We start from the raw sequence: 288358 nt of genomic DNA, 5'->3' as shown, positions 1-288358 counted from the left end.
TGTATCACATAAAATGGAACTAATATTCCTGTACATGCTCTTCTGTGGCAAGGCAGGTGGATAATAAATACACTAATAAAGACATACATAATTACATATGCAAATGAATTTCAAATTCCTTTGAAGGAAATTACACATTTGAATGAGGCAAACACTGAAGGAGACTGTCAGTTTGCTAGTGAGGTTGCATAAGCCTGAACCACGCTTCCTGTTTTTAAGAAAGCTGGTGGAATAAAAAAGGCTGGAGACCTTAAAGACTGGTGGCAGCTGTAGAGATAGATTCATGCTGCCAGGTCCAACACAGAAGAGCATCCAAGGTTTGCCAACATAACTTGATTGTCTGTTGGATAAAGGGTGGGGAGTATTCCTAGAAACAACAAAAACAGGTAAGTGTTATCTTTTCAGTATTATAAACTTGTAAACAAATCAGAAGTAAAAACACACTGGTAGAGCACTAGTATTCCAAGCAAGTTGGTCAGGGTTCTGAATTCAAGTTATTAATAATAATCATTATGATGATGAGTCATCATCGACAGCTTAAACCTTCCTTAATTAAGGTTTATTAATGAAGACTAAGGATTGGTGTTAGTTTTGTGCTTAATATATTTACTGTGCTGAAGGCTTATTTTACAATGCGCTGCTTCCCTTCTGAAGTATGAAGCTGATAACTTACAAAGCAATTAGTTGTGCACTAATTAATTGCAGTTTAAGGAATCCTTTCCGGAGAATTAATCTTGCCTTAAAAACTCACACAGGTGGAAGCATGTTTAATGCTAATTTAACATTCATCAGTCTTTTAATGGGTTTCTTTATCTAAGGGTCATTAGTATGTAATATTATTTATCTCACCATTCAGTTGGAGAGGGGGGAAAACACTAATTTTATCTCATCTTGACAAATTTGCAGAAAGAACAGGAAGCAAATAATTTTGTGCTCCAGATGATCATTTTAAATCCGGTAGCGACCAAAGTAATTAATCTGCTTGTATGAATGATGAGTCGATACCATAGATGGCATGTCCAGCTAGACATGTATCTATATTGCGCACCTCACGTTCCTTTTCAGTAGGAGAAACTGGTCGAAGTATGGTATATTCCTGTTAGCCTTTGTGAGAGATTCTCTAAACAAAATACATTAGAACAAGAAGGAACCAAACATAGTACTTCTGCTACCTATTCTTATGCTGTTAGGAGGACAAACACCTATTTCTAGCCCCAAATTGTTAAATCCGTCCCCTGCCCCCAAAGGTAAGTACAAGATTATATCTTCTCCTTTGAGTTGCAGTAGTATTGAATTGCAGAAATTAATCCAGGAAAGTTTAGAATGTCTGGGGGGCTTCTGTTTGTTTGGTTATTCTTTTTGGTTTGCTTCCTCCTCTCCATCCCCCTCCAATTACAGTATAACGAGCCCTGCAAAGAGAAAACCTGACAAGTGACCAAAAGTTTATTTGTTCCCGTGTTTTTTCTCTGTTGGTAGAGAAAGTCGTCAATAATAGATTTAAAAAGGAGAAAAGGCACAAGTAACTATGTCTTTAGAAAGTCTTTTACTTGCCTGTATTTTGTTGTTGAATATAGTTTACAGCACTGTAAAATATACTAAGAGGAGACGAGTAACTCCATCCCTAAGCTCAGAAAAGTAAAAACATCATCCAGATGGAGCAAATTACTGATGGTAGGTGTTTACTTGGGTGCAACTCCAAGTTTGACCCTGTTTCCAAATAGAAGTGAAAGAACAGGAGAACGGGAATATATAATTAATGCTAGAGAGATTCAGGTATTAGATAGTCAAAACACTCTCACCTTTATAATGATTAAATATAGTATTTCTGTCACTTACACTTCCCAGCTTGGAACAATAAAACGAGAATCGTCCTTCTCATGAAACCTTTGGCTATATGATGAACTCTTTCACAGAGGAGCGCATTAGTCTAAGAATAGCTTCAATATAGTTTCTTATGAACAAACTACCATGGCTCTTACTTTTCCCCATCGGAGATAGACTATGACAGAAAACCCTGATGAAATTTGAGCTTATCCCATTAGAATCATAATGTACTATTTCCAGCGGCCTAATTTTTGCTTAGGACTCTTTTTTTTTTCAAAGATATAACAAATTTTTTTAAAAATATGCAATTTGATTGCAATAGAGTGAGAATGCCCCTGAACACAGTGCTACAGGTTCTTTGGAAGAAGTATGTAATTCGTAAAAAATAATAATCTGCTTTTGCTACATTTGACAGTAAATTACTTGAATGATAATTAAAATTAGAGTATAGAATACAAGAGACTATTTCAGAACAGACTATAATTAGTCTAATAGACTTCTCTTTCTGTTTCTTTCTCACTCTCCATCAACAACCAGCACAACCAGTTAACCGTCATGGGTTGCATCTGCTATTATACATAAAGGGACAGCAGTGTAGTTATCTGAGGAGGCGAATTTTTTTCTTCGCACAGGTATTCAGCTTTTCTTCTATTGCTGCTGTTGCCAAAGTAGTAAATATTTAATGTATTCAGTTATAAATGTAAACAGCAAACTGGCAACAGCTGTAAGGGTAGTACAAGAACACGTGGGAAAGAGCTGCGAGTTGTATATCTGTAAAGCTAAGATATATAATCAAAATCTTGCGTATTTTGTACTTGGAACGCAAGATTAACTTGAAACGGACATTGGGAAAACATAGAGAACTCAGAGTGGCACCTGTATGTCTCTGATCATGCCTTTACTATGGTTTTATAGGGTAAATGAAAACTGCTGTTGTTTCTCAGATACAACTAGTGTTGTCTGACAAACAAATAGCTCCTATGGCAAAGACAAAAACCAAAACAACCTGAAGCCACACGTATGTTTGTATACATTCCCCTGAAATACAACCAGGTGTTTAAGTCAGAGTTGTAGAAAATAAATTTAAAAATAAACTCAGTTGTGTTCAGCTAGGAATACATATAAATATTGTTTTCTTAATCTCCCCACACCTATGCAATTTCCTAAATCATGTTTAAGAAAGAACTATAGATAGTGAGGTTTAACACATTGGTACGTTGTATTAGAAATCCAAGTTTCATGCCTTTTGTTTTGCTAGAATATTTTTAAAGTCCTAGAGAAGTGGGACTGCTCAAATACTGTAGATGTTAAACCTGAGACTGAAAAGGAAAACAACTTTTTTTTCAAACCTTTACTTTTTTCCAGATAATAATTCCAATTTAAATCAGAATCGGAAACACAAAAATAATACTTGTCATCAAAAATTTGTTTTCCTCCTGCACTTCAATTAAGGGCTGAAAATATTAAAATAAAAAATTAAAACTAAGAGTTCTCCTTCTGCCTGGAAACACCAGGGAAAAAAAAGGATTCCTGAATCAGAAAAATAAATGACAGCATTCAGGATCAAGTAAAAGGTACATACTTAGATCAGAACTTTATTTTAGGTATTGACTCTCTTTCAAACGAATCACAGGGTTGTAGTTTCTATCTCAGTTACACGTGCTTCACTTCTCTTATGCAACAATACTGGTTTTGTTCCCTGAAAAAAAAAAAAAAAAATAAATAAATAAAGAGAAGAAGGAAGGAGGACAAGGATGACCCTTATTATTTAGGCACTACCTTGAGACTTAAAAGCTCTTGCCTTTGACACAGACTTCTCGTAGTTTTGGACAGGTTGCATAGGATGCAAATGCCGAGTGACTAATTGTAGACTAACCACGTTCCAAGCACTGATGGTTCTTGACGTGGCCTGACAACATCTTCTCATGGTATGATGTCCCTTTCTTTTAACTCCTTCTCTGAAAAATCAGAATGATATGTAGCTGCTTCATGGAGGTGTCATCCCTCCTCAAGAATGTCTGTACCTTGTAAAAAAGTGCCTCTCAACATGAAAAGTAGTATTGCTGTGATGGAGAACCCTCAAACACCTTTGGGAGAACTCTAGGAGAAAAGAAAGGACTGGAAATTGGTTGTTTAGTATAAAAGGAAGGAAGGATAAATGGCCACTGGAAGTAGAATGTGATAAAAACAACTACAAGCCTGTCAGAAAGTTACATGTCTGTTTTGTCCCTTTAAAAGAGAGTTCTGACATGAAGGAAATCTGCATCATAGAATTCCATGTGATTTGTGATTTTTTACTACCAAGGGTTATCTTCTCTTGTTTCAACATCATAAACACATCTCTGGCTTGAAATAAAACAAAACTAAGAGAGCTTTTGCAACCTCAGCATAATTAGGGAACAAAGCCCGTAAAGGAGCTGTCCCCAAGATGAGCTGGAGCCAGTCAACCAGGGAAAAAAATCTCTGTCTTCTCAGCAGGAGCACATCCATTGCCTCCACCACCTGTGGCTGGCTGCTCTCCCCTTGACTGCTCTGTTCCAGCTAGACCTTTTAATGCATAAGTTATATTAAGTGATATTAATTATTTAGCTTGTATAGCAATGGCTGTCACAGAGTAAACAACAAAATAGTAGCTTCAATTACAGAAAGCAAAAACCAGCCCACCACAAAGAATACAGTAAAATTGTTGACAACACAAACTATGGAATTCTTTTCTCTCAGTTGCAGAAATGGACTGCCATTTTTCTGTCTGGGGAGTTTTGGCCTTTCTGAGTTTGGCTCTTGTTGTTTCCTTGATACTGAACATTTCATACTATATGAAAAAGAAGCAAGGTAAGTAATGTCTCTGTAAGGAATGGAGTTTGAGGGGTAAAAGTGTTTGCAGAGAAAGCCATCCCTGCTTGGAGATTTCAAGCCAACAAATGGATTCATTATCTTTTGGCAAGAATGATTCTAGTAGAGAGCATGCAACTTTTAAACATGTTTAGGGGAGCCAGGTATGATTATACAATGGTTGCTAGCTGCCCAGTCCACTGCCAAACACAGCTACCGGAGTCCATTCTCTGAAGAAAAACCAACAGAACACGTACAAGTTGAGGAATTAAGTTTTGGCTAAATTTGTATTTTTAATGTACATTTTTAACATCTGCAACTTCTTTATTGAGGTGTACTTTTCATGTAACTGGTTGTTATTCGTACTTTAGTTTAAAAAGAATTTTAAGTAGCTGCACTGATACAAAATACATTTGAGAAAATTTTATCTTCCCAAAATTCCTGAAGGCTTGTTTGAATTTCAGATTTCATACACATTTTATGCTTAATTAGTTTGTTTCGAGAAAGTCCAAATTGCTTTTCATTGTGGGATGCTAATGTAGCTCTTAAATCAATGTGTCACTCACAATAAGGAACTGGCTTGTTTATTTCACGTTAGAGGGTGACTACAGTCATACTCTTGTTTCAGTTAAAATTAACTATGACTTTCAACAGATTTGATGATGCCATTGCAACCTCTCTTATGCATGCAATTCTGTAGATTTCAGTTGCACATCCTCACCACGCCCATTCGGAGAAAAAGTGCGTTTCCACAGGGAAAACTGCACCTGTGCTATATGCACATGGGTGCTCAGGCAAACACTAGCGGGTTCATTCATGTTAAACACACATAGGTACATAACCTACATAAACAGGCCTATGCTTATAAACTAAACTCACCAAGTACAAGAGAATTAGAATATGACAGGATATTAAAAGAGCTTCTGGAGAGCTGTGGGATGAGGGAGTGCCTTTTTGGTTTGTCTTTTAGTGCTGCTAGGCAGAGATTTCTACGATGAAAAATCACAGTCATTTACAAAACTAATGCTGAGCAAGGTTTTGGTAAGGTTGGCTGATGTTGCATTGCTCATGTAATCGGAGCTTACTGTGCTAAATTCAGGAGTTCTGGAGCAGAAGATAGAAAGTCAAGCGTTCCTGAGTTATTAATCAAGCTCTAGCAACAAATCTCTTTGGAGCCAATGCCTCTCTGCCTCAGTTTCTTTTTCTGCGTGGTCACAGGATATATATCCCTCTTTCAGAGATATAAGCAGCAGAACTAGCAACGTAAACATTTTAGTTGAATCAAGACTGGAGTTTTTAAGAACACTGCCCCAAGAGACCCATTTAGTGCTTTAGTTTGTATTGCAAAGCGGGCTCAGAGGACATGAAGTGGGTTCGTTTCAGTGATCAGTAATACGTCTAGAACTACATCAAACGGTAGCTTAGTGGTCTTGAGATTAGCTTTATACTTAAGTAAGTTCCAGGAAAGAAGAGTTCTATTCTTGGCTAGATAACAAATCTCTCTTCAGAACATGCACATAGCCATTTCTGTGCTGTGTCCCCACACTTGTTTCCCCCCCCACCCCGATATTTTTGGTCTTGTTTTTCAGATCACATACAATCTGCTTGCTACTGCCACATGCGTGTAAAATGTTTGAAGTCTAATAGTGAAGTCCTAAATCAAGCATATTCTGTGAATTAAAAGTATTTTTCCGTTGCCCTTCTAGCTATGATGGCTACTACACAGAAGATGACCCATTTTATGGCAATCTCAATCAAGATATTTTAGGTAAGCTTCACTTTGAGAACACGTGTCTGTTCAGAGGCTGTGATAAATGTGTAGTTAAAAACTGACTGACCAACGCTTTCTGTGTTTCTCAACACAGAATTAATACCAGCTTGGGATAGAACTGCAAACCATCATACTGCACTACTCTTTTCAAGACCAGGTCTCATACTGAATTGGATTTTTTGCAGTCCAAATGATCCTGTTCAGCCAGATATCTCAAAACCAAGAGCTGTTCTTCATGTAAAGCTGCACCAGTTGAAATAACAGCTTCATCCATGCAGTTACAGCAATCTAAGACACATATTACTCCCTGCCCAAAGTCAATGCTCCCACACAAGCTGGTAGAAACAGACACAGACCAGTTCTCTGTTGTGGCTGTCCACAGATCATCAGCAATGTTGACAAATATGCTGGAACAAGTCTGAAAACTGTGAGGAAATAATCTGTTTTACTGATGGCTAAAATGAGATACGTGATGAAAAAATGACTTACACCAGATTTTTCAGAAAACTGGAAGTAGAGTCAGGAATACAATTTAATCACCAGCTGCTGCAACTCACAGCCTCTTTCGTGGCCCAGTATAAGTTTGCCCGTGCTGAAAAATACATTAATATGTGGTTACGCTCTAATTGCAAGATGTACCCCTAGCAGTCTAAAATGACGCCCACTTAGTGAATAATGAGAAACTTTCCATCCATATGAACAGAAAATGCTTTTCATTTTCACAGTATAGTATGCATGTCTGAATTTCTTAGCTATTCGCCCTTCTGTTAATAGAGAAAGAGATCTGTGTGTGAATTCAAACCAAAACAAACTTCTACCAAAGTAAACTGGGCAAAGTTGGTTCTGTAACAGGGAGGAGCTGCTAATTTGATCTTTTAAGACTCAGTAGTGTGCCTTAATAACTAAAACATTTTTCTACTTTGATAAACTGTAGAGGAATGTTGTTACGAGCAGATGAAGTCCCAGCCTCAAAGGCCAGTTAACCAGCTACAGGTATCTCTAAGTTTAATTCTGGATTTCTGAATTAGGGTAATGTGGTCTGTCTCAGAATTTTTGTGTGCATCCCATGACAATATATAACAAAAATTTTCACGCTGCTCATCACGAAAATTACCATGCATTAGTGTCGTAGTTCATCAAGAAATTTAAGCACGGACTCGACCCTTTGTTCCATCTGGGACATTAATGAGGGAGCAGGAGAATTATAGACAGCTCATTTCCATCCATATGGCATAATAAAGCTCGGTCACAGGCATGCAGATCAGGCTGAATTGAGCCTACATCTAATGCCATGGCTTATGTAAAGAATTACTTGTATTTATTTTGGACATCATTCAAGTGAAAACACAAGCGGCATCACGTGATAATCATGAGTTTGACTGGCTCTCTCTTGCCCAACACAAAATCTATATGCCTTAAATAAATGCCTGGTTTTGTATTGATTTATATTTTGTTGAGATACCTGGATGCCTAAAAGCATGCAACCTTCAGCTGAAATTTGTCTGTAATCGAAGCATTCCTAGCATCGATTTCCTGAGTCGATTTCCAGCTTCTCTCTCAGGATACTTCCAGGTGGTGGAAAATTTTTTTTTTTTTTCTCTTTTAAATCTAGACATTTGCTTTATTATACTTCACAGAAACAGACTAACCTATGACAATTCCAATATGAAAAATGTTTGATAATTTGGCTTGAAAAACACAGAGAAAAACACAGGAAAGACACACGAGGCATACATTTTGCACTGCAAATGAGATCATATTTACAGACAAGAATCACCCATCTTTAGTTTTCTGCACAGACCAAGCCTATGAAAAATGTTGCTAGTAACTGGATTATAATTTAAAAAACAAACAAAAACAGTAAGAAGAAAAAGAGATCAAATAATGTCTTACATCCCAAAGAACTTGGACCAATTATATAAATTACCCTCAGTCCCACAGTGAGTCTTTCCAATAATAGCTGCCACTACCCTGTGGAGGGGTTTTGATAGATAAAGATTTGTTGCTGAATTAGTCTGGCTCAAAGGAATCTCAAGGCCGCTTCGAGAAGCTGAGAACAGAATCTGCTGTGAGAAAGAGGTGTGTTCCTCAATCAGCGGGGTCCCATCATCGGACGTACCATCACTGAGACTCCAGCGCATGGACAGCCCATGATACTCATTTAGCGAATCCTTGCTTGGAGCCTGGGCACGTGATTAGAACATAGATGCATATATAAGGAGGCTTGTTTTTGTAATAAATGTCTCTGCGTGATTCACATTGAATCGGAATGCTGAGTCCTTTTTCGTTCCAACACTACCCCAATAACACGAGCCATTTACTGTTAGGTTACGTTGGTCTGTTTTCTGTGCTGCCACAGCTGAATCATTTGTGCTTTTAATGAGCTAATTTGGGTAAACTTCAGCCACTATTATGATTACGGTGTAGACATACTCAAAGTCTTAGACATAACTTTAAAGCAAGCATAACTACTGAATGTTAAAGTGCATGTTCATCTAGGTGGAGTCTGCCCATCAGATGTGTTATGCCTCACTTGATCACAGTGTCAAGGGAAAACGCAGAAAGCCGAGGAGAAAGAAAGGCCCTTCATTAGAGGAGGATAAAGAAAATAGATCATCTAACCCCACCATGATGGCTTCCAAAGTTAGCATTTATCTCAACAGTGAGCAGCTGGCTGCTGAAAACACGACAAACGTAGAAGCCATTCATGATGATCCCATGAGATTAATGGGCTTGATTCATACTACAAAGGAGAGAACATTTGAAGTGGCTTCATAAACCAAATATGTAATCATAAAGTGATATCTGCTTCTTCGTTCTGGAAAAACAGTGAATGATTAGAGGCAATAACCTGACAAACTGACATACCAAACCATGTTAGAAAATGGGTAAGTTAAGTGTTCTAAAGTGTCTTCCAAGCACATTTAGAGACTGAGCAAGAAATAAGATCCAGACTGCCACTTTGAAGGACCTGCCCTTCTGAAGACATTTTGGAAAGGAGTTGTAGAAGCTGGTATCTCAGCATTCACATGGTATTGATTCCAGTAAAAATTAATCCTTAGTTTAAAACAACCATCAACTTTCAAACAGTCCCAAAAGACCCACCCTGTTGTCTGTAGAGCTCTAGCAGAGTATAACTACTCTTCTATATAGGTTTTAACACCACCTTTGGAAGGAAATTGTGTTTCATGCTTGCACACTTAACGATTTAGTTAAACTAAAAACCGATCATCTGTTCGACATTTTATACTTCCTTACGGTGACTGGTCTATGGTAATAACACAACATATCTAAAGCTAATTGGAGAATAAGTTAATAGCTTGCTTTAGTAGCTTGTTTAAAGTAGTAATTGCACATCTTGCAAGATTTAACAATATCCTTATATATCTTTAGTTTCCTTCTCTGAGCAATACCAGGATACATCTCAAATCTCAACTCCTCTACTAATGTTATGTTGTATCCAGCCCACATTAAAGATATTAGCCAAATATCTGTAACATTAAATCTCCTAGGGAGGATTTTTCCCTTCTAATATTCTATGTGATGTTTAATATTCTGTGTGGGTTTTTCACTGCCATTGTTTCATCTATTTTACAAAAGTAGAAAGAGCCTTTTTATTTCCCCAAATAATTCACATATTGCGTGCACATTCATCTTAAGACTTTAAACTCATCAGATGGTAACCTTTTATAGAGTGGGGTTTTATTTTTATGTTCCAGGAGTCATTAAGTAGTAGAAGCAGGAAACAGTAAGGCATCGTGATGTATTAGGCTAGTGCAAAAGGAATTGTGGCTTTCACACTGTTGAAATTTTCCGTTTGATATTGGGATACATTCTTAAATAAATGTGGTTATTTTATGCATCATTTTAATGTTATTTTCTTGCTTTATGTTTTTTCTTCTTTTTTCTTCTCTTTTTTTCTTTTTTTTTTTTTTTTTTGCTAATGACTTATTACTTGCTGTATATTTTATGTTTATTTTAGACTATGGAAATGTTAGACAAAAATCAAATTTGAGTGGTTTTCTTATTCAAGTTCAAAATGAGTCATAAAGCAGTGAAGACAGCTCACAACATCAACCAGGCATTTGGCCCAGGAACTGCTAAGGAACGTACAGTGCAATGGTGGTTTAAGAAGTTTCACAAAGGAGATGAGAGCCTTGAAGATGAGGAGGGTAGCGGCCAGCCATTGCAAGTTGACAATAACCAGTTCAAAGCAATCATCAAAGCTGATCATCTTACAACTACAGGAGAAGTTGCTGAAGAACTTAGCGTCAACCATCCTACAGTTGTTTGGCATTTGAAGCAAATTGGAAAGGTGAAAAAGGTGATGGATTGATGAAAAGTGAAATTTGTACAAAAACTGACGATGACCAGCTCTGTGGTTGGACAGAGAAGAACCTCCAAAAGACTTCCCAAAGCCAAACTTGCACCAAAAAAAGGTCATGGTCACTGTTTGGTGGTCTGCTGCCGGTCTGATCCACTACAGCTTTCTGAATCCTGGCGAAATCCAAAAAGTATGCTCAGCAAATCAATGAGATGCACTGAAAACTGCAAAGCCCGCAGCCAGCCCTTGGTCAATGGAAAGCGCCCAATTCCTCTCCACGACAATGCCCAACCGCACGTTGCCCAACGCTTCAGAAGTTGAATAAATTGGGCTACGAAGTTTTGCCTCATCTGCCATATTCGCCTGACTGTCACTTCTTCAAGCATCTTGACAACTTTTTGCAGGGAAAAAGCTTCCAATACCAGCAGGATGCAGAACATGCTTTCCAAGAGTTTCTCAAATCCCGAAGCATGGATTTTTATGCCGCAGGAATAAACAAACTTATTTATTATTGGCAAAAATGTGTTGACTGTAATGGTTCCTATTTTGATTTTTAAAGATGTGTTTGAGTCTAGTTATAATGATTTAAAATTCACAGTCCAAACCGACCATTACTTTTGCACCAACTAATAATGTGCCTACCTCTAAGTGTCAGAGCTCTGCCTTCTCAAAATAAGGATGTTAGAGCCTTTAAAATCCATGCAGAGCACAGTGTCAAGGAGTCTGAAAGTCTCAAGCACATAGAGCCCTGCAAGTGTTTCAGGTCCTGAAAAATAAAACCCTAAAAGCAGTTACAAGAAACAAACAAAAAAACCCACAGTACAAAGAACCAACACCTCTTGTAAAGGCAGAAGTGGGTGGACATATCCAGAGATGTGACAAATTTAACAAGGAAAAAAAAAAAAAGAAATAGTTCTTTGACAGCCTGGTTCATGTTTTGTTTAGCTCATAGTTAACGAGCCTCTTTAACTTGCCTTAACTTCTATGCAAGACCAAAAGGCCAGCCCTTGCATCCAAAGCTGCCCAGTCTCACTGCCTGTCTTGGCTAGCACTTGCTTTTGTGCGCAGAAATCAAGTCAGTTTATGATTGGTTCTTAGGCTGCAGAAACCAGGCAGACTTGGAATTAAAGCAACCATATTATCATGGTCTTAGACTGACTACCATTGGATAAGCAAAAGTAAATACTGTCAAAGCATTGATAAAACCCATTTTAATGAAGAAACGTTAAATGACGACCCTTACTAAGAGCCTAAGCGGGGGGAAGGAGGATGGCAAATCCAATGACAAAGATCCAAAGCTAAACACAGAGATATCAGTGCATAAGATACTAACTTAATTTAATTAGATTGGAAAGACTTCTACTTTGTTCCTTAGTAGCAGCAAAATAAGTAGTAAAATATTTATCATACAGTCTTGCTTAAACTTGCATATCAAAATTGTTTGAATACCATTAATATGCAAAACATTTATAGAAAATTTCAATTTAGCTGGCACCAATCAGATCCAATACTCAGCCCTCTGAGATGATTAAAAGAGAAAGCCGTCTTAATCTCTCAAGCAAATAAACACATGCCCAAGAGTCCATTTTCTACTATTTTCCAACATACAGCATCCCTCGTTTCATGTGTATTTTAATGCAACTTGTGTACATTTTGTTTAAAAGTTGCTATTTCCCAATTTTCTCACAGCATTTGCACTCTTGATTATGCCTTTCCTCTAAAAATCTCAAAGCCAAAGAACTTCTACGGGTTACCCAGCTTCCATCCGTCATTTCAGCCTGATCATTAATTTAATGGAAATGAAGTACACACTCCTCTCATCCAAGTATACATAATACAGTAAGTCCACTTCACAGCCTTTAGGTGCATCTACTTTCCTCTGTATTCATAGTCTCTACTGTTTAGTCTAGCTATTTATTTATGCCAATTTTCAGCAGCTGCTTTCCCTTGCAACATAGCTTGCTAAAAGCAGGGCACTTCTGTAAATATTCTCCTTCAATGCATGCTTCCCTTCCACATTCAGTGACTGCTTCCATTAAATTATTCACTGCTGCTCTCACAGACTCTCCCCACTTCAGGATCATCTTTAATGGCCTATCAACTGTTTCCAATGAAATAGCGCTACCACATTCCAGAATTAGTTTTATTCCTCGAGCTCGTTACCCTCTGTCTGCTTAAATAAGCAACTTAACGACCTATTTTTCTTTTTCTTCTTTTTTTTTTTTTTTTTTTTTTTTTTAAATGACTTTTGGGGATAGTTTTCAAATGACTACTGAATTCTTACATGAAATAGCACATTCAACATTGCTTCATCTTCATGTCATTGGAGAAAGACCTATATAAACTATCACAGATTAAATTCTAGCTTCAACTAATTACAACAAAATAAGGAGATAATAGGTTCTAGGTTTATACTGTCTCAGTAACCTAACCTGTTTTTCCAGTGCTCTTCATAAAAATTTTGAAGCAGAGGGAAGCAGTATGAAGCTGTTTTTATTAACAGTAAGCTTCGCATTCAAGTATCGTGCGGAAAGAGTAAACAAGACGAAACATGGTGGAAGAAGCAAAATTCGTTGGAAGGGAAGAAGAATGGAGCTCAAAACAGAAGAGAGATCAAGTATCACCACGAAATTTTGGTGAGTCTCACACAGGTATACTCCAGTAGTCATGATAGCATCTGACAATCACTGCAGATGCATCTGTTTAAACAGTATTGTTAGGAAAAAAACACCACAGACTTTTGGTTATATCATACTTTTAAGAGTCTTAAGACTCAAGTGGATGTCGGAGGATCAAACTGTAAAAATAATTGTGTAAGCTTCTCCCATTTTTCTTTGCTATTGCTAGCAATAAAAAGGGATGTGCTTACCTTCCAACGCCTCAAGGTTTTTCAAGAACCACCTCTTAAAATTATTTCAAAGTAATTTTCATGGAGACAATGAACTATTGCTGTGTAGCTTAAACAAACTTACCTTCCTACTTTGGTAAGCCTATATTCAGGTTGCAGTGTAGACATCATATCTAGAGTCAGAACGTGTCCAAAACCCAATTCCAGTTTACATTTAATTTACTTTAGAACAGAAAACATTGAGTTATGTAATCTCTCAGTATTGGTGTATCAAGCAATACTGGGAAATAACTACCTCAACAAATTCAAGGAGAAGGTAGTTCATAAAGCATATTTCCTACAGTTCATTCATGTCTGGAACTGGAAGAAAAATGAACCACAAAAGCATTTCTAAAAGACAATCTTTTTTGCTGTTGTTGAAGGAAACATAATACACAAATTATGAGGGACAGAATGTGTGTGCATATTGCAGAAGTTCTTGTCTTACTGTAAACCTCACTGAAACTGGCTTCTTGTTCCTTTCAAGAAAAACACTTCAGATAACAAGATTTTGGTTTTAAGAGCTAAAATATCATAAAAACTCCTGTGTGCCCAGAAATGAAGTAAAGCCAAAGGAATGTGATTTTTTTCCTTTTCTGGAGCTCAGAAAGCTGACAAGGGGCAGGGTTGATAAAACAGAGTGTACTTGACCTGACACCACTAAAATAACCTCCTTGCCAAGAAAGAATGCAGCAATGAAAACCTGTGGGACCCAGCCACATCACTCTGATGTATTTGCTGTAGGGATACAAACTCCTCATGAGCATTCACATACCTGAAATAAAATGTTGAAAGCAGATAGTTGTTGAGAACGGGTTTTTATTTAGAACATATATTTTGTCAGAACACAGAATATAACTGTCAAATTCACTGAAACATATAAAGTTTTACTGAACAATCCACTCTGTGAGCTATGTAGAAAATTTAACATAGCAGGCATATAACAAGTCATAGCGGCTAATACTGCATTTCAATCATCCACCCCAGTTTAGAATTTTTCATGTAGTGTCAATACCCTTATAAAGCACAAACAGGCAGGAATCCAGCAAAAAGAGCTTGATTCTCATCTTACGACTAATATGTTAAGAATCAAAGCGTATTAGCAGATAACAAGAAAATACTGATCACACTGTTAGAACAAACACTACTAACTGTGGAGGGGTTTTGATAGATAAAGATTTGTTGCTGAATTAGTCAGGCTCAAAGGAATCTCAAGGCCGCTTCGAGAAGCTGAGAACAGAATCTGCTGTGAGAGAGAGGGGCGTTCCTCAATCACTGGGGTCCTGGCGCGGCGTGAATCATCGGACGTATCATCAGTGAGACTCCAGCGCATGGACAGCCTACGATACTCATTTAGCGAATCCATGCCACGTGGACGCGTGATTAGAATATAGTTACGTATATAAGGAGACTTGTTTCTGTAATAAATGGCTTTAGCGTGATTCACATTGAATCGACTTGTTTTGCTGAGCCCTTATTTCGCTCTAACAACTAACTACAAAATTTAAACTTTGCCATAGAACGGAACCCTGATTCCCTGCAATACCTGATGAAGCCAAAGGACTAAGCGCCCTGTTAGAAGGGATGAACCAGTCCTGAAGATTTACATTACAGGTAAGCATAAAACAGGACTAACTGCATGACACGTACATAAAATACATGCCTGATTCTTGGAAGAAGAAAGAAAAACAAAACAAACCCAAACTTTATAAAACAAAGTTTTTTCTGTAGCAGTCCATGAATGATCCTTGGTGGGTTTCAACCAGGAAGTCACCCAAGCGATTGCCGGGATTTTTCATCTTTACCCACAGTGTAGCTTAGTTTTCTGGATACCCTATAGAAAAGAATTGTTAAGATTACAAAGTAAATTACACAAAAAAAATACTATGCCTGCCAAAACTCTGATGAACAGAATGAAATTGAAACAAATCATCAAAGCAAGATATCTGAACATCTTGACTGTAAACAGCAGCAGGACTCCTTGTCCACATTCCTATGTGCTCTCAGCTAGAGAGAAAACTTTTCATCCTATGTCATTTTAATGTCTCTGTAATGCTACTCTCTTAACCTAAATTATATAAGTATCTCTTAAACTTCCCGATGTAAGCTCGGAATGTATTCACCAATAGCTAAAAAGGAAAGATACAAGTGAGAATGTAATTATTTCCTTGCATATTACTTAAGAAATGGCATATTTTGAACCATTTTGGTTTACATCTGACAATTCAGTATAGCACTATAGCTGTACAACAGCAGTCACACAGAGCTCAAGAAAAGTTTTAGTTATGACCATTGCTTTTTCTGAAATACGTCTTTCATAATCACCTTCTCCAGAAAGGCTATCAAGTTTGAGACAGGAAGACAATACTGGTTTCGTTCCACCACCATTCATTACAAATGCAGCATTTTGCCACGTGGCTTAAGCATAAAACTTCTGAGGGCTCTGTAGCCATTAAACAAGAGCTTCACTCCTTGGAACCATATACAAGAACGACACACTACAGGCCCAAGGAAGCTTGTCAGCTGGCAGTCCATCTGAGTTATATCTAAAATAATAAATGCGTCTACAAGGAACAGAATGAAGGACTAGAGTAGCTATTCAGTCAAGCCATCTTACTACCTTACGTTCACTGGCCAGCCATGCTGAAGTCTGGCTAGTTTTGTCCAGACACTTACCTCCCAGTGTTTGAGTCTGCAGGTCTGATTAGCTTGGGCTTTCCCAAGCATCCGATCTGATTTTCATTCTAGAAGGACACATGTAAGCAACAGCCTCCACACCTTTAATATAGATGTAATGCACCAAGAATTTCTTTTGGATTTTCTTTTTGAGGAAGAACTTACCTTTTGCGACAGTACTGTGCATTTCTGGGACTGCTGTAATTCTTCACTGCACTAGGCCAACCAGAGTTGGTACCTGCAATCCCAGATTCTGGTGGTAGAAAACAGTAGTATGAAAAGGATAAGAACAATGCTGAGTAGCATGGACACTACTGTATGTTGTTAAAATGTTAGCCTGTTAAGACATGGGTAATACTTCACTGGCATACTTCAATGAGCAAGTTTCCTTACAAAAATATTCTAATTCAAAAGGTGCTGGCAAAACTTAATTTCAAATACATTTTGCACACTGTACTTAAGTATAAGCTATATTTCTGCAAAAATGCTTATGCCATTAGAAAAACGTAGAAGGAACTGCTGATACCAGAAAAAAAAAAACATAATACATAAAGTATTATTTAAAATTTGAGGAAGGCAAAATAAACAGATGTCCACCTCAAATAAACAAATTATTTACAATTAACCAGCAATGAAAATGCAACAAGGCAAGAAACATGCAAAGAAGTACATTTCTTCTGCTATTTTCTTCTTGTATACCAGTTGACAATATTTCAGGGAAGCTTCTTCAGTATTTTCCTTTACATGTTAGTTGCTATCTTGATGACAAGGTTCATAAAAATAAAACAAACATTTTACTTAGTAGGAAAAAACGTTCATGTCATGTTACAGACATGCTTTAAACCAAAATTAGATTTTAAAAAGAAAATCAGAAGATTAGCATTTTTGAATCTTAAACTAAGCTAGTTTTGGGGGTGTATTTTTAAAATTGTAAAATTCTACTGTCCTGAATTAGCAAAAGCCTTTTTATCCAGGCTAACAATCTAATTCACCTAAGCAAGTGACAGTAGCATGCAACAACTCAATTGCAAGTTTTTGTAAAGATGAAGAATACAAACAAAAGCATGTGGTTACTCAAGTGTAGGATTAATAAAGTATGCATTTCCTGCTGAACAGGTAGATATGTAAAGTAAAAGCAACAGCAAATTTTAAATAAAATAGAAAAAAGGAAGGGAGAAAACCAATGGGTATAAGCAACACTTTAGTAGGAAAAGTCCCAGTTAACCTAAAGAAAAGCTTCTTAAATTGCTGTTTACATGTGATTCAGAAAACCCTTTTCTGTATAGATTCCTTAAAGGAACACTTGAACATACCCAACTGTTACTGAGGAAGAAGAGCTGTCACCTAGACAGCGGTCTATTGAGATTTGTAGATCTACCCTTGAAGAAGTGCTTGTGATTGCTAAAGCAGTAATTCATAAAGTCTCTGAAACTAACCTTGCAAGGAAGTACCAGGAACACCAAGAAAAGTTTTATCTGACGCAGCATGAAATCCAGAGCCCTGAGAATAAAGCGTTAACAGATTACATCGATGGAAAAACTCATGTATTATGTCACAGCTTGCCTCAGAAGAAATGACTGGGAACCTGGAAATAAGGGCTGGATTTAATATTTAAATCAATAAGTCTAATGATTTCAGTGGAACCAGGTAAAGTTTAATTTGTTCGCCTGAATTCGTTCACCTACAAAGTGTTATCATTTCAGAAGGACACCACCTTAATTAACAGGCTCACTGTCTGAGATGATTTTAACCAGTGACACAGTCCATTAAAACATAATCTATTATTGAGCATTGTATAACCACTTTCAAGGTTATTAAATATAGTGAACTTCCTCACATGATCCAGGAGACCTGATACGACTTATATTTTAGCAAATTAAAATCCCCCAAACCCCAAAGTTGTAAAACAACTCTACTGACCAAATAGCACAAGAAGTAAGCTGCCACTTGCTTAAAAAGCTTCCAGCTCTAATCTATTTTTAAGCCCTTTTCCAAATATCAAAGACTGCACAATATTATAGTTTTACAAGGTCCTTTAACTACCTCACTCTGGCAGTTGTGACTGTCAAAAATGCTGGGGTTACTGACAATGTATGGGTTCAAAAACCTCATGCCGTTGGTCTGAAGTTCAGCGTTTCTTCTGTGAGCAATCTGTTCACATTTTGTTGAAGATAGATAACGTTCCGGTATACCTCTCAGTCGCTTTACTGGTGAACAAAGAGGATCGTTTTGGAAATTCCCCAGTCTTTTAACTCTGGGAGATGCAGATAAAGTTTGAACAGGCGAGTTAACCAGAGCATTTACAGTTTCTGACATCTGTATTCCTTCATACTTCTTTAAATTTGAAGCTCTCTGAAACCCAGGAAGTTTTGGAACACCCCCACTACACAATTGCTCACAGATCCTGTCAAATCCTCTATCACACGGTGTATGGGACCTCACAGAATGACTTAAATTACTCTTCACTAATCTTCCTTTATCTTCAAGGTTCTGTGAATTTGCAAGAGATCGTGTCAATGTCAAAGGCTTTTGGATTTCTTGGGGACACAGCTTGTAGTAGAGCTTTTCAAATGCATCTTTGTATTTCTGGGGCATCTTTGAAGGACTCTGCTTTGTAGACAACAAGGAAAATAAGTGCTTGTGCTCGAAAGGAATTTGTCTTTCAGAGGTTATTTTTTCGGGATTTATGAGCAAAGTATTTGATGCTCTTGCAAGAGAACAGTTTGCGACAGGTGTAAAAGCATGACTATTGCCATAGGAACTGCAAGTAGATGAACACAACTCTGAGGTATCACCACAAGAAAAGTAATTTTTTTGAGTTTTACTCTCTTTTACCGGATGAAGTCCTGTTGACCCTGAACTGGCAGCAGACGTTATAAAACAGTATTCTGAAGGACACTGGTAAGCAAATTTTTCACTTTCTTTGCATTTTGGATTAAGTGAGACAGTAGTCTGTAACTCATCTTCAACTAGAAACGTCTCTCCCATTGTAGTTATAACATCAGGAAAAACAGTCCGTTTGGAGAATTTTGGGCCTTTTCTAGGTACTAAACTTGAGTCAGAGCAGTCCATTTTGATTTCATTTGTATCAATGTAAGAATAAGGTACCACAACAGACAAATTATTAATGGACCTCTTGTCATCACGAAGTTCTCTATTCTCATTTCCGAAAGTTTGATTCTGTATGTCTTCATGTCTACTGCTGCATATGCTAGGCTGTGCTCGCTTCAGTTTAGGAGGTCTGAACCCTCTTATTTTGACTAAGGTGACATTGAGCTTTGGTCTTCCAGAAGGGTGTCTTCTGTGCCTTAATTGTCCAAACATGTATTTTGACTCTTTTCTCCGAGTCTGCTTTGTCATGAGCCTTGTAAGTAACTCTAACATCCCTGGATACAAGTCTGCAAGAGTTACATTGCTCCAGGAGCATTCCTCATCTGCAGACTGGTATTCTTCCAAGATACTATCACACCAAGTTTTATTCAGTTCTGGGGAAGTCTGATGCCTGGGTATGGTGATTGTCTTTGTTGATATGGGAACATCAGAAAATCCTAACTGTGGAGGTCTGGATGAAGAACATTCATTTGACAATTCTACTTTCCTTCTGCAAACAGCAGCTTGGTTGCCTATTAAAAAAACCCAACCAAATTAATGACAAAACAAAACAAGAAGAAGAAAAAAAGCCCCAAATCTATTAGGGCACTTCCACTAATGTATATGACTTAGAAACAAGCCTTACTGTAATAGCATATTTCATTAAGCTTTTTTGCCAGGCTAAATGGATTATTAACATAGAATCTACTAGGAAAAAAAAAAAAAGGTTTTTCCTAACCATATTGATTTCACAGACTATAGAAGACAGAAAAGAGATGTGTTGGAGCCCCTCCCCCCATCAAAAATAGCTTGATAGATAGATAGATAGACAGAGATCTAAAATGTTTTCATTGTAGAGGAAGACTGCTTTGCTCTTCGTGATTTCTGATCAGAAGGAACAGCCTTATCCAACAGGTTTTGTTACTCTATTTTTATATTACTTTAAAGCATTGTAGTTGGCTAGTACCAGCGCAGCTTTGCTTGCCATAAAGCATGATTAACATAATGCTTTTTGTAGTTGTTAGGCTTGAAGTATTTACACCAAAATTCTATTTTAGGTTTGCATCAAGTCTGGAGAACTTCTGAAAAAAGGAAGTTTACTAGTAAAGTACCACTTGGAGTACCAGTTACCAGCCAACCCAAAGCCATTCATGACATTCCAGAAACAAAAAACTACGCTTTCATTTAATGGAGCATAATGCTTCTGAATTTTGTAACTATGCATTTTCTTTTTTCCTGGGGCTATTTAAGAAAAGCTGCTTTTATGTATACAAGTTATTTATTTTCTATTTTTTCAAACACATTTTGCCATAAGCAAAATCATGTCTGTCTTCTCTTCAAGAATCCAGTCCGTTGAACTTTTCTGTTGGATAAACAGTGCCTCTGTGTTTTCAATACATTAAATATTTCTAATAAATTTTAATAGAAACATGTTTTGTAACTAAAATATTTGACCAACCTCCAAAAGATTTAGCTGTACCAATCAGTTCTTGCACTGGTGAAGCTAAATGCAGACCTTTTGACAAACCTTGACATTCTCACTGAAAAACAAACAGAAGACACAATCTAATATCCTCAATTTTTTGCACATTAGAAGTAACAACCAAACCTTATTTGTGACTTCTCCTACTCTCTCCTTGCTATAATAGGTCCTGTATAGTTATGGTCCTAAGGGCCTTCATAAGTTTCAGACAAGGAAGAAAATGTCTAGTCAGACTTCAGTAACAATTTTTAAGAGTTAGCAGTTTAATCTTGGAAAGGCTATTTATTTTTGCAAATTCTACATTATGTGTCATATTTTAAACCCTTTCCCAAATATGAGAATCTATATATCTCCATGTATATCTACCTGGATAATCTATTCATCCCTGGCAACTTGAGTAGGAAACAGAAGCCATACCATGTAACAGAATCCTTCGTGCCCCTAATCTCCCTTATCCCCAAACCCAAAATAAAGCTAAAACTCCCTTTTTCTCTACAACATTCAAATTTAGGCTTTTCAGGAAACTTACTGAAGTGAGGATCAACTCACACCTCATGGTTCAAAGGACAAAGTAGAAAAAAAAAAAAAAAACAGAAAAAAAATTTGGATATAGTCTGCACAGTTTCTTACAAATCATGTCTATTGAACATAAAATTATTCCATTGCGTTAGACATCACAAATTTTTACCTGTAAGTGAATGTCTTGAAATTTTCTTCTTACTGAAACTGTATCAGTATCACTTTCTTCACCTACAATTTGAAAATAAATACTAAATAAAACCTAGTTGAACTCAAAACCAAACCAGAAATGTTTTTAAACACACCCTGTATGACTCATTTGCTAACAGGTTTCATTTTAGAAAACTCTTTTCTACACTAAAACTGTTTATCTGTATTACCTTTCCATTTCAAGTCAAATATAAAAGCATGGCTTACAGAGTCCTAAGTGGCATGAGTGGAACAAAGAGTGGAGATAACTTGTTTGCAACCAGTTCTTCAAGATTTACGCTAACAATTTCAGATGGGAAATGTTTTCTAAGTACTGAACGGCAAGATTCACTATTAATTAAGGTATCGTTCCCACTTATTTCCTACTACATTCCTAAATTTCCCAACAAAGACAGTGAGGACCTTCTACTATGCTTCCTTTTCCTAGTTGCTTCTCATCAAGACTGCCTTAGAACTGCCAAGGCAAGAAATAAGACAGACTTAATAATATTAAAAAGCAAGTCCAAATCTTCCAACTTAATTTTTAGGTATTCTATGTGGTATGTTTGTGAATGAAACACAATAAAGCATTTCTTTGCTAGGTGTATCAGACCTTCCAATTCATCACTAGCTAAAGCCTTAGTCTTTCATGATCAGAAAACATGTAGCTGCATTCTAAGTTCTCATTTCTGAAATTCCCTGGCTGTTATATCGTTGTCCCATGATCGTGTTCATCACAGGGAGGGAAAGAGGAAAGGAGAATACCCCTGAAAATGGAAAAAAAGAGTGAAAGATCTGGTTACGATACCTACGACATTGCTGCCTCTTGACACTATCCTTAAATTATTAAAAAGCGAATGAAAACACATTCCAACTTATCCCATCTTCCGTTTTTGTCCGCTGTCACTGCAGTCATCACCTAAAGCTTTGTGGACACCTTTTGCCATAGAGCTAAAATAAAGACACATATGAAAGAAACTGTATCTTTGTGGGAAACAACACAATTTCACATCATCTGGTGAAAATGTTGAGCAAACGGAGGGTCGTCTTTGACAGTTTACCTGACCCCAGCAGAATTGTTTTATTAGAACTGAAACCCATACTTGTCAGATTATCAAAGTTTCTTCCCACATGACTAAAAGAAAAAAAAGTTATCACTTTATCCACAGGAAACCAGTTACCAAGCATCAATAGTGGAGGAAGCAGTGAAAATGTTAATGTTATCATCTGGAAAAGTTTCAGCCTCCAATTGCTGCTCTAACAGCTGATACTCGCTTTCTGCCATTCAGTATTCTTTATCCAGTAGAACTGGGCACAAATCTGGCACACTGCTCCCTAAACAGTCAGAAATTACTAGACTGCTATAGAAATGAGAGGTTCTTGTATAAAGGTAACTCCAGTGTCCAAGAATGGTTGACTCCATCATGTCAATTACAAGTTATTAGAAGGAGGTTGTATCGTACAAGTTGATCTGCATATAAATTGAATATCCTTCTAGGTGTGAAACATCACAAAAGTGTAATTTTAAATATGTTTTCAATGTATTGTCAATCATACTTCAAATCACTAGAACGTTATTAGCAGAGGATCACGGCATGGCACAAAACAGAAAAAAAAAATCAAGTATCTTCTCCAGGGATCCCTGAAGTGTTTTTAAGGGCCAAAAGCGAAATTCGGGAACACCTTTGTTGCTCAAGTGCAGGAGAGAGAGAAAAAATGAAAACTTCCACCATTCTCTCTGAAAAATTTGACCAATAATACAGGAAGTTATTTCACTGGAAATGCACTCAATACAATGTCATCTAAAAGAGATATCATTACCTAAAAGAGATATCTTACAGAAGAGTTGAACATATTAGTAGGGAGGTAACTGTAAACATTATGTTTTGACTTTGATACAATCTTCTAAACTTAAATACACTTAGATAAATATACAACGCAGATTGAACTTTCCCCTTTCTCTCCAAATTAATTATTCTGTGATACTACCCTAACAGATACAGGGAATTGTTCAGATATCACTATAATTTGCCGTGCTACTTCCTGTGAAACCAAAGGAGGTAGACCAAATAATTTTCCCAATTAAGGGAAGACCAATACTTTCATGTACAGGTGAGAGCTGTTTGGTTTATATGTACCTGCTGTTGATAGGCTTCGCATACTTTCAGAACAAAAGTACTGTATAAAACCTGGAAGAAACACTGCCTTCGCTAAGAAGTGTCTCTGAATGAATACTAAAGATGGAAAAAACCTGCTAAAACTAAAATTTTAGCTAAAGCAGCTAGAAATACTCTTTTTTTCTTAAGAGTTGGCATGTCCTGTTGCTAACCTTTTGTATATTAAAAAAACCCAAACACACACACACAAAAAAACAAACCAAACCAAACTCCACAAACCCCAAAACCAGAACACCTAGGTGAATTTACAAGGGGAGGAGGAGGAGGAGGAGTGGATAATCATATTATCGCACACTGCTATGAAGCTACCAGAGTCTGAACTGCATCACTCATTTATCCCATGAGTGCAAAAGACACAAAGGACACTTAAAGAAGCTAAGCTACAGACGCCTCTGAAATTCGTTTCCTGTATTTCACTACACGGGTTGAGAAAACACAAGGTTACATTTTCTAACTTTGCAGAAATTATTTTGTCATTCAAATACATATTTGAAATTACACTCTCAAATGACAGGAGGACAAATTTCAGATGATTGCTATTTTCTGTTTTCCCTCAAGAAGGAAGCAATCATCTGTCTTGGTGACAGCTATGCGTGTGAAGCACCTAATATATACCAGAGTATTTAAACACCAGCTAACCATATTTTGCTGCAGCTGCTTTGTTCATCATTACATGCTGGTAACCGCCAAGCCATAGTTTAATTTATGCAAAATAGCAAGTTTTCATATGCACAAGAATAAAAAGATCATGAGTAATACAAGTTTCATAAAGCAAAAAAATAATATCTAAAAAGTAAATGAAAACACCCACCTGTATCAGATGTATTCACACAAGAGGTCTCAGGAGATTCCTTAAAAGAACATTAAAGGAATTTTAAGACCTGGTAGCATAAGCTATATTAACCAGTCTGTTGTATTCAGCGCTGGTGAGGCCCCACCTTGAATACTGTGCTCAGTTTTGGGCCCCTCACTACAAGAAAAACATTGAGGTGCTGGAGAGAGTGCAGAGGAGGGTGATGAAGCAATGATCTCGAGGATCTTTTCCAACCAAAATGATTCTATGATTCTGTGCACCTAGCAAGTAAAGACACATTTTTCCTAAAATAATGCAGAAGTTCTTACTTAAGGAGAACAAAGTGATTCAATTTAGCAATGAGTAGGCCTTTAAAAATCTGTAGGTATGGTACAGGATCACCTGTTCATGATTATTTTCTCAACATTTGAGTACATAAATACTTTTTCCTAAAGAGGCTTTGTAACAGTAGATGCAATGTGGTGCCCATACCTGATGTCCCGTTGAATGTCCATCCTCAAAATCACTGTTATGTTGCTTTGACATTTCTTAGCATGCACAGGAGGAAAAAAATAATTCTATTTCAATTTGATAAGTCACAGACCAATATTATACCCAAACTCGTTAATTCATCATTTGTATATACTCTTACTTGGAAAAATATTTAACATTGACATTTTGCAAATGGAGAACTTACATAGGACTGATACAAAGAGCAGATAAGTGACAGAACAACGTTCTAGTCAAATACAGCAGACTAATTCTGATCAGAGATGCACATCTACCATATTGTTTTCTTCTTAACCCATGAAGCACTACAGAAAATAAAATTTACCCTTTTATCGGTTGGTATCACTTGTAGAAAAGGAAGACAACTGCAGACTTTTTCTGCATTTTTCTTGACGTGTGTTGAAAAGGATAAGAAAAAGATGAACTACTCCTGAAGCCTGAGGATGGAGCCCCAAACCTCTATTGCATCTTTTTAATGATTTTTGGCAAGGGGACATTCCAAAAGTGCTGTGCCTGTCTTCCTGCACAGATAGACCCACTCACAATCTTTTTGGGTTGTTCCCCCTCCATTTATCTCAGAAGCAGCAGAAGAAATATGAAGACTATAAGAGCTGCCTATTTCAGCAGAGATCTCTATTTTTTACATTTGCTACCGCAACTCAAATGGATTTAAATAAAACTGACAAGACATCCACAGAGAAGCAGCCATCTTCAAAGAAATGTGACTTCCACACAAGTTTATTTCACAATGATCCTCTAAGACAAATACTGTTGCTATTAAAATTAATCCGACTGAAAACTGTTTTGATATTGCAGAAAAATGTTACATTTCTAACCACTGCCTTGTTAGATGTAAAAACTTACCTATAGCAAGCCACAACCTCTCAGGTCTGTATAGAGTGAATATGATAAGGTGTGTATAAAAAAAAATATTGCTTAAATCTATTGCTAATGCTGCATAAATTACAGAAACTTAATCTTTCCCAAAAGAGAAGATCTGTATCCCCAAACATATGACTCTGCTGGTACTAAAGCTGTAGCAGGACTTCTCATGATTAAATGCATGTGACTTAAATAATAAAAATAGTACATGTGCTTAAGCAGCTATGTTTACCCGACTCAAGACTGCCACTAAACAAAGGGTTAACTAATAAGTATTTGGATATCATAAAGATATTTTAAAAGTTCACACTTAATAGCATAGAACTTTATGTATCCTAACTGAAAAGACATATCAGGCCCACTTAAGAATATAGAAGAACAGGTAAAATGTGCACAGTAGCTTTAATAATCCATAGCCAGAGGCTTTTTTTTTTAAAGGGTTACACCAACCATAATCAGCCATTTCAAATGCTCACTCCATTTACTTTTGCATTTCAAATAAAAAAAAGTCAATACAATATATGATTTCCTTAAATTGAAAAAAATCTGAGATTCCATCTTTTATAGCATACATAAATATACAGGTATAAATACTAATCTGTAAAAGTAGGTTTTTCCTCATAACAAAAGCTGTTAACGCCTTCAATATTCAGTTAAACATATCTTCCCTAGCATAATATAAAACATAACTAAATAATAAAGACTTTGCTCAAGTTATATTCAAAGTTGGAAAAAATAAGACAGACATGGGGTTTTTTTGCTTTTCTACCTTATCTGTGATGCAGTACATTTAAAATTAATTAGATCAAGTCTTGATAGAGAGACAGAGACACTAGATTGTGTTTTGTCCTCAGATGTTCAGCTAAGGGTTTCTTAGATGAATGTCATGAAATAAGCAACACCAAAAAAAAAAGAAATATAGACTGCAAAGCCTTAAGAAAATCACGCCCAACATATCTGTGCTGTACTACACATCAGCTTTTCCCCCCACTCGTTTATTCCAGTAAAAACTTGTATTTTTTTGGAACATACAGGACCTTTTCAGAACAATGAGAAAATCTTCATATGGCATACATCTCCCTAAGTAGTATCAGAATTACACTGTGCAGTCTTGATTTGACTTTCATCGTGATACTTGGTCTCTAATGAACCTTTTCCTGCAGGCAGCCTGATACATTCAGTATACAGAATAATCTGCTAAATTTTTGATAGTTCATCATGCAACTTAATGAGATATTTTTAACACTCATTTTTTAATATGCCTGCTTATCTAATTATTTCAAAAAGTTAGCAACTTCCAAATCTCTCCACTTGAACATCCATGTAACTTAGGGCTGAAACTTTCAGATTCAATGAACATCTGCCGAAACTGCCATATACAACAAAAAGCTATCTGTTTAATTGATCAGGTGAGATTATTTTAAACAACTTGTGGTGACAGCAATATCAATTATAATGTATTTACTGAAGCTTTTAATTATGAACATTATTGGTTTTGTGTGGTTCCCCCCACTAAAAACAGTGAGTGTCCTAGAGAGTTTGGCATAAAACCAGGATGTCTTCTATTAAGTCAAGACTCTTTGGATAAGATAATCTATGGCACTTATTTTCTTAAACACTTTACCTGCATTCCTTTCACTTCCTCTGTTACACTGCAATTAGAAACAGGAAAAGAAGAAACATCAGAAGAATATTAGAATAGTAATTAATGGATGCCTTTGTTTACTTTGGTACATCTCACAACTAGGCACTTCCTAAATAATAATTCCGTTTCCATCAGGTTTCCCACGGCCTGATCAGAAAAGCCACAAATACTATACATGTTAAAAGTTACCTGATCACTTACTTCTTGTCATACTATTGCTGTTAAAATCGCTACAACGATGTAAGCTTTAGCTACCTTGGCCCAGGCTAAGACAGATAATTCCTCTTAAAGTCCTTAATGTATTTAGTCTGTAAAGTTGTGCAGCAAGGATTAGTAGATGATGCACAAGGTATTACCCAGGAGTGGAAAAGGAAAGGGAAATACAGCCCCTTTGCTCTCTCCATTAGATAATCTCTTGTTTCCCAAGACTGAATTTTACCCCTTGTCCCCTCACTCTGTGGGGTTCCAAACAGCTTCTGTGTTAACTACCAAGGCACACCACCTAACTTAGCTTTTTAGGCAGATATTAGGAATGTAGCAACAAGGTGACTTTTGGCAGTTATGGCAGAAACACTGAGATTTAGAATAAATTCACTGTTGAGTTCTTACGAGGGAGTTCAGGAAATAGTAAAAGAAGTAACTGCTTGTTCAATGTAAGTACTCAGAATAAAAAAATACAGATCACACAACAGTAATGGCTTTAGTCTGGCAAAGACAGCAAGTGCTGAGACTGCAAAGATACTTTAATTACAGTACCATTATTTTGCAGGAAAAAAGAAAAAAAATCTAATGATGAAACCAGTAAGCCCTCTGGAATTGAAGAGCTGATTACCCCTGGACCAAGATAAATTGATTCAGTGCTTGTTAACTTCAATGACAATATTCTGATGAGATCCAAAAGTACACATCCCCATCAGCCAGGAAGTAAAAAAAAAAATATTTATTTTTTCCCAGGTTTACTAGTGGTGCTTACCACTGGTAAATGGTCATCTATTTTAGTCTGTCTCATCTGACAGTCTTAACCAATTTATCCTAAACCCCTATTTTAAGGCAGATGTTGAATTAATTGATTAATACCTCTTGCAAATATGATATGGCACAGCGAGATTTGAATTTATTCCTATAGATATTATATATGAAGGAAAAAGAAACATTACTACAAACTGCATAATAGGACTACATTAATAGCTACCTCAAGTACTTCCTCCTGCCATTTTCTAAGGTCCTCAGTTGACACATCCTCCCATGATTTAGGTCCTAGAAATAACAAGAGACATCAGTGTAAACACAGCTTTTCTTATAGCACTATATATACCCAGTATCATTCTAACAAACATAAACATTTAGGAAGAACATATTACATAGTAACAACACATTATCAAATCTGAACAGCCTCCAATACAATTGTAGAAGCAAAAACTCTCAGGTAAACAAGCCAAGAGAACATTGTAATTCTAAGTTAATTGAGAAGTCAGCCAAAACAAAACAATAACAACAACAAAATCACATGCTAAGTCTAACAACACTAAGCTAAAATCCAAGGAGCATTACAGCCGCACATGCCATGCAGAGGGAAAAAAAAGCAAATTATTTTACGCTTAAAATTTTATTAAATGCATGCTGACTACATGGTATCTGACGTTATTTAAAGCCATAGTTAAGGCTTGACAGGACTGAGATCCATATTAATTCCATACTTAATAGAGGTTAGTAAACCAAAAGTATAACCAACCTTTTCAAATCAACAGTTGTGAATTACAGTGCTGTATGCCACCCTCTCCTTCTCTTGATGGACAACGTATACAAAATGCTATGAAATGCAATTTTCCCAGTCTGTAAAAGCCTTTAAAAGGTAAATCATATTTGGTGCAATGATTAGATAAGGCATGGTACTGTGGTAGCACATCACGTGTATGTGTGGTAAGTTCTACTTTACAAGAATTGATAAAGTAACTTACGAAACATAATCATCACTTCAGTGATAATAAAAACTGGTAGAACATTTCATTTCCCTGTAAAGTCACCAATACAGTGCACACACAGGATGAGATTAATTACTTTCTTTTGACATTCCCTAGCTTAGGAGTCACTCAGTTTACAACCATCTTCTAATTTCTTAATATGTAATTTTATACAAGAAATAGAAGTAGCCTCAGGCATTTTGTATTTGAGGTAATCACTAACCTGGGAAAATAAGGGTGTGTTCCTGTTATTTCAGTTTCATTGGGAGAAGATCAGTCTTTCAGCCAGTCTACCCAGTAGCTCCTTTTGGCTGTTTGGAATTCCTGCAACACTTCACTAGACTGACAGGAGCCCTCAATTGCAAATAATTTCTTACACCACCCCTGCGAGAAAATGAGAGGGGCATTCAGCAGTTGCACATGAATACTATCCTATAGCAGTAGTAAGTGGTATATTTGATAGGGTATAACCAAAAATTTTAAACTCCATGACCTTACAAATCACAAAGTCAATGAACGTTATCTAATGCTTTTGCCCAGAGTATGCATTTATGCAGACTGCAAAGCAAGATTGTGCATCAAACTGTAAACAAGCAAAAGAAATGAAACAAGAAAAAACTATAATGTTAAAATGTTGATGTTAAGGAAACAGCAGCTGTCATTTGTCTTGTGTGACCTGAGAATGGCCTGTCTTTTCTGAGTGCTCCTCTATATTTCTTTTTGGAAACTACCAATCACCCCATTGATTGGCAAAGCTCACCCAGCTGCACAGAGTGAGTTTGAAACCTGTGATTCTTCTCAAGGTGAATATGGTGACAAAATCATTAGCCATTCTCAGTACACATCTATCTTAATTAAAACCTACCCCCCCTGTGATGATGATATAGGCAGCCCAGCTTCTCCAGACACTCACAGCTGGCATCTGCATCAATCTTGTTGACAAAGACACTTCTTGAGAGCAAGTGCTAGACTGTTTTTTTCTCTCCCAGGCGGGGCTTTGAAGCAAAAGCATTCCTGTGGGCTCTGGCAGCCCTCAGGATCAGCGGCTCAGCTCTGCCCCTTCACCGCTTGTATTTGCTAAGGGTTATAATGTAACATGAGCTAACATTAGGCTTTCTTTTTCCTTTTCTGCTGCCTATTAAACTAGCAATAAGCATTCTGATAATCAGGTCAACTTACAATATACCTTCATGACTTCAAAGCACCTCCCCAACAACAAGTTGCAGCTTCACGTTGGTTCAGAACAAGACTTTGGGGAGTCACACTTGAGAGGTTTTTTTTCATGTGCCACTTGTTTTCGCTGACACACTTGATGAACAGCTGATGAATTCAGAAGAATGACACCAATAGAAAATGGTGACCATAATGCATTTATCTCAAACAGCTGTGTATCAAATGATGCTTAAGTAGTTAAAGGAACTTTATGTCAATCAGCTTATAAAAAACTCGATAGAATCTTATCTTATGACTAGTCCCAAACCCATGTGGAGTCACTGTAGGTAAATATTTTTTGATATGATGTGCCAGAGTGTTTACATTAAGCAGTAAAGATATTTGCTTCTTAATTACACAGGTTTCTCCTAAATGATTTTAGATCAAAGTGTGGAAAATTACCATGTCAGCTACTTTAAAATTTAGCTTAACAAAAAATGACTAAGAAATTCCTTACATACATATTTTTTTTTAATACAACACAACACTCCTCCTGAATAGGTAATTCACTTCATATAATTACACAGACAAATTAGACAAGTTTAAATTGAAATATTCTCTTTAAAATGCCTTTATAAAAAAGAGTCTGTGTAGATAGATAGTTTTCATTTTTTCAATGCCCATGACTTCGTTAGTTTAAAAACCCAGTTTAAACTAGCAATATGCGTTGGATCTTGACTACGTACTCAGAATCACAAATCAAATTTAGAGGTTCCTCCTTAAAAAGCTCTAAGTAATTTAAAGCTGTGCCAAGTTCTGCTAATTGGGTTGAACCTTCAATAATTTTTACAGAATGATGCCAATCGTTATCTTCACACCAAACCACTACAGCTTTATGAGACTTCCCAGAACCACCAACAAAAACTTTGCAAGTATGTAGGATCAGACCAAATACAAGTATGGCCTATGACCTGATGTTAAAGACTTGCAGGTTCTGCAGCAATTTACATTTATGCATGCCAAAAGCTGTGCTGTTAAAAAAAAAACAACAGGTAGTGCAATTTACAAAGACATAGATTACAAATTAAAAAAAAAATAAATCAGAATTAAATTTCACAAATGGTACATATATGACAAAAGGATCATGGCCTATTAAGACTTAAATTCATTCCCTGCATTTTCTTGATCAGAGTGACAGGTGATATATAACAGTCGGTATATCAGTCTGCTAGCAATGTAAGCACACTATCCCACAACAGCCACAGGCTGTTTCATAGACAAATCTGCAAGTCCAATCGAATGCAGTCAGCCTGTAAGGTTGTCATAAATTTATTCCTCAACATTTCTAACTCCATTTTGGCTGTCATATTTATTGGGTATTGTTTTCCCTTACCGGATCGAAGTCCTGTTTCAGATCTATCAGTGCAGTATTGGTTTTATCGAAACATTGGCTGTTAATACTAGTGGAAATACAGCATTCGAAATTTCCTTGGAGATTTCTCACTTGCAGCAAGCAGATCTGCGCCATCCAAGCAGCTTCTTGTAGGCCATGCAACTAAACAGTATTCTCAGAAAACGTTATTTGAGCTTACAATTTACTTAACAAATCTTAACGTAAAAGAGGTATAGGACTTTCTGGCAACTATAAGAATTCATGTATTAAAACTTTGTTCCAAATTTGGCATTGTATTGGTCTCAAAAAAAAGCCTTTCTTTCATTCTCTCCCATGACCTCAAAAACTAGCATGGTGAATTTACTGAGAAGTCTCTTACAACTAATTACCACAGAATAAGTCTATTAACAAATTTTTGGTTTTATTTTTCAGTTTCATTAGAACTAGGGGTCTGCTAGGGATGCCTTTAAACTTCACCCTCAGACTGCTCCATTCAGTATTACATCGCTGCAGTGGGGGGGAAAGAAAACCCCCCTTTCACCGCTTTAAAAGCGGGCAGCCATGTTTTTCCTTTTTTTTTTTTTTTCTTTCTCTTCTTGCTGCAGTTTAGATATACCCAAGGTCATGCAGCTGGCATAATGGCTGGTACGAAGTGGGAGGCTCTTCTGGGAAATTTCTCAGTTAAAATGAGCTGCACACAGGCCTGGGATATTTAGCTCTTTTGTTTTCCCTTTTCATTCCAACCATAATACACTTTATATGCAATTCCAAGTAGCTCAGCAATAGTTAGATTCCTTAGCTCCATTTACCTTTTACAATTTACAGCAGATGTCAAAAAACATTATAATAAACATCAATCCATTATTCTATTCTCCTAGATCCAAATCAGTTAATATTCTAGCAACTTTTAAATACAAACTCTTCGAAATTAACATCTGTCATAGCATTTAGGTGTTTTGGGTTTTTTCTGTTTGTTTTGTTTTTGTTTTCAAAGCAGAGTTTAACAATTTAAATGCTTTTCTGGTCTCAAAATTACTAGATAACAATATAAGCAATTACTCTAATGTGTAAGGATGCATCGTAAGGGGGAGCAAGGTGGAATTTTAGCAGTGGAACCGGTTCCCATTTTGTAATTATCTCCCCAAACAAGATTCTTTTGGTACCAAATATAAATATGCAAACTAAAATACTGAGCTCAGATATGAAAACCAAACACCAAGTTCAAACATGCAGATGGATCAAAGTTGCACTAATTTAAGACAATATCTCCATTTTTGCATTGCACCTTTGGGCCGCTTACTGCCCAGCCAGGTGGAGGCACTTCTGGGTCTCCCTCACAAAACAGGTCAGTGAGCGCTGGAGACCCATTGGCACCCGCGCCCCCGCCACCACAGCAAGCTGGACTGGGCAAGGCTTTTTTTTCTTTATGAAGTGTCTCATCTGGTGCAGTACAGATGTTATTCCAAAACCAGGATTCTTTACATGGTGTGCATACGGAAAAGCCAAATCCAGCACACCGAGATGAGACACAGCCTGTCACAGAGTTGAATGCTGGAATAAATACTAATAAATACTAATGCTTCCTTAGCGTCTAAGTTTTCAACCTGCTTGTTGATGGCCTCTTGAAAGTGGTCAATAAATTGTATGTAATTCTCATTGGGACTCTGATTAATAGTTGCAAATGATTTGGCTGTTTTGTTGGTTTCAGACACCTCTACTATAGCTTGATATGCGAGGTCTGTTGACTGCCTCATGATTTCAGAAACTTATCATGCCTGTAGTTGTGGTGTGTCAATTAGTGTCTCTTCCAGGAGTTGTGGGATACCTGCCCCTTTCAACGAATCCCCATCGTTCTGTCCTAAATGATCTATAGCTGTTACATTGCATAGGTCTAATTTTGCTTTGAGTCTTTCATGGTTTTTATCTGATCTCGGGGCAACTCGTACACATACTTAACTTTTCAAGAAAAATGCTTCAAACCCTCATTCTCTTCCGAGTCATCAGATAACACGGACTTGAACAGTGCTGGAGAATCATTATTAACAGGGGGGTTCGGAACATTGCACATTCTCGGCAATACTTTGTAGCATCATAATTATTCGTATAAGCTGAGTCCCCAAGCGCATCCCCTTTCCCGTCACGATCAGCATGACCGCATTGCTGACTGTTGGATTCACTCGCTAATAGCTGATCTGATCTTTCACACAGTTCTTTTGCCCAGTTCTTATCCGGCGACTCCTTCTGCTCTCTCGTAGGAGTTAGAGGGGTAGAAGGTGGTAAAGGCGGACACGAAACAGTAAAAGGACTGATATTACACTTATTTACGACTTTAGCATTCTCGGCTTTCACCAGTTCTTTTGACAAATTGTCTGATTCCAGTCCTTTAGACTTCTTGATCTCTCTAGAGTCGGGTAATGGTATAGGAGTCCATCCACTCGGTAATTTTCCTCCGTCCGCCCCAGACTGCTGTATCATCGGGGGTGCCAACGGCACAACAGGGGATGGAGTGGGGAGGGGGTCAAAAGACACGATCCGGGTAAACTTTATGGTTATTTTTAGGTTTGCTATCAGGCTGCAAGGCTGAAAAAATTTCGGCAACTGCAGCCCGCTCAGCCTTAAAGTCTTTTAAGGTGGAAATTATAAGCTTCCATGTAGTCGCTAATGATTTAGTTTCTTTATCATCTTCATTGATGACCTTATTCCATAATTTCTGCCCGTTATTGTCCCAAAGTTAAAGTTTAAAAGCCTTCCCATTTTCTCCCGGGTAGCCGTTAATTCTACACCAAATTAATAGTCTACATATGTTACTTTTTTCCTATGTAAGTCCTCTCATAGAGAGAATATGCAGGAGGAACTTAACTGCAGCTTGTGCTTCAGAGAACACGTTCTGCCCCATAACTTTACTCTTCCCTCCTCCTGCTCCCAGCCACTCACCTCTTCCCTTTGCTGCATCGACGACTTTATTCCCGGGGCGTTCTTACGCCTCCGTCCGGTCTTCAGTCCAGCTGAAGCCGCTCCCGGCTGGGCCGCTCCAGGCTTTTCCCCGATCGTAGTGGTACGCCAGAGTATCACGTCGGGGTCACCATTTGTTGGAACGATAAAGGACTCAGCATTCCGATTCAATGTGAATCACGCAGAGACATTTATTACAGAAACAAGCCTCCTTATATATGCAACTATGTTCTAATCACGTGCCCAGGCTCCAAGCATGGATTCGCTAAATGAGTATCATGGGCTGTCCATGCGCTGGAGTCTCACTGATGATACGTCCGATGATGGGACCCCGCTGATTGAGTAACACACCTCTTTCTCACAGCAGATTCTGTTCTCAGCTTCTCGAAGCGGCCTTGAGATTCCTTTGAGCCAGACTAATTCAGCAACAAATCTTTATCTATCAAAACCCCTCCACAGGGTAGTGGCAGCTATTATTGTGAAGACTCACTGTGGGACTGAGGGTAATTTATATAATTGGTCCAAGTTCTTTGGGATGTAAGACATTATTTGATCTCTTTTTCTTCTTACTGTTTTTGTTTGTTTTTTAAATTATAATCCAGTTACTAGCAACATTTTTCATAGGCTTGGTCTGTGCAGAAAACTAAAGATGGGTGATTCTTGTCTGTAAATATGATCTCATTTGCAGTGCAAAATGTATGCCTCGTGTGTCTTTCCCGTGTTTTTCTCTGTGTTTTTCAAGCCAAATTATCAAACATTTTTCATATTGGAATTGTCATAGGTTAGTCTGTTTCTGTGAAGTATAATAAAGCAAATGTCTAGATTTAAAAGAGAAAAAAAAAATAAATTTTCCACCACCTGGAAGTATCCTGAGAGAGAAGCTGGAAATCGACTCAGGAAATCGATGCTAGGAATGCTTCGATTACAGACAAATTTCAGCTGAAGGTTGCATGCTTTTAGGCATCCAGGTATCTCAACAAAATATAAATCAATACAAAACCAGGCATTTATTTAAGGCATATAGATTTTGTGTTGGGCAAGAGAGAGCCAGTCAAACTCATGATTATCACGTGATGCCGCTTGTGTTTTCACTTGAATGATGTCCAAAATAAATACAAGTAATTCTTTCCATAAGCCATGGCATTAGATGTAGGCTCAATTCAGCCTGATCTGCATGCCTGTGACCGAGCTTTATTATGCCATATGGATGGAAATGAGCTGTCTATAATTCTCCTGCTCCCTCATTAATGTCCCAGATGGAACAAAGGGTCAAGTCCGTGCTTAAATTTCTTGATGAACTACGACACTAATGCATGGTAATTTTCGTGATGAGCAGCGTGAAAATTTTTGTTATATATTGTCATGGGATGCACACAAAAATTCTGAGACAGACCACATTACCCTAATTCAGAAATCCAGAATTAAACTTAGAGATACCTGTAGCTGGTTAACTGGCCTTTGAGGCTGGGACTTCATCTGCTCGTAACAACATTCCTCTACAGTTTATCAAAGTAGAAAAATGTTTTAGTTATTAAGGCACACTACTGAGTCTTAAAAGATCAAATTAGCAGCTCCTCCCTGTTACAGAACCAACTTTGCCCAGTTTACTTTGGTAGAAGTTTGTTTTGGTTTGAATTCACACACAGATCTCTTTCTCTATTAACAGAAGGGCGAATAGCTAAGAAATTCAGACATGCATACTATACTGTGAAAATGAAAAGCATTTTCTGTTCATATGGATGGAAAGTTTCTCATTATTCACTAAGTGGGCGTCATTTTAGACTGCTAGGGGTACATCTTGCAATTAGAGCGTAACCACATATTAATGTATTTTTCAGCACGGGCAAACTTACACTGGGCCACGAAAGAGGCTGTGAGTTGCAGCAGCTGGTGATTAAATTGTATTCCTGACTCTACTTCCAGTTTTCTGAAAAATCTGGTGTAAGTCATTTTTTCATCACGTATCTCATTTTAGCCATCAGTAAAACAGATTATTTCCTCACAGTTTTCAGACTTGTTCCAGCATATTTGTCAACATTGCTGATGATCTGTGGACAGCCACAACAGAGAACTGGTCTGTGTCTGTTTCTACCAGCTTGTGTGGGAGCATTGACTTTGGGCAGGGAGTAATATGTGTCTTAGATTGCTGTAACTGCATGGATAAAGCTGTTATTTCAACTGGTGCAGCTTTACATGAAGAACAGCTCTTGGTTTTGAGATATTTGGCTGAACAGGATCATTTGGACTGCAAAAAATCCAATTCAGTATGAGACCTGGTCTTGAAAAGAGTAGTGCAGTATGATGGTTTGCAGTTCTATCCCAAGCTGGTATTAATTCTGTGTTGAGAAACACAGAAAGCGTTGGTCAGTCAGTTTTTAACTACACATTTATCACAGCCTCTGAACAGACACGTGTTCTCAAAGTGAAGCTTACCTAAAATATCTTGATTGAGATTGCCATAAACTGGGTCATCTTCTGTGTAGTAGCCATCATAGCTAGAAGGGCAACGGAAAAATACTTTTAATTCACAGAATATGCTTGATTTAGGACTTCACTATTAGACTTCAAACATTTTACACGCATGTGGCAGTAGCAAGCAGATTGTATGTGATCTGAAAAACAAGACCAAAAATATCGGGGTGGGGGGGAAACAAGTGTGGGGACACAGCACAGAAATGGCTATGTGCATGTTCTGAAGAGAGATTTGTTATCTAGCCAAGAATAGAACTCTTCTTTCCTGGAACTTACTTAAGTATAAAGCTAATCTCAAGACCACTAAGCTACCGTTTGATGTAGTTCTAGAGGTATTATTGATCACTGAAACGAACCCACTTCATGTCCTCTGAGCCCGCTTTGCAATACAAACTAAAGCACTAAATGGGTCTCTTGGGGCAGTGTTCTTAAAAACTCCAGTCTTGATTCAACTAAAATGTTTACGTTGCTAGTTCTGCTGCTTATATCTCTGAAAGAGGGATATATATCCTGTGACCACGCAGAAAAAGAAACTGAGGCAGAGAGGCATTGGCTCCAAAGAGATTTGTTGCTAGAGCTTGATTAATAACTCAGGAACGCTTGACTTTCTATCTTCTGCTCCAGAACTCCTGAATTTAGCACAGTAAGCTCCGATTACATGAGCAATGCAACATCAGCCAACCTTACCAAAACCTTGCTCAGCATTAGTTTTGTAAATGACTGTGATTTTTCATCGTAGAAATCTCTGCCTAGCAGCACTAAAAGACAAACCAAAAAGGCACTCCCTCATCCCACAGCTCTCCAGAAGCTCTTTTAATATCCTGTCATATTCTAATTCTCTTGTACTTGGTGAGTTTAGTTTATAAGCATAGGCCTGTTTATGTAGGTTATGTACCTATGTGTGTTTAACATGATTGAACCCGCTAGTGTTTGCCTGAGCACCCATGTGCATATAGCACAGGTGCAGTTTTCCCTGTGGAAACGCACTTTTTCTCCGAATGGGCGTGGTGAGGATGTGCAACTGAAATCTACAGAATTGCATGCATAAGAGAGGTTGCAATGGCATCATCAAATCTGTTGAAAGTCATAGTTAATTTTAACTGAAACAAGAGTATGACTGTAGTCACCCTCTAACGTGAAATAAACAAGCCAGTTCCTTATTGTGAGTGACACATTGATTTAAGAGCTACATTAGCATCCCACAATGAAAAGCAATTTGGACTTTCTCGAAACAAACTAATTAAGCATAAAATGTGTATGAAATCTGAAATTCAAACAAGCCTTCAGGAATTTTGGGAAGATAAAATTTTCTCAAATGTATTTTGTATCAGTGCAGCTACTTAAAATTCTTTTTAAACTAAAGTACGAATAACAACCAGTTACATGAAAAGTACACCTCAATAAAGAAGTTGCAGATGTTAAAAATGTACATTAAAAATACAAATTTAGCCAGAACTTAATTCCTCAACTTGTACGTGTTCTGTTGGTTTTTCTTCAGAGAATGGACTCAGGTATCTGTGTTTGGCAGTGGACTGGGCAGCTAGCAACCATTGTATAATCATACCTGGCTCCCCTAAACATGTTTAAATGTTGCATGCTCTCTACTAGAATCATTCTTGCCAAAAGATAATGAATCCATTTGTTGGCTTGAAATCTCCAAGCAGTGATGGCTTTCTCTGCAAACACTTTAACCCCTCAAACTCCATTCCTTACAGAGACATTACTTACCTTGCTTCTTTTTCATATAGTATGAAATGTTCAGTATCAAGGAAACAACAAGAGCCAAACTCAGAAAGGCCAAAACTCCCCAGACAGAAAAATGGCAGTCCATTTCTGCAACTGAGAGAAAATAATTCCATAGTTTGTGTTGTCAACAATTTTACTCTATTCTTTGTGGTGGGCTGATTTTTGCTTTCTGTAATTGAAGCTACTATTTTGTTGTTTACTCTGTGACAGCCATTGCTATACAAGCTAAATAATTAATATCAAACCCAGATGCTAAATAATAAGAGAGCAATGTCAATAAGCTGTTAACAGAAATACTATTTCATAGGAATTCGGCCAAAGGTTGGACTATTGGTTTACCTGTAAGATGCAGTAAAAGTCAGAAATCGATAAAGAAAAACGTCAATAGCTTTGAAATTATTTTTGTAATTGTCTTTAACTTATGCATTAAACTTATGCATTTAACTTATGCATTAAAAGGTCTAGCTGGAACAGAGCAGTCAAGGGGAGAGACTAGATGGTACTCTCAGAATGAGATTAGAGCAGGTTCTTAACACACTTCTTTGGTTTTGCTGTAGCTGGATTCCTTCAGGGGGCTGATGTTTTGTTTGGTCCGTAAAGGAAAGCTGAGGTAAAAGAATACAGGAATACACGTTTCCCGTGTTGCCAGCCACAGGTGGCGGAGGCAATGGATGTGCTCCTGCTGAGAAGACAGAGATTTTTTTCCCTGGTTGACTGGCTCCAGCTCATCTTGGGGACAGCTCCTTTACGGGCTTTGTTCCCTAATTATGCTGAGGTTGCAAAAGCTCTCTTAGTTTTGTTTTATTTCAAGCCAGAGATGTGTTTATGATGTTGAAACAAGAGAAGATAACCCTTGGTAGTAAAAAATCACAAATCACATGGAATTCTATGATGCGCGTTTCCTTCATGTCAGAACTCTCTTTTAAAAGGGATAAAACAGAGATGTAACTTTCTGACAGGCTTGTAGCTGTTTTTATCACATTCTACTTCCAGTGGCCATTTATCCTTCCTTCCTTTTATACTAAACAACCAATTTCCAGTCCTTTCTTTTCTCCTAGAGTTCTCCCAAAGGTGTTTGAGGGTTCTCCATCACAGCAATACTACTTTTCATGTTGAGAGGCACTTTTTTACAAGGTACAGACATTCTTGAGGAGGGATGACACTTCCATGAAGCAGCTACATATCATTCTGATTTTTCAGAGAAGGAGTTAAAAGAAAGGGACATCATACCTTGAGAAGATGTTGTCAGGCCACGTCAAGAACCATCAGTGCTTGGAACGTGGTTAGTCTACAATTAGTCACTCGGCATTTGCATCCTATGCAACCTGTCCAAAACTACGAGAAGTCTGTGTCAAAGGCAAGAGCTTTTAAGTCTCAAGGTAGTGCCTAAAGAATAAGGGTCATCCTTGTCCTCCTTCCTACTTCTCTTTATTTATTTATTTATTTTTTTTTTTTCAGGGAACAAAACCAGTATTGTTGCATAAGAGAAGTGAAGCACGTGTAACTGAGATAGAAACTACAACCCTGTGATTCGTTTGAAAGAGAGTCAATACCTAAAATAAAGTTCTGATCTAAGTATGTACCTTTTTCTTGATCCTGAATGCTGTCATTTATTTTTCTGATTCAGGAATCCTTTTTTTTCCCTGGTGTTTCCAGGCAGAAGGAGAACTCTTAGTTTTAATTTTTTATTTTAATATTTTCAGCCCTTAATTGAAGTGCAGGAGGAAAACAAATTTTTGGTGACAAGTATTATTTTTGTGTTTCCGATTCTGATTTAAATTGGAATTATTATCTGGAAAAAAGTAAAGGTTTGAAAAAAAAGTTGTTTCCCTTTTCAGTCTCAGGTTTAACATCTACAGTATTTGAGCAGTTCCGCTTCTCTAGGACTTTAAAAATATTCTAGCAAAACAAAAGGCATGAAACTTGGATTTCTAATACAACGTACCAATGTGTTAAACCTCACTATCTATAGTTCTTTCTTAAACATGATTTAGGAAATTGCATAGGTGTGGGGAGATTAAGAAAACAATATTTATATGTATTCCTAGCTGAACACAACTGAGTTTATTTTTAAATTTATTTTCCACAACTCTGACTTAAGCACCTGGTTGTATTTCAGGGGAATGTATACAAACATACGTGTGGCTTCAGGTTGTTTTGGTTTTTGTCTTTGCCATAGGAGCTATTTGTTTGTCAGACAACACTAGTTGTATCTGAGAAACAACAGCAGTTTTCATTTACCCTATAAAACCATAGTAAAGGCATGATCAGAGACATACCGGTGCCACTCTGAGTTCTCTATGTTTTCCCAATGTCCGTTTCAAGTTAATCTTACTTTCCAAGTACAAAATACGCGAGATTTTGATTATATATCTTAGCTTTACAGATATACAACTCGCAGCTCTTTCCCACGTGTTCTTGTACTACCCTTACAGCTGTTGCCAGTTTGCTGTTTACATTTATAACTGAATACATTAAATATTTACTACTTTGGCAACAGCAGCAATAGAAGAAAAGCTGAATACCTGTGCGAAGAAAAAAATTTGCCTCCTCAGATAACTACACTGCTGTCCCTTTATGTATAATAGCAGATGCAACCCATGACGGTTAACTGGTTGTGCTGGTTGTTGATGGAGAGTGAGAAATAAACAGAAAGAGAAGTCTATTAGACTAATTATAGTCTGTTCTGAAATAGTCTCTTGTATTCTATACTCTAATTTTAATTATCATTCAAGTAATTTACTGTCAAATGTAGCAAAAGCAGATTATTATTTTTTACGAATTACATACTTCTTCCAAAGAACCTGTAGCACTGTGTTCAGGGGCATTCTCACTCTATTGCAATCAAATTGCATATTTTTAAAATAATTTGTTATATCTTTGAAAAAAAAAAAGTCCTAAGCAAAAATTAGGCCCCTGGAAATAGTACATTATGATTCTAATGGGATAAGCTCAAATTTCATCAGGGTTTTCTGTCATAGTCTATCTCCGATGGGGAAAAGTAAGAGCCATGGTAGTTTGTTCATAAGAAACTATATTGAAGCTATTCTTAGACTAGTGCGCTCCTCTGTGAAAGAGTTCATCATATAGCCAAAGGTTTCATGAGAAGGACGATTCTCGTTTTATTGTTCCAAGCTGGGAAGTGTAAGTGGCAGAAGTACTATATTTAATCATTATAAAGGTGAGAGTGTTTTGACTATCTAATACCTGAATCTCTCTAGTATTAATTATATATTCCTGTTCTGCTGTTCTTTCACTTCTATTTGGAAACAGAGTCAAACTTGGAGTTGCACCCAAGTAAACACCTACCTTTGGTAATTTGCTCCATCTGGATGATGTTTTTACTTTTCTGAGCTTAGGGATGGAGTTACGCGTCTCCTCTTAGTATATTTTACAGTGCTGTAAACTATATTCAACAACAAAATACAGGCAAGTAAAAGACTTTCTAAAGACATAGTTACTTGTGCCTTTTCTCCTTTTTAAATCTATTATTGACGACTTTCTCTACCAACAGAGAAAAAACACGGGAACAAATAAACTTTTGGTCACTTGTCAGGTTTGCTCTTTGCAGGGCTCGTTATACTGTAATTGGAGGGGGGTGGAGAGGAGGAAGCAAACCAAAAAGAATAACCAAACAAACGGAAGCCCCCCAGACATTCTAAACTTTCCTGGATTAATTTCTGCAATTCAATACTACTGCAACTCAAAGGAGAAGATATAATCTTGTACTTACCTTTGGGGGCAGGGGACGGATTTAACAATTTGGGGCTAGAAATAGGTGTTTGTCCTCCTAACAGCATAAGAATAGGTAGCAGAAGTACTATGTTTGGTTCCTTCTTGTTCTAATGTATTTTGTTTAGAGAATCTCTCACAAAGGCTAACAGGAAGATACTATACTTCAACCACTTTCTCCTACTGAAAAGGAACGTGAGGTGCGCAATATAGATACATGTCTAGCTGGACAAGATGAGATAAAATTAGTGTTTCCCCCCTCTCCAACTGAATGGTGAGATAAATAATATTACATACTAATGACCCTTAGATAAAGAAACCCATTAAAAGACTGATGAATGTTAAATTAGCATTAAACATGCTTCCACCTGTGTGAGTTTTTAAGGCAAGATTAATTCTCCGGAAAGGATTCCTTAAACTGCAATTAATTAGCGCACAACTAATTGCTTTGTAAGTTATCAGCTTCATACTTCAGAAGGGAAGCGGCGCATTGTAAAATAAGCCTTCAGCACAGTAAATATATTAAGCACAAAACTAACACCAATCCTTAGTCTTCATTAATAAACCTTAATTAAGGAAGGTTTAAGCTGTCGATGATGACTCATCATCATCATGATTATTATTAATAATTTGAATTCAGAACCCTGACCAACTTGCTTGGAATGCTAGTGCTCTACCAGTGTGTTTTTACTGCTGATTTGTTTACAAGTTTATAATACTGAAAAGTTAACACTTACCTGATTTTGTTGTTTCTAGGAATACTCCCCACCCTTTATCCAACAGACAATCAAGTTATGTTGGCTAACCTTGGATGCTCTTTTGTGTTGGACCTGGCAGCATGAATCTATCTCTACAGCTGCCACCAGTCTTTAAGGTCTCCAGCCTTTTTTATTCCACCAGCTTTCTTAAAAACAGGAAGCGTGGTTCAGGCTTATGCAACCTCACTAGCAAACTGACAGTCTCCTTCAGTGTTTGCCTCATTCAAATGTGTAATTTCCTTCAAAGGAATTTGAAATTAATTTGCAAATGTAATTATGTATGTCTTTATTAGTGTATTTATTATCCACCTGCCTTGCCACAGAAGAGCATGTACAGGAATATTAGTTCCATTTTATGTGATACAAACCTGCTTTTGTGATATTCACATGAGACCCACGCTCTAAGTCTTCCTGTTTGTGATGTTGTGTTGAATTCAACAAAAGTATTTAGATACCTCTTAAACTAAATTACAGATCTATATTACCTAGGTGTGCTATTTGACTCTTTATCTCTTGAGATTTCTAAACCAAGTCTGAAAGTTCATCTCCGAGAGAGACTATGGTTTAGCTGAAATAGGATTCAGAGGCACGATGCAAAAATGATACCATTGCCAGCTCTGGAAGGTCAGGTTAGGATATCATGATATGTTTCCTCTATTCTTTAAAGTCTATAAATCTGGACCCACAATCCAGAACATTTGTGGAAAGACAGGGTACATCAGCATGTGGCTTACGATGTGTATTTATCTTTAAAATTTAATGAAACATGCCCGTGTTTGGGTAGAGAAGCCATTGGAGTAGCTTCTTCCAGAGGAAGATTGCACTCTGAGCACCGTCAAAGAAGTTTTCTGTTAACTTCTGAGGGCTTGGTTTTTTTGTGGTTTTTCTTTATTTGTTTGTTTTTGCAGAGCAGACGATTTTATTTCCAATCGTGCATAATGTAGAAGGTGGAATGGTTTCTTAACAGAAAAAGTGAATCACATGACTGCATTTACCTTTTTTGAATACGTACATTGAAATAGCCCTCAGCGTAGTCTAAGGAGCAATGTAAAACATTGTTTTTCAAGAAAAGGTCTTATGTGAGAAAATATCCTTTGCAGTATATGCTTATTTGAGATGTTATTACTTTGGAAAATTATTTTTACATTAACTGCCTTAGATCAATGCTTAAGAAAAAATTTACTGGATTAGCATCTTATTTGAACATGAAGGAGCAGGTTAGTCTTGATTAATATAATATAACCTTCCATCTGAGTCCAAAGGTGATATAGACTCTTAACTATTTAGAGCTTTATCATAATGAAGAGAGTTGATGAGGAGAAATTAATAGAAAAACGCTGAAAATTGTGGGAATTCTTCCGCTTTATACCGTTCTTGAGGTTGTAATTAACATGATGAAAAATCGCATGAAAATGACACTATTTTAAAGTGGACATAGCTTTGGCATCTGCCAGCAACTGAATTTAGAGACCACACTCATCAATACGAGTAGAATCAAAATTTCTCATCGATAAACCAAAAGGCATGGGTCCATCACATTTCACTGAAAACCAGGATATATAATAGAACTAGAACTCCTTTTGGTAAGTGATGCATTCTATCATCTGTAGTCTGAACTGTGGCTTAAAGCAGGGAAGACATAGAGTTTTATGAAGTGGAGACTGCAATTCATGTGTTTGAAAGTAAAGGTTTTGTCACAAGCCCAGGGAAGGAGAAGGACTCAAGCAGTTATAAGGACTGGATTGAGTCATTCCATTTGTACGATCAAGTGAACAGAAGAGTCCCAGGGCCATCTGATAGGAGTCTGCACCTCAAGAGGAGGCCTCTTGTTAAGCAAAGAAGGATCTTGTACTGAAAGAGAAGCTGGGGAGAGTGGGAGATACGCATTGTAATACTGGAGACAGTTGCTTAGTTTCTCAGCTAAGAGCATGAGGAGTAAATCCGAGATCTGCAGAGGATTCAGAATGAAATGCTTATCAGCCTGAACAAGAAGCTTACAAGGAATAAGCTCCTTTGGAGATAATTAGGGGCATAATGGAAAGGTGAACACTGAGAATGCAGCAAAGGATTTCTGGGTTTGTGGTCCTGGTGGTGTGTTAATAAATCTGCTCTCCAAGAGCAAATCACTGTTGTACAGTGTCAGCTTTGACTGGCTACAGAAGCAAAGTCTATTCGATTGGACACGAGCTTGGTATGCTATTTTGAGCAGCCTGCAACAGAATGGAAGCTCTCTTCAATAGCAAGAAATTATTTGCTGCAGGCTGTAAAATCCATTGTGAATATAAAGGACTTCTTACTTCTCTTTCTTGTCCTTTATATCAGTGTTACATTAAAAAACTTAGTGAGCCAGTAGCGTGCTTAAAGTGCTGTTATTAGGGATGATAGAGACAAGGACAAATCAAGTCCAATTTTAGAAAGATGGGACATAAGGTAATATTATTCCATCCACATCTATTGTGCACAAAGACATTTCCTCTTCTTTTCAAAGTCCCCAAGCTATAAACTGCTGGGTGCATATTCTGGGAAAGTATCTCTGACTGCTTGGCTACTTATGTGATCTTTGGTAAACATATGCTGCTGATGTCTCCAAGGTAAGAACCTATGTCAAGTGGACATGTGACTTGGCTGGGAATAGCTGTTGGTATTTAAGTGCTTGGAGAAGGTAAATGGAGTATTATTAAATATTGACGTGCACAGCTGTATATGAAGGAGTAAGTCTGCTCAAATGGAGTCAAGCAAACAGTAATGTTTGGCTAAAGGCTAACATGATTGAGTGAAGCTGACTGAGACAACACGTGACAAAGTAAAAAAAAAAAAAAAAAAAGAGCTTATGAGGTAGTATTTTGTTTGTTGTTTTAGAGAACAACAAAGAGAAGCATCCTAAAGTAGGCATGAAAGACAACTCTACCTTAGGGAGGAAAAGCATGCTTAGAAAGAAGAGGGTAGGTCTCTAATTCCTTTCTTTGAGCTTAGCTGAGTCTTCCTAAGCTTGATATTAGTGTACAGAAAGGGGGGGCAGGGGAGAAGTATGTTATGGATGTAGGGGGGGCTTGTTGCTTTTTTGTTTGTATGTTTTTGTCTTGAATATACATTGTGCCATCTACAGAGTGGAATAGTTAGAAAACCTGGAAGTGCCTGTGTTCAGTACTCATGTTCTAGTAGATGGTAATTCACACTTACTATGAAGTTCCTTCTACATGTGTGTTTATCCATCAGTGGTATATATGAAATTGGAAGGTTTACACTAAATTTTTGAGGAAGGAGATATGTGGCAGCAGCCAAACAGGTTAGATATCTGTATCTAACTTTTGTGATGAGATAGCAGTGCTGCCATGGAGCATGGAACTAAGGCAGTGGCTGACCAAGGAAAGATTATAATAGTGCTGAGATCCCAAGAGAGGAAGTGAGCCAGTTTCCAGAAGCAATACAGTTATCAGAATTTTTATATTTAAAGGGCTTTTCTGGTTGTGGATGAAGCATGGAAGGATGGACTGTTTTACTGTTGGTGTCTTAAAAAGGTAACAACACCCTTAGCAGTTGCCAGCAGGCTCTTCCAAGCCTGGAATTTGGTCTACATTACCAGAAACCTCAAGGGAAAAGAATTTTCAGCCTTATTGACCTGAAAGCAGTTTCAGAGTTTTTTCCTTTCCTTTCCTCTACCCTAAGAAATCAAAAAGCTGTCTTGAATCCTTCCTCTCTGTTTTCAAAGAATAAAGTGTTTTCTATGCCACTGAAAGAAGACTTCTGGGGACTAGCTTAACTCTTTCTCAGAAAATGAGCGTTAAAACTAAATACTACATTTTTCAAGCGTAATTAAAGAAAATGCAAATTTAACAGGCAGCTGGCACAAGGCTTCAATGCATTGGACTTGATAAATCTGCATCTCTTATTTACTTCACAAGTAAATCTTGGGAGGTTTGCGCAGGTCCATGTGGTAGGCTTGGTAATTAACGTCTAGGATACCTGCAGACCGATCCCTGTTTGCGTGCAGACAGTGTGCCTGAAAGTCTGGGTTCGTTAGTGCCTGCTGTATCTATGCGTTGCTCCACACGCATGTGAGTCCATGTCTTTCTCTCCACGAGCATGTGGGTTGATTTCGTCGCACAAGTGCGTCTGCGTTAGTATTGAGCTCAGCTGAGTGTGTCTGTTGACACTTGGTGTGCGTTGGCTGTGCCTGTGTGTAACACAGCACAGTCATGACTGCTCAAGTGAACAGAGAAAAGGGAAACCATCTAGGCAGAGGCAACAAAGGAAAGCCGAGGCAGAATTGACACTTGCTAGACAGAGACGGATTCCCTGCGCTGACATTTCTCAGTTACACGAGAAGAAAGCTGAGCGGTAGATTGACCGGAGAAATGTTTCCAAAGAGGGCATTTAGCGAATGAACAGCAGCGTGCGCGGCTTTCAGGAGTGTACCTGAAATGTGCCCAAACCAGCACAGCCTGTCTTCAAAAGCTAGTGCCTATGTGACTGCACTGATGCACGTTCCCGTGTCTGTGAGTGTATAGATGGCTATTTCAGGTTCATACAAAGGTAAATGGTCCGGTTTTTCTTCTGTGCGTGCACACGCGACTACGTTCTCGCTTGCCGACAGAGGTAGGTCTATGCATGCAAAGCTAAGTGGTACAACACGTTTGCATATGTTTTGGTAAACAATCGAGTGTGCGTGTTCAGGCAGCGGCATCTACGCAGACGTCTCCACAGATCCAGCTCTGAAAGCCCCGCACCCCAGGACTTGAATGTATAAACAACCAGTTGCACCCGTGTGCACAATCACATATTCAGAGGGGCGTCTTTAATCTCACAGAAGCACGAACGTATTTGCGTTCAAGCATATATCAGAAACAATGTGTGAACAGAGGAGCTGCTGGTATTTTCTCTGTTTGGTGTGTTGTAGTGCATTCTCTGTACAAGGCAATAGATGGCAGCAAACACCGTGAAATAATTAACCTCAGTCTAACCCTAGGTATATGCAGTTGTTTCTTACTATAGATGCATTGGATGCTAAAAATTCCCCCAAATTGTAATGAATATACAATAATTGTGTGAATACAAGCATCGCAAGAGCATCCAGTTTTTGGAGCACTTATGGAGCATGACAAAGCCAGACAGAGACTGACAAAGCCCCACAGAGCCCAACAGGGCTTGGCAGAGCCTAATAGAACTCCACAGGGCCCGACAAATCCTGACAGCACTTGACAGCGAACAGTGGAGTCTGGCAGGGCCTGACAGAGGCTATCAAAGCACGACAGAGCCTGAAAGAGCTCACCAAAGCATTACAGAGCCTAACAAGTCCCAGGAAAGCTTGAAAGACCCCAACAGGGCCAAACGGAGCCTGATGGAGCCCGACCATACCCAACAGGGCTCCACAAAATCCAACAGAGCCCTACAAATCCTGACATAGCCTGGCAAAGCCTGATAGACCCTGCCTAAGTCTGACACAGCCTGATAAATCCTGCATAAGGGAAGAAAGCCTGACAAAGCCCGGCAAAGCTTGACAGAGCCTGACAGGTGTTGACAGAGACTGACTAAGCCTGACACAGTGCCTGACAACGCTCAACAGGGCCCACAGAGCCATGCAAATCCTGACAGAGCACAACAGAGAACAATAGATTTCCACAAAGCTATCCTGAGCAAGCCAAATCCTGACAGAGCGTGACAGGGCCCAACTGAGTAGGACAGAGCCCAGTAAAGCTGGACAGAGTTTCACATTGCCAAACAAAGCCTGACAGAGCCAGAGAAGCTTGACAGAGCCCAGCAAACCCGACAGGGATAGACAAGGCCTGACAGAGCCTGGGTGATTGTGGAAAGGTTTCTGCCTGTTTTTCAGTGAGGAATGGTGTGTGTGCACGTGGACAAACAGAAGGCGTGGCAACTAGGTTCCTACACTGAAGAAGGCAGAAGGCAAGATTTCCCACGCTCTCTTTCTCTCCCTATAACTATTAAACGTTGTAAGGAACCAATCTTTTACTTATGTGACTGTGTACTAGTTGCGGTTCCAGTAACATGGAGAGCTCGATCACCTGAGATATGAAGCTCTTCAGAAGCTCCACCAAAACAGACTGCATTCTCTGTAAATAAGCTAGATGGCAGCAAATACAGTGAAATAACGATCGTCTGTCTAACCCTAGGTATATGCAATTATTTCTTTATTCAGATGCGTTGTATGTTCAAAGTTACCTCCCGCTCTCTCTCAAAACAAAGCAGGAATCTCAGACATAGTGATAAGGTGCCTAGAGTTTCTCACAGGCCTATGTTATCTAACACAGAGGTTCTACTCATCATGCACACAAGGTCAGTAAAACAATTAGTGTGACCTATGTGCTTTTTCTACACACAGGTGCAAGTCACTTGAGCGTATTTACATTTAACTAACCTCCTCGCCAAATCTTCCACTATATCCCCATTCACCACATTTTTAGCAGTGTGCATATTCCGGTAAAATAAGACAGCTGCACCAATAAATAACTAGCAAATTGTCACGGAGGCACCCCGTAGGTTAATTTAAGGGACAACAAGGTCCAAGAACAACTTTTATTAAACCGGTGAGAAACAGAGTTTCAGCACTCCAAAACTTCTCGCAGGATTGCGAGTATATTTATACTTTTTGTGCACATATGCACATATAACTTTTCGCGCTCCGTATGTGTGCGTGTAAAATTAATCCTCGCAGAATCGCAGGTGTATTTTCCTTCCGTGCACATATGCACGTGTAACTTTCTGTGCACATTTGCATGCGTACTTTAAATTATTTCCTCGCACAATCGCGAGTGTATTTTCCTTCTGTGCACACTTGCACGCGTAACTTTCCGTGCCCAATACGAGCACGTGTATAAGTTATTTCTTCTCACAATCGTGGATGGCCGCCGAGAGCCCCTCACACAATCGCGAGTGTATTTTCCTCCCGTGCTTCCACATAAGCACGTGTAGGATTCCGTGCACACTTGCACGTGTAAGTAAATTAACTCTTGCAGGATTGCGGGTGTATTATAAATTTACCCTCGCGGAATCCCGAGTGTACGCTTCCTGTACTCACTACGAGTGCGTGTATCTCTTTAAAAATAATCCTGCACCACGTTTAGGCAAGTGTGTATTTCTCCGGGACTCAGGGACAGCTCCGGCATTGTTTTGGGTGAAGCCACGTGCATGCACACTGTGGACCGCCTGTTGTATTAGTTGCTGCCTTAAATAATTTTCCTCAACTGATATCCGAATCTGTATTTAAGTCACTTTTGGAGTGCTAAAACCCTGTTTCTCACCGGTTTAATAAAAGTCGTTCTTGGACCTTGTTGTCCCTTAAATTAACCTACGGGGTGCCTCCGTGACAATTTTGGCGTCTTGCTCGTGCTCCGAGAGACCCACGACAATGGGCGGAGTCTCGACAAGAATCCCATTTTTCTCTGATCAGATCTGACTGTAGGCACTCTAGAAGCTTCTCTGCACCCCCTACACTGGCTGTGGGTGCCCCTGAAGCCTCCAAACATCCCCCACGCTGGGCGCGGCTCAGTGTGCCTTGGCACTCCCTTCTCCTAATGGCCCTGGCCAGGGTGCTCTGGGGCCAAACAAAAGAAGCTGTTAGCCTCAATTAGCAGAGAAAGAGGGAGATGTGCCCACTCCTTCCATACTGAAGGAGGGAGGGGGAGAGAGGGGGGGGGTTGCATTCTGCCACAGGAATATACAGGTTTAACGCAGTAGCTGCACCGTTGAAAATGTAGCGAATATACAGGTAAAATACGGTAGCTGTAGCGCTATGTGGCAAACATCCAGGTAAAGTTACACCGCTAGAAACGTGGTGAATATGCGGGTAAAACACAGGACACGCACTGCTAAAAGAGGGGCAAATATACAGGTAAAATACGGCAGCTGCATCAATAAAGATGTGGCGAATATACAGGTGAAAAAAGGCACATGCACTGCTAAAAATGTGGCGAAAATACAGGTAAAACACTGTAATTGCACCGCTTATAATATGGCAAAATGGGACTGTACCTGGACCGTCCCATTCTTTACACCAACTTTAAAACCTCTCCCTGCAATTCCCAGCACCTTCCCTGCCCTGGTCCCTTCACTTAGCTTTCAGAGAGGCATGGGTCTGAATCCATCCGCAACAAAAAGAAACACCGCATCGTCTAGTGGGCATCTTCCTGCAGTCACCAGACTCCTTTAAAACATCTGCAACATCAACAAACAAAAACAAGAAGAAGAGCCAGTCAGTGCCGGTAATAAGTATCTCATCCGTCAGTGATAACTATTTCCACAACAGCCACTTGCGCAAAACTCCCATGGCATTCCATTCACCTGATCATTCCGGAGGGGGACGCTGAAGCCCTTGTCGCTCATAGCACCTAAGACAGCAAAAAACAAAATGACTGTAGTGCTTGGGACAAGTCCCCAACCCCACGCTCTTTCTGGCCTCTAGCCCAGCTCAATGCAAGTGCTCATCTGATTCCAAAGGCGGCCTGCAAAGCAAGAAGGAAACGCTTCACTAATTCACCAGAAAAGGCCGTGCTCCTTAACACCGAGCAGCACCCCACCTTCTCAGCTGCTGGTTGGTGTGTGCCTTCACCCCTCTGGGCTTGTGTCCAGCACCTGCAAAAACAAAACAAAGGCACATCCTCAAACACTGCCCAAAAGTGCAGCTTGCCCGCAGCCAGTCCTACCTCCCACTCCTTTACCTTGGCTGCTGCCCCATTTGGCCCCGGCCCTTTGGGCTGCCACCTCAACCACGTGGAGGCTCAGGCACCATCTGTGAAACACAACCAAAGGATGCTCACACCTGCACCAGCAGCACAGCCCCTGAAAACGAGCTGCTGCTTCAGCCCTGCACTCAATGCTCACCTCCTCCGAATAGCTGCAGTGCTGATACCCACATTTCCTCATTGTTTTGTTTTATAGGTGTGAAGCAATCAAGCAAATTTATACAGAGGCACCTGGCACACCTTCCCTCTGACACTGCTCACCAACCCACCTTCTTACAGCGCTCCACCTGCCTCCTCCTTCCCTCTTTAGTGCACGTGTTGTCCCCTGGCCTCTGAAAAATTGTGCAAACAAGTCACCCAGATGCTGACGATCAAGAGATTAACCATTCCAGAGGTCTGCTTTCCAGTTAGAAACACCACCTGGAGTCCAGCTACAGCCTGCCATTCAAAAAACAGTCTAAACATTAAGACCCACCCATACAAGCCTTAACACCTTACAGATTAAACCGCCTTCCATCCCACCCAACAGCCCCTCCCAGAGACTCTGATCCTTCTCATAAAATGCTGCGCAAGTGACTGCCCACGGCTGCTCTATCCCAGATAACTGCACAACCTTTGCCTACACAATCTATGCGTATCAACCTATTAACAACCACGGATGCTTAGTGCTATTCCACCAGCCACGACTCAACGCCTCCAGGCAGAGCACTTCCAAGCCAAACGCGCACATGCGCGCAGTCCCTTAAATTGGATGGCTAGAGAGCAGAGCTGCCAACGCAGCCCAGAACGACACCATAAAACACAGTCGACTGGAAAAGTCCAAGGCGCAAGACCCACCCACGCTTTCGGCTCATTACGCAAGAACACCAGCTCCCAGTTGGCACTAGGCCAATTGGCACTGGCATTCCAGAGCCCAGAAACGCACCTGAGAAGACTGCCCTGCGCCTTGAGCACAACGAGGCGCCAGCATCGTCTAACAGGCGCAAAGCAGGCTTTGCAAACTACTCAACAATGCAGACACACAGGCCGGAGCTGCCCTGCCCAGCACAACCTGGCATCATGCTGAAATCACAGAATCACAGAATCGACTGGGTTGGAAAAGACCTCAGAGATCATCGAGTCCCTGCCTCATTTTCCTGCCTAAAGGGGACTGTGTCATGGTTGAGACAGACAAACGACATGGACCAAATTCTTTCAACATGAAAGTAATAGGTGACATTTATTGCTACAAATGCATTTTTATACAATTCTACCAGTTCATGTGTCTTTTCACTATTGGTTACAAGTTACAGCACTAACATCTCATTGGTTAATTTTGCTATCATCCATGCTATTCTTCTATCCCCTTCTCTCTCACGGGTACATCTCTCCTCTCTCACGGGTACAACTCCATATCTCCGGATACTCCTTTACCCCCATCGTTCTCATGGGTAAATCTTAATATCTTCAAGGCTGATCTCTACTCCCATATTTTCTGTCAAGGATTCCACAGACCCGCTGCAGTTTCCCATAGGACTGTTCCAGGATGGCCCTCTCCCCTATGTCAACTTTCAATATATTCATCAGTGACTTGGATGAGGGAAGAGAGTGTACTATCAGCAAGTTTGCTGATGACACAAAGCTGGGAGGAGTGGCTGATATGCCAGAAGGCTGTGCTGCCATTCAGCGAGACCTCGACAGGCCGGAGAGTTGGGCAGGGAAAAATTTAATGAAATATAACAAGGCAAAGTGTAGAGTCTTTCATCTGGGTAGGAACAACCCCAGGTTCCAGTATAAGTTTGGGAATGACCTATTAGAGAGCAGTGTAGGGGAAAGGGACCTGAGGGTCCTGGTGGACAGCAGGATGGCCATGAGCCAGCACTGTGCCCTTGTGGCCAGGAAGGCCAAGAGCATCCTGGGATATATTAGAAGAGGAGTGGTTAGTAGGTCCAGAGAGGTTCTCCTTCCCCTCTACTCTCCCCTGGGGAGACCACATCTGGAATACTGTGTCCAGTTCTAGGCCCGTCAGTTCAAGAAGGACAGGAAACTGCTGGAGAGAGTCCAGCGTAGGGCAACAAAGATGATTAAGGGAGTGGAGCAACGCCCTTATGAGGAAAGGCTGAGGGAGCTGGGTCTCTTTAGTTTGGAGAAGAGGAGACTGAGGGGTGACCTCATTCATGTTTACAGATAGATAAAGGGTGAGTGTCATGAGGATGGAGCCAGGCTCTTCTCGGTGACAACCAATGATAGGACAAGGGGTAATGGGTACAAACTGGAACACAAAAGGTTCCACTTAAATTTGAGAAGAAACTTCTTCTCAGCAAGGGTGACAGAACACTGGAACAGGCTGCCCAGGGAGCTTGTGGAGTCTCCTACTCTGGAGGCATTCAAGACCTGCCTGGACACCTTCCTGTGTAACCTCATCTAGGTGTTCCTGCTCCGGTGGGGGGCTTGGACTAGATGATCTTTCACGGTCCCTTCCAATCCCTAACATCCTGTGATTCTGTGAACTTTAAACCCCTTCCTGCAATTCCCAGTCCCCCCAGCCCCTGTCCCTCCACTTAGCTTTCAGAGGGCTAAGGGACTATACCCATCCTCAACAAAGGAAAACACCACATGGGCTAAGGGGGACCTTCCTGTAATTGCCAGGTGCGTCTTCAATATCTGCAATAAAGGGATATAAAACAAATAAATAAAAAATAAAACCAACAACAAAACATATCACACATACTAAGCAAAGCAAAAGCCAAACCAAGCCCACTGACAAGCATACTTTCTGTCATATATGCTACTGAACCCGGCTTGGTTCTGAAGCTCTTACCTCAAATAGACACCTCTGCTTCTCCAGCTCAGAACCTGCAAACTACTGCAGGAACAAAGGAACAGCAGAACACCAACAGCAAAGCAGCCCAGGAGCAAAATGAGTTCCCTGATGAGAGGCTGTGGCTCATATCGCCAGGGCCGCCGCTGCCGCCGCCGCCGCCGCCGCCGCTGCCGCCGCCTCCTCCTCCTCCTCCTCCTCCCCCCCACCCCCTTACCCCAATCACCTGGACCTTTACTGGAAATGACAACACCTGCCCTTTTCCTACAACTACATCTATCACAGCTGCAATGTGACTGAGTAAGGATTTAAATTTCAGTTTTCTAGGGCATAGAGAGAAAAAGATTTCATACTAAGCTGTATAAAAAGCTAGCTCATTAAATGCAGTAACTATATTATTATTGAAATTATGTACTTACATTTCCTTAAAAAAAATAATCAAAATGCTATTGCATTACACTGAATTTTTAGCAAGACCACGCATCCTACCTAACTTCTACCAGAACTATGTTCTGGGAAGGACTGAAGGACAGAGCAGACTTAGATTCCATAAGAATCTCTTCTAAAAAATAAACTAGGGCTTGCCTTGCCTCTCCAGGACTCCCAAGGCCTCCCCTCATCTTCCAGGACTCCCCAGACCCTCCCTCTCCAGGTAGGGCCTCATCTTCCTACGGCTCCCTTGAGATCCACAGTCCTCCCCAGGGCTCGCCTTGATTCCTCAAGGCACCCAAGTTCTCCCCAGGGCTTGTCTCATTTCCCCAGGGCTCCCAAGGCCTCACTTGATCTGCCTTGGTCTCCCCAGGACTCTGCAATGCTCTCCATGGGTCCCCAAGCTCACCTCATCTACCCAGGGCTTGTCTGTATTCCCCAGGAATCCCCCCTTCTCCCCAGGACTCACTTCCGTTCCCCAAGACTCTCCAGTCCTCCCCAGGTCTCCTCCATTCTCCCAAGGGCCATGGTCGCCCAAAACTCATCTCAGCTCTCCAGGTCATGCCGAGGTTCCCCAAGGCTCCCCAGTCATCCTCAGGGATCCTCGTCAGCTCCTTTCAGCTCCTTATTCCTCCCCAGGGATTGCGCTGGCTCCCAAGGATTCCCCATCTTCCTCTCTGACACCACAGGCTAACTCACCTTCTTACTGCATTCAGTTCACCTCCTCTGTCACTTTTTGGTGTGCATCATCATCTTCTTCTTCTGAAAAAGATCATTCAACAAGTACGGTACATGAATGTGGAAAATATAGAGGTAAAAATACGGTAGCTGTACCAATAAAAAACTGGCGAATATACAGGTAAAAAATGGCAGCTGCACAGCTTAAAATGTGAAGAACACACAGGTAAAACACGGTAGCTGCATGGCTAAAATTTTGGCAAATATACAGGAAATATATGGTAAACGCACTGCTAAAAATGTGAAAACATACAGGTAAAATACGTTACCTGCACTGCAAAATATGTGGCAGGTATACAGGCAATATACGGTACCTACACTGCTAAAAATTTCACGAAGATAGAGGTAAAATACAGTACATGAACCACTGAAATTGTGGCGAATACACAGGTAAAATACGGTAGTTGCACCGCTAAAAGTGTGATGAACATACAGGAAAAATATGGTAGCTTCAGCACTAAAAATGTGAATATGTACAGGTAATATACAGTAGATGCACCGCTAAAAATTTGGTGAATATATGGGAAAAATACGGTAGTTACACATCTGAAAATATGGTGAATATACAAGCAAAATATGGTAGCTGCACCGCTAAAGCTGTGACGAATATACAGTTAATATACGATAGCTGCACCGCTAAAAACGTGGTGACTGTACAGGTAATATACTGTACACGCACTACTAATAATGCGGTGAACGTACGGGCAAAATACTGTAGCTGCACGAATACAAACAGTGGCGAATATACAGGTAAGATATGGTAGCTGCACCACTAAAACTGTGATGAATATACAGCTAAAATACACTACTTCCACCGATAAAAACGTGGAGAATATACTAGTAAAATATAGGACACGCACTACAAAAAAAGTGGCAAACATACAGGTAAAATACAGTAGCTGTACCAATAAAAAACTGGCAAATATAGTGGTAAAATACGGTAGGTGCACCGCTGGAAATGTGGCGAATACACAGGTAAAATAGGGTACGTAAACCACTAAAATTGTGGCGAATATACAGTTAAAATACGGTAGTTACACTGCAAAAGATGTGGTGAATTTACAGGTAAAATACGGTACACGCACTGCTAAAAATGTGGCGAATATTCGAGGCTTGCGAGGGCAAAAACTCATGGACTCCACACAAGTTAGATTAGCCTGTTTAAAAGACCAATAGCTTAACTTTGATATGTCTCCTAAAGCTTTACCAGCTGCTAGACTAGGGAGGAGGAGTGCAGTAGATACTATGGTAGGAATGTCTCATAATTTTACCTCATTTTTGCATTGACTATCTAAGTGTAATATCACCCTTTTGGCTCTCCTGCTGTTTGTTCAAATTGCCATTCTCCACAGAAGGTACACCACCTGCTTCCTAATAGGCTTCTGGACCACCAGGTCTGTGAGCATCTATAACACTGAATTAGGATCCATGGTTTACATCTGAAACAGTCCTCACAACTTATCTCCCTCCTGTCTGTCTGCATCCGTTAAGTCTTTGTTGTCTTTATTCAGCCATGGCTTAACACATTTCGCAGGAATCCACTTCGATCCCTGGCCTGTAATGACACAAACATAACCTTTTCCCCAGGTTATCAATTGATGTGGCCTTTTCCATTTACCATTAACTAGTGATTTGACCATAACTAATGTAGGTTCTTTCTGATTTAGCATGGTTTTGGGTCATACTTGCAAAGTGTTTCATCACAGGGCAAATTTAGGCTGCACCACTTAGATATAAGTGATTCATCACATACAATGCTTTTGACAATTGGGTTTGTGGTGTTTTCCCTACTTCTCCCCACTTTTTGTTTAAAAAAAAAAAAAAAAAAGTTCAGAATCAGATGTGTGTGTTGGACCTTGACTACGTACTCAGAATCACAAATCAAATTTAGAGGTTCCTCCTTAAAAAGCTCTAAGTAATGTAAAGCTGCGCCAAGTTCTGCTGATTGGGTTGAAACTTCAATAATTTTTACAGAATGATGCCAATCGTTATCTTCATGCCAGACCACTACAGCTTTATGAGACTTCCCAGAACCATCAACAAAAACTGTGCAAGTATGTAGGATCAGACCCACTACAAGTATGGTCTGTGACCTGATGTTGAAGACTTGCAGGTTCTGCATATATTTACATTTATGCATGCCAAAAGCTGTACTGGTAAAAAAAATCAGCTAGTGTAATTGACAAGGACGTAGATTGCAAATAAAAAATCAAAATTAAATTTCACAAACGGAACATGTATGACAAAAGGATCATAGCCTATTAAGACTTAAATTAATTCCCTGCATTTCTTGATCAGAGTAACAATCGTTATAGCAGTCTGTTAGCAATCTCATCATACTGTCCCACAATAGCCACAGCTTGTTTCTATGTTGTAGCTATAAACAGACAATTCTGCAAGTCCAATCGAATACAGTTAACTTTGAAGGTGGTCATAAATTTCTTCCTCAAAGTTTCTAACACCATTTTGGCTGTCATATTTATTGGATATTGTTTTCCCTTACCAGATCGAAGTTCCGTTTCACTTCTGTCAGTGTAGTATTTGCTTTATGGAAACATTGGCTGTTAATACTAGTGGAAATACAGCATTCGAAATTTCCTTGGGGATTTCTCACTTGCAGCAAGCAGATCTGCACCATCCAAGCAGCTTCTTGTAGGCCATGCAACTAAACACAATTCTCAGAAAACATTCTTTGAGCTTACAATTTACTTAACAAATCTTGACCCAAGAGAGGTATAGGACTTTCTGGCAACTACAAGAATTCATGTATCAAAACTTTGTTCCAAATTTGGCGTTCTATTGGTCTCAAAAAAAAGCCTTTCTTTCATTCTCTCCCATGGCCTCAAAACCTAGTACAGTGAATTTACTGAGAAGTCTCTTACAACTAGTTACCACAGAATAAGTCTATTAAAAAAAAAAATTTGGTTTAATTTCCCAGCTTCATTAGAACTATGGATCCACTGGCAATGCCTTTAAAATTCAACCCTCATTCTCCTTCATGCAGTATGACAGTTCCCTAGCAGTAACATCACTGGGGAGGGGGGAATAAAACCTCCCTCTTGCCCCCATCTGAGATGGCAGGATCTCCAGCCCAGCATGAAAACAGATCAATTCGAACTCCACATCAAACCAACCTGGCTCCACTCCACACCCAAATCAGTACCAGTATGACCCAGAGAAGCACTGAGCACTCTGACCCCCAAAAGCTGACCAGTGTGAAAAGACCGACCTCAGCAAGGAGGTAAAATGATGAGCTCTCTCCCCAGATGTGTCAAAACCTAGGAAAAAAAGACAGAAGCAAAAAGAAACAACATCAACAACCCCTGATTCAAAGCTGAGAAGCAACACGGTGCCACAACAAGGATGGATGACAATACTCCAGGAAAAAAAAAAAGAGACAGAGCAGGGGGTTTAAAGCCCCATTTTCCATTTTTTTTTTTTTCTTCTTTGTTTTCTTGCTGCAGTTCGGATGTAGCCAAGGCCACACAGCTGGCGTAATCGCTGGTACGAAGTGGGAGGCTCTGGCAAACTCCTCAATTGCAATGAGCTGAGTTTATCTTGCAGCTTCACACAGGCCCGAAATCCATGTTCAGGCACAGGCCTGGGATATGTTGCTTTTTTGTTCTCCCATTTCACTCCAACCATAGCACACTTCATACATAATTCCAACCAGCTCAAGAGTTTCCACATTCCTCAGCTCCATTTACCTTTTACAATTCACAGATGTCAAAAAACAGTATATTAAGCATCAATCCATTATTCCATTTTCCTAAATCAAAGTTCATATTCTAGCAGATTTAAAATACAACCTCATACAATACCAAGTTCACATTCATCATAGCATTTAGGTGTTTGGTTGGTTGGTGGTTGTTTTTTCGTTTGTTTGGTTGGTTTTGTTTTTTGTTTTTGTTTTTTTTTTTTTTTCAAAGCTGAGTTTAACAATTTAAGTTCTTTTCTGGTCTCAAAATTACTAGATAACACTATAAGCAATTACTCTAATGTGTAAGGATGCATCCTAAGGGGGAGCAAGGTGGAATTTTAGCAGTGGAACCGGTTCCCATTTTGTAATTATCTCCCCAAACAAAATTCTTTTGGTACCAAATAGAAATATGTGGGGATTTTTTACACTGGCAGCATACCTCTGGCACATAACTTTAATGGTTCTGGACAATATGGGAAGAGTTTGCATGTTTCCTCATCTTTTTATTTAAATTACAAACTCCTTCTATCCTGGAGGATTTCAAAACACTTCAGATTTAAAACACAGCTCACTCTTTAAGAGAGCTGCTAACACTTAGAGGAAAAAGTTGAACATTGGCAGTTAAATAGTATACAGTATATAGTATACACACCCCCGTGGGACAGGGGACAGAACAGGAAGAACAAATGCAAGAAAACTTGTGAGTCAGGATAAAGACAGCTGAGAAGGTGAAGGAAAGAGGGGAACAACAACAACAAACTCTACAAGAACACTGCAAAGGCAATGACTCCCTACCTCCTACAAGCAGAGCTTGCTGAGCAATGGTCAACATGGAAGGAAAAAAAAAACTTCTTCTTCTGCCTAAGTTTTTACTGCTGAGCATGACATTATATGGCATGGAATATCCTTTTGGTCAATTTGGATCAGCTGTCCTGCTGTGTCCCCTCCCAACTTCTTGAACAGCCCCAGCCTACTCATTCTCACTGTGGTGGGGCGGGGGGGGTGGAGGGGGGTAGAGGGGTAGAGAGCAGAGTGGGGTAAAAGAGAAAGCCTCATGTTTGCAAGCACTGTTCAGCAATAGTCACATAATTAATATCTTGCCAACACTGTTTTAACCTCAAACCCAAAACACAGCACCACACGGCTGCTATGAAGAAAGTTAGCTCCATCCCAGCCACACCCAGTACACCAGGAAACTAAACAGCAAAGTCCCATTCGGGCAGAGGACTGATTAGACTGGAACTGATTAAATTCCTTCTTCACAAAATTAAACATGCTCTTGAACAACTGAGTTCAGTAAACAAACTTCAGAGAATGAGCAGCCCAGGAAGGGCAGCCTTAGAGCCTGCTCCGATTCCCTTCCAGCAGGCCTGCACCCCATGTTTGGAAATATAGAGCCAAATAGTGTTACTCTGCCCAGTACCACGTTTAGGAGCTTAGCAAAGTATTTGACTTGACGGGGAAGATTTGTGATGGCTTCCTGATGGCCAGCCATGGTTGGTTTGGTTTCTTTTATGTTTTGTATAAACAGAGTTATGAGTGGTTGGGTGTGTTTAATTATTATAAGGTTTGGAAACAGTTGTCCGTTTAACAGACACTCATGCAGGGACTGCCTTCCGTGAAAGAAGAAATTTGTGGCTTTGGTTAGAGTAAAATACCATTTTCTGTCCTACCTCTAGAAGAGCAGGGAAGGCAGGACTCCTCGCAGAGGCGATGGTACATGGCACCTGCTGCAGCACCTGGCCTGTGCTGACTAATTTACCACGATGTTTTCCAGTGATGCTCATGCTCCCTTTACCACAGGCTACGAGCTCTTCCACAGCTACTCCCCTCTCCACACTTCTCAGTCGTTTTTCACAGCCTCTGAATCTCTAATTATATTCACTGAGTTGACACAATCTGAGCTGTGCAAGGGTTTCTGGAAAAGAGCAGTTATTTTATGCTTTCATACTCCCTTGTACAAAGGGAGCAGCGTGCAATCCCAAAGAAATGTACTGAAGAGACATGAGTTTGTCATTTCAAGAGTCAATGTGATGTTTTGGCTGTATCTGAAGATCAACATTTACAGAGAATGGATGTGTAAATCACTTTTTTATATGGTTCTTCAGACATTATTTACTATTCCAGATGCCTACATACTCAAAGATATTGACTGTAAGAGTTCAGAGTAGAATAGTAAAAATGATCACTTAGTGCAGATGTTTTGATTTATAAAAATGTGATTAAATGATTAAAGGGATAAAATGCAGCTTGGGGCTGGACCAACTGATGAGCTAGAGTGGGCACAGCCCTCTGCAGATATGAATAAAGACCATAAATAAAACAAGTACATATGGCAGCATACCATGGGGTAAGCAATGGCACACAGAACTCAGTCACACAAATTATTCTTCTGTAAGCCAAATTAATCCAAGAGAAGTTGAGGTTAGATCTTCTGTCAATCACTTCTGTGCAGACCTACTCAACAGAATTGCAGAAAATGTGGAGCTTGGACAGAACAGAGGGCAAGCTTCTAGCATTACACAGGCACCAAAGGAGTTTTCTTCTTGAAATGCCTGCGTTTCTGCATCATATTAATTAACAATATCATCTTTTATAGCCAAAAAGTGGCACAATGTTCATCGTTTACTTAATCATAAGATTAAAAAGATGCTGGCTGTCTTCACACCCTAAGAAATTTCCTGCTGATGTCAGTATGGCCTTTCCCAGTGGCAGAGCAAGAGTGAGAACCGATTTAAAAGCAAAGCCTCAGAAGTCTGCCTGTGCACTGATGGTGGGACCAGGACATCTTCATCTCTCTGCTGGTACCGTCCAAAACCCACATTTCCTCATGCCGCAGATTGCACAGTTACAGCTTTACAACCTAGCCATCCCCACTCACATGAGGACTGCAAACCACTCCTCCCAGTACTCAGTTTACTCGTGACTCCAGAAATAGTTTTAATGATTTATTGAGTATCTTTATGGGAGTAGAACATAAGACAAGGTCCCTTCCAATCCCTACAACAGAGACTTTATCATGCTTTTTTTTTTTTTTTCACAAGTGACTTTATGATACATTTTTTCCCATGGGAATAGCACTTTGTTGAAAGAACTGAATTGTTCATTATCCAATACTTCTTTTTATACTTCTTTAAGTGTGGCACCTCAAGTTTTGTTTATTACAGATCCTGTAAACTTTGCCCTGAACAGGTACAGAATTACTTGTTTACTAATAAACTCCCTACTGCTATTCTGACCTATCCCAATATTTGACCATGTTGAAAGTACCACAGAATTTATTTTTCCGGTATTCAGGGGAGTAAAAGTAGTAGTAGTAGTATTCCTCTTTTGCCCATGGGAAAGATTGCAGGGACTTGATTCAAACTACTACATGCGCACCAATTTTGTCAAGTCAATCTGAGCTACACAAAATCTGATATATTCAGGGTATTTAGAATTTTTTTTTTTTTTTTTTTTTTTGTCATAGAAAGTTTATATATGCTTTTATATATGCAAAGTCTATCTTCCATTAAAGTGAACAGCAAGAGAAAGTCCTGAGAGCTTCTGCAAATTTCCTCCCAGGTGGATATCAAGAAAATAAAGAACATGCAGTTAGGCGATCCTCAGTGATGTTCTGGTTTTTAGATTATTTGTCTTGCATTCATCCCAGTGGGAGAAGAGTGACAAATGCAGGAGTGTGATCTAGTTCATCAAGATTTGTATTACCACACTCATCTTTTCTCATCCTGCTAGCTGAAATCAACACTTTGCTACTCTTGTAAATGTGATTTAACCACTGGCCACAGGGGCCCATGCAGTGGTGGCAGAAAAATCGTACCTTGAAAAACAGTAAGTCCTTAATGCAGAACCAGAAAAAGGGTAAGACCTGCTAAAAACAGGGTGAGGCCTTAATGCAAAACTTGTCAACTGTGTCTCTTGATTTTGTTAAAAAACAAGTTTCTCTTTTAGTGAATTTGCCTGTCAGCTAAAGCTTTCATATTAGCTGCTTTCCCAAAAAGCCAGATATATGTTTTGGTAGACACAGCAATGGAATGTGAGGTCATGGATGAGGATGGATGGATGTACATCTCACAAGAGGGGCAACGAGAAACAGGTGACCAGAAACTGACCAACAGAGTATAACATCCCATTCACGTGAATACTTCATATAAAAGTGGGAGATCACAAGGATCTCGTCCCTTTTTCCTTATGGCTGACATTAGGAGAGGACCTTGCTAGTCGTCCCTGGGAACTGAGGCCTAGTGACAGACTGAACCCAGTTCTGGTTGGCCGCAGAGTCCAGTCCAGGACTTCGGGTGCCAGCCCAACATCTGCCAGAGCAGTTGCCGGGACTTTCAAGATTAGTTTTGTATATTTGGTATTCTTTTCCTCTATTTTATCAGTAGCATTAGTAAAACATTTTTAATTTTTTCAACTCTCTTCGCTCTGTCCTTCTTTCCCTCCCGATCACCTGTCCTCAGTGGGAAGGGGGAGAGGGAGGGGCTGAAGGGGGAAGTGGGGGGAGAGGGGGTAAACAATACATCTGCCAGTTTTATTGTCATCCCGCAATCAAAACCTCGACACTGTGGAAATTTCACAGCCACATAATAGTAAGAATGCTTAAAAATGGATGAAAAAAAGTATTTTTCTTTAGTTTTGTAATTTTAAAAAAACACAGTATCACAGTATCACAGTATGTTTGGGATTGGAAGGGACCTCAAAAGATCATCTAGTCCAATCCCCCTGCTGGAGCAGGAACACCTAGGTGAGGTCGCACAGGAACATGTCCAGGCGCATTTTGAATGTCTCCAGAGAAGGAGACTCCACAACCTCCCTGGGCAGCCTGTTCCACTGCTCTGTCACCCTCACTGAGAAGAAGTTTTTTCTCAAATTTAAGCGGAACCTCTTGTGTTCCAGCTTGATCCCATTACCCCTTGTCCTATCATTGTTGGCCACCGAGAAGAGCCTGGCTCCATCCTCATGGCACTCACCCTTTATATATTTATAAACATTAATAAGGTCCCCCCTTAGTCTCCTCTTCTCCAAGCTAAAGAGACCCAGCTCCCTCAGCCTTTCTTCATAAGGGAGGTGCTCCACTCCCTTAATCATCTTTGTTGCCGTACGCTGGACCCTCTCCAGCAGTTCCCTGTCCTTCTGGAACTGAGGGGCCCAGAACTGGACACAATATTCCAGATGTGGTCTCACCAGAGCGGAGTAGAGGGGAAGGAGGACCTCTCTCGATCTACTAACCACCCCCCTTCTAATACACCCCAGGATGCCATTGGCCTTCCTGGCCACAAGGGCACAGTGCTGGCTCATGGTCATCCTGTTGTCCACCAGGACCCCCAGGTCCCTTTCCCCTACACTGCTCTCTAATATGTAATTTCCCAACCTATACTGGAACCTGGGGTTGTTCCTGCCCAGATGCAGGACTCTACACTTTCCCTTGTTAAATTTCATTAGGTTATTCCCCACCCAACTCTCCAGCCTGTCCAGGTCCCGCTGGATGGCAGCACATCCTGCTGGCGTGTCAGCCACCCCTCCCAGCTTAGTGTCATCAGCAAACTTGCTGATAGTACACTCTATTCCCTCGTCTAAATCGTTAATGAATATATTGAATAATATTGGCCCCAGTACTGACCCCTGAGGCACTCCACTAGATACTGGCCTCCAACTAGACATAAAATAACATTTACTACAACTGAACACATAAAAAGTTAGTAGATAAGTAAAAGTCAGCTTTAGACAAGATGCCATTATGAAGATGCCATTCTGAAAAGATGCATCTAAGCCTTTATATCGGTGAAATAGCAAAGGTTTTTGGAATGGGCAACTCGATGTACTGATAGCAATTTTTAAAAATTAAATCTTTATTTATAGAAAACGGTTGGTTTAGGAATATTGGGAGAGGAATGGGATGATATCAGAAATACCAGTGCCAGCAGACTGGTAATGCTTTCGGTGGTGCCAGTTCCAGCCCTTCTCCTCAGTGGCCTCAGGCCTGCAACCCTCCAGGACCCAATGGAGAACAACCAGAAAGGGCATGAGTCGTGGTGGCCACTTAGAGTCCAGTTTTCCAGCCATTGTTCCTCTGGCCATTTCTGCAGAACACAACAGGAAGGTTACATTCTGTATTGCTTTGCCCAGAGCTCCCCACTGGGAGCCACAGTTTGATATTAAGCCACTAGAGACTGTCCAGAAGAGGGCTGCAAAGTTGTGAAGGGTTTGGAGGGGAAGCTGTATGAGGAGTGGCTAAAGTCACTTGGTTTGTTCAGCCTGGAGGAGACTGAGAGGAGACCTCATGGGGCTACAGCTTCCTCACAAGGGGAGGAGGAGGGGCAGGCGCTGATCTCTTCTCTCTGGTGACCAGTGACAGAACCTGAGGGAATGGCAGGAAGATGTGCCAGGGGAGGTTTAAGTTGGACATTAGGAAAATGTTCTTCCCCCAGAGGGTGGTGGAGCACTGGAACAGGCTCCCCAGGGAGATGTCATGGCCCCAAGCCTGACAGTGTTCAAGAAGAGACTGGGCAAGGCCCTCAGACACATGGTGTGAACTGTGGGGTTGTCATATGCAGGGACAGGAATTGCACTCTATGATCCTTGTGGATCACAGGACATTCTGTGATTCTGTGATTGCCCGGTCCATACCGCTCCCCAGCTGGGGGGCAGCACAGCCTGCAGACCCAGGGAGCCCTGGCTAAGCCTTGCTTAGAACAAACAAACAAAAAACAAAACAAAGTCAAAACAAACAAACAAACAGTTTTACATGAAGTGGCTCATGGTCTTTTTTTAAAATATTGGCCTTTTGCTGACGGCAGGGCACCACCTTGCAGGGAAAGCAGAATTTTCTGGTTTCGGCACCTGCTTTCACAGCGGCCACCCACGGGGCCCCTGGGCCGCCACGTTCACCCCAGCAGCGTTCCCGCTGGCAGAGCTCTCCTCAGAGCACCCAACCCCACACGGCCCACGACCACTAAGCAGCGGCTACAGCCCGCAGGCGGGCCAGGGCTCCAGGACCCACCCGACAGGAGGAGCCCGCGGTCGGGAAACAGCCACAAGGACGGGGCCGCCACCGCCCCCCAACCCAAGCACAGAGTTCGGCGGGCTGCGCCTGCGCCTGACCCCGCGGCCAATGGGAGCTCATGGTGGGACACTGTTGCTAAGTAGAACAGAGACTTCGCGCCGTGTCCAACCCCCGATTCGCTGCGAGCCCCGTAGCTAATGGGAGGACCTTGAGGCGAACTGGCGGTGAGGAGGGGGTGGGTGCTCGGCAGCTCTAGCAGCCAATCAGAATAAGAAGCGCTCCTGGCCGCGTACTCGGATGGGCTGCGGCGCCTGTGCGAGACCCAGTCAGAGGTGGGGTAGGGGCGGAGGGGGCGAGTCAGTGCACAATTTGAATTGGCGTGGGGCGGGGTGGGAGCGTCTGACGGCGGTGGAAGTCGGGTTGGGGTCGGGGTGAGCAAACGCGCACGGCTGGGTGCGTGTGTGGAGCGGCCGCGCCATTCCCGCAGTGCCGCGGAGGAGCCCAGCCCGTGCGCCATGGCCCTGGAAGAAGCACCATTTGGGATGGGCCAGGGAAAAAGTAAGTCCCTAGGTTCTCGGGATCCCAGGGGAGGGAGGCCCAAGAGGTCGAAGGGGAGCGACCTACCAGAAATACCCCCAGACAGTCCCTTGGGGGTTATGCTGGAATTTTTGGATGAGGAGAAGTTTACTCAATGTAAGAGTAAAGAGAAAATGATTCAGTATTGTATGGTAGAATGGACTAAGGAGGAAATTAGACCTGATCACATATACTGGCCTATTTTTGGAACTTTTGATGATTGTATGTGTCAGGTTCTAAATTTATATGTAAATGGCAAAGAACCTTTTTGTCAGGAGGAAATGGATTATGCTGCCTGCTGGAGAGGTAGTTCAAAAATGATAGGATTGTATGCTCTCAAGAAAGAAGAGGATGAGAAAAGTCCCTGGGACCCGTTAGAGGCTTTACCTCCGCCGTATCACGGGCAACCCCCATCTCCTGCTGAAAATATCTCTACCGCTACTACAGCTCCAGCCCCTCCTACCTCCCCCCCTTCAAGCAGGACAAGGAGTAAAACTATGAGTCAGGAGGAGCTAGAGGGTGAGAGTGAAGGGAAATTATACCCTCTTAGAGAAGTGCCTATGGGGGGTAATGTAGGGGGCATAGGGTTTGTAACGGCGCCCTTAAACACTGGAGATGTCAGGAATTTCAAAAAGGATATGGGGAAATTATTAGATGATCCAATAGGTGTGTCAGAAGGGCTGGACCAATTTTTAGGCCCCAATATATATACCTGGGAGGAACCTCAGTCTGAGTATTTTATTTACTACAGAAGAAAGGGAAATGATTCGAGTGGCAGGTATGCGAGATTGGGAAAGGAGACACCAACAAGGACCCCAGGGGGACCTAAAATGGCCAACCCAGAGACCTAATTGGAATTCCCAGGACCCACAGGGGAGACAAAATATGATAGATTTAAGGGAAACGGTTATACAAGGTATCCGAGAGGCAGTCCCTCGAGGACAAAATATTAATAAAGCCTTTAATGAGTACCAAAGGCAGGATGAATCCCCCACAGATTGGCTGGAATGACTTAGAAAGAGTATACAGATGTACTCGGGATTAGATCCCGAATCCCCTGTGGGTGCCACATTATTGAAAACTCAGTTTGTAGCTGAATCTTGGGGGGACATAAGAAAGAAATTAGAAAAGATAGATGATTGGCAAGACAGGGGATTACAGGAGCTTCTGAGGGAAGCACAGAAGGTGTATGTGAGAAGGGATGAGGAAAAGCAGAGGGCAAAATCAAAAGTCTTAGTAGCTGCAGTGAGGGAGTGCCAGAAAAAGGAAGATAACATGCCACTTAGGGAAGAACAGAATTCACAGAGAGGGAGAGCAGCCCCAATAAACTGGATGCCTAGGAACAGACCACAGGGAAGGTCAGCCCCAGTAAACAGCGTATCAGTTAACACAGGTCAACGGGAAAGCATTCCTACTTGTTATTATTGTGGGAAAAAGGGGCATATACAGCGGGTGTGTCTAAAAAGGGAGAAAGATGAGAAAATGTTTATTATGTTAGGGGCCAAAGCGACTAACGAGCCCTTGATAAAACTTAAAATAGGCCCCTATCATGAAGAAATAACATTTTTAGTAGATACGGGAGCAGAAAGATCCACAGTACAGCAACTTCCTAAAGGATGCTCATTAAGTAGAAAAACTGCTTTTGTAGTTGGGGCAAAGGGAGAACCCTTCAAGGTCCCTGTTTTATGTGATGTAGAAATAGAATCAGAAAATCGAATTTGCCTTAATGATTCGTTGTTAGTTTCTGAAGCTGAGAATAATTTGCTGGGGAGGGACTTGATTGTAGCTTTAGGGCTGACCATAGGGGTTGAGCAGGGGGAGTTGAAAGTAAAGATTTATACCTTAACCTCGAATGATGAAACAGAGATCAATCCTGCTGTGTGGTCAGCCCCTGAAACCGTGGGAAAATTAGAAATAGAACCTATAAGGATAGAAGTAATAGACCCGGACACTCCAATTCGAGTGTGCCAATATCCTATTCCCCTGGAAGGAAGTAAGGGATTAAAACCTGTAATAGAAAGGTTGCTAAAACATGGCATCTTAGAGCCGTGTATGTCTCCCCATAATACCCCAGTCCTGCCAATCCAAAAGGCAGACGGGACATACAGACTCGTTCAAGATTTAAGAGCAGTAAACCAGCGAACTAAAACCCAATTTCCTGTAGTGGCAAACCCGTATACGTTGTTAAATCAGATATCTCCCGAAAATATTTGGTATAGTGTAGTGGGCCTAAAGGATGCGTTCTGGGCTCGTCCTCTAGATGAAAATAGTAGAAATTATTTTGCATTTGAGTGGGAGGACCCTGACACGGGGAGACAGCAACAGTTAAGGTGGACTGTGCTGCCCCAGGGATTCACTGAATCTCCCAACCTGTTCGGACAAGCACTGGAAAAATTATTGTTAGAATTTGAATCACCTTTGGGGGTAAAACTCATACAATATGTAGACGATTTATTAGTTGCTGGAAAGGAAGAAGAAGCAGTGCGAACAGGGACTATTAGATTACTCAATTTTTTGGGGGAAAAAGGACTGAGGGTTTCAAAAAGCAAGTTGCAGTTCGTGGAGCCAGAAGTAAAGTATTTAGGACACTGGCTAGTGAAAGGGCAGAAGAAGTTAGACCCAGACCGAGTGTCAGGGATTATAGCCTTGCCTGCACCAAAAAGTAAGCGAGAAGTCAGGCAATTGCTGGGATTATTAGGATATTGTAGACAGTGGATAGAAGGCTATAGCGAGAAAGTAAAATTTTTATATGAGAAACTAGCAATGAACTCACTCAAATGGAGTGACAAAGATGAAGAACGTTTGAGAATATTAAAAAACTCTCTGATGACAGCCCCTGTTTTAAGTTTACCTGATGTAGGGAGACCATTTCAGCTTTTTGTAGAAACAACTAACCAAACTGCATATGGAGTACTGACCCAAGATTGGGCAGGGAGCAAGAAACCTATAGGGTATTACTCGAAATTATTAGATCCTGTAAGCCGAGGATGGCCTACATGCTTACAAGCTTTAGTGGCAGTAGCTTTGTTGGTGGAGGAAGCTAAGAAAGTAACATTTGGGGGGGAATTAACTGTTTATACCCCGCATGATGTAAGAGGGATCTTACAACAGAAAGCAGAGAAATGGTTAACAGATAGCAGGATGCTGAAATATGAAACCATTCTCCTGAGCTCCCCTCGCTTAGAGCTGAAAACAACGGGAGCTAGGAATCCAGCACAATTCCTATTTGGAAATGTAGCTGAATCTTCTAAACATGATTGTGTGCAAGTGATAGAATTACAAACTAAAATCAGACCCGATTTAGAAGAAGAGGAATTAACAAAAGTAGAAAAGTATTTTATTGATGGGTCTTCGAGAGTGGTAGACGGGAAACGAAAATCAGGATATGCGATAGTAAATGGAAAAACTATGAGCGTTCTCGAGTCAGGATCTTTAAGCCCTGCGTGGTCGGCGCAGGCTTGTGAACTTTTTGCTCTATATCGAGCATGAAAACTTTTAAGAGGGAAAGAAGGTACCATATATACAGATTCCAAATATGCTTATGGAGTGGTGCACACATTTGGAAAGCTTTGAGAAGAGAGAGGGCTCGTTAACACTCAAGGAAAGGGGCTAGTACACCAAGAGTTAATAATCAGAGTGTTGCAAGCCCTGAGGGAGCCTTCAGTGATAGCAGTGGTTCATGTAAGGGGGCATCAGAGAGGAACAGGGTTAAGAATTAGAGGGAATAATTTTGCTGACCAAGAAGCCAGGAAAGCAGCAGTGCTACCTTTAAAACCAGTTGTTTTACAGCCTCTGAAAGAAGGATCAGAAAGTACGGGAGAGGAGTCGTTCACTCCAAAAGAAATGCAAGAATTAGAAAAGATAGGAGCACAATTTAAAAATAATAAGTGGATATTACCAGATAATAGAGAAATGGTTCCAAAAAGTTATGCTAGGGTAATTTTACACCAGTTGCATCAGAGAACTCATTGGGGAACCCGAGCATTGGGTGATCAATTTCTTAAGTATTTTGGGTGTTTTGGGATATATGAACTAGCAAAACAAATCACCCACGGGTGCATGACTTGTCAAAAGATAAATAAAGGAAACATGAGGCGGGCCCAAGCAGGGGGAAGAAAAACTGCCTATAGACCTTTTGAAAGGATCCAAGTAGATTATACAGAACTTCCAAAAGTGGGACGGCACAAATATCTGCTAGTTATAGTGGATCAATTAACACACTGGATTGAAGCCTTCCCAGCAGCGAGAGCTAATGCTCTGTTTGTGGCCAAGATATTGTTAGAACAAATCATCCCCAGGTTTGGGATGATTTTGGCCATTGATTCAGATCAGGGAACGCATTTTGCATCTAAAATACTAAAGGCTGTAGTATCTGCTTTAGGCATAGCCTGGGAATATCATACTCCATGGCATCCCCAGAGTTCCGGAAGGGTAGAAAGAATGAATCAGACTCTGAAACAACAACTATCTAAACTGATGATTGAAACTCAATTATCTTGGATAAAGTGCTTGCCTTTAGCTTTACTGAACATAAGGACAATGCCTAATTCAGACACTGGCCTTTCCCCTTATGAAATGTTGTATGGCATGCCGTTTACTCAGTGGATGCCAACATCCCCTCCTGAAATTGAAGCTTTATCTTTCCAACACTATGTGATCATGGTAAACAAAAATCAAAATGAACTAAGAGAGAAAGGGATTTTAAATCAGACTCCGCCTTTAGGGTTTCCAATTCATAAACTACAACCTGGGGATAAAGTACTAATTAAAACCTGGAAAGAAGATACTCTAACTCCACGATGGGAGGGGCCTTTTCTTGTTTTGTTAATTACAGAAACAGTGGTTCGGACTGCAGAGAAAGGATGGACACACGCCTCTCGAGTTAAAGGACCCCTGACAGAAGAAAGAACCTGGAAAGTAACTCAAGGACCAGGGGAATTGAAATTGAAATTAACACGGGATCGGTGATGTAACTACTATCAGTATTGTTCATGTGAATGTCCAGTATAAATGAAAATCAGAATGTCTTAATAGTTAAGCATGTTGAACTAAGTTGTATATGTAATTCTCTTATCTGTATTTGATGTTTAGGTTGTAATGAACTGTGGTATAAGCATATCCACAAAGGGAAATTACCAACAGGATTGTGTAATAAGCATTTAAGAATAGAAGATAAGGAAACCAAAGCTAGGTTGAGAATTCTAACAGTCACTGGAAGAATACAAAAAGAATAGTGAAGAATGATGGGAGGTCTTTACTAAAGGGGTGTATGGGAATTTAGAGAGTCCACCAGTGATAGGAAGAATAGAGTGTAAAAAGAGAAATCAAATTTCGTGTTGTCCTGTTGCTCCTGGGAACTGAAGGCCAAGAGTTTGGAATACGATAAAAAGTCATCACCTTACGGCAAAAATAGGAAAGGCGGGGACACTACCCTTGCTGCTGAGAAGATGATGAACTCGGCTGCCAGCTGCAACCTGGTAGGCCAGAGAGGCAGAGGGTGTAGAAACCTGGACCTGATCCTCTTGCTAGGAGTGGTGACTTATTGTTCCCAACTTAGCCTGGCCAATCCCTGTACCAAGTGCTATGAGCGCGTGAGAATAGGACGACTGACACAATATGTTCTCAATTATCATACTCATGTTAATTCTGGATGTTATGATAGAACAAAATTGAAAAAATGTGAAATCCAAGGGCAGAAGTTATGGGTAGCAACTAATCTAGGGAAAGGTGGACTCGGTGTAGGCTCTGTCTCCTGCCCTAGGGGAGAACAGAGTATCTGTTTTTCACAAACTGGTATGTGGGGCTATTCAGATGGAGGGGGAGTGCAAGATCAGTATAAGGAGGAGTTACTTAAGAGTGCTACTCAGGAATTGAAAAGAAGGCGAGAGAAACAGAAAGTGGTACAGAAAAGCAGTGATTGGTATGAAGAAATCAGGCAAAAAGACAAGGGATTACAATTACCAACAGTAGGGAAAAACCTGTTTATAGACCTTATGGAAAAGATAGCCTGGGAATTAAATGTCACATCATGCTGGATATGTGGGAGGTCTCAAATGGCAGAACAGTGGCCTTGGAGAGGAGAGAGTGTAAGCCCAGAAGGATTACTGGTATGGAACAGAATGCATGTAACTCGAGAAAAAAGACCAGAAGGATGGGTATTAAGTCACTTAATAATAGGGCAGATGTGCATATCAAGGGATGATGGTAAACGAGATTTTACTGAATACGTTGGACAAACCCCTTGTAAGTTAGTGTTGCGGGCAAATTCATAAAATACTTCTATTCCTCCCACTTGGTGGCCAGGTCCACCTAATGGATATTGGTCTCAAAATTGTAGCCTGGGAAATGAAACGATATGCTGGAAGAATCAAAGCAAAGCAAACCCCTTTGAGGAAATTGGGGATTTAAGGAGATATTGGCAGAATCCTGGCTCTACCGATATAAACGAACCATGGAAAGCCCCTGATGGATTATTTTGGATATGTGGGAATAGAGCTTATAATGAGTTAATGCCTAGGTGGAGAGGGTCCTGTACAATAGGGATAATTCAACCAGCATTTTTCCTTTTACCAAAGGAAAAAGGGAGTCATCTGGGGAAACCTCTGTACGAAACTTTAAACAGAGAGAAGAGGGGTTTAATAAATGTCCCCATAGGAGGAACGCAAACTTGGAAAGCTGATGAATGGCCTGCGAAAAGGATAATTGAATACTATGATCCAGCCACCTGGGCCCAAGATGGAAGCTGGGGATACCGTACCCCAATATATATGCTAAACCGAATTATCCGGTTGCAAGCAGTGGTTGAAATAACAAGCAACCGGACAGCTGAGGCACTGAATCTTATAGCAAGACAATTGTCTCAGACCAGGGCTGCAGTGTACCAAAATCGGGTAGCCTTAGATTATCTTTTAGCTGAAGAGGGGGGCGTCTGTGGGAAATGGAATACTTCTGAGTGTTGTTTGGAAATAGTTGATAATGGGGAAGCTATAATGAAAATAGCAGAGGAGATAAAACGATTGCACATGTACCAGTACAGAAATGGAATTCTATACTTACTAGCCATTGGTGGGATAACTTATTTGGGGGAGCCTGCGCATTTCTGGGTTTACTGTTTGTACCATGTATGATCCCGTGCTTTATTCGGTTAATACATTCAGTAGTCCAAGGCATGCAAATCTCAGCTATGCCTATAGATCCTGAAATGGCAACAAAAGGAATGGGGCATAAATTGATGATTTTAAAAGATAACACCAAACTGGACCTAGCTGCCGCTAGGCAGGTGCTGGCTAACTTTGAGGCCAAAGCACGAATCAATAGGATAAAAAGAAAAAGGGGGAATTGTGAAAAATGCGGTTGTGATTCGTGCTAAGATGTTTCATGTTTACAGGTATAACCAAATGAGGCACGGACTCTGAACTTGGAAAAGGGAAAGGTGGTTAAGTTCTATGTAAAAAGTTATGAAACTTGTTTAGGAAGTTATATTGATAGAGCGAACTAACATTTTAAGGGTTAAGCAACTATATAATAAGGGCCTACTAACAAGCTAACATTTTAAACCACATAATCAATATCTAGTTTAGAGCTGTATGTAACTAATTGTGCTAAAAAAAAAAAAAAAAGCAGGACTTCATTAAATGCCGAGATAAGAAGTTTTACAGCACCAGCTGCAACCTTGAGGAGACAAGATAGCCAAGATTTACAGCAAAAAGGAGGCACCAGTCTGGTTCCAGTCGGTTTGGTAGCTTGGATTCCAGCCAGTTCCTCCTAATGAGCCAAAGGTAAAAAGTCCACTGTGACAAAGCTGAAGGAGCCTTCATCCAAAGACCCCTAAAGACCCTTCCTCAAATTCACCAAGTGACATTGCGCAGGTGCAACAGGGGAGGATCAAGGAGGGGAATATGTAAATGGTTATCTGAGACTCATTTTAATAAAAGGCGGGAAAGGTCACGAATATGTATAGGCGTTTCTGGGGTCATTATGAATATGTAATACCATACGGTATTTAAGCACATTTCTTATTCTTAAAAGCGTGCGTGTTGGGTGGAGTGAATCCCCCGCGCACCCAGCGCTGTTTTGCTTATGCTCTAATGAACACGTGTGTAAGGAATACAAGGAATTGGATTAAACGTTGTTTATCCATAGAAAAAGCGTAATTATTTCAAGGCTATATTTATATATATATATATTTATATATAAGGCCATATTTACATACAAAGCACCTATTACCATATCAATAAACATTCTTTGGAAGAACTCTGACAGCAGAGGTAAGAACAGGATTTAGCCTGTTAGTACCTCAGCAATGGTTTCCAACAACTTAAAAAAAAGCCACAAGACTCTGTTTCTAGAATGTTTTCCTCATCTCGCATTAGACTGGATGACATTTTCATATGTCATCACCTGTAGGTCTCTGGTAAGTGGCTGCTTCCAGTTACGACAGAGGGAGTTTAGAAGCTCTGTAATTAAGTAACTTAACCGTTTTTGAAAACTCGCTGAAGCCTCATTTTGTCAGCAACTGGCTTATGCCTTGAGATTGAACAACTCATATATATGCTTAAAATATGTGTGTTTTTTGTAGGAATTAAAGTTTTGAGATTGCTGACTTCAGCCAATAAAGCAGCATGTGGATAATTTCATGTTTTGGTCAAAACAAAATTGTGTAAAAACAGTACTTAAAATGCATGTTAAAAACATCACTGTAAGCATTTATTCTAATCTTTAATGGTCCTTCTTATTTAGTATAATCATCCTCTTGAAGATGATTTACTTATCTCCATGGAAACTCTCACTTACAGTACGCCTGACGGTAAGAACTTCGTAAAGCTTCAATATTTACGTGCTGTGTATTTATACTTAGTCAAACATGCAACTGGTGGAAGTTATATAACATTTGATGGCAGGAGATGCTGAATTTTGTACACTTTGGTGTGGCCTTTCATATGTAAACTTTGAGGCATGCATGTAATACCTGGAGATTTTCTTTATATGCACCATTTTGGTCTATTGCGTGCTCTGTTTTAGACAACAGAAAAGAGTTATTAGTGAAGTTCAGGATAACAGTAGTTAATATTTAGATGACTTGTAAGAAGAAGGATCAAAGTGAAGAAGACTGAGAGGAAACAAAGGAATGACACCTTCCTGTGTAACCTCATCTAGGTGTTCCTGCTCCGGCACGGGGATTGGACTAGATGATCTTTTGAGGTTCTTTCCAATCCCTAACATTCTGTGATTCTGTGAATGGAGGTATTAGCAGGAAGTTGATACACATGAATGGACTGTGTAATTTCCTTTCTGCTTAGTATTCTGAAAGCTGCTCTGATAAGTTTCTCTTATATCAAATGCCAGGGGGAACTGGGTGGATAGTCTCTTTGACTTTTCATTGAATGTTTCAGTGGTTAGCATAAATCTGTACCACATTGTGCTATGTCATATTTTTCCAGTGTTTCATTATAAATGTTGATCCATTATAGAGTTGACAATGCTTATGCAGAGTTTATTGGGGAAAAAAAAAAACACCCTGTTGTTCTAAAATACTTTCCTCGGGGTTTTAGTAGGACTAATGACTTAGCGTCCTGGTGGCTTTACAGGGAAATGAAATGTTCTTCCAGTTGTTATTATCACTGAAGTGATGATTATGTTTTGTAAGTCACTTTATCAATTCTTGTAAAGTAGAACTTACCACACATACACGTGATGTGCTACCACAGTACCAAGCCTTATCTAATCATTGCACCAAATATGATTTACCTTTTAAAGGATTTTATAGACTGGGAAACTTGCATTTCATAGCATTTTGTATACGTTGTCCATCAAGAGAAGGAGAGGGTGGCATACAGCACTGTAATTCACAACCATTGATTTGTAAAGGCTGGCTTATACTTTTGGTTTACTAACCTCTATTCAGTATGGAATTAATATGGATCTCAGTCCTGTCAAGCCTTAACTGTGGCGTTAACTAATGTCAGATACCATGTAGTCAGCATGCATTCAATAACATTTTAAGAGTAAAATAATTTGCTTTTTTTCCCCTCTTCGTGGCATGTGCGGCTGTAATGCTCCTTGGATTTTAGCTTAGTGTTGCTAGACTTAGCATGTGATTTTTGTTGTTGTTGTTGTTTTGTTATTGTTTTGTTTTGGCTGACTTCTCAATTAACTTAGAATTACAATTTTCTCTTGGCTTGTTTACCTATGAGTTTTTGCTTCTACAATTGTATTGGAGGCTGTTCAGATTTGATAATGTGTTGTTACTATGTAATACGTTCTTCCTAAATGTTTATGTTTGTTAGAGTGATACTGGGTATATATAGTGCTATAAGAAAAGCTGTGTTTTTACTAATGTCTCTTGTTATTTCTAGGACCAAAATCATGGGAGGATGTGTCAACCGAGGACCTTAGAAAATGGCAGGAGGAAGTACTTGAGGTAGCTCTTAATGTAGTCCTACTATGCAGTTTGTAGTAATGTTTCTTTTTCCTTAATATATAATATCTATAGGAATAAATTCAAATCTCGCTGTGCGGATCTCATCAGAATATTGTCATTGAAGTTAACAAGCACTGAATCAATTGATCTTGGTTCAGGGGTAATCAGCTCTTCAATTCCAGAGGGCTTACTGGTTTCATTATTAGATTTTTTCTTTTTTTTTTTTCCCTTCAAAATAATGCTAAAGTAATTAAAGTATCTTTGCAGTCTCAGCACTTGCTGTCTTTGTCAGGCTAAAGCCATTACTGTTGTGTGATCTGTATTTTTTTATTCTGAGTACTTACATTAAGCAAGCAGTTACTTCTTTTTCCTGAACTCCCTCGTAAAAACTCAACAGTGAATTTATTCTAAATCTCAGTGTTTCTGCCGTAACTGCAAAAAGTCACCATGTTGCTACATTCCCAATATCTGCCTAAAAAGCTAAGTTATGTGGTGTGCCTTGGGAGTTAACACAGAAGCTGTTTGGAACCCCACAGAGTGAGGGGACAAGGGGTAAAATTCAGTCTTGGGAAACAAGAGAGTATCTAATGGAGAGAGCAAAAGGGCTGTATTTCCCTTTCCTTTTCCACTCCTGGGTAATACCTTGTGCATCATCTACTAATCCTTGCTGCACAACTTTACAGACTAAATACATTAAGGACCGTAAGAGGAATTATCTGTCTTATCCTGGGCCAAGGTAGCTAAAGCTTACATTCTTGTAGCGATTTTAACAGCAATAGTATGACAAGAAGTAAGCGATCAGGTAACTTTTAACATGTATTGTATTTGTGGCTTTTCTGATCAGGCCATGGGAAACCTGAAGGAAACGGAATTATTATTTAGGAAGTGCCTAGTTGTGAGATGTACCAAAGTAAACAAAGGCATCCATTAATTACTATTCTAATATTCTTCTGATGTTTCTTCTTTTCCTGTTTCTAATTGCAGTGTAACAGAGGAAGTGAAAGGAATGCAGGTAAAGTGTTTAAGAAAATAAGTGCCATAGATTATCTTATCCAAAGAGTCTTGACTTAATAGAAGACATCCTGGTTTTATGCCAAACTCTCTAGGATACTCACTGTTTTTAGGAGGGAACCACACAAAACCAATAATGTTCATAATTAAAAGCTTGAGTAAATACATTATAATTGATATTGCTGTCATCACAAGTTGTTTAAAATAATCTCACCTGATCAATTAAACAGCTTTTTGTTGTATATGTCAGTTTCGGCAGATGTTAATTGAATTTGAAAATTCCAGCCCTAAGTTACATGGATGTTCAAGTGGAGAGATTTGGAAGTTGCTAACTTTTTGAAGTAATTAGATAAGCAGGCATATTAAAAAATGAGTGTTCAAAGAATCTCATTAAGTTGCATGATGAACTATCAAAAATTTAGCAGATTATGCTGTATACTGAATGAATCAGGCTGCCTGCAGGAAAAGGTTCATTAGAGACCAAGTATTCCGATGAAAGTCAAATCAAGACTGCACACCTAAGTGTAATTCTGATACTACTTAGGGAGATGTATGCCATATGAAGATTTTCTCATTGTTCTGAAAAGGTCCTGTATGTTCCAATAAAATACAAGTTTTTACTGGAATAAATGATTGGGGGAAAAAGCTGATGTGTTGTACAGCACAGTTATGCTGGGCTTTATTTTCTTAAGGCTTTGCAGTCTTTATTTCTTTTTTTTTTGGTGTTGCTTATTTAATGACATTCATCTAAGAAACCCTTAGCTGAACATCTGAGGACAAAACACAATCTCTGTCTCTCTATAATCCTACCAAAAAGGTTTTCCATACAGGCTTCAGGTATACTTTGAATCAGCGTATAATTAAAACATTGAGCTGGGAAGGGTCTCATATAAAAAGATTCAGATGGTCCAGGCCTTTGCCTCCAGCTTTTAGAAAACATATGCCGAAGGGTCTGAAAACTACAAAAAATGACTGGTTACAATCTGTGGTAAAACTTGGAAAGTAAGCATCCAGCAGTTAGTTTTTTTAAAAGGTACAGTGTTGGAAGTCTTTCAGAAATAAGTTTTTGTTAATCCTTGTGTGTTGACCTAAGGTCTGAATACCTTTGAAGTTCTTATTGAAGGAACTGACTTAGAGTTTATTTAATGCTATGAAGACTTGATCTAATTAATTTTAAATGTACTGCATCACAGATAAGGTAGAAAAGCAAAAAAACCCGATGTCTGTCTTATTTTTTCCAACTTTGAATATAACTTGAGCAAAGTCTTTATTATTTAGTTATGTTTTAAGTTATGCTAGGGAAGATATATTTAACTGAATACTGAAGGCGTTAACAGTTTTTGTTATGAGGAAAAACCTACTTTTACAGATTAGTATTTATATCTGTATATTTATATATGCTATAGAAGATGGAATCTCATAGATTTTGTTCAATTTAAGAAAATCATATATCGTATTGACTTTTTTTATTTGAAATGGAGAAGTAAATGGAGTGAGCACTTGAATGGGCTGATTATGGTTGGTGTAACCCTTTAAAAAAAAAAGGCTCTGGCTATGGATTATTAAAGCTACTGTGCACATTTTACCTGTTCTTCTATATTCTGATATGTCTTTTCAGTTAGGATACATAAAGTTCTATGCTATTAAGTGTGAACATTTAAAATATCTTTATGAGATCCAAATACTTACTAGTGAACCCTTTGTTTAGTGACAGTCTTGAGTCGGGTAAACATAGCTGCTTAAGCACATGTACTATTTTTATTATTTAAGTCACATGCATTCAATCATGAGAAGTCCTGCTACAGCTTTAGTACCAGCAGAGTCATATGTTTGGGGTACAGATCTTCTCTTTTGGGAAAGATTAAGTTTCTGTAATTTATGCAGCATTAGCAATAGATTTAAGCAATATTTTTTTTTTTATACACACCTTATCATATGCACTCTATACAGACTTGAGAGGTTGTGGCTTGCTATAGATACGTTCTTATATCTAACAAGGCAGTGGTTGGAAATGTAACTTTTTTTCTGCAATATCAAAAAAGTTTGCAGTCGGATTAATTTTAATAGCAAGAGTATTTGTCTTAGAGGTTCATTATGAAATAAACTTGTGTGGAAGTCACATTTATTTGAAGATGGCTGCTTCTCTGTGGATGTCTTGTCGGTTTTATTTAAATCCATTTGAGTTGAGGTAGCAAATGTAAAAAATAGAGATCTCTGCTGAAATAGGCAGCTCTTATAGTCTTCATATTTCTTCTGCTGCTTCTGAGATAAATGGAGGGGGAACAACCCAAAAAGATTGTGAGTGGGTCTATCTGTGCAGGAAGACAGGCACAGCACTTTTGGAATGTCCCCTTGCCAAAAATCATTAAAAAGATGCAATAGAGGTTTGGGGCTCCATCCTCAGGCTTCAGGAGTAGTTCATCTTTTTCTTATCCTTTTCAACACACGTCAAGAAAAATGCAGAAAAAGTCTGCAGTTGTCTTCCTTTTCTACAAGTGATACCAACTGATAAAAGGGTAAATTTTATTTTCTGTAGTGCTTCATGGGTTAAGAAGAAAACAATATGGTAGATGCGCATCTGTGATCAGAATTAGTCTGCTGTATTTGACTAGAACGTTGTTCTGTCACTTATCTGCTCTTTGTATCAGTCCTATGTAAGTTCTCCATTTGCAAAATGTCAATGTTAAATATTTTTCCAAGTAAGAGTATATACAAATGATGAATTAACGAGTTTGGGTATAATATTGGTCTGTGACTTATCAAATTGAAATAGAATTATTTTTTTCCTCATGTGCATGCTAGGAAATGTCAAAGCAACATAACAGTGATTTTGAGGATAGACGTTCAACGGGACATCAGGTATGGGCACCACATTGCGTCTACTGTTACAAAGCCTCTTTAGGAAAAAGTATTTATGTACTCAAATGTTGAGAAAATAATCATGAACAGGTGATCCTGTACCATACCTATAAAGTAGATTTTTAAAGGCCTACTCATTGCTAAATTGAATCACTTTGTTCTCCTTAAGTAAGAACTTCTGAAAAAAAAAAAAAATAAAATAAAAAATGAGGTCTTAAAGTATTTTGCTGCAGTTCCACTGCAGCTCTTCAAATTTTTAGATACCTTATTAAACAATTGTTTTGTAGTTCCCCGCATGAAAAATGTGTCCTTACTTGCTAGGTGCACAGAATCATAGAATCATTTTGGTTGGAAAAGACCCTCAAGATCATTGTGTCCAACCATTAACCTAACTCTGTCACTAAACCATGTCCTTAAGAAGTTCATCTACACATCTTTTGAATGCTTCCAGGAATGGTGACTCCACCACTTCCCTGGGCAGCCTGACAACCCTTTCTGTGAAGAATTTTTTCCTAATATCCAACCTAAACCTCCCCTGGGACAACTTGAGGCCATTTCCTCTTGTCCTATCACTTGTTACCTGGGAGAAGAGACCAACACATTCCATGCAACAGCCTCCTTTCAGGGTTGTAGAGAGCGATAAGGTCTCCCCTCAGCCTCCTTTTCTCCAGGCTAAACAGCCCCAGTTCCCTCAGCCGCTCCTCACCAGACCCCTCGCCAGCTTCGTCACCCTCCTCTGCACTCTCTCCAGCACCTCAATGTTTTTCTTGTAGTGAGGGGCCCAAAACTGAGCACAGTATTCAAGGTGGGGCCTCACCAGCGCTGAATACAACAGACTGGTTAATATAGCTTATGCTACCAGGTCTTAAAATTCCTTTAATGTTCTTTTAAGGAATCTCCTGAGACCTCTGTTGTGAATACATCTGATACAGGTGGGTGTTTTCATTTACTTTTTAGATATTTTTTTTTTTTGCTTTTTGAAACTTGTATTACTCATGATCTTTTTATTCTTGTGCATGTGAAAACTTGCTATTTTGCATAAATTAAACTATGGCTAGGCAGTTACCAGCATGTAATGATGAACAAAGCAGCTGCAGCAAAATACGGTTAGCTGGTGTTTAAATACTCTGGTATATATTAGGTGCTTCACATGCATAGCTGTCACCAAGGCAGATGATTGCTTCCTTCTTGAGGGAAAACACAAAATAGCAATCATCTGAAATTTGTCCTCCTGACATTTGAGAGTGTAATTTCAAATATGTATTTGAATGATAAAATAATTTCTGCAAAGTTAGAAAATGTAACCTTGTGTTTTCTCAACCCGTGTAGTGAAATACAGGAAACGAATTTCAGAGGCGTCTGTAGCTTAGCTTCTTTAAGTGTCCTTTGTGTCTTTTGCACTCATGGGATAAATGAGTGATGCAGTTCAGACACTGGAAGCTTCATAGCAGTGTGCGATAATATGATTATCCACTCCTCCTCCTCCTCCTCCTCTTGTAAATGTTCTACAAAGAGACTGGAGAGGATTTATAGCAGCCTTGGTGAGTCCCAGCTATCTCCAAATGTAGTAGCTTCTTAGAGATGCTGGATTGGATTCCTCACTTAAAAATGGAATTCACCTAGGTGTTCTGGTTTTGGGGTTTGTGGAGTTTGGTTTGGTTTGTTTTTTTGTGTGTGTGTGTTTGGGTTTTTTTAATATACAAAAGGTTAGCAACAGGACATGCCAACTCTTAAGAAAAAAGAGTATTTCTAGCTGCTTTAGCTAAAATTTTAGTTTTAGCAGGTTTTTTCCATCTTTAGTATTCATTCAGAGACACTTCTTAGCGAAGGCAGTGTTTCTTCCAGGTTTTATACAGTACTTTTGTTCTGAAAGTATGCGAGGCCTATCAACAGCAGGTACAAATAAACCAAACAGCTCTCACCTGTACATGAACGTATTGGTCTTCCCTTAAATGGGAAAATTATTAGGTCTACCTCCTTTGGTTTCGCAGGAAGTAGCATGGCAAAGTATAGTGATATGTGAACAATTCCCTGTATCTATTAGGGTAGTATCACAGAATAATTAATTTGGAGAGAAAGGGGAAAGTTCAATCTGCATTGTATATTTATCTAAGTGTATTTAAGTTTAGAAGATTGTATCAAAGTCAAAACATAATGTTTACAGTTACCTCCCTGTTGGGACATGGCTAATAGAGAAGGGGCATGGCTCTATTGATCCATTGTATCAGGAGAATTCTGTTCTAAGTTAGCATGAGTAGGCCTCAGTTAGCATGAGTTTGGTGTAGCATAGTGGAAAAGTACTGAGCGGTTGCTCTCTGGTTCAGCTGAGCGTTTAGATAAACAAGCTGGGGAATTATCTCTAGCAGGGTGAGAAGGTTGCATTCCAGAGAAACCACAAGAAGGTTGAGCTCATTATGTATACTATCCAATCAATAGAAGACGAGTAGGCATAATTATTGTATACTATCCAATTAATAGAAGACGAGTAGGCATAATTACTGTATACTATCCAATTAATAGGTGACGAGTATGCATAATTATTGTAAGTCTTATATAAATCAGCTTAGTGCATCAATAAAGTGGAGGTATGCTTATCACTCATATTGGGTCGACCGCATTCCTTCCTCCGTCCGCTCGGGTCTGGAACTCTGATGGAATTTTTCTCTCGGCAATTGGCGCCCGAACCGGCGATCCGAAGCGGCGGATAGAAGCAAAAGGCACCGGGAGAGCAGCGACCGGCGGGCAAGATCGACCGAACACTTTGCTGCGGTGTGTCGTCTCCGAAGCCTGAACCGACTGAAGTTCGCCAGTGCTGGGCTACAGGAAACAAGGGCTGCAAGAGGTCTCTTAATTTAGCAAGAGGTACCATACTATAATGATGAATAACGGGGAAATAGATTAAAAATAATGAATAACGGAGAGATAGATAACAGAGAAACGGATTAAAAGAGATAGATAACAGAGAAACGGGTTAAAAGTGATAAATAACAGAGAAACGGGTTAAAAGTGATAAATAACAGAGAAACGGATTAAAAGTGATGAATAACGGAGAAACGGGTTAAAATGATGAATAACAGAGAAATGGATTTAGAAGTAGCCCTAGATTTATTACAAAGCTTTTTAGAAAAGCGAGGTGTTGATCATAGTTACGTTAAACAGCTAGCTGGTCTAGTAACATTGGGAAAAACTAAGGGGTGTTTTCAGGATCCTGATTTATTATTTGATGAAGGAGAATGGAGGAAATTGGGGGATGTGTTGTGGGATATGATCATAGACGAGGATAAAACAGCTAAGAAACTGATGAAACCGTGGAGGGAAGTAATTAATAATATTAAGCGTCATAAACTGGAGAAGAATTTAGCCGCGGTAGCTTCACAAAAACTCGGCAAAATGGAGCCTTCCGCTCCGCCGATGGAAACAGACATATCTGCGTTTTCAGGGGGGCCAACGCTGCCACCCTCAGGACAAGACGATTTGTTATTTAGTACATGTAAGGCTCCTGTTTCTCCGTGCTGGCAATCGGTGTGTGTAAAAAAGAAAGCAGAGTTGAGTTCTAGTTGGAATGTAGATCAAGTACAGCAGTCGCAGCAGCAGAAACAAAGTTGTGAGGAGTATAACGATCGGAAAGCTATAAGTGAGTCAGAGATGGAGAAAGTTGTAAAGGATACATCTAAGAGACCAGTCAGGTGTCCAGCACTAGTTAATTGGAAAAAGGTAATGGAGGATGCTGCAGACAATGGAGATTTTGGGCCAGATTCACCTTTTGCGTTCCCCGCACTATTTGAGCGAGATAGATATGGAGATATGCACGGGCACTATAATCCGATTAGTTGGAAATTATTGTCGCAGTTGAGAGCTACAGTTTCGGAATCAGGGTTGCATGGAGAGCCGACTAAACAGCTTTTAAATTATTTGTTTGGAAGTACGTTATTGTGTCCAGAAGATATTAAGGTAATAATGAGAATGATAATGACACAGTCACAGTTGTTATTGTGGCAAGCACATTGGCAGAGATTTTGTGAGGCTTCTGTACAGCAAGCGAGAAATCCTAATGATCCTTTAAGTGATGTAACGGTAGAACAGTTAATGGGGTTAGGACCATTCCTTCAAGTTCGAGCTCAATTAGAAATGGGCCCCGAAAAATGTGCTGAGGCTATGAGAACAGCTCGAGAAGCCATTGAGCATGTTAAAACATCACAGCCATCTCCGTCGTACATGAGTATTAAGCAAGAAAGGGATGAATCATTTGCACAATTTATAGACAGGATTACTTCAGCAATAGAACAATCAGATGTACCAGGCTGGATGAGGGCAGCTTTGTTAAGACAGTGTGCATTGCAGAATGCAAATTCAGTAACTAGAGGTATCTTAGTGACGTTACCTGCAGACGCTACCATAGAAGCTATGTTAGACAGAATGAGCAGAGTTCCGGTAGGGCCACAAGCCATGATGGTAGAGGCTATGGAGAAGCTAGGGAGAGACCTCCTGCAAGCCCAGCAACAGGCATTTGCTGCATTAGCCCCGCTACGTGCTACTCCTGTGGAAGTAGAAAGACGACCACGCCCGAATGAGGGAAGACAGAGTAATAAATGCTTCAGATGTGGAAAAGAAGGTCACTTTCGCCGTGACTGCCGGGTGCCTCGAGTTTGGTGTGAGAACTGTAAATCTAGCGGTCATAATACTGAAGCATGTTTCTCGGGAAACGGGAGAATGAGCGCGCCGAGCCGCCGCGCTCCGACAAAAGTGGCAGCTCCAGCAATCGAAACGTCAGAGGATCTACAGAGAGAGCACCACATGACAGTGACAGCTGCTCCACTGGTACGCTCCAACCTGCAACAGCCGGGAGCCTCGGATTGGACTTGGCAACCTCAGTAGATATCAGTTTGATCGATCAGCGGCCACAAAAGATACCATCCACCTTTAAAGGACCTTTAATAATTAATGGACAATCACAAGGGGCATTGTTAATTGGTCGTTCGTCGAGTGGTATGAAAGGCCTTACGATTATCCCGGGACTTATTGATGCCGATTACAAAGGGATTGTACAAATTATGGTTCAGACACTGTTTCCTCCGATTTTCATTCCGAAGGGTAGTCAAATAGCACAATTGATACCACTTCCGCAATTAACAAAGGACATGACGCCAGCATTATCTTCAGAAAGAGGAGGTGGTGGATTTGGATCGACAGGACCTGCTGTGATGCTAACTATGTCAATGAGCCGGCGACCAACTGCGTCAGTTCGAATGGAATCTAGAGGACAATCTATTTTACTTACAATGTTACTGGACACTGGGGCTGATTTGACCATCGTAGATGAGGGCGCCTGGCCTCAGGATTGGCCAACAAAACCTATGGACGGGGGCGTTGAAGGAGTAGGAGGTCATTCATCAGTACGTCAAAGTATTGAACGTATTCTGTTCATCATAGACGGGAGAAAAGCCAATACATTTGTTACAGTAATGACTCTTCCTGCAGGTGTAAATGGACTAATAGGTCGAGATATACTGGATCAGCTAGGAGTCATTTTGACAACTGAAAGGGCTTTTCGCTAACGGTCACTGCAAAATGGGCTTTCCCGATCCCTCTTAAATGGACTTCAGATGACCCTGTATGGATCGAGCAGTGGCCGTTAAAGATGGAAAGTCTTGCAGCAGCACATCAGTTGGTACAAGAACAGTTTGATCAAGGACATTTGCAACTGTCAACAAGCCCATGGAATACGCCTATATTTGTGATTAAGAAAAAATCAGGAAAGTTCCGACTGCTTCATGATTTGAGAGCTGTAAATGCACAAATGCAACCGATGGGAGCATTACAACCTGGTCTTCCGAATCCGGCAATGCTTCCTGAACACTGGAAGTTGTTAATTGTGGATTTGAAGGATTGCTTTTTTACTATTTCTTTGCACCACCTTGACACACAGCGATTTGCCTTCACTTTGCCAGCGATTAATAGGGAAGCTCCTGCTCAGCGGTTTGAATGGACTGTGTTACCGCAAGGAATGAAAAATAGTCCGACATTGTGTCAATTGTTTGTGGACAATGCGTTGCGTCCTATTCGTGATGCCTGGCCTACAGCGATGGTGTATCACTACATGGATGATATTCTTATTGCACAAGAACAAGACTTTACTGAGCAACAATTGCAATTTTTACATTGTCAGTTGTATAAGGAGGGTTTAGTAATTGCTAAGGAAAAAATTCAGCGACAAGAACCGTGGTTGTACTTAGGGTGGAAAATTACTGACTCCCAAATTCGACCGCAAAAACCGCATATTACCACAGATATTAGGACACTTCATGATGTTCAGAAACTCATGGGGGATTTACAATGGTTAAGGCCTGTCGTGGGTATTACCAATACGCAGTTAGAGGTGTTACGACCATTGCTGCGTGGAACCGATCCCTCCACTCCGGTGGATCTCTCTATGGAGCAAAAACAAATGATCCAGAATTTAGCTCACTTAATCACATTGGGTTTTACAAGGAGACGTGACCCTGCAATACCTGTACATTTTTCTGTTTTTCAAACAGATGGTCATTTAATTGGGGCTCTTACACAACATAAAGAGAAAAAGGGGGAGCGGGAGGAATTTGGGATACTTGAATGGGTATTTCCAAAGCTACAGCCAAGAAAGTCAATACAGCAAAAGGTCGAAACTTTAGCAGATTTAATAAGGAAGGGTAGGAAGCGTGTAATTCAGATCACAGGGCAAGAGTTGCAGACAATATATGTTCCGATGAAAAAAGAAGCAATAGAGTGGTACCTTCAGAATAGCGAGGAGTTGTGTGAGTGTTTATTCTCATCAGCTACAACTATATCCTTGTCTCCTGTAAAGGCGGCAATAGTGCAGTTTATTGGTCACAATGAATGGATGCAGAAACCTCTCCGCAGTAAATCACCCCTAGAAGATGCCCAGACAGTGTTTACGGATGCAGGAAAAAGGTCCAGAAGAGCTGCAGTTACCTGGATCGCTTGTGGTGAGTGGCACCACCACTTGCTGGAAGCTGTTCCGGGAGATTCCTTGCAGACATTGGAGCTTGCTGCTGTTGTATGGGCCATGGGGAAGTGGAGAGAGGAAACAATTAATATTGTGACCGATTCGCTGTATGTCGCGGGTGTGTTACACAGGATAGAAGATTCTCAGATTAAGGATGTTAAGCAACTGCGTTTGGGAGAACTGTTTAGACAGTTGCGTACATTAATTCAAGGAAGAACAAAACCATATGCAGTGATTCACATCCGTAGTCATATGTGGGATTGTGGCCTTGGGGAAGGGAATGCTAGAGCAGATAGGTTGGTAGCATGTTCTGCCCCTGTTAGTGATTTTGCCAAGGCTAGAGAATCACATAGTGTGTTCCATCAGAACGCGAAAGGATTACATTCACAGTTTAAGATCACTGTAGAGGAAGCTAAGGGAATTGTACGGACTTGCCCTCAGTGTAGTCATCATGGTTCTGGTCTAGGCGTAGGGGTTAATCCTAGGGGGTTGGGTCCTAATGAGATCTGGCAAATGGACGTGACGCATGTGCCCTCAATGGGTAGGCTCAAATATGTACATATTACAGTTGATACATATAGTCATTTTGTATGGGCAACGCCACAGGCAGGGGAAAAAGCTAGTCATGTAATTCGTCACTTGACGGCGTGTTTTGCTGTAATGGGGGTACCAGCACAGATTAAAACGGATAATGGGCCAGCTTATTGTAGTGAGAAGATGCGTAAATTCTGTCAGTTATGGGGAGTACAACATGTTACAGGGATTCCACATTCCCCAACGGGACAAGCAATTGTAGAGAGAATGAATCAAACGCTGAAGCAATATTTGCAGAAATTTCAAAGTATCACGGACAGTCAAGAAAGGGTTATGAAAACATTGTTTGTTTTAAATTACCTCTGTATATTTGGATCAGATGAGGAGCCACCAGTAAAAGTGCATTCAGGTCTCTCAAAGAAAGTAACTGTTCAAATGAAGGTGTTTTATCGAGACCCAGAAACTGGACAGTGGAAAGGGCCTGCAGAAGTTCAATACATTGGCAGAGGATACATGTGTGTACTTACTCCTACAGGGCCAAGATGGGTACCTGCAAAATGGACTCGGCCAGCATTAAAGGACTGATGGTGTTTATTTTGACTGCCATTGGTGCAACCGCTGTCCCGCATTTGTTGATGAAGCAACAGAACATTTGGTTAACTTGGGCCAATAAGACGCACAATCCTAATTTCTGTCTGAGTCTCGCTTCAGCTCAAGAGCCATTCAAGACGTGTCTAATTGGAATACCTTTATCAGTCAATGAATCTATTGAGATGCTTACAGGACTGTATAATGTGTCTGTTTGGAACAACTGTAATTGTACGGGGAAACCTGATGCTTGTTTAGCTCATTTACCCTTTAATAATGCATCTTGTCGATTAGCTTTCCAATCGCTAGGTGGTGGGCCTCGCTAGGTTTTCCTTCATGGCTGTTGTCATTCTTTAAACCAGTATTGGTAGGAATTGCTTTTATTTTGCTTATATTGCTTATTGGTATGTGTTGTCTTTCATGTATTAGGCAATTATGTTTAAAGATAATTGATGCTACTTTTCGCAAGGAAGTGTTATTAGCCCAAAGAGAAAAAGGGGGAATTGTTGGGACATGGCTAATAGAGAAGGGGCATGGCTCTATTGATCCGTTGTATCAGGAGAATTCTGTTCTAAGTTAGCATGAGTAGGCCTCAGTTAGCATGAGTTTGGTGTAGCATAGTGGAAAAGTACTGAGCGGTTGCTCTCTGGTTCAGCTGAGCGTTTAGATAAACAAGCTGGGGAATTATCTCTAGCAGGGTGAGAAGGTTGCATTCCAGAGAAACCACAAGAAGGTTGAGCTCATTATGTATACTATCCAATCAATAGAAGACGAGTAGGCATAATTATTGTATACTATCCAATTAATAGAAGACGAGTAGGCATAATTACTGTATACTATCCAATTAATAGGTGACGAGTATGCATAATTATTGTAAGTCTTATATAAATCAGCTTAGTGCATCAATAAAGTGGAGGTATGCTTATCACTCATATTGGGTCGACCGCATTCCTTCCTCCGTCCGCTCGGGTCTGGAACTCTGATGGAATTTTTCTCTCGGCACCTCCCTACCAATATGTGAAATTGTGTTATTTCCCATGTAACTTTATTTTATCTCTATGGCAGCAGGTGTCCACGAAGATTTAGGTGATGACTGCAGTGACAGGGGACAAAAACGGAAGATGGGATAAGTTGGAATATATTTTCATTCGCTTTTTAATAATTTAGGGATAGTGTCAAGAGGCAGCAATGTCGTAGGTATCATAACCAGATCTTTCACTCTTTTTTTCCATTTTCAGGGGTATTCTCCTTTCCTCTTTCCCTCCCTGTGATGAACACGATCATGGGACAACGATATAACAGCCAGGGAATTTCAGAAATGAGAACTTAGAATGCAGCTACATTATTTTCTGATCATGAAAGACTAAGGCTTTAGCTAGTGATGAATTGGAAGGTCTGATACACTTAGCAAAGAAATGCTTTATTGTGTTTCATTCACAAACATACCACATAGAATACCTTAAAAATAAGTTGGAAGATTTGGACTTGCTTTTTAATATTATTAAGTCTGTCTTATTTCTTGCCTTGGCAGTTCTAAGGCAGTCTTGACGAGAAGCAACTAGGAAAAGGAAGCATAGTAGAAGGTCCTCACTGTCTTTGTTGGGAAATTTAGGAATGTAGTAGGAAATAAGTGGGAATGATAACTTAATTAATAGTGAATCTTGCCGTTCAGTACTTAGAAAACATTTCCCATCTGAAATTGTTAGCGTAAATCTTGAAGAACTGGTTGCAAACAAGTTATCTCCACTCTTTGTTCCACTCATGCCACTTAGGACTCTATAAGCCATGCTTTTAAATTTGACTTGAAATCGAAAGGTAGTACAGATAAACAGTTTTAGTGCAGAAAAGAGTTTTCTAAAATGAAACCTGTTAGCAAATGAGTCATACAGGGTGTGTTTAAAAACATTTCTGGTTTGATTTTGAGTTCAACTAGGTTTTATTTAGTATTTATTTTCAAATTGTAGGTGAAGAAAGTGATACCGATACAGTTTCAGTAAGAAGAAAATTTCAAGACATTCACTTACAGGTAAAAATTTCTGATGTCTAATGCAACGGAATAATTTTATGTTCAATAGACGTGATTGAATTATTTGAATAGCTTAAATATGCCTGTGGTGTTGATGCAGTCAGCAGAAGACTCCATGTAGCCTGCATTTTAATGCGTATTTTCAGCACGTATAACAAGAGAGAGGTTCAATAAATAATGTCATGAAGGCCAATATGAAGTAATATTTTGTCTTGGTATTATTAGTATACCAGAGAAAGCCATACAAGCCATTCCAAGCATGAAACAGGCAACTCTGAGAAAGGCTACGATAGGTATGGAAAAAGAATAACCAGATGAATCACAAAATGAAAAAAACTTATAAAAATATGATCATTCACCTGAGAGCCTAACATAAACAGGTACCATGGTGTTTTGTTTCAAAAAAAATAAATAAATCTGAGATAATGGCTACCATAACAAAAGCAGACTGGAATATCCTGCTGTTGTTTCTCAGACCAGACTATGGGCTACCCAGAGTAGTTACACTGAATGCAGAAAAGTACAACACACATTGTGTGTGTGCAGCCATACTAATCCTGTGTTCTGCTTGCTCAAATACCAATTACGAAAACTGAATTTACTGTCCTTGCTTGTTCAGCATAGTGCTAGGCATTGTCATGTCTCTGACAACAACTAATACAAACCACTTCAGAAAGCAAGAGTTTCACTAATGGTCAGCAGGACAAGGGAAGTGATCCTTCCCCTGTACTCTGCATTGGTGAGGCCACACCTGGAGTATTGTGTTCAGTTCTGGGCCCCTCAGTTCAGGAAAGACATTGAAGTGCTGGAGCGGGTCCAGAGAAGAGCAACACGACTGGTGAAGGGACTTGAACATAAGACCTATGAGGAGAGGCTGAGGGACCTGGGGTTGTTTAGTCTAGAGAAGAGGAGGCTTAGAGGTGACCTCATCACTCTCTATAACTACCTGAAGGGAAGTTATAGCCAGGTGGGGATTGGTCTCTTCTCCCAGGCAGTTAGCAATAGGACAAGGGGGCATGGGCTTAAACTCTACCAGGGGAAATTTAGGCTGGATATTAGAAAGAAATTCTTTACAGAGAGAGTGATCAGGCATTGGAATGGCCTGCCCGGGGAGGTAGTGGACTCGCCGTCCCTAGAGGTTTTTAAACTGAGATTGGACATGGCACTTAGTGCCATGATCTAGTAAACGGACTAGAGTTGGACCAAGGGTTGGACTCGATGATCTCTGAGGTCTTTTCCAACCCAGTCGATTCTGTGATTCTGTGAAAACATTTGCCATTTATCACCAAATGCTTTTACATTTTACATAGAGGTGAATTACAGAGTAGGCCTTAATTTGTATATGAACTCAGGGAATATTAATAATATATATATAAAGATTTGCAGCTGTAATTACCAGTGATTTGTAACCTAACACTAGGACTCTTTTCTTTTTTTTTTTCTTTGTTGTTTGGGGTTTTTGGGGTTTGTATTTATCAGTAGGTCTTCTGAGGCAGTGTGTGCTTTTTGCTGCATCAAGAAACTAGCTATTTATCTCTTTTTTTTCATATGTCTTCACATACGGTTCCCTCTTGGGATATTTTTAGCATAAAATGTCTTCATTAAAAATAAGTTTATGCAGGTTGGGTATCCTCATCTGAATAATAGTAGTTTGAAACAAATCTAAGTAATGTTGTTTGGGTTTGTCAGTGTCAGTAACTTCTGTGTTTTGAATTTAACTTTTTTTTTTTTTTTATCCTCCCCCACTAAGAATCTGTATGTACGCGATGGGAAAATACAAGAGAAAGTAAAAGTGGATGTGATAGTTCAAGACAATGTTAGAAAAATTCCCGGATGGATTATGGTAACATATTTCACCTGTTCTAAGTTATTAGCTAAGTAGAATAAAGTAAGAGCTCTCTAACTGTGCAGCACCATGAATTCTAATACAACTTCTCTGCTGTTCTATCATTGTTCCTCTCTTGCTTGCTACTTACATAAATATCACAGCATCTCAGGTCTCTGACAGCAATGATTTGTAAGAAACAGTGCAGACTATATCCAAATTTTTTTTCTTTTTTTTCTACTTTGTTCTTTGAACCCTGAGGTGTGAGTTGATCCTCACTTCAGTAAGTTTTCTGAAAAGCCTAAATTTGAAGGTTGTAGAGAAAAAGGGAGGTTTAGCTTTATTTTGGGTTTGGGGATAAGGGAGATTAGGGGCATGAAGGATTCTGTTACATGGTATGGCTTCTGTTTCCTACTCAAGTTGCCAGGGATGTATAGGTTATCCAGGTGTATATATATGTACATATCTCCATGTATAGATTCTCATATTTGGGAAAGGGATTAAACTATGACACATAATGTAGAATTTGCAAAAATTCTGAAACTTACTGAAACTGTATCGGTATCACTTTCTTCACCTACAATTTGAAAATAAATACTAAATAAAACCTAGTTGAACTCAAAACCAAACCAGAAATGTTTTTAAACACACCCTGTATGACTCATTTGCTAACAGGTTTCATTTTAGAAAAACAGTTTTATTGTAGAAAAGTGTTATCTGTACTACCTTTCGATTTCAAGTCAAATTTAAAAGCATGGCTTATAGAGTCCTAAGTGGCATGAGTGGAACAAAGAGTGGAGATAACTTGTTTGCAACCAGTTCTTCAAGATTTACACTAACAATTTCAGATGGGAAATATTTTCTAAGTACTGAACTGCAAGATTCACTATTAATTAAGGTATCATTCCCACTTATTTCCAATCAGTTCTTGCACTGGTGAAGCTAAATGCAGACCTTTTGACGAACCTTGACATTCTCTCTGAAAAACAAACAGAAGACCGCAACTCAAATGGATTTAAATAAAACTGACAAGACATCCACAGAGAAGCAGCCATCTTCAAAGAAATGTGACTTCCACACAAGTTTATTTCATAATGAACCTCTAAGACAAATACTCTTGCTGTTAAAATTTATCCGACTGCAAACTTTTTTGATATTGCAGAAAAATGTTACATTTCTAACCAATGCCTTGTTAGATATAAGAACGTATCTATAGCAAGCCACAACCTCTCAAGTCTGTATGGAGTGAATATGATAAGGTGTGTATAAAAAAAAAAATATTGCTTAAATCTATTGCTAATGCTGCATAAATTACAGAAACTTAATCTTTCCCAAAAGAGAAGATCTGTATCCCCAAACATATGACTCTGCTGGTACTAAAGCTGTAGCAGGACTTCTCATGATTAAATGCATGTGACTTAAATAATAAAAATAGTACATATGCTTAAGCAGCTATGTTTACCCGACTCAAGACTGTCACTAAACAAAGGGTTCACTAATAAGTATTTGGATCTCATAAAGATATTTTAAATGTTCACACTTAATAGCATAGAACTTTATGTATCCTAACTGAAAAGACATATCAGAATATAGAACAGGTAAAATGTGCACAGTAGCTTTAATAATCCATAGCCAAAGCCCTTTTTTTTAAAGGGTTACACTAACCATAATCTCAGCCAGTTCAAATGCTCACTCCATTTACTTTTGTATTTCAAATTTAAAAAGTCAATATAATATATGATTTTCTTAAATTGAACAAAATCTATGAGATTCCATCTTTTATAGCATATATAAATATACAGATATAAATACTAATCTGTAAAAGTGGGTTTTTCCTCATAACAAAAGCTGTTAACGCCTTCAATATTCAGTTAAATATATCTTCCCTAGCATAACTTAAAACATAACTAAATAATAAAGACTTTCCTCAAGTTATATTCAAAGTTGGAAAAAATAAGACAGACATCAGGGTTTTTTGCTTTTCTACCTTAACTGTGATGCAGTACATTTAAAATTAATCAGATCAAGTCTTCATAGCATTAAATAGACTTCAAGTCAATTCCTGAAATAAGAACTGCTAAGGTTTTCAGACCTTAGGTCAACACACAAAGATTAACATAAACTTACTTCTGAAAGACTTCCAACACTGTACCTTTTAAAAAAACTAACTGCTGGATGCTTACTTTCCGAGTTTTACCACAGATTGTAACCAGTCATTTTTTGTAGTTTTCAGACCCTTCGGCATATGTTTTCTAAAAGCTGGAGGCAAAGGCCTGGACCATCTGAATCTTTTTATATCAGACCCTTCCCAGCTCAACGTTTTAATTATACGCTGATTCAAAGTATACCTGAAGCCTGTGTGGAAAACCTTTTTGGTAGGATTATAGAGAGACAGAGACACTAGATTGTGTTTTGTCCTCAGATGTTCAGCTAAGGATTTCTTAGATGAATGTCATGAAATAAGCAATGCTACTAATAAGAATAGAGAAAATAATACCAAATATACAAAACCAATCGTGAAAGTCTCAGCAACTGCAGAGCCGGCACCCAAAGTCCTGGATTAGACTATGCAGCCAATCGGAGCTGGATTCAGTCTTTCACTAGGCCTCAGTTTGCAGGGACGACTAGCAAGGTCCTCTCCTAATGTCGGCCATAAGCAGAAGGGAAAAAGGGCAAAGGGACGAGATCCTCGTGATCTCCCACTTTTATATGAAGTATTCACGTGAATGGAATGTTATACACAGTTGGTCAGTTTCTTGCTCACTTGCTTCTCGTCGCCCCTCTCGCGAGATGTCCATCCGTGCTTCTCAATAAGTTTGCATTCCATTGCTAGGTTTACCAAAACATGTGTCTGATTCTCCAGGAAAATGCAGCTAATATGAAGGCTTTACCTGACAGGCAAATTCACTAAAAGAGAAACTTGTTTTTAATAAAACCAGGACATTCCACCCCTTATAATATGCCATTCACTGAATGCTTAAACCTTATCAATACAATCTATCAATACAATCTAATTAATCACTACTACTATATATATATATACATATGTACATACGTACACAGGAGTAATTAATCAGTGGACCATCCTTTAAAAAGTTCATTAAGTTCATTTCGTCACGACAGTCTCCCAGGGCAGGTAAAATAGTACAAGTGCATCTCATGACCACTGTTTGTGGGTTAAAGACATCAACTTCGAAGAAGTTGTCAGGCGCCACTCGAAGAAGCTAGCTCTGGTTTCATCATCACTGTCTTGATCTGAAAGACACTTATTAAATACTGTTAGTATGGCAATTCACATCATGCAGTTCAGTATTGCATATTTTCACCTAAACTCAAATCCCCTTGAGGTTCACACCGAACTTCTCCATCCTTAAGCATCACCCACCAGGTGCTGCCAGGTCCCTGGGCAAAAATAATCCCAGGAATGGGCTTGCCTTTGCCTGAGGCAGGAGTAACCCAGACTGCCTTTCCTAACATGTTTTTCATGTGTACTACAGGGACTTTATCTCCTTCTACAGTCCGTAGAATTTCTGATTGGGCAGGCCCGGCTCGATTGGTTGATCCCCTGGTGTTGACCAACCAAGTGGCTTTTGCTGAATGTGAATCCCAATTTTTAAAGGTTCCACCACCAAGTGCCTTTAGTGTAGTTTTTAGCAAACCATTGTACCTTTCAGTTTTCCCAGAGGCTGGTGCATGATATGGAATATGATATACCCACTCAATACCATGTTCTTTGGCCCAATTGTCTATAATGCTGTTTTTGAAATGAGTACCGTTGTCTGATTCAATTCTTTCTGGCGTACCGTGTCGCCAAAGGACTTGCTTTTCAAGGCCCAAGATAGTATTTTGGGCTGTAGCATGAGGTACGGCATATGTTTCCAACCATCCAGTGGTTGCTTCCACCATTGTAAGTACATAACGCTTACCTTGACGTGTTTGTGGAAGTGTAATATAACCAATCTGCCAAGCTTCTCCATACTTAGACTTTAACCATCGCCCCCCATACCATACAGGCTTTAACCGTTTCGCTTGTTTGATTTCAGCGCAAGTTTCACATTCATGAATAACCTGTGAAATAGTGTCCATAGTTAAATCCACCCCTCGATCGTGAGCCCATTTATATGTTGCATCTCTACCTTGATGCCCTGAAGCATCATGGGCCCACCGAGCTAGGAAAAGTTCACCTTTATGTTGCCAGTCCAAGTCCACCTCAGCTACTTGAATCTTAGCAGCTTGATCCGCTTGTTGGTTGATTAGATGTTCCTCAGTGGCTCGACTTTCAGGCACATGAGCATCTACATGCCGAACTTTCACAGGCAGGCTCTTGAGGCGAGCAGAAATGTCTTGCCACAGTGTGGCAGCCCAAATAGGTTTACCTCTGCGCTGCCAGTTGCTTTTCTTCCATTGCTGTAGCCACCCCCACAAGGCATTTGCTACCATCCATGAGTCAGTGTAGAGATAAAGTATTGGCCACTTCTCTCGTTCAGCAATGTCCAAAGCCAGCTGGATGGCTTTCACTTCTGCAAATTGACTAGATTCACCTTGTCCTTCAGTGGCTTCTGTAACCTGTCGTGTGGGACTCCACACAGCGGCTTTCCACCTTCGATGTTTTCCTACAAGACGACAGGATCCATCTGTGAACAGTGCATACTGCTTATCAGTCTCTGAAAGAGTATTAAACGGCGGTGCTTCTTCAGCACGTTTTACTTCCTCCTCATCTGGAGACATCCCAAAGTCTTTGCTTTCTGGCCAGTCTGTAAACACTTCTAAGATCCCTGGGCGATTGGGATTTCCAATTCGAGCTCGTTGTGTGATCAATGCAATCCATTTAGTCCACGTAACATCGGTTGCATGATGTGGAGAGAGAATCGTCCCTTTGAACATCCAACTCAGCACCGGCAGTCGAGGTGCCAGGTGGAGCTGTGCTTCAGTACCGATCACTTCTGAAGCAGCTCGAACTCCTTCGTATGCTGCTAGTATCTCTTTTTCAGTTGGAGTATAGTTGGCCTCAGATCCTTTGTATTCTTGACTCCAGAAACCTAAGGGTCGACCTCGGGTTTCTCCTGGTGCTTTCTGCCAGAGGCTCCAGGTAAGTCCATTATCTCCGTCTGCAGTGTAGAGCACATTTTTAACATCTAGTCCAGTCCGAACTGGTCCAAGGGCCACTGCAAGTGTTATCTCACACTTAATTTGTTCAAAGGCTTGTCGTTGTTCTGGGCCCCACTCAAATTGGTTCTTTTTACGAGTCACTCAATAGAGAGGGCTCACAATCTGGCTGTAGTCAGGAATATGCATTCTCCCAAAACCTACAACGCCCAGGAAAGTCTGTGTCTCCTTTTTATTAGTAGGTGGAGACATTGCAGCAATTTTGTTGATCGCATCCATTGGGATCTGACGACGGCCATCTTGCCATTTTATTCCTGAAAACTGGATCTCTCGTGCAGGTCCCTTGACCTTGCTTCGTTTTATGGCAAAACCAGCATCCAAAAGAATCTGAATTATTCTCTCACCTTTCTTGAAGACTTCTTTCGCTGTGTCGCCCCATACGATGATGTCATCAATATATTGCAAGTGTTCTGGAGCTTTACCTTGTTCCAGCGTGGTCTGGATCAGTCCATGGCAGATGGTAGGACTGTGTTTCCACCCCTGGGGCAAGCGATTCCACGAGTACTGGATGCCACTCCAGGTGAAAGCAAACTGCGGCCTGCACTCTGCTGCTACAGGAATAGAGAAAAATGCATTAGCAATGTCAGTTGTGGCATACCACTTAGCTGCCTTTGACTCCGGTTCAAATTGCAGTTCTAGCATGTCAGGCACAGCAGCACTCAGTGGTGGTGTAACTTCATTCAGGCCACGATAGTCTATAGTTAGTCTCCACTCGTTACTAGACTTACGCACTGGCCAGATTGGGCTGTTAAAAGGTGAGCGAGTCTTACTGATCACACCCTGGCTTTCCAATTGACGGATCAACTTCTGGATAGGAATCAAAGAGTCTCGGTTGGTGCGATATTGCCGGCGATGCACTGTCGTGGTAGCAATTGGCACCTGCTGATCGTCAACCATCAGCAGTCCTACAACAGAAGGATCATCTGAAAAACCAGGCAAATCAGACAGCTGTTCAATTTTCTCAGTGTCCACAGCTGCTATACCAAATGCCCACCTATACCCTTTTGGGTCCTTAAAATACCCTCTCCTGAGGTAGTCTATGTCAAGGATGCACGGAGCATCTGGACCAGTCACAATGGGATGCTTTTGCCAGTTTTTTCCAGTTAGGCTCATTTCAGCCTCTACAACAGTCAGTTCCTGGGATCCCCCAGTCACTCCAACAATATTGATGGATTGCGTTCCTTTATAATTAGAAGGAATTATTGTGCACTGAGCATCAGTGTCCACTAAAGCTTTGTACTCCTGGGGGTGTGTTGTACCAGGGCATTGTATTTGTAGAGTCCAATATACTCTGTTATCCCTTTCCTCCATCTGGTTGGAGGCAGGGCACCTCTAATTTCTGTTTTGCACAGTCTCTGGGTGTGAATTAGAGGTTCCTTCAAGAGCATCAGAATCTCTTCTGCTCCTTTTGTAAACTGGAGCAGCCACCTTCCTAGGAGTTTTTCCTTTTATCTCACGTACTCGTTCTTGAAGTTCTGAAGTAGGTCTTCCATGCCACTTATTCATGTGTTCTCCCTGCTCATGTAGGAAGAACCACAGTGAACCTCTTTTTGTGGGCTGCCTCTGTCCTCTCTCTCGAGATTGGAAACGCCTTTTCCTAATAGCTGAAACATAGGTTTGTGCAGGTCGTGAATGGTATGTGTCTTCTCTGAGTTCTTTGATTTCTTGCAACAGCTTTTCAAACCGGTCATCAGATTTTTCACACAGTTTCTCTACAGCAGAGACACAAGCCCGTAGAGAACCAGCAAGGCTGTCCTCAAAGTTCCGGAGCTGCTCAATCACTTCAGTAATCTCTTGTACAACTCCAGCTGACCAGACCATTCCTGCCAATGACTTAGCATATGCAGAGGGTGCACTTTGTACAAATCTGCACCACAGAGATTGTGTACAATTGATTCTATCTGGGTCTGTCCCTTCTTGGTTGTCTGATCCAAAATAGATTATCTCTCGCACAGCTAATTCTCTCAGGAACTGGATACCTCTCTCCATAGTATTCCATTTCCCTAACTTGGATATACAATCTTCCTTGTAGGGAAATCTTACTTTCATAGCTGCCAGGAGTCGGGTCCAGAGGGTAGTGGCTTTAGACTCTCTTGAAATTGCCCTATCAATGGTGGAATCTCTTGACAGAGATCCCAGCTGCCTGGCTTCACCACCTTCCAATTCAATTGTTTCTGCCCCATTGTCCCAGCATCGGAGCAGCCAGGTTAAAATATTCTCGCCTTCACGACGACTAAAGTCTTTTCGCAGATCTCTCAGTTCACCTGGAGAAAAGGACCGAGTGGTGGTCACTTCATCTCCTCCCTGTCCTGATGGTGCCCCTTGGGTTGATGTTGGCCCTGTGCCATCACCTGTTGCACGGGTAGTCTTTCTAGTGACTTTCTTACAACCGGCAACTGATGCTGATATGGGTTCACCATCATTTGATTTATTTCCAGAGTCGGAATGACTGTCACAGTGGTTACTGTGGTTACAGCAGCAACAGTGACCAGTGTGTGAAGAAGAGGGGGCTGCCTTGTTAGCCTTTGAGGCTGGAGAAGTAATGTTATCTGCAGCGACCTTGGCAGAGGAACTCTGCGGAGGAGCTGTAGCTTCAGCCTGTGAAGCCGCCGTTGGGGGGGCAGTGGCTGCAGCGGCAGCTTTTGCTGTTTTGCTCTTTCTCGAGCGGCTAGGAGTGCTTTTTGCTAAAGCCTCCGAAGATGCACCGCAAATCTCAGGACAACAAAGAGACGCAAACCTCCTGTTGAATGCCATTTCTCTTAACAGAAGCACAAGCTGACACACATTCAGCAAACCAGATAACACCATCACAGTTCTATCAAAACTCCAAGGATATTCAAAGCTCTCTAAAACATTTGCGAACTGTCCCAGCGAAAAAACGAAAGTATTGTTAGTTAGCCTTTCTAAAGATTCGCTCGACCAACTAGCAAACACAAAGCCGTACTGCTCTTTAATCTGTCCTGGAGGCTTTTCAAGGTAAAGCAGAAGCGAGTAGAAATTCATTAGCAGCTGCAGTATAATGAAATAAACCAGTGAAAAACCACACAGTATCATCATGACCATTGTCCAGTTCCTTGTTGTTATATAATGAATACTTCGATTTAAAAAGAAGGCCCAACACAGATATGGAATCAGTGAGCACAATGTAGAAAATAACTGATACAACTTATGCCATAACATCTTCAAATCAGTGTAATTCACTTTGCCTTAATACAACTAAATAATATCCAAAGCAAACGGATGCTCAAGTATCACAGCTCTATGAGCTGGCACCGCGCCAAGAAAATTGAAAGGTACGTTAGAGCAGTAGAAAAGCAAAAGATCTTCAAATTTACCCCTTTCTCTGGGCCCCACGTTGGGCGCCAAATATCTGTCGAGGGTTAAGATTGCGGGGTGACAATAAAACCCTGGCAGATGTATTGTTAACCCCCTCTCCCCCCCTACTTCCCCCGTTTTGACCCTCCCTCTCCCCGCTTTCCACTAAGGAGAGGCGATTGGGAGGGAAAGAAGGACAGAGAGAAGAGAGTTGGAAAAATTAACAATGTTTTACTAATGCTACTAATAAGAATAGAGAAAATAATACCAAATATACAAAACCAATCTTGAAAGTCTCAGCAACTGCAGAGCCGGCACCCAAAGTCCTGGATTAGACTCTGCAGCCAATCGGAGCTGGATTCAGTCTCTCACTAGGCCTCAGTTTGCAGGGACGACTAGCAAGGTCCTCTCCTAATGTCGGCCATAAGCAGAAGGGAAAAAGGGCAAAGAGACGAGATCCTCGTGATCTCCCACTTTTATATGAAGTATTCACGTGAATGGAATGTTATACACAGTTGGTCAGTTTCTTGCTCACTTGTTTCTCGTCGCCCCTCTTCCGAGATGTTCATCCGTGCTTCTCAATAAATTTGCATTTCATTGCTAGGTTTACCAAAACATGTGTCTGGTTCTCCAGGAAAATGCAGCTAATATGAAGGCTTTAGCTGACAGGCAAATTCACTAAAAGAGAAACTTGTTTTTAGCAAAACCAGGACCCCAACATATCTGTGCGGTGCTACACATCAGCTTTTCCCCCCAATCATTTATTCCAGTAAAAACTTGTATTTTATTGGAACATACAGGACCTTTTCAGAACAATGAGAAAATCTTCATATGGCATACATCTCCCTAAGTAGTATCAGAATTACACTTAGGTGTGCAGTGTTGATTTGACTTTCATCGTGATACTTGGTCTCTAATGAACCTTTTCCTGCAGGCAGACTGATTCATTCAGTATACAGATTAATCTGCTAAATTTTTGATAGTTCATCATGCATCTTAATGAGATTCTTTGAACACTCATTTTTTAATATGCCTGCTTATCTAATTACTTCAAAAAGTTAGCAACTTCCAAATCTCTCCACTTGAACATCCATGTAACTTAGGGCTGGAATTTTCAAATTCAATTAACATCTGCCGAAACTGACATATACAACAAAAAGCTGTTTAATTGATCAGGTGAGATTATTTTAAACAACTTGTGATGACAGCAATATCAATTATAATGTATTTACTCAAGCTTTTAATTATGGACATTATTGGTTTTGTGTGGTTCCCCCCACTAAAAACAGTGAGTATCCTAGAGAGTTTGGCATAAAACCAGGATGTCTTCTATTAAGTCAAGACTCTTTGGATAAGATAATCTATGGCACTTATTTTCTTAAACACTTTACCTGCATTCCTTTCACTTCCTCTGTTACACTGCAATTAGAAACAGGAAAAGAAGAAACATCAGAAGAATATTAGAATAGTAATTAATGGATGCCTTTGTTTACTTTGGTACATCTCACAACTAGGCACTTCCTAAATAATAATTCCGTTTCCTTCAGGTTTCCCACGGCCTGATCAGAAAAGCCACAAATACAATACATGTTAAAAGTTACCTGATCGCTTACTTCTTGTCATACTATTGCTGTTAAAATCGCTACAAGAATGTAAGCTTTAGCTACCTTGGCCCAGGCTAAGACAGATAATTCCTCTTACGGTCCTTAATGTATTTAGTCTGTAAAGTTGTGCAGCAAGGATTAGTAGATGATGCACAAGGTATTACCCAGGAGTGGAAAAGGAAAGGGAAATACAGCCCCTTTGCTCTCTCCATTAGATAATCTCTTGTTTCCCAAGACTGAATTTTACCCCTTGTCCCCTCACTCTGTGGGGTTCCAAACATCTTCTGTGTTAACTACCAAGGCACACCACCTAACTTAGCTTTTTAGGCAGATATTAGGAATGTAGCAACAAGGTGACTTTTTGCAGTTACGGCAGAAACACTGAGATTTACAATAAATTCACTCTTGAGTACTTACGAGGGAGTTCAGGAAATAGTAAAAGTAATAACTGCTTGTTTAATGTATCAAATCCAAACAGCCTCCAAAACAATTGTAGAAGCAAAAACTCATAGGTAAACAAGCCAAGAGAAAATTGTAATTCTAAGTTAATTGAGAAGTCAGGCAATCAGCCTGGATGTAAAAAAAAAATATTTATTTTTTCCAGGTTTACTAGTGGTGTCATCTATTTTAGTCTGTCTCATTTGACAGTCTTAACCAATTTATCCTAAACTCCTATTTTAAGGCAGATGTTGAATTAATTGATTAATACCTCTTGCAAATATGATATGGCACAGCGAGATTTGAATTTATTCCTATAGATATTATATATTAAGGAAAAAGAAACATTACGACAAACTGCATAGTAGGACTACATTAATAGCTACATCAAGTAGTTCCACCTGCCATTTTCTAAGGTCCTCGGTTGACACATCTGTCGTGGTTGAGATGGACAAACGACATGGACCAAGTTCTTTCAAGATGAAAGTAATAGATGCCATTTATTGCTACAAGTGCATTTTTATACAATTCTACCAGTTCATGTGTCTTTTCACTATTGGTTACAAGTTAGAGCACTAACATCTCATTGGTTAATTTTTCTATCATCCATGTTATTCTTCTATCCCCTTCTCTCTCACGGGTACATCTCTCCTCTCTCCGGATACTCCTTTACTCCCTTCCTTCTCAAGGGTAAATCTTAATATCTCAAGGCTGATCTCTACTCTCATATTTTCTGTCAAGGTTTCCACAGACCCGCTGCAGTTTCCCACAATTCCCCCTTTTTTCATTTGTGCTAGAAATGCTGCCCTCATTGTCCGCTGCAGGGCCCTTTGCAGCAGAGAACATGAGTAACACAACCACAACAATCATCAAAATGATCAGTCCTGTTTTCACTACTGATAACAACCATCCTGAAAGCCCCCAGCTACTAAACAATTTATTTAACTAATCCCGTCAAAATCTTCACACCCATGTCCTTGAGCTAATAACAAAAAATCTGTCGCGGCCCTACTCTGACATGTGGCATGTCTTACAGAATCTACATCTAAAAAAAAATCCTCTTAAAGCCTTTTAAGTTCTGTTAGCTTGCTTAACTAGCCAGCATCCTAATTTTCTAAAATATTTAAAGCTTTTAGCTGTGCCAACACCAGATACAAGAGATCCTAAAACCCTTAACCTTGATCCCCAAAAATCTACATTATCATCACATTTTGACTCATATACACACAAAAAGTGTTTTTCTCATCTTGCTCTTCTGTGATCTATTATCATAGATACATTGGGCGTTAAGAGAGTTAATAGTCCCAAAATACACAGTCCTTCAACAGTATTAGAAGGAATTCCTGGTCAGGCTCTATCTCCACAGATCAAGAATACACCATACAGGAGGTTTTGGGGTCGCTGTTCCTACATTATCAATGACATCCCTTGGATTCTTCTGCGAGGCACTGCACCAACGAGTTTAATTTCTATAGTCACCAAGGGTAGCATTAGCATTTTGCAGTTTTATCCATTCATGCTTTAGCATATTGTCCTGGCACTTTTCACAAACCGACTGGATACAAGTGTCCATGGGCATAGATGCCAGCAATTCCAGTTCCTGTGGTTCAAGATCTGCTTCCAGGAGGCAATTAATCCAAGGTGCCATGTTAGTATTATCACAGTTTGATGCAATGCCTTTGCATTGACCACTATTTTGAAACAGTTGTGTGATGCTGCTGTAGTCATCAAGGGGGATGCCAGCCAAGCATGTGTGGAACGGGTTTTCCGGAGATGCCTTAGCTAGGCATATGGAGTCCTGGTCAGTCATGCTGGCTAAAGTAATCCACATGTTAGTCTTTGTCTGTGCGGGCATCCAAAACACAGCAGCTGCAACAATCATTGTCAGGAAGATAACACAGGTTTCACGTTTCGTGCCAGCAACCATTGCGGCCCTTGATCTGTAAAGACACAAGCATAACCTCTCCCCCAGGTTATCAACTGATGTGGCCTTTTCCATTGACCATTAACTATTGATTTGGCCATAACTAATGTAGGTTCTTTCTGATTTAGCATGGTTTTGGGTCACACTTGCAAAGTATTTCATCACATACAATGCTTTTAACAATTGGTTTTATGGTGTTTTCCCTACTTCTCCCCCCTTTTTGTTTTAAAAAAAGAACAAAACCAAAACAAAAAACACAGTTCAGAAGCAGATACGTGCATTGGACCTTGACTACGTACTCAGAATCACAAATCAAATTTAGAGGTTCCTCCTTAAAAAGCTCTAAGTAATGGAAAGCTGTGCCAAGTTCTGCTAATTGGGTTGAACCTTCAATAATTTTTACAGAATGATGCCAATCGTTATCTTCACACCAAACCACTACAGCTTTATGAGACTTCCCAGAACCATCAACAAAAACCGTGCAAGTATGTAGAATCAGACCAAATACAAGTATGGCCTATGGCCTGATGTGAAAGACTTGCAGGCTCTGCAGCAATTTACATTTTACATTTATGCATGCCAAAAGCTGTGCTGTTAAGAAAACCAGCTAGTGCAATTTACAAAGACATAGATTACAAATAAAATAAAAAAATCAGAATTAAATTTCACAAATGTTACATATATGACAAAAGGATCATGGCCTATTGAAACTTAAATTCATTCCCTGCTTTTCTTGATCAGAGTAACAAGCAGTATATCAGTCTGCTAGCAATCTCATCATACTGTTCCACAATAGCCACAGGTTGTTTCTATGTTGTAGCTATAAATAGACAAATCTGCAAGTCCAATCGAATACATTAAACCTGTAAGGTTGTCATAAATTTATTCCTCAAAGTTTCCAACTCCATTTTGGCTGTCATATTTATTGGATATTGTTTTCCCTTACCAGATCGAAGTCCTGTTTCAGATCAATCAGTGTAGTATTTGCTTTATGGAAACATTGGCTGTTAATACTAGTGGAAATACAGCATTCGAAATTTCCTTGGAGATTTCTCACTTGCACAAGCAGATCTGCGCCATCCAAGCAGCTTCTTGTAGGCTACGCAACTAAACAGAATTCTCAGAAAACGTTATTTGAGCTTACAATTTACTTAACAAATCTTAACCTAGGAGAGGTATAGGAGTTTCTAACAACTATAAGAGTTCATGTATTTAAACTTTGTTCCAAATTTGGCATTCCGTTGGTCTCAAAAAACGGCCTTTCTTTCGTTCTCTCTCATGACCTCAAAAACCAGCATGGTGAATTTACTAAGAAGTCACTTACAACTAATTACCACAGAATAAGTCTATTAACAAATTTTTGGTTTAATTTTCCAGTTTCATTAGAACTATGGATCCACTGGTGATGCCTTTAAGTTTCAACCTCAGACTCCTTCACGCAGCATTACAGCTCTCTAGCAGTAATATTGCTTGGGGGAGGGGCGCGGGGGGAATAAAACTTCCCTCTCGCCCCCATCTGAGATGGCAAGACGTACAGCCCAGCATTGAAACACATCAGTTTGAACTCCACATGAAACCAATCTGGCTCCACTCCACACTCAAATCAGTACCAGTCTGACCCAGAGAAGCACTGAACACTGTGACCCCCCAAAGCTGACCAGTGTGAAAGGACTGACTTCAGCAAGGAGGTAAAATTATGAGCTCTTTTCCCCAGATGTGCCAAAACCTAGGAAACAAGACAGAAGCAAAAATAAACAACACCAACAACCCCTGATTCAAAGCCGAAAAACAACACAGTGCCACAACAAAAATGGATGACAATACTTCAGGGAAAAAAAAAGGACAGAGCGGGGGGAGTAAAGCCCCCCTTTCTCTGCTTTAAAAGCGGGCAGACAGGTTTTTCCAGTTGTTTTTTCTTTCTCTTCCTGCTGCAGTTTTAGATATAACCAAGGTCACTCAGCTGGTATAATGGCTGGTACAAAGTAGGAGGCTCTGGGAAACTTCTCAGTTGCAATGAGCTGCACATAGGCCTGGGATATTTTGCTCTTTTGTTTACCCATTTCATTCCAACTACAAATTTCAAGAAGCTCAGAAATAGTTACATTCCTTAGTTCCATTTACCTTTTACAATTTAGAGATGTCAAAAAACAGTATAAACCAGTATAGCAAACATAAATCCATCATTCTATTTTCCTAGATCTAAATCAGTTAATATTCTAGCAACTTTTAAATACAACCTCTTCTAAATTCACGTCTATCATAGCATTTTGACAATTTAAATGCTTTTCTAACAATATAAGCAATTACTCTAATGTATAAGGATGCATCCTAAGGGGGAGCAAGGTGGAATTTTAGCAGTGGAACCGGTTCCCATTTTGTAATTATCTCCCCAAACAAGGTTCTTTTGGTACCAAATATGAATATACAAACTAAAATACTGAGCTCAGATGTGAAAACCATCTACCAAGTTCAAATAAGCAGATGGATCACAGTTACACCAATTTAAGACAATATCTCAATTTTTGCATTGCACCTTGGGGCTGCTTACTGCTCAGCCAGGTGGAGGTACCTCTGGGTCTCCCTGACAAAATGAGTCAGTGCGCGCTGGACCCCCATCAGCACCTGCCGCCGCAGCGAGCTGGACTGGGCAAGGCCTTTTTGTTTTGTTTTGTTTTGTTTTTTAGTGTCTCATCTGGTGCGCCACAGCTGTTATTCCAAAACCAGGATTCTTCACATGATGTGCATACGGAAAAACCAAATCCAGCACACCGAGATGAGACACAGCCTGTCACAGAGTTGTGCAAGTCTGAATGCTGGAATAAAGGTAGCATGCTAGAGAAAAGAAAAAAAAAATAACAGCTACTACACACAAAATTTTACCATCACAATCACGCAGTAAATAACTAAATTACTTATGATCTTCTGTATTATCACAAAACGCACATTTTGACTCAATGAATTCTCATGATTTAACAGACTGTGAACTTATCGTACCATATAACAAAGACCTACCAAAATTGCAACATGCTTAAACCGATACCCACAAAGAAAACAGGTTAATGAGGAAAGCATCTTGCAGACTTTAGCAAGTTTACTGTGACCTGTGTGTTATCAGTTAACTCTCTCTCAGCTGTTGACGTTCAAACCGTTCCATCTGTAAAACTGTCTGTAATGATCTAATGATCTCTTGTAGAGATTTGTTTTGTCCTGCTCTTCTCACCTTAAAAACAACATTAATTGCAACAAGGTGTTATACTTCGAGATTCTATTCCCCGGACACTTTTCCCAATCATTTAACGTAAACAGCAGCGAACGCTGATTTCAATATTTAACATGATCTTCCTTCCTCATAATTCCGAGTGCTTTCCTAAGTTTTAAAACACCTCCCAATACTGATTTTTCAGGAACACAACTGAAAACAATTATTCCTGACCCCATCATGCAAGTAAAGACTTTGAGAAGGGGGAGGGAGGGGTAGAAAACACAGGCTGCTTGCAGCACGACTGGGAAAAATGGGGAGAGAGTTTTACGGCGCACTGAAACACAACTAGTAAAACAAGTAACTCACATTCCTAACAAGCTGCTTGATTTTCAGAGAGGCAATACACAGAAACACATAATATGTACTGTAAAACTTGCAGATAACATGTTGATAGCAAACATTAGCATTCTCTACTGCTAATTTCAACACCAGTGCTTCCTTAGTTTCTAAGTTTTCAACCTGCCTATTGATGGCCTCTTGAAGATGGTCAATAAATTGCATGTAATTCTCACTGGGACCCTGATTAATAGTTGAAAATGATTTGGCTGTATTGTTGGTTCCAGGCACCTATATTGTAGCTTGATATGCGAGGTCTGTTGACTGCCTCAGGATTTCAGAAAGTTATCGTGCCTGTAGTTGTGGTGTGTCAATTAGTGTCTCTTCCAGAAACGCACAGGGTCCCGTGGATTAACTGTAATCGAAACTGGGGGTAAATCCCAGCTTTTTGGTAAGTTCAGTTTACGCTCTGAAACTCTACCCCCACCCTCAGGCATTTGCTTTTTAGCAGCGTGGGAGGGAGGCGGGGGCAGGTTGGGGGACCCAAATCTGTAGGAATTACGTTATTTGGCTCGGTCTGGCTCACCACGGGGGGCCCTCCCCACCTAAATCTCCAGGCAAGGGGGGATAGGAAAAGAAAAAATGTCCATTTTTTTCTTCCGCAACTGATAGCGGCGGGGCAGAGGGTTGAACTGTGATTAATGGCGGAGACGCAGACGGCGGAACCGCAGTTGATGATGGTAGAGGAGAGGTTCGAGCCGTGATTGATGACAGCGGAGCGGTCGGCCGAACGCACCGCTCCGACTGGTGCTCCGAGGGACTCTTCCCGGAATCATTTACATTCCAACGCTGTTTTTTCATGTGAGTCTTTCATAGCTTTTATCTGATCTCTGGGCCACACATATGTATATGAGTCTTTCATAACTTTTTACTGATCTCGGGGCCACACATACGTACGCTCCTCCTTTACTCCTTTTAACTTTCCAAGAAAGTGCCGCGAATCCTTATCCATGTCAGATAATATGGACTTGGGTGGTTTTGACGAATCCTTAGTAACAGAGGGTCGGAGCAGTACTTAATCTTGCTTTTTTCTCCGAATTTGGCCCAGGAGAGCCAGGAAGACCATCCCCCTCCGCCGCCTCTGCCTGTTGCTGTTTTAACTCTTTCAGAGTATCTAATGACAAGCGCCACATCGTTAACAGTTCAGTTGCTTCCTTGGACCCTTGGGTAGCACTATCAAACAATTTATCTCCCAAGTCCATCCATTGTGACACACTAAATGCGGTCACAGGATTAACCTCTAAACCTTGTGCTTTGCCCCATAGTAACATTTTTCTTCAAGTCAGTTCTGGAAGGCTAACACCCTGCTTCTTCAGAAGCAGCTTCCATGTGGATAATACAGTACCCTCTTCTTTAGATAAGTTTCACCCTCCCTGTTCCCGGTAGCTCACCTACTCCTTAGGGAGGTGTCTTTTCAATCGATCCGGATCTTTGGCAGCTCTCCTCGGCTGCTCTTATCAGCTGTACTGGGCTCCGTCTCCACAGCTCTTCTTCGGCTGTTCACAGCTTCACGCTGTCACCTTGTCAAGCAAGATCCTCTTCAGGCAGGACCAAGTCGGGGTCACCATATGTCGCGGTTGAGACGGACAAACGACATGGACCAAGTTCTTTCAAGATGAAAGTCATAGGTGCCATTTATTGCTACAAGTGCATTTTTATACAATTCGATCAGTTCATGTGTCTTTTCACTATTGGTTACAAGTTAGAGCACTAACATCTCATTGGTTAATTTTTCTATCATCCATGTTATTCTTCTATCCCCTTCTCTCTCACGGGTACATCTCTCCTGTCTCCGGATACTCCTTTACTCCCATCCTTCTCAAGGGTAAATCTTAATACCTCAAGGCTGATCTCTACTCTCATATTTTTTGTCAAGGATTCCACAGACCCGCTGCAGTTTCCCACACACATCCTCCCATGATTTTGGTCCTAGAAATAACAAGAGACATCAGTATAAACACAGCTTTTCTTATAGCACTATATATACCCAGTATCATTCTAACAAACATAAACATTTAGGAAGAACATATTACATAGTAACAACACATTTTCAAATCTGAACAGCCTCCAATACAATTGTAGAAGCAAAAACTCATAGGTAAACAAGCCAAGAGAAAATTGTAATTCTAAGTTAATTGAGAAGTCAGGCAAAACAAAACAAAAACAAAACAACAACAAAAAAATCACATGCTAAGTCTAACAACACTAAGCTAAAATCCAAGGAGCATTACAGCCGCACATGCCATGAAGAGGGGAAATAAAGCAAATTATTTTACGCTTAAAATTTTATTGAATGCATGCTGACTACATGGTATCTATTTAAAGCCATAGTTAAGGCTTGACAGGACTGAGATCCATATTAATTCCATACTGAATTGAGGTTAGTAAACCAAAAGTATAAGCCAGCCTTTACAAATCAACGGTTGTAAATTACAGTGCTGTATGCCACCCTCTCCTTCTCTTGATGGACAACGTATACAAAATGCTATGAAATGCAAGTTTCCCAGTCTGTAAAAGCCTTTAAAAGGTAAATCATATTTGGTGCAATGATTAGATAAGGCTTGGTACTGTGGTAGCACATCACGTGTAGGTGTGGTAAATTCTACTTTACAAGAATTGCTAAAGTAACTTACGAAACATAATCATCACTTCAGTGATAATAAAAACTGGTAGAACATTTCATTTCCCTGTAAAGCCACCAATACACTGCACACACAGGATGAGATTAATTACTTTCTTTTGACATTCCCTAGCTTAGGAGTCACTCAGTTTACAACCATCTTCTAATTTCTTAATATGTAATTTTAAAGTAGAAATAGAAGTAGCCTCAGGCATTTTGTATTTGAGGTAATCACTAACCTGGGAAAATAAGGGTGTGTTCCTGTTATTTCAGTTTCATTGGGAGAAGATCAGTCTTTCAGCCAGTCTACCCAGTAGTTCCTTTTCGCTGTTTGGAATTCCTGCAACACTTCACTAGACTGACAGGAGCCCTCAATTGCAAATAATTTCTTACACCACCCCTGCGAGAAAATGAGAGTGGCATTCAGCAGTTGCACATGAAAACTATCCTATAGCAGTAATAACTGGTATATTTGATAGGGTATAACCAAAAATTTCAAACTCCATGACCTTAGGAATCACAAAGTCAATGAACGTTAGCTAATGCTTTTGCCCAGAGTATGCATTTATGCAGACTGCAAAGCAAGATAGTGCATCAAACTGTAAACAAGCAAAAGAAATGAAACAAGGAAAAACTATAATGTTAAAATGTTGATGTTAAGGAAACAGCAGCTGTCATTTGTCTTGTGTGACCTGAGAATGGCCTGTCTTTTCTGAGTGCTCCTCTGTATTTCTTTTTGGAAACTACCAGTTACCCCATTGACTGGCAAAGCTCACCCAGTTGCAGAGAGTGAGTTTGAAACCTGTGATTCTTCTCAAGGTGAATATGGTGACAAAATCATTAGCCATTCTCAGTACACATCTATCTTAAATAAAACCTACCCCCCCTGTGATGATGATATAGGCAGCCCAGCTTCTCCAGACACTCACAGCTGGCATCTGCATCAATCTTGTTGACAAAGACACTTCTTGAGAGCAAGTGCTAGACTGTTTTTTTCTCTCCCAGGCGGGGCTTTGAAGCAAAAGCATTCCTGTGGGCTCTGGCAGCCCTCAGGATCAGCGGCTCAGCTCTGCCCCTTCACCGCTTGTATTTGCTAAGGGTTATAATGTAACATGAGCTAACATTAGGCTTTCTTTTTCCTTTTCTGCTGCCTATTAAACTAGCAATAAGCATTCTGATAATCAGGTCAACTTACAATATACCTTCATGACTTCAAAGCACCTCCCCAACAACAAGTTGCAGCTTCATGTTGGTTTAGAACAAAACTTGGGGAGTCACACTTGAAAGTTTTTTTTCCATGTGCCACTTGTTTTCACTGAGATGCTTTATGAACAGCTGATGAATTCAGAAGAATGACACCAATAGAAAATGGTGACCATAATGCATTTATCTCAAACAGCTGTGTATCAAATGATGCTTAAGTAGTTAAAGGAAATTTATGTTAATCAACTTACAAAAAACGAGATAGAATCTTATGACTAGTCCCAAACACATGTGGAGTCACTGTAGGTAAACGTTTTTTGATATGATGTGCCAGAGTGTTTACATTAAGCAGTAAAGATATTTGCTTCTTAATTACACAGGTTTCTGCTAAATGATTTTAGATCAAAGTGTGGAAAATTACCATGTCAGCTACTTTAAAATTTAGCTTAACAAAAAATGGCTAAGAAATTCTTTATATACATAATTTTTTTAAATGCAACACAACACTCCTCCTGAATAGGTAATTCACTTCATATAATTACAGTTAGACAGACAAATTAGTCAAATTTAAAATAAAATATTCTCTTTAAAATGCCTTTATAAAAAAGAGTCTGTGTAGATAGATAGTTTTCATTTTTTTCAAAGCCAATTACTTCATTAGTTTAAAAACCCGTTTTAAACTAGCAATATGCATTGGATCTTGACTACGTACTCAGAATCACAAATCAAATTTAGAGGTTCCTCCTTAAAAAGCTCTAAGTAATTTAAAGCTGTGCCAAGTTCTGGTAATTGGGTTGAACCTTCAATAATTTTTACAGAATGATGCCAATCGTTATCTTCACACCAAACCACTACAGCTTTATGAGACTTCCCAGAACCATCAACAAAAACTTTGCAAGTATGTAGGATCAGACCAAATACAAGTATGGCCTATGACCTGATGTTAAAGACTTGCAGGTTCTGCAGCGATTTACATTTATGCATGCCAAAAGCTGTCCTGTTAAGAAAACCAGCTAGTGCAATTGACAAAGACATAGATTACAAATAAAATAAAAAAATCAGAATTAAATTTCACAAATGTTACATATATGACAAAAGGATCATGGCCTATTGAAACTTAAATTCATTCCCTGCATTTTCTTGATCAGAGTGACAATTGATATATAACAGTCGGTATATCAGTCTGCCAGCAATCTCATCATACTGTCCCACAATAGCCACAGGTTCTTGCACAGACAAATCTCCAAGTCCAATCGAATGCAGTCAGCCTGTAAGGTTGTCATAAATTTATTCCTCAACATTTCTAAGTCCATTTTGGCTGTCATATTTATTGGGTATTGTTTTCCCTTACCGGATTGAAGTCCTGTTTCAGATCTATCAGTGTAGTATTGGCTTTATCAAAACATTGGCTGTTAATACTAGTGGAAATACAGCATTTGAAATTTCCTTGGAGATTTCTCACTTGCAGCAAGCAGATCTGCGCCATCCAAGCAGCTTCTTATAGGCCATGCAACTAAACAGAATTCTCAGAAAACGTTATTTGAGCTTACAATTTACTTAACAAATCTTGACCCAAGGGAGGTGTAGGACTTTCTGGCAACTACAAGAATTCATGTATCAAAACTTTGTTCCAAATTTGGCATTCTATTGGTCTCAAAAAACAGCCTTTATTTCGTTCTATCCCATGACCTCAAAAACTAGCATGGTGAATTTACTGAGAAGTCTCTTACAAGTAATTACCACAGAATAAGCCTATTAACAAATCTTTGGTTTAATTTTCCAATTTCATTAGAACTACGGGTCTGCTAGGGATGCCTTTAAACTTCACCCTCAGACTGCTCCATTCAGTATTACATCGCTGCAGTGGGGGGGAGAGAAAACCCCCCTTTCACCGCTTTAAAAGCGGGCAGCCAGGTTTTTTTTTGTTTTTCGTTTGTTTTTTTCTTTCTCTTCTTGCTGCAGTTTAGATATACCCAAGGTTATGCAGCTGGCATAATGGCTGGTATGAAGTGGGAGGCTCTGGAAAACTTCTCAGTTACAGTGAGCTGCACACAGGCCTGGGATATTTTGCTCTTTTGTTTTCCCATTTCATTCCAACCATAATACACTTTATATGCAATTCCACGTAGCTCAGCAATAGTTACATTCCTTAGCTCCATTTACCTTTTACAATTTACAGATGTCAAAAACCAGTATAATAAACATCAATCCATTATTCTATTCTCCTAGATCCAAATCAGTTAATATTCTAGCAACTTTTAAATACAACCTCTTCCAAATTCACATCTATCATAGCATTTAGGTGTTTTGGGTTTCTTTTGTTTTGTTTTTTTGTTTTGTTTTTTTTTTTTTTTTTCAAAGCAGAGTTTAACATTTTAAATGCTTTTGTGGTCTCAATATTACTAGATAATAATATAAGGAATTACTCTAATGTGTAAGGATGCATCCTAAGGGGGAGCAAGGTGGAATTTTAGCAGTGGAACTGGTTCCCATTTTGTAATTATCTCCCCAAACAAGATTCTTTTGGTACCAAATATAAATATGCAAGTCTCTCATCTGGTGCGCTACAGCTGTTATTCCAAAACCAGGATTCTTTACATGGTGTGCATACGGAAAAGCCAAATCCAGAACACCAAGATGAGACACAGCCTGTCACAGAGTTGCGCAAGTCTGAATGCTGGAATAAAGGTAGCATGCTGGAGAGAAAAATAACAGCTACTACACGCAAAATTTTACCATCACATTCATGCAGTAAAGAACTAAATTACTTATCACAAAATGCACATTTTGAGTCAACGGATTCTCATGATTTAACAGACTGTGAACTTATCGTACCATATAGCAAAGACCTACCAAAATTGCAACATGCTTAAACAGATACCCACAAAGAAAACAGGTTAATAAGGAAAGCATCTTGCAGACTTGAACAAGTTTTCTGACCTGTGTGTTATCAGTTAATTCTCTCTCAGCTTGTTGAAGTTCAAATCGCCCCGCCTGTAAAACTGTAGAGATTTATTTTGTCCTGCTCTTCTGGCCTTAAAAACAACATTAATCGCAACAGTGTGTTATACTTCAAGATTGTATTCTCCGGACACTTTTCCCAATCATTTAACTTATACAGCAGCCAACGCTGATTTCAATATTTAACAAGATCTTCCTTCCTCATAATTCCTAAGTTTTAAAACACCTCCCAATACCGATTTTTTAGGAACACAACTGAAAACAATAATTCCTGACCCCATCTTGCAAGTAAAAACCTTGAGAAGAGGGAGGGAGGGGGGATGGAGAGGAAGGCACAGGGCTGCCTGCAGCGTGAGTGGGAAAAGCGGGGAGAAGGTTTGACGGCGCACTTAAAAACAACTAGTAAAACAATTAACTCACATTCCTAACAAGCTGCTTGATTTTCAGAGAGGCAATACACAGAAGCATGTAATATGTACTGTAAAACTCGCAAATAATATGTTGATAGCAAACATTAGCATTCTCTACTGCTAATTTCAATACTAATGCTTCCTCAGCTTCTAAGTTTTCAACCTGCTTATTGATGGCCTCTTGAAAGTGGTCAATAAATTGCATGTAATTCTCATTGGGACCCTGATTAATAGTTGCAAATGATTTGGCTGTTTTGTTGGTTTCAGGCACCTCTCAGCTTGATATGCAAAGTCTGTTGACTGCCTCAGGATTTCAGAAAGTTATCGTGCCTGTAGTTGTGGTGTCTCAATTAGTGTCTCTTCCAGGAGTTGTGGGATACCTGCCCCTTTGAACGAATCCCCATCGTTCTGTCCTAAATGATCTATAGCTGTTACATTGCATAGGTCTAATTTTGCTTGAGTCTTTCATGGTTCTTATCTGATCTCGGGGCAACTCGTACACATACTTAACTTTTCAAGAAAAATGCTTCAAACCCTCATTCTCTTCCGAGTCATCAGATAACACGGACTTGAACGGTGCTGGAGAATCATTAGTAACAGGGGGGTTCGGAACATTGCACATTCTCGGCAAAACTTTGTAGCATCATAATTATTCCTATAACCTGAGTCCTCAAGCGCATCCACTTTCGCGTCACCATCAGCATGACCGCATTGCTGACTGTTGGATTCACTCGCTAATAGCTGATCTGATCTTTCACACAGTTCTTTTGCCCAGTTCTTATCTGGCGACTCCTTCTGCTCTCTCGTAGGAGTTAGACGGGTAGAAGTCGGTAAAGGCGGGCACGAATCAGTAAAAGGACTGATATTACACTTATTTACGACTTTAGCATTCTCGGCTTTCACCATTTCTTTTGACAAATTGTCTGATTCCAGTCCTTTAGACTTCTTGATCTCTCTAGAGTCGGGTAATGGTATAGGAGTCCATCCACTCGGTAATTTTCCTCCCTCCGCAACAGACTGCTGTATCATCGGGGGTGCCGACGGCACAACAGGGGATGGAGTGGGGAGAGGGTCAAAAGACACAATCCGAGTAAACTTTATGGTTATTATTAGGTTTGCTATCAGGCTGCAACGTTGAAAAAATTCTGGCAACTGCAGCCCACTCAGCCTTAAAGTCTTTTAAGGTGGAAATTATAAGCTTCCATGTAGTCGCTAATGATTTAGTTTCTTTATCATCTCCATTGCTGACCTTATTCCGTATTTTCTGCCCGTTATCGTCCCAAAGTTAACGTTTAAAAGCCTTCTCGTTTTCTCCCGGGTAGCCGTGAATTCTACACCAAATTAATAGTCTACATATGTTACTTTTTTCCTATGTAAGTCCTCTCATAGAGAGAATATGCAGGCGGAACTTACCTGCAGCTTGTGCTTCAGAGAACACGTTCTGCCCCATAACTTTACTCTTCCCTCCTCCTGCTCCCAGCCACTCACCTTTTCCCTTTGCTGCGTTGACGACTTTATTCCTGGGGCATCCTTACGCCTCCATCCGGTCTTCAGTCCAGCTGAAGCCGCTCCCGGCTGGGCCGCTCCAGGCTTTTCCCCGATCGTAGTGGTACGCCAGATTATCACGTTGGGGTCACCATTTGTTGGAACGATAAAGGACTCAGCATTCTGATTCAATGTGAATCACGCAAAGCCATTTATTACAGAAACAAGCCTCCTTATATATGCAACTATATTCTAATCACGCGTCCACGCTCCAAGCATGGATTCGCTAAATGAGTATCATGGGCTGTCCATGCGCTGGAGTCTCACTGATGATACGTCCGATGATGGGACCCTGCTGATTGAGGAACACACCTCTTTCTCACAGGAGATTCTGTTCTCAGCTTCTCAAAGTGGCCTTGAGATTCCTTTGAGCCAGACTAATTCAGCAACAAATCTTTATCGATCAAAACCCCTCCACAGGGGAGTGGCAGATATTATTGGAAAGACTCACGGTGGGACTGAGTGTTCTTTATATAATTGGTCCAAGTTCTTTGGGATGTAAGACATTATTTGATCTCTTTTTATTCTTACTGGTTTTGTTTGTTTGTTTTTTAAATTATAATCCAGTTACTAGCAACAGTATTCATAGGCTTGGTCTGTGCAGAAAACTAAAGATGGGTGATTCTTGTCTGTAAATATGATCTCATTTGCAGTGCAAAATGTATGCCTCGTGTGTCTTTCCCGTGTTTTTCTCTGTGTGTTTCAAGCCAAATTATCAAACATTTTTCATATTGGAATTTTCATAGGTTAGTCTGTTTCTGTGAAGTATAATAAAGCAAATGTCTAGATTTAAAAGAGAAAAAAAAAAAATAAATTTTCCACCACCTGGAAGTATCCTGAGAGAGAAGCTGGAAATCAACTCAGGAAATCGATGCTAGGAATGCTTCGATTACAGACAAATTTCAGCTGAAGGTTGCATGCTTTTAGGCATCCAGGTATCTCAACAAAATATAAATCGATACAAAACCAGGCATTTATTTAAGGCATATAGATTTTGTGTTGGGCAAGAGAGAGCCAGTCAAACTCATGATTATCACGTGATGCTTGTGTTTTCACTTGAATGTTGTCCAAAATAAATACAAGTAATTCTTTCCATAAGCCATGGCATTAGATGTAGGCTCAATTCAGCCTGATCTGCATGCCTGTGACCGAGCTTTATTATGCCATATGGATGGAAATGAGCTGTCTATAATTCTCCTGCTCCCTCATTAATGTCCCAGATGGAACAAAGGGTCGAGTCCGTGCTTAAATTTCTTGATGAACTACGACACTAATGCATGGTAATTTTCGTGATGAGCAGTGTGAAAATTTTTGTTATATATTGTCATGGGATACACACAAAAATTCTGAGACAGACCACATTACCCTAATTCAGAAATCCAGAATTAAACTTAGAGATACCTGTAGCTGGTTAACTGGCCTTTGAGGCTGGGACTTCATCTGCTCGTAACAACATTCCTCTACAGTTTATCAAAGTAGAAAAATGTTTTAGTTATTAAGGCACACTCCTGAGTCTTAAAAGATCAAATTAACAGATCCTCCCTGTTACAGAACCAACTTTGCCCAGTTTACTTTGGTAGAAGTTTGTTTTGGTTTGAATTCACACACAGATCTCTTTCTCTATTAACAGAAGGGCGAATAGCTAAGAAATTCAGACATGCATACTGTGAAAATGAAAAGCATTTTCTGTTCATATGGATGGAAAGTTTCTCATTATTCACTAAGTGGGCGTCATTTTAGACTGCTAGGGGTACATCTTACAATTAGAGCGTAACCACATAATAAGGTATTTTTCAGCACGGGCAAACTTATACTGGGTGACGAAAGAGGCTGTGAGTTGCAGCAGCTGGTGATTAAATTGTAGTCCTGACTGTACTTCCAGTTTTCTGAAAAATCTGGTGTAAGTAATTTTTTTCATCACATATCTCATTTTAGCCATCAGTAAAACAGATTATTTCCTCACAGTTTTCAGACTTGTTCCAGCATATTTGTCAACATTGCTGATGATCTGTGGACAGCCACAACAGAGAACTGGTCTGTGTCTGTTTCTACCAGCTTGTGTGGGAGCATTGACTTTGGGCAGGGAGTAATATGTGTCTTAGATTGCTGTAACTGCATGGATGAAGCTGTTATTTCAACTGGTGCAGCTTTACATGAAGAACAGCTCTTGGTTTTGAGATATCTGGCTGAACAGGATCATTTGGACTGCAAAAAATCCAATTCAGTATGAGACCTGGTCTTGAAAAGAGTAGTGCAGTATGATGGTTTGCAGTTCTATCCCAAGCTGGTACTAATTCTGTGTTGAGAAACACAGAAAGCGTTGGTCAGTCAGTTTTTAACTACACATTTATCACAGCCTCTGAACAGACACGTGTTCTCAAAGTGAAGCTTACCTAAAATATCTTGATTGAGATTGCCATAAAATGGGTCATCTTCTGTGTAGTAGCCATCATAGCTAGAAGGGCAACGGAAAAATACTTTTAATTCACAGAATATGCTTGATTTAGGACTTCACTATTAGACTTCAAACATTTTACACGCATGTGGCAGTAGCAAGCAGATTGTATGTGATCTGAAAAACAAGACCAAAAATATCGGGGTGGGGGGGGAAACAAGTGTGGGGACACAGCACAGAAATGGCTATGTGCATGTTCTGAAGAGAGATTTGTTATCTAGCCAAGAATAGAACTCTTCTTTCCTGGAACTTACTTAAGTATAAAGCTAATCTCAAGACCACTAAGCTACCGTTTGATGTAGTTCTAGAGGTATTATTGATCACTGAAACGAACCCACTTCATGTCCTCTGAGCCCGCTTTGCAATACAAACTAAAGCACTAAATGGGTCTCTTGGGGCAATGTTCTTTAAAACTCCAGTCTTGATTCAACTAAAATATTTACGTTGACCCAACTAGAGAAGACCAAGGCAAAATTCAGCTTTGAGTTTTGAACGGTGTTCTGTGTTTTATCAGCCCGTGTCGCTTGGAAATATTTTTAACCATGTTTGTAAAATGGGAATTGTTAGTGGGAAGCACTGAGCAACCTTGTTCCTTTTGCATCCATGTACTGTGCCTTGTCAAGGGAATGAAATAATGGAATCTAACACCACTTTTACCGTGATATTTTTCATCTGAACAGGCAGCAGTAGACAGAGACTTCCCAACTTCAGGTAAATTTGTAATTGAGGATTGGATAGGGGAAACAGGTGAATGCTTTTGTATATTTGTTTCAAGGGCCTTTTATATTTTGGTTGACATGAGACCCTTTCCATTTCTGTTTTTTAAAGTTTGGCCTATTTTTTTTTTTACTATGGGATAAGAGAAACAGACTTGAAACAGATCATTAGGTATCCAGCAGCTGTATACAGACTCCATTTCATTGCTTTTGAACATCATATATAAAATAAGGGTATGAAATGTAAATACATGTTTTTATATATTGTAACTTATTGTTTTCTGATATTTATTTTAAATTATTATAGACTTATTGAGTTTGAGTGATAGTAAATATTGTTTTAGCTCTATATCTTGCACTTCAGTATACAAAATTATCATATTAACATGCAATTATTTCATTTTTGATGAAATTACTGGAGTACATCACTTCCACATAATTTTTTTCCTGTTTTCTTCGGATTTTTCTTTTCCACAACCAGCGTGCTCTCTGGTGTTTCCAGGCGGGCTTCATGACATACTGAATTTTTCCCTATGCTGTCCCTCCAAAGCCGTCTCTCATTATTTATTGCTTATTTCAACCTTTCCAGAAAGAAATATTTTATCAATCTTATCTTGGACTGTTGTCTTCATAGTCTTTATACATTTTAGCTGGAAAATTTGTTAAAAAAAAATAAAGAACAAATGAAACACGCTATTTTTAGAAAACTTCAGATAATTGTCCAACTGACGTGCTTTTGATTTCACCGTAGACAGTAAAATCGAATGCTCTAGGCTCTGAGGACCTTCATTTGTCCCCCTGCTTTTCTTTTAATATCCTGTCATATTCTAATTCGCTTGTACTTGGTGAGTTTAGTTTATAAGCATAGGCCTGTTTATGTAGGTTATGTACATATGTGTGTTTAACGTGATTGAACCCGCTAGTGTTTGCCTGAGCACCCATGTGCATATAGCACAGGTGCAGTTTTCCCTGTGGAAACGCACTTTTTCTCTGAATGGGCGTGGTGAGGATGTGCAACTGAAATCTACAGAATTGCATGCATAAGAGAGGTTGCAATGGCATCATCAAATCTGTTGAAAGCCATAGTTAATTTTAACTGAAACAAGAGTATGACTGTAGTCGCCCTCTAACGTGAATTAAACAAATCAGTTCCTTATTGTGAGTGACACATTGATTTAAGAGCTACATTAGCATCCCACAATGAAAAGCAATTTGGACTTTTTCAAAACAAACTAATTAAGCATAAAATGTGCATGAAATCTGAAATTCAAATAAGCCTTCAGGAATTTTGGGAAGATAAAATTTTCTCAAATCTATTTTGTATCAGTGCAGCTACTTAAAATTCTTTTTAAACTAAAGTATGAATAACAACCAGTTACATGAATAGTACACCTTAATAAAGGAAGTTACAGATGTTAAAAATGTACATTAAAAATACAAATTTAGCCAAAACTTAATTCCTCAACTTGTACGTGTTCTGTTGGTTTTTCTTCAGAGAATGGACTCCGGTAGCTGTGTTTGGCAGTGGACTGGGCAGCTAGCAACCATTGTATAATCATACCTGGCTCCCCTAAACATGTTTAAAAGTTGCATGCTCTCTACTAGAATCATTCTTGACGAAAGATAATTAATCCATTTGTTGGCTTGAAATCTCCAAGCAGTGATGGCTTTCTCTGCAAACACTTTAACCCCTCAAACTCCATTCCTTACAGAGACATTACTTACCTTGCTTCTTTTTCATATAGTATGAAATGTTCAGTATCAACGAAACAACAAGAGCCAAACTCAGAAAGGCCAAAACTCCCCAGACAGAAAAATGGCAGTCCATTTCTACAACTGAGAGAAAAGAATTCCACAGTTTGTGTTGTCAACAATTTTACTGTATTCTTTGTGGTGGGCTGATTTTTGCTTTCTGTAATTGAAGCTACTATTTTGTTGTTTACTCTGTGACAGCCATTGCTATACAAGCTAAATAATTAATATCAAACCCAGATGCTCAATAATAAGAGAGCAATGTCAATAAGCTGTTAACAGAACTACTATTTCGTAGAAATTTGGCCAAAGGTTGGACTATTGGTTTACCTGTAAGATGCAGTAAAAGTCAGAAATCGATAAAGAAAAAAGTCAATAGCTTTGAAATTATTTTTGTAACTGTCTTTAACTTATTATTTGCAGTAAATTTTGGGCTCAATTCTGGAGTTCGTGAATGTAGTTCTGAAGATTAATTCAGTCAAAACAACTTCACTGGAAATGTCTCTGAATAATAGCTAAGACCATCAGGGTTTAAGAATCTCTGCAACAGATTTCAAAGGTTGGTTATGTCTTTTCTTGCATTTCCTATTAAAACCACTTGTACTCATATCCTCGCTCTCCTTCCTGAGAAAGTAGATGTTGTAGTGGCAAAGGAGGAGAAGTGGCTGGGAATCAGTAAACTACTACAGAGAAAAACCTGAACAGCTCCTCAAGAATCACTTTGGAAAAGGTGTGTCAACTTAAACAAAGCAAGCCTCCTTTTGCACTGAGCTCACCTCTCCTTGGAGCCGTGTTAGAAATACAGGAAGGAACTCCCACTGCACCAAGTGAATTTTGCCATTTAATTAGTTCTTCGATTAACCTAACTCATACAGATTTTCCATCACAAACCATGCTGAAGAAAATAGCCTATTTGTGACAGTCTAGTGGCCAAAGTGATTGGCGTTGCCGCAAATGGCTTGTGAAAACCCTTCCTTTACAGAGGAAATGCTGAGCCAAATACATGAGTGAAAGGAGCTTGAAGCTAGATTTTTCACCTTCCCTAGAGGCATGTTTTATATTTTTCTAGATTCAGAGTGTTTGAAATAAAGCCTGGCCCCCAAAACTAAGGAATTCCACTAATATTGCATTAAAAGGTCTAGCTGGAACAGAGCAGTCAAGGGGAGAGACTAGATGGTACTCTCAGAATGAGATTAGAGCAGGTTCTTAACACATTTATTTGGTTTTGCTGTAGCTGGAATCCTTCAGGGGGCTGATGTTTTGTTTGGTCCATAAAGGAAAGCTGAGGTAAAAGAATACAGGAATAGACCTTCCTGTGTTGCCAGCCACAGGTGGCGGAGACAATGGATGTGCTCCTGCTGAGAAGACAGAGATTTCTTTCCCTGGTTGACTGGCTCCAGCTCATTTTGGGGACATCCCCTTTACGGGCTTTGTTCCCTAAATATGCTGGGGTTGCAAAAGCTCTCTTAGTTTTGTTTTATTTCAAGCCAGAGATGTGTTTATGATGTTGAAACAGGAGAAGATAATCCTTGGTAGTAAAAAATCACAAATCACATGGAATTCTATGATGCAGGTTTCCTTCATATCAGAACTCTCTTTTAAAAGGGACAAAACAGACATGTAACTTTCTGACAGGCTTGTAGCTGTTTTTATCACATTGTACTTCCAGTGGCCATTTATCCTTCCTTTTATACTAAACAACCAATTTCCAGTCCTTTTTTTTCTCCTAGAGTTCTCCCAAAGGTGTTTGAGGGTTCTCCATCACAGCAATACTACTTTTCATGTTGAGAGGCACTTTTTTACAAGGTACAGACATTCTTGAGGAGGGATGACACCTCCATGAAGCAGCTACATATCACTCTTATTTTTCAGAGAAGGAGTTAAAAGATAGGGACATCATACCTTGAGAAGATGTTGTCAGGCCACGTCAAGAACCATGAGTGTTTGGAACCTGGTTAGTCTACAATTAGTCACTCGGCATTCGCATCCTATGCAACCTGTCCAAAACTACAAGAAGTCTGTGTCAAAGGCAAGAGCTTTAGAGTCTCAAGGTCGTGCCTAACTAATAAGAGTCATTCTTGTCCTCCTTCCTTCTTCTCCTACAAACTCTATTTATTTATTTATTTATATTTTTTTTTTCAGGGAGCAAAACCAGTATTGTTGCATAAGAGAAGTGAAGCACGTGTAACTGAGACAGAAACTACAACCCTGTGATTCGTTTGAAAGAGAGTCAATACCTAAAATAAAGTTCTGATCTAAGTATGTACCTTTTTCTTGATCCTGAATGATGTCATTTATTTTTCTGATTCAGGAATCCTTTTTTTCCCTGGTGTTTCCAGGCAGAAGGAGAACTCTTAGTTTTAATTTTTTATTTTAATATTTTCAGCCCTTAATTGAAGTGCAGGAGGAAAACAAATTTTTGATGACAAGTATTATTTTTGTGTTTCCGATTCTGATTTAAATTGGAATTATTGTCTGGGAAAAAAGTAAAGGTTTGAAAAAAAAAGTTGTTTCCCTTTTCAGTCTCAGGTTTAACATCTACAGTATTTGAGCAGTCCCACTTCTCTAGGACTTTAAAAATATTCTAGCAAAACAAAAGGCATGAAACTAGGATTTCTAATACAACGTACCAATGTGTTAAACCTCACTATCTATAGTTCTTTCTTAAACATGATTTAGGAAATTGCATAGGTGTCGGGAGATTAAGAAAACAATATTTATATGTATTCCTAGCTGAACACAACTGAGTTTATTTTTAAATTTATTTTCCACAACTCTGACTTAAGCACCTGGTTGTATTTCAGGGGAATGTATACAAACATACGTGTGGCTTCAGGTTGTTTTGGTTTTTGTCTTTGCCATAGGAGCTATTTGTTTGTCAGACAACACTAGTTGTATCTGAGAAACAACAGCAGTTTTCATTTACCCTATAAAACCATAGTAAAGGCATGATCAGAGACATACAGGTGCCACTCTGAGTTCTCTATGTTTTCCCAATGTCCGTTTCAAGTTAATCTTACTTTCCAAGTACAAAATACGCGAGATTTTGATTATATATCTTAGCTTTACAGATATACAACTCGCAGCTCTTTCCCACGTGTTCTTGTACTACCCTTACAGCTGTTGCCAGTTTGCTGTTTACATTTATAACTGAATACATTAAATATTTACTACTTTGGCAACAGCAGCAATAGAAGAAAAGCTGAATACCTGTGCGAAGAAAAAAATTCGCCTCCTCAGATAACTACACTGCTGTCCCTGTATGTATAATAGCAGATGCAACCCATGACGGTTAACTGGTTGTGCTGGTTGTTGATGGAGAGTGAGAAATAAACAGAAAAAGAAGTCTATTAGACTAATTATAGTCTGTTCTGAAATAGTCTCTTGCATTCTATACTCCAATTTTAATTATCATTCAAGTAATTTGCTGTCAAATGTAGCAAAAGCAGATTATTATTTTTTACATATTACATATTTATTCCAAAGAACCTGTAGCACTGTGTTCAGGGGCATTCTCACTCTATTGCAATCAAATTGCATATTTTTAAAATAATTTGTTATATCTTTGAAAAAAAAAGTCCTAAGCAAAAATTAGGCCCCTGGAAATAGTACATTATGATTCTAATGGGATAAGCTCAAATTTCATCAGGGTTTTCTGTCATAGTCTATCTCCGATGGGGAAATGTAAGAGCGATGTTGGTTGTTCATAAGAAACTATATTGAAGCTATTCTTAGACTAATGCGCTCCTCTGTGAAAGAGTTCATCATATAGCCAAAGGTTTCATGAGAAGGACGATTCTCGTTTTATTGTTCCAAGCTGGGAAGTGTAAGTGGCAGAAGTACTATATTTAATCATTATAAAGGTGAGAGTGTTTTGACTATCTAATACCTGAATCTCTCTAGTATTAATTATATATTCCTGTTCTGCTGTTCTTTCACTTCTATTTGGAAACAGGGTCAAACTTGGAGTTGCACCCAAGTAAACACCTACCTTCGGTAATTTGCTCCATCTGGATGATGTTTTTACTTTTCTGAGCTTAGGGATGGAGTTACTCATCTCCTCTTAGTATATTTTACAGTGCTGTAAACTATATTCAACAACAAAATACAGGGAAGTAAAAGACTTTCTAAAGACATAGTCATTTGTGCCTTTTCTCCTTTTTAAATCTATTATTGACGACTTTCTCTACCAACAGAGAAAAAACACGGGAACAAATAAACTTTTGGTCACTTGTCAGGTTTTCTCTTTGCAGGGCTCGTTATACTGTAATTGGAGGGGGATGGAGAGGAGGAAGCAAACCAAAAAGAATAACCAAACAAACAGAAGCCCCCCAGACATTCTAAACTTTCCTGGATTAATTTCTGCAATTCAATACTACTGCAACTCAAAGGAGAAGATATAATCTTGTACTTACCTTTGGGGGCAGGGGACGGATTTAACAATTTGGGGCTAGAAATAGGTGTTTGTCCTCCTAACAGCATAAGAATAGGTAGCAGAAGTACTATGTTTGGTTCCTTCTTGTTCTAATGTATTTTGTTTAGAGAATCTCTCACAAAGGCTAACAGGAATATACCATACTTCGACCAGTTTCTCCTACTGAAAAGGAACGTGAGGTGCGGAATATAGATACATGTCTAGCTGGACATGCCATCTATGGTATCGACTCATCATTCATACAAGCAGATTAATTACTTTGGTCGCTACCGTATTTAAAATGATCATCTGGAGCACAAAATTATTTGCTTCCTGTTCTTTCTGCAAATTTGTCAAGATGAGATAAAATTAGTGTTTTCCCCCCTCTCCAACTGAATGGTGAGATAAATAATATTACATACTAATGACCCTTAGATAAAGAAACCCATTAAAAGACTGATGAATGTTAAATTAGCATTAAACATGCTTCCACCTGTGTGAGTTTTTAAGGCAAGATTAATTCTCCGGAAAGGATTCCTTAAACTGCAATTAATTAGTGCACAACTAATTGCTTTGTAAGCTATCAGCTTCATATTTCAGAAGGGAAGCGGCGCATTGTAAAATAAGCCTTCAGCACAGTAAATATATTAAGCACAAAACTAACACCAATCCTTAGTCTTCATTAATAAACCTTAATTAAGGAAGGTTTAAGCTGTTGATGATGACTCATCATCATAATAATTATTATTAATAATTTGAATTCAGAGCCCTGACCAACTTTCTTGGAATACTAGTGCTCTACCAGTGTGTTTTTACTGCTGATTTGTTTACAAGTTTATAATACTGAAAAGATAACACTTGCCGGTTTTTGTTGTTTCTAGGAATACTCCCCACCCTTTATCCAACAGACAATGAAGTTATGTTGGCAAACCTTGGATGCTCTTTTGTGTTGGACCTGGCAGCATGAATCTATCTCTACAGCTGCCACCAGTCTTTAAGGTCTCCAGCCTATTTTTTTTACACCAGCTTTCTTAAAAACAGGAAGCGTGGTTCAGGCTTATGCAACCTCACCAGCAAACTGACAGTCTCCTTCAGTGTTTGCCTCATTCAAATGTGTAATTTCATTCAAATGAATTTGAAATTCATTTGCATATGTAATTATGTATGTCTTTATTAGTGTATTTATTATCCTCCTGTCTTGCCACAGAAGAGCATGTACAGGAATATTAGTTCCATTTTATGTGATACAAACCTGCTTTTGTGATATTCACATGAGACCCACGCTCTAAGTCTTCCTGTTTGTGATGTTGTGTTGAATTCAACAAAAGTATTTAGATACCTCTTAAACTAAATTACAGATCTATATTACCTAGGTGTGCTATTTGACTCTTTATCTCTTGAGATTTCTAAAGCAAGTCTGAAAGTTCATCTCCGAGAGAGACTATGGTTTAGCTGAAATAGGATTCAGAGGCACGATGCAAAAATGATACCATTGCCAGCTCTGGAAGGTCAGGTTAGGATATCATGATATGTTTCCTCTATTCTTTAAAGTCTATAAATCTGGACCCACAATCCAGAACATGTGTGGAAAGACAGGGTACATCAGCATGTGGCTTACGATGTGTATTTATCTTTAAAATTTAATGAAACATGCCCGTGTTTGGGTAGAGAAGCCATTGGAGTAGCTTCTTCCACAGGAAGATTGCACTCTGAGCACCGTCGAAGAAGTTTTCTGTTAACTTCTGAGGGTTTGGTTTTTTTATGGTTTTTGTTTATTTGTTTGTTTTTGCAGAGCAGACGATTTTATTTCCAATCGTGCATAATGTAGAAGGTGGAACGGTTTCTTAACAGAAAAAGTGAATCACATGACTACATTTATCTTTTTTGAATACGTACATTGAAATAGCCCTCAGCGTAGTCTAAGGAGCAATGTAAAACTTTGTTCTTCAAGAAAAGTTCTTATGTGAGAAAATATCCTTTGCAGTATATGCTTATTTCAGATGTTATTACTTTGGAAAATTATTTTTACATTAACTGCCTTAGATCAATGCTTAAGAAAAAATTTACTGGATTAGCATCTTATTTGAACATGAAGGAGCAGGTTAGTCTTGATTAATATAATATAACCTTCCATCTGAGTCCAAAGGTGATATAGACTCTTAACTATTTAGAGCTTTATCATAATGAAGAGAGTTGATGAGGAGAAATTAATAGAAAAACGCTGAAAATTGTGGGAATTCTTCCGCTTTATACCGTTCTTGAGGTTGTAATAAACATGATGAAAAATCACATGGAAATGACACTATTTTAAAGTGGACATAGCTTTGGCATCTGCCATGAACTGAATTTAGAGACCACACTCATCAATACCAGTAGAATCAAAATTTCTCATCGATAAACCAAAAGGCATGGGTCCATCACATTTCACTGAAAACCAGGATATATAATAGAACTAGAACAGAAGAGTCCCAGGGCCATCTGATAGGAGTCTGCACCTCAAGAGGAGGCCTCTTGTTCAGCAAAGAAGGATCTTGTACTGAAAGAGAAGCTGGGGAGAGTGGGAGATACGCATTGTAATACTGGAGACAGTTGCTTAGTTTCTCAGCTAAGAGCATGAGGAGTAAATCCGAGATCTGCAGAGGATTCAGAATGTAATGCTTATCAGCCTGAACAAGAAGCTTACAAGGAATAAACTCCTTTGGAGATAATTAGGGGCATAATGGAAAGGTGAACACTGAGAATGCAGCAAAGGATTTCTGGCTTTGTGGTCCTGGTTGTGTGTTAATAAATCTGCTCTCCAAGAGGAATTCTCTGTTGTACAGTGTCAGCTTTGACTGGCTACAGAAGCAAAGTCTATTGGATTGGACACGAGCTTGGTATGCTATTTTGAGCAGCCTGCAACAGAATGGAAGCTCTCTTCAATAGCAAGAAATTATTTGCTGCAGGCTGTAAAATCCATTGTGAATAGAAAGGACTTCTTACTTTTCTTTCTTGTCCTTTATATCAGTGTTACATTAAAAAACTTAGTGAGCCAGAGCATGCTTAAAGTGCTGTTATTCGGGATGATAAAGACAAGGACAAATCAAGTCCACTTTTAGAAAGATGGGACATAAGGTAATATTATTCCATCCACATCTATTGTGCACAAAGACATTTCCTCTTCTTTTCAAAGTCCCCAAGCTATAAACTGCTGGGTGCATATTCTGGGAAAGTATCTCTGACTGCTTGGCTACTTATGTGATCTTTGGTAAACATATGCTGCTGATGTCTCCAAGGTAAGAACCTATGTCAAGTGGACATGTGACTTGCCTGGGAATAGCTGTTGGTATTTAAGTGCTTGGAGAAGGTAAATGGAGTATTATTAAATATTGACGTGCACAGCTGTATATGAAGGAGTAAGTCTGCTCAAATGGAGTCAAGCAAACAGTAGTGTTTGGCTAAAGGCTTACATGATTGAGTGAAGCTGACTGAGACAACACTTGACAAAGTAAAAAAAAAAAAAAAAGAGCTTATGAGGTAGTATTTTGTTTGTTGTTTTAGAGAAGAACAAGGAGAAGCATCCTAAAGTAGGCATGAAAGACAGCTCTACCTTAGGGAGGAAAGGCATACTTAGAAAGAAGAGGGTAGGTCTCGAATTTGTTTCTTTGAGCTTAGCTAAGTCTTCCTAAGCTTGATATTAGTGTAGAGAAAGGGGGGCAGCAGAGAAGTATGTTATGGATGTAGGGGGCTGTTGTTGCTTTTTTGTTTGTATGTTTTTGTCTTGAATATACATTGTGCCATCTACAGAGTGGAATAGTTAGAAAACCTGGAAGTGCCTGTGTTCAGTACTCATGTTCTCGTAGATGGTAACTCACACTTACTATGAAGTTCCTTCTACATGTGTGTTTATCCATCAGTGGTATATATGAAACTGGAAGGCTTACACTAAATTTTTGAGGAAGGAGATATGTGGCAGCAGCCAAACATGTTAGATATCTGTATCTAACTTTTGTGATGAGATAGCAGAATGTTGCCATGGAGCATGGAGCTAAGGCAGTGGCTGACCAAGGAAAGATTATAATAGTGCTGAGATCCCAAGAGAGGAAGTGAGCCAGTTTCCAGAAGCAATACAGTTATCAGAATTTTTATATTTAAAGGGCTTTTCTGGTTGTGGATGAAGCATGGAAGGATGGAATGTTTTACTGTTGGTGTCTTAAAAAGGTAACAACACCCTTAGCAGTTGCCAGAAGGCTCTTCCAAGCCTGGAATTTGCTCTACATGACCAGAAATCTCAAGGGAAAAGAATTTTCAGCCTTACTGACCTGAAAGCAGTTTCAGAGTTTTTTCCTTTCCTTTCCTCTACCCTAAGAAATCAAAAAGCTGTCTGGAATCCTTCCTCCCTGTTTTCAAAGAAGAAAGTGTTTTCTATGCCACTGAAAGAAGACTTCTGGGGACTAGCTTAACTCTTTCTCAGAAAATGAGCATTAAAACTAAATACTACATTTTTCAAGTGTAATTAAAGAAAATGCAAATTTAACAGGCAGCTGGCACAAGGCTTCAATGCATTGGACTTGATAAATCTGCACCTCTTATTTACTTAGCAAGTAAATCTTGTGAGTTTTGCGCAGGTCCATGTGGTGGGTTCAATAATCAACGTCTAGGATACCTGCAGACAGGTCCCTGTTTGCATGGAGACAGAGTGCCTGAAAGTCTGTGTTCGTTAGCGCCTACTGTATCTATGAGTCGCTCCACACGCGTGTGAGTCCATGTCATTCTCTCTACGAGCATGTGGGTTGATTTCGTCACACATATGCATCTGCGCTAGTGTTGAGCTCAGCGGACTGTGTCTGTTGACACTTGGTGTGCATTGGCTGTGCCTGTGTGTAACACAGCACAGCCATGACTGCTCAAGTGAACAGAGAAAAGGGAAATCATCTAGGTAGAGGCAATAAAGCAAAACCGAGGAAGGACTGACGTGTGGCGGAGGGACTATGGTGGGTCCGTGGATTCCCTGACAGAGGGCATGTTAACAGAAATTAGCCTTGAAGATATGAAGGCCTACCCGTGAGAAAGATGGGAGTAACGGAGTATCCGGAGATGTTAAGGATGTACCCGTGAGAGAGAAGGGAGTAGAAGAGTAACATTGATGATAGCAAAATCAGCCAGTGAGATGTTACTGCTGTAACATGTAACCAATAATGAAGAGACATTTTAATTGGTAAAACTGTATAAAAATGCACTTGTGGCAATAAATGGCATCTACTACTTTCATCCTGGAAGAACTTGGTGTATGTCGACATATGGTGACCCCGACGTGATCCTGCATGAAGAGGATCTCGCATGAAGAAGAGACAGCAGTGAAGCTGTGACAGCCGGAGACGAGCTGTGGAGACGGAGCCCGGTACAGCTGATAGAGAAGCAGGGGGGAGCTGCCGAAGATCCGGATCCTTGAAAAGACACCACGCCAAGGGTTGGTGAGCTACCGGGAACAGGGGGGTGGAACTTATCTAAAGAAGATGGTATTATATTATCTACATGGAAGTTGCTTCTGAAGAAGCAGGGTATTAGCCTTCTGGAATTGAATTTACAAAGGACTAAGTTACTATGGGGCAAAGCACTAGTGAAAGATCCAAAGCAGCAACTGAACTGTTAATAACATGGCACTTGTTGCTAGAGACTTTGAGAGGATTAAAAGAGCAACGGGAACATGCAGAGACAGTGGAGGGGGGTGGCTTCTCTGGACTAGATTTGTAAAAAAAAAAAGCACTGTTCCAAACCCCGAACCCACCTGTTACTAATGATTCTCCAGCACCGTTCAAGTCCACGTTATCTGATGACTCGGATGAAGATGAGGGTTTGCAGCATATTCTTGAAAAGTTAAAAGGAGTATGTGTGCAAGTTGCCCCGAGATCAGATAAAAACCATGAGAGACTCAAAGGAAAATTTGACCTATGGAATGTAACAGCTATAGATCATTTAGGACGGAACTATGGGGATTCATTGAAAGGGGCGGGTATCCCACAACTCTTCGAAGAGACACTAATTGGCACACCACAACTACAGGCACTGATAAGTTTCTGAAATCCTGAGGCAGTCAACAGACCTCGCATATCAAGCTATAGTAGAGGTGTCTGAAACCAACAAAGCAGCCAAATCGTTTATAACTACTATCAGGGTCCCAATGAGAATTACATGCAATTTATTGACCACTTTCAAGAGGCCATCAATAAGCAGGTTGAAAACTTAGAAGTTAAGGAAGCATGGGTGTTGAGATTAGCAGTAGAGAATGCTAATGTTTGCTATCAACATGTTATTTGCGAGTTTTACAGTACATATTACATGCTTCTGTGTATTGCCTCTCTGAAAATCAAGCAGCTTGTCAGGAATGTGAGTTATATTGTTTCACTGGTTGCTATTAGACTTGTTTCTTTGTGGTACAAGTACACCGTAAAAAACCTTCTCCCCACTTTTCCCACTTACACTGCAAGCAGCCCTGTGCTTTTCCCCCCTCCCTCCCTCTTCTCATGGTTTTTACTTATGAGATGGGGTCAGAAACAACTGTTTTCAGTTGTGTTCCTAAGAGATCGGTATTGGGAGGTGTTTTAAAACATAGGAAAGCACTTGGAAATATGAGGAAGGAAGATCTTGTGAGATGTTGTAATTAAGGGTGGCTGCTGTATAAGTTAAATGATTGGGAAAAGTGTTCAGAGAATAGAATCTTGAAGTATAACACTTTGTTGCAATTCATGTTGTTTTTAAGGCGAGAAGAGCAGGACAAAATAAATCTCTACAAGAGATCATTAAATCATTTCAGACAGTTTTACAGGCGGAACGGTTTGAACTTCAACAAGCTGAGAGAGAATTAACTGATAGCACACAGGTCAGAAAACTTGTTAAAGTCTGCAGGATGCTTTCCTTATTAACCTGTTTTCTTTGTAGGTATCTGTTTAAATATGTTACAGTTTTGGTAGGTCTTTGTTATATGGTACGATAAGTTCACAGACTGTTAAATCATGAGAATGCGTTGACTCAAAATGTGCATTTTGTGGTAATACAGAAGATCATGAGTAATTTAGTTCTTTACTGCGTGAATGTGATGGTAAAATTTTTGTGTGTAGTAGCTGTTACTTTTCTTTCTAGAATGCTAGCTTTATTCAGGTATCCAGACTTGTGCAACTCTGTGATAGGCTATGTCTCATCTCGATGTGCTGGATTTGGCTCTTTTGTATGCACATCAAGTAAAGAATCCTGGTTTTGGAATAACAGTTGTAGCACACCAGATGAGACACTAATAAAAGCCTTGCCCAGTCCAGCTTGTTGCTGCGGCGGCGGGGGGGCGGGTGCCGATGGGGCTCCAGCGCTCACTGACCTGTTTTGTCAGGGAGACCCAGCGGCACCTCTACCTGGCTGAGCAGTGATCGGCCCAAAGGTGCAATGCAGAAGTTGAGATATTGTCTTGAATAAGTGTAACTGTGATCTATCTGCATATTTGAACTTGGTGTTTGGTTTTCATATCTGAGCTCAGCATTTTAAATTGCATATTTCTATTTGGTACTAAAAGAATTTTGTTTGGGGAGATAATTACAAAATGGAAACTGGTTGCACTGCTAAAATTCCACCTTGCTCCCCCTTAGACATTAGAGTAATTGCTTATATTGTTATCTAGTAATTTTGAGACCAGAAAAGAACTTAAATTGTTAAACTCTGCTTTGCATTAAAAAAAAAAAAACAGCAACAACAACAAAAACAAACCAAACAAAAACAAACAAACAAACAAACAAACAAAGAAAACAACCTCCAACCATCCAAACACCTAAATGCTATGTTGGATGTGAACTTGGTATTGTATGAGGTTGTATTTAAAAGCTGCTAGAATATGAACTGATTTGGATTTAGGAAAATGGATTGATGCTTAATATACTGTTTTTTGACATCTGTGAATTGTAAAAGGTAAATGGAACTGAGGAGTGTGGCTCATTTGGAAAGCTTTAAACTAGGCTCGAAGGGGGATGGGGTTGTAGCTGGGCTTGTCCCAGTGGGGCAGCATTCTAAAACTGATGAGGACCGGGTGGCCTCCTATGCCCCTAGGGAGAAATTGGTGTGCTCTGCTCACTCCCTGAAATGCCTGTACGCCAATGCACGCAGCATGGGGAATTAGCAGGAGGAGTTAGAATCCTATGTTCAGCTGGGAAATTATTTTCTGGTGGCAATTACAGAAACATGGTGGGACAGTTCACATGACTGGAATGTGGTCATGGATGGCTATGCCCTTTTGAGGAAAAACAGACCAGCCAGGCGTGGTGGTGGAGTTGCTCTCTATGTGAGAGAGCAACTACAATGTACTAAATTCTGTCCAGGAGTGGATGACGAGCGAGTTGAGAGTGTATGGGTCAGGATCAAGGAGCAGGCTGGCAGGGGTGACACTGTTGTGGGCGTCTATTACAGGCCACCAGATATGGCTGAGGAAGTTGATGAGGCCTTCTATGGGCAGCTGAGAGTGGCCTCACAGTCACAGGCCTGTGTAATCCTTGACAGAAAATATGGGAGTAGAGATCAGCCTTGAAGATATTAAGATTTACCCTTGAGAAGGATGGGAGTAAAGGAGTATCCGGAGATATGGAGTTGTACCCGTGAGAGAGGAGAGACGTACCCGTGAGAGAGAAGGGGATAGAAGAATAACATGGATGATAGCAAAATTAACCAATGAGATGTTAGTGCTGTAACTTGTAACCAATAGTGAAAAGACACATGAACTGGTAGAATTGTATAAAAATGCATTTGTAGCAATAAATGGCACCTATTACCCTATTACTTCAATCTTGAAGGAACTTGGTCCATGTTGTTTGTCCGTCTCAACCGTGGCATCTGGTGACCCCGACGTGATCCTGCTTGAAGAGGATCTCGCATGACAAGGTGACAGCGTGAAGCTGTGAACAGCCGAAGAAGAGCTGTGTAGACGGAGCCCGGTACAGCTGATAAGAGCAGCCGAGGAGAGCTGCCGAAGATCTGGATCGTTGAAAAGACACCTCGCTAAGGAGTAGGTGAGCTACCGGGAACATGGGGGGAAACTTATCTAAAGAAGAGGGTACTATATTATCCACATGGAAGCTGCTTCTGAAGAAGCAGGGTGTTAGCGTTCCGGAACTGACTTTAAGAAAAATGTTACTATGGGGCAAAACACAAGGTTTAGAGGTTAATCCTGTGACAGCATTTAGTGTGTCACAATGGATGGACTTGGGAGATAAACTGTTTGACAGTGCTACCCAAGGGTCCAAGGAAGCAACTGAACTGTTAACAACGTGGCGCTTGTTATTAGATACTCTGAAAGAGTTAAAACAGCAACAGGATAAGGCAGAGGTGGCGGAGAGGGATGGTCTTCCTGGCTCTCCTGGGCCAGATTCGGAGGAAAAAGCAAGATTAAGTACTACTCCGACCCCCCCTGTTACTAAAGATTCGTCAAAACCTACCACCCAACCCACCGCTATCAGTCGTGGAAGAAAAAAATGGACATTTTTTTTCCTATACCCCTTGCCTGAAGATTTAGGTGGGGAGGACCCCCCCGTGGTGAGCCAGACCGAGCCAAATAACGTAATTCCTACAGATTTGGGTCCCCCCAGCCTGCCCCCGCCCCCCTCCCACTCTGCTGCAGAGCAAATTCCTGAGGGTGGGGGTAGAGTTTCAGAGTGTAAACTGAACTTACCAAAAAGTTGGGATTTACCCTCAGCTTCGATTACAATTAAACCACAGGACCCTGTGCGTTTCTGGAAAAGGGTGAAGGAAAAAGCTATGGCAGTGGGGGACTGGGACTTATCTGAAACTATATCGGTTCCTACCCCTGTTACTGAGGCGCCACCCATTGAACCTGTTGACTCTATGGCGTTTCTCATCATATACCATAACCCTGCAGGGGGTGAGCCCCATGAGCATGTTTCATATTCCTGGAAAGTAATTCAAGATTTGCAAAAAGCCACTGCTCAGTACGGGCCTAACTCCCCTGTGGTTATGCAGCTGTTATGTTTGTTATCTATGGAAGCTATGACTCCCTACGATGTTTCTCAGTTAGCTCAGGTTATTTTTCAACCTGTACAGCTCTCAGTGTTTCGAAGTATTTGGCAGCAAAGGGCTGAGGCACAAGCAGTGGTAAACGTACGCTTCCCAGACACTGATCCCCATTCTGCTACTGGTGTGGATGTATTGATGGGCTCGGGGTGGTTTATTGATCCACAACTTCAAGCGCAATGGCCTCCTCTAGTGCTTGAGCAAGTGAAGGCCATAGGGATCCAGGCTATAATTAGAACAGCAGAGCTGGCAGAACCAAAACAGAGATATACCGCTATCAAGCAGGGTCCTAAAGAGCCGTTTCTTTCCTTCGTTGAAAAATTACAAGCGGCTGTCGAACGTCAGGTGTTCGATGCGAATGTCCGGGGACTGCTAGTAAAACAGCTAGCTCGTGATAATGCTAATTCAGATTGCCAAAAAGTGATTGAAACTTTTGCAGGGGTTCCATCTTCAGAAGCAATGATAACTGCTTGTGCCAAGGTCGGTTCAGTGGAACATAAAATGACTGCACTTGCTGCTGCTATGGCAGCAGCTAAAAGGAAAGATCAAAAGTGCTATGAACACGGTCGGAATGGTCATGTAAGACTCATCAGTCCACGTACGAACAAACAGGCTTCAAAAGCTGTACACACACCTGTCTATGATACAGCCTCAGTAACTTGTTTCAAATGTGGAAAAAAGGGACATTTTTCTAAGCAGTGCCATTCTAGGTATCATTCTAACGGACAGCTACTGCCACAGGGAAGCGACAAGAAGAGCGCGAAGGGGTGCGTGCAGACACAAATGCCTCCTTCAACAACGCTTTGCAACCCGTGCAATCCGTTTCTGGGGTCAGTGCACATGCAGTCCTCTGTGACGCACTATCAGGAAAAACCAGCGGAGCAGCCGGGATGGATGTATCCACCACCCACACAGTAACTATAACAACTCAAGAGGTGCATAAAGTGCCCCTGGATGCTTGGGGGCCAATTGGCAGGGGACTGAGTGCTTTGTTAATAGTACGATCAAGTAGTACCCTGCAAGGATTAATGGTACACATGGGGGTTATTGATGCGGACTATACAGGACAAATTTATGCCTTGGTTTCCACAGCGACACCACCTGTGACAACACAAAAAGGAATGCTTTTAGCTCAATTTGTGCCCTTTTTGAGTTCTGTTCCTAGGACTGAGCAAGTTCTTCGTGGGGACAATGGACCTGGTTCAACTGGAAAGCCACTTATTTTTTGGTCTCAAACAGTGTCAGAGAAAAGGCCACAAATGGTTTGTACACTCATAATGAATGCTTTTGTTCCCAGCCAGGTGACCCTTACTGGACTGCTTGATACAGGACCAGATGTCACTATAATTTCACAACAGGACTGGCCTCCTTCTTGGCCCTTGGTTTCAAGTACTTTAGGTGTGATGGGACTGGGTGGAGTCACAAACAGTTTGATGTCAGCTAAACCAATAGTGATTGCTAATCCTGAAAACCAAAGGGCTACAGTGAGACCTTATGTGGCCCCAGCCCCGCTGAATTTATGGGGGAGGGATTACCTAGGGCAGTGGGGAGTACGGATAGCTACGGATTTTTAGCAGGGGTCACTGTGATGCAGGGTGTTTCTCGGCCCACTTTAGCACTAAGATGGTTAACTGAAAGACCAGTATGGGTCAATCAGTGGCCCCTTGCTCAGGAAAAACTTACAGCCCTGCAATCTCTTGTGATGGAACAGCTAGCTGCGGGACACATAGAGGTCTCACATAGCCCTTGGAATACTCCTGTGTTTGTTATCAAAAAGAAGTCTGGAAAATGGAGATTATTACATGACCTACGAAAGCTTAATGAGGTTATGGCAACTATGGGAGCTTTGCAATCAGGTTTGCCTTCTCCTACAATGATTCCAATGCAATGGGAAATTGTTGTAATAGATTTGAAGGATTGTTTCTTTACTATTCCTTTAGCAGAACAAGACATAGAAAAGTTTGCCTTTACTGTTCCATCTGTAAATAATGGAGAGCCAGCGAAAAGGTATCATTGGAAAGTGCTGCCACAAGGGATGAAAAATTCACCTACCATATGTCAATGGTATGTGGCAAAAGCTCTGAGTCCAGTACGTGCTTTGTTTCCATCAGGGTATTGCTATCATTATATGGATGACATTTTGTTGGCTGCAGCAACGCCACAAGAATTGAGTGAAATGGAAAATAAAGCACGTGAGTCATTAAATCAGTATGGGCTGGTTGTTGCACCTGAGAAGATGCAACGACAACAGCCATGGCTTTATTTGGGCATGAAAATTTTGGATCAGACAGTGATACCACAACCTATAAAACTGCAAGTAAAAATCAAAACACTGAATGATGTGCAAAAATTGGCAGGAATGATCAATTGGGTAAGGCCTTATGTAGGAATCCCCTCTTCTCAATTGCAGCCATTGATTATCTCTTGCGAGGAGACACTAATATTTCTGCCCCTCGCACTTTGACAACAGAAGCACAGCAGGTCATTGCGAAAATTGAACAAGCAATCAGTAGTAAGCACGTATGGAGAATTGATTTGACAGTGTCTGTACAAGCAATTGTTTTGATTGATCAATGCATTTCTTTTGCTGTGATCGCACAATAGCATGAGAAGTGGGGAGATCCTCTACATATTTTAGAGTGGGTCTTTTTGCCAGCCAAATCAAAAAAGACAGCCCCAGGTCTTTTTGAACTGGTGGCTCAGGTAATTATTAAAATCAGATTACGTTGCATGGAATTAATGGCAAGAGATCCAGAAACGATCATGCTTCCTGTGCAAAGTGATTATTTTGAGTGGTGTATGGCTAATAGTTCTGCACTACAAGCAGCTATGATGAATTATACGGGTCAAATCAGTTATCATTTGCCCTCACATCCAGTGATTAAATTAGGCAGTCAGGTAAGATTTGGTCAGAAGCAATTGAATCAATCGAGCCCAGTAAATGGACCTACAGTATTTACAGATGGATCAGGAAGGACGGGCAAAGCAGCCATTGTTTGGAAGGATGGGCCACAGTGGCGACATCAAGTAGAATATCAGGAAGGATCACCACAAGTGGTTGAACTTAGAGCAATGACCATGGCGTTTCAGGCCTTTCCTGGCCCTGTGAATATTGTGACAGATTCTGTTTATGTGGCTGGGCTTGTACAATGGTTGGATAAAGCTGTATTGGGACATGTGTCTAATGAAAAGTTATTTGGTATTTTAAAACTGTTATGGCTTGAAATTCAGAAGCGTCATCATGAATATTATGTCATGCATGTTAAAAGTCATACTACGTTACCAGGTTTCATAATAGAAGGAAATGCAAAAGCAGATTCTCTAGTTTCAGCAGTGACTTTAGGACCTGTTCCTGATGTTAAACAACAGGCAATAGCGTCACATCATTTCTATCATCAAGGCTATCGTGCCTTGAGACGACACTTTGACATTTCAAATTCTGAGGCACGTGCTATTGTTGCTGCGTGCCCTGATTGTCAAGGTCAGCATATTCCTACTTATTATGATACCAATCCCCGTGGCCTTCGAGCTTTGCAAATTTGGCAAACTGATGTTACACATGTACCTGAATTTGGGCGCTTGAAGTATGTTCATGTTTCTATAGACACCTTTTCTTCTGCTATCGTTGCCACTGCTCATACTGCAGAATCTGCACGAGATGTAATACGTCATTGGCAGCGTGCATTTTCCTTCTTGGGCGTTCCGCAACAGGTAAAAACAGACAATGGCTCAGCATATGTATCCCGAAAAGTTGCTTCATTTCTACAGCTCTGGGGAGTATATAATGTTACAGGTATTCCTCATTCTCCCACAGGGCAAAGTATTGTGGAACGTGCTCATGGAACACTCAAGCGTTTTCTTTTAAAACAAAAAGGGGGAATGTTGGGTGAACCACCTGATGCACGCTTGGCCAAAGTCACATATGTTTTAAACTTCTTGCAGGTTTCTGATGATGCCCAGATGCCGCCCATTCTACGTCACTTTTCCTCTTTAGTGGCCCAAGAAAGGGTGGGTGCAGGGGCAAAAGTGTTGGTGCAGGATTTGCGCACAGGACAATGGACGGGTCCACATGAATTATTAACCTGGGGGAGAGGCTATGCTTGTGTCTCTACAGATCAAGGACCACAATGGTTGCCTGCGTGAAATGTGAGACCTGTGTTGCCTTCCTAATGATGATTGCTGAAGCTGCTTCATCTCGGATGCCTGCACAAACAAAACCTAACATGTGGATTACTTTAGCCAACATGACTGGCCAGGACTCCATATGCCTAGCTATGGCATCTCCGGAAAACCCGTTCCACACATGCTTGGTTGGCATCCCCCTTGATGACTACAGCAGCATCACACAACTGTTTCAAAATAGTGGTCGGTGCAGAGGCATTGCAACAAACTGTAATAATACTAATATCCATGATAGTAGATCACAGAAAAGCGACACGGGAAAAACGTTTTTTGCATGCATATAAGTCAAAATGTGATGACAGAGTAGATTCTTGGGGATCAGGATTAAGGGTTTTAGGATCTCTTGTACCTGGTGTTGGCACAGCTAAAGCTCTAAATACTTTAGAAAAATTAGGATGTTGGCTAGCTATAGCAAACTAACAGAACTTCTAAGGCTTTAAATGGACTTTTGTTAGATGTAGATTCTGTAAGACATGCTACACTGCAGAATAGAGCTGCAATAGATTTTTTGTTATTAGCTCAAGGGCACGGGTGTGAAGATTTTGATGGTATGTGCTGTATGAACTTGTCAGATCATTCTGAGTCAATTCATAAAAGCATACAATTGTTGAAAGAAGGGGTACAAAAGTTACAAGTTGATGATGGATGGGATTGGTTAAATAAATTGTTTAGTAGCTGGGGGCTTTCAGGGTGGTTGTTATCAGTAGTGAAAACAGGACTGATCGTTTTGATGATTGTTGTGGTTGTGTTACTAATGTTGCCATGCATGATTTCTCTGCTGCAAAGGGCCCTGCAGCGGACAATGAGGGCAGCATTTTTAGCACAAATAAAAAAAGGGGGAATTGCGGGAAACTGCAGTGGGTCTGTGGAATCCTTGACAGAAAATATGGGAGTAGAGATCAGCCTTGAAGGTATTAAGATTTACCCTTGAGAAGGATGGGAGTAAAGGAGTATCCGGAGGTATGGAGTTGTACCCGTGAGAGAGGAGAGATGTACCCGTGAGAGAGAAGGGGATAGAAATATAACATGGATGACAGCAAAATTAACCAATGAGGTGTTAGTGCTGTAACTTGTAACCAATAGTGAAAAGACACATGAACTGGTAGAATTGTATAAAAATGCACTTGTATCAATAAATGGCACCTATTACCCTATTACTTCAATCTTGACGGAACTTGGTCCATGTCGTTTGTCCGTCTCAACCGTGACACATGCTCTGGTTGTTGTGGGTGATTTTAACTTCCCTGATGTTTGCTGGAAGGACCATTCAGCCAGCCAGCCACAGTCCAGGAGGTTCCTCCAGTGCATTGATGATAACTTCCTCATGCAGATGGTGGAGGAGCCGACTAGGAGAGGTGCACTGCTGGATCTCATCCTCACTAACAAGGAGGGTCTGGCTGAAGCAGTAAAGGTTGAGGGCTGCCTGGGTTGCAGTGACCACGAGATGGTGGAGTTCAGCATCTTGTGTGGCAGGAACAGAATAGCAAGTAGAATTGCAACCCTGGACTTTAGCAGGGCTAACTTTGGCCTTTTCAAGCAATTGCTGGGGGAAATCCCATGGGCAAGACTGCTTGAAGGAAAAGGGGCCCAAGATAGCTGGATTGCATTCAGAGATTGCTTCTTCCACGCTCAGGATCAGAGCATCCCCACACGTAGGAAGTCAAGGAAGGGAGCCAGGAGGCCTGCGTGGTTGAATAGGGATCTGTTAAGTATGCTCAAGCAGAAGAGGAGAGTTTACATGTCATGGAAGCAGGGGCTGGCCACTTGGGAGGAATATAAGGCTGCTGTTAGAAGATGTAGGAAGGCAGCTAGGATAGCCAAGGCCTCCTTAGAATTACAGCTGGCGACAGGGGTCAAGGACAGCAAAAAGAACTTTTTCAAATACATAGCAGATACAACTAATACCAGAGGCAATGTAGGCCCACTGATGAATGGGGTGGGTGCCCTGGTGGCAGAAGATACAGAGAAGGCAGTATTACTGAATGCCTTCTTTGTCTCTGTCTACTCTGCTGGAGGCTGTCCTGGGGAGCCCTGTACCCCTGAGACCCCGGATGAAGCCAGGTCAATGGAGGAGTTTGCTTTACTCGATGAGGACTGGGTTAGGAAGCAATTAAATAGTCTGGACATCCATAAATCCATGGGTCCAGATGGGATGCATCCGCGGGTGCTGAGGGAGCTGGCTGAAGTCATTGCTGGACCGCTCTCCATCATCTTTGCCAAGTCTTGGGAAACGGGGGAGGTGCCCGAGGATTGGAGGAAAGCAAATGTCACTCCAGTCTTCAAAAAGGGCAAGAAGGAGGACCCAGGTAATTATAGACCGATCAGCCTCACCTCTATCCCTGGGAAAGAAATGGAACAGCTTATCCTTGGTGCCATCTCAAGGCATATCAAGGATAAGAGGGTTATTAGGGGCAGTCAGCATGGCTTTACCAAGGGTAAGTCATGCTTGACCAACCTCATAGCCTTTTATGAGAATGTAACAAGGTGGATGGATGATGGCAGAGTGGTGGATGTGGTCTACCTTGACTTCAGTAAAGCCTTTGACACAGTCTCCCACAGCATCCTCACAGCTAAGTTGAGGAGGTGTGGTCTAGACAATAGAGTAGTGAGGTGGGTTGCAAACTGGCTTAAGGAGAGAAGCCAGAGAGTGGTAGTCAATGGTGCGGAGTCTAGTTGGAGGCCAGTATCTAGTGGAGTGCCTCAGGGGTCAGTACTGGGGCCAATATTATTCAATATATTCATTAACGATTTAGACGAGGGAATAGAGTGTACTATCAGCAAGTTTGGTGATGACACTAAGCTGGGAGGAGTGGCTGACATGCCAGAAGGCTGTGCTGCCATCCAGCGGGACCTGGACAGGCTGGAGAGTTGGGCGGGGAATAACCTGAAGAAATTTAACAAGGGAAAGTGTAGAGTCCTGCATCTGGGCAGGAACAACCCCAGGTTCCAGTATGGGTTGGGAAATTACAAATTAGAGAGCAGTGTAGGAGAAAGGGACCTGGGGGTCCTGGTGGACAACAGGATGACCATGAGCCAGCACTGTGCCCTTGTGGCCAGGAAGGCCAATGGCATCCTGGGGTGTATTACAAGGGGGGTGGTTAGTAGATCGAGAGAGGTCCTCCTTCCCCTGGTGAGACCCCATCTGGAATATTGTGTCCAGTTCTGGGCCCCTCAGTTCAAGAAGGACAGGGAACTGCTGGAGAGGGTCCAGCGTAGGGCAACGAAGATGATTAAGGGAGTGGAGCACCTCCCTTATGAAGAAAGGCTGAGGGAGCTGGGTCTCTAGTTTGGAGAAGAGGAGTCTGAGGGGTGATCTTATTAATGTTTATAAATACATAAAGGCTGAGTGCCACGAGGATGGAGCCAGGCTCTTCTCGGTGGCAAACAATGATAGGACAAGGGGTAATGGGATCAAGCTGGAACACAAGAGGTTCCACTTAAATTTGAGAAGAAACTTCTTCTCAGTGAGGGTGACAGAGCACTGGAACAGGCTGCCCAGGGAGGTTGTGGAGTCTCCTTCTCTGGAGACATTCAAAACCCACCTGGACATGTTCCTGTGCAACGTCACCTCCAGCAGGGGGATTGCACTAGATGATCTTTTGAGGTCCCTTCCAATCCCAAACATACTGTGATAGTGTGATAACTCTTGAGCTGGTTGGAATTGTGTATGAAGTGTGTTATGGTTGGAGTGAAATGGGAGAACAAAAAAGCAACATATCCCAGGCCTGTGCCTGAACATGGATTTCGGGCCTGTGTGAAGCTGCAAGATAAACTCAGCTCATTGCAATCGAGGAGTTTGCCAGAGCCTCCCACTTCGTACCAGTGATTACGCCAGCTGCGTGGCCTTGGCTACATCCGAACTGCAGCAAGAAGACAAAGAAGAAAAAAAAAAAAAATGGAAAAACCTGTTTGCCCGCTGCTAAGTGGAGAAAGGGGGGCTTTACTCCCCCCGCTCTGTCTCTTTAATTTTTTTTTTTCCTGGAGTATTGTCATCCATCCTTGTGGCATCGAGTTGCTTCTCGGCTTTGAATCAGGGGTTGTTGGTGTTGTTTCTTTTTGCTTCTGTCTTTTTCCTAGGTTTTGACACATCTGGGGAGAGAGCTCATCATTTTACCTCCTTGCTGAGGTCGGTCTTTTCACACTGGTCAGCTTTTGGGGGTCAGAGTGCTCAGTGCTTCTCTGGGTCAGACTGGTACTGATTTGGGTGTGGAGTGGAGCCAGGTTGGTTTGATGTGGAGTTCGAACTGATCTGTTTTCATGCCGGCTGGAGATCCTGCCATCTCAGATGGGGGCAAGAGGGAGGTTTTATTCCCCCCTCCCCAGCGATGTTACTGCTAGGGAACTGTCATACTGCATGAAGGAGAATGAGGGTTGAATTTTAAAGGCATTGCCAGTGGATCCATAGTTCTAATGAAGCTGGGAAATTAAACCAAAATTTTTTTTTTAATAGACTTATTCTGTGGTAACTAGTTGTAAGAGACTTCTCAGTAAATTCACCGTACTAGTTTTTGAGGCCGTGGGAGAGAATGAAAGAAAGGCTGTTTTTTGAGACCAATAGAATGCCAAATTTGGAACAAAGTTTTGATACATGAATTCTTGTAGTTGCCAGAAAGTCCTATACCTCTCTTGGGTCAAGATTTGTTAAGTAAATTGTAAGCTCAAAGAATGTTTTCTGAGAATTGTGTTTAGTTGCATGGCCTACAAGAAGCTGCTTGGATGGTGCAGATCTGCTTGCTGCAAGTGAGAAATCCCCAAGGAAATTTCGAATGCTGTATTTCCACTAGTATTAACAGCCAATGTTTCCATAAAGCAAATACTACACTGACAGAAGTGAAACGGAACTTCGATCTGGTAAGGGAAAACAATATCCAATAAATATGACAGCCAAAATGGTGTTAGAAACTTTGAGGAAGAAATTTATGACCACCTTCAAAGTTAACTGTATTCGATTGGACTTGCAGAATTGTCTGTTTATAGCTACAACATAGAAACAAGCTGTGGCTATTGTGGGACAGTATGATGAGATTGCTAACAGACTGCTATAACGATTGTTACTCTGATCAAGAAATGCAGGGAATTAATTTAAGTCTTAATAGGCTATGAACCTTTTGTCATACATGTACCATTTGTGAAATTTAATTTTGATTTTTTATTTGCAATCTACATCCTTGTAAATTACACTAGCTGATTTTTTTTAACAGTACAGCTTTTGGCATGCATAAATGTAAATTGTTGCAGAACCTGCAAGTTTTTAACATCAGGTCACAGACCATACTTGTAGTGGGTCTGATCCTACATACTTGCACAGTTTTTGTTGATGGTTCTGGGAGGTCTCATAAAGCTGTAGTGGTCTGGCATGAAGATAACAATTGGCATCATTCTGTAAAAATTATTGAAGTTTCAACCCAATCAGCAGAACTTGGCGCAGCTTTACATTACTTAGAGCTTTTTAAGGAGGAACCTCTAAATTTGATTTCTGATTCTGAGTACATAGTCAAGGTCCAACACACACATCTGATTCTGAATTGTTTTTTTTTTTTTTTTAAACAAAAAGGGGGGACAAGTAGGGAAAACACCTCAAACCCAATTGTCAAAAGCATTGTATGTGATGAATCACTTATATCTAAGTGGTGCAGCCTAAATTTGCCCTGTGATGAAACACTTTGCAAGTATGACCCAAAACCATGCTAAATCAGAAAGAACCTGCATTAGTTATGGTCAAATCACTAGTTAATGTTAAATGGAAAAGGCCACATCAATTGATAACCTGGGGAAAAGGTTATGTTTGTGTCATTACAGGCCAAGGATCAAAGTGGATTCCTGCGAAATGGGTTAAGCCATGGCTGAATAAAGACAACACAGACTTGACGGATGCAGACAGACAGGAGGGAGATAAGTTGTGAGGACTGTTTCAGATATAAACCATGGATCCTAATTCAGTGTTATAGATGCTCACAGACCTGGTGGTCTAGAAGCCTATTAGGAAGCAGGTGGTGTACCTTCTGTGGAGAATGGCAATTTGAACAAACAGCAGGAGAGCCAAAAGGGTGATATTACACTTATATAGTCAATGCAAAAATGAGGTAAAATTATGAGACATTCCTACCACAGTATCTACTGCACTCCTCCTCCGTAGTCTAGCAGCTGGTAAAGCTTTAGGAGACATATCAAAGTTAAGCTATTGGTCTTTTAAACAGGCTAATCTAACTTCTGAGATACTAACTCAATTAATAGCAGATGTTGATGGTATTAGGCATGTTACCCTTCAAAATTGTGTTGCTGGAGATTTTTGTTGTTATCATAAGGACATGGTTGTGATGAATTTAAGAGCAAGATGTTTTGTTTTGAGAAAGAGCGGGAGGCTGCGCCTTCCTGAAGCCTTGAAATACAGGCGAACTCAATGGCCCAGTGATCTTCCAGCAGGGCTGAATTCACCAGTGCCTGCGTCCCCGCTTGTGTCACCTCTGCCCGGGAGCTTAGGTGTGGCTTCGGAGATCCCCCAGTAGAGAGGTAACTAAAATAAAACTTGCTCTTTGCAATTCATTCATGGCCTCTGACTCTTGTTGCGACGTGCCTGCGTATGTGTACACACAGTGCGTGTACTGTATTTTGCCTGTAAATTAACCACATCTTTTGCAGTGTAACTACCGTATTTTAACTGTATATTTGCCACAATTTTAGCAGTTTACGTACCCTATTTTACCTGTGTATTCGCCACATTTCCAGCAGTGCAACTTCCGTATGTTACCACTATATTCGCCAGTTTTTTATTGGTACAGCTACCGTATTTTACCTGTATATTTGCCAATTTTCTGGTAGTGCGTGTCCTATATTTTACTAGTATATTCTCCACGTTTTTATCGGTGGAAGTACCGTATTTTAGCTGTATATTCATCACAGTTTTAGTGGTGCAGCTACCGTATCTTAGCTGTATATTTTCCACTTTTTGTATTCATGCAGCTACAGTATTTTGCCCGTACGTTCACCGCACTTTTAATAGTGCGTGTACAGTATTTTACCTGTACAGTCGCCACATTTTTAGCGGTGCAGCTACTGTATATTAACTGTATATTCGTCACAGCTTTAGCAGTGCAGCTACCATATTTTGCTTGTATATTCACCGTATTTTTAGTGGTGTAACTACCGTATTTTTCCCATATATTCACCAAATTTTTAGCAGTGCATCTACTGTATATTACCTCTATATATTCACATTTTTAGTGCTGACGCTACCATATTTTTCCTGTATGTTCATCACACTTTTAGCGGTGCAACTACCGTATTTTACCTGTATATTTGCCACAATTTCAGTGGTTCATGTACTGTATTTTACCTGTATCTTCGTGAAATTTTTAGCGGTGTAGGTACCATACATTGCCTGTATGCCTGCCACATATTTTGCGGTGCAGGTAAAGTATTTTACCTGTATGTTTTCACATTTTTAGCAGTGCGTTTACCCTATATTGCCTGTATATTCACCAAAGTTTTAGCCATGCAGCTACAGTGTTTTACCTGTGTGTTCTTCACATTTTAAGCCGTGCAGCTGCCATTTTTTACCTGTATATTCACCAGTTTTTTATTGGTACAGCTACCGTATTTTACCTGTATATTTGCCGCATTTTTAGTAGTGCGTTTCCTGTGTTTTGCTAGTATAATCTCCCCATTTTTATTGGTGGAAGTAGCATATTTTAGCTGTATATACATCACAGTTTTAGTGGTGCAGCTACCATAGATTACCTGTAGATTCCCCACTTTTTTATTGGTGAAGCTACGGTATATTACCCGTATGTTCACCACATTTTTAGTAGTGCGTGTACAGTATTTTACCTGTATATTCACCATGTTTTATAGCGGTGCAACTGCTGTATATTACCTGTATATTCGTCACAGTTTTAGCAATGCAGGTACCATATTTTTCCTATACGTTCACCATATTTTTAGCGGTGCAGCTCCTGTATATTACCTGTATATTTTCACATTTTCAGTGGTGAAGGTACCGTATTTTTCCTGTATATTCGCCACCTTTTCAGCGGTGCAGCTGCCATATTTTACCGGTATGTTTGCCACATTTCTGGCAGTGTAGCTTCCGTATTTTTCATGGATGTTCGGCACATTTTTAGTGCTACAGCAACCATTATTTGCTTGTATATTCGTCACAATTTTAGTGGTTAATGTACCGTATTTTTCCTGTATATTCTACGCATTTTTAGTGGTGCAGCTTCCGTATATTACCTGCATATTTTCACAGTTTTAGTCTTGCAGTTACTGTATTTTACCTGTATATTCCCCAGTTTGTACTGGTGCAGCTACGGTATTTTACCTGTATGTTTTACTAATGCTACTAATAAGAATAGAGAAAATAATACAAAATATACAAAACCAATCTTGAAAGTCTGAGCAACTGCCGAGCCTGCACCCAAAGTCCTGGATTGGACTCTGCAGCCAATCGAAGCTGGATTCAGTCTGTCACTAGGCCTCAGTTTGCAGGGACGACTAGCAAGGTCCTCTCCTAATGTCAGCCATGAGGAAAAAGGGAAAAGGGCTGAGCTCCTCGTGATCTCCCCCTTTTATATGAAGTATGAATGGGAATGGAATGTTATACACAGTTGGTCAGTTTCTTGGTCACCAGTTTCTCGTTGCCCCTCTCACGAGATGTCCATCCATGCTTGTCAATAAGTTTGCATTCCATTGCTATGTTTACCAAAATGTGTATCTGGTTCTTCAGGAAAATGCAGCCAATATGAATCTGCAAGTCCAATCGAATGCAGTTAGCTTGTAAGGTTGTCATAAATTTATTCATCAAAGTTTCTAACACCATTTTGGCTGTCTTATATTTTGGATATTGTTTTCCCTTACCGGATCAAAGTCCTGTTTCAGTTCTATCAGCGTAGTGTTTGCTTTACCGATACTTTGGTTGCCCATACTAGTGGAAACACAGCATCCAAAATTTCCTTGGAGATTTCTCACTTGCAGCAAGCAGATCTGCACCATCCAAGCAGCTTCTTGTGGGACATGCAACTAAACACATTTCTCAGAAAACATTATTTGAGATTACAATTTACTTAACAAATCTTTACCCAAAAGAGGTATAGGGCTTTCTGGCAAATAGAATAATTCAGCTGTTAAAACTTTGTTCCAAATTTAGCATTCCATTGGTTTCAAAAAATGGTCTGTCTTTCTTTCCCACAATCTCAAAAGCTATCACAGTGAATGTACTAAGAAGCCTTTTACAATTAGTTACCACAAGATAAGTCTATTAAAAGATTTTTGGTTTAATTTCTCAGTTTCATTAGAACTATGGATCCGCTAGGGATGCCTTTAAATTTCACCCTCAGACTGCCCTATTCAGTATTACAACATTGCTGCAGTGGTAGGGGTGGGGAGAGAAAACCCCCCTTTCACCCCTTGCTTTAAAAGCGGGCAGCCAGGTTTTTCTTCTTTTTTTTTTTCTTCTTGCTGCAGTTTAGATACAGGCAAGGCCACGCAGATGGCGTTAATTGCTGGTGCTAAGTGGGAGCTGCCAGGGAGCTAAGTCTATCTTGCAGCTTGATACAGGCCTGAAATGTTCAAACAGTACAGCACAGGCCTGGGATATTTTGCTTTTTTATTTTCCCAATTCATTACAGCCATAATACACTCTATATGCAATTCTATTTAGCTGAGCAATAGTTACGTTCCTCAGCCCCATTTACCGTTTGCAATGTCTTACAGAGTTTAACAACTTCAATTCTTTTCTGGTCTCAAAATTATTAAATAACAATAAGAGCAATTACTCTAATGTATAAGGATGCATCCTAAGGGGAAGCAAGGTAAAATTTTAGTAGCGGAACCGGTTCCCATTTTGTAATTATCTCCCCAAACAAGATTCTTTTGGTACCAAATATAAATATGCAAATTAAAATGCTGAGCTCAGATATGAAAACCAAATACCAAGTTCAAATATGCAGATAGATAACAGTTACACTTATTCAAGACAATATCTCAATTTTTGCATTGCCCCTTTGGGCCGCTTACTGCTCAGCCATGTAGAGGTGCCACTGGGTCTCCCTGAAAAAACGGGTCAGTGCACACTGGAGCCCAATTGGCACCCACCCCCCCGCCGCCGCAGCAACAAGCTGGACTGGGCAAGGCTTTTATTAGTGTCTCATCTGGTGTGCTACAACTGTTATTCCAAAACCAGGATTCTTTACTTGATGTGCATACAAAAGAGCCAAATCCAGCACATCGAGATGAGACACAGCCTATCACAGAGTTGCGCAAGTCTGGATACCGGAATAAAGCTAGCATTCTAGAAAGAAAAGTAACAGCTTCTACACACAAAAATTTTACCATCACATTCACGCAGTAAAGAACTAAATTACTCATGATCTTCTGTATTATCACAAAATGCACATTTTGAATCAATGCATTCTCATTATTTAACAGTCTATGAACTTACTGTACCATATAACAGACAAAGACCTATTAAACTGTAATATGCTTAAACAGATACCTACAAAGAAAACAGGTTAATAAGGAGAAGTATCTCGCTGAGTTCAGCAAGTTTTCTATGACTTGTGTGTTATCAGTTAATTCTCTCCCAGCTTGTTGAAGTTCAAACCATTCCGCCTGTAAAACTGTCTGAAATGATTCAATGATCTCTTGTAGAGTTTTATTTTTGTCCTGCTCTTCTCGCTTTAGAAACAGCAAAGTGTTATACCTCAAGATTCTATCCTCCGGACACTTTTCCCACCCTTAATTACAATATTTCACAAGATCTTCCTTCCTCATATTTCCAAGGGCTTTCCTATGTTCTAAAACACCTCCCAGTACTAATTTCTTAGGAACATGACTGAAAACAGTCGTTCCCAACCCCATCTCGTAAGTAAAAACCATGAGAAGAGGAAGGGGGGGGTGGAAGCACGGAGCGGCTTGCGGCACGAGTGGGAAAAGTGGGGAGAAGGCTTACAGTGCACTTATACAAACAATATCACAAAGAAACAATTGTAACAACAACCAATAAAACAATTAACTCACATTCCTGACAAGCTGCTTGATTTTCAGAAAGGCAATACACAGAAGCAGGTATTCCGTCATGTTCTGGTGCTTGTTATGGTTTGTAAGTAACTGGAAAGGTGAAAGAAAATCGCCGTTCCTCATAGCCTTTTCACAGCATTTTGCATCACCCCTTTGTGTTCTGCCGTCTTAGTCATGAAGGGGTTACTGTGTGCTGTATAAGCATCATTAAAATCAGGCGAAGGAGGTGCTGAGGGCGGAGTTTTAGACTCCTGACCCAGCTCCACACAAATTCCGGCCTTATCTTTACACAGCTGTGATGGCATTAATGATGGATATAAAACCGACTCTTTTTCGAGATCTACAGAGCCAGACTCAAAAGGATAAGTGCTGTCAAGACTCAAATCATTAACAACCTGCTCATTTGTGTTTTTCTGTCCATCCTCCCCTGTTTGCCCTTGCAGTATGTGCTCTGCCAACTGCAACTGCGATAGTGCAGAGTTTACAAATCTCCAAGTAATATGTAAACTATTGGGAACTGAATTCTTTTGTGCATGTAGCTGTTCCCTGACCTGTTTCCAAATTTTACTGTCAAAAGTCCCCTCACTCAGGAACCAAACACAATTCTCTCTCACCCATACCAGGAGCAAAGCTACCTGCTTCTCAGAAGTACGATAACCAGAAGAACGTAATAGCTGCAGTAAAACCTGCAAATACAGTTTATGTTCCTGAGAAGCGGCTTGCCCTATACTAACGCAATCCCGCAGCTCTCTCATTCAACAAGGACTGCTTGTCCCTATCTATACCGTAGGGATTAATGTGGCCACAAATAAAATTTACTCACCCGTTGGATTGCGTGGTCGCCGCCAAACACACTGCTCAATGAAGAGCTTCCAGGGGTCACACACTCGCACAGGGCACCATTTGCGGCGATTAGGAGCGACGCATACTGGGACGCAGACAGAAATTCACGCAGAGGCAGAGATCTTGTTCAGGAAGGAGCGCAGAGCGTGGCCAAGCCGAGAGCTGACCTAGGCCTAGGCTGCTTTCTTTATTCACCATTGACAATTTAGAGGATTTACAGGAATGAGCATGAACTAAGATGTTTACAAAAAGGTGTTTTTCCACTAATTGTTATTAAGAACACACTTAACTCATGTGATGTTTGTCTCACTTTTTTCTCCACTCATTCACAGACCAGGCCCAAGGACATTCACACATCCCATGCATTTGGGGGCGGTTATCCGGCCCGAGATGCCATTCTCACGAGTCTGGGCTATAACTTCTTACAATTACGAGAAACATACTTCAAAGTAATCTGTCCAAGGCCCTTTAGATATTATTATGTAAGTATTATGTCTTTCACCATCCAAATGCTCATGTTAGTATTGATCTTCCTTTATCATCCAGGTGGCTGGAACCACACATCTTGTTTTCCCACATCTTACTTCCCAACAGCTCATTAAATGCAGTAACTATATTATTATTGAAATTATGTACTTACACTTCCTTAAAAAAAAATAATCAAAATGCTATTGCATTACACTGAATTTCTAGCAAGACCACACATCCTACCTAACTTCTACCAGAACTATGTTCTGGGAAGGACTGAAGGACAGAGCAGACTTAGATTCCATAAGAATCTCTTCTAAAAAATAAACTAGGGCTTGCCTTGCCTCTCCAGGACTCCCAAGGCCTCCCCTCATCTTCCAGGGCTCCCCAGACCCTCCCTCTCCAGGTAGGGCCTCATCCCCCTAGGGCTCCCTTGAGATCCACAGTCCTGCCCAAGGCTCGCCTTGATTCCTCAAGGCACCCAAGTTCTCCCCAGGGCTTGTCTCATTTCCCCAGGGCTCCCAAGGCCTCACTTGATCTGCCTTGGTCTCCCCAGGACTCTGCAATGCTCTCCATGGGTCCCCCAAGCTCACCTCATCTACCCAGGGCTTGTCTGTATTCCCCAGGAATCCCCCCTTCTCCTCAGGGCTCCTCGTTGGCTCCTTTCAGCTCCTTATTCCTCCCCAGGGATCACGCTGGCTCCCAAGGATTCCCCATCTTCCTCTCTGACACCACACGCTAACTCACCTTCTTACTGCATTCAGTTCACCTCCTCTGTCGCTTTTTGGTGTGCATCATCATCATCTTCTTCTTCTTCTTCTAAAAAGATCATTCAACAAGTACGGTACATGAATGTGGCGAATAAACTGGTAAAATATGGTACGTGAACCACTAAAAACTTGACAAAAACACAGGTAAAATACGGCAGCCGTAAAGCTAAAAATGTGGTGAACACACAGGTAACATACGATACTTCCACCGCTAAAAATATGAAAATATACAAGTAAAACAGGATAGGTGCACTACTAAAAATGTAGTGAACGTACAGGTAATATACAGAGGCTGCACCAATAAAAACTGGGGAATATACAGGTAAAATACGATAACCAGGCTTTGGTTCACCCTTGCTTTATTCCCCAGTAATGTGACAACTTCTTCTGACCTAAAGATTAGGAAAGGAGCTACTGCTCAGGCAGTACATGTAGCAGGCAGAGAACTTGTTTCCCTCTATAGCCTGACTGGGACAGAGAGCAGAAGCCTCCAGCTTCGAATAAAGGTATATGGCTCAATGTGAAAAGCAATGTTTTATGCTCAGGCCTGCACTGATTTTTGCCTTACAGCAGCCACGTGAGAGAAGGTTCACCTATCAAAGGTAACTTAACTGCCAAAGAAAGTTGTTCTAAAAATGTTTGTGTGTCAATACTTAATTTTTATTTCCACCTCCTCTGCAGAAGAACTGTGAGATAATTTAAGACAGGTCACTACATAGTTGTCACTGTGCTTACAACCAACACTGTAATGAAATACTCGCTTTTGAATTGCTAACCATCAAATACCACTGGCTCTGGCTTGAATGTCTAGTTGCTTTCAGTAAGGCCTGAACTTCTCAACTCATTTAAAGCTGCACTGCTTATAAGAAACCTAGACTGACCTACATCTCATACAGAATACCAGAAAGACTGGGAGGGTGGGTGGGAGTGAGCCGCAGAACACCAAAAAAGACCACAGGGAAAAAGAAGCAGGGGAAGAAACCTGGAGAGGAGGTAGAGGCGATCAGGCTCCATGAAACGGACATCATGGCTTGACAGCCTCTGGCCCTAAGGAACAAGCTCTAGAAGAAAGTCCAAATTTCAAAGTATGGAAAAGAGGAAAAGGAGAAGAGACAAAGGTGATGAAGAGGCATGTTCATATTGTGACTGTTCTATGACTCGGATGATACTTGACAACTCAATTGCTTCTGCAAGTGCTCAACAAAACCTTAAACAGAAAGGATATGATATTTCGTCTCAGACACTGTCCAAGATTTGGCTCTCCTTGCTGCCTTAATGGAACTAAAAACTTTTCCAACAACACACCGTTGAAGGAATAGCCCAAAAGAGGTCATACACACTACCCTGTATAGGCCTAGCTCCTGCACAAAGGTACAAACCAAAACTGCCTTTCAAGATTGACAAGCATTCAGAAGGAATCGGATTAGTAATATTACACATTAGGAATTTGAGATAGTGATGATCTGCCCCAGCAGTTTTTTATACCTGAGGACAGTGCTGGGGCACTACTGCTATTGCACTTTATTTCTCATGGACCAAGGGAATTAACCACTCAAGATGTCTTCTGTTTCTTCAGAGAGGATGTTCAACAGCCCAGCAAAACAAAGGTACCTTTTGTTGTTCCTCTCTATATTATTTTCATTAGCTGTCCAAATTAGTAAGGTACCAACAAGTGTGTTGGAATGCAGAATTTTGCATGCTGTGGAAAACTGTTTGTTTGGGAAACACAGTAATTTCTTCTCTCCCAGGTAACTAAATACCCTCTGAATGCCAATGATACTCGAGCGCTGTTTTTCACAACTGAGTCTGAGCAACTGATCTAAAGAGAAAATGGTTGATATTCCATTCTCCTATCCCATGAGCCATCTAGTCTTCTGGCATTTTGAATATACATAGCAATTACAGATTTTTTAAACTCCATTTTTCTTGGAAAACTCAAAGTACACTCAGAATAATAAATGAATGTGGACTTATGGACCATTTGTGGTCCCATATAAGTCAATGATCCCATTGGTTGCAAACTGAAACAGAATTTCTTCATGCTAATGTCTGAAGAATATAAGAAATGTTTGATTTATTCAGAATCTTATTAACCTTTTATGCAGCACAGTATTTCTGTGGGCTACTGCAGAAGGTTGTAGTGAAGGAATGAAATAAGTATTTTGGAAACACTTTAAAAAAATTAGTAAGGTGTTAGCACCATGATAATTTTCCTTTTAAAAATGAATGAAATATTCATGGAAAGGGTTGACACAGTTTTGAGTGTATCAAACGAAACTAAACTCCCATCAGGCTTCAGGCACAGCTTTTCATTCTTAGCATCCATTCACATGTTCTTTCTATCCCTGTCCCCAAAGCAAAATTATGTGGGGATTTTTTACACTGGCAGCATACCTCTGGCACATAACTTTAATGATTCTGGACAATATGGGAAGAGTTTGCATGTTTCCTCATCTTTTTATTTAAATTACAAATAGTTGACCAACTGCTTCTATCCTGGAGGATTTCAAAACACTTCAGATTTAAAACACAGCTCACTCTTTAAGAGAGCTGCTAACACTTAGAGGAAAAAGTTGAACATTTGCAGTTAAATAGTTTTTTATTGTTCCTTGTTCCTTTTTTATACTAAAGGAGCTTACATCAAAAGAGGATCTTTATTCCTTTACCCTCATTTATTTTTTAATTAGGTCAGTCCCCCTTCTGTTCACCAGCTCAGCCTCTAATGGCAGCAGCAGCTAACAACCAAATTTGGTGAAGACCGTAACACTTTAGTAATCTTCTAAGTAATACAACGACTTCCAATAAAATTCTATAAATAGTGAACATTAAACAGCTCGCAAAACACTATAAAAGAGAAAAGGGAAAACATCTAGGTAGAGGCAACAAAGGAAAGCCAAGGCAGGATTGACGTTTGCTAGACAGAGACGGATTCCCTGTGCTGACATTTCTCAGTTACACGAGAAGAAAGCTGAGCGGTAGATCGACCGGAGAAATGTTTCCGAAGAGGGCATTTAGCGAATGAACAGCAGTGTGTGCGGCTTTCAGGAGTGTGCCTGAAAAGTGCCCAAACTAGCACAGCCTGTCTTCAAAAGCTAGTGCCTATGTAACTGCATTGATGCATGTTCCCGTGTCTGCAAGTGTGTCATGGAGGCACCCCGAGGTTAGTTTAAGGGACAACAGGGTCCAAAACAACTTTTATTATTATTATTATTATTATTATTATTATTATTATTATTATTATTATTGTAAATCTCCTAGCTCCAATCCTGAATATGGCGTGCTATGGGTAGCCGTGCGTGGATTTTTGCCTCGTCCTTCTGTATGTGTTTCAGTTCTAATAAGAGGACGCACATCCTTTGTTTCTACTCCCCCTTCATCAACAATGTTTTCAGACTCAGTATCTTTGTTGAGAAGCGGGGGGGCCGAGGGGCACACCTGAACTGGGGGGATGCAAGAGGAAGCTCTTATATTAATTAACAAAAACTTAAGTTTTTGTTCCAAAAAAACAAGTTTCTGTTCTAACAAGCCAAATCTCTCTTCTAAAAAATCCAATCGTATGCTTTGCCACGAAAAGGCCTGTATTAGAGAATCAAACTGTTCGCTTTGCCATGAAAGGTTTTGCTTTAAACAGTCAAATTTTTCCCTTTGCCGTGAAAGATCCTGCTTAATAAAGTCAGACTGTTCACTTTGCCACGAAACGTCCCACTTTAAAGAGTCAAACTGTTCACTTTTCCGCTAAAGGTTTTCCTCCATTTGGTGCTTAAGTTTACACAGATCCTGTGCTACCTTTAAGCAAACGCACCAACTGAAACACACCGTGATCCACATTACGGCAAGACCCCAGGTTACTGCAGAGATATTACTCAACCCTCTGAATAATTCCTCCATTTCTGATATCCTGCTCGACTACTCCAAAAATGTCACGGAAGCACCCCGAGGTTAGTTTAAGGGACAACAGGGTCCAAAACAACTTTTATTAAACCAGTGAGAAACAAGGTTTCAGCACTCCAAAAGTGACTTAAATGCAGGTTCGGATATCAGTTGAGGAAAATTATTAAGGGGCAGTAACTAATACAACAGGAGGTCCACAGTGTGCATGCACGTGGCTTCACCCAAAACAATGCCGGAGCCGCCCCTGAGTCCCGGACGAGTACACACTTGCCTGAACACAGTTTGGGATTATTTTAAAGAGATACACGTACTTGTAGTGAGTACAGAAAGTGTACACTCACGATTGTGCGAGGAAATAATTTATACACATGCTCGTATTGAGCACGGAAAATACACGTGCAAATGTGCACAGAAAGTATATGTACTCGCAGTCCTGCGAGGGTTAATTTACTTACACACGTGGTGGCAAGGCAAGCGGAGTCTCAGTCCCGGGGAGCAGGGGCGCCGTGGCTCCTGGCGGCAGTGGCTATGCTCGTACTCCAAGAGACCCGCGACAATGGGCTGAGTCTCGACGAGAGTTCTGTTTTTTTATTGGCTGTTCAGATCTGACTGTAGGCATTCCAGAAACTTCTCTGCACCCCCACCTGTGGGGTGCCCCTGAAGCCTCCAAACATCCCCCACACTGGCCACAGGCAACCAGCATCTCACTGGCACCTCTGCACTCCCTTCTCCTAATGGCCCTGTCCAGGGTGCTCTGGGGCCAAACAAAAAAAGCTGTTAGCCTCAAGTAGCAGAGAGAGAGGGAGATGTGCCTAATCCTTCCATACTGAAGGAGGGAGGGGGAGAGAGGGGGGTTTGCATCTGCCACAGAGTGTATAGACGGCTGTTTCATGTTCACACAAAGGCAAATGATCAGGTTTTTCTTCTGTGCGTGCACACGCGACTACGTTCTCGCTTCCCAACAGAGGTAGGTCTGTGCATGGAAAACTATGTAGTAAAACGCATCTGCATATGTTTTGGTAAACAATCGAGTGTGCGTATTCAGGCAGCGGCATCTACGCAGACGTCTCCACAGAGCCAGTTCTGAAAGCCCCGCACCGCAGGACTTGAATGTATAAACAACCAATTGCACCAGTGCGCGCAATCACATATTCAGAGGGACGTCTTTAATCTCACAGAAGCACGAACGTATTTGCGTTCAAGCATATATCAGAAACAATGTGTGAACAGAGGAGCTGCTAGTATTTTCGCTGTTCGGCATGCTTCCTTGTAGCTCTCTTGAAGATCGCAGGCTTATGGGCTTGCTTTGCACGACTAGGTATAGGGAGAGAAAGAGATAGCATCGCAAAACTTGCCTGTTGCCTCCTTCAGTGCTGGAACCTAGTTGCTACGCCTTCTGTTTGTCCAAGTGCACACAGGCTAATCCTCACCGAAAACCACGCAGAAAACTATCTACGTGCACGCACACGCAGCTAGAGAAAAGCACCCACCTTTTCACACACTGATGCGTAAGCAAATACGTGGCCACAAATATGCACACATTCACAAGCGCGCCCACTCTCACCTATTGACAGAAAGACCTACAGGAAATGTACTGACATGCCTGAGGGTAAACACGTTCATTGATGTACAGTGCACTGCACAAACGTATACGTGGCTGCACGAGAATACACATATGGAGGGTACCTGCAGATATGTGCTTGTTCTTGGACGACCCTCTGCGTGAAATCATTTGTGCCTACCAACGTTTGTCTGTCCACATGCGTGCGCCTTGGTGCTGGCTCCATTCATGCTTAAGCTGGAGTGAGTGAGTGCACAGCTGCGCTGTTTGTTGGCGAGGTTCCGCGTGTTGCACAATGTTTCCCAGTCCTGCATTTCTCATGCAGACCGATGCAAGGGAGCTCTGCTAGTAAAGGAACAAAGACAGTCGCAGGCAGTACTAAATGCTGCTCTGTGGTCCCTCTCTCCTATGGTAAATGCTTCACAGTCGCCCGAGGAAAGACGCTTAGCAATCGATCTCCAAGAGAAATGAAACAGATCATGCCATAACGCGAAAGAACAGCACGGCCTCTCTTCACAAGTGTCTAGGATACCTGCAGACCCGTCCCTGTTTGTGTGGAGACAGTGTGCCTGAAAGTCTGTGTTCGTTAGCGCCTGCTGTATCTTTGCATCGCTCCACACACGTGTGAGTCCATGTCTTTCACTCCACGAGCATGTGGGTTGATTTCGTCGCACAAGTGCATCTGCGCTAGTATTGAGCTCAGCGGAGTGTGTCTGTTGACACTTGGCGTGCATTGGCTGTGCCTGTGTGTAACACAGCACAGTCATGACTGCTCAAGTGAACAGAGAAAAGGGAAACCATCAAGGTAGAGGCAACAAAGGAAAGCCGAGGCAGGATTGACGTTTGCTAGACAGAGACAGATTCGCTACACTGACATTTCTCAGTTATTGAACCCACCACATGGACCTGCGCAAAACTCCCAAACACTTACACACCACCAGGACCACAAACCCAGAAATCCTTTTCTGCATTCTCAGTGTTCACCTTTCCATTATGCCCCTAATTATCTCCAAAGGAGTTTATTTCTTGTAAGCTTCTTGTTCAGGCTGATAAGCATTTCATTCTGAATCCTCTGCAGATCTCGGATTTACTCCTCATGCTCTTAGCTGAGAAACTAAGCAACTGTCTCCAGTATTACAATGCGTATCTCCCACTCTCCCCAGCTTCTCTTTCAGTACAAGATCCTTCTTTGCTGAACAAGAGGTCTCCTCTTGAGGTGCAGACTCCTATCAGATGGCCCTGGGACTCCTCTGTTCACTTGATCGTACAAATGGAATGACTCAATCCAGTCCTTATAACTGCCTGAGTCCTTCTCCTTCCCTGGGCTTGTGACAAAACCTTTACTTTCAAACACATGAATTGCAGTCTCCACTTCTGTTGGAAAAAGGGTTCTCACATAGGTAGCGACCTGATGTGACGGTGGAAGAAATGCAGCCAACTCAATATGATTGTTAAAGCATGCTTCAACTTTATTGCCCGAGATAGCGTGCATTTATACCAAATACCATAATTATGCATACTTGTCTCTATCTAATAGTCTAAGCACTAAAAGGTTACATTTACTTACTCCACCTACTTGGGTTTAGCTAGCTATGCACATCCCGCATTCTTCTGACTCTTATCTCTTCAAGGATATCCTGATCCTGCCTTAGTACTTTTCCGTTCCCCCCTTTCCCACGGCCTAATAGACAAGCTAACTAAGGCCTACTTATGTCAACTAAAATGGGCTCTGCTCGTACAGTTGCTCGGTGGACTCATGTCCACGCTCCTTGAGCCAATCCCTGACATCTCCCCCCTTTTCTTTTTTTTTTTTTTTTACGAGCAGAGCCTGCCCAAATGTCTGCACTAAAATCTTCTTAATACATGATATAGCACAGCTCAAGCATATTAATACAACTACTACTATGATTAAGAGAGCCAGAGCACTCTGCAAAAGCCCTTTTACCCATCCTCCTAGTCCAAACCAGTTCATGAGGCCCTCCCTGTGCGACCTCACCTAGGCGTTCCTGCTCCAGCAGGGTGATTGGACTAGATGATCTTCTGAGGTCCCTTCCAATCCCAAACATAATGCGATACTGTGATACTGTGATCCTCTCTGATCTTCTGTGAATGGTCCGTAAGTTGTTTAATCTCCTTGTGGATGGATCTCGGCTTATTCTGTAAATCCATACAGCACATTCCGTCAAATTCTTCACATCCATGGCCATGGGCTAATAACAAAAGTCTCCTGCGACTGTATTCTGCAGTGTAGCATGTCTTACAGAATCTACATCTAACAAAAGTCCACTTAAAGCCTTGGAAGTTCTGTTTGTTTGCTTAACTAGCCAGCATCCTAATTTTTGTAAAGTATTTAAAACTTTAGTTGTGCCAACACCAGATACAAGAGATCCTAAAACCCTTAACCTTGATCCCCAAAAATCTACATTATCATCACATTTTGACTCATATACACGCAAAAAGTGTTTTTCTCTTCTTGCTCTTCTGTGATCTATTATCATAGATACATTGGGCGTTAAGAGAGTTAATAGTCCCAAAATACACAGTCCTCCAACAGCATTAGAAGGAATTCCTGGTCAGGCTCTATCTTCACAGATCAAGAATACACCATACAGGAGGTTTTAGGGTCACTGTCCCACATTATCAATGACACCCCTTGGATTTTTCTGTGAAGTATTACACCTTTGAGTTTCATTTCTATAGTCACCAAGGGTAGCATTAATATTTTGCAGTTTTATCCATTCATGTTCTTGTATACTGTTCTGACACTTTTCACAAACCGACATCCATGGGCATAGATGCCAGCAATTCCAGTTCCTGTGGTTCGATGTCTGCTTCCGGGAGGCAATTAATCCAAAGTGCCATGTTAGTATTATTACAGTTCGTTGCAATGCCTCTGCATCAACCACTATTTGAAACAGTCGTGTGATGCTGCTGTAGTCATCAAGGAAGACACCAACCAAGCATGTGTGGAATGTTTGTTCCAGAGACATCGTAGTTAGGCACATGGATGGTCAGTCATGTTGGCTAAAGTAATCCACATGTTAGTCTTTGTCTGTGCAGGCATCCAAAACACAGCAGCTGCAACAATCATTGTCAGGAAGATAACAGAGGTTTCACGTTTTGTGCTGGCAACCATTTTTGCCCTTGATCTGTAAAAACATAAGCATAACCTCTCCCCCAGGTTATCAATTGGTGTGGCCTTTTTCATTGACCGTTAACTAGTGATTTGACCATAACTAATGTAGGTTCTTTCTGATTTAGCATGGTTTTGGGTCACACTTACAAAGTGTTTCATCACAGGGCAAATTTAGGCTGCACCACTTAGATATAAGTGATTCATCACATACAATCCTTTTGACAATTGGTTTTGTGATGTTTTCCCTGCTTCTCCCCCCTTTTCTTTAAAAAAAAAAAAAAAAAAAAACAAAAACAAACAAAACAAAACAAAAACACAGTTCAGAATCAGATACGTGCGTTGGATCTTGACTACGTACTCAAAATCGCAAATCAGCTTTAGAGGTTCCTCCTTAAAAATCTCTAAATAATTTAAAGCTGTGCCAAGTTCTGCTAATTGGGTTGAACTTTCAATAATTTTCACAGAATGATGCTAATCGCTATCTTCACGCTAAGCCACTACATCTTTCTGAGACTTCTCAGAACCATCAACAAAAACTGTGCAAGTATGTAGGATCAGACCAAATACAAGTATGGCCTATGACCTGATTAAAAAGACTTGCAGGTTCTGCAGCAATTTACATTTACGCATACTAAAAGCTGTGCTGTTAAGAAAACCAGCTAGTGCAATTTACAAAGACATAGATTACAAATAAAATTAAAAAAAAAAAAAAATCTGAATTAAATTTCACAAATGGTACATATATGACAAAAGGATCATGGCCTATTAAGACTTAAATTCATTCCCTGCATTTTCTTGGTTAGAGTGAAAACTGGTATATCAGTCTGTTAGCATTCTCATCATATTGTCCCACAACAGCCACAGGTTGTTTCATAGACAAATCTGCAAGTCCAATCGAATGCAGTCAGCCTGTAAAGTTGTCATAAATTCATCCCTCAAAGTTTCTAACTCCATTTCGGCTGTCATATTTATTGGATATTGTTTTCCCTTACCAGATTGAAGTCCTGTTTCAGATTTCTCAGTGTAGTATTTGCTTTATCAAAAACATTGGCTGTTAATACTAGTGGAAATACAGCATTCAAAAGTTCCTTGAAGATTTCTCACTTGCACAAGCAGATCTGCACCATCCAAGCAGCTTCTTGTAGGACATGCAACTAAACAGAATTCTCAGAAAACGTTATTTGAGCTTGCAATTTACTTAACAAATCCTGACCCAAGAGAGGTATAGGACTTTTGGGCAAATACAAGAATTCATGTATTAAAACTTTGTTCCAAATCTGGCATTCCGTTTGTCTCAAAAAACGGCCTTTCTTTCGTTGTCTCCCATGTCCTCAAAAACTAGCATGGTGAATTTACTAAGAAGTCTCTTACAACTAGTTACCATAGAATAAGTCTATTAACAAATTTTTGGTTTAATTTTCCAGTTTCATTAGAACTACGGGTCTGCTAGGGATGCCTTTAAACTTCACCCTCGGACTGCTCCATTCAGTATTACATCACTGCAGTGGGGGGAGAGAGAACCCCCCTTTCACTGCTTTAAAAGTGGGCAGCCAGGTTTTTCCAGTTGTTTTTTCTTTCTTTGCAGTGTAGATATAACCAAGGTCACGCAGCTGGCATACTGGCTGGTACGAAGTAGGAGGCTCTGGGAAACTTCTCAGTTACAATGAGCTGCACACAGGCCTGGGATATTTTGCTCTTTTGTTTTCCCATTTCATTCCAGCCACAATACACTTTATATGCAATTTCAAGTAGCTCAGCAATAGTTACATTCCTTAGCTCCATTTACCTTTTACAATTTAGAGATGTCAAAAAACAGTATAAACCAGTATAATAAACATAAATCCATTATTCTATTGTCCTAGATCCAAATCAGTTCACATTCCAGCAACCTTTAAATACAACTTCATAACTTCATACAATACCCCAAGTTCACATCTATCATAGTATTTTAACAATTTAAATGCTTTTCTAACAATATAAGCGATTACTTTAATGTGTAAGGATGCATCCTCAGGGGGAGCAAGGTGGAATTTTAGCAGTGGAACCGGTTCCCGTTTTGTAATTATCTCCCCAAACAAGATTCTTTCGATACCAAATATGAATATGCAAACTAAAATACTGAGCTCAGATACGAAAACCATATACCAAGTTCAAATAAGCAGATGGATCACACTTACACCAATTTAAGACAATATCTCAATTTTTTGCATTGCACCTTTGAACCGCTTACTGCTCAGCCAGGTGGAGGTACCTCTGGGTCTCCCTGACAAAATGGGTCAGTGCGCGCTGGAGCCCCATTTGGCACCCGCCCCCCCCTGCAGCAAGCTGGACTGGTCAAGGCCTTTTAATTTTTATTTTTTTTATAGTGTCTCATCTGGTGCGCTACAACTATTATTCCAAAAACAGGATTCTTTACTTGATGTGTATACAAAAAGGCCAAATTTAGTGCACCGAGATGAGAGACAGCCTGTCACAGAGTTGCACAAGTCTGGATATTGGAATAAAGCTAGTACGCTAGAAAAAAATATAACAGCTACTACACATAAAATCTTAACATCACGTTCACGCAGTAAGGAGCTAAATTACTCATGATCTTTTATACTATCACAAAACGCACCTTTTGAGTCAACCGATTCTCATGAATCTCTGTGAACCTACTGTACCATATAACAAAGACCTACCAAAATTGCAACATGCTTAAACAGATACCCACAAAGAAAACAGGCTAATAAGGAAAACATTGTGCAGACCTCAGCAAGTTTACTGTGACCTGTGTGTTATCAGTTAACTCTCTCTCAGCTGTCTGAAATGATTTAATGATCTCTTGTAGGGATTTATTTTGTCTTACTTTTCTCGCCCTAAAAACAACATTAATTGCAACAAGATGTTATACTTCAAGATTCTATTCCCCGGACACTTTTCCCAATCATTTAACTTATACAGCAGCCACCATTAATTATAATATTTTACAAGATCTTCTTTCCTCATATTTCCAAGTGCTTCCCTATGTTTTGAAACACCTCCCAATACCGATTTTTTATGAACACGACTGAAAACAGTAATTTCTGACACCACGGAAAAGCACAGGGCTGCTTGCAGCGTGAGTGGGAAAAGTGGAGAGAAAGTTTTACGGTGCACTTATACCACAAAAAAACAATTCTAACAACAAACAGTAAAACAATTAACTCACATTCCTGACAAGCTGCTTGACTTTCAGAGAGGCAATAAACAGGAGCACATAATATGCACTGCAAAACTCGCAAATAACATGTTGATAGCAAACATTAGCATTCTCTACTGCTAATTTCAACACCAGTGCTTCCTTAACTTCTAAGTTTTATACCCTGAGTCCCCAGGAGCACCCCCTTTCCCGTCACGATTATCATGACCACATTGCCGACTGTCGGATTCACCTGCTGTTAGCTAATCTAATCTGTCACACAGTTCTGTTGTCCAGTTCTTTTTTCATTGACTTCTTCTGTTCTCTCGTGGAAGTTAGAGGGTTAAAAGGCAGGAAAAGCAGATTGGTAAAATTGGTAAAAGGACTGATAGTACACTTGTTTACGACTTTAGCATTCTCAGCTTTCACAGGTTCTTTGAGTAAGTTGTCTGACACCAATCCTCTGGACTTGCTGTTCTCACCAGGGTTAGATGATGGTACAGGAGGCTGTCCGTTCGGCATTGTTCCTCCCCCCGCCCCGGACTGCTGAACCATCTGGGGTGCCGAAAGCACAGCAGGGGATGGAATAGGGAGGGTATCGCAGACACAAACCGGGTGAACTTCACAGCAACTTTCAGGATACTTATCAGGCTGCAACGCTGCAAATATTCCGGAAGCAGCAGACCGTTCAAGCTTCCATGTAGTTACTAATGATTTAGCTTCTTTATCTTCATTGCTGACTTTATCCCATAATTTCTGCTCTATACTGTCCCAAAGTTAAAGTTTTGAGTCACTAATGCTCGTAACAGTCTTTTCAGGTTTTAATTGCTTCACTGTAGCATTTATCAGTTTCCAGATGGTTACAAGGCCGAGAATATATTTTTCACGGTGACTAATTGCCTTCCACAACACAGTTCCCATCTTTTTCAAGTCTCTATTTGAAAAACTCCTGACAGGTCAGCAGGATACCCATTGCCTCTGCACCAAGTTAATAGTCTTTTGAGGTTCTTCGCTGATTCATCATCATCTATAACCATATCCCACAACACGTCTCCCAGTTTCCTCCACTCTCCTTCATCAAACAACAAATCAGGATCCTGAAAACACCCCTTAGTTTTCCCCGTTGCTACTAGACCAGCTAGCTGTTTAATGCAACTATGATCAACTCCCCGCTTTTCTAAAAAGCACTGTAATAAATCTTGGGCTACTTCTAAATCCATGCCTCCGTTATTCATTATGACGTATTACAATACCTCTGTTCCTTTTGTATAAAACGATATCCTTGCAGCCCTCAGCCTTTAGCCCTGCAGTGGCGAACTTCAATCGGTTCAGGCGTCGGAGACGGCACACCGCAGCACAGTGTTCAGCCACTCTTTGCCTGCTGGTCGCTGCTCCCGGCGCCCTGCTCCTTTCCGTCACTCAGGTCCCTGTTCGGGCGCCATTTGTTGGAAAAAGGGTTCTCGCATAGGTAGCAACCTGATGTGACGGAGGAAGAAATGCAGCCAACTCAATATGAGTGATAAAGCATGCTTCAACTTTATTGCCCGAGATAGCGTGCATTTATACCAAATACCATAATTATGCATACTTGTCTCTATCTAATAGGCCAAGCACTAAGAGGTTACATTTACTTACTCCACCTACTTGGGTTGAGCTAGCTATGCGCATCCCGCATTCTTCTGACTCTTATCTCTTCAAGGATATCCTGATCCTGCCTCAGTACTTTTCCGTTCCCCCCTTTCCCACAGCCTAATAGACAAGCTAACTAAGGCCTACTTATGTCAACTAAAATGGGCTCTGCTCGTACAGTTGCTCGGTGGACTCATGTCCACGCTCCTTGAGCCAGTCCCTGAAACACTTCATAAAACTCTATGTCTTCCCTGCTTTAAGCCACAGTTCAGACTACAGATGATAGAATGCATCACTTACCAAAAGGAGTTCTAGTTCTATTATATATCCTGGTTTTCAGTGAAATGTGATGGACCCATGCCTTTTGGTTTATCGAAGAGAAATTTTGATTCTACTCGTATCGATGAGTGTGGTCTCTAAATTCAGTTGTTGGCAGATGCCAGAGCTATGTCCACTTTAAAATAGTGTCATTTTCATGTGATTTTTCATCATGTTAATTACAACCTCAAGAACGGTATAAAGTGGAAGAATTCCCACAATTTTCAGTGTTTTTCTATAAATTTCTCCTCATCAACTCTCTTCATTATGATAAAGCTCTAAATAGTTAAGAGTCTATATCACCTTTGGACTCAGATGGAAGGTTATATTATATTAATCAAGACTAACCTGCTCCTTCATGTTCAAATAGGATGCTAATCCAGTAAATTATTTCTTAAGCATTGATCTAAGGCAGTTAATGTAAAAATAATTTTCCAAAGTAATAACATCTCAAATAAGCATATACTGCACAGGTTATATTCTCACATAAGAACTTTTCTTGAAGAACAATGTTTTACATTGCTCCTTAGACTACACTGAGGGCTATTTCAATGTACGTATTCAAAAAAGATAAATGTAGTTATGTGATTCACTTTTTCTGTTAAGAAACCGTTCCGCCTTCTACATTATGCACGATTGGAAATAAAATCATCTGCTCTGCAAAAACAAACAAATAAACAAAAACCGTTAAAAACCCAAACCCTCAGAAGTTAACAGAAAACTTCTTTGACGGTGCTCAGAGTGCAATCTTCCTCTGGAAGAAGCTACTCCAATGGCTTCGCTACCCAAACACGGGCATGTTTCATTAAATTTTAAAGACAAATACACATCGCAAGCCACATGCTGATGTACCCTGTCTTTCCACAAATGTTCTGGATTGTGGGTCCAGATTTATAGACTTTAAAGAATAGAGGAAACATATCATGATATCCTAACCTGACCTTCCAGAGCTGGCAATGGTATCATTTTTGCATCGTGCCTCTGAATCCTATTTCAGCTAAACCATAGTCTCTCTCGGAGATGAACTTTCAGACTTGCTTTAGAAATCTCAAGAGATAAAGAGTCAAATAGCACACCTAGGTAATATAGATCTGTAATTTAGTTTAAGAGGTATCTAAATACTTTTGTTGAATTCAACACAACATCACAAACAGGAAGACTTAGAGCGTGGGTCTCATGTGAATATCACAAAAGCAGGTTTGTATCACATAAAATGGAACTAATATTCCTGTACATGCTCTTCTGTGGCAAGGCAGGTGGATAATAAATACACTAATAAAGACATACATAATTACATATGCAAATGAATTTCAAATTCCTTTGAAGGAAATTACACATTTGAATGAGGCAAACACTGAAGGAGACTGTCAGTTTGCTAGTGAGGTTGCATAAGCCTGAACCACGCTTCCTGTTTTTAAGAAAGCTGGTGGAAAAAAAAAGGCTGGAGACCTTAAAGACTGGTGGCAGCTGTAGAGATAGATTCATGCTGCCAGGTCCAACACAAAAGAGCATCCAAGGTTTGCCAACATAACTTCATTGTCTGTTGGATAAAGGGTGGGGAGTATTCCTAGAAACAACAAAAACCGGCAAGTGTTATCTTTTCAGTATTATAAACTTGTAAACAAATCAGCAGTAAAAACACACTGGTAGAGCACTAGTATTCCAAGCAAGTTGGTCAGGGTTCTGAATTCAAGTTATTAATAATAATCATTATGATGATGAGTCATCATCGACAGCTTAAAACTTCCTTAATTAAGGTTTATTAATGAAGACTAAGGATTGGTGTTAGTTTTGTGCTTAATATATTTACTGTGCTGAAGGCTTATTTTACAATGGGCCGCTTCCCTTCTGAAGTATGAAGCTGATAACTTACAAAGCAATTAGTTGTGCACTAATTAATTGCAGTTTAAGGAATCCTTTCCGGAGAATTAATCTTGCCTTAAAAACTCACAGAGGTGGAAGCATGTTTAATGCTAATTTAACATTCATCAGTCTTTTAATGGGTTTCTTTATCTAAGGGTCATTAGTATGTAATATTATTTATCTCACCATTCAGTTGGAGAGGGGGGAAAACACTAATTTTATCTCATCTTGACAAATTTGCAGAAAGAACAGGAAACAAATAATTTTGTGCTCCAGATGATCATTTTAAATCCGGTAGCGACCAAAGTAATTAATCTGCTTGTATGAATGATGAGTCGATACCATAGATGGCATGTCCAGCTAGACATGTATCTATATTCAGCACCTCATGTTCCTTTTCAGTAGGAGAAACTGGTCGAAGTATGGTATCTTCCTGTTAGCCTTTGTGAGACATTCTTTAAACAAAATGCATTAGAACAAGAAGGAACCAAACATAGAACTTCTGCTACCTATTCTTATGCTGTTAGGAGGACAAACACCTATTTCTAGCCCCAAATTGTTAAATCTGTCCCCTGCCCCCAAAGGTAAGTACAAGATTATACCTTCTCCTTTGAGTTGCAGTAGTATTGAATTGCAGAAATTAATCCAGGAATGTTTTGAATGTCTGGGGGGCTTCTGTTTGTTTGGTTATTCTTTTTCGTTTGCTTCCTCCTCTCCACCCCCCTCCAATTACAGTATAACGAGCCCTGCAAAGAGAAAACCTGACAAGTGACCAAAAGTTTATTTGTTCCCGTGTTTTTTCTCTGTTGGTAGAGAAAGTCGTCAATAATAGATTTAAAAAGGAGAAAGGGCACAAATAACTATGTCTTTAGAATGTCTTTTACTTGCCTGTATTTTGTTGTTGAATATAGTTTACAGCACTGTAAAATATACTAAGAGGAGACGAGTAACTCCATCCCTAAGCTCAGAAAAGTAAAAACATCATCCAGATGGAGCAAATTACCGAAGGTAGGTGTTTACTTGGGTGCAACTCCAAGTTTGACCCTGTTTCCAAATAGAAGTGAAAGAACAGCAGAACAGGAATATATAATTAATACTAGAGAGATTCAGGTATTAGATAGTCAAAACACTCTCACCTTTATAATGATTAAATATAGTACTTCTGCCACTTACACTTCCCAGCTTGGAACAATAAAACGAGAATCGTCCTTCTCATGAAACCTTTGGCTATATGATGAACTCTTTCACAGAGGAGCGCATTAGTCTAAGAATAGCTTCAATATAGTTTCTTATGAACAAACTACCATGGCTCTTACTTTTCCCCATCGGAGATAGACTACGACAGAAAACCCTGATGAAATTTGAGCTTATCCCATTAGAATCATAATGTACTATTTCCAGGGGCCTAATTTTTGCTTAGGACTATTTTTTTTTTCAAAGATATAACAATTTTTTTAAAAATATGCAATTTGATTGCAATAGAGTGAGAATGCCCCTGAACACAGTGCTACAGGTTCTTTGGAAGAAATATGTAATACGTAAAAAATAATAATCTGCTTTTGCTACATTTGACAGTAAATTACTTGAATGATAATTAAAATTAGAGTATAGAATACAAGAGACTATTTCAGAACAGACTATAATTAGTCTAATAGACTTCTCTTTCTGTTTATTTCTCACTCTTCATCAACAACCAGCACAACCAGTTAACCGTCATGGGTTGCATCTGCTATTATACATACAGGGACAGCAGTGTAGTTATCTGAGGAGGCGAATTTTTTTCTTCGCACAGGTATTCAGCTTTTCTTCTATTGCTGCTGTTGCCAAAGTAGTAAATATTTAATGTATTCAGTTATAAATGTAAACAGCAAACTGGCAACAGCTGTAAGGGTAGTACAAGAACACGTGGGAAAGAGCTGCGAGTTGTATATCTGTAAAGCTAAGATATATAATCAAAATCTCGCGTATTTTGTACTTGGAAAGTAAGATTAACTTGAAACGGACACTGGAAAAACATAGAGAACTCAGAGTGGCACCTGTATGTCTCTGATCATGCATTTACTATGGTTTTATAGGGTAAATGAAAACTGATGTTGTTTCTCAAATACAACTAGTGTTGTCTGACAAACAAATAGCTCCTATGGCAAAGACAAAAACCAAAACAACTCAGTTGTGTTCAGCTAGGAATACATATAAATATTGTTTTCTTAATCTCCCCACACCTATGCAATTTCCTAAATCATGTTAAAGAAAGAACTATAGATAGTGAGGTTTAACACATTGGTACGTTGTATTAGAAATCCCAGTTTCATGCCTTTTCTTTTGCTAGAATATTTTTAAAGTCCTAGAGAAGTGGAACTGCTCAAATACTGTAGATGTTAAACCTGAGACTGAAAAGGGAAACAACTTTTTTTTCAAACCTCTACTTTTTTCCAGATAATATTCCAATTTAAATCAGAATCAGAAACACAAAAATAATACTTGTCATCAAAAATTTGTTTTCCTCCTGCACTTCAATTAAGGGCTGAAAATATTAAAATAAAAAAGTAAAACTAAGAGTTCTCCTTCTGCCTGGAAACACCAGGGAAAAAAAGGATTCCTGAATCAGAAAAATAAATGACAGCATTCAGGATCAAGAAAAAGGTACATACTTAGATCAGAACTCTCTTTCAAACGAATCACAGGGTTGTAGTTTCTGTCTCAGTTACACGTGCTTCACTTCTCTTATGCAACTGGCTTTGCTCCCTGAAAATAAATAAATAAGTAAATAAATAAATAAATAAATAAATAAATAAATAAAGAGAGTTTGTAGGAGAAGAAGGAAGGAGAACAAGGATGACTCTTATTAGTTAGGCACGACCTTGAGACTTTAAAGCTCTTGCCTTTGACACAGACTTCTTGTAGTATTGGACAGGTTGCATAGGATGCGAATGCCGAGTGACTAATTGTAGACTAACCACGTTCCAAACACTGCTGGTTCTTGACGTGGCCTGACAACATCTTCTCAAGGTATGATGTCCCTTTCTTTTAACTCCTTCTCTGAAAAATCAGAATAATATGTAGCTGCCTCATGGAGGTGTCATTTCTCCTCAAGAATGTCTGTACCTTGTAAAAAAGTGCCTCTCAACATGAAAAGTAGTATTGCTGTGATGGAGAACCCTCAAACACCTTTGGGAGAACTCTAGGAGAAAAGAAAGGACTGGAAATTGGTTGTTTAGTATAAAAGGAAGGATAAATGGCCACTGGAAGTGCAATGAGATAAAAACAGCTACAAGCCTGTCAGAAAGTTACATCTCTGTTTTGTCCCTTTTAAAAGAGAGTTCTGACATGAAGGAAACCTGCATCATAGAATTCCATGTGATTTGTGATTTTTTACTACCAAGGATTATCTTCTCTTGTTTCAACATCATAAACACAACTCTGGCTTGAAATAAAACAAAACTAAGAGAGCTTTTGCAACCCCAGCATAATTAGGGAACAAAGCCTGTAAAGGAGCTGTCCCCAAGATGAGCTGGAGCCAGTCAACCAGGGAAAAAAATCTCTGTCTTCTCAGCAGGAGCACATCCATTGCCTCCGTCACCTGTGGCTTTCAACACGGGAATGTGTATTCCTGTATTCTTTTACCTCAGCTTTCCTTTACGGACCAAAAAAAACATCAGCCCCCTGAAGGAATCCAGCTACAGCAAAACCAAAGAAGTATGTTAAGAACCTGCTCTAATTTCATTCTGAGAGTACCATCTAGTCTCTCCCCTTGACTGCTCTGTTCCAGCTAGACCTTTTAATGCAATATTAGCGGAATTCATTAGTTTTGGGGGGCAGGCTTTATTTCAAACAAATGGATTAATTCTCTTTCGGCAAGAATGATTCTGGTAGAGAGCATGTAACCTTTAAACATGTTTAGGGGAGCCAGGTATGATTGTACAATGGTTGCTAGCTGCCCAGTCCACTGCCAAACACAGCTACCTGAGTCCATTCTCTGAAGAAAAACCAACAGAGCACGTACAAGATGAGGAATTAAGTTTTGGCTAAATTTGTATTTTTAATGTACATTTTTAACATCTGTAACTTCCTTTATTAAGGTGTACTTTTCATGTAACTGGTTGTTATTCGTACTTTAGTTTAAAAAGAATTTTAAGTAGCTGCACTGATACAAAATACATTTGAGAAAATTTTATCTTCCCAAAATTCCTGAATGCTTATTTGAATTTCAGATTTCATGCACATTTTATGCTTAATTAGTTTGTTTTGAAAAAGTCCAAATTGCTTTTCATCGCGGGATGCTAATGTAGCTCTTAAATCAATGTGTCACTCACAATAAGGAACTGATTTGTCTAATTCACGTTAGAGGGTGACTACAGTCATACTCTTGTTTCGGTTAAAATTAACTATGACTTTTAACAGATTTGATGATGCCATTGCAACCTCTGTTATGCATGCAATTCTGTAGATTTCAGTTGCACATCCTCACCACGCCCATTCAGAGAAAAAGTGCGTTTCCACAGGGAAAACTGCACCTGTGCTATATGCACATGGGTGCTCAGGCAAACACTAGCGGGTTCAATCACGTTAAACACACATACGTACATAACCTACATAAACAGGCCTATGCTTATAAACTGAACTCACCAAGTAAAAGAGAATTAGAATATGACAGGATATTAAAAGAGCTTCTGGAGAGCTGTGGGATGAGGGAGTGCCTTTTTGGTTTGTCTTTTAGTGCTGCTAGGCAGAGATTTCTACGATGAGAAATGAAAGTCATTTACAAAACTAATGCTGAGCAAGGTTTTGGTAAGGTTGGCTGATGTTGCATTGCTCATGTAATCGGAGCTTACTGTGCTAAATTCGGGAGTTCTGGAGCAGAAGATAGAAAGTCAAGCGTTCCTAAGTTATTAATCAAGCTCTAGCAACAAATCTCTTTGGAGCCAATGCCTCTCTGCCTCAGTTTCTTCTTCTGCGTGGTCACAGGATATATATCCCTCTTTCAGAGATATAAACAGCAGAACTAGCAAAATAAATAAACCCTTCGCCTTGTAATATAAACACATGATGCACCTCCCTAGGCGGAGAAAAAGATGAGGTAGAAGCAGAAGGAGGAGGAAATAAGAAATTAATCACAGGTGTTACAATACATTTTGGGGGACTTGTAAACTAATGTGGACTTTGCAGCCACAGGACAGGGTAGCACACCAACATTTCTTGTATTAGTCACAAGTATTTGAGAAAAGCAGGGAGACAAATGAAGGTCCTCAGAGCCAAGAGCATTCCATTTTACTGTCTACGGTGAAATCAAAAGCATGTCAGTTGGACAAATGTCTGAGGTGTTCTAGAAATAGCGTGTTTCATTTGCTCTTTCTTTTTTTTTAAACAAATTTTCCAGCTAAAAAGTATAAAGACTATGAAGACAACAGTCCAAGGTAAGATTGATAAAATATTTCTTTCTGTAAAGGTTGAAATAAGGAATAAATAATGAGAGACGGCTTTGGAGGGACAGCATAGGGAAAAATCCAGTATGTCATGAAGCCCGCCTGGAGACACCAGAGAGCACGCTCGTTGTGGAAAAGAAAAATCCGAAGAAAACAGGAAAAAAATCATGTGGAAGTGATGTACTAAAAAATTATGTGGAAGTGATGTACTCCAGTCACTTCATCAAAAATGAAATAATTGCATGTTAATATGATAATTTTGTATACTGAAGTGCAAGATATAGAGCTAAAACAATATTTACTATCACTCAAACTCAATAAGTCTATAATAATTTAAAATAAATATCAGAAGACCATAGTAAAAAAAAAATAGGCCAAACTTTAAAAAACAGAGATGGAAAGGGTCTCATGTCAACCAAAATATAAAAGGCCCTTGCAACAGAAATACAAAAGCCTTCACCTGTTTCCCCAAACCAATCCTCAATTACAAATTTACCTGAAGTTGGGAAGTCTCTGTTTTTAAGAACATTGCCCCAAGAGACCCATTTAGTGCTTTAGTTTGTATTGCAAAGCGGGCTCAGAGGACATGAAGTGGGCTCGTTTCAGTGATCAATAATACCTCTAGAACTACATCAAACGGTAGCTTAGTGGTCTTGAGATTAGCTTTATACTTAAGTAAGTTCCAGGAAAGAAGAGTTCTATTCTTGGCTAGATAACAAATCTCTCTTCAGAACATGCACATAGCCATTTCTGTGCTGTGTCCCCACACTTGTTTCCCCCCCACCCCGATATTTTTGGTCTTGTTTTTCAGATCACATACAATCTGCTTGCTACTGCCACATGCGTGTAAAATGTTTAAAGTCTAATAGTGAAGTCCTAAATCAAGCATATTCTGTGAATAAAAGTATTTTTCCGTTGCCCTTCTAGCTATGATGGCTACTACACAGAAGATGACCCAGTTTATGGCAATCTCAATCAAGATATTTTAGGTAAGCTTCACTTTGAGAACACGTGTCTGTTCAGAGGCTGTGATAAATGTGTAGTTAAAAACTGACTGACCAACGCTTTCTGTGTTTCTCAACACAGAATTAATACCAGCTTGGGATAGAACTGCAAACCATCATACTGCACTACTCTTTTTAAGACCAGGTCTCATACTGAATTGGATTTTTTGCAGTCCAAATGATCCTGTTCAGCCAGATATCTCAAAACCAAGAGCTGTTCTTCATGTAAAGCTGCACCAGTTGAAATAACAGCTTGATCCATGCAGTTACAGCAATCTAAGACACATATTACTCCCTGCCCAAAGTCAGTGCTCCCACACAAGCTGGTAGAAACAGACACAGACCAGTTCTCTGTTGTGGCTGTCCACAGATCATCAGCAATGTTGACAAATATGCTGGAACAAGTCTGAAAACTGTGAGGAAATAATCTGTTTTACTGATGGCTAAAATGAGATACGTGATGAAAAAATGACTTACACCAGATTTTTCAGAAAACTGGAAGTAGAGTCAGGAATACAATTTAATCACCAGCTGCTGCAACTCACAGCCTCTTTTGTGGCCCAGTATAAGTTTGCCCGTGCTGAAAAATACCTTATTATGTGGTTACGCTCTAATTGCAAGATGTACCCCTAGCAGTCTAAAATGATGCCCAGTTAGTGAATAATGAGAAACTTTCCATCCATATGAACAGAAAATGCTTTTCATTTTCACAGTATGCATGTCTGAATTTCTTAGCTATTCGCCCTTCTGTTAATAGAGAAAGAGATCTGTGTGTGAATTCAAACCAAAACAAACTTCTACCAAAGTAAACTGGGCAAAGTTGGTTCTGTAACAGGGAGGATCTGTTAATTTGATCTTTTAAGACTCAGGAGTGTGCCTTAATAACTAAAACATTTTTCTACTTTGATAAACTGTAGAGGAATGTTGTTACGAGCAGATGAAGTCCCAGCCTCAAAGGCCAGTTAACCAGCTACAGGTATCTCTAAGTTTAATTCTGGATTTCTGAATTAGGGTAATGTGGTCTGTCTCAGAATTTTTGTGTGTATCCCATGACAATATATAACAAAAATTTTCACACTGTTCATCATGAAAATTACCATGCATTAGTGTCGTAGTTCATCAAGAAATTTAAGCACGGACTTGACCCTTTATTCCATCTGGGACATTAATGAGGGAGCAGGAGAATTATAGACAGCTCATTTCCATCCATATGGCATAATAAAGCTCTGTCACAGGCATGCAGATCAGGCTGAACTGAATTCTCTCTCAGAATACTTCCAGGTGGTGGATTTTTTTTTTTTTTTTTCTCTTTTTAAATCTAGACATTTGTTTTATTAACTTCACAGAAACAGACTAACCTATGAAAATTCCAATATGAAAAATGTTTGATAATTTGGCTTGAAAAACACAGAGAAAAACAGGGGAAAGACACACGAGGCATACATTTTGCATTGCAAATGAGATCATATTTACAGACAAGAATCACCCATCTTTAGTTTTCTGCACAGACCAAGCCTATGAAAAATGTAACTGGATTATAATTTAAAAAACAAACAAACAAAACCAGTAAGAAGAAAAAGAGATCAAATAATGTCTTACATCCCAAAGAACTTGGACCAATTATATAAAGTACCCTCAGTTCCACAGTGAATCTTTCCAATAATAGCTTCTATTACCCTGTGGAAGGGTTTTGATGGATAAAGATTTGTTGCTGAATTAGTCTGGCTCAAACAAATCTCAAGGCCGCTTCGAGAAGCTGAGAACAGAATCTCCTGTGAGAAAGAGGTGTGTTCCTCAATCAGCAGGGTCCCATCATCGGACGTATCATCAGCGAGACTCCAGTGCATGGACAGCCCATGATACTCATTTAGCGAATCCATGCTTGGAGCGTGGAAGCGTGATTAGAATATAGTTGCATATATAAGGAGGCTTGTTTCTGTAATAAATGGCTTTGCGTGATTCACATTGAATCAGAATGCTGAGTCCTTTATCATTCCAACAAATGGTGACCCCGACGTGATACTCTGGCGTACCACTACAATCGTGGAAAAGCCTGGAGCGGCCCAGCCGGGAGCGGCTTCAGCTGGACTGAAGACCGGACGGAGGCGTAAGGACACCCCGGGAATAATGTTGTCGACGCAGCAAAGGGAAAAGGTGATTGGCTGGGAACAGAAGAAGGGAAGAGTAAAGTTATGGGGCAGAACGTGTTCTCTGAAGCACAAGCTGCAGTTAAGTTCCTCCTGCATATTCTCTCTATGAGAGGACTTACATAGGAAAAAAGTAACATATGTAGACTATTAATTTGGTGTAGAATTCACGGCTACCCGGGAGAAAACGAGAAGGCTTTTAAACGTTAACTTTGGGACGATAAAGGGCAGAAAATACGGAATAAGGTCAGCAATGGAGATTATAAAGAAACTAAATCATTAGCGACTACATGGAAGCTTATAATTTCCACCTTAAAAGACTTTAAGGCTGAGTGGGCTGCAGTTGCCGGAATTTTTACAGCCTTGCAGCCTGATAGCAAACCTAAAAATAACCATAAAGTTTACCCGGATCCTGTCTTTTGACCCCTCCCCGCTCCATCCCCTGTTGTGCCGTCGGCACCCCCGATGATACAGCAGTCTGGGGCGCAGGGAGGAAAATTACCGAGTGGATGGACTGCTATACCATTACCCGACTCTAGAGAGATCAAGAAGTCTAAAGGACTGGAATCAGACAATTTGTCAAAAGAACTGGTGAAAGCTAAGAATGCTAAAGTTGTAAATAAGTGTAATATCAGTCCTTTTACTGATTCGTGTCCGCCTTTACCACCTTCTACCCCTCTAACTCCTACGAGAGAGCAGAAGGAGTCGCTAGATAAGAACTGGGCAAAAGAAGTGTGTGAAAGATCAGATCAGCTATTAGCGAGTGAATCCAACAGTCAGCAATGCGGTCATGCTGATCATGACAGCAAAGGGGATGCGCTTGGGGACTCAGCTTATACGAATAATTATGATGCTACAAAGTATTGCTGATAATGTGCACTGTTCTGAACCCCCCTGTTACTAATGATTCTCCAGCACCGTTCAAGTCCGTGTTATCTGATGACTCGGAAGAGAATGAGGGTTTGAAGCATTTTTCTTGAAAAGTTAAGTATGTGTACGAGTTGCCCCGAGATCAGATAAGAACCATGAAAGACTCAAGCAAAATTAGACCTATGCAATGTAACAGCTATAGATCATTTAGGACAGAACGATGAGGGTTCGTTGAAATGGGCAGGTATCCCACAACTCCTGGAAGAGACACTAATTGACACACCACAACTACAGGCACGATAAGTTTCTGAAATCCTGAGGCAGTCAACAGAGCTTGCATATCAAGCTGAGAGGTACCTGAAACCAACAAAACAGCCAAATCATTTGCAACTATTAATCAGGGTCCCAATGTGAATTACATGCAATTTATTGACCACTTTCAAGAGGCCATCAATAAGTAGGTTGAAAACTTAGAAGCTAACGAAGCATTGCTGTTGAAATTAGCAGTAGAGAATGCTAATGTTTGCTATCAACATGTTATTTACAAGTTTTACAGTACATATTATGTGTTTCTGTGTATTGCCTCTCTGAAAATCAAGCATCTTGTTAGGAATGTGAGTTAATCGTTTTACTAGTTGTTTTTACGTGCGCCGTCAAACCTTCTCCCCGCTTTTCCCACTCACGCTGCAAGCAGCCCTGTGCCTTCCTCTCCTTCCCCCCCTCCCTCCCTCTTGTCAAGGTTTTTACTTGCAAGATGGGGTCAGGAATTATTGTCTTCTGTTGTGTTCCTAAAAAATCGGTATTGGGAGGTGTTTTAAAACTTAGGAATTATGAGGAAGGAAGATCTTGTTAAATATTGAAATCAGTGTTGGCTGCTGTATAAGTTAAATGATTGGGAAAAGTGTCGGGAGAATACAGTCTCAAAGTGTAACACTGTTGCGATTAATGTTGTTTTTAAGGCCAGAAGAGCAGGACAAAATAAATCTCTACAGTTTTACAGGCGGGGCGATTTGAACTTGAACAAGCTGAGAGAGAGTTAACTGATAACACACAGGTCAGAAAACTTGTTAAAGTCTGCAAGATGCTTTCCTTATTAACCTGTTTTCTTTGTGGGTATCTGTTTAAGCATGTTGCAATTTTGGTAGGTCTTTGCTATATGGTACGATAAGTTCACAGTCTGTTAAATCATGAGAATCTGGTGACTCAAAATGTGCATTTTGTGATAAGTAATTTAGTTCTTTACTGCGTGAATGTGATGGTAAAATTTTGTGTGTAGTAGCTGTTATTTTTCTCTCCAGCATGCTACCTTTATTCCAGCATTCAGACTTGCGCAACTCTGTGACAGGCTGTGTCTCATCTGAGTGTGCTGGATTTGGCTTTTCCGTATGCACACCATGTAAAGAATCCTGGTTTTGGAATAACAGCTGTAGTGCACCAGCCTTGCCCTGTCCAGCTTGCTGTGGTGGCGGAGGAGCAGGTGTCAATGGGGCTCCAGCACGCACTGACCTGTTTTGTCAGGGAGACCCAGAGGTGCCTCCACCTGGCTGGGCAGTAAGCGACCCAAAGGTGCAATGCAAAAATGGAGATATTGTCTTAAATTAGTGTAACTGTGATCCATCTGCATATTTGAACACTCGTCTTTTCTCATCCTGCTAGCTGAAATCAACACTTTGCTACTCTTGTAAATGTGATTTAACCACTGACCACAGGGGCCCATGCAGTGGTGGCAGAAAAATCGTACCTTGAAAAACAGTAAGTCCTTAATGCAGAACCAGAAAAAGGGTAAGACCTGCTAAAAACAGGGTGAGGCCTTAATGCAAAACTTGTCAACTGTGTCTCCTGATTTTGTTAAAAACCAAGTTTCTCTTTTAGTGAATTTGCCTGTCAGCTAAAGCTTTCATATTAGCTGCTTTCCCGAAAAGCCAGATAGACACAGCAATGGAATGTGAGGTCATTGATGAGGATGGATGGATGTACATCTCACAAGAGGGGCAACGAGTCAACGAGTCAACGGCAACAGGTGACCAGAAACTGATCAACAGAGTATAACATCCCATTCACGTGAATACTTCATATAAAAGTGGGAGATCACAAGGATCTTGTCCCTTTTTCCTTATGGCTGACATTAGGAGAGGACCTTGCTAGTCGTCCCTGGGAACTGAGGCCTAGTGACAGACTGAACCCAGTTCCAGTTGGCTGCAGAGTCCAGTCCAGGACTTCGGGTGCCAGCCCAACATCTGCCAGAGCAGTTGCCTGGACTTGCAAGATTAGTTTTGTATATTTGGTATTCTTTTCCTCTATTTTATCAGTAGCATTAGTAAAACATATTTAATTTTTCCAGCTCTCTTCTCTCTGTCCTTCCTTCCCTCCCGATCGCCTGTCCTCAGTGGGAAGGGGGAGAGGGAGGGGCTGAAGGGGGAAGTGGGGGGAGAGGGGGTAAACAATACATCTGCCAGTTTTATTGTCATCCCGCAATCAAAACCTCGACACTGTGGAAATTTCACAACCACATAATAGTAAGAATGCTTAAAAATGGATGAAAAAAAGTATTTTTCTTTAGTTGTGTAATTTTAAAAAATAACATTTATTACAACTGAACACATAAAAAGTTAGTAGATAAGTAAAAGTCAGCTTTAGACAAGATGCCATTATGAAGATGCCATTCTGAAAAGATGCATCTAAGCCTTTATATTGGTGAAATAGAAAAGGTTTTTGGAATGGGAGGTTCCAGGCAACTTGATGTACTGATAGCAATTTTTAAAAACTAAATCTTTATTTATAGAAAACGGTTGGTTTAGGAATATTGGGAGAGGAATGGGATGATATCAAAAATACCAGTGCCAGCAGACTGGTAATGCTTTCGGTGGTGCCAGTTCCAGCCCTTCTCCTCAGTGGCCTCAGGCCTGCAACCCTCCAGGACCCAATGGAGAACAACCAGAAAGGGCATGAGTCGTGATGGCCAGTTTTCCAGCCCTTGTTCCTCTGGCCATTTCTGCGGAACACAACAGGAAGGTTACATTCTGTATTGCTTTGCCCAGAGCTCCCCACTGGGAGCCACAGTTTGATATTAAGCCACTAGAGACTGTCCAGAAGAGGGCTGCAAGGTTGTGAAGGGTTTGGAGGGGAAGCTGTATGAGGAGTGGCTAAAGTCACTTGGTTTGTTCAGCCTGGAGGAGACTGAGAGGAGACCTCATGGGGCTACAGCTTCCTGTGGGAAACTGCAGCGGGTCTTGACAGAAAATATGAGAGTAGAGATCAGCCTTGAGATATTAAGATTTACCCTTGAGAAGGATGGGAGTAAAGGAGTATCCAGAGAGAGGAGAGATGTACCCGTGAGAGAGAAGGGGATAGAAGAATAACATGAATGATAGAAAAATTAACCAATGAGATGTTAGTGCTGTAACTTGTAACCAATAGTGAAAAGACACATGAACTGGTAGAATTGTATAAAAATGCACTTGTAGCAATAAATGGCATCTATTACTTTCATCTTGAAAGAACTTGATCCATGTCGTTTGTCCGTCTCAATCGCGACATATGGTGACCCCGGCGTGATCCTGCCTGAAGAGGATCTCGCATGACAAGGTGACAGCGTGAAGCTGTGAACAGCCGAAGAAGAGCTGTGGAGACGGAGCCTGGTACAGCTGATAAGAGCAGCCGAGGAGAGCTGCCGAAGATCCGGATCGATTGAAAATACACCACGCTAAGGAGTAGGTGAGCTACAGGGAACAGGGGGGGTGAAACTTATCTAAAGAAGAGGGTACTGTATTATCCACATGGAAGCTGCTTCTGAAGAAGCAGGGTGTTAGCCTTCCGGAACTGACTTTAAGAAAAATGTTGCTATGGGGCAAAGCACAAGGTTTAGAGGTTAATCCTGTGACCGCATTTAGTGTGTCACAATGGATGGACTTGGGGGATAAACTGTTTGACAGTGCTACCCAAGGGTCCAAGGAAGCAACTGAACTGTTAACGACATGGCGCTTGTTATTAGATACTCTGAAAGAGTTAAAACAGCAACAGGATAAGGCAGAGGAGGGGGATGGTCTTCTTGGCTCTCCTGGGCCAGATTCGGAGAAAAAAGCAAGATTAAGTACTGCTCTGACCCCCCCCTGTTACTAAGGATTCGTCAAAACCACCCAAGTCCATATTATCTGACACGGATAAGGATCCACGGCACTTACTTGGAAAGTTAAAAGGAGTAAAGGAGGAGCTTACGTATGTGTGGCCCCGAGATCAGAAAAAAGTTATGAAAGACTCGTATACATATGTGTGGCCCCGAGATCAGATAAAAGCTATGAAAGACTCACATGAAAAAACAGCGTTGGGTTATATACGATCTCGGGAGGGGCCCTCGAAACACCGGTCGGAGCGGTGCATTCGGCCGACTGCTCCGCTGTCATCAATCACGGCTCAAACCTCTCCTTTACCATCATCAACCGCGGTTCCGCCGTCTGCGTCACCGCCATTGATCACAGTTCAACCCTCTGCCCTGCCGTAACAGTGGCAGAAGAAAAAAAATGGACATTTTTTTTTTCCTATCCCCCCTTGCCTGGAGATTTAGGTGGGGAGGACCCCCCCGTGGTGAGCCAGACTGAGCCAAATACCGTAATTCCTATGGATTTAAGCCCCCGAGCCTGCCCCCGCCCCCCTCCCACACTGTTGAAAAGCGAATTCCTGAGGGTGGGGGTAGAGTTTCAGAGCGTAAACTGAACTTACCAAAAAGCTGGGATTTACCTCCAGTTTCGATTACAGTTAAACCACGGAACCCTGTGCGTTTCTGGAAGAGACACTAATTGACACACCACAACTACAGGCACAATAACTTTCTGAAATCCTGAGGCAGTCAACAGACCTCGCATATCAAGCTATGATAAAGGTGCCTGAAACCGACAAAGCAGCCAAATCATTTGCAACTATTAATCAGGGTGCCAGTGAGAATTACATGCAATTTATTGACCATCTTCAAGAGGCCATCAATAAGCAGGTTGAAAACTTAGAAGCTAACGAAGCATTGCTGTTGAAATTAGCAGTAGAGAATGCTAATGTTTGCTATCAACATGTTATCTGCAAGTTTTACAGTACATATTATGTGTTTCTGTGTATTGCCTCTCTGAAAATCAAGCAGCTTCTTAGGAATGTGAGTTACTTGTTTTACTAGTTGTTTTTCAGTGCGCCGTAAAACTCTCTCCCCATTTTTCCCAGTGGTGCTGCAAGCAGCCTGTGTTTTCTACCCCTCCCTCCCCCTTCTCAAGGTTTTTACTTGCAAGATGGGGTCAGGAATAATTGTTTTCAGTTGTGTTCCTGAAAAATCAGTATTGGGAGGTGTTTTAAAACTTAGGAAAGCACTCTGAATTATGAGGAAGGAAGATCTTATAAATATTGACATCAGTGTTGGCTGCTGTTTAAGTTAGATGAATGGGAAAAGTGGCCGGAGGATAGAATCTTGAAGCATACTGCTTTGTTGCAATTAATGTTGTTTTTAAGGTGAGAAGAGCAGGACAAAATAAATCTCTACAAGAGATCATTAGATCATTACAGACAGTTTTATAGCTGGAACAGTTTGAACGTCAACAAGCTGAGAGAGAGTTAGCTGATAACACACAGGTCACAGTAAACTTGCTGAAGTCTGCAAGATGCTTTCCTCATTAACCTGTTTTCTTTGTGGGTGCATTTTGTGATAATATAGAAGATCATAAGTAATTTAGTTCTTTACTGCGTGAATGTGATGGTAAAATTTTGTGTGTAGTAGCTGTTATTTTTTTTTCTTTTCTCTAGCATGCTACCTTTATCCCGGCATTCAGACTTACGCAACTCTGTGACAGGCTGTGTCTCATCTCGGTGTGCTGGATTTGGTTTTTCCGTATGCACATCATGTAAAGAATCCTGGTTTTGGAATAACAGCTGTGGCGCACCAGATGAGACACTTAAAAAAAACAAAACAAAAAAAAAAAAAACACCAAACAAAACAAAACAAAAAGGCCTTGCCCTGTCCAGCTCGCTGCGGTGGCAGGTGCTGATGGGGGTCCAGCGCGCACTGACTTATTTTGCCTGGGAGACCCAGAGGTACGTCCACCTGGCTGAGCAGTAAGCATCCCCATGGTGCAATGCAAAAATTGAGATAGTGTCTTTAATTGGTGTAACTATGATCCATCTGCTTATTTGAACTTGGTAGATGGTTTTCACATCTGAGCTCAGTATTTTAGCTTGCATATTCATGTTTGGTACCAAAAGAATCTTGTTTGGGGAGATAATTACAAAATGGGAACCGGTTCCACTGCTAAAATTCCACCTTGCCTCCCCTTAGGATGCATCCTTACACATTAGAATGATTGCTTATATTGTTAGAAAAGCATTTAAATTGTTAAAATGCTACGATAGCTGTGAATTTGGAAGAGGTTGTATTTAAAAATTGCTAGAATATTAACTGATTTGGATCTAGGAAAACAGACTAATGGATTTATGTTTATTATACTGGTTTATACTGCTTTTTGACATCTCTAAATTGTAAAAGGTAAATGGAGCTAAGGAATGTAACTATATCTGAGCTACTCGAAATTGCATATAAAGTGTAGTTGGAATGAAATGGGAAAACAAAACAGCAAAACATCCCAGGCCTGTGTGCAGCTCATTGTAACTGAGAAGTTTCCCTGAGCCTCCTACTTCGTACCAGCCATTATGCCAGCTACATGACCTTGGTTATATCTACACTGCAAAGAAAGAAAAAACAACTGGAAAAACCTGGCTGCCTGCTTTTAAATCAGTGAAAGGAGGGTTCTCTCTCCCCCCCACTGCAGCGATGTAATACTGAATGGAGCAGTCCGAGGGTGAAATTTAAAGGCATCACCAGTGGATCCATAGTTCTAATGAAACTGGAAAATTAAACCAAAAATTTGTTAATAGACTTATTCTGTGGTAATTAGTTGTAAGTGACTTCTTAGTAAATTCACCATGCTGGTTTTTGAGGTTATGAGAGAAAACCAAAGAAAGGCCGTTCTTTGAGACCAATGGAATGCCAAATTTGGAACAAAGTTTAAATACATGAACTCTTATAGTTGTTAGAAACTCCTATACCTCTCCTAGGTTAAGATTTGTTAAGTAAATTGTAAGCTCAAATAACGTTTTCTGATAATTCTGTTTAGTTGCATAGGCTACAAGAAGCTGCTTGGATGGCGCAGATCTGCTTGTGCAAGTGAGAAATCTCCAAGGAAATTTCAAATGCTGTATTTCCACTAGTATTAACGGCCAATGTTTCCATAAAGCAAATACTACACTGATTGATCTGAAACGGGACTTCGATCTGGTAAGGGAAAACAATATCCAATAAATATGACAGCCAAAATGGAGTTGGAAACTTTGAGGAATAAATTTATGACAACCTTACAGGCTGAATGCATTCGATTGGACTTGCAGATCTGTCTATTTATAGCTACAACATAGAAACAACCTGTGGCTATTGTGGAACAGTATGATGAGATTGCTAGCAGACTGATATACTGCTTGTTACTCTGATCAAGAAAAGCAGGGAATGAATTTAAGTTTCAATAGGCCATGATCCTTTTGTCATGTATGTACCATTTGTGAAATTTAATTCTGATTTTTTTTATTTTATTTGTAATCTATGTCTTTGTAAATTGCACTAGCTGGTTTTCTTAACAGCACAGCTTTTAGTATGCATAAATGTAAACTGCTGCAGAACCTGCAAGTCTTTTTAATCAGGTCATAGGCCATACTTGTATTTGGTCTGATCCTACATACTTGCATAGTTTTTGTCGATGGTTCTGGGAAGTCTCATAAAGCTGCAGTGGTCTGGTGTGAAGATAACAATTGACATCGTTCTGTAAAAATTATCGAAGGTTCAACCCAATTAGCAGAACTTGGCACAGCTTTAAATTCCTTAGAGCTTTTTAAGGAGGAACCTCTAAATTTGATTTGTGCTTCTGAGTACGTAGTCAAGGTCCAATGCACGTATCTGCTTCTGAACTGTGTTTTTTGTTTTGGTTCTGTTCTTTTCTAAAACAAAAACGGGGGAGAAGTAGGGAAAACACCACAAAACCAATTGTCAAAAGCATTGTATGTGACGAAATACTTTGCAAGTGTGACCCAAAACCATGCTAAATCAGAAAGAACCTACATTAATTATGGCCAAATCACTAGTTAATGGTCAATGGAAAAGGCCACATCAATTGATAACCTGGGGGAGAGGTTATGCTTATGTCTTTGCAGATCAAGGGCAAAAATGGTTGCCAGCACAAAACGTGAAACCTGTGTTATCTTCCTGACAATGATTGTTGCAGCTGCTGTGTTTTGGATGCCCGCACAGACAAAGTCTAACATGTGGAGTACTTTAGCCAACATGACTGACCAGGACTCCATATGCCTAGCTATGGCATCTCCAGAAAACCCGTTCCACACATGCTTGGTTGGCATCCCCCTTGATGACTACAGCAGCATCACACAACTGTTTCAAAATAGAGGTTGGTGCAAAGGCATTGCATCAAACTGCAATAATACTAACATGGCACCTTGGATTAATTGCCTCCCAGAAGCAGATCTTGAACCACAGGAACTGGAATTGCTGGAATCTATGGTCATGGACACTTGTATCCAGTCGGTTTGTGAAAAGTGCCAGGACAATATGCTAAAGCATGAATGGATAAAACTGCAAAATGTTAATGCTACCCTTGGTGACTATAGAAATGAAACTCGTTGGTGCAGTGCACTCTATGATCCTTGTGGATCACAGGACATTCTGTGATTCTGTGATTGCCCGGTCTATACCGCTCCCCAGCTGGGGGGCAGCACAGCCTGCAGACCCAGGGAGCCCTGGCTAAGCCTTGCTTAGAACAAACAAACAAAAAACAAAACAAAGTCAAAACAAACAAACAAACAAACAGTTTTACATGAAGTGGCTCATGCTCTTTTTTTAAAATATTGGCCTTTTGCCGACGGCAGGGCACCACCTTGCAGGCAAAGCAGAATTTCCTGGTCTCGGCACCCGCTTTCACAGCAGCCACCCCACGGGGCCCCTGGGCCGCCACGTTCACCCCAGCAGCGTTCCCGCTGGCAGAGCTCTCCTCAGAGCACCCAACCCCACACGGCCCACGACCGCTAAGCAGCGGCTACAGCCCGCAGGCGGGCCACGCCTCCAGGACCCACCCGACAGGAGGAGCCCGCGGTCGGGAAACAGCCACAAGGCCGGGGCCGCCACCGCCCGCCAACCCAAGCACAGAGTTCGGCGGGCTGCGCCTGCGCCTGACCCCGTGGCCAATAGGAGCTCTAGCAGCCAATCAGAATAAGAAGCGCTCCTGGCCGCGTACTCGGATGGGCTGCGGCGCCTGTGCGAGACCCAGTCAGAGGTGGGGTAGAGGCGGAGGGGGTGAGTCGGTGCGCAATTTTAATTGGCGTGGGGCTGGGTGGGAGTGTCTGACGGCGGTGGAAGTCGGGTTGGGGTTGGGGTGAGCAAACGCGCACGGCTGGGTGCGTGTGCGGAGCGGCCGCTATCATTCCCGCAGCGCCGCGGAGGAGCCCAGCCCGTGCGCCATGTCCCTGGAGGAGTCCCTGCGTCGGAGCAATGCCCGCTTCATGGCCACCATCAACAGCATCTTGGAGAGGGTGAGGGCCGCGCGCGACGCCGCGGACGTTGGATGGCGGGAGCCGTTGGCAGCGGCTTTTTGTTTCCGTCGCCGTCCTGAGGTGGGCTTGGCGGGGACGCTCTGTCAGCGGCGCGACCTTCAGGCTGCTGCCGCCCGGCCTCACATCCCCATCAGCCAGGATGTAAAAAAAAAAATATTTATTTTTTCCAGGTTTACTAGTGGTGCTTACCACTGGTAAATGGTCATCTGTTTTAGACTGTCTCATCTGACAGTCTTAACCAATTTATCCTAAACCCCTATTTTAAGGCAGATGTTGAATTAATTGATTAATACCTCTTGCAAATATGATATGGCACAGCGAGATTTGAATTTATTCCTATAGATATTATATATGAAGGAAAAAGAAACATTACTACTAACTGCATAATAGGACTACATTAATAGCTACTTCAAGTACTTCCTCCTGCCATTTTCTTAAAATTTTATTGAATTATCCTGGTTTTGTTAAAAACAAGTTTCCCTTTCAGTGAATTTTGCCTGTCAGCTAAAGCCTTCATATTAACTGCATTTTCCTGGAGAACCAGACACATGTTTTGGTAAACCTAGCAATGGAATGCAAACTTATTGATAAGCATGGATGGACATCTCACGAGAGGGGCAACGAGAAACCGGCGTCCAAGAAACTGACCAACTGTGTATAACAATCCATTCACGTGAATACTTCATATAAAAGTGAGAGATCACGAGGATCTCGTCCCTTTTGCCTTTGCTTTTTTACCTTCTGCTTACGGCCGACATTAGGAGAGGACATTGCTAGTCGTCCCTGCGAACTGAGGCCTAGTGACAGACTGAATCCAGCTCCAGTTGGCTGCAGAGTGTAATTCAGGACTTTGGGTGCCGGCTCTGCAGTTGCTGAGACTTTCAAGATTGGTTTTGTATATTTTGTATTATTTTCTCTATTCTTATTAGTAGCATTAGTAAAACATTGTTAATTTTTCCAACTCTCTTCTCTCTGTCCTTCTTTCCCTCCTGATCACCTGTCCTGAGTGGGAAGGGGGGAGTGGGAGGGGCAAAAAGGGGGAAGTGGCGGGGGGAGAGGAGGTTAACAATACATCTGCCAGGGTTTTATTGTCACCCCGCAATCTTAACCCTCGACAGATAATTGGCGCCCAACGTGGAGCAAGAGAAAGGGGTAAATTTGAAAATTTTTGGCTTTTCTACTGCTCTGACGTACCTTTCAATTTTCTTGGCACGGTGCCAACTCATAGAGTTGTGATACTCGCGGATCTGTTTGCTTTGGATATTATTTAGTTGTATTAAGGCAAAGTGAATTACACTGATTTAAAGATGTTATGGCATAAGTTGTATCAGTTATTTTCTACATTGTGCTCACTGATTCCATATCTGTGTTGGGCCTTCTTTTTAAATCGAAGTATTCATCATATAACAAGGAACTGGACAATGGTCATGATGATACTGTTTGGTTTGTCACTGGTCTATTTCATTATACTGCATCCGCTAATGTATTTCTACTAATTTCTGCTTTACCTTGAAAAGCCTCTGGGAGAGATTAAAGAGCAGTATGGCTCTGTGTTTGCTAATTGGTCAAGCGAATCTTTAGAAAGGCTGACTAACAATACTTTTGTTTTTTCGCTGGGACAGTTCGCAAATGTTTTAGAGAGCTTTGAATATCCTTGGAGTTTTGATAGAACTGTGATGGTGTTATCTGGTTTGCTGAATGTGTGTCAGTTTCTGTTACTGTTAAGAGAAATGGGGTTCAACAGGAGGTTTGTGTCTCTTTTTTGTCCTGAGATTTGTGGTGCGTCTTCGGAAGCTTTAGCGAAAAGCACTCCTAGCCGCTCGAGAAAGAGCAAAACACAGAAAGCTGCCGCTGCAGCCACTGCCCCCCCCAACGGCGGCTTCGCAGGCTGAAGCTACAGCTCCTCTGCAGAGTTCCTCTGCCAAGGTCGCTGCAGATAACATTACTTCTCCAGCCTCAAAGGCTAACAAGGCAGCCCCCTCTTCTTCACACACTGGTCACTGTTGCTGCTGTAACCACAGCAATCACTGTGACAGTCATTCAGACTCTGGAAATGAATCAAATGATGGTGAACCCATATCAGCATCAGTTGCCGTTTGTAAGGAAGTCACTAGAAAGACTACCCGTGCAACAGGTGATGGCACAGGGCCAACATCAACCCAAGGGGCATCATCAGCACAGGGAGGAGATGAAGTGACCACCACTCGGTCCTTTTCTCCAGGTGAGCTGAGAGATCTGCGAGAAGACTTTAGTCGTCATGAAGGCGAGAATATTTTAACCTGGCTGCTCCGATGCTGGGACAATGGGGCAGAAACAATTGAATTGGAAGGTGGTGAAGCCAGGCAGCTGGGATCTCTATCAAAAGATTCCACCATTGATAGGGCAATTTCAAGAGAGTCTAAAGCCACTACCCTCTGGACCCGACTCCTGGCAGCTATGAAAGATTTCCCTACAAGGAAGACTGTATATCCAAGTTAGGGAAATGGAATACTATGGAGAGAGGTATAGGTATCCAGTTCCTGAGAGAATTAGCTGTGCGAAAGATCATCTATTTTGGACCAAACAGCCAAGAGGGGACAGACCCAGGTAGAATCAATTGTACACGACCTCTGTGGCACAGATTTGTACAAAGTGCACCACCTGCAGGAATGGTCTGGTCAGCTGGAGGTGTACAAAATATTACTGAAGTGATTGAGCAGCTCCGGAACTTTGAGGACAGCCTTGCTGGTTCTCTACGGGCTTGTGTCTCTGCTGTAGAGAAACTGTGTGAAAAATCTGATGACCGGTTTGAAAAGCTGTTGCAAGAAATCAAAGAACTCAGAGAAGAAACATACCATTCACAACCTGTACGAACCTATGTTTCAGCTATTAGGAGAAGGCATTTCCAATCGAGAGAGAGAGGACAGAGGCAGCCCACAAAATGAGGTTCACTGTGGTTCTTCCTACATGAGCAGGGAGAAATCATGAATAAGTGGCATGGAAGACCTACCTCAGAACTTCAAGAACGAGTACATGAAATAAAAGAAAAAACTCCTAGGAAGGTGGCTGCTCCAGTTTACAAAAGGGGCAGAAAAGATTCTGATGCTCTTGAAGGCACCTCTAATTCACACCCAGAGACTGTGCAAAACAGAAATTAGAGCTGCCCTGCCTCCAACCAGGTGGAGGAAAGGGATAAGAGAGTTTATTGGACTGTACAAATACAATGGCCTGGTACAACACACCCCCATGAGTACAAAGCTTTAGTGGACACTGGTGCTCAGTGCACAATAATTCCTTCTATTTATAAAGGAACGCAATCCATTAATGTTGTTGGAGTGACTGGGGGATCCCAGGAACTGACTGTTGTAGAGGCTGAAATGAGCCTAACTGGAAAAAACTGGCAAAAGCATCCCATTGTGACTGGTCCAGATGCTCCGTGCATCCTTGGCATAGACTACCTCAGGAGAGGGTATTTTAAGGACCCAAAAGGGTATAGGTGGGCATTTGGTAGAGCAGCTGTGGACACTGAGCAAACTGAACAGCTGTCTGATTTGCCTGGTCTTTCAGATGACCCTTCTGTTGTAGGGCTGCTGATGGTTGATGATCAGCAGGTGCCAATTGCTACCACGACAGTGCATCACCGGCAATATCGCACCAATCGAGACTCTTTGATTCCTATCCAGAAGTTGATCCGTCAATTGGAAAGCCAGGGTGTGATCAGTAAGACTCGCTCACCTTTTAACAGCCCAATCTGGCCAGTGCGTAAGTCTAGTGATGAGTGGAGACTAACTGTAGACTATCGTGGCCTGAATGAAGTTACACCACCGCTGAGTGCTGCTGTGCCAGACATGTTAGAATTGCAATTTGAACCGGAGTCAAAGGCAGCTAAGTGGTATGCCACAACTGACATTGCTAATGCATTTTTCTCTATTCCTGTAGCAGCAGAGTGCAGGCCGCAGTTTGCTTTCACCTGGAGAGGCATTCAGTACACGTGGAATCGCTTGCCCCAGGGGTGGAAACACAGTCCTACCATCTGCCATGGACTGATCCAGACCACGCTGGAGCAATGTAAAGCTCCAGAACACTTGCAATATATTGATGACATCATCGTATGGGGCGACACAGCGAAAGAAGTCTTCAAGAAAGGTGAGAGAATAATTCAGATTCTTTTGGATGCTGGTTTTGCCATAAAACGAAGCAAGGTCAAGGGACCTGCACGAGAGATCCAGTTTTTAGGAATAAAATGGCAAGATGGCCGTCGTCAGATCCCAATGGATGCGATCAACAAAATTGTAGCAATGTCTCCACCTACTAATAAAAAGGAGACACAGACTTTCTTGGGCCTTGTAGGTTTTTGGAGAATGCATATTCCTGACTACAGCCAGATTGTGAGCCCTCTCTATCGAGTGACTCGTAAAAAGAACCAATTTGAGTGGGGTCCGGAACAACGACAAGCCTTTGAACAAATTAAGCGTGAGATAACTCATGTGGTGGCCCTTGGACCAGTTCAAACTGGACTAGATGTTAAAAATGTGCTCTACACCACAGCCAGAGATAATGGACTTACCTGGAGCCTCTGGAAGAAAGCACCAGGAGAAACCCGAGGTCGACCCTTAGGTTTCTGGAGTCAAGGATACAAAGGATCTGAGGCCAACTATACTCCAACTGAAAAAGCGATACTAGCAGCATACGAAGGAGTTCGAGCTGCTTCAGAAGGGATCGGCACTGAAGCACAGCTCCTCCTGGCACCTTGACTGCCGGTGCTGAGCTGGATGTTCAGAGGGACGGTTCCCTCTCCACATCATGCAACCGAAGTTACGTGGACTAAATGGATTGCATTGATCACGCAACGAGCTCGAATTGGAAATCCCAATCTCCCAGGGATCTTAGAAGTGATTACAGACTGGCCAGAAAGTAAAGACTTTGGGATGTCTCCAGATGAGGAGGAAGTAAAACGTGCTGAAGAAGCACCACTGTATAATACACTTTCAGAGGCTGATAAGCAGTATGCACTGTTCACAGATGGATCCTGTCGTCTTGTAGGAAAACATCGAAGGTGGAAAGCTGCTGTGTGGAGTCCCACACAACAAGTTACAGAAGCCACTGAAGGACAAGGTGAATCTAGTCAATTTGCAGAAGTGAAAGCCATCCAGCTGGCTTTGGACATTGCTGAACGAGAGAAGTGGCCAATACTTTATACTGATTCATGGATGGTAGCAAATGCCTTGTGGTGGCTACAGCAATGGAAGAAAAGCAACTGGCAGTGCAGAGGTAAACCCATTTGGGCTACCACACTGTGGCAAGACATTGCTGCTCGGCTAGAGAGCCTGCCTGTGAAAGTTCGCCATGTATATGCTCATGTGCCTGAAAGTCGAGCCACTGAGGAATATCTAAACAACCAACAAGCAGATCAAGCTGCTAAGATTAAAGTAGCTGAGGTGGACTTGGACTGGCAACATAAAGGTGAACTTTTCCTAGCTCGGTGGGCCCATGATACTTCAGGGCATCAAGGTAGAGATTCAACATGTAAATGGGCTCACGATCAAGGGGTGGATTTAACTATGGACACTATTTCACAGGTTATTCATGAATGTGAGACTTGAGCCAAAATCAAAAAAGCGAAACGGTTTAAGCCTGTATGGTATGGGGGGCGATGGTTAAAGTATAAGTATGGAGAAGCTTGGCAGATTGATTATATTACACTTCCACAAACACGTCAAGGTAAGCGTTATGTACTTACAATGGTGGAAGCAACCACTGGATGGTTGGAAACATATGCCGTACCTCATGCTACAGCCCAAAATACTATCTTGGGCCTTGAAAAGCAAGTCCTTTGGCGACACGGTACGCCAGAAAGAATTGAATCAGACAACGGTACTCATTTCAAAAACAGTATTATTGACAATTGGGCCAAAGAACATGGTATTGAGTGGGTATGTCATATTCCATATCATGCACCAGCCTCTGGGAAAACTGAAAGGTACAATGGTTTGCTAAAAACTACACTAAAGGCACTTGGTGGTGGAACCTTTAAAAACTGGGATTCACATTTAGCAAAAGCCACTTGGTTGGTCAACACCAGGGGATCAACCAATCGAGCCAGGCCTGCCCAATCAGAAATTCTATGGACTGTAGAAGGAGATAAAGTCCCTGCAGTACACATGAAAAATATGTTAGGAAAGGCCGTCTGGGTTACTCCTGCTTCAGGCAAAAGCAAGCCCGTTCGCGGGATTGTTTTTGCCCAGGGACCTGGCAGCACCTGGTGGGTGATGCTTAAGGATGGAGAAGTTCGGTGTGTACCTCAAGGGGATTTGAGTTTAGGTGAAAATATGCAATACTGAACTGCATGATGTGACTTGCCATACTAACAGTGTTTAATAAGTGTCTTTCAGATCAAGACAGTGATGATGAAACCAAAGCTAGCTTCTTCGAGTGGCGCCTGACAACTTCTTCGAAGTTGATGTCTTTAACCCACAAACAGTGGTCATGAGATGCACTTGTACCATTATTCCTTCCCTGGGAGACTGTTGTGACAAAATGAACTTAATGAACTTTTTAAAGGATGGTCCACTGATTAATTATTCCTGTGTATATATGTACATATGTATATATATATATAGTAGTAGTGATTAATTAGATTGTATTGATAGATTGTATTTATAAGGTTTAAGTATTCAGTGAATAGCATATTATAAGAGGTGGAATGTCCTGGTTTTGTTAAAAACAAGTTTCTCTTTCAGTGAATTTCGCCTGTCAGCTAAAGCCTTCATATTAACTGCATTTTCCTGGAGAACCAGACACATGTTTTGGTAAACATAGAAATGGAATGCAGACTTATTAGATAAGCATGGATGGACATCTCGCGAGAGGGGCAACGAGAAACCGGTGACCAACTGACCAACTGTGTATAACATTCCATTCACATGCATACTTCATATAAAAGTGGGAGATCATTAGGATCTCGTCCCTTTTGCCTTTGCTTTTTCCCTTCTGCTTACAGCCGACATTAGGAGAGGACCTTGCTAGTTGTCCCTGCGAACTGAGGCCTAGTGACAGACTGAATCCAGCTCTGGTTGGCTGCACAGCCTAATCCAGGACTTTGCCGGCTCTGCAGTTGCTGAGACTGTCAGGATTGGTTTTGTATATTTTGTATTATTTTCTCTATTCTTATTAGTAGCATTAGTAAAACATTGTTAATTTTTCCAACTCTCTTCTCTCTGTCCTTCTTTCCCTCCCGATTGCCTGTCCTGAGTGGGAAGGGGGGAGTGGGAGGGGCAAAAAGGGGGAAGTTGGGGGGGGAAAGGGGGTTAACAATACATCTGCCAGGGTTTTATTGTCACCCCGCAATCTTAACCCTCGACATAAATGCATGCTGACTACATGGTATCTGACGTTAGTTAAAGCCACAGTTAAGGCTTGACAGGACTGAGATCCATATTAATTCCATAGTGAATAGAGGTTAGTAAACCAAAAGTATAAGCCAGCCTTTACAAATCAACGGTTGTGAATTACAGTGCTGCTGTATGCCACCCTCTCCTTCTCTTGATGGACAACGTATACAAAATGCTATGAAATGCAAGTTTCCCAGTCTGTAAAAGCCTTTAAATGGTAAATCATATTTGGTGCAATGATTACATAAGGCTTGATACTGTGGTAGTACATCACGTGTAGGTGTGGTAAGTTCTACTTTACAAGAATTGATAAAGTAACTTACGAAACGTAATCATCACTTCAGTGATAATAAAAACTGGTAGAACATTTCATTTCCCTGTAATCCACCAATACAGTGCACACACAGGATGAGATTAATTACTTTCCTTTGTCATTCCCTAGCTTAGGAGTCACTCAGTTTACAACCATCTTCTAATTTCTTAATATGTAATTTTAAACTAGTAATAGAAGTAGCCTCAGACATTTTGTATTTGAGGTAATCACTAACCTGGGAAAATAAGGGTGTGTTCCTGTTATTTCAGTTTCATTGGGAGAAGATCAGTCTTTCAGCCAGTCTACCCAGTTGTTACTTTTCGCTGTTTGGAATTCCTGCAACACTTCACTAGACTGACAGGAGCCCTCAATTGCAAATAATTTCTTACACCACCCCTGCGAGAAAATGAGAGTGGCATTCAGCAGTTGCACATGAAAACTATCCTATAGCAGTAGTAACTGGTATATTTGATAGGGTATAACCAAAAATTTCAAACTCCATGACCTTAGGAATCACAAAGTCAATGAACGTTAGCTAATGCTTTTGCCCAGAGTATGCATTTATGCAGACTGCAAAGCAAGATTGTGCATCAAACTGTAAACAAGCAAAAGAAATGAAACAAGGAAGAACTATAATGTTAAAATGTTGATGTTAAGGAAACAGCAGCTGTCATTTGTCTTGTGTGACCTGAAAATGGCCTGTCTTTTCTGAGTGCTGCTCTGTACTTCTTTTTGGAAACTACCAGTTACCCCATTGACTGGCAAAGCTCACCCAGCTGCACAGAGTGAGTTTGAAACCTGTGATTCTTCTCAAGGTGAATATGGTGACAAAATCATTAGCCATTCTCAGTACACATCTATCTTAAATAAAACCTACCCCCCCTGTGATGATGATATAGGCAGCCCAGCTTCTCCAGACACTCACAGCTGGCATCTGCATCAATCTTGTTGACAAAGACACTTCTTGAGAGCAAGTGCTAGACTGTTTTTTTCTCTCCCAGGCGGGGCTTTGAAGCAAAAGCATTCCTGTGGGCTCTGGCAGCCCTCAGGATCAGCGGCTCAGCTCTGCCCCTTCACCGCTCGTATTTGCTAAGGGTTATAATGTAACATGAGCTAACATTAGGCTTTCTTTTTCCTTTTCTGCTGCCTATTAAACTAGCAAGAAGCATTCCGATAATCAGGTCAACTTACAATATACCTTCATGACTTCAAAGCACCTCCCCAACAACAAGTTGCAGCTTCACGTTGGTTAGAACAAGACTTTGGGGAGTCACACTTGAGAGTTTTTTTTTCATGTGCCACTTGTTTTTGCTGACACACTTGATGAACAGCTGATGAATTCAGAAGAATGACACCAATAGAAAATGGTGACCATAATGCATTTATCTCAAACAGCTGTGTATCAAATTATGCTTAAGTAGTTAAAGGAAATTTATGTTAATCAACTTACAAAAAACGAGATAGAATCTTATGACTAGTCCCAAACACATGTGGAGTTACTGTAGGTAAATGTTTTTTGATATGATGTGCCAGAGTGCTTACATTAAGCAGTAAAGATATTTGCTTCTTTTTACACAGGTTTCTGCTAAATGATTTTAGATCAAAGTGTGGAAAATTACCATGTCAGCTACTTTAAAATTTAGCTTAACAAAAAATGGCTAGGAATTTCCTTACATACATAATTTTTTTTAATACAACACAACACTCCTCCTGAATAGGTAATTCACTTCATATAATTACAGTTAGACAGACAAATTAGACAAGTTTACATTGAAATATTCTCTTTAAAATGCCTTTATAAAAAAGAGTCTGTGTAGATAGATAGTTTTCATTTTTTCAAAGCCCATGACTTTGTTAGTTTAAAAACCCAGTTTAAACTAGCAATATGCGTTGGATCTTGACTACATACTCAGAATCACAAATCAAATTTAGAGGTTCCTCCTTAAAAAGCTCTAAGTAATTTAAAGCTGTGCCAAGTTCTGCTAATTGGGTTGAACCTTCAGTAATTTTTACAGAATGATGCCAGTCATTATCTTCACACCAAACCACTACAGCTTTATGAGACTTCCCAGAACCATCAACAAAAACTTTGCAAGTATGTAGGATCAGACCAAATACAAGTATGGCCTATGACCTGATGTTAAAGACTTGCAGGTTCTGCAGCAATTTACATTTATGCATGCCAAAAGCTGTGCTGTTAAAAAAAAACCAGCTAGTGCAATTTACAAAGACATAAATTACAAATAAAAAAAAAATCAGAATTAAATTTCACAAATGGTACATATATGACAAAAGGATCATGGCCTATTAAGACTTAAATTCATTCCCTGCATTTTCTTGATCAGAGTGACAGTTGATATATAACAGTCGGTATATCAGTCTTCTAGCAATGTCATCATACTGTCCCACAATAGCCACAGGTTGTTTCATAGACAAATCTGCAAGTCCAATCGAATGCATTCAGCCTGTAAGATTGTCATAAATTTATTCCTCAACATTTCTAACTCCATTTTGGCTGTCATATTTATTGGGTATTGTTTTCCCTTACCGTATTGAAGTCCTGTTTCAGATCTGTCAGTGAAGTATTTGCTTTATCGAAACATTGGCTGTTAATACTAGTGGAAATACAGCATTTGAAATTTCCTTGGAGATTTCTCACTTGCAGCAAGCAGATCTGCTGATCCAAGCAGCATCTTGTAGGCCATGCAACTAAACAGAATTCTCAGAAAACGTTATTTGAGCTTACAATTTACTTAACAAATCTTAACCTAAGAGAGATATAGGACTTTCTGGCAACTATAAGAATTCATGTATTAAAACTTTGTTCCAAATTTGGCATTCCATTGGTCTCAAAAAACGGGCTTTCTTTCGTTCTCTCCTATGTCCTCAAAAACTAGCATGGTGAATTTACTGAGAAGTCTCTTAAAAGTAATTACCGCAGAATAAGTCTATTAACAAATTTTTGGTTTAATTTTACAGTTTCATTAGAACTACGGGTCTGCTAGGAATGCCTTTAAACTTCACCATCAGACTGCTCCATTCAGTATTACATCGCTGCAGTGGGGGGGGAGATGATTCACTCCTTGTTGGGACCCCGCTGATTGAGGAACGCTCCTCTTTCTCACAGCAGATTCTGTTCTCAGCTTCTCAAAGAGGCCTTGAGATTCCTTTGAGCCAGACTAATTCAGCAACAAATCTTTATCCATCAAAACCCCTCCACAGTTCTTTGGGATGCAAGACATTATTTGATCTGTTTTTCTTCTTACTGTTTTTGTTTGTTTGGTTTTTTTTTTAATTATCATCCAGTTACTAGTAACAGTATTCATAGGCTTGGTCTGTGCAGAAAACTAAAGATGGGTGATTCTCGTCTGTAAATATGATCTCATTTGCAGTGCAAAATGTATTCCTCGTGTGTCTTTCCCCTGTTTTTCTCTGTGTTTTTCAAGCCAAATTATCAAACATTTTTCATATTGGAATTTTCATAGGTTAGTCTGTTTCTGTGAAGTTAATAAAGCAAATGTCTAAATTTAAAAGAGAAAAAAAAAAATAAATTTTCCACCACCTGGAAGTATCCTGAGAGAGAAGCTGGAAATCAACTCAGGAAATCAATGCTAGGAATGCTTCGATTACAGACAAATTTCAGCTGAAGGTTGCATGCTTTTAGGCATCCAGGTATCTCAACAAAATATAAATTGATACAAAACCAAGCATTTATTTAAGGCATATAGATTTTGTGTTGGGCAAGAGAGAGCCAGTCAAACTCATGATTATCACGTGATGCCGCTTGTGTTTTCACTTGAATGATGTCCAAAATAAATACAAGTAATTCTTTACATAAGCCATGGCATTAGATGTAGGCTCAATTCAGCCTGATCTGCATGCCTGTGACCGAGCTTTATTATGCCATATGGATGGAAATGAGCTGTCTTTAATTCTCCTGCTCCCTCATTAATGTCCCAGATGGAACAAAGGGTCGAGTCCATGCTTAAATTTCTTGATGAACTACGACACTAATGCATGGTAATTTTTGTGAGGAGCAGCGTGAAAATTTTTGTTATATATTGTCATGGGATACACACAAAAATTCTGAGACAGACCACATTACCCTAATTCAGAAATCCAGAATTAAACTTAGAGATACCTGTAGCTGGTTAACTGGCCTTTGAGGCTGGGACTTCATCTGCTCGTAACAACATTCCTCTACAGTTTATCAAAGTAGAAAAATGTTTTAGTTATTAAGGCACACTCCTGAGTCTTAAAAGATCAAATTAACAGATCCTCCCTGTTACAGAACCAACTTTGCCCAGTTTACTTTGGTAGAAGTTTGTTTTGGTTTGAATTCACACACAGATCTCTTTCTCTATTAACAGAAGGGCGAATAGCTAAGAAATTCAGACATGCATACTGTGAAAATGAAAAGCATTTTCTGTTCATATGGATGGAAAGTTTCTCATTATTCACTAAGTGGGCATCATTTTAGACTGCTAGGGGTACATCTTGCAATTAGAGCGTAACCACATATTAATGTATTTTTCAGCACGGGCAAACTTATACTGGGCCACAAAAGAGGCTGTGAGTTGCAGCAGCTGGTGATTAAATTGTATTCCTGAGTCTACTTCCAGTTTTCTGAAAAATCTGGTGTAAGTCATTTTTTCATCACGTATCTCATTTTAGCCATCAGTAAAACAGATTATTTCCTCACAGTTTTCAAACTTGTTCCAGCATATTTGTCAACATTGCTGATGATCTGTGGACAGCCACAACAGAGAACTGGCCTGTGTCTGTTTCTACCAGCTTGTGTGGGAGCACTGACTTTGGGCAGGGAGTAATATGTGTCTTAGATTGCTGTAACTGCATGGATCAAGCTGTTATTTCAATTGGTGCAGCTTTACATGAAGAACAGCTCTTGGTTTTGAGATATTTGGCTGAACAGGATCATTTGGACTGCAAAAAATCCAATTCAGTATGAGACCTGGTCTTAAAAAGAGTAGTGCAGTATGATGGTTTGCAGTTCTATCCCAAGCTGGTATTAATTCTGTGTTGAGAAACACAGAAAGCGTTGGTCAGTCAGTTTTTAACTACACATTTATCACAGCCTCTGAACAGACACGTGTTCTCAAAGTGAAGCTTACCTAAAATATCTTGATTGAGATTGCCATAAACTGGGTCATCTTCTGTGTAGTAGCCATCATAGCTAGAAGGGCAACGGAAAAATACTTTTAATTCACAGAATATGCTTGATTTAGGACTTCACTATTAGACTTTAAACATTTTACACGCATGTGGCAGTAGCAAGCAGATTGTATGTGATCCGAAAAACAAGACCAAAAATATCGGGGTGGGGGGGGAAACAAGTGTGGGGACACAGCATAGAAATGGCTATGTGCATGTTCTGAAGAGAGATTTGTTATCTAGCCAAGAATAGAACTCTTCTTTCCTGGAACTTACTTAAGTGTAAAGCTAATCTCAAGACCACTAAGCTACCGTTTGATGTAGTTCTAGAGGTATTATTGATCACTGAAACGAACCCACTTCATGTCCTCTGAGCCCGCTTTGCAATACAAACTAAAGCACTAAATGGGTCTCTTGGGGCAATGTTCTTAAAAACTCCAGTCTTGATTCAACTAAAATGTTTACATTGACCCAACTAGAGAAGACCAAGGCAAAGTTCAGCTTTGAATTTTGAACGGTGTTCTGTGTTTCATCAGCCCGTGTCGCTTGGAAATATTTTTAACCATGTTTGTAAAATGGGAATTGTTAGTGGGAAGCACTGAGCAACCTTGTTCCTTTCGCATCCATGTACTGTGCCTTGTCAAGGGAATGAAATAATGGAATCTAACACCACTTTTACCGTGATATTTTTCAACTGAACAGGCAGCAGTAGACAGAGACTTCCCAACTTCAGGTAAATTTGTAATTGAGGATTGGTTTGGGGAAACAGGTGAAGGCTTTTGTATTTTTGTTTCAAGGGCCTTTTATATTTTGCTTGACATGAGACCCTTTCCATCTCTGTTTTTTAGAGTTTGGCCTATTTTTGTTTACTTTGGGATAAGAGAAACAGACTTGTAACAGATCATCAGGTATCCAGCAGCTGTATACAGACTCCATTTCATTGCTTTTGAACATCATGTATATAATAAGGGTATGAAATGTAAATACATGTTTTTATATATTGTAACTTATTGTTTTCTGATATTTATCTTAAATTATTATAGACTTATTGAGTTTGAGTGATAGTAAATATTGTTTTAGCTCTATATCTTGCACTTCAGTATACAAAATTATCATATTAACATGCAATTATTTCATTTTTGATGAAATGACTGGAGTACATCACTTCCACATCATTTTTTTCCTGTTTTCTTCAGATTTTTCTTTTCCATAACGAGCGTGCTCTCTGGTGTTTCCAGGCGGGCTTAATGAGATAATAGATTTTTCCCTATGCTGTCCCTCCAAAGCCATCTCTCATTATTTATTGCTTATTTCAACCTTTCCAGAAAGAAATATTTTATCAGTCTTACCTTGGAATGTTGTCTTCATAGTCCTTATACTTTTTAGCTGGAAAATTTGCTAAAAAAAACTAAAGAGCAAATGAAACACGCTATTTCTAGAACACTTCAGATAATTGTCCAACTGACATGCTTTTGATTTCACCGTAGACAGTAAAATGGAATGCTCTTGGCTCTGAGGACCTTCATTTGTCCCCCTGCTTTTCTCAAATACTTGTGACTAATACAAGAAATGTTGATGTGCTACCCTGTCCTGTGGCTGCAAAGTCCACATTAGTTTACAAGTCCCCCAAAATGTATTGTAACACCTGTGATTAATTTCTTATTTCCTCCTCCTTCTGCTTCTACCGCATCTTTTTCTCCGCCTAGGGAGGTGCATCAAGTGTTTATATTACAAGGCGAAGGGTTTATTTATTTTGCTAGTTCTGCTGCTTATATCTCTGAAAGAGGGGTATATATCCTGTGACCATGCAGAAAAAGAAACTGAGGCAGAGAGGCATTGGCTCCAAAGAGATTTGTTACTAGAGCTTAATGAATAACTCAGGAACGCTTGACTTTCTATCTTCTGCTCCAGAACTCCCGAATTTAGCACAGTAAGCTCCGATTACATGAGCAATGCAACATCAGCCAACCTTACCAAAACCTTGCTCAGCATTAGTTTTGTAAATGACTGTGATTTTTCATCGTAGAAATCTCTGCCTAGCAGCACTAAAAGACAAACCAAAAAGGCACTCCCTCATCCCACAGCTCTCCAGCAGCTCTTTTAATATCCTGTCATATTCTAATTCTCTTGTAATTGGTGAGTTCAGTTTATAAACATAGGCGTGTTTATGTAGGTTATGTACGTATGTGTGTTTAACATGATTGAACCCGCTAGTGTTTGCCTGAGCACCCATGTGCATATAGCACAGGTGCAGTTTTCCCTGTGGAAACGCACTTTTTCTCTGAATGGGCGTGGTGAGGATGTGCAACTGAAATCTACAGAATTGCATGCATAAGAGAGGTTGCAATGGCATCATCAAATCTGTTGAACATCATAGTTAATTTTAACCGAAACAAGAGTATGACTGTAGTCACCCTCTAACGTGAATTAGACAAATCAGTTCCTTATTGTGAGTGACACATTGATTTAAGAGCTACATTAGCATCCCACGATGAAAAGCAAATTGGATTTTTTCAAAACAAACTAATTAAGCATAAAATGTGTATGAAATCTGAAATTCAAATAAGCATTCAGGAATTTTGGGAAGATAAAATTTTCTCAAATGTATTTTGTATCAGTGCAGCTACTTAATTATTTTTAAACTAAAGTACGAATAATAACCAGTTACATGAAAAGTACACCTTAATAAAGGAAGTTACAGGTGTTAAAAATCTACATTAAAAATACAAATTTAGCCAAAACTTAATTCCTCAACTTGTATGTGTTCTGTTGGTTTTTCTTCAGAGAATGGACTCAGGTAGCTGTGTTTGGCAGTGGACTGGGCAGCTAGCAACCATTGTATAATCATACCTGGCTCCCCTAAACATGTTTAAAAGTTGCATGCTCTCTACTAGAATCATTCTTGCCGAAAAATAATTAATCCATTTGTTGGCTTGAAATCTCCAAGCAGTGATGGCTTTCTCTGCAAACACTTTAACCCCTCAAACTCCATTCCTTACAGAGACATTACTTACCTTGCTTCTTTTTCATATAGTATGAAATGTTCAGTATCAAGGAAACAACAAGAGCCAAACTCAGAAAGGCCAAAACTCCCCAGACAGAAAAATGGCAGTCCATTTCTGCAACTGAGAGAAAATAATTCCATAGTTTATGTTGTCAACAATTTTACTGTATTCATTTTGGTGGGCTGATTTTTGCTTTCTGTAATTGAAGCTACTATTTTGTTGTTTACTCTGTGACAGCCATTGCTATACAAGCTAAATAATTAATATCAAACCCAGATGCTAAATAATAAGAGAGCAATGTCAAGAAGCTGTTAACAGAACTACTATTTCATAGGAATTCGGCCAAAGGTTGGACTATTGGTTTACCTGTAAGATGCAGTAAAAGTCAGAAATCGATAAAGAAAAACGTCAATAGCTTTGAAATTATTTTTGTAATTGTCTTTAACTTATTATTTGCAGTAAATTTTGGGCTCAATTCTGGAGTTCGTGAATGTAGTTCTGAAGATTAATTCAGTCAAAACAACTTCACTGGAAATGTCTCTGAATAAAAGCTAAGACCATCAGGATTTAAGAATCTCTGCAACAGATTTCAAAGGCTGGTTATGTCTTTTCTTGCATTTCCTATTAAAACCACTTGTACTCATATCCTCGCTCTCCTTCCTGAGAAAGTAGATGTTGTAGTGGCAAAGGAGGAGAAGTGGCTGGGAATCAGTGAACTACTACAGAGAAAAACCTGAACAGCTCCTCAAGAATCACTTGGGAAAAGGTGTGTCAACTTAAACAAAGAAAGCCTCCTTTTGCACTGAGCTCACCTCTCCTTGGAGCCGTGTTAGAAATACAGGAAGGAACTCCCCCTGCACCAAGTGAATTTTGCCATTTAATTAATTCTTCGATTAACCTAACTCATACAGATTTTCCATCACAAACCATGCTGAAGAAAATAGCCTATTTGTGGCAGACTAGTGGCCAAAGTGATTTGCGTTGCTGCAAATGGCTTGTGAAAATCCTTCCTTTACAGAGGAAATGCTGAGCCAAATACATGAGTGAAAGGAGCTTGAAGCTAGATTTTTCACCTTCCCTAGAGGCATGTTTTATATTTTTCTAGATTCAGAGAGTTTGAAATGAAGCCCGGCCCCCAAAACTAAGGAATTCCACTAATATTGCATTAAAAGGTTTAGCTGGAACAGAGCAGTCAAGGGGAGAGACTAGATGGTACTCTCAGAATGAGATTAGAGCAGGTTCTTAACACACTTATTTGGTTTTGCTGTAGCTGGATTCCTTCAGGGGGCTGATGTTTTGTTTGGTCCGTAAAGGAAAGCTGAGGTAAAAGAATACAGGAATACACGTTTCCGTGTTGCCAGCCACAGGTGGCGGAGGCAATGGATGTGCTCCTGCTGAGAAGACAGAGATTTTTTTCCCTGGTTGACTGGCTCCAGCTCATCTTGGGGACAGCTCCTTTACGGGCTTTGTTCCCTAATTATGCTGAGGTTGCAAAAGCTCTCTTAGTTTTGTTTTATTTCAAGCCAGAGATGTGTTTATGATGTTGAAACAAGAGAAGATAACCCTTGGTAGTAAAAAATCACAAATCACATGGAATTCTATGATGCAGATTTCCTTCATGTCAGAACTCTCTTTTAAAAGGGACAAAACAGAGATGTAACTTTCTGACAGGCTTGTAGCTGTTTTTATCACATTCTACTTCCAGTGGCCATTTATCCTTCCTTCCTTTTATACTAAACAACCAATTTCCAGTCCTTTCTTTTCTCCTAGAGTTCTCCCAAAGGTGTTTGAGGGTTCTCCATCACAGCAATACTACTTTTCATGTTGAGAGGCACTTTTTTACAAGGTACAGACATTCTTGAGGAGGGATGACACCTCCATGAAGCAGCTACATATCATTCTGATTTTTCAGAGAAGGTTTTAAAAGAAAGGGACATCATACCTTGAGAAAATGTTGTCAGGCCACGTCAAGAACCATCAGTGCTTGGAACGTGGTTAGTCTACAATTAGTCACTTGGCATTTGCATCCTATGCAACCTGTCCAAAACTACGAGAAATCTGTGTCAAAGGCAAGAGCTTTTAAGTCTCAAGTTAGTGCCTAAATAATAAGGGTCATCCTTGTCCTCCTTCCTTCTTCTCCTACAAACACTCTTTATTTATTTTATTTATTTTTTTTTTTCAGGGAACAAAACCAGTATTGTTGCATAAGAGAAGTGAAGCACGTGTAACTGAGATAGAAACTACAACCCTGAGATTCGTTTGAAAGAGAGTCAATACCTAAAATAAAGTACCTTTTTCTGGATCCTGAATGCTGTCATTTATTTTTCTGATTGAGGAATCCATTTTTTCCCCTGGTGTTTCCAGGAAGAAGGAGAACTCTTAGTTTTACTTTTTTATTGTAATATTTTCAGCCCTTAATTGAAGTGCAGGAGGAAAACAAATTTTTGATGACAAGTATTATTTTTGTGTTTCCGATTCCGAATTAAATTGGAATTATTATCTGGAAAAAAGTAAAGGTTTGAAAAAAAAGTTGTTTCCCTTTTCAGTCTCAGGTTTAACATCTACAGTATTTGAGCAGTCCCACTTCTCTAGGACTTTAAAAATATTCTAGCAAAACAAAAGGCATGAAACTGGGATTTCCAATACAACGTACCAATGTGTTAAACCTCACGATCTAGTTCTTTCTTAAACATGATTTAGGAAATTGCATAGGTGTGAGGAGATTAAGAAAACAATATTTATATGTATTCCTAGCTGAACACAACTGAGTTTATTTTTAAATTTATTTTCCACAACTCTGACTTAAACACCTGGTTGTATTTCAGGGGAATGTATACAAACACACGTGTGGCTTCAGGTTGTTTTGGTTTTTGTCTTTGCCATAGGAGCTATTTGTTTGTCAGACAACACTAGTTGTATCTGAGAAACAACAGCAGTTTTCATTTACCCTATAAAACCATAGTAAAGGCATGATCAGAGACATACAGGTGCCACTCTGAGTTCTCTATGTTTTCCCAATGTCCATTTCAAGTTAATCTTACTTTCCAAGTACAAAATACGCGAGATTTTGATTATATATCTTAGCTTTACAGATATACAACTCGCAGCTCTTTCCCACGTGTTCTTGTACTACCCTTACAGCTGTTGCCAGTTTGCTGTTTACATTTATAACTGAATACATTAAATATTTACTACTTTGGCAACAGCAGCAATAGAAGAAAAGCTGAATACCTGTGCGAAGAAAAAAATTCGCCTCCTCAGATAACTACACTGCTGTCCCTTTATGTATAATAGCAGATGCAACCCATGACGGTTAACTGGTTGTGCTGGTTGTTGATGGAGAGTTAGAAATAAACAGAAAGAGAAGTCTATTAGACTAATTATAGTCTGTTGTGAAATAGTCTCTTGTATTCTATACTCTAATTTTAATTATCATTCAAGTAATTTACTGTCAAATGTAGCAAAAGCAGATTATTATTTTTTATATATTACATATTTCTTCCAAAGAACCTGTAGCACTGCGTTCAGGGGCGTTCTTACTCTGTTGCAAACAAATTGCATATTTTAAAAAAATTTGTTATATCTTTGAAAAAAAACAGTCCTAAGCAAAAATTAGGCCCCTGGAAATAGTACATTATAATTCTAATGGGATAAGCTCAAATTTCATCAGGGTTTTCTGTCATAGTCTATCTCCGATGGGGAAAAGCCAGAGCCATGGTAGTTTGTTCATAAGAAACCATATTGAAGCTATTATTAGACTAATGCGCTCCTCTGTGAAAGAGTTCATCATATAGCCAAAGGTTTCATGAGAAGGACGATTCTCGTTTTATTGTTCCAAGCTGGGAAGTGTAAGTGGCAGAAGTACTATATTTAATCATTATAAAGGTGAGAGTGTTTTGACTATCTAATACCTGAATCTCTCTAGTATTAATTATATATTCCTGTTCTGCTGTTCTTTCACTTCTATTTGGAAACAGGGTCAAACTTGGAGTTGCACTCAAGTAAACACCTACCTTAGGTAATTTGCTCCATCTGGATGATGTTTTTACTTTTCTGAGCTTAGGGATGCTGTAAACTATATTCAACAACAAAATACAGGCAAGTAAAAGACTTTCTAAAGACATAGTCACTTGTGCCTTTTCTCCTTTTTAAATCTATTATTTACGACTTTCTCTACCAACAGAGAAAAAACACGGGAACAAATAAACTTTTGGTCACTTGTCAGGTTTTCTCTTTGCAGGGCTCGTTATACTGTAATTGGAGGGGTGTGGAGAGGAGGAAGCAAACAAAAAAGAATAACCAAACAAACAGAAGCCCCCCAGACATTCTAAACTTTCCTGGATTAATTTCTGCAATTCAATACTACTGCAACTCAAAGGAGAAGATATAATCTTGTACTTACCTTTGGGGGCAGGGGACAGATTTAACAATTTGGGGCTAGAAATAGGTGTTTGTCCTCCTAACAGCATAAGAATAGGTAGCAGAAGTACTATGTTTGGTCCCTTCTTGTTCTAATGTATTTTGTTTAGAGAATGTCTCACAAAGGCTAACAGGAAGATACCATACTTCGACCAGTTTCTCCTACTGAAAAGGAACGTGAGGTGCGGAATATAGATACATGTCTAGCTGGACATGCCATCTATGGTATCGACTCATCATTCATACAAGCAGATTAATTACTTTGGTCGCTACCGGATTTAAAATGATCATCTGGAGCACAAAATTATTTGCTTCCTGTTCTTTCTGCAAATTTGTCAAGATGAGACAAAATTAGTGTTTTCCCCCCTCTCCAACTGAATGGTGAGATAAATAATATTACATACTAATGACCCTTAGATAAAGAAACCCATTAAAAGACTGATGAATGTTAAATTAGCATTAAACATGCTTCCACCTGTGTGAGTTTTTAAGGCAAGATTAATTCTCCGGAAAGGATTCCTTAAACTGCAATTAATTAGTGCATACTTCAGAAGGGAAGCGGCGCATTGTAAAATAAGCCTTCAGCACAGTAAATATATTAAGCACAAAACTAACACCAATCCTTAGTCTTCATTAATAAACCTTAATTAAGGAAGGTTTAAGCTGTCGATGATGACTCATCATCATAATGATTATTATTAATAACTTGAATTCAGAACCCTGACCAACTTGCTTGGAATACTAGTGCTCTACTAGTGTGTTTTTACTGCTGATTTGTTTACAAGTTTATAATACTGAAAAGATAACACTTACCTGTTTTTGTTGTTTCTAGGAATACTCCCCACCCTTTATCCAACAGACAATCAAGTTATGTTGGCAAACCTTGGATGCTCTTTTGTGTTGGACCTGGCAGCATGAATCTATCTCTACAGCTGCCACCAGTCTTTAAGGTCTCCAGCCTTTTTTTTTCCACCAGCTTTCTTAAAAACAGGAAGCGTGGTTCAGGCTTATGCAACCTCACTAGCAAACTGACAGTCTCCTTCAGTGTTTGCCTCATTCAAATGTGTAATTTCCTTCAAAGGAATTTAAAATTCATTTGCATATGTAATTATGTATGTCTTTATTAGTGTATTTATTATCCACCTGCCTTGCCACAGAAGAGCATGTACAGGAATATTAGTTCCATTTTATGTGATACAAACCTGCTTTTGTGATATTCACATGAGACCCACGCTCTAAGTCTTCCTGTTTGTGATGTTGTGTTGAATTCAACAAAAGTATTTAGATACCTCTTAAACTAAATTACAGATCTATATTACCTAGGTGTGCTATTTGACTCTTTATCTCTTGAGATTTCTAAACCAAGCCTGAAAGTTCATCTCCGAGAGAGACTATGGTTTAGCTGAAATAGGATTCAGAGGCACGATGCAAAAATGATACCATTGCCAGCTCTGGAAGGTCAGGTTAGGATATCATGATATGTTTCCTCTATTCTTTAAAGTCTATAAATCTGGACCCACAATCCAGAACATTTGTGGAAAGACAGGGTACATCAGCATGTGGCTTACGATGTGTTTTACGATGTGTCTTTAAAATTTAATGAAACATGCCCGTGTTTGGGTAGAGAAGCCATTGGAGTAGCTTCTTCCAGAGGAAGATTGCACTCTGAGCACCGTCAAAGAAGTTTTCTGTTAACTTCTGAGGGTTTGTTTTTTTTATGGTTTTTGTTTATTTGTTTGTTTTTGCAGAGCAGACGATTTTATTTCCAATCGTGCATAATGTAGAAGGCGGAACGGTTTCTCAACAGAAAAACTGAATCACATGACTACATTTATCTTTTTTGAATACCTACATTGAAATAGCCCTCAGTGTAGTCTAAGGAGCAATGTAAAACATTGTTCTTTAAGAAAAGTTCTTATGTGAGAAAATATCCTTTGCAGTATATGCTTATTTGAGATGTTATTACTTTGGAAAATTATTTTTACATTAACTGCCTTAGATCAATGCTTAAGAAATAATTTACTGGATTAGCATCCTATTTGAACATGAAGGAGCAGGTTAGTCTTGATTAATATAATATAACCTTCCATCTGAGTTCAAAGGTGATATAGACTCTTAACTATTTAGAGCTTTATCATAATGAAGAGAGTTGAGGAGGAGAAATTAATAGAAAAACGCTGAAAATTGTGGGAATTCTTCCGCTTTATACCGTTCTTGAGGTAGTATGAGGAGAAAATCCGAGATCTGCAGAGGATTCAGAATGAAATGCTTATCCGCCTGAGCAAGAAGCTTACAAGGAATAAACTCCTTTGGAGATAATTCGGGGCATAATGGAAAGGTGAACACTGAGAATGCAGCAAAGGATCTCTGGGTTTGTGGTCCTGGTGGTGTATTAATAAATCTGCTCTCCAAGAGCAAATCACTGTTGTACAGTGTCAGCTTTGACTGGCTACAGAAGCAAAGTCTATTGGATTGGACACGAGCTTGGTATGCTATTTTGAGCTGCCTGCAACAGAATGGAAGCTGGGTGCATATTCTGGGAAAGTATCTCTGACTGCTTGGCTACTTATGTGATCTTTGGTAAACATATGCTGCTGATGTCTCCAAGGTAAGAATCTATGTCAAGTGGACATCTGACTTGGCTGGGAATAGCTGTTGGTATTTAAGTGCTTGGAGAAGGTAAATGGAGTATTATTAAATATTGACGTGCACAGCTGTATATGAAGGAGTAAGTCTGCTCAAATGGAGTCAAGCAAACAGTAATGTTTGGCTAAAGGCTAACATGATTGAGTAAAGCTGACTGAGACAACACTTGACAAAGTAAAAAAAAAAAAAAAAAGAGCTTATGAGGTAGTATTTTGTTTGTTGTTTTAGAGAACAACAAGGAGAAGCATCCTAAAGTAGGCATGAAAGACAACTCTACCTTAGGGAGGAAAGGCATACTTAGAAAGAAGAGGGTAGGTCTCGAATTTCTTTCTTTGAGCTTAGCTAAGTCTTCCTAAGCTTGATATTAGTGTAGAGAAGGGGGGCAGCGGAGAAGTATGTTATGGATGTAGGGGGGGGTGTTGCTTTTTTGTTTGTATGTTTTTGTCTTGAATATACATTGTGCCATCTACAGAGTGGAATAGTTAGAAAACCTGGAAGTGCCTGTGTTCAGTACTCATGTTCTAGTAGATGGTAACTCACACTTACTATGAAGTTCCTTCTACATGTGTGTTTATCCATCAGTGGTATATATGAAACTGGAAGGCTTACACTAAATTTTTGAGGAAGGAGATATGTGGCAGCAGCCAAACATGTTAGATATCTGTATCTAACTTTTGTGATGAGATAGCAGAATGTTGCCATGGACCATGGAGCTAAGGCAGTGGCCGACCAAGGAAAGATTATAATAGTGCTGAGATCCCAAGAGAGGAAGTGAGCCAGTTTCCAGAACCAATACAGTTATCAGAATTTTTATATTTAAAGGGCTTTTCTGGTTGTGGATGAAGCATGGAAGGATGGAATGTTTTACTGTTGGTGTCTTAAAAAGGTAACAACACCGTTAGCAGTTGCCAGAAGGCTCTTCCAAGCCTGGAATTTGCTCTACATGACCAGAAATCTCAAGGGAAAAGAATTTTCAGCCTTATTGACCTGAAAGCAGTTTCAGAGTTTTTTCCTTTCCTTTCCTCTACCCTAAGAAATCAAAAAGCTGTCTTGAATGCTTCCTCTCTGTTTTCAAAGAAGAAAGTGTTTTCTATGCCACTGAAAGAAGACTTCTGGGGACTAGCTTAACTCTTTCTCAGAAAATGAGTGTTAAAACTAAATACTACATTTTTCAAGTGTAATTAAAGAAAATGCAAATTTAACAGGCAGCTGGCACAAGGCTTCAATGCATTGGACTTGATAAATCTGCACCTCTTATTTACTTAGCAAGTAAATCTTGGGAGTTTTGCGCAGGTCCATGTGGTGGGTTTAATAATCAACGTCTAGGATACCTGCAGACCGGTCCCTGTTTGTGTGGAGACAGAGTGCCTGAAAGTTTGTGTTCGTTAGCGCCTGCTGTATCTATGAGTCGCTCCACACTCGTGTGAGTCCATGTCATTCTCTCCACGAGCATGTGGGTTGATTTCGTCGCACATGTGCATCTGCGCTAGTGTTGAGCTCAGCGGACTGTGTCTGTTGACACTTGGTGTGCGTTGGCTGTGCCTGTGTGTAACACAGCACAGCCATGACTGCTCAAGTGAACAGAGAAAAGGGAAATAATCTAGGTAGAGGCAATAAAGCAAAACCGAGGAAGGATTGACGTGTGTGTGGGGGACTATGGTGGGTCCGTGGATTCCCTGACGGAGGGCATGGGAACAGAAATTAGCCTTGAAGATATGAAGGCCTACCCGTGAGAAAGATGGGAGTAAAGGAGTATCCGGAGATGTTAAGGATGTACCCATGAGAGAGAAGGGAGTAGAAGAGTAACATTGATGATAACAAAATTAGCCAATGAGATGTTACTGCTGTAACTTGTAACCAATAATGAAGAGACTCATTAATTGGTAAAACTGTATAAAAATGCACTTGTGGCAATAAATGGCATCTACTACTTTCATCCTGGAAGAACTTGGTGTATGTCGTATGTCCGTCTCAACCACGACAGATGGTGACCCCGACGTGATCCTGCATGATCTTGCATGAAGAAGAGACAGCAGTGAAGCTGTGACAGCCGGAGACGAGCTGTGGAGACGGAGCCCGGTACAGCTGAGAGAAGCAGGGGGGAGCTGCCGAAGATCCGGATCCTTGAAAAGACACCACGCCAAGGGTTGGTGAGCTACCAGGAACAGGGGGGTGGAACTTATCTAAAGAAGATGGTATTATATTATCTACATGGAAGTTGCTTCTGAAGAAGCATGGTATTAGCCTTCTGGAATTGACTTTACGAAGGACTAAGTTACTATGGGGCAAAGCACTAGTGAAAGATTCAAAGCAGCAACTGAACTGTTAATAACATGGCACTTGTTGCTAGAGACTTTGAGAGGATTAAAAGAGCAACGGGAACATGTAGAGACAGTGGAGGGGGGTGGCTTCTCTGGACTAGATTTGTAAAAAAAAAAAAACACTGTTCCAAACCCCGAACCCACCTGTTACTAATGATTATCCAGCACCGTTCAAGTCCACGTTATCTGATGACTCGGATGAAGATGAGGGTTTGCAGCATATTCTTGAAAAGTTAAAAGGAGTATGTGTGCAAGTTGCCCCTGAGATCAGATAAAAACCATGAGGTACTCAAAGGAAAATTTGACCTATGGAATGTAACAGCTATAGATCATTTAGGACGGAACTATGGGGATTCGTTGGAAGGGGCGCGTATCCCACAACTCTTCGAAGAGACACTAATTGGCACACCACAACTACAGGCACTGATAAGTTTCTGAAATCCTGAGGCAGTCAACAGACCTCGCATATCAAGCTATAGTAGAGGTGTCTGAAACCAACAAAGCAGCCAAATCGTTTATAACTACTATCAGAGTCCCAATGAGAATTACATGCAATTTATTGACCATCTTCAAGAGGCCATCAATAAGCAGGTTGAAAACTTAGAAGTTAAGGAAGCATGGGTGTTGAGATTAGCAGTAGAGAATGCTAAAGTTTGCTATCAACATGTTATTTGCGAGTTTTACAGTACATATTACATGCTTCTGTGTATTGCCTCTCTGAAAATCAAGCAGCTTGTTAGGAATGTGAGTTAATTGTTTCACTGGTTGCTATTAGACTTGTTTCTTTGTGGTATAAGTACACCGTAAAAAACCTTCTCCCCACTTTTCCCACTCGCACTGCAAGCAGCCCTGTGCTTTTCCCCCCTCCCTCCCTCTTCTCATGGTTTTTACTTATGAGATGGGGTCAGAAACAACTGTTTTTAGTTGTGTTCCTAAGAGATCGGTATTGGGAGGTGTTTTAAAACATAGGAAAGCACTTGGAAATATGAGGAAGGAAGATCTTGTGAGATGTTGTAATTAAGGGTGGCTGCTGTATAAGTTAAATGATTGGGAAAAGTGTTCAGAGAATAGAATCTTGAAGTATAACACTTTGTTGCAATTCATGTTGTTTTTAAGGCGAGAAGAGCAGGACAAAATAAATCTCTACAAGAGATCATTAAATCATTTCAGACAGTTTTACAGGCGGAACGGTTTGAACTTCAACAAGCTGAGAGAGAATTAACTGATAACACACAGGTCACAGTAAACTTGCTAAAGTCTGCAGGATGCTTTCCTTATTAACCTGTTTTCTTTGTAGGTATCTGTTTAAGTATGTTACAGTTTTGGTAGGTCTTTGTTATATGGTACGATAAGTTCACAGACTGTTAAATCATGAGAATGCGTTGACTCAAAATGTGCATTTTGTGATAATACAGAAGATCATAAGTAATTTAGTTCTTTACTGTGTGAATGTGATGGTAAAATTTTTGTGTGTAGTAGCTGTTACTTTTCTTTCTAGAATGCTAGCTTTATTCAGGTATCCAGACTTGCGCAACTCTGTGATAGGCTATGTCTCATCTCGATGTGCTGGATTTGGCTCTTTTGTATGCACGTCAAGTAAAGAATCCTGGTTTTGGAATAACAGTTGTAGCACACCAGATGAGACACTAATAAAAGCCTTGCCCAGTCCAGCTTGTTGCTGCGGCGGCGGGGGGGCGGGTGCCGATGGGGCTCCAGCGCACACTGACCTGTTTTGTCAGGGAGACCCAGCGGCACCTCTACCTGGCTGAGCAGTGATCGGCCCAAAGGTGCAATGCAAAAATTGAGATATTGTCTTGAATAAGTGTAACTGTGATCTATCTGCATATTTGAACTTGGTGTTTGGTTTTCATATCTGAGCTCAGCATTTTAATTTGCATATTTCTATTTGGTACTAAAAGAATTTTGTTTGGGGAGATAATTACAAAATGGAAACTGGTTCCACTGCTAAAATTCCACCTTGCTCCCCCTTAGGATGCATCCTTAGACATTAGAGTAATTGCTTATATTGTTATCTATTTAGAGCTTTATCATAATGAAGAGAGTTGATGAGGAGAAATTAATATAAAAACGCTGAAAATTGAGGGAATTCTTCCGCTTTATACTGTTCTTGAGGTTGTAATTAACATGATGAAAAATCGCATGAAAATGACACTATTTTAAAGTGGACATAGTGCTGGCATCTGCCAGCAACTGAATTTAGAGACCACACTCATCAATACGAGTAGAATCAAAATTTCTCATCGGTAATCCAAAAGGCATGTGTCCATCACATTTCACTCAAAACCAGGATATATAATAGAACTAGAACTCCTTTTGGTAAGTGATGCATTCGATCATCTGTAGTCTGAAGTGTGGCTTAAAGCAGGGAAGACATAGAGTTTTATGAAGTGGAGACTGCAATTCATGTGTTTGAAAGTAAAGGTTTTGTCACAAGCCCAGGGAAGGAGAAGGACTCAAGCAGTTATAAGGACTGGATTGAGTCATTCCATTTGTACGATCAAGTGAACAGAAGAGTCCCAGGGCCATCTGATAGGAGTCTGCACCTCAAGAGGAGGCCTCTTGTTAAGCAAAGAAGGATCTTGTACTGAAAGAGAAGCTGGGGAGAGTGGGAGATACGCATTGTAATACTGGAGACAGTTGCTTAGTTTCTCAGCTTAGAGCATGAGGAGAAAATCCGAGATCTGCAGAGGATTCAGAATGAAATGCTTATCAGCCTGAGCAAGAAGCTTACAAGGTGTTTCGGTGTTTTGTGCAGGTCCATGTGGTGGGTTCGATAACTGAGAAATGTCAGCGCAGCGAATTCATCTCTGTCTAGCAAACGTCCGTCCTGCCTCGGCTTTCCTTTGTTGCCTCTACCTAGATGGTTTCCCTTTTCTCTGTTCACATGAGCAGTCCTGACTCTGCTGTGTTACACACTGTGTTACAGCCAACGCACACCAAGAGTCAACAGACACACTCCGCTGAGCTCAATATTATGGCAGATGCACTTGTGCGTTGAAATCAACCCACATGCTCGTGGAGAGAAAGACATGGACTCACACGCGTGTGGAGCGATGCATAGATACAGCAGGCACTAACGAAGACAGACTTTCAGGCACAACTTCTCCACACAAATAGGAACCGGTCTGCAGGTGTCCTAGACGTTGATTATCGAACCCACCACATGGACCTGTGCAAAACTCCCAAACGCTTACAGGAAAGACACATGCTCTCCCACAAGCACACAAGTGTTTGCACTCAGCTTAGGATCAGGAATAAGCTTGTGAAGAGATGCCATGCTGTTCTTTCGCGTTATGGCATGCTCTGTTTCGTTTCTCTTGGAGATCGATTGCTAAGCGTCTTTCCTCGGGCGACTGTGAAGCATTTACCGTAGGAGAGAGGTACCACAGAGCAGCATTCAGTACTGCCTGCGACTGTCTTTGTTCCTTTACTAGCAGAGCTCCATTGCATCGGTCCGCATGAGAAATACAGGACTGGGCAACATTGTCTAACACGCGGAACCTTGCCAACAAACACTGCAGCTGTGCACTCACTCACTCCAGCTTAAGCATGAATGGAGCCAGCACCAAGGCACACACAAGTGGACAGACAAACGCTGGTAGGCACAAATGATTTCACGCAGAGGGTCGTCCAAGAACAAGCACATATCTGCAGGTACCCTCCGTATGTGTATTCTCGTGCAGCCATGTATACGTTTGTGCAGTGCGCTATACATCAACAGACGTGTTTACCCTCAGGCATGTCAGTACATTTCCCGTACGTCTTTCTGTCAAAAGGCGGGAGTAGGCGCGCTTGCGGATGTGTGCATGTTTGTGGCCATGCATTTGCTTACGCATCAGTGTGTGAAAAGGTGGGTGCTTTTCTCTAGCTGCATGTGCGTGCACGTGGTTGTGGCTGCACGTACCTGAGTGCTTGTGGATAGGTTTCTGCGTGGTTTTCGGTGAGGATTAGTCTGTGTGCACGTGGACAAACGGTCTTCACCAAATTTGCTTGCTAGCTGACGCTGCCATTAGAGGCTGAGCTGGTGAACAGAAGGGGGACTGACCTAATTAAAAAATAAATGAGGGTAAGGGAATAAAGATCCTCTTTTGATGTAAGCCCCTTTAGTATAAAAAAGGAACAAGGAACAATAAAAAACTATTTAACTGCAAATGTTCAACTTTTTCCTCTAATTGTTAGCAGCTCTCTTAAAGAGTGAGCTGTGTTTTAAATCTGAAGTGTTTTGAAATCCTCCAGGATAGAAGCAGTTGGTCAACTATTTGTAATTTAAATAAAAAGATGAGGAAACATGCAAACTCTTCCCATATTGTCCAGAATCATTAAAGTTATGTGCCAGAGGTATGCTGCCAGTGTAAAAAATCCCCACATAATTTTGCTTTGGGGACAGGGATAGAAAGAACATGTGAATGGATGCTAAGAATGAAAAGCTGTGCCTGAAGCCTGATGGGAGTTTAGTTTCGTTTGATACACTCAAAACTGTGTCAACCCTTTCCATGAATATTTCATTCATTTTTAAAAGGAAAATTATCATGGTGCTAACACCTTACTAATTTTTTTAAAGTGTTTCCAAAATACTTATTTCATTCCTTCACTACAACCTTCTGCAGTAGCCCACAGAAATACTGTGCTGCATAAAAGGTTAATAAGATTCTGAATAAATCAAACATTTCTTATATTCTTCAGATATTAGCATGAAGAAATTCTGTTTCAGTTTGCAACCAATGGGATCATTGACTTATATGGGACCACAAATGGTCCATAAGTCCACATTCATTTATTATTCTGAGTGTACTTTGAGTTTTCCAAGAAAAATGGAGTTTAAAAAATCTGTAATTGCTATGTATATTCAAAATGCCAGAAGACTAGATGGCTCATGGGATAGGAGAATGGAATATCAACCATTTTCTCTTTAGATCAGTTGCTCAGACTCAGTTGTGAAAAACAGCGCTCGAGTATCATTGGCATTCAGAGGGTATTTAGTTACCTGGGAGAGAAGAAATTACTGTGTTTCCCAAACAAACAGTTTTCCACAGCATGCAAAATTCTGCATTCCAACACACTTGTTGGTACCTTACTAATTTGGACAGCTAATGAAAATAATATAGAGAGGAACAACAAAAGGTACCTTTGTTTTGCTGGGCTGTTGAACATCCTCTCTGAAGAAACAGAAGACATCTTGAGTGGTTAATTCCCTTGGTCCATGAGAAATAAAGTGCAATAGCAGTAGTGCCCCAGCACTGTCCTCAGGTATAAAAAACTGCTGGGGCAGATCATCACTATCTCAAATTCCTAATGTGTAATATTACTAATCCGATTCCTTCTGAATGCTTGTCAATCTTGAAAGGCAGTTTTGGTTTGTACCTTTGTGCAGGAGCTAGGCCTATACAGGGTAGTGTGTATGACCTCTTTTGGGCTATTCCTTCAACGGTGCGTTGTTGGAAAAGTTTTTAGTTCCATTAAGGCAGCAAGGAGAGCCAAATCTTGGACAGTGTCTGAGACGAAATATCATATCCTTTCTGTTTAAGGTTTTGTTGAGCACTTGCAGAAGCAATTGAGTTGTCAAGTATCATCCGAGTCATAGAACAGTCACAATATGAACATGCCTCTTCATCACCTTTGTCTCTTCTCCTTTTCCTCTTTTCCATACTTTGAAATTTGGACTTTCTTCTAGAGCTTGTTCCTTAGGGCCAGAGGCTGTCAAGCCATGATGTCCGTTTCATGGAGCCTGATCGCCTCTACCTCCTCTCCAGGTTTCTTCCCCTGCTTCTTTTTCCCTGTGGTCTTTTTTGGTGTTCTGCGGCTCACTCCCACCCACCCTCCCAGTCTTTCTGGTATTCTGTATGAGATGTAGGTCAGTCTAGGTTTCTTATAAGCAGTGCAGCTTTAAATGAGTTGAGAAGTTCAGGCCTTACTGAAAGCAACTAGACATTCAAGCCAGAGCCAGTGGTATTTGATGGTTAGCAATTCAAAAGCGAGTATTTCATTACAGTGTTGGTTGTAAGCACAGTGACAACTATGTAGTGACCTGTCTTAAATTATCTCACAGTTCTTCTGCAGAGGAGGTGGAAATAAAAATTAAGTATTGACACACAAACATTTTTAGAACAACTTTCTTTGGCAGTTAAGTTACCTTTGATAGGTGAACCTTCTCTCACGTGGCTGCTGTAAGGCAAAAATCAGTGCAGGCCTGAGCATAAAACATTGCTTTTCACATTGAGCCATATACCTTTATTCGAAGCTGGAGGCTTCTGCTCTCTGTCCCAGTCAGGCTATAGAGGTAAACAAGTTCTCTGCCTGCTACATGTACTGCCTGAGCAGTAGCTCCTTTCCTTATCTGAGAGGATGGACAGAAAAACACAAATGAGCAGGTTGCTAATGATTTTGAGTCTTGACAGCACTTATCCTTTTGAGTCTGGCTCTGTAGATCTCAAAAAAGAGTCAGTTTTATATCCATCATTAATGCCATCACAGCTGTGTAAAGATAAGGCCGGTATTTGTGTGGAGCTGGGTCAGGAGTCTAAAACTCCGCCCTCAGCACCTCCTTCGCCTGATTTTAATGATGCTTATACAGCACACAGTAACCCCTTCATGACTAAGACGGCAGAACACAAAGGGGTGATGCAAAATGCTGTGGAGAATGGCGATTTTTCTTTCACCTTTCTATTTACTTACAAACCATAACAACCACCAGAACATGACGGAATACCTGCTTCTGTGTATTGCCTTTCTGAAAATCAAGCAGCTTGTCAGGAATGTGAGTTAATTGTTTTATTGGTTGTTGTTACAATTGTTTCTTTGTGATAATGTTTGTATAAGTGCACTGTAAGCCTTCTCCCCACTTTTCCCACTCGTGCCGCAAGCTGCTCCGTGCTTCCCCCCCCTCCCTCCCTCTTCTCATGGTTTTTACTTACGAGATGGGGTTGGGAACGACTGTTTTCAGTCATGTTCCTAAGAAATTAGTACTGGGAGGTGTTTTAGAACATAGGAAAGCACTTGGAAATATGAGGAAGGAAGATCTTGTGAAATATTGTAATTAATGGTGGCTGCTGTGTAAGTTCAATGATTGGGAAAAGTGTCCGGAGAATAGAATCTTGAGGTATAACACTTTGCTGTTTCTAAAGCAAGAAGAGCAGGACAAAAATAAAACTCTACAAGAGATCATTGAATCATTTCAGACAATTTTACAGGCGGAATGGTTTGAACTTCAACAAGCTGGGAGAGAATTAAATGATAACACACAAGTCATAGAAAACTTGCTGAACTCTGCGAGATACTTTTCCTTATTAACCTGTTTTCTTTGTAGGTATCTGTTTAAGCATATTACAGTTTAATAGGTCTTTGTCTGTTATATGGTACAGTAAGTACGTAAACTGTTAAATAATGAGAATCCATGGACTGAAAATATGCGTTTTGTGATTATACAGAAGACCGTAACTCAGTTCTTTACTGCGTGAATGTGATGATAAGATTTTGTGTGTGACAGCTGCTACTTTTCTTTCTAGAATGCTAGCTTTATTCCAATATCCAGACTTGCGCAACTCTGTGATAGGCTGTGTCTCATCTCGATGTGCTGGATTTGGCTCTTTTGTATGCACATCAAGTAAAGAATCCTGGTTTTGGAATAACAGTTGCAGCACACCAGATGAGACACTAATAAAAGCCTTGCCCAGTCCAGCTTGTTGCTGCGGTGGCGGGGGGGCGGGTGCCAATTGGGCTCCAGCGCTCACTGACCTGTTTTGTCAGGGAGACCCAGTGGCACCTCTACCTGGCTGAGCAGTGAGCGGCCCAAAGGTGCAATGCAAAAATCGAGATATTGTCTTGAATAAGTGTAACTGTGATCTATCTGCATATTTGAACTTGGTATTTGGTTTTCATATCTGAGCTCAGCATTTTAATTTGCATATTTCTATTTGGTACCAAAAGAATCTTGTTTGGGGAGATAATTACAAAATGGGAACCGGTTCCGCTACTAAAATACCACCTTGCTCCCCCTTAGGATGCATCCTTATACATTAGAGTAATTGCTCTTATTGTTATTTAATAATTTTGAGACCAGAAAAGAATTGAGGTTGTTAAACTCTGTAAGACATTGCAAACGGTAAATGGGGCTGAGGAATGTAACTATTGCTCAGCTAATTAGAATTGCATATAGAGTGTATTATGGCTGGAATGAATTGGGAAAATAAAAAAGCAAAATATCCCAGGCCTGTGCTGTACTGTTTGAACATTTCAGGCCTGTATCAAGCTGCAAGATAAACTTAGCTCCCTGGCAGCTCCCACTTAGAACCAGCAATTAACGCCATCTGCGTGGCCTTGCCTGTATCTAAACTGCAGTAGGAAGAAAAAAAAAAAAAACAAAAAGAAGAAGAAAAACCTGGCTGCCCGCTTTTAAAGTGGTGAAAGGGGGGTTTTCTCTCCCCACCCCCGCCACTGCAGCAATGTTGTAATACTGAATAGGGCAGTCTGAGGGTGAAATTTAAAGGCATCCCTAGCAGATCCATAGTTCTAATGAAACTGAGAAATTAAACCAAAAATCTTTTAATAGACTTATCTTGTGGTAACTAATTGTAAAAGACTTCTTAGTAAATTCACCGTGATAGCTTTTGAGATTGTGGGAAAGAAAGACAGACCATTTTTTGAAACCAATGGAATGCTAAATTTGGAACAAAGTTTTAACAGCTGAATTATTCTATTTGCCAGAAAGCCCTATACCTCTTTTGGGTAAAGATTTGTTAAGTAAATTGTAATCTCAAATAATGTTTTCTGAGAACTGTGTTTAGTTGCATGTCCCACAAGAAGCTGCTTGGATGGTGCAGATCTGCTTGCTGCAAGTGAGAAATCTCCAAGGAAATTTTGGATGCTGTGTTTCCACTAGTATGGGCAACCAAAGTATCGGTAAAGCAAACACTACGCTGATAGAACTGAAACAGGACTTCGATCCGGTAAGGGAAAACAATATCCAAAATATAAGACAGCCAAAATGGTGTTAGAAACTTTGATGAATAAATTTATGACAACCTTACAAGCTAACTGCATTCGATTGGACTTGCAGATTCATATTGGCTGCATTTTCCTGAAGAACCAGATACACATTTTGGTAAACATAGCAATGGAATGCAAACTTATTGACAAGCATGGATGGACATCTCGTGAGAGGGGCAACGAGAAACTGGTGACCAAGAAACTGACCAACTGTGTATAACATTCCATTCCCATTCATACTTCATATAAAAGGGGGAGATCACGAGGAGCTCGGCCCTTTTCCCTTTTTCCTCATGGCTGACATTAGGAGAGGACCTTGCTAGTTGTCCCTGCGAACTGAGGCCTAGTGACAGACTGAATCCAGCTCCGATTGGCTGCAGAGTCCAAGCCAGGACTTTGGGTGCAGGCTGTGCAGTTGCTGAGACTTTCAAGATTGGTTTTGTATATTTTGTATTATTTTCTCTATTCTTATTAGTAGCATTAGTAAAACATTTTTAATTTTTTCCAACTCTCTTCTCTCTGTCCTCCTTTTCCTCCCGATCACCTGTCCTTAGTGGGAAGTGGGGAGAGGGAGAGGCAAAAAAGGGGGAAGTGGGTTGGAAGAGGAGGTTAACAAAACATCTGCCAGGGTTTTATTGTCACCCCGCAATCTAAACCCTCGACAACAGGTAATATATGGTAGCTGTACTACTAAAAATGTGGAGAATATACAGGAAAAATATGGTACGTTAACCACTAAAATTGTGACGAATATACAGGCAAATAATGGTTGCTGTAGCGCTAAAAATGTGCCGAACATCCAGGAAAAACACGGAAGCTACACCGCCAGAAATGTGGCAAACATACAGGTAAAATACGGCAGCTGCACCGCTGAAAAGGTGGTGAATGTACAGGAAAAATATGGTACCTTCACCACTGAAAATGTGAAAACATACAGGTAATATACAGGAGCTGCACCGCTAAATATATGGTGAATTTATAGGAAAAATATGGTACCTGCACCTCTAAAACTGTGACAAATATACAGGTAATATATGGCAGTTGCACCACTATAAAACATGGTGACTATACAGGTAAAATACTGTACCAATAAAAAAGTGGGGAATATACAGGTAAACTATGGTAGCTGCACCACTAAAACTGTGATGAATATACAGGTAAAATACGCTACTTCCACCAATAAAAATGGGGAGAATATACTAGCAAAACACAGGAAACGCACTACTAAAATGCGGCAAATATACAGGTAAAATACGGTAGCTGTACCAATAAAAAACTGGCGAATATACAGGTAAAAAATGGCAGCTGCACGGCTTAAAATGTGAAGAACAAACAGGTAAAACATGGTAGCTGCATGGCTAAAATTTTGGCGAATATACAGGAGATATACGGTAAACGCACTGCTAAAAATGTGAAAACATACAGGTAAAATACGTTACCTGCACCGCAAAATATGTGGCAGGTATACAGGCAATGTATGGTGTCACGGAGGCACCCCGTAGGTCAATTTAAGGGACAACAAGGTCCAAAAACAACTTTTATTAAACCGGTGAGAAACAGGGTTTTAGCACTCCAAAAGTGACTTAAATACAGGTTCGGATATCAGTTGAGGAAAATTATTTAAGAGGCAGCAACTAATACAACAGGCGGTCCACATTGTGCATGCACGTGGCTTCACCCAAAACAACGCCGGAGCCGTCCCTGAGTCCCGGAGAAATACACACTTGCCTAAACACGGTGCAGCATTATTTTTTAAAGAGATACACGCACGGGAAGCGTACACTCGCGATTCTGCGAGGGTAAATTTATAATACACCCGCAATCCTTCGAGAGTTAATTTACTTACACGTGCAAGTGTGCACGGAATCCTACACGTGCTTATGTGGAAGCATGGGAGGAAAATACACTCGCGATTGTGTGAGGGGCTCTCGGCGGCCACTCTCGATTGTGCGAGGAAATAATTTATACACGTGCTCGTACTGGGCACGGAAAGTTATGCGTGCAAGTGTGCACAGAAGGAAAATACACTCGCGATTGTGCGAGGAAATAATTTAAAGTACGCGTGCAAATGTGCACGGAAAGTTACACCTGCATATGTGCATGGGAGGAAAATACACCCGCGATTCTGCAAGGGTAAATTTTACACGCGCTCATATGGAGCGCGGAAAGTTATACGTGCATATGTGCACGAAAGTATAAATATACTCGCAATCCTGCGAGAAGTTTTACTCACATCCGTGGCGGCGAGGCAAGCGGAGTCCCCATCCCGGGGAGAGGGGCTCTCGGCGGCAGCATCTTGCTTGTGCTCCGAGAGACCCACGACAATGGGCGGAGTCTCGACGAGAATCCTGTTTTTATCTGATCAGATCTGACTGTAGGCACTCTAGAAGCTTCTCTGCACCCCCACACTGTCTGTGGGTGCCCCTGAAGCCTCCAAACATCCCCCACGCTGGGCGCGGCTCAGTGTGCCTTGGCACTCCCTTCTCCTAATGGCCCTGGCCAGGGTGCTCTGGGGCCAAACAAAAGAAGCTGTTAGCCTCAACTAGCAGAGAAAGAGGGAGATGTGCCCACTCCTTCCATACTGAAGGAGGGAGGGGGAGAGAGGGGGGGTTGCATTCTGCCACATACGGTACCTACACTGCTAAAAATTTCATGAAGATACAGGTAAAATACAGTACATGAACCACTGAAATTGTGGCGAATATACGGGTAAAATACGGTAGTTGCACCGCTAAAAGTGTGATGAATATACTGGAAAAATATGGTAGCGTCAGCACTAAAAATGTGGATATGTACAGGAAATATACAGTAGATGCACCGCTAAAAATTTGGTGAATATATGGGAAAAATACGGTAGTTACACCACTAAAAATATGGTGAATATACAAGCAAAATATGGTAGCTGCACCGCTAAAGCTGTGACGAATATACAGTTAATATACGATAGCTGCACCCCTAAAAATGTGGCAACTGTACAGATAAAATACTGTACACGCACTACTAAAAATGCGGTGAACATACGGGCAAAATATTGTAGCTGCACGAATACAAAAAGTGGCGAATATACAGGTAAGATATGGTAGCTGCACCACTAAAACTGTGATGAATATACAGCTAAAATACGGTACTTCCACCGATAAAAACGTGGAGAATATACTAGTGAAATATAGGACACGCACTACAAAAAAAGTGGCAAATATACAGGTAAAATACGGTAGCTGTACCAATAAAAAACTGGCGAATATAGTGGTAATATACGGCAGCTGCACCGCTGGAAATGTGGCGAATACACAGGTAAAATAGGGTACGTAAACCGCTAAAATTGTGGCGAATATACAGTTAAAATGCGGTAGTTACACTGCAAAAGATGTTGTTAATTTACAGGTAAAATACGGTACACACACTGTGTGTACACATACGCAGGCACGTCGCAAGAAGAGCCAGAGGCCATGAATGCATTGCAAAGAGCAAGTTTTATTTTAGTTACCTCTCTACTGGGGGATCTCCGAAGCCACACCTAAGCTCCCAGGCAGAGGTGACACAAGCGGGGAGGCAGGCGCTGGTGAATTCAGCCCTGCTGGAAGATCACTGGGCCACTGAGCTCGCCTGTATTTCAAGGCTTCAGGCAGGCGCAGCCTCCCGCTCTTTCTCAAAACAAAGCAGGAATCTCAGACATAGTGATAAAGTACCTAGAGTTTCTCACAGGCCTACGTTATCTAACACAGTGGTTCTACTCATCAAGCACACAAGGTCAGTAAAACAATTAGTGTGACCTATGTGCTTTTTCTACAGACAGGTGCAAGTCACTTGAACGTATATACATTTAACTAACCTCCTCGCCAGATCTTCCGCTATATCCCCATACACACCACTAAAAATGTGGTGAATATTCCGGTAAAATAAGACAGCTGCACCAATAAAAAACTGGCGAATATACGGGTTTAATACGGTAGCTGCACCGCTGAAAATGTAGCAAATGTACAGGTAAAATACAGCAGCTGTAGCACTAAAAATGTGGCGAACATCCAGGTAAAGTAAAGTTACACCGCTAGAAACGTGGCGAATATAAGGGTGAAACACCGGACACGCACTGCTAAAAAAGTGGCAAATATACAGGTAAAATACGGCAGCTGCATCAATAAAGATGTGGCGAATATACAGGTGAAGAAAGGCATGTGCACTGCTAAAAATATGGTGAATGTTCAGGTAAAATAAGGTACGTGAACAACTAAAAATGTGGCGAAAATACAGGTAAAATACCGTAGCTGCACGGCTAATTATGTGGAGAAACGGGACTGTACCTGGACCATCCCATTCCCTACACCAACTTTAAAACCTCTCCCTGCAATTCCCAGCGCCTCCCCTGCCCTGGACCCTTCACTTAGCTTTCAGAGAGGCATGGGTCTGAATCCATCCGCAACAAAAAGAAACACCGCATCGTCTAGTGGGCATCTTCCTGCAGTCACCAGACTCCTTTCAAACATCTGCAACAGCAACAAAAAAACAGCAAGAAGAGCCAGTCAGTGCCAGCAATAATTATCGCATCCGTCGGTGATAACTATTTCCACAACTGCCACTTCTGCAAAACTCCCATGGCATTCCATTCACCTGCTCATTCCAGAGGTGGACGCTGAAGCCCTTGTCACTCATGGCACCTAAGACAGCAAGAAACAAAATGACTGTAGTGCTTGGGACAAGTCCCCAGCCCCACGCTCTTTCTGGCCTCTAGCCCAGCTCAGCGCAAGTGCTCATCTGATTCCAAAGGTGGCCTGCAAAGCAAGAAGGAAATGCTTCACTAATTCACCAGAAAAGGCCGTGCTCCTTAACACCGAGCAGCGCCCCACCTTCTCAGCTGCCGGTTGGTGTGTCCCTTCACCCCTCTGGGCTTGTGTCCAGCATCTGCTCGAGGCTTGCGAGGGTGAAAACTCATGGATTCCACACAATTCAATAGGAATTCAAGCAAAGCCATTTATTACAGAAACAAGCCTCCTTATATATGCAACTATATTCTGATAACGCGTCCATGCTCCAAGCATGCATTAGCTGATTGTCCATGTTCAAAAGCCGTCCATGCGCCCGAGTCTCACTGCTAATAGGTCTGTTGATTTACATCTTTTTGAGGCCCTGAGGCCTCACTCCCACAGCAGGTGCTGTTCTTCAGCCTTCGAGCTGCCCTTGAGATTCCTTTGGCTAGTTCAGAAATAAATCTCCATCTAATAGAAAGCCATCCACACAACAGCCTCAAGAAAATTCCTCAAATCTCCCACAATGCACCCTTTTTGTTTCTGAACCAGCCAGGCCTTGTTTACAATGCGCGGAATCATCTTTGAAATACACTGCAGCATACAACATATGATTAACAAGAATGATTACAGTTACATATAATGTAGCTAAGCCTTACATAATAAGATCAAACAACTACCCACCATTTGTCAAACCCTAATTCTACTATGGCAATCTTATTAACGTGCTGGTTTAGTTTGTCTAAAGTACTATGAATAGATCCAGAATGATTAAACAAGTTAATACAACATCTTGCTCTTAAATTCATCACAACCATGTCCTTATGATAACAACAAAAATCTCTAGCAACACGATTTTGAAGGGTAACATGCCTAATACCATCAACATCTACTATTAATTGAGTTAGTATCTCAGAAGTTAGATTAGCCTGTTTAAAAGACCAATAGCTTAACTTTGATATGTCTCCTAAAGCTTTACCAGCTGCTAGACTAGGGAGGAGGAATGCAGTAGATACTATGGTAGGAATGTCTCATAATTTTAGCTCATTTTTGCATTGACTATCTAAGTGTAATATCACCCTTTTGGCTCTCCTGCTGTTTGTTCAAATTGCCATTCTCCACAGAAGGTACACCACCTGCTTGCTAATAGGCTTCTAGACCACCAGGTCTGTGAGCATCTATAACACTGAATTAGGATCCATGGTTTACATCTGAAACAGTCCTCACAACTTATCTCCCTCCTGTCCGTCTGCATCCGTCAAGTCTGTGTTGTCTTTATTCAGCCATGGCTTAAGCCATTTCGCAGGAATCCACTTTGATCCTTGGCCTGTAATGACACAAACATAACCTTTTCCCCAGGTTATCAATTGATGTGGCCTTTTCCATTTACCATTAACTAGTGATTTGACCATAACTAATGCAGGTTCTTTCTGATTTAGCATGGTTTTGGGTCATACTTGCAAAGTGTTTCATCACAGGGCAAATTTAGGCTGCACCACTTAGATATAAGTGATTCATCACATACAATGCTTTTGACAATTGGGTTTGTGGTGTTTTCCCTACTTCTCCCCCCTTTTTGTTAAAAAAAAAAAACAAAACAGTTCAGAATCAGATGTGTGTGTTGGACGTTGACTATGTACTCAGAATCACAAATCAAATTTAGAGGTTCCTCCTTAAAAAGCTCTAAGTAATGTAAAGCTGCGCCAAGTTCTGCTAATTGGGTTGAACCTTCAATAATTTTTACAGAATGATGCCAATTGTTATCTTCATGCCAGACCACTACAGCTTTATGAGACTTCCCAGAACCATCAACAAAAACTGTGCAAGTATGTAGGATCAGATCAACTACAAGTATGGTCTGTGACCTGATGTTAAAGACTTGCAGGTTCTGCATCAATTTACATTTAGCCATGCCAAAAGCTGTACTGTTAAAAAAAAATCATCTAATGTAATTTACAAGGATGTAGATTGCAAATAAAAAATCAAAATTAAATTTCACAAATGGTACATGTATGACAAAAGGATCATAGCCTATTAAGACTTAAATTCAGGTTGTTTCTATGTTGTAGCTATAAATAGGCTAATAGGTTGTTTCTGTGTTGTAGCTATAAACAGACAAAACTGCAAGTCCAATCAAATACAATTAGCTTTTAAGCTGGCCATAAATTTATTCCTCAAAGTTTCTAACACCATTTTGGCTGTCATATTTATTGGATATTGTTTTCCCTTACCGGATCGAAGTTCTGTTTCAGTTCTATCAGTGTAGTATTTGCTTTATGGAAACATTGGCTGTTAATACTAGTGGAAATACAGCATTCGAAATTTCCTTGGGGATTTCTCACTTGCAGCAAGCAGATCTGCACCATCCAAGCAGCTTCTTGTAGGCCATGCAACTAAACAGAATTCTCAGAAAGCATTATTTGAGCTTACAATTTACTTAACAAACCTTGACCCAAGAGAGGTATAGGAGTTTCTGGCAACTACAAGAATTCATGTATCAAAACTTTGTTCCAAATTTGGCATTCTATTGGTCTCAAAAAACAGCCTTTCTTTCATTCTCTCCCATGGCCTCAAAAACTAGTACGGTGAATTTACTGAGAATTCTCTTACAACTAGTTACCACAGAATAAGTCTATTAAAAAAAAAATTTGGTTTAATTTCCCAGCTTCATTAGAACTATGGATCCACTGGCAATGCCTTTAAAATTCAACCCTCAGACTCCTTCATGCAGTATGACAGTTCCCTAGCAGTAACATCGCTGGGGAGGGGGGAATAAAACCTCCCTCTTGCCCCCATCTGAGATGGCAGGATCTCCAGCCCAGCATGAAAACAGATCAGTTCGAACTCCACATCAAACCAACCTGGCTCCACTCCACACCCAAATCAGTACCAGTCTGACCCAGAGAAGCACTGAGCACTCTGATCCCCAAAAGCTGACCAGTGTGAAAAGACCGACCTCAGCAAGGAGGTAAAATGATGAGCTCTCTCCCCAGATGTGTCAAAACCTAGGAAAAAAGACAGAAGCAAAAAGAAACACCAACAACCCCTGATTCAAAGCAGAGAAGCAACGTGATGCCACAACAAGGATGGATTACAATACTCCAGGAAAAAAAAAAAAAGAGACAGAGCGGGGGGAGTAAAGCCCCCCTTTCTCCACTTAGCAGCGGGCAAACAGGTTTTTCCATTTTCTTTTCTTCTTTGTCTTCTTGCTGCAGTTCAGATGTAGCCAAGGCCACGCAGCTGGCGTAATCACTGGTACGAAGTGGGAGGCTCTGGCAAACTCCTCGATTGCAATGAGCTGAGTTTATCTTGCAGCTTCACACAGGCCCGAAATCCATGTTCAGGCACAGGCCTGGGATATGTTGCTTTTTTGTTCTCCCATTTCACTCCAACGATAACACACTTCATACACAATTCCAACCAGCTCAAGAGTTATCACACTATCACAGTATGTTTGGTATTGGAAGGGACCTCAAAAGATCGTCGAGTCCAATCCCCCTGCTGGAGGTGAGGTTGCACAGGAACATGTCCAGGTGGGTTTTGAATGTCTCCAGAGAAGGAGACTCCACAACCTCCCTGGGCAGCCTGTTCCAGTGCTCTGTCACCCTCACTGAGAAGAAGTTTCTTCTCAAATTTAAGTGGAGCTGCAAGTGGAACCTCTTGTGTTACAGCTTGATCCCATTACCCCTTGTCCTATCATTGTTTGCCACCGAGAACAGCCTGGCTCCATCCTCGTGGCACTCACCCTTTATGTATTTATAAACATTAATAAGGTCCCCCCTCAGTCTCCTCTTCTCCAAACTAAAGAGACCCAGCTCCCTCAGCCTTTCTTCATAAGGAAGGTGCTCCACTCCCTTAATCATCTTCGCTGCCCTACGCTGGACCCTCTCCAGCAGTTCCCTGTCCTTCTTGAACTGAGGGGCCCAGAACTGGACACAATATTCCAGATGGGGTCTCACCAGGGCGGAGTAGAGGGGAAGGAGGACCTCTCTCGATCTACTAACTACCCCCCTTGTAATACACTCTAGGATGTCACTGGCCTTCCTGGCCACAAGGGCACAGTGCTGGCTCATGGTCATCCTGTTGTCCACCAGGACCCCGAGGTCTCTTTCCCCTACACTGCTGTCTAATTCGTAATTTCCCAACCTATACTGGAACCGGGGGTTGTTCCTGTTCACATGAGGACTCTACACTTTCCCTTGTTAAATTTCTTCAGGTTATTCCCCGCCCAACTCTCCAGCCTGTCCAGGTCCTGCTGGATGGCAGCACAGCCTTCTGGCATGTCAGCCACCCCTCCCAGCTTAGTGCCATCAGCAAACTTGCTGATAGTACACTCAATTCCCTCGTCCAAATCGTTAATGAATATATTGAATAATATTGGCCCCAGTACTGACCCCTGAGGCACTCCACTAGATACTGGCCTCCAACTAGACTCCGCACCATTGACTACCACTCTCTGGCTTCTCTCCTTAAGCCAGTTTGCAACCCACCTCACTACTCAATTGTCTAGACCACACCTCCTCAACTTAGCTGTGAGGATGCTGTGGGAGACTGTGTCAAAGGCTTTACTGAAGTCAAGGTAGACCACATCCACCGCTCTGCCATCATCCATCCACCTTGTTACATTCTCATAAAAGGCTATGAGGTTGGTCAAGCATGACTTACCCTTGGTAAAGCCATGCTGACTGCCCCTAATAACCCTCTTATCCTTGATATGCCTTGAGATGGCACCAAGGATAAGCTGTTCCATTTCTTTCCCAGGGATAGAGGTGAGGCTGATCGGTCTATAATTACCTGGGTCCTCCTTCTTGCCCTTTTTGAAGACTGGAGTGACATTTGCTTTCCTCCAATCCTCGGGCACCTCCCCCGTTTCCCAAGACTTGGCAAAGATGATGGAGAGCGGTCCAGCAATGACTTCAGCCAGCTCCCTCAGCACCCGCGGATGCATCCCATCTGGACCCATGGATTTATGGATGTCCAGACTATTTAATTGCTTCCTAACCCAGTCCTCATCGAGTAAAGCAAACTCCTCCATTGACCTGGCTTCATCCGGGGTCTCAGGGGTACAAGGCTCCCCAGGACAGCCTCCAGCAGAGTAGACAGAGACAAAGAAGGCATTCAGTAATACTGCCTTCTCTGTATCTTCTGCCACCAGGGCACCCACCGCATTCATCAGTGGGCCTACATTGCCTCTGGTATTAGTTGTATCTGCTATGTATTTGAAAAAGTTCTTTTTGCTGTCCTTGACCCCTCTCGCCAACTGTAATTCTAAGGAGGCTTTGGCTATCCTAGCTGCCTTCCTACATCCTCTAACAGCAGCCTTATATTCCTCCCAAGTGGCCAGCCCCTGCTTCCATGACATGTAAACTCTCCTCTTCTGCTTGAGCATACCCAACAGATCCCTATTCAACCACACAGGCCTCCTGGCTCCCTTCCTTGACTTCCTATGTGTGGGGATGCTCTGATCCTGAGCGTGGAAGAAGCAATCTCTGAATGCAATCCAGCTATCTTGGGCCCCTTTTCCTTCAAGCAGTCTTGCCCATGGGATTTCCCCCAGCAATTGCTTGAAAAGGCCAAAGTTAGCCCTGCTAAAGTCCAGGGTTGCAATTCTACTTGCTATTCTGTTCCTGCCACACAAGATGCTGAACTCCACCATCTCGTGGTCACTGCAACCCAGGCAGCCCTCAACCTTTACTGCTTCAGCCAGACCCTCCTTGTTAGTGAGGATGAGATCCAGCAGTGCACCTCTCCTAGTCGGCTCCTCCACCATCTGAGGAAGTTATCATCAATGCACTGGAGGAACCTCCTGGACTGTGGCTGGCTGGCTGAATGGTCCTTCCAGCAAACATCAGGGAAGTTAAAATCCCCCACAACAACCAGGGCCTGTGACTGTGAGGCCACTCTCAGCTGCCCATAGAAGGCCTCATCAACTTCCTTAGCCTGATCTGGTGGCCTGTAATAGACGCCCACAACAGTGTCACCCCTGCCAGCCTGCTCCTTGATCCTGACCCATACACTCTCAACTTGCTCGTCATCCACTCCTGGGCAGAATTTAGCACATTGTAGTTGCTCTCTCACATAGAGAGCAACTCCACCACCACGCCTGGCTGGCCTGTCTTTCCTGAAAAGGGCATAGCCATCCATGACCACATTCCAGTCATGTGAACTGTCCCACCATGTTTCTGTAATTGCCACCAGATCATAATCTCCCAACCGAACACAGGATTCTAACTCCTCCTGCTTATTCCCCATGCTGCGCACATTGGTGTACAGGCATTTCAGGGAGCAAGCAGAGCACACCAATTTCTCCCTAGGGGCATAGGAGGCCACCCGGTCCTCATCAGTTTTAGAATGCTGCCCCACTGGGACAAGCCCAGCTACAACCCCATCCCCCTTCAAGCCTAGTTTAAAGCTTTCCAAATGAGCCACACTCCTCAGCTCCATTTACCTTTTACAATTCACAGATGTCAAAAAACATTATATTAAGCATCAATCCATTTTCCTAAATCCAAATCAGTTCATATTCTAGCAGCTTTTAAATACAACCTCATACAATACCAAGTTCACATCCAACATAGCATTTAGGTGTTTGGTTAGTTGGTGGTTGTTTTTGTTTGTTTGTTTGTTTGTTTTAATGCAAAGCAGAGTTTAACAATTTAAGTTCTTTATAATACCATCTTCTTTAGATAAGTTCCACACCCCCTGTTCCCGGTAGCTCACCAACTCTTGGCGTGGTGTCTTTTCAAGGATCTGGATCTTCGGCAGCTCCCCCCTGCTGCTCTATCAGCTGTACCAGGCTCCGCCTCCACAGCTTGTCTCCGGCTGTCACAGCTTCACTGCTGTCTCTTCTTCATGCAAGATCTGCGAGATCCTCTTCATGCAGGATCACGTCGGGGTCACCATATGTTGTGGTTGAGACGGACAAACGACATACACCAAGTTCTTCCAGGATGAAAGTAGTAGATGCTATTTATTGCCACAAGTGCATTTTTATACAGTTTTACCAATTAATGTGTCTCTTCATTATTTGTTACAAGTTACAGCAGTAACATCTCACTGGCTGATTTTGCTATCATCATTGTTACTCTTCTACTCCCTTCTCTCTCATGGGTACATCCTTAACATCTCCGGATACTCCTTTACTCCCATCTTTCTCACGGGTAGGCCTTCATATCTTCAAGGCTAATTTCTGTTAACATGCCCTCCGTCAGGGAATCCACGGACCCACCATAGTCCCCCCCCCACACGTCAGTCCTTCCTCGGTTTTGCTTTATTGCCTCTACCTAGATTATTTCCCTTTTCTCTCTTCACTTGAGCAGTCACGGCTGTGCTGTGTTACACACAGGCACAGCCAATGCACACCAAGTGTCAACAGACACACTCCGCTGAGCTCAAAACTAGCGCAGATGCATATGTGTGACGAAATCAACCCACATGCTCGTAGAGAGAATGACATGGACTCACACGCGTGTGGAACGACTCATAGATACAGCAGGCGCTAACGAACACAGACTTTCAGGCACTCTGTCTCCATGCAAACAGGGACCGGTCTGCAGGTATCCTAGACGTTGATTATTGAACCCACCACATGGACCTGCGCAAAACTCCCAAGATTTACTTGCTAAGTAAATAAGAGGTGCAGATTTATCAAGTCCAATGCATTGAAGCCTTGTGCCAGCTGCCTGTTAAATTTGCATTTTCTTTAATTACACTTGAAAAATGTAGTATTTAGTTTTAACGCTCATTTTCCGAGAAAGAGTTAAGCTAGTCTCCAGAAGTCTTCTTTCAGTGGCATAGAAAACACTTTCTTCTTTGAAAACAGAGAGGAAGCATTCAAGACAGCTTTTTGATTTCTTAGGGTAGAGGAAAGGAAAGGAAAGGAAAAAACTCTGAAACTGCTTTCAGGTCAATAAGGCTGAAAATTCTTTTCCCTTGAGATTTCTGGTCATGTAGAGCAAATTCCAGGCTTGGAAGAGCCTTCTGGCAACTGCTAACGGTGTTGTTACCTTTTTAAGACACCAACAGTAAAACATTCCATCCTTCCATGCTTCATCCACAACCAGAAAAGCCCTTTAAATATAAAAATTCTGATAACTGTATTGCTTCTGGAAACTGGCTCACTTCCTCTCTTGGGATCTCAGCACTATTATAATCTTTCCTTGGTCAGCCACTGCCTTAGCTCCATGCTCCATGGCAACATTCTGCTATCTCATCACAAAAGTTAGATACAGATATCTAACCTGTTTGGCTGCTGCCACATATCTCCTTCCTCAAAAATTTAGTGTAAGCCTTCCAGTTTCATATATACCACTGATGGATAAACACACATGTAGAAGGAACTTCATAGTAAGTGTGAGTTACCATCTACGAGAACATGAGTACTGAACACAGGCACTTCCAGGTTTTCTAACTATTCCACTCTGTAGATGGCACAATGTATATTCAAGACAAAAACATACAAACAAAAAAGCAACACCCCCCCCTACATCCATAACATACTTCTCCCCTGCCCCCCTTTCTCTACACTAATATCAAGCTTAGGAAGACTTAGCTAAGCTCAAAGAAAGAAATTCGAGACCTACCCTCTTCTTTCTAAGTATGCCTTTCCTCCCTAAGGTAGAGTTGTCTTTCATGCCTACTTTAGGATGCTTCTCCTTGTTGTTCTCTAAAACAACAAACAAAAAACAAACAAAATACTACCTCATAAGCTCTTTTTTTTTTTTTTTTTTACTTTGTCAAGTGTTGTCTCAGTCAGCTTTACTCAATCATGTTAGCCTTTAGCCAAACACTACTGTTTGCTTGACTCCATTTGAGCAGACTTACTCCTTCATATACAGCTGTGCACGTCAATATTTAATAATACTCCATTTACCTTCTCCAAGCACTTAAATACCAACAGCTATTCCCAGCCAAGTCAGATGTCCACTTGACATAGGTTCTTACCTTGGAGACATCAGCAGCATATGTTTACCAAAGATCACATAAGTAGCCAAGCAGTCAGAGATACTTTCCCAGAATATGCACCCAGCAGTTTATAGCTTGGGGACTTTGAAAAGAAGAGGAAATGTCTTTGTGCACAATAGATGTGGATGGAATAATATTACCTTATGTCCCATCTTTCTAAAATTGGACTTGATTTGTCCTTGTCTCTATCATCCCGAATAACAGCACTTTAAGCACGCTACTGGCTCATACACTTTATATTCACAATGGATTTTACAGCCTGCAGCAAATAATTTCTTGCTATTGAACAGAGCTTCCATTCTGTTGCAGGCTGCTCAAAATAGCATACCAAGCTTGTGTCCAATCCAACAGACTTTGCTTCTGTAGCCAGTCAAAGCTGACACTGTACAACAGAGATTTGCCCTTGGAGAGCAGATTTATTAACACTCCACCAGGACCACAAACCCAGAGATCCTTTGCTGCATTCTCAGTGTTCACCTTTCCATTATGCCCCTAATTATCTCCTAAGGAGCTTATTCCTTGTAAGCTTCTTGTTCAGGCTGATAAGCATTTCATTCTAAATCCTCTGCAGATCTCTGATTTACTCCTCATGCTCTTAGCTGAGAAACTAAGCAACTGTCTCCAGTATTACAATGCGTATCTCCCACTCTCCCCAGCTTCTCTTTCAGTACAAGATCCTTCTTTGCTTAACAAGAGGCCTCCTCTTGAGGTGCAGACTCCTATCAGATGGCCCTGGGACTCTTCTGTTCACTTGATCGTACAAATGGAATGACTCAATCCAGTCCTTATAACTGCTTGAGTCCTTCTCCTTCCCTGGGCTTGTGACAAAACCTTTACTTTCAAACACATGAATTGCAGTCTCCACTTCATAAAACTCTATGTCTTCCCTGCTTTAAGCCACAGTTCAGACTACAGATGATAGAATACATCACTTACCAAAAGGAGTTCTAGTTCTATTATATATCCTGGTTTTCAGTGAAATGTGATAGACCCATGCCTTTTGGTTTATCGATGAGAAATTTTGATTCTACTCGTATTGATGAGTGTGGTCTCTAAATTCAGTTGCTGGCAGATGCCAAAGCTATGTCCACTTCAAAATAGTGTCATTTTCATGCGATTTTTCATCATGTTAATTACGACCTCAAGAACGCTATAAAGCGGAAGAATTCCCACAATTTTCAGCGTTTTTCTATTAATTTCTCCTCATCAACTCTCTTCATTATGATAAAGCTCTAAATAGTTAAGAGTCTATATCAGTTTTTCTGTTAAGAAACCGTTCCGCCTTCTACATTATGCACGATTGGAAATAAAATCATCTGCTCTGCAAAAACAAACAAATAAACAAAAACCATAAGAAAACCAAGCCCTCAGAAGTTAACAGAAAACTTCTTTGACGGTGCTCAGAGTGCAATCTTCCTCTGGAAGAAGCTACTCCAATGGCTTCTCTACCCAAACACGGGCATGTTTCATTAAATTTTAAAGACACATCGTAAAACACATCGCAAGCCACATGCTGATGTACCCTGTCTTTCCACAAATGTTCTGGATTGTGGGTCCAGATTTATAGACTTTAAAGAATAGAGGAAACATATCATGATATCCTAACCTGACCTTCCAGAGCTGGCAATGGTATCATTTTTGCATCGTGCCTCTGAATCCTATTTCAGCTAAACCATAGTCTCTCTCGGAGATGAACTTTCAGGCTTGGTTTAGAAATCTCAAGAGATAAAGAGTCAAATAGCACACCTAGGTAATATAGATCTGTAATTTAGTTTAAGAGGTATCTAAATACTTTTGTTGAATTCAACACAACATCACAAACAGGAAGACTTAGAGCGTGGGTCTCATGTGAATATCACAAAAGCAGGTTTGTATCACATAAAATGGAACTAATATTCCTGTACATGCTCTTCTGTGGCAAGGCAGGTGGATAATAAATACACTAATAAAGACATACATAATTACATATGCAAATGAATTTTAAATTCCTTTGAAGGAAATTACACATTTGAATGAGGCAAACACTGAAGGAGACTGTCAGTTTGCTAGTGAGGTTGCATAAGCCTGAACCACGCTTCCTGTTTTTAAGAAAGCTGGTGGAAAAAAAAAGGCTGGAGACCTTAAAGACTGGTGGCAGCTGTAGAGATAGATTCATGCTGCCAGGTCCAACACAAAAGAGCATCCAAGGTTTGCCAACATAACTTGATTGTCTGTTGGATAAAGGGTGGGGAGTATTCCTAGAAACAACAAAAACAGGTAAGTGTTATCTTTTCAGTATTATAAACTTGTAAACAAATCAGCAGTAAAAACACACTAGTAGAGCACTAGTATTCCAAGCAAGTTGGTCAGGGTTCTGAATTCAAGTTATTAATAATAATCATTATGATGATGAGTCATCATCGACAGCTTAAACCTTCCTTAATTAAGGTTTATTAATGAAGACTAAGGATTGGTGTTAGTTTTGTGCTTAATATATTTACTGTGCTGAAGGCTTATTTTACAATGCGCCGCTTCCCTTCTGAAGTATGCACTAATTAATTGCAGTTTAAGGAATCCTTTCCGGAGAATTAATCTTGCCTTAAAAACTCACACAGGTGGAAGCATGTTTCATGCTAATTTAACATTCATCAGTCTTTTAATGGGTTTCTTTATTTAAGGGTCATTAATATGTAATATTATTTATCTCACCATTCAGTTGGAGAGGGGGGAAAACACTAATTTTATCTCATCTTGACAAATTTGCAGAAAGAACAGGAAGCAAATAATTTTGTGCTCCAGATGATCATTTTAAATCCGGTAGCGACCAAAGTAATTAATCTGCTTGTATGAATGATGAGTCGATACCATAGATGGCATGTCCAGCTAGACATGTATCTATATTCCGCACCTCACGTTCCTTTTCAGTAAGAGAAACTGGTCGAAGTATGGTATCTTCCTGTTAGCCTTTGTGAGAGATTCTCTAAACAAAATACATTAGAACAAGAAGGAACCAAATATAGTACTTCTGCTACCTATTCTTATACTGTTAGGAGGACAAACACCTATTTCTAGCCCCAAATTGTTAAAACCGTCCCCTGCCCCCAAAGGTAAGTACAAGATTATACCTTCTCCTTTGAGTTGCAGTAGTATTGAATTGCAGAAATTAATCCAGGAAAGTTTAGAATGTCTGGGGGGCTTCTGTTTGTTTGGTTATTCTTTTTGGTTTGCTTCCTCCTCTCCACCCCCCTCCAATTACAGTATAACGAGCCCTGCAAAGAGAAAACCTGACAAGTGACCAAAAGTTTATTTGTTCCCGTGTTTTTTCTCTGTTGGTAGACAAAGTTGTCAATAATAGATTTAAAAAGGAGAAAAGGCACAAGTGACTATGTCTTTAGAAAGTCTTTTACTTGCCTGTATTTTGTTGTTGAATATAGTTTACAGCACTGTAAAATATACTAAGAGGAGACGAGTAACTCCATCCTTAAGCTCAGAAAAGTAAAAACATCATCCAGATGGAGCAAATTACCGAAGGTAGGTGTTTACTTGGGTGCAACTCCAAGTTTGACCCTGTTTCCAAATAGAAGTGAAAGAACAGCAGAACAGGAATATATAATTAATACTAGAGAGATTCAGGTATTAGATAGTCAAAACACTCTCACCTTTATAATGATTAAATATAGTACTTCTGCCACTTACACTTCCCAGCTTGGAACAATAAAACGAGAATCATCCTTCTCATGAAACCTTTGGCTATATGATGAACTCTTTCACAGAGGAGCGCATTAGTCTAAGAATAGCTTCAGTATAGTTTCTTATGAACAAACTACCATGGCTCTGGCTTTTCCCCATCGGAGATAGACTATGACAGAAATCCCTGATGAAATTTGACTTATCCCATTAGAATCATAATGTACTATTTCCAGGGGCCTAATTTTTGCTTAGGACTTTTTTTTTCAAAGATATAACAAATTCTTTTAAAAATATGCAATTTGATAGCAATAGAGTGAGAATGCCCCTGAACACAGTGCTACAGGTTCTTTGGAAGAAATATGTAATACGTAAAAAATAATAATCTGCTTTTGCTACATTTGACAGTAAATTACTTGAATGATAATTAAAATTAGAGTATAGAATACAAGAGACTATTTCACAACAGACTATAATTAGTCCATTAGACTTCTCTTTCTGTTTATTTCTCACTCTCCATCAACAACCAGCACAACCAGTTAACCGTCATGGGTTGCATCTGCTATTATACATACAGGGACAGCAGTGTAGTTATCTGAGGAGGCGAATTTTTTTCTTCGCACAGCTTTTCTTCTATTGCTGCTGTTGCCAAAGTAGTAAATATTTAATGTATTCAGTTATAAATGTAAACAGCAAACTGGCAACAGCTGTAAGGGTAGTACAAGAACACGTGGGAAAGAGCTGCGAGTTGTATATCTGTAAAGCTAAGATATATAATCAAAATCTCGCGTATTTTGTACTTGGAAAGTAAGATTAACTTGAAACGGACACTGGAAAAACATAGAGAACTCAGAGTGGCACCTGTATGTCTCTGATCATGCATTTACTATGGTTTTATAGGGTAAATGAAAACTGCTGTTGTTTCTCAGATACAACTAGTGTTGTCTGACAAACAAATAGCTCCTATGGCAAAGACAAAAACCAAAACAACCTGAAGTCACACGTATGTTTGCATACATTCCCCTGAAATACAACCAGGTGTTTAAGTCAGAGTTGTGGAAAATAAATTTAAAAATAAACTCAGTTGTGTTCAGCTAGGAATACATATAAATATTGTTTTCTTAATCTCCCCACACCTATGCAATTTCCTAAATCATGTTAAAGAAAGAACTATAGATAGTGAGGTTTAACACATTGGTACGTTGTATTAGAAATCCAAGTTTCATGCCTTTTGTTTTGCTAGAATATTTTTAAAGTCCTAGAGAAGTGGGACTGCTCAAATACTGTAGATGTTAAACCTGAGACTGAAAAGGGAAACAACTTTTTTTCAAACCTTTACTTTTTTCCAGATAATAATTCCAATTTAAATCAGAATCGGAAACAGAAAAATAATACTTGTCATCAAAAATTTGTTTTCCTCTTGCACTTCAATTAAGGGCTGAAAATATTAAATAAAAAATTAAAACTAAGAGTTCTCCTTCTGCCTGGAAACACCAGGGAAAATAAAGGATTCCTGAATCAGAAAAATAAATGACAGCATTCAGGATCAAGAAAAAGGTACATACTTAGATCAGAACTTTATTTTAGGTATTGACTCTCTTTCAAACGAATCACAGGGTTGTAGTTTCTATCTCAGTTACACGTGCTTCACTTCTCTTATGCAACAATACTGGTTTTGTTCCCTGAAAAAAAAAATATAAATAAATAAATAAATAGAGTTTGTAGGAGAAGAAGGAAGGAGGACAAGGATGACCCTTATTATTTAGGCACTAACTTGAGACTTAAAAGCTCTTGCCTTTGACACAGATTTCTCGTAGTTTTGGACAGGTTGCATAGGATGCAAATGCCGAGTGACTATTTGTAGACTAACCACGTTCCAAGCACTGCTGGTTCTTGACGTGGCCTGACAACATCTTCTCAAGGTATGATGTCCCTTTCTTTTAACTCCTTCTCTGAAAAATCAGAATGATATGTAGCTGCTTCATGGAGGTGTCATCCCTCCTCAAGAATGTCTGTACCTTGTAAAAAAGTGCCTCTCAACATGAAAAGTAGTATTGCTGTGATGGAGAACCCTCAAACACCTTTGGGAGAACTCTAGGAGAAAAAAAAGGACTGGAAATTGGTTGTTTAGTATAAAAGGAAGGAAGGATAAATGGCCACTGGAAGTAGAATGTGATAAAAACAGCTACAAGCCTGTCAGAAAGTTAGATCTCTGTTTTGTCCCTTTTAAAAGAGAGTTCTGACATGAAGGAAACCTGCATCATAGAATTCCATGTGATTTGTGATTTTTTACTACCAAGGATTATCTTCTCTTGTTTCAACATCATAAACACATCTCTGGCTTGAAATAAAACAAAACTAAGAGAGCTTTTGCAACCCCAGCATAATTAGGGAACAAAGCCTGTAAAGGAGCTGTCCCCAAGATGAGCTGGAGCCAGTCAACCAGGGAAAAAAATCTCTGTCTTCTCAGCAGGAGCAGATCCATTGCCTCCGCCACCTGTGGCTGGCAACACGGGAACGTGTATTCCTGTATTCTTTTACCTCAGCTTTCCTTTACGGACCAAACAAAACATCAGCCCCCTGAAGGAATCCAGCTACAGCAAAACCAAATAAGTGTGTTAAGAACCTGCTCTAATCTCATTCTGAGAGTACCATCTAGTCTCTCCCCTTGACTGCTCTGTTCCAGCTAGACCTTTTAATGCATAAGTTAAATGCATATATTTAATGCATAAGTTAATGACAATTACAAAAAAAATTTCAAAGCTATTGACTTTTTTCTTTATCAATTTCTGACTTTTACTGCATCTTACAGGTAAACCAATAGTCCAACCTTTGGCCGAATTCCTATGAAATAGTAGTTCTGTTAACAGCTTATTGACATTGCTCTCTTATTATTTAGCATCTGGGTTTGATATTAATTATTTAGCTTGTATAGCAATGGCTGTCACAGAGTAAACAACAAAATAGTAGCTTCAATTACAGAAAGCAAAAATCAGCCCACCAAAATGAATACAGTAAAATTGTTGACAACACAAACTATGGAATTCTTTTCTCTCAGTTGCAGAAATGGACTGCCATTTTTCTGTCTGGGGAGTTTTGGCCTTTCTGAGTTTGGCTCTTGTTGTTTCCTTGATACTGAACATTTCATACTATATGAAAAAGAAGCAAGGTAAGTAATGTCTCTGTAAGGAATGGAGTTTGAGTGGTTAAAGTGTTTGCAGAGAAAGCCATCACTGCTTGGAGATTTCAAGCCAACAAATGGATTAATTATCTTTCGGCAAGAATGATTCTAGTAGAGAGCATGCAACTTTTAAACATGTTTAGGGGAGCCAGGTATGATTATACAATGGTTGCTAGCTGCCCAGTCCACTGCCAAACACAGCTACCTGAGTCCATTCTCTGAAGAAAAACCAACAGAACACGTACAAGTTGAGGAATTAAGTTTTGGCTAAATTTGTATTTTTAATGTACATTTTTAACATCTGCAACTTCTTTATTGAGGTGTACTTTTCATGTAACTGGTTGTTATTCGTACTTTAGTTTAAAAAGAATTTTAAGTAGCTGCACTGATACAAAATACATTTGAGAAAATTTTATCTTCCCAAAATTCCTGAATGCTTGTTTGAATTTCAGATTTCATACACATTTTATGCTTAATTAGTTTGTTTTGAGAAAGTCCAAATTGCTTTTCATTGTGGGATGCTAATGTAGCTCTTAAATCAATGTGTCACTCACAATAAGGAACTGGCTTGTTTAACTCACGTTAGAGGGTGACTACAATCATACTCTTGTTTCAGTTAAAATTAACTATGATGTTCAACAGATTTAATGATGCCATTGCAACCTCTCTTATGCATGCAATTCTGTAGATTTAAGTTGCACATCCTCACCACGCCCATTCAGAGAAAAAGTGCGTTTCCACAGAGAAAACTGCACCTGTGCTATATGCACATGGGTGCTCAGGCAAACACTAGCGGGTTCAATCAAGTTAAACACACATACGTACATAACCTACATAAACAGGCCTATGCTTATAAAGTAAACTCACCAAGTACAAGAGAATTAGAATATGACAGGATATTAAAAGAGCTGCTGGAGAGCTGTGGGATGAGGGAGTGCCTTTTTGGTTTGTCTTTTAGTGCTGCTAGGCAGAGATTTCTACGATGAAAAATCACAGTCATTTACAAAACTAATGCTGAGCAAGGTTTTGGTAAGGTTGGCTGAAGTTGCATTGCTCATGTAATCGGAGCTTACTGTGCTAAATTCGGGAGTTCTGGAGCAGAAGATAGAAAGTCAAGCGTTCCTGAGTTATTAATCAAGCTCTAGCAACAAATCTCTTTGGAGCCAATGCCTCTCTGCCTCAGTTTCTTTTTCTGCATGGTCACAGGATATATATCCCTCTTTCAGAGATATAAGCAGCAGAACTAGCAACGTAAACATTTTAGTTGAATCAAGACTGGAGTTTTTAAGAACACTGCCCCAAGAGACCCATTTAGTGCTTTAGTTTGTATTGCAAAGCGGGCTCAGAGGACATGAAGTGGGTTCGTTTCAGTGATCAATAATACCTCTAGAACTACATCAAACGGTAGCTTAGTGGTCTTGAGATTAGCTTTATATTTAAGTAAGTTCCAGGAAAGAAGAGTTCTATTCTTGGCTAGATAACAAATCTCTCTTCAGAACATGCACATAGCCATTTCTGTGCTGTGTCCCCACACTTGTTTCCCCCACCCCAATATTTTTGGTCTTGTTTTTCGGATCACATACAATCTGCTTGCTACTGCCACATGCGTGTAAAATGTTTAAAGTCTAATAGTGAAGTCCTAAATCAAGCATATTCTGTGAATTAAAAGTATTTTTCCGTTGCCCTTCTAGCTATGATGGCTACTACACAGAAGATGACCCAGTTTATGGCAATCTCAATCAAGATATTTTAGGTAAGCTTCACTTTGAGAACACGTGTCTGTTCAGAGGCTGTGATAAATGTGTAGTTAAAAACTGACTGACCAACGCTTTCTGTGTTTCTCAACACAGAATTAATACCAGCTTGGGATAGAACTGCAAACCATCATACTGCACTACTCTTTTTAAGACCAGGTCTCATACTGAATTGGATTTTTTGCAGTCCAAATGATCCTGTTCAGCCAGATATCTCAAAACCAAGAGCTGTTCTTCATGTAAAGCTGCACCAGTTGAAATAACAGCTTCATCCATGCAGTTACAGCAATCTAAGCACATATTACTCCCTGCCCAAAGTCAATGCTCCCACACAAGCTGGTAGAAACAGACACAGACCAGTTCTCTGTTGTGGCTGTCCACAGATCATCAGCAATGTTGACAAATATGCTGGAACAAGTCTGAAAACTGTGAGGAAATAATCTGTTTTACTGATGGCTAAAATGAGATACGTGATGAAAAAAATTACTTACACCAGATTTTTCAGAAAACTGGAAGTAGACTCAGGAATACAATTTAATCACCAGCTGCTGCAACTCACAGCCTCTTTCGTGGCCCAGTATAAGTTTGCCCGTGCCGAAAAATACCTTATTATGTGGTTACGCTCTAATTGTAAGATGTACCCCTAGCAGTCTAAAATGACGCCCACTTAGTGAATAATGAGAAACTTTCCATCCATATGAACAGAAAATGCTTTTCATTTTCACAGTATGCATGTCTGAATTTCTTAGCTATTCGCCCTTCTGTTAATAGAGAAAGAGATCTGTGTGTGAATTCAAACCAAAACAAACTTCTACCAAAGTAAACTGGGCAAAGTTGGTTCTGTAACAGGGAGGATCTGTTAATTTGATCTTTTAAGACTCAGGAGTGTGCCTTAATAACTAAAACATTTTTCTACTTTGATAAACTGTAGAGGAATGTTGTTACGAGCAGATGAAGTCCCAGCCTCAAAGGCCAGTTAACCAGCTACAGGTATCTCTAAGTTTAATTCTGGATTTCTGAATTAGGGTAATGTGGTCTGTCTCAGAATTTTTGTGTGTATCCCATGACAATATATAACAAAAATTTTCACGCTGCTCCTCACAAAAATTACCATGCATTAGTGTCGTAGTTCATCAAGAAATTTAAGCATGGACTCGACCCTTTGTTCCATCTGGGACATTAATGAGGGAGCAGGAGAATTATAGACAGCTCATTTCCATCCATATGGCATAATAAAGCTCGGTCACAGGCATGCAGATCAGGCTGAATTGAGCCTACATCTAATGCCATGGCTTATGGAAAGAATTACTTGTATTTATTTTGGACATCATTCAAGTGAAAACACAAGCGGCATCACGTGATAATCATGAGTTTGACTGGCTCTCTCTTGCCCAACACAAAATTTATATGCCTTAAATAAATGCCTGGTTTTGTATCAATTTATATTTTGTTGAGATACCTGGATGCCTAAAAGCATGCAACCTTCAGCTGAAATTTGTCTGTAATCAAAGCATTCCTAGCATTGATTTCCTGAGTTGATTTCCAGCTTCTCTCTCAGGATACTTCCAGGTGGTGGAAAATTTATTTTTTTTTTTCTCTTTTAAATCTAGACATTTGCTTTATTATACTTCACAGAAACAGACTAACCTATGAAAATTCCAATATGAAAAATGTTTGATAATTTGGCTTGAAAAACACAGAGAAAAACACGGGAAAGACACACGAGGCATACATTTTGCACTGCAAATGAGATCATATTTACAGACAAGAATCACCCATCTTTAGTTTTCTGCACAGACCAAGCCTATGAAAAATGTTGCTAGTAACTGGATTATAATTTAAAAAACAAACAAACAAAAACAGTAAGAAGAAAAAGAGATCAAATAATGTCTTACATCCCAAAGAACTTGGACCAATTATATAAATTACCCTCAGTCCCACAGTGAGTCTTTCCAATAATAGCTGCCACTACCCTGTGGAGGGATTTTGATAGATAAAGATTTGTTGCTGAATTAGTCTGGCTCAAACGAATCTCAAGGACGCTTCGAGAAGCTGAGAACAGAATCTCCTGTGAGAAAGAGGTGTGTTCCTCAATCAGCAGGGTCCCATCATCGGACGTATCATCAGTGAGACTCCAGCGCATGGACAGCCCATGATACTCATTTAGCGAATCCATGCTTGGAGCCTGGGCACGTGATTAGAACATAGTTGCATATATAAGGAGGCTTGTTTCTGTAATAAATGTCTCTGCGTGATTCACATTGAATCGGAATGCTGAGTCCTTTATCGTTCCAACAAATGGTGACCCCGACGTGATACTCTGGCGTACCACTACAATCGGGGAAAAGCCTGGAGCGGCCCAGCCGGGAGCGGCTTCAGCTGGACTGAAGACCGGACGGAGGCGTAAGGACGCCCCGGGAATAAAGTCGTCGATGCAGCAAAGGGAAGAGGTGAGTGGCTGGGAGCAGGAGGAGGGAAGAGTAAAGTTATGGGGCAGAACGTGTTCTCTGAAGCACAAGCTGCAGTTAAGTTCCTCCTGCATATTCTCTCTATTAGGGGACTTACATAGGAAAAAAGTAACATATGTAGACTATTAATTTGGTGTAGAATTAACGGCTACCCGGGGGAAAACGAGAAGGCTTTTAAACGTTAACTTTGGGACGATAACGGGCAGAAATTATGGAATAAGGTCAGCAATGGAGATGATAAAGAAACTAAATCATTAGCAACTACATGGAAGCTTATAATTTCCACCTTAAAAGACTTTAAGGCTGAGCGGGCTGCAGTTGCCGAAATTTTTTCAGCCTTGCAGCCTGATAGCAAACCTAAAAATAACCATAACGTTTACCCGGATTGTGTCTTTTGACCCCCTCCCCACTCCATCCCCTGTTGTGCCGTTGGCACCCCCGATGATACAGCAGTCTGGGGCGGAGGGAGGAAAATTACCGAGTGGATGGACTCCTATACCATTACCCGACTCTAGAGAGATCAAGAAGTCTAAAGGACTGGAATCAGACAATTTGTCAAAAGAACTGGTGAAAGCCGAGAATGCTAAAGTCGTAAATAAGTGTAATATCAGTCCTTTTACTGATTCATGTCCGCCTTTACCGCCTTCTACCCCTCTAACTCCTACGAGAGAGCAGAAGGAGTCGCTGGATAAGAACTGGGCAAAAGAACTGTGTGAAAGATCAGATCAGCTATTAGCGAGTGAATCCAACAGTCAGCAATGTGGTCATGCTGATCGTGACGGCAAAGGGGATGCGCTTGGGGACTCAGCTTATACGAATAATTATGATGCTACAAAGTATTGGCGAGAATGTGCACCGTTCCATACCTCCCTGTTAGAGTTACTAATGATTCTCCAGCACTGTTCAAGTACGTGTTATCTGATGACTCGGAAGAGAATGAGGGTTTGAAGCATTTTTCTTGAAAAGTTAAGTATGTGTACGAGTTGCCCCGAGATCAGATAAAAACCATGAAAGACTTAAAGCAAAATTAGACCTATGCAATGTAACAGCTATAGATCATTTAGGACAGAACGATGGGAATTCGTTGAAAGGGGCAGATATTCCACAACTCCTGGAAGAGACACTAATTGACACACCACAACTACAGGCACGATAAGTTTCTGAAATCCTGAGGCAGTCAACAGACCTCGCATATCAAGCTATAGTAGAGGTGTCTGAAACCAACAAAACAGCCAAATCATTTGCAACTATTAATCAGGGTCCCAATGAGAATTACATACAATTTATTGACCACTTTCAAGAGGCCATCAATAAGCAGGTTGAAAACTTAGACGCTAAGGAAGCATTAGTATTTATTAGTATTTATTCCAGCATTCAACTCTGTGACAGGCTGTGTCTCATCTCGGTGTGCTGGATTTGGCTTTTCTGTATGCACACCATGTAAAGAATCCTAGTTTTGGAATAACAGCTGTACTGCACCAGATGAGACACTTCAAAAAGAAAAAAAAGCCTTGCCCAGTCCAGCTTGCTGCGGCGGCGGGGGCGCGGGTGCCAGTGTGGCTCCAGCACTCACTGACCTGTTTTGTGAGGGAGACCCAGATGTGCCTCCACCTGGCTGGGCAGTAAGCGGCCCAAAGGTGCAATGCAAAAATGGAGATATTGTCTTAAATTAGTGTAACTTTGATCCATCTGCATATTTGAACTTGGTGTTTGGTTTTCATATCTGAGCTCAGTATTTTAGTTTGCATATTTATATTTGGTACCAAAAGAATCTTGTTTGGGGAGATAATTACAAAATGGGAACCGGTTCCACTGCTAAAATTCCACCTTGCTCCCCCTTAGGATGCATCCTTACACATTAGAGTAATTGCTTATATAGTTATCTAGTAATTTTGAGACCAGAAAAGCATTTAAATTGTTAAACTCTGCTTTGAAAACAAAAACAAAAACAAAACAAACAGAAAAAACCCAAAACACCTAAATGCTATGATAGATGTGAATTTGGAAGAGGTTGTATTTAAAAGTTGCTAGAATATTAACTGATTTGGATCTAGGAGAATAGAATAATGGATTGATGTTTATTATAATGTTTTTTGACATCTGCTGTAAATTGTAAAAGGTATATGGAGCTAAGGAATGTAACTATTGCTGAGCTACTTGGAATTGCATATAAAGTGTATTATGGTTGGAATGAAATGGGAAAACAAAAGAGCAAAATATCCCAGGCCTGTGTGCAGCTCATTGTAACTGAGAAATTTCCCAGAAGAGCCTCCCACTTCGTACCAGCCATTACGCCAGCTGCATGACCTTGGGTATATCTAAACTGCAGCAAGAAGAGAAAGAAAAAAAAAAAAAAAAAGGAAAAACCTGGCTGCCCGCTTTTAAAGCGGTGAAAGGGGGGTTTTCTTTCCCCCCCACTGCAGTGATGTAATACTGAATGGAGCAGTCTGAGGGTGAAGTTTAAAGGCATCCCTAGCAGACCCCTAGTTCTAATGAAACTGAAAAATAAAACCAAAAATTTGTTAATAGACTTATTCTGTGGTAATTAGTTGTAAGAGACTTCTCAGTAAATTCACCATGCTAGTTTTTGAGGTCATGGGAGAGAATGAAAGAAAGGCTTTTTTTTGAGACCAATAGAATGCCAAATTTGGAACAAAGTTTTAATACATGAATTCTTATAGTTGCCAGAAAGTCCTATACCTCTTTTACGTTAAGATTTGTTAAGTAAATTGTAAGCTCAATAATGTTTTCTGAGAATACTGTTTAGTTGCATGGCCTACAAGAAGATGCTTGGATGGCGCAGATCTGCTTGCTGCAAGTGAGAAATCTCCAAGGAAATTTCGAATGCTGTATTTCCACTAGTATTAACAGCCAATGTTTTGATAAAGCAAATACTGCACTGATAGATCTGAAACAGGACTTCGATCCGGTAAGGGAAAACAATATCTAATAAATATGACAGCCAAAATGGAGTTAGAAATGTTGAGGAATAAATTTATGACAACCTTACAGGCTGACTGCATTCGATTGGACTTGCAGATTTGTCTATGAAACAGCCTGTGGCTGTTGTGGGATAGTGTGCTTACATTGCTAGCAGACTGATATACCGACTGTTATATATCAACTGTCACTCTGATCAAGAAAATGCAGGGAATGAATTTAAGTCTTAATATGCCATGATCCTTTTGTCATATATGTACCATTTGTGAAGTTTAATTCTGATTTTTTTTTTTTTTTTAATTTGTAATCTATGTCTTTGTAAATTGCACTACCTGGGTTTTTTTTTAACAGCACAGATTTTGGCATGCATAAATGTAAATTGCTGCAGAACCTGCAAGTCTTTAACATCAGGTCATAGGCCATACTTGTATTTGGTCTGATCCTACATACTTGCACAGTTTTTGTTGATGGTTCTGAGAAGTCTCATAAAGCTGTAGTGGTTTTGTGTAAAGATAACGATTGGCATCATTCTGTAAAAATTATTGAAGGTTCAACCCAATTAGCAGAACTTGGCGCAGCTTTAAATTACTTAGAGCTTTTTAAGGAGGAACCTCTAAATTTGATTTGTGATTCTGAGTACGTAGTCAAGATCCAACGCATATTGCTAGTTTAAACTGGGTTTTTAAACTAACGACGTCATGGGCATTGAAAAAATGAAAACTATCTATCTACACAGACTCTTTTTTATAAAGGCATTTTAAAGAGAATATTTCAATTTAAACTTGTCTAATTTGTCTATGTAATCATATGAAGTAAATTACCTATTCAGGAGGAGTGTTGTGTTGTATTAAAAAAAATTATGTATGTAAGGAATTTCTTAGTCATTTTTTGTTAAGCTAAATTTTAATGTAGCTGACATGGTAATTTTCCACACTTTGATCTAAAATCATTGAGCAGAAACCTGTGTAATTAAGAAGCAAATATCTTTACTGCTTAATGTAAACACTCTGGCACATCATATCAAAAAATATTTACCTACAGTGACTCCACATGGGTTTGGGACTAGTCATAAGATAAGATTCTATCGAGTTTTTTATAAGCTGATTGACATAAATTTCCTTTAACTACTTAAGCATCATTTGATACACAGCTGTTTGAGATAAATGCATTATGGTCACCATTTTCTATTGGTGTCATTCTTCTGAATTCATCAGCTGTTCATCAAGTGTGTCAGCGAAAACAAGTGGCACATGAAAAAAAACCTCTCAAGTGTGACTCCCCAGAGTCTTGTTCTGAACCAACGTGAAGCTGCAACTTGTTGGGGAGGTGCTTTGAAGTCATGAAGGTATATTGTAAGTTGACCTGATTATCAGAATGCTTCTTGCTAGTTTAATAGGCAGCAGAAAAGGAAAAAGAAAGCCTAATGTTAGCTCATGTTACATTATAACCCTTAGCAAATACGAGCGGTGAAGGGGCAGAGCTGAGCCGCTGATCCTGAGGGCTGCCAGAGCCCACAGGAATGATTTTGCTTCAAAGCCACGCCTAGGAGAGAAAAAAACAGTCTAGCACTTGCTCTCAAGAAGTGTCTTTGTCAACAAGATTGATGCAGATGCCAGCTGTGAGTGTCTGGAGAAGCTGGGCTGCCTATATCATCATCACAGGGGGGGTAGGTTTTAATTAAGATAGATGTGTACTGAGAATGGCTAATGATTTTGTCACCATATTCACCTTGAGAAGAATCACAGGTTTCAAACTCACTCTGTGCAGCTGGGTGAGCTTTGCCAGTCAATGGGGTGATTGGTAGTTTCCAAAAAGAAATACAGAGGAGCACTCAGAAAAGACAGGCCATTCTCAGGTCACACAAGACAAATGACAGCTGCTGTTTCCTTAACATCAACATTTTAACATTATAGTTCTTCCTTGTTTAATTTCTTTTGCTTCTTTACAGTTTGATGCACTATCTTGCTTTGCAGTCTGCATAAATGCATACTCTGGGCAAAAGCATTAGCTAACGTTCATTGACTTTGTGATTCCTAAGGTCATGGAGTTTGAAATTTTTGGTTATACCCTATCAAATATACCAGTTACTACTGCTATAGGATAGCTTTCATGTGCAACTGCTGAATGCCCCTCTCATTTTCTCGCAGGGGTGGTGTAAGAAATTATGTGCAATTGAGGGCTCCTGTCAGTCTAGTGAAGTGTTGCAGGAATTCCAAACAGCCAAAAGTAACAACTGGGTAGACTGGCTGAAAGACTGATCCTCTCCCAATGAAACTGAAATAACAGGAACACACCCTTATTTTCCCAGGTTAGTGATTACCTCAAATACAAAATGTCTGAGGCTACTTCTATTTCTAGTTTAAAATTACATATTAAGAAATTAGAAGATGGTTGTAAACTGAGTGACTCCTAAGATAGGGAATGTCAAAAGAAAGTAATTAATCTCATCCTGTGTGTGCACTGTATTGGTGGCTTTACAGGGAAATGAAATGTTCTACCAGTTTTTATTATCACTGAAGTGATGATTATGTTTCGTAAGTTACTTTATCAATTCTTGTAAAGTAGAACTTACCACAGCTACACGTGATGTACTACCACAGTACCAAGCCTTATCTAATCATTGCACCAAATATGATTTACCTTTTAAAAGCTTTTACAGACTGGGAAAATTGGATTTCATAGCATTTTGTATACGTTGTCCATCAAGAGAAGGAGAGGGTGGCACACAGCACTGTAATTCACAACCGTTGATTTGTAAAGGTTGGTTATACTTTTGGTTTACTAACCTCAATTCAGTATGGAATTAATATGGATCTCAGTCCTGTCAAGCCTTAACTATGGCTTTAAATAACGTCAGATACCATGTAGTCAGCATGCATTCAATAAAATTTTAAGCGTAAAATAATTTGCTTTTTTTCCCCTCTTCATGGCATGTGCGGCTGTAATGCTCCTTGGATTTTAGCTTAGTGTTGTTAGACTTAGCATGTGATTTTGTTGTTGTTTTATTTTGTTTTGCCTGACTTCTCAATTAACTTAGAGTTACAATGTTCTCTTGGCTTGTTTACCTGCGAGTTTTTGCTTCTACAATTGTTTTGGAGGCTGTTCAGTTTTGATAATGTGTTGTTACTATGTAAGATGTTCTTCCTAAATGTTTATGTTTGTTAGAATGATACTGGGTATATATAGTGCTATAAGAAAAGCTGTGTTTATACTGATCTCTCTTGTTATTTCTAGGACCTAAATCATGGGAGGATGTGTCAACCGAGGACCTTAGAAAATGGCAGGAGGAAGTACTTGAGGTAGCTATTAATGTAGTCCTACTATGCAGTTTGTAGTAATGTTTCTTTTTCCTTCATATATAATATCTATAGGAATAAATTCAAATCTCGCTGTGCCATATCATATTTGCAAGAGGTATTAATCAATTAATTCAACATCTGCCTTAAAATAGGGGTTTAGGATAAATTGGTTAAGACTGTCAGATGAGACAGACTAAAATAGATGACCATTTACCAGTGGTAAGCACCACTAGTAAACCTGGAAAAAATAAATATTTTTTTGTCTACATCCTGGCTGATGGGGATGTGTACTTTTGGATCTCATCAGAATATAGTCATTGAAGTTAACAAGCATTGAATCAATTGATCTTGGTTCAGGTAATCAGCTCTTCAATTCCAGAGGGCTTACTGGTTTCATCATTAGATTTTTTTTTTCTTTTTTTTTTTTTTTTTTTTTTTTTTGCCTGCAAAATAATGCTAAAGTAATTAAAGTATCTTTGCAATCTCAGCACTTGCTGTCTTTATGAGGCTAAAGCCATTACTGTTGTGTGATCTGTATTTTTTTATTCTGAGTACTTACATTAAACAAGCAGTTACTTCTTTTTCTATTTCCTGAACTCCCTCGTAAGAACTCAACAGTGAATTTATTCTAAATCTCAGTGTTTCTGCCATAACTGCCAAAAGTCACCTTGTTGCTACATTCCTAATATCTGCCTAAAAAGCTAAGTTATGTGGTGTGCCTTGGTAGTTAACACAGAAGCTGTTTGGAACCCCACAGAGTGAGGGGACAAGGGGTAAAATTAATTCTTGGGAAACAAGAGAGTATCTGATGGAGAGAGCAAAAGGGCTGTATTTCCCTTTCCTTTTCCACTCCTGGGTAATACCTTGTGCATCATCTACTAATCCTTGCTGCACAACTTTACAGACTAAATACATTAAGGACTGTAAGAGGAATTATCTGTCTTAGCCTGGGCCAAGGTAGCTAAACTTACATTCTTGTAGCGATTTTAACAGCAATAGTGTGACAAGAAGTAAGCGATCAGGTAACTTTTAACACGTATTGTATTTGTGGCTTTTCTCATCAGGCCGTGGGAAACCTGATGGAAACGGAATTATTATTTAGGAAGTGCCTAGTTGTGAGATGTACCAAAGTAAACAAAGGCATCCATTAATTACTATTCTAATATTCTTCTGATGTTTCTTCTTTTCCTGTTTCTAATTGCAGTGTAACAGAGGAAGTGAAAGGAATGCAGGTAAAGTGTTTAAGAAAATAAGTGCCATAGATTATATTATCCAAAGAGTCTTGACTTAATAGAAGACATCCTGGTTTTATGCCAAACTCTCTAGGATACTCACTGTTTTTTGTGGGGGGAACCACACAAAACCAATAATGTTCATAATTAAAAGCTTCAGTAAATACATTATAATTGATATTGCTGTCACCACAAGTTGTTTAAAATAATCTCACCTGATCAATTAAACAGCTTTTTGTTGTATATGTCAGTTTCAGCAGATGTTCATTGAATCTGAAAATTCCAGCCCTAAGTTACATGGATGTTCAAGTGGAGAGATTTGGAAGTTGCTAACTTTTTGAAATAATTAGATAAGCAGGCATATTAAAAAATGAGTGTTCAAAGAATCTCATTAAGTTGCATGATGAACTATCAAAAATTTAGCAGATTATTCTGTATACTGAATGAATCAGGCTGCCTGCAGGAAAAGGTTCATTAGAGACCAAGTATCACGATGAAAGTCAAATCAAGACTGCACAGCTAAGTGTAATTCTGATTCTACTTAGGGAAATGTATGCCATATGAAGATTTTCTCATTATTCTGAAAAGGTCCTGTATGTTCCAAAAAAATACAAGTTTTTACTGGAATAAACGAGTGGGGGGAAAGCCTGATGTGTAGTACAGCACAGATATGTTGGGCTTGATTTTCTTAAGGCTTTGCAGTCTTTATTTCTTTTTTTTTTTGGTGTTGCTTATTTCATGACATGCATCTAAGAAACCCTTAGCTGAACATCTGAGGACAAAACACAATCTAGTGTCTCTGTCTCTCTATCAAGACTTGATCTAATTAATTTTAAATGTACTGCATCACAGATAAGGTAGAAAAGCAAAAAAACCCTATGTCTGTCTTATTTTTACGACTTTGAATATAACTTGAGCAAAGTCTTTATTATTTAGTTATGTTTTAAATTATGCTAGGGAAGATATATTTAACTGAATATTGAAGGCGTTAACAGCTTTTGTTATGAGGAAAAACCTACTTTTACAGATTAGTATTTATACCTGTATATTTATATATGCTATAAAAGATGGAATCTCAGATTTTTTTCAATTTAAGGAAATCATATATTGTATTGACTTTTTTTTATTTGAAATGCAAAAGTAAATGGAGTGAGCATTTGAAATGGCTGATTATGGTTGGTGTAACCCTTTAAAAATAAAAGCCTCTGGCTATGGATTATTAAAGCTACTGCGCACATTTTACCTGTTCTTCTATATTCTTAAGTGGGCCTGATATGTATTTTCACTTAGGATACATAAAGTTCTATGCTATTAAGTGTGAACATTTAAAATATCTTTATGAGATCCAAATACCTATTAGTTAACCCTTTGTTTAGTGACAGTCTTGAGTCGGGTAAACATAGCTGCTTAAGCACATGTACTATTTTTATTATTTAAGTCACATGCATTCAATCATGAGAAGTCCTGCTACAGCTTTAGTACCAGCAGAGTCATATGTTTGGGGATACAGATCTTCTCTTTTGGGAAAGATTAAGTTTCTGTAATTTATGCAGCATTAGCAATAGATTTAAGCAATATTTTTTTTTATACACACCTTATCATATTCACTCTATACAGACTTGAGAGGTTGTGGCTTGCTATAGGTAAGTTTTTATATCTAACAAGGCAGTGGTTAGAAATGTAACATTTTTATGCAATATCAAAACAGTTTTCAGTCGGATTAATTTTAATAGCAACAGTATTTGTCTTAGAGGTTCATTATGAAATAAACTTGTGTGGAAGTCACATTTATTTGAAGATGGCTGCTTCTCTGTGGATGTCTTGTCGGTTTTATTTAAATCCATTTGAGTTGAGGTAGCAAATGTAAAAAATAGAGATCTCTGCTGAAATAGGCAGCTCTTATAGTCTTCATATTTCTTCTGCTGCTTCTGAGATAAATGGAGGGGGAACAACCCAAAAAGATTGTGAGTGGGTCTATCTGTGCAGGAAGAGAGGCACAGCACTTTTGGAATGTCCCCTTGCCAAAAATCATTAAAAAGATGCAATAGAGGTTTGGGGCTCCATCCTCAGGCTTCAGGAGTAGTTCATCTTTTTCTTATCTTTTTCAACACACGTCAAGAAAAATGCAGAAAAAGTCTGCAGTTGTCTTCCTTTTCTACAAGTGATACCAACCGATAAAAGAGTAAATTTTATTTTCAGTAGTGCTTCATGGGTTAAGAAGAAAACAATATGGTAGATGCGCATCTCTGATCAGAATTAGTCTGCTGTATTTGACTAGAACGTTGTTCTGTCACTTATCTGCTCTTTGTATCAGTCCTATGTAAGTTCTCCATTTGCAAAATGTCAGTGTTAAATATTTTTCCAAGTAAGAGTATATACAAATGATCAATTAATGAGTTTGGGTATAATATTGGTCTGTGACTTATCAAATTGAAATAGAATTATTTTTTTCCTCCTGTGCATGCTAAGAAATGTCAAAGCAACATAACAGTGATTTTGAGGATGGACATTCAACGGGACATCATGTATGGGCACCACATTGCGTCTACTGTTACAAAGCCTCTTTAGGAAAAAGTATTTATGTACTCAAATGTTGAGAAAATAATCATGAACAGGTGATCCTGTACCATACCTACAGATTTTTAAAGGCCTACTCATTGCTAAATTGAATCACTTTGTTCTCCTTAAGTAAGAACTTCTGCATTATTTTAGGAAAAATGTGTCTTTACTTGCTAGGTGCACAGAATCATAGAATCATTTTGGTTGGAAAAGACCCTCAAGATCATTGTGTCCAACCATTAACCTAACTCTGTCACTCAACCATGTACTTAAGAAGTTCATCTACACATCTTTTGAATGCTTCCGGGAATGGTGACTCCACCACTTCCCTGGGCAGCCTGACAACCCTTTCTGTGAAGAATTTTTTCCTAATATCCAACCTAAACCTCCCCTGGGACAACTTGAGGCCATTTCCTCTTGTCCTATCACTTGTTACCTGGGAGAAGAGACCAACACACTCCATGCAACAGCCTCCTTTCAGGCTTGTAGAGAGCGATAAGGTCTCCCCTCAGCCTCCTTTTCTCCAGGCTAAACAGCCCCAGTTCCCTCAGCCGCTTCTCATCAGACTTGTGCTCCAGACCCCTCGCCAGCTTCGTCACCCTCCTCTGCACTCTCTCCAGCACCTCAATGTTTTTCTTGTAGTGAGGGGCCCAAAACTGAGCACAGTATTCAAGGTGGGGCCTCACCAGTGCTGAATACAAAAGACTGGTTAATATTTCTTATGCTACCAGGTCTTAAAATTCCTTTAATGTTCTTTTAAGGAATCTCCTGAGACCTCTTGTGTGAATACATCTGATACAGGTGGGTGTTTTCATTTACTTTTTAGATATTTTTTTTTTTTGCTTTTTGAAACTTGTATTACTCATGATCTTTTTATTCTTGTGCATATGAAAACTTGCTATTTTGCATAAATTAAACTATGGCTAGGCGGTTACCAGCATGTAATGATGAACAAAGCAGCTGCAGCAAAATATGGTTAGCTGGTGTTTAAATACTCTGGTATATATTAGGTACTTCACACGCATAGCTGCAACCAAGGCAGATGATTGCTTCCTTCTTGAGGGAAAACAGAATATAGCAATCATCTGAAATTTGTCCTCCTGTCATTTGAGAGTGTAATTTCAAATATGTATTTGAATGATAAAATAATTTCTGCAAAGTTAGAAAATGTAACCTTGTGTTTTCTCAACCTGTGTAGTGAAATACAGGAAATGAATTTCAGAGGCATCTGTAGCTTAGCTTCTTTAAGTGTCCTTTGTGTCTTTTGCACTCATGGGATAAATGAGTGATGCAGTTCAGACTCTGGTAGCTTCATAGCAGTGTGCGATAATATGATTATCCTCTCCTCCTCCTCCTCCTCCTCTTGTAAATTCACCTAGGTGTTCTGGTTTTGGGGTTTGTGGAGTTTGGTTTGGTTTGTTTTTTTGTGTGTGTGTGTTTGGGTTTTTTTAATATACAAAAGGTTAGCAACAGGACATGCCAACTCTTAAGAAAAAAAGAGTATTTCTAGCTGCTTTAGCTAAAATTTTAGTTTTAGCAGGTTTTTTCCATCTTTAGTATTCATTCAGAGACACTTCTTAGCGAAGGCAGTGTTTCTTCCAGGTTTTATACAGTACTTTTGTTCTGAAAGTATGCAAAGCCTATCAACAGCAGGTACAAATAAACCAAACAGCTCTCACCTGTACATGAAAGTATTGGTCTTCCCTTAATTGGGAAAATTATTAGGTCTACCTCCTTTGGTTTCACAGGAAGTAGCATGGCAAAGTATAGTGATATCTGAACAATTCCCTGTATCTATTAGGGTAGTATCACAGAATAATTAATTTGGAGAGAAAGGGGAAAGTTCAATCTGCGTTGTATATTTATCTAAGTGTATTTAAGTTTAGAAGATTGTATCAAAGTCAAAATATAATGTTTACAGTTACCTCCCTACTAATATGTTCAACTCTTCTGTAAGATATCTCTTTTAGGTAATGATATCTCTTTTAGATGACATTGTATTGAGTGCATTTCCAGTGAAATAACTTCCTGTATTATTGGTGAAATTTTTCGGAGAGAATGGTGGAAGTTTTCATTTTTTCTCTCTCTCCTGCACTTGAGCAACAAAGGTATTCCCAAATTTCCTTTTTGGCCCTTAAAAACACTTCAGGGATCCCTGGAGAAGATACTTGATTTTTTTTCTGTTTTGTGCCGTGCCGTGATCCTCTGCTAATAACGTTCTAGTGATTTGAAGTATGATTGACAATACATTGAAAACATATTTAAAATTAAACTTTTGTGATGTTTCACACCTAGAAGGATATTCAATTTGTATGCAGATCAACTTGTACTCCTTCTAATAACTTGTAATTGACATGATGGAGTCAACCATTCTTGGACACTTGAGTTACCTTTATACAAGAACCTCTCATTTCTATAGCAGTCTAGTAATTTCTGACTGTTTAGGGAGCAGCGTGCCAGATTTGTGCCCAGTTCTACTGGATAAATGGCAGAAAGTATCAGCTGTTAGAGCAGCAATTGCAGGCTGAAACTTTTCCAGATGATAACATTAACATTTTTACTGCTTCCTCCACTATTGATGCTTGGTAACTGGTTTCCTGTGGATAAAGTGATAACTTTTTTTTCTTTTAGTCATGTGGGAAGAAACTTTGATAATCTGACAAGTATGGGTTTCAGTTCTAATAAAACAATTCTGCTGGGTCAGGTAAACTGTCAAAGATGACCCTCCGTTTGCTCAACATTTTCACCAGATGATGTGAATTTGTGTTGTTTCCCACAAAGATACAGTTTCTTTCATATGTGTCTTTATTTTAGCTCTATGGCAGCAGGTGTCCACAAAGCTTTAGGTGATGACTGCAGTGACAGGGGACAAAAACGGAAGATGGGATAAGTTGGAATGTATTTTCATTCGCTTTTTAATAATTTAAGGATAGTGTCAAGAGGCAGCGATGTCGTAGGTATCATAACCAGATCTTTCACTCTTTTTTTCCATTTTCAGGGGTATTCTCCTTTCCTCTTTCCCTCCCTGTGATGAACACGATCATGGGACAACGATATAACAGCCAGGGAATTTCAGAAATGAGAACTTAGAATGCAGCTACATGTTTTCTGATCATGAAAGACTAAGGCTTTAGCTAGTGATGAATTGGAAGGTCTGATACACCTAGCAAAGAAATGCTTTATTGTGTTTCATTCACAAACATACCACATAGAATACCTAAAAATTAAGTTGGAAGATTTGGACTTGCTTTTTAATATTATTAAGTCTGTCTTATTTCTTGCCTTGGCAGTTCTAAGGCAGTCTTGACAAGAAGCAACTAGGAAAAGGAAGCATAGTAGAAGGTCCTTACTATCTTTGTTGGGAAATTTAGGAATGTAGTAGGAAATAAGTGGGAACGATACCTTAATTAATAGTGAATCTTGCAGTTCAGTACTTAGAAAATATTTCCCATCTGAAATTGCTAGCGTAAATCTTGAAGAACTGGTTGCAAACAAGTTATCTCCACTCTTTGTTCCACTCATGCCACTTAGGACTCTATAAGCCATGCTTTTAAATTTGACTTGAAATGGAAAGGTGGTACAGATAAACAGTTTTAGTGTAGAAAAGAGTTTTCTAAAATGAAACCTGTTAGCAAATGAGTCATACCGGGTGTGTTTAAAAACATTTCTGGTTTGCTTTTGAGTTCAACTAGGTTTTATTTAGTATTTATTTTCAAATTGTAGGTGAAGAAAGTGATACTGATACAGTTTCAGTAAGAAAAAAATTTCAAGACATTCACTTACAGGTAAAAATTTCTGATGTCTAACGCAATGGAATAATTTTATGTTCAATAGACATGATTTGTAAGAAACAGTGCAGACTATATCCAAATTTTTTTTCTGGTTTGTTTTTTTTTTTTTTTCTACTTTGTCCTTTGAACCATGAGGTGTGAGTTGATCCTCACTTCAGTAAGTTTCCTGAAAAGCCTAAATTTGAAGGTTGTAGAGAAAAAGGGAGTTTTAGCTTTATTTTGGGTTTGGGGATAAGGGAGATTAGGGGCACAAAGGATTCTGTTACATGGTATGGCTTCTGTTTCCTACTCAAGTTGCCAGGGATGTATAGATTATCCAGGTAGATATACATGGAGATATATAGATTCTCATATTTGGGAAAGGGATTAAAATATGACACATAATGTAGAATTTGCAAAAATAAATAGCCTTTCCAAGATTAAACTGCTAACTCTTAAAAATTGTTACTGAAGTCTGACTAGACATTTTCTTCCTTGTCTGAAACTTATGAAGGCCCTTAGGACCATAACTATACAGGACCTATTATAGCAAGGAGAGAGTAGGAGAAGTCACAAATAAGGTTTGGTTGTTACTTCTAATGTGCAAAAAATTGAGGATATTAGATTGTGTCTTCTGTTTGTTTTTCAGTGAGAATGTCAAGGTTCGTCAAAAGGTCTGCATTTAGCTTCACCAGTGCAAGAACTGATTGGTACAGCTAAATCTTTTGGAGGTTGGTCAAATATTTTAGTTACAAAACATGTTTCTATTAAAATTTATTAGAAATATTTAATGTATTGAAAACACAGAGGCACTGTTTATCCAACAGAAAAGTTCAACGGACTGGATTCTTGAAGAGAAGACAGACATGATTTTGCTTATGGCAAAATGTGTTTGAAAAAATAGAAAATAAATAACTTGTATACATAAAAGCAGCTTTTCTTAAATAGCCCCAGGAAAAAAGAAAATGCATAGTTACAAAATTCAGAAGCATTACGCTCCATTAAATGAAAGCGTAGTTTTTTGTTTCTGGAATGTCATGAATGGCTTTGGGTTGGCTGGTAACTGGTACTCAAAGTGGTACTTTACTAGTAAACTTCCTTTTTTCAGAAGTTCTCCAGACTTGATGCAAACCTAAAATAGAATTTTGGTGTAAATACTTCAAGCCTAACAACTACAAAAAGCATTATGTTAATCATGCTTTATGGCAAGCAAAGCTGCGCTGGTACTAGCCAACTACAATGCTTTAAAGTAATATAAAAATAGAGTAACAAAACCTGTTGGATAAGGCTGTTCCTTCTGATCAGAAATCACGAAGAGCAAAGCAGTCTTCCTCTACAATGAAAACATTTTAGATCTCTGTCTATCTATCTATCAAGCTATTTTAAGATGGGGGGAGGGGCTCCAACACATCTCTTTTCTGTCTTCTATAGTCTGTGAAATCAATATGGTTAGGAAAAACCTTTTATTTTTTTCTTCCTAATAGATTGTATGTTAATAATCCATTTAGCCTGGCAAAAAAGCTTAATGAAATATGCTATTACAGTAAGGCTTGTTTCTAAGTCATATACATTAGTGGAAGTGCCCTAATAGATTTGGGGCTTTTTTTCTTCTTCTTGTTTTGTTTTGTCATTATTTTGGTTGGGTTTTTTTAATAGGCAACCAAGCTGCTGTTTGCAGAAGGAAAGTAGAATTGTCAAATGAATGTTCTTCATCCAGACCTCCACAGTTAGGATTTTCTGATGTTCCCATATCAACAAAGACAATCACCATACCCAGGCATCAGACTTCCCCAGAACTGAATAAAACTTGGTGTGATAGTATCTTGAAAGAATACCAGTCTGCAGATGAGGAATGCTCCTGGAGCAATGTAACTCTTGCAGACTTGTATCCAGGGATGTTAGAGTTACTTACAAGGCTCATGACAAAGCAGACTTGGAGAAAAGAGTCAAAATACATGTTTGGACAATTAAGGCACAGAAGACACCCTTCTGGAAGACCAAAGCTCAGTGTCACCTTAGTCAAAATAAGAGGGTTCAGACCTCCTAAACTGAAGCGAACACAGCCTAGCATATGCAGCAGTAGACATGAAGACATACAGAATCAAACTTTCGGAAATGAGAATAGAGAACTTCGTGATGACAAGAGGTCCATTAATAATTTGTCTGTTGTGGTACCTTATTCTTACATTGATACAAATGAAATCAAAATGGACTGCTCTGACTCAAGTTTAGTACCTAGAAAAGGCCCAAAATTCTCCGAACGGACTGTTTTTCCTGATGTTATAACTACAATGGGAGAGACGTTTCTAGTTGAAGATGAGTTACAGACTACTGTCTCACTTAATCCAAAATGCAAAGAAAGTGAAAAATTTGCTTACCAGTGTCCTTCAGAATACTCTTTTATAACGTCTGCTGCCAGTTCAGGGTCAACAGGACTTCATCCGGTAAAAGAGAGTAAAACTCAAAAAAATTACTTTTCTTGTGGTGATACCTCAGAGTTGTGTTCATCTACTTGCAGTTCCTATGGCAATAGTCATGCTTTTACACCTGTCGCAAACTGTTCTCTTGCAAGAGCATCAAATACTTTGCTCATAAATCCCGAAAAAATAACCTCTGAAAGACAAATTCCTTTCGAGCACAAGCACTTATTTTCCTTGTTGTCTACAAAGCGGAGTCCTTCAAAGATGCCCCAGAAATACAAAGATGCATTTGAAAAGCTCTACTACAAGCTGTGTCCCCAAGAAATCCAAAAGCCTTTGACATTGACACAATCTCTTGCAAATTCACCGAACCTTGAAGATAAAGGAAGATTAGTGAAGAGTAATTTAAGTCATTCTGTGAGGTCCCATACACCGTGTGATAGAGAATTTGACAGGATCTATGAGCAATTGTGTCGTGGGGGTGTTCCAAAACTTCCTGGGTTTCAGAGAGCTTCAAATTTAAAGAAGTATGAAGGAATACAGATGTCAGAAACTGTAAATGCTCTGGTTAACTCGCCTGTTCAAACTTTATCTGCATCTCCCAGAGTTAAAAGACTGGGGAATTTCCAAAACGATCCTCTTTATTCACCAGTAAAGCAACTGAGACGTATACCGGAACGTTATCTTTCTTCAACAAAATGTGAACAGATTGCTCACAGAAGAAACGCTGAACTTCAGACCGACAGCATGAGGTTTTTGAACCCATACATTGTCAATAACCCCAGCATTTTTGACAGTCACAACTGCCAGAGTGAGGTAGTTAAAGGACCTTGTAAAACAATAATATTGTGCAATCTTTGATATTTGGAAAAGGGCTTAAAAATAGATTAGAGCTGGAAGCTTTTTAAGCAAGTGGCAGCTTTCTTCTTGTGCTATTTGGTCAGTAGAGTTGTTTTACATCTTTGGGGTTTGGGGGATTTTAATTTGCTAAAATATAAGTCGTATCAGGTCTCCTGGATCATGTGAGGAAGTTCACTATATTTAATAACCTTGAAAGTGGTTATACAATGCTCAATAATAGATTGTGTTTTAATGGACTGTGTCACTGGTTTAAATAATCTCAGACAGTGAGCCTGTTAATTAAGGTGGTGTCCTTCTGAAATGATAACACTTTGTAGGTGAACGAATTGAGGCGAACCAATTAAACTTTACCTGGTTCCACTGAAATCATTAGACTTGTGGATTTAAATATTAAATCCAGCCCTTATTTCCAGGTTCCCAGTCATTTCTTCTGAGGCAAGCTGTGACATAATACATGAGTTTTTCCATCGATGTAATCTGTTAATGCTTTATTCTCAGGGCTCTGGATTTCATGCTGCGTCAGATAAAACTTTTCTTGGTGTTCCTGGTACTTCCTTGCAAGGTTAGTTTCAGAGACTTTATGAATTACTGCTTTAGCAATCACAAGCACTTCTTCAAGGGTAGATCTACAAATCTCAATAGACCGCTGTCTAGGTGACAGCTCTTCTTCCTCAGTAACAGTTGGGTATGTTCAAGTGTTCCTTTAAGGAATCTATACAGAAAAGGGTTTTCTGAATCACATGTAAACAGCAATTTAAGAAGCTTTTCTTTAGGTTAACTGGGACTTTTCCTACTAAAGTGTTGCTTATACCCATTGGTTTTCTCCCTTCCTTTTTTCTATTTTATTTAAAATTTGCTGTTGCTTTTACTTTACATATCTACCTGTTCAGCAGGAAATGCATACTTTATTAATCCTACACTTGAGTAACCACATGCTTTTGTTTGGATTCTTCATCTTTACAAAAACTTGCAATTGAGTTGTTGCATGCTACTGTCACTTGCTTAGGTGAATTAGATTGTTAGCCTGGATAAAAAGGCTTTTGCTAATTCAGGACAGTAGAATTTTAGAATTTTCAAAATACACCACCAAAACTAGCTTAGTTTAAGATTCAAAAATGCTAATCTTCTGATTTTCTTTTTAAAATCTAATTTTGGTTTAAAGCATGTCTGTAACATAACATGAACTTTTTTTTCCTACTAAGTAAAATGTTTGTTTTATTTTTATGAACCTTGTCATCAAGATAACAACTAACATGTAAAGGAAAATACTGAAGAAGATGCCTTGAAATATTGTCAACTGGTATACAAGAAGAAAATAGCAGAAGAAATGTACTTCTTTGCATGTTTCTTGCCTTGTTGCATTTTCATTGCTGGTTAATTGTAAATAATTTGTTTATTTGAGGTGGACATCTGTTTATTTTGCCTTCCTCAAATTTTAACTAATACTTTATGTATTATGTTTTTTTTTTTTTTCTGGTATCAGCAGTTCCTTCTACGTTTTTCTAATGGCATAAGCATTTTTGCAGAAATATAGCTTATACTTAAGTACAGTGTGCAAAATGTATTTGAAATTAAGTTTTGCCAGTACCTTTTGCATTAGAATATTTTTGTAAGGAAACTTGCTCATTGAAGTATGCCAGTGAAGTATTACCCATGTCTTAACAGGCTAACATTTTAACAACATACAGTAGTGCCCATGCTACTCAGCATTGTTCTTATCCTTTTCATACTACTGTTTTCTACCTACCAGAATCTGGGATTGCAGGTACCAACTCTGGTTGGCCTAGTGCAGTGAAGAATTACAGCAGTCCCAGAAATGCACAGTACTGTCGCAAAAGGTAAGTTCTTCCTCAAAAAGAAAATCCAAAAGAAATTCTTGGTGCTTTACATCTATATTAAAGGTGTGGAGGCTGTTGCTTACATGTGTCCTTCTAGAATGAAAATCAGATCGGATGCTTGGGAAAGCCCAAGCTAATCAGACCTGCAGACTCAAACACTGGGAGGTAAGTGTCTGGACAAAACTAGCCAGACTTCAGCATGGCTGGCCAGTGAACGTAAGGTAGTAAGATGGCTTGACTGAATAGCTACTCTAGTCCTTCATTCTGTTCCTTGTAGACGCATTTATTATTTTAGATATAACTCAGATGGACTGTCAGCTGACAAGCTTCCTTGGGCCTGTAGTGTGTCGTTCTTGTATATGGTTCCAAGGAGTGAAGCTCTTGTTTAATGGCTACAGAGCCCTCAGAAGTTTTATGCTTAAGCCACGTGGCAAAATGCTGCATTTGTAATGAATGGTGGTGGAAAGAAGCCAGTATTGTCTTCCTGTCTCAAACTTGATAGCCTTTCTGGAGAAGGTGATTATGAAAGACGTATTTCAGAAAAAGAAATGTTTATAACTAAAACTTTTCTTGAGCTCTGTGTGACTGCTGTTGTACAGCTATAGTGCTATACTGAATTGTCAGATGTAAACCAAAATGGTTCAAAATATGCCATTTCTTAAGTAATATGCAAGGAAATAATTACATTCTCACTTGTATCTTTCCTTTTTAGCTATTGGTGAATACATTCCGAGCTTACATCGGGAAGTTTAAGAGGTACTTATATAATTTAGGTTAAGAGAGTAGCATTATGGAGACATTAAAATGACATAGGATGAAAAGTTTTCTCTCTAGCTGAGAGCACATAGGAATGTGGACAAGGAGTCCTGCTGCTGTTTACAGTCAAGATGTTCAGATATCTTGCTTTGATGATTTGTTTCAATTTCATTCTGTTCATCAGAGTTTTGGCAGGCATAGTATTTTTGTGTAATTTACTTTGTCATCTTAACAATTCTTTTCTATAGGGTATCCAGAAAATTAAGCTACACTGTGGGTAAAGATGACAAATCCCAGCAATCGCTTGGGTGACTTCCTGGTTGAAACCCACCAAGGAGCATTCATGGACTGCTACAGAAAAAACTTTGCTTTATAAAGTTTGGGTTTGTTTTGTTTTTCTTTCTTCTTCCAAGAATCAGGCATGTATTTTATGTACGTGTCATGCAGTTAGTCCTGTTTTATGCTTACCTGTAATGTAAATCTTCAGGACTGGTTCATCCCTTCTAACAGGGCGCTTAGTCCTTTGGCTTCATCAGGTATTGCAGGGAATCAGGGTTCCGTTCTATGGCAAAGTTTAAATTTTGTAGTTAGTTGTTAGAGCGAAATAAGGGCTCAGCAAAACAAGTCGATTCAATGTGAATCACGCTAAAGCCATTTATTACAGAAACAAGTCTCCTTATATACGTAACTATATTCTAATCACGCGTCCACGCTCCAAGCATGGATTCGCTAAATGAGTATCGTGGGCTGTCCATGCACTGGAGTCTCACTGATGATACGTTCGATGATTCACGCCGCGCCAGGACCCCAGTGATTGAGGAACGCCCCTCTCTCTCACAGCAGATTCTGTTCTCAGCTTCTCGAAGCGGCCTTGAGATTCCTTTGAGCCTGACTAATTCAGCAACAAATCTTTATCTATCAAAACCCCTCCACAGTTAGTAGTGTTTGTTCTAACAGTGTGATCAGTATTTTCTTGTTATCTGCTAATAAGCTTTGATTCTTAACATATTAGTCGTAAGATGAGAATCAAGCTCTTTTTGCTGGATTCCTGCCTGTTTGTGCTTTATAAGGGTATTGACACTAAATGAAAAATTCTAAACTGGGGTGGATGATTGAAATGCAGTATTAGATGCTATGACTTGTTATATGCCTGCTATGTTAAATCTTCTACATAGCTCACAGAGTGGATTGTTCAATAAAACTTTATATGTTTCAGTGAATTTGACACTTATATTCTGTGTTCTGACAAAATATACGTTCTAAATAAAAACCCGTTCTCAACAACTATCTGCTTTCAACATTTTATTTCAGGTATGTGAATGCTCATGAGGAGTTTGTATCCCTACAGCAAATACATCAGAGTGATGTGGCTGGGTCCCACAGGTTTTCATTGCTGCATTCTTTCTTGGCAAGGAGATTATTTTAGTGGTGTCAGGTCAAGTACACTCTGTTTTATCAACCCTGCCCCTTGTCAGCTTTCTGAGCTCCAGAAAAGGAAAAAAATCACATTCCTTTGGCTTTACTTCATTTCTGGGCACACAGGAGTTTTTATGATATTTTAGCTCTTAAAACCAAAATCTTGTTATCTGAAGTGTTTTTCTTGAAAGGAACAAGAAGCCAGTTTCAGTGAGGTTTACAGTAAGACAAGAACTTCTGCAATATGCACACACATTCTGTCCCTCATAATTTGTGTATTATGTTTCCTTCAACAACAGCAAAAAAGATTGTCTTTTAGAAATGCTTTTGTGGCTCATTTTTCTTCCAGTTCCAGACATAAATGAACTGTAGGGAATATGCTTTATGAACTACCTTCTCCTTGAATTTGTTGAGGTAGTTATTTCCCAGTGTTGCTTGGTACACCAATACTGAGAGATTACATAACTCAATGTTTTCTGTTCTAAAGCAAATTAAATGTAAACTGGAATTGGGTTTTGGACACGTTCTGACTCTAGATATGATGTCTGCACTGCAACCTGAATATAGGCTTACCAAAGTAGGAAGGTAAGCTACACAGCAATAGTTCATTGTCTCCATGAAAATTACTTTGAAATAATTTTAAGAGGTGGTTCTTGAAAAACCTTGAGGTGTTGGAAGGTAAGCATATCCCTTTGCTAGCAATAGCAAAGAAAAATGGGAGAAGCTTACACAATTATTTTTACAGTTTGACCCTCCGACATCCACTTGAGTCTTAAGACTCTTAAAAGTATGATATAAGCAAAAGTCTGTGGTGTTTTTTCCTAACAATACTGTTTAAACAGATGCATCTGCAGTGATTGTCAGATGCTATCATGACTACTGGAGTATACCTGTGTGAGACTCACAAAAATTTCGTGGTGATACTTGATCTCTCTTCTGTTTTGAGCTCCATTCTTCTTCCCTTCCAACGCATTTTGCTTCTTCCACCATGTTTCATCTTGTTTACTCTTTCCACACGATACTTGAATGCAAAGCTTACTGTTAATAAAAACAGCTTCATACTGCTTCCCTCTGCTTCAAAATTTTTATGAAGAGCACTGGAAAAACAGGTTAGGTTACTGAGACAGCATAAACCTAGAACCTAGTATCTCCTTATTTTGTTGTAATTAGTTGAAGCTAGAATTTAACTAATCTGTGATAGCTTATATAGGTCTTTCTCCAATGACATGAAGATGAAGCAATGTTGAATGTGCTATTTCATGTAAGAATTCAGTAGTCATTTGAAAACTATCCCCAAAAGTGATTTAAAAAAAAAAAAGAAGAAAAAGGAAAATGGGTCGTTAAGTTGCTTATTTAAGCAGACAGAGGGTAACAAGCTCAAGGAATAAAACTAAATCTGCAATGTGGTAGCGCTATTTCGTTGGAAACAGTTGATAGGCCATTAAAGATGATCCTGAAGCGGGGAGAGTCTGTGAGAGCAGCAGTGAATAATTTAATGGAAGCAGTCACTGAATGTGGAAGGGAAGCATGCATTGAAGGAGAATATTTACAGAAGTGCCCTGCTTTTAGCAAGCTATGTTGCAAGGGAAAGCAGCTGCTGAAAATTGGCATAAATAAATAGCTAGACTAAACAGTAGAGACTATGAATACAGAGGAAACTAGATGCACCTAAAGGCTGTGAAGTGGACTTACTGTATTATGTATACTTGGATGAGAGGAGTGTGTACTTCATTTCCATTAAATTAATGATCAGGCTGAAATGACGGATGGAAGCTGGGTAACCCGTAGAAGTTCTTTGGCTTTGAGATTTTTAGAGGAAAGGCATAATCAAGAGTGCAAATGCTGTGAGAAAATTGGGAAATAGCAACTTTTATACAAAATGTACACAAGTTGCATTAAAATACACATGAAACGAGGGATGCTGTATGTTGGAAAATAGTAGAAAATGGACTCTTGGGCATGTGTTTATTTGCTTGAGAGATTAAGACGGCTTTCTCTTTTAATCATCTCAGAGGGCTGAGTATTGGATCTGATTGGTGCCAGCTAAATTGAAATTTTCTATAAATGTTTTGCATATTAATGGTATTCAAACAATTTTGATATGCAAGTTTAAGCAAGACTGTATGATAAATATTTTACTACTTATTTTGCTGCTACTAAGGAACAAAGTAGAAGTCTTTCCAATCTAATTAAATTAAGTTAGTATCTCATGCACTGATATCTCTGTGTTTAGCTTTGGATCTTTGGCATTGGATTTCCCATCCTCCTTCCCCCTGCTTAGGCTCTTAGTAAGGGTCGTCATTTAACGTTTCTTCATTAAAATGGGTTTTATCAATGCTTTGACAGTATTTACTTTTGCTTATCCAATGGTAGTCAGTCTAAGACCATGATAATATGGTTGCTTTAATTCCAAGTCTGCCTGGTTTCTGCAGCCTAAGAACCAATCATAAACTGACTTGATTTCTGCGCACAAAAGCAAGTGCTAGCCAAGACAGGCAGTGAGACTGGGCAGCTTTGGATGCAAGGGCTGGCCTTTTGGTCTTGCATAGAAGTTAAGGCAAGTTAAAGAGGCTCGTTAACTATGAGCTAAACAAAACATGAACCAGGCTGTCAAAGAACTATTTCTTTTTTTTTTTCCTTGTTAAATTTGTCACATCTCTGGATATGTCCATCCACTTCTGCCTTTACAAGAGGTGTTGGTTCTTTGTACTGTGGGTTTTTTTGTTTGTTTCTTGTAACTGCTTTTAGGGTTTTATTTTTCAGGACCTGAAACACTTGCAGGGCTCTATGTGCTTGAGACTTTCAGACTCCTTGACACTGTGCTCTGCATGGATTTTAAAGGCTCTAACATCCTTATTTTGAGAAGGCAGAACTCTCTGACACTTAGAGGTAGGCACATTATTAGTTGGTGCAAAAGTAATTGTCGGTTTGGACTTTGAATTTTAAATCATTATAACTAGACTCAAACACATCTTTAAAAATCAAAATAGGAACCATTACAGTCAACACAGTTTTGCCAATAATAAATAAGTTTCTTTATTTCTGCGGCATAAAAATCCATGCTTCGGGATTTGAGAAACTCTTGGAAAGCATGTTCTGCATCCTGCTGGTATTGGAAGCTTTTTCCCTGCAAAAAGTTGTCAAGATGCTTGAAGAAGTGACAGTCAGGCGAATATGGCAGATGAGGCAAAACTTCGTAGCCCAATTTATTCAACTTCTGAAGTGTTGGGCAACGTGCGGTTGGGCATTGTCGTGGAGAAGAATTGGGCGCTTTCCATTGACCAAGGGCTGGCTGCGGGCTTTGCAGTTTTCAGTGCATCGCATTGATTTGCTGAGCATACTTTTTGGGTTTCGCCAGGATTCAGAAAGCTGTAGTGGATCAGACCGGCAGCAGACCACCAAACAGTGACCATGACCTTTTTTTGGTGCAAGTTTGGCTTTGGGAAGTCTTTTGGAGGTTCTTCTCTGTCCAACCACAGAGCTGGTCATCGTCAGTTTTTGTACAAATTTCACTTTTCATCAATCCATCACCTTTTTCACCTTTCCAATTTGCTTCAAATGCCAAACAACCGTAGGACGGTTGACGCTAAGTTCTTCAGCAACTTCTCCTGTAGTTGTAAGATGATCAGCTTTGATGATTGCTCTGAACTGGTTATTGTCAACTTGCAATGGCTGGCCGCTACCCTCCTCATCTTCAAGGCTCTCATCTTCTTTGTGAAACTTCTTAAACCACCATTGCACTGTACGTTCCTTAGCAGTTCCTGGGCCAAATGCCTGGTTGATGTTGTGAGCTGTCTTCACTGCTTTATGACTCATTTTGAACTTGAATAAGAAAACCACTCAAATTTGTTTTTTGTCTAACATTTCCATAGTCTAAAATAAACATAAAATATATAGCAAGTAATAAGTCATTAGCAAAAAAAAAAAAAAAAAAGAAGAAAAAAGAAGAAAAAACATAAAGCAAGAAAATAACATTAAAATGATGCATAAAATAACCACATTTATTTAAGAATGTATCCCAATATCAAACGGAAAATTTCAACAGTGTGAAAGCCACAATTCCTTTTGCACTAGCCTAATACATCACGATGCCGTACTGTTTCCTGATTCTACTACTTAATGACTCCTGGAATATAAAAATAAAACCCCACTCTATAAAAGGTTACCATCTGATGAGTTTAAAGTCTTAAGATGAATGTGCACACAATATGTGAATTATTTGGGGAAATAAAAAGGCTCTTCCTACTTTTGTAAAACAGATGAAACAATGGCAGTGAAAAACCCACACAGAATATTAAACATCACATAGAATATTAGAAGGAAAAAATCCTCCCTAGGAGATTTAATGTTACAGATATTTGGCTAATATCTTTAATGTGGGCTGGATACAACATAACATTATAGAGGAGTTGAGATTTGAGATGTATCCTGGTATTGCTCAGAGAAGGAAACTAAAGATATATAAGGATATTGCTAAATCTTGCAAGATGTGCAATTACTACTTTAAACAAGCTATTAACTTATTCTCCAATTAGCTTTAGATATGTTGTGTTATTACCATAGACCAGTCACCGTAAGGAAGTATAAAATGTCGAACAGATGATCGGTTTTTAGTTTAACTAAATCGTTAAGTGTGCAAGCATGAAACACAATTTCCTTCCAAAGGTGGTGTTCAAACCTATATAGAAGAGTAGTTATACTCTGCTAGAGCTCTACAGACAACAGGGTGGGTCTTTTGGGACTGTTTGAAAGTTGATGGTTGTTTTAAACTAAGGATTAATTTTTACTGGAATCAATACCATGTGAATGCTGAGATACCAGCTTCTACAACTCCTTTCCAAAATGTCTTCAGAAGGGCAGGTCCTTCAAAGTGGCAGTCTGGATCTTATTTCTTGCTCAGTCTCTAAATGTGCTTGGAAGACACTTTAGAACACTTAACTTACCCATTTTCTAACATGGTTTGGTATGTCAGTTTGTCAGGTTATTGCCTCTAATCATTCACTGTTTTTCCAGAACGAAGAAGCAGATATCACTTTATGATTACATATTTGGTTTATGAAGCCACTTCAAATGTTCTCTCCTTTGTAGTATGAATCAAGCCCATTAATCACATGGGATCATCATGAATGGCTTCTACGTTTGTCGTGTTTTCAGCAGCCAGCTGCTCACTGTTGAGATAAATGCTAACTTTGGAAGCCATCATGGTGGGGTTAGATGATCTTTCTTCTTCATCCTCCTCTAATGAAGGGCCTTTCTTTCTCCTCGGTTTTCTGCGTTTTCCCTTGACACTGTGATCAAGTGAGGCATAACACATCTGATGGGCAGACTCCACCTAGATGAACATGCACTTTAACATTCAGTAGTTATGCTTGCTTTAAAGTTATGTCTAAGAATTTGAGTATGTCTACACCGTAATCATAATAGTGGCTGAAGTTTACCCAAATTAGCTCATTAAAAGCACAAATGATTCAGCTGTGGCAGCACAGAAAACAGACCAACGTAACCTAACAGTAAATGACTCGTGTTCTTGGGGTAGTGTTGGAACGAAAAAGGACTCAGCATTCCGATTCAATGTGAATCACGCAGAGATATTTGTTACAGAAACAAGCCTCCTTATATATGCAACTATATTCTAATCACGCGTCCACGCTCCAAGCATGGATTCGCTAAATGAGTATCATGGGCTGTCCATGCGCTGGAGTCTCACTGATGATACGTCCGATGACGGGACCCCGCTGATTGAGGAACACACCTCGTTCTCACAGCAGATTCTGTTCTCAGCTTCTCGAAGCGGCCTTGAGATTCGTTTGAGCCAGACTAATTCAGCAACAAATCTTTATCTATCAAAACCCCTCCACAGAGTAGTGGCAGCTATTATTGGAAAGATTCACTGTGGGACTGAGGGTACATTATATAATTGGTCCAAGTTCTTTGGGATGTAAGACATTATTTGATCTCTTTTTCCTCTTACTGTTTTTGTTTGTTTGTTTTTTAAATTATAATCCAGTTACTAGCAACATTTTTCATAGGCTTGGTCTGTGCAGAAAACTAAAGATGGGTGATTCTTGTCTGTAAATATGATCTCATTTGCAGTGCAAAATGTATGCCTCGTGTGTCTTTCCCGTGTTTTTCTCTGTGTGTTTCAAGCCAAATTATCAAACATTTTTCATATTGGAATTGTCATAGGTTAGTCTGTTTCTGTGAAGTATAATAAAGCAAATGTCTAGATTTAAAAGAGAAAAAAAAAAAATAAATTTTCCACCACCTGGAAGTATCCTGAGAGAGAAGCTAGAAATCAACTCAGGAAATCGATGCTAGGAATGCTTCAATTACAGACAAATTTCAGCTGAAGGTTGCATGCTTTTAGGCATCCAGGTATCTCAACAAAATATAAATCGATACAAAACCAGGCATTTATTTAAGGCATATAGATTTTGTGTTGGGCAAGAGAGAGCCAGTCAAACTCATGATTATCACGTGATGCCGCTTGTGTTTTCACTTGAATGATGTCCAAAATAAATACAAGTAATTCTTTACATAAGCCATGGCATTAGATGTAGGCTCAATTCAGCCTGATCTGCATGCCTGTGACCGAGCTTTATTATGCCATATGGATGGAAATGAGCTGTCTTTAATTCTCCTGCTCCCTCATTAATGTCCCAGATGGAACAAAGGGTCGAGTCCGTGCTTAAATTTCTTGATGAACTACGACACTAATGCATGGTAATTTTCATGATGAACAGTGTGAAAATTTTTGTTATATATTGTCATGGGATACACACAAAAATTCTGAGACAGACCACATTACCCTAATTCAGAAATCCAGAATTAAACTTAGAGATACCTGTAGCTGGTTAACTGGCCTTTGAGGCTGGGACTTCATCTGCTCGTAACAACATTCCTCTACAGTTTATCAAAGTAGAAAAATGTTTTAGTTATTAAGGCACACTACTAAGTCTTAAAAGATCAAATTAACAGATCCTCCCTGTTACAGAACCAACTTTGCCCAGTTTACTTTGGTAGAAGTTTGTTTTGGTTTGAATTCACACACAGATCTCTTTCTCTATTAACAGAAGGGCAAATAGCTAAGAAATTCAGACATGCATACTGTGAAAATGAAAAGCATTTTCTGTTCATATGGATCTAAAGTTTCTCATTATCCACTGAGTGGGCGTCATTTTAGACTGCTAGGGGTACATCTTGCAATTAGATCGTAACCACATAATAACGTATTTTTCAGCACGGGCAAACTTGTACCGGGCCACAAAAGAGGCTGTGAGTTGCAGCAGCTGGTGATTAAATTGTATTCCTGAGTCTACTTCGAGTTTTCTGAAAAATCTGGTGTAAGTCATTTTTTTCATCACGTATCTCATTTTAGCCATCAGTAAAACAGATTATTTCCTCACAGTTTTCAGACTTGTTCCAGCATATTTGTCAACATTGCTGATGATCTGTGGACAGCCACAACAGAGAACTGGCCTGTGTCTCTTTCTACCAGCTTGTGTGGGAGCATTGACTTTGGGCAGGGAGTAATATGTGTCTTAGATTGCTGTAACTGCATGGATGAAGCTGTTATTTCAACTGGTGCAGCTTTACATGAAGAACAGCTCTTGGTTTTGAGATATTTGGCTGAACAGGATCATTTGGACTGCAAAAAATCCAATTCAGTATGAGACCTGGTCTTAAAAAGAGTAGTGCAGTATGATGGTTTGCAGTTCTATCCCAAGCTGGTATTAATTCTGTGTTGAGAAACACAGAAAGCGTTGGTCAGTCAGTTTTTAACTACACATTTATCACAGCCTCTGAACAGACACGTGTTCTCAAAGTGAAGCTTACCTAAAATATCTTGATTGAGATTGCCATAAACTGGGTCATCTTCTGTGTAGTAGCCATCATAGCTAGAAGGGCAACGGAAAAATACTTTTAATTCACAGAATATGCTTGATTTAGGACTTCACTATTAGACTTTAAACATTTTACACGCATGTGGCAGTAGCAAGCAGATTGTATGTGATCCGAAAAACAAGACCAAAAATATCGGGGTGGGGGGGGAAAGAAGTGTGGGGACACAGCACAGAAATGGCTATGTGCATGTTCTGAAGAGAGATTTGTTATCTAGCCAAGAATAGAACTCTTCTTTCCTGGAACTTACTTAAATATAAAGCTAATCTCAAGACCACTAAGCTACCGTTTAATGTAGTTCTAGAGGTATTATTGATCACTGAAACGAACCCACTTCATGTCCTCTGAGCCCGCTTTGCAATACAAACTAAAGCACTAAATGGGTCTCTTGGGGCAGTGTTCTTAAAATCTCCAGTCTTGATTCAACTAAAATGTTTACGTTGCTAGTTCTGCTGCTTATATCTCTGAAAGAGGGATATATATCCTGTGACCACGCAGAAAAAGAAACTGAGGCAGAGAGGCATTGGCTCCAAAGAGATTTGTTGCTAGAGCTTGATTAATAACTCAGGAATGCTTGACTTTCTATCTTCTGCTCCAGAAGTCCCGAATTTAGCACAGTAAGCTCCGATTACATGAGCAATGCAACATCAGCCAAACTTACCAAAACCTTGCTCAGCATTAGTTTTGTAAATGTCTGTGATTTTTCATCGTAGAAATCTCTGCCTAGCAGCACTAAAAGACAAACCAAAAAGGCACTCCCTCATCCCACAGCTCTCCAGCAGCTCTTTTAATATCCTGTCATATTCTAATTCTCTTGTACTTGGTGAGTTTACTTTATAAGCATAGGCCTGTTTATGTAGGTTATGTACGTATGTGTGTTTAACATGATTGAACCCGCTAGTGTTTGCCTGAGCACCCATGTGCATATAGCACAGGTGCAGTTTTCCCTGTGGAAACGCACTTTTTCTCTGAATGGGCGTGGTGAGGATGTGCAACTTAAATCTACAGAATTGCATGCATAAGAGAGGTTGCAATGGCATCATCAAATCTGTTGAAAGTCATAGTTAATTTTAACCGAAACAAGAGTATGACTGTAGTCACCCTCTAACGTGAGTTAAACAAGCCAGTTCCTTATTGTGAGTGACACATTGATTTAAGAGCTACATTAGCATCCCACAATGAAAAGCAAATTGGACTTTCTCAAAACAAACTAATTAAGCATAAAATGTGTATGAAATCTGAAATTCAAATAAGCATTCAGGAATTTTGGGAAGATAAAATTTTCTCAAATGTATTTTGTATCAGTGCAGCTACTTAAAATTCTTTTTAAACTAAAGTACGAATAACAACCAGTTACATGAAAAGTACACCTCAATAAAGAAGTTGCAGGTGTTAAAAATGTACATTAAAAATACAAATTTAGCCAAAACTTAATTCCTCAACTTGTACGTGTTCTGTCGGTTTTTCTTCAGAGAATGGACTCAGGTGTGTTTGGCAGTGGACTGGGCAGCTAGCAACCATTGTATAATCATACCTGGCTCCCCTAAACATGTTTAAAAGTTGCATGCTCTTTACTAGAATCATTCTTGCCGAAAGATAATTAATCCATTTGTTGGCTTGAAATCTCCAAGCAGTGATGGCTTTCTCTGCAAACACTTTAACCACTCAAACTCCATTCCTTACAGAGACATTACTTACCTTGCTTCTTTTTCATATAGTATGAAATGTTCAGTATCAACGAAACAACAAGAGCCAAACTCAGAAAGGCCAAAACTCCCCAGACAGAAAAATGGCAGTCCATTTCTGCAACTGAGAGAAAAGAATTCCATAGTTTGTGTTGTCAACAATTTTACTGTATTCATTTTGGTGGGCTGATTTTTGCTTTCTGTAATTGAAGCTACTATTTTGTTGTTTACTCTGTGACAGCCATTGCTATACAAGCTAAATAATTAATATCAAACCCAGATGCTAAATAATAAGAGAGCAATGTCAATAAGCTGTTAACAGAAATACTATTTCATAGGAATTTGGCCAAAGGTTGGACTATTGGTTTACCTGTAAGATGCAGTAAAAGTCAGAAATCGATAAAGAAAAAAGTCAATAGCTTTGAAATTATTTTTGTAATTGTCGTTAACTTATGCATTAAACTTATGCATTTAACTTATGCATTAAAAGGTCTAGCTGGAACAGAGCAGTCAAGGGGAGAGACTAGATGGTACTCTCAGAATGAGATTAGAGCAGGTTCTTAACACACTTATTTGGTTTTGCTGTAGCTGGATTCCTTCAGGGGGCTGATGTTTTGTTTAGTCCGTAAAGGAAAGCTGAGGTAAAAGAATACAGGAACACACGTTTCCCGTGTTGCCAGCCACAGGTGGCGGAGGCAATGGATGTGCTCCTGCTGAGAAGACAGAGATTTTTTTCCCTGGTTGACTGGCTCCAGCTCATCTTGGGGACAGCTCCTTTACGGGCTTTGTTCCCTAATTATGCTGGGGTTGCAAAAGCTCTCTTAGTTTTGTTTTATTTCAAGCCAGAGATGTGTTTACGATGTTGAAACAAGAGAAGATAATCCTTGGTAATAAAAAATCACAAATCACATGGAATTCTATGATGCAGGTTTCCTTCATGTCAGAACTCTCTTTTAAAAGGACAAAACAGAGATGTAACTTTCTGACAGGCTTGTAGCTGTTTTTATCACATTGCACTTCTAGTGGCCATTTATCCTTCCTTCCTTTTATACTAAACAACCAATTTCCAGTCCTTTTTTTTCTCCTAGAGTTCTCCCAAAGGTGTTTGAGGGTTCTCCATCACAGCAATACTACTTTTCATGTTGAGAGGCACTTTTTTACAAGGTACAGACATTCTTGAGGAGGGATGACACCTCCATGAAGCAGCTACATATCATTCTGATTTTTCAGAGAAGGAGTTAAAAGAAAGGGACATCATACCTTGAGAAGATGTTGTCAGGCCACGTCAAGAACCAGCAGTGTTTGGAACGTGGTTAGTCTACAATTAGTCACTCGGCATTTGCATCCTATGCAACCTGTCCAAAACTACGAGAAGTCTGTTGCAAAGGCAAGAGCTTTTAAGTCTCAAGTTAGTGCCTAAATAATAAGAGTCATCCTTGTCCTCCTTCCTTCTTCTCCTACAAAATCTCTTTATTTATTTATTTATTTATTTTTTTCAGGGAACAAAACCAGTATTGTTGCATAAGAGAAGTGAAGCACGTGTAACTGAGATAGAAACTACAACCCTGTGATTCGTTTGAAAGAGAGTCAATACCTACAATAAAGTTCTGATCTAAGTATGTACCTTTTTCTTGATCCTGAATGCTGTCATTTATTTTTCTGATTCAGGAATCCTTTATTTTCCCTGGTGTTTCCAGGCAGAAGGAGAACTCTTAGTTTTACTTTTTTATTTTAATATTTTCAGCCCTTAATTGAAGTGCAGGAGGAAAACAAATTTTTGATGACAAGTATTATTTTTGTGTTTCCGATTCTGATTTAAATTGGAATTATTATCTGGAAAAAAGTAAAGGTTTGAAAAAAAAGTTGTTTCCCTTTTCAGTCTCAGGTTTAACATCTACAGTATTTGAGCAGTCCCACTTCTCTAGGACTTTAAAAATATTCTAGCAAAAGAAAAGGCATGAAACTGGGATTTCTAATACAACGTACCAATGTGTTAAACCTCACTATCTATAGTTCTTTCTTAAACATGATTTAGGAAATTGCATAGGTGTCGGGAGATTAAGAAAACAATATTTATATGTATTCCTAGCTGAACACAACTGAGTTTATTTTTAAATTTATTTTCCACAACTCTGACTTAAACACCTGGTTGTATTTCAGGGGAATGTATACAAACATACGTGTGGCTTCAGGTTGTTTTGGTTTTTGTCTTTGCCATAGGAGCTATTTGTTTGTCAGACAACACTAGTTGTATCTGAGAAACAACAGCAGTTTTCATTTACCCTCTAAAACCATAGTAAAGGCATGATCAGAGACATACCGGTGCCACTCTGAGTTCTCTATGTTTTTCCAATGTCCGTTTCAAGTTAATCTTACTTTCCAAGTACAAAATACGCGAGATTTTGATTATATATCTTAGCTTTACAGATATACAACTCGCAGCTCTTTCCCACGTGTTCTTGTACTACCCTTACAGCTGTTGCCAGTTTGATGTTTACATTTATAACTGAATACATTAAATATTTACTACTTTGGCAACAGCAGCAATATAAGAAAAGCTGAATACCTGTGCAAAGAAAAAAATTTGCCTCCTCAGATAACTACACTGCTGTCCCTGTATGTATAATAGCAGATGCAACCCATGACGGTTAACTGGTTGTGCTGGTTGTTGATGGAGAGTGAGAAATAAACAGAAAGAGAAGTCTATTAGACTAATTATAGTCTGTTCTGAAATAGTCTCTTGTATTCTATACTCTAATTTTAATTATCATTCAAGTAATTTACTGTCAAATGTAGCAAAAGCAGATTATTATTTTTTACGTATTACATATTTCTTCCAAAGAACCTGTAGCACTGTGTTCAGGGGCATTCTCACCCTATTGCACTCAAATTGCATATTTTTAAAAGAATTTGTTATATCTTTGAAAAAAAAGTCCTAAGCAAAAATTAGGCCCCTGGAAATAGTACATTATGATTCTAATGGGATAAGCTCAAATTTCATCAGGGTTTTCTGTCATAGTCTATCTCCGATGGGGAAATGTAAGAGCGATGTTGGTTGTTCATAAGAAACTATATTGAAGCTATTCTTAGACTAATGCGCTCCTCTGTGAAAGAGTTCATCATATAGCCAAAGGTTTCATGAGAAGGACGATTCTCGTTTTATTGTTCCAAGCTGGGAAGTGTAAGTGGCAGAAGTACTATATTTAATCATTATAAAGGTGAGAGTGTTTTGACTATCTAATACCTGAATCTCTCTAGTATTAATTATATATTCCTGTTCTGCTGTTCTTTCACTTCTATTTGGAAACAGGGTCAAACTTGGAGTTGCACCCAAGTAAACACCTACCTTCGGTAATTTGCTCCATCTGGATGATGTTTTTACTTTTCTGAGCTTAGGGATGGAGTTACTCGTCTCCTCTTAGTATATTTTACAGTGCTGTAAACTATATTCAACAACAAAATACAGGCAAGTAAACGACTTTCTAAAGACATAGTCACTTGTGCGTTTTCTCCTTTTTAAATCTATTATTGACGACTTTCTCTACCAACAGAGAAAAAACACGGGAACAAATAAACTTTTGGTCACTTGTCAGGTTTTCTCTTTGCAGGGCTCGTTATACTGTAATTGGAGGGGGGTGGAGAGGAGGAAGCAAACCAAAAAGAATAACCAAACAAACAGAAGCCCCCCAGACATTCTAAACTTTCCTGGATTAATTTCTGCAGTTCAATACTACTGCAACTCAAAGGAGAAGATATAATCTTGTACTTACCTTTGGGGGCAGGGGACGGATTTAACAATTTGGGGCTAGAAATAGGTGTTTGTCCTCCTAACAGCATAAGAATAGGTAGCAGAAGTACTATGTTTGGTTCCTTCTTGTTCTAATGTATTTTGTTTAGAGAATCTCTCACAAAGGCTAACAGGAAGATACCATACTTCGACCAGTTTCTCCTACTGAAAAGGAACGTGAGGTGCGCAATATAGATACATGTCTAGCTGGACATGCCATCTATGGTATCGACTCATCATTCATACAAGCAGATTAATTACTTTGGTCGCTACCGGATTTAAAATGATCATCTGGAGCACAAAATTATTTGCTTCCTGTTCTTTCTGCAAATTTGTCAAGATGAGATAAAATTAGTGTTTTCCCCCCTCTCCAACTGAATGGTGAGATAAATAATATTACATACTAATGACCCTTAGATAAAGAAACCCATTAAAAGACTGATGAATGTTAAATTAGCATTAAACATGCTTCCACCTGTGTGAGTTTTTAAGGCAAGATTAATTCTCCGGAAAGGATTCCTTAAACTGCAATTAATTAGTGCACAACTAATTGCTTTGTAAGTTATCAGCTTCATACTTCAGAAGGGAATCAGAGCATTGTAAAATAAGCCTTCAGCACAGTAAATATATTAAGCACAAAACTAACACCAATCCTTAGTCTTCATTAATAAACCTTAATTAAGGAAGGTTTAAGCTGTTGATGATGACTCATCATCATCATGATTATTATTAATAATTTGAATTCAGAACCCTGACCAACTTGCTTGGAATACTAGTGCTCTACCAGTGTGTTTTTACTGCTGATTTGATTACAAGTTTATAATACTGAAAAGTTAACACTTACCTGTTTTTGTTGTTTCTAGGAATACTCCCCACCCTTTATCCAACAGACAATCAAGTTATGTTGGCAAACCTTGGATGCTCTTTTGTGTTGGACCTGGCAGCATGAATCTATCTCTACAGCTGCCACCAGTCTTTAAGGTCTCCAGCCTTTTTTTTTCCACCAGCTTTCTTAAAAACAGGAAGCGTGGTTCAGGCTTATGCAACCTCACTAGCAAACTGACAGTCTCCTTCAGTGTTTGCCTCATTCAAATGTGTAATTTCCTTCAAAGGAATTTAAAATTCATTTGCATATGTAATTATGTATGTCTTTATTAGTGTATTTATTATCCACCTGCCTTGCCACAGAAGAGCATGTACAGGAATATTAGTTCCATTTTATGTGATACAAACCTGCTTTTGTGATATTCACATGAGACCCACGCTCTAAGTCTTCCTGTTTGTGATGTTGTGTTGAATTCAACAAAAGTATTTAGATACCTCTTAAACTAAATTACAGATCTATATTACCTAGGTGTGCTATTTGACTCTATCTCTTGAGATTTCTAAACCAAGCCTGAAAGTTCATCTCCGAGAGAGACTATGGTTTAGCTGAAATAGGATTCAGAGGCACGATGCAAAAATGATACCATTGCCAGCTCTGGAAGGTCAGGTTAGGATGTCATGATATGTTTCCTCTATTCTTTAAAGTCTATAAATCTGGACCCACAATCCAGAACATTTGTGGAAAGACAGGGTACATCAGCATGTGGCTTACGATGTGTATTTATCTTTAAAATTTAATGAAACATGCCCGTGTTTGGGTAGAGAAGCCATTGGAGTAGCTTCTTCCAGAGGAAGATTGCACTCTGAGCACCGTCAAAGAAGTTTTCTGTTAACTTCTGAGGGCTTGGTTTTTTTATGGTTTTTCTTTATTTGTTTGTTTTTGCAGAGCAGACGATTTTATTTCCAATCGTGCATAATGTAGAAGGCAGAATGGTTTCTTAACAGAAAAAGTGAATCACATGACTACATTTATCTTCAGAATGAAAAGCTTATCAGCCTGAACAAGAAGCTTACAAGGAATAAACTCCTTTGGATATAATTAGGGGCATAATGGAAAGGTGAACACTGAGAATGCAGCAAAGGATTTCTGGGTTTGTGGTCCTGGTGGTGTGTTAATAAATCTGCTCTCCAAGAGCAAATCACTGTTGTACAGTGTCAGCTTTGACTGGCTACAAAAGCAAAGTCTATTGGATTGGACACGAGCTTGGTATGCTATTTTGAGCAGCCTGCAACAGCATGGAAGCTCTCTTCAATAGCAGGAAATTATTTGCTGCAGGCTGTAAAATCCATTGTGAATATAAAGGACTTCTTATTTTTCTTTCTTGTTCTTTATATCAGTGTTACATTAAAAAAATTAGTGAGCCAGTAGCGTGCTTAACGTGCTGTTATTCGGGATGATAGAGACAAGGACAAATCAAGTCCAATTTTAGAAAGATGGGACATAAGGTAATATTATTCCATCCACATCTATTGTGCACAAAGACATTTCCTCTTCTTTTCAAAGTCCCCAAGCTATAAACTGCTGGGTGCATATTCTGGGAAAGTATCTCTGACTGCTTGGCTACTTATGTGATCTTTGGTAAATATATGCTGCTGATGTCTCCAAGGTAAGAACCTATGTCAAGTGGACATGTGACTTGGCTGGGAATAGCTGTTGGTATTTAAGTGCTTGGAGAAGGTAAATGGAGTATTATTAAATATTGACGTGCACAGCTGTATATGAAGGAGTAAGTCTGCTCAAATGGAGTCAAGCAAACAGTAATGTTTGGCTAAAGGCTAACATGATTGAGTGAAGCTGACTGAGACATCATTTGACAAAGTAAAAAAAAAAAAAAGAGCTTATGAGGTAGTATTTTGTTTGTTGTTTTAGAGAACGACAAGGAGAAGCATCCTAAAGTAGGCATGAAAGACAACTCTACCTTAGGGAGGAAAGGCATACTTAGAAAGAAGAGCGCAGGTCTCAAATTTCTTTCTTTGGGCTTAGCTAAGTCTTCCTTAGCTTGATATTAGTTTAGAGAATTTGGGGCAGGGGAGAAGTTTGTTATGGATGTAGGGGGGGCTTGTTGCTTTTTTGTTTGTATGTTTTTGTCTTGAATATACATTGTGCCATCTACAGAGTGGAATAAATAGAAAACCTGGAAGTGCCTGTGTTCAGTACTCATGTTCTCGTAGATGGTAACTCACACTTACTATGAAGTTCCTTCTACATGTGTGTTTATCCATCAGTGGTATATATGAAATTGGAAGGTTTACACTAAATTTTTGAGGAAGGAGATATGTGGCAGCAGCCAAATAGGTTAGATATCTGTATCTAACTTTTGTGATGAGATAGCAGAATGTTGCCATGGAGCATGGAGCTAAGGCAGTGGCTGACCAAGGAAAGATTATAATAGTGCTGAGATCCCAAGAGAGGAAGTGAGCCAGTTTCCAGAACCAATACAGTTATCAGAATTTTTATATTTAAAGGGCTTTTCTGGTTGTGGATGAAGCATGGAAGGATGGAATGTTTTACTGTTGGTGTCTTAAAAAGGTAACAACACCCTTAGCACTTGCCAGCAGGCTCTTCCAAGCCTGGAATTTGCTCTACATGAGCAGAAACCTCAAGGGAAAAGAATTTTCAGCCTTATTGACCTGTAAGCAGTTTCAGAGTTTTTTCCTTTCCTTTCCTCTACCCTAAGAAATCAAAAAAGCTGTCTTGAATCCTTCCTTTCTGTTTTCAAAGAAGAAAGTGTTTTCTATGCCACTGAAAGAAGACTTCTGGGGACTAGCTTAACTCTTTCTCAGAAAATGAGCGTTAAAACTAAATACTACATTTTTCAAGTGTAATTAAAGAAAATGCAAATTTAACAGGCAGCTGGCACAAGGCTTCAATGCATTGGACTTGATAAATCTGCATCCCTTATTTACTTAACAAGTAAATCTTGGGAGGTTTGCGCAGGTCCATGTGGTAGGCTTGATAATTAATGTCTAGGATACCTGCAGACCGGTCCCTGTTTGCGTGGAGACAGTGTGCCTGAAAGTCTGGGTTCGTTAGCGCCTGCTGTATCTATGCGTTGCTCCACAGGCATGTGAGTCCATGTCTTTCTCTCCACGAGCATGTGGGTTGATTTTGTCGCACAAGTGCATCTGCGTTAGTATTGAGCACAGCAGAGTGTGTCTGTTGACGCTTGGTGTGCGTTGGCTGTGCCTGTGTGTAACACAGCACAGTCATGTCTGCTCAAGTGAACAGAGAAAAGGGAAACCCTCTAGGTAGAGGCAACAAAGGAAAGCCGAGGCAGGATTTACGTTTGCTAGACAGAGACGGATTCCCTGCGCTGACATTTCTCAGTTACACGAGAAGAAAGCTGAGCGGTAGATTGACCGGAGAAATGTTTCCAAAGAGGCCATTTAGCGAATGAACAGCAGTGTGCGCGGCTTTCAGGAGTGTGCCTGAAAGGTGCCCAAACCAGCACAGCCTGTCTTCAAAAGCTAGTGCCTATGTGACTGCATTGATGCACGTTCCCGTGTCTGTGAGTGTATAGACGGCTGTTTCATGTTGACACAAAGGTAAATGGTCCGGTTTTTCTTCTGTGCGTGCACACGCGACTACATTCTCGCTTGCCGACAGAGGTAGGTCTATGCATGCAAAGCTAAGTGGTACAACACGTTTGCATATGTTTTGGTAAACAATCGAGTGTGCGTGTTCAGGCAGCGGCATCTACGCAGACGTCTCCACAGATCCAGCTCTGAAAGCCCCACACCCCAGGACTTGAATGTATAAACAACCAATTGCACCCGTGTGCACAATCACATATTCAGAGGGGCGTCTTTAATCTCACAGAAGCACGAACATATTTGCGTTCAAGCGTATATCAGAAACAAGGTGTGAATAGAGGAGCTGCTGGTATTTTCTCTGTTTGGTGTGTTGTAGTGCATTCTCTGTATAAGGT

The 288358-nt window shown here is 40.0% G+C and overlaps 2 protein-coding genes across 2 annotated transcripts; both read left to right on the top strand.

Moving 5' to 3' along the window:
- Positions 1–6369: 6369 nt before the first annotated feature.
- LOC135577532 (T-cell receptor-associated transmembrane adapter 1-like) lies at positions 6370–9251 on the top strand (the record flags this gene model as incomplete). The annotated part of the gene is made up of 3 exons (XM_065047664.1): positions 6370–6424; positions 7362–7420; positions 8927–9251. Coding segments are annotated over 3 exons (393 nt in total), but the record flags the coding sequence as incomplete, so codon positions are not given.
- An 82852-nt stretch (positions 9252–92103) lies between these two features.
- On the top strand, positions 92104–267251 carry LOC135577527 (uncharacterized; the record flags this gene model as incomplete). Its single annotated transcript, XM_065047662.1, has 6 exons — positions 92104–92157; positions 93908–94000; positions 192027–192051; positions 263566–263589; positions 264536–266115; positions 266659–267251. Coding segments are annotated over 6 exons (1845 nt in total), but the record flags the coding sequence as incomplete, so codon positions are not given.
- Positions 267252–288358: the final 21107 nt, after the last annotated feature.

This window comes from Columba livia (assembly GCF_036013475.1).
Source record: "Columba livia isolate bColLiv1 breed racing homer chromosome W unlocalized genomic scaffold, bColLiv1.pat.W.v2 SUPER_W_unloc_5, whole genome shotgun sequence".
NCBI lineage: Eukaryota > Metazoa > Chordata > Aves > Columbiformes > Columbidae > Columba > Columba livia.
This window is presented reverse-complemented; position numbering and strand designations above follow the sequence as displayed.